This window comes from Podarcis melisellensis (genome assembly GCF_964234715.1).
Source record: "Podarcis melisellensis genome assembly, chromosome: 8".
NCBI lineage: Eukaryota > Metazoa > Chordata > Lepidosauria > Squamata > Lacertidae > Podarcis > Podarcis melisellensis.
The window spans coordinates 57,661,892-57,864,497 of NC_138540.1; the positions used below are offsets into that span (position 1 = coordinate 57,661,892).

At 45.9% G+C, this 202,606-nt stretch overlaps 5 protein-coding genes and 3 long non-coding RNA genes across 13 annotated transcripts; 6 read left to right on the plus strand and 2 right to left on the minus strand.

Moving 5' to 3' along the window:
- Positions 1–6,531: 6,531 nt before the first annotated feature.
- On the minus strand, positions 6,532–37,536 carry LOC309375708. The gene is made up of 4 exons (XR_014171010.1): positions 37,423–37,536; positions 16,671–16,806; positions 10,231–10,318; positions 6,532–8,101 (listed from the first exon to the last, which is right to left on the minus strand). It is a non-coding gene; the product is annotated as an uncharacterized lncRNA (long non-coding RNA).
- A 51,390-nt stretch (positions 37,537–88,926) lies between these two features.
- On the plus strand, positions 88,927–94,934 carry LOC309376603. The gene is made up of 2 exons (XR_014171250.1): positions 88,927–89,154; positions 94,702–94,934. It is a non-coding gene; the product is annotated as an uncharacterized lncRNA (long non-coding RNA).
- A 6,488-nt stretch (positions 94,935–101,422) lies between these two features.
- Positions 101,423–132,616, plus strand: CSF3R (colony stimulating factor 3 receptor). Of its 4 annotated transcripts, XM_081923045.1 has the most exons (17): positions 101,423–101,541; positions 102,375–102,465; positions 107,613–107,723; positions 108,520–108,822; positions 111,182–111,305; positions 112,566–112,756; positions 112,971–113,125; positions 115,587–115,758; positions 122,744–122,826; positions 123,525–123,738; positions 124,809–125,018; positions 125,253–125,354; positions 126,337–126,483; positions 127,991–128,131; positions 128,793–128,883; positions 129,718–129,799; positions 130,967–132,616. In XM_081923045.1, the coding sequence occupies exons 3-17, from the start codon at positions 107,639–107,641 to the stop codon at positions 131,480–131,482; spliced, it is 2,616 nt and encodes an 871-aa protein (XP_081779171.1). In that variant the 5' UTR covers positions 101,423–101,541; positions 102,375–102,465; positions 107,613–107,638; the 3' UTR covers positions 131,483–132,616. The 4 variants fall into 4 exon arrangements, with proteins under 4 accessions (XP_081779171.1, XP_081779170.1, XP_081779173.1 ...); XM_081923044.1 differs by lacking the exon at positions 101,423–101,541 and having other exon boundaries at positions 101,940–102,465; XM_081923047.1 differs by lacking the exon at positions 101,423–101,541 and having other exon boundaries at positions 101,940–102,465; positions 108,523–108,822.
- Positions 132,617–134,725: 2,109 nt separating this feature from the next.
- On the plus strand, positions 134,726–140,693 carry MRPS15 (mitochondrial ribosomal protein S15). Its single transcript, XM_081921696.1, has 8 exons — positions 134,726–134,889; positions 136,722–136,784; positions 137,303–137,378; positions 137,679–137,727; positions 137,987–138,071; positions 138,833–138,891; positions 139,616–139,807; positions 140,484–140,693. Exons 1-8 carry the CDS (start codon positions 134,784–134,786, stop codon positions 140,607–140,609), a joined length of 756 nt encoding a protein of 251 aa, XP_081777822.1. The 5' UTR covers positions 134,726–134,783; the 3' UTR covers positions 140,610–140,693.
- Positions 140,694–150,087: 9,394 nt separating this feature from the next.
- Positions 150,088–161,902, plus strand: OSCP1 (organic solute carrier partner 1). Of its 2 annotated transcripts, XM_081921236.1 has the most exons (11): positions 150,088–150,303; positions 152,678–152,707; positions 156,649–156,803; positions 157,173–157,340; positions 157,900–157,980; positions 158,138–158,241; positions 158,542–158,670; positions 158,760–158,829; positions 159,797–159,936; positions 160,370–160,433; positions 161,318–161,902. In XM_081921236.1, the coding sequence occupies exons 1-11, from the start codon at positions 150,192–150,194 to the stop codon at positions 161,465–161,467; spliced, it is 1,203 nt and encodes a 400-aa protein (XP_081777362.1). In that variant the 5' UTR covers positions 150,088–150,191; the 3' UTR covers positions 161,468–161,902. The 2 variants fall into 2 exon arrangements, with proteins under 2 accessions (XP_081777362.1, XP_081777363.1); XM_081921237.1 differs by lacking the exon at positions 152,678–152,707 and having other exon boundaries at positions 150,089–150,303.
- Positions 153,201–163,269, minus strand: LOC309375496. The gene is made up of 2 exons (XR_014170937.1): positions 163,092–163,269; positions 153,201–153,493 (listed from the first exon to the last, which is right to left on the minus strand). It is a non-coding gene; the product is annotated as an uncharacterized lncRNA (long non-coding RNA).
- A 1,938-nt stretch (positions 163,270–165,207) lies between these two features.
- On the plus strand, positions 165,208–167,731 carry LSM10 (LSM10, U7 small nuclear RNA associated). Its single transcript, XM_081923059.1, has 2 exons — positions 165,208–165,287; positions 166,859–167,731. The coding sequence occupies exon 2, from the start codon at positions 166,872–166,874 to the stop codon at positions 167,241–167,243; it is 372 nt and encodes a 123-aa protein (XP_081779185.1). The 5' UTR covers positions 165,208–165,287; positions 166,859–166,871; the 3' UTR covers positions 167,244–167,731.
- A 6,101-nt stretch (positions 167,732–173,832) lies between these two features.
- STK40 (serine/threonine kinase 40) lies at positions 173,833–200,205 on the plus strand. 2 transcript variants are annotated; one of them, XM_081921697.1, is made up of 11 exons: positions 173,833–173,959; positions 187,016–187,129; positions 189,357–189,442; positions 189,741–189,884; positions 191,037–191,264; positions 191,849–191,901; positions 194,241–194,356; positions 194,600–194,744; positions 194,846–194,965; positions 196,219–196,303; positions 197,053–200,205. In XM_081921697.1, the coding sequence occupies exons 1-11, from the start codon at positions 173,839–173,841 to the stop codon at positions 197,269–197,271; spliced, it is 1,431 nt and encodes a 476-aa protein (XP_081777823.1). In that variant the 5' UTR covers positions 173,833–173,838; the 3' UTR covers positions 197,272–200,205. The 2 variants fall into 2 exon arrangements, with proteins under 2 accessions (XP_081777823.1, XP_081777824.1); XM_081921698.1 differs by lacking the exon at positions 173,833–173,959 and adding an exon at positions 179,990–180,012.
- The last annotated feature ends 2,401 nt before the right edge of the window (positions 200,206–202,606 follow it).

The window sequence follows — 202,606 nt, forward strand, 5'->3', positions numbered from 1 at the left end:
TTTTCAGCTGATTTAGGATGAATCTGATGCGCTGAATCCAAAAATCACATTAGTTTTGCTCAATCAGGTCAAGTTTTTGAGCTATGGCCACATGTCTTTTTTTACGTTTTTGTTCACATGTACGCTTGTGTGGAGCATTTTAGAAGAAGTTGGTGGGGGTAAAATGCCATGTCAAATAATTGTTTTGATTGGAAATGATTATTTTAATGACAAGAAGTATTCAGGTCCGATAGTTCTGAGTGATTATGTCGAAATCACAGTTTGAAATCATAAAACCTCGAAATCTTCCATAAATTGGTCCACCACAGCTTAAAGTTGGGGGATCAAAACTAAGTTAATGGGGCAGCCGCCCCACAAAGTACCCTGATCTTCAATCAGCACGTCGTCCTGTAGCTCATTGTGATGAAATTCCAGTGCCTATCTTCGGAGAACTTCCTGACATTAGTGACGAAGATGCCTCCAGTGTTGAAGGACATGAAGAAGAAGTGGTTCTTGAAGATGATGCTCCACATCTATTTTCCCAAAAGCAGTTGAATGATCTAGTTCGCGACCTCAGCTTGTCAAAGGACTCTGCCGAACTTTTGGCATCCAGATTGAAGAAAAAAAAGTCCTCTCTGACAGTGCTCGTATCAGCTTCTTGCGCAACAGGCATCAAGAGTACCTCCGTTTTTTCTCGGAAGAGAAGGACTTGGTGTACTGTGCAGATATTGCGCAGCTTCTGCTCAAGCTTGGGGTGCCACAGTACGAACCCAAAGATTGGAGACTGTTCATTTACAGCAGCAAGCGATCACTGAAATGTGTTCTGCTACACAACGGCAACCAGTTTGCCTCTATACCCCTGGCTCACTCGAGTACACTGAAGGAGAACTATGAAGCGGTGAAGTGTAATGTTGAGCACGGTGCTGGAGAAAATTGGTTATGATCAGCATAAGTGGTTTATTTGTGTTGACCTGAAGATGGTGAACTTTTTGTTGGGACAAAGTCTGGCTTCACCAAGTACCCATGTTTTCTGTGCATGTGGGTTAGTAGGGACCGTGCTCAACATTACACGAAGAAGGACTGGCCTGTGCGGGAGGAATTGGTGCCTTGCAAAGAAAGGAACGTCATCAACAACCTCTGGTGGACAGAGACAGAATACTCTTCCCACCGCTGCACATCAAGCTCGGCTTAATCAAGCAGTTCACCAAGGCTCTGGACAAGGATGGTGACTGCTTCATTTATTTGTGCCAGGCTTTTCCAGGATTGACCATACAGAAGTTGAAAGCTGGCATCTTTGACGGTCCTCAGATCCGTCAGCTCATCAGAGATCCAGAGTTCGGAAACTCAATGAACGAAGTGGAACTGGAAGCATGGAAGGCATTTGTTCTGGTACTAAAGAACTTTCTTGGCAACAATAAGGCCAGAAACTACGCATAACTTGTCAACAACATGCTGACTGCTTTCAGAAACCTGGGCTGCAACATGAGCGTCAAAATGCACTACCTATTTTCACATATGGACCGGTTTCCTTAGAACCTGGGCTCAATGAGTGACGAGCAGGGGGAGAGATTCCATCAGGACATGAAAGAGATGGAGACCAGGTATCAGGGTCGCTGGGACGCAGTCATGATGGCTGACTACTGTTGGACTCTGAAGAGAGATCTCGGTGCTGCTGAGCATTCCAGGAGTTCCAAGAAGCAGAAGTTCAAGCCCCAAAGTTTGAAAAATGGTGAAGCAACATGCAATTTACGTGTACTTACCTTTATCAATACCCACCATTCAGTTTACAGAAAACCTGACCTGATGGAGAGAAACGGGTGCCATTTCCTGATTCAGCAGTGCAAAAATACCCTAAATCAGTTGTAGAAATCTAGACAACATTCAAAAAGTAGAAAATTGTTGCCCAGTGTAATTGATTCTGAAATTTTCCAAGGAAGCCTGTGGTCCCCCCCCCCCGCCACCCCTCACCACCTTGGTTATTGTTTTTTTAAAAGCAAGAACAAATAATCTCATTTTTCAAGGGCTAAAATATAATTATGAGCTTTGTCTACACGAATTCCCAGGGGGATGGCAGGCTTCCTCCTAATGTTGTAACAGAAAAGGCAAACATCATAATTAAAGGAGCCCACTTAATATATTGCCGGCAATTATGTTATTAGTGAGACGCAGAATTGAGGCATTAAAACAGCAGAAAGCAAGAAGACGCTCTATTCTGATGCATTTTTCATTACTGCAACCCTGCCTCACAGGGCTGTTGTGGGGATGAATGAGAGAGGAATTTCACAGTGCTCTGCATGCTAAACAGGCCATAAAACTGGAGAATAATCGGGCAGCAGTGATTAAAAATTAAGATAATATCACAGGAGCTAATAGGGGCATTATTGCACAGTGTTGTGTGAGCAAATTAAAAGCAAGCCGATTCTGAGTACGCATTAGGGAGAACATCCTGGTGGTGAGAGCTATTTAACAGTGGAATGGTCTCCCTCAGAAGCTGGTGGCCTCTCCTTCATTGGAGGAGCAGAGGCTGGATGGCCATCTGCCAGGGATTCCTTTGCTGTGACTCCTGCATTACAGGGGTTGTGCTAGATGACCCTAGGTCCCTTTCCAACTCTACAGTTCTGTTATTCAAGGCAGATGTATAGGAAGAGAGGGAAGGCAGCCTGATTCAAAATTCCTGGTTGGCTTCCAAAAAAGAACATCTCAAGGGGATGTGAGCAAGCTAGAAGTCCAGCTCTGGGTTGGCCACTCAGTGAGGAAGGGAGGTGTGAGGCCAGCCTGGCCACCCCACCCAAAGCCTCCACACTGGCTAGGCTGGACACACCACCTTGCTTTGCTTGCAGGTAACTGCTGCATCTCAAGGCCAGCAATATCAGCCTGGGCACAGGAGGATCCCAGATCTGCATGCAAGATGGGAGGCAACGCAAGCCAAACCCGCCCACCACCTCGTTGCCTCCAGGAAAGGCCCAGTGGAATGCCCCTATTTCCCTCTCCTTTTTACCCAAGTAAGAGTCCCGAACAGACACATGAAATCTTGCAGATGGGAGATTCAGGCTCCGTGAGTGATCCAAACCAGGCAGCCAATCATGATACTCAATTAAAGTGAGGAGGAAGAGAGGGGGATGGACCACCAGAAGCTGTGTTGGAAAGAAGCACAAGAAACATTCTCTAGCTCTCAAGTTCTCAATGTGGCTCCCAAAGGCACCACAGTGACCCTCCACTCTTTCCCTTGCCACCCACCAATTGCCCCTCCCAGTTTTAATATATGTAAAAAATAATAATACAGTGGTACCTCTGGTTAAGAGCTTAATTCGTTCTGGAGGTCCGTTCTTAACCTGAAACTGTTCTTAACCTGAGGTACCACTTCAGCTAATGGGTACCGCCGCAGCTAATGGGTACCACTTCAGCTAATGGGTACTGCTGCCGCTGCGCCGCCAGAGCACCATTTCTGTTCTCATCCTTAAGCAAAGTTCTTCACCTGAAGCACTATTTCTGAGTTAGCAGAGTCTGTAACCTGAAGCGTCTGTAACCTGAAGCATCTGTAACCCGAGGTACCACTGTAATGTGTGTTTCCTTTTGTATTTGCATTGGTTGGAGGGGGTGCATATTTTTTGAGGTGCAGGACTGCTGTTTTTCCACCTGAGCTTTCTTTCTTCTGAGGTATGTGTTTTGCTCGTTGGGAAGGAGAGGTCCTGAGTATCTCTCTCTCTCTTTTTCTTTTACAAAATGGGTATTTAGTGCTGCCCATGAAACTTTCTTAGGTTTCCAGTTCTGCCTCCAGATTCAAAATTCTGGGGGACCCCTGCTCTGAATTCATCCCCTCAAGAGAGGGACAAGTGAGTGGGGTGTGAGCCTACAGACCATCTCAGGGTCAGCTGAGGGAAGTGGGGGGGGGTCAGTTGCTGAAAGGAGGGGGCAAGGAGCCTGAGGCAGCCCTGGGGCCAAATGTAGCCCTCCCAGCTAATCTATCTGGACCTCTGGATTCTCCGCAAACCATGCCCCCTCACTGGCTCGGCTCTGCACCATCCTCTGGTGCTTTTGTCTCCCTGGGATGTGCCCTTGGCTTGCAGTGCTGTCTCTGGCTTGCCTCTGTGTGTGCTCACACTCATACGCAGGCGGGTGCAAAAATGTCAGGCCTCTGCATGGCTGAAATTAGCCCTGCTGTACAGTCACATTTAGGGATGGGGGGGTCTGACTCAGTTCACTTTTAGCGGCAAACATCCCAAACTCCCACTTTCCGCAATAATACGGGAACCAAAATGCAGGAATTCGCATTTATCTGAATTTTTCAAAAATGTACTCCAACCAAGCAATGTTTACAAAAACAAACTGGGAGGGGGAAGGTTGTTCATCAGAATAAATGTGTCATTGAAAAGAGCATGCAGGAAAATGAATTACATTTGAAGAAATTGCTTGACCTAAGGTACACATCATTAGGAGAAATCAACACTGAACTGCTGGTGAAATTTCATGAGAATTTTTTTTAATGCAATTTGATGAAGAATGTAGAGAACCAAACGTAAAATTGGATGTATAAGAAGCTGAGAGAATCCAAAGGGACAGGCCCACCCATCCCTTGCCACATCAGTTGCCTCACCCAGTTTTGCATCTGGCCCCCTCCAGTTTTGTATGTGGCCCCCAGAAGGCTGACCACTAGGGAATGCAACCCTTGGGCTGAAAAATTTCCTTGACACTGATGTTGGGAAATATACACATACCCAGCATTTATCTCCATATAGTCGGGGGGGGAGAAGATGGCCAGCTGGAAGGGAATCCATGGGGCAGAAGGGATTATGAGGGAAACTGCAGGTAGGCAGAAAGATCTGCTTTATTAACACATGTTCAGCCCCAGGAAATACAATTAAAATGTGATAACTGAGAGAATGTTTGCTCTTCCAGTCCTGTTAGACAGGACTTGTGGATTTTGAGGGCTGTCACTGGGAAGCGGAGTTCATAGCTTATTAGAACTGGATAGAAAAACTTTGAAAGGGACTGGCCTGTCATCAGCAGCGTGACTTCACAGAAATGTTGTCTTTTCCGTTATTAATTTCATATAGCCCAGGCAGCATTCAGAACGTTGTCTTAAGTTTCATTCTATCTGTCCATTTGCCCTCTTTTCCTGACGCTGACTTTTTAATTTAATTTAATGTTACACCTGTCTTTCAGGCTGGATGGTGTTTCCACCCCGAGCCTTTCAGCTGCATTTTAAACAGAGCGGGTTTGATCCAGCCAGATTTAAGCACTTCCATTTCAGCATTGACTTTAGCAGGAGAGCGCTGCAACAGGAGACCCTGTGATGTTGCTTTGAAGGGAGTTGGACTAGATTAGCCTTTGGGTCCCTTGCAACGCTACAATTCTATGATTCTATGACGTTGCCTCAAGCTGGGGGCTTTTGCCTTTGATAAATTAGCACACGTACACAGACTAATAATAACAAAAACAATAAGGCAGCATTTGAACCCGGTCCTGTTGACTACTATCTTGGCAGGAAATTTATGGCAGAATTTTAACACTTACAAGCAGCCCAGGCGTCAAGAGCTAAGTTTAGATGAGGGCTATTAAGTGCTATTGAGTGGGACCCGGAGGACACTATAAAGGGGAGGGGAGGCATTAAATTCAGGCACTGAAATGCAGAGGTCAAGGCCATCTGCACATGCACACACACACACACACACTTCCAGCATCTGCTCCAGTTGTGCCTTCTGCAAGCAGAGAGGGCTTTCCGCTGCTGCAGTTTTCTGGCTCAACGCTCGGGAGTCACCTCCATAAACATTTGTTTTAGGTCAGCTTCAGAGTGTAAACACTCCTGTTCACACTGCTCAGGGGCTGAAATTATTTAGATGTTGACACTGAAACAGGCTAAGCTACTGATCTGTTTGAAAAATGCTTGCACCACGCAGAGCCTGCAGGGCCCGGTAATCTCTGTGCAAAGTTTATACAAGCACCAGCTGTTGAGGGGAGTAAATTGAGAGGATAAACACACAATGTCAAAAGCCTTGGCTCCGTGGGGTGGGGCGGGGGGGCACGTGAGCTCCCTCCTGGGACCCAGAGGTGCTCTTCAGTGCTGAAGCATACCTGCCAAGCTGACTGGCTGAGGATCGTCATCCCAGATGTACGACTCAACACTGACCGCAAACAAACTTTGCACATGCTCAGAGGCAACTCAACCGTGTTTCCACCAGCTTCATTTCCACCAGCATCCCTACTTTCTCCTTCAGGGTTCAGCTGCAATAGTGGCTGGTCATTCCCTCCGCTCAAGGAACCCAGAAATTGTTGTTTTGTGGAGAAGGGGGACTGGGAGCTCTGTAGTGGAGGGTTATTGGTGCCTTCCTCAAACCACAATTCCCAGATCCTTTAGGGGGAAGCCATAAGACTTACATAGATGTAAATGTGTTGTGCGCATGTGCTTTGCCCATTTCTCATACATATGTGCCGCTGCTGTCCTCCTTGCGGGATTCTGCTTTGGGGTTGTGTTTTGAAAGAAACCTGCGCTTCTGTTTTAAAAAAAGCAAGCAAACAAACAAACTTTGTGCAATTACACCCAAAATTCTCAGCATGCACAAAGAATGTTGCTGTTACATGCAAAAAGCAGGGGCAGGGTTCTGCATCAGCCAAAGTGGTGCAAGATCAGAAACAAGCATGAGTGATGGAATCTATGGCGAATGGAACCTGCTGATCTGCCCAACTATCTCTTGATGTTGCAGTCAGCTCCTGGTGAGCATGCTTGTGTCTTGTGAACTGGACCCAAGTGATCTGATTATGGGGCTAGAAAGGACCAAAAGGTGATCTAGTCCAAGCGCACCCTGTCTGCCCAGCAGCCCCTATCTAGGAACCATTTCATGGCATCAATCCACAGGGTGACACAGAGCAAACAGCAGCCCTGCAGTTTTATCATATGGGTCAAGGAACCTCCTGGAGCCAGGAAGACAAACAAGGGATATTCATTCATTAACCATGGAAAGTGCCCTTTTCAGATACTGAAGGGTTGCTAATTGATTGCTTGATTGATGAATCGGTTAAAAAAGTAAATGATCAACTGAAAATCTTCTAATGGGTTGACTGTTCTAATCATTGCTAAAGATGGTCAAGTCATTGTAATCAGCAGAGGCAAATGAGCCCATGTAGCAGAGTAGAGGGGATTTAATTTGGATTGCAAAAGAAAAGCTGCCACACACTGTTCAAAGAAAAGGCCATCTTTAGTGTTTTCTTCTTTTATTCCTTAGTCCGGTACACAACAGAACAACAGCGAGTGCCTCAAAAATAAGCAAGGGAGCCTGGGCCCCTAATTCATATCCACACTGATTGTAAGAACATAGGAACGTAAGGTCCTGCTGGATCAGGCAAATGGCCCATCTAGTCCAGCCTCCTGTTCTCACAGTGGCCAACCAGATGCCTCTTCTGGGATACCCACAAGCAGGATCTGAGCACAAGAACCTGTGTTTCCTGCAACTGGTGTTCAAAAACATTGCTGCCTCCAACTGTGGAGGCAGAGCAGAGCCATCATGGCTAGGAGCCATCCAAGTAGGTGGCCATCAGTGCCTCATATGGGAGCGAGTTTAGGTCCTTCAAGAAGCTCAGAGCAATAAAGGCTGGTCTATTGGGGCAAAAGTATACCCTACCCACCAGCATCAGTCTGTCTCAGTGAATTCACACCTACATGCTTTCTTACCTGCAACCAGTCCAGAGGTGATACCACCTATCAGCTTCCTCTTCCTTACTTTCAGTGTTGGTTTTGCAAACTTAGTGGGGAAGAAGGGGCTGAGGAGGATGGGGACAAGCTGTCAACTGTCATGGTGATGGTTGTGCGGCTTTCTGCACCAAAACCACACATTTGTCAGGTTGCTGTGCACCATGGACTGAATCCTTTGCACAAACAGTGCCTCCTAATACATTGGCATCCATTTCTTGTATATCTACAAGTTGTGATGCCTATGGGCTTTTCTTGCCATCAGCAGACTTGCTTGCCTTGACCAATGTGCCAGCCTATTTTCCACGGGACTTGGAATCTGTAGATTTGCCTTTTGCCAAACTGAAACTTGGAAGCAACCTCAACACATGTGTCAAAGTTGTTCAGTTCACTAGATGTGTTCCTCACTTCCCACATCCAAAGGAGTCCTGAAGCGATCTGCAAAAATAAAATTAAAAAACGGAAATCAGATCATAACTAAATGCTTGTTAAAAGGATGTGAGTGGTGCATTTTGTGTTGATGGAAGATTTTTTAAGCCTGCACATCTTTCTCATTCTGATCTGAGCACATTGCAGAACGTCAGCTGAATCTGTCCTCCCTTGTAGCTTCATACAATCTGCACACACAAATTCTTCAGCTCTGGACTGCATCTGGCCACCATCTGGTGTGTGAGATGCTCCAAACGGAGACAAGAGATGGAGCATTTCACAACAGATCTTCCAAGCAGCCTTTTTAGAAATCCCTGCAAGTATCCAGTGTTGGTCTGAAAGCCCAGCAGCCCACCCCTCCCTCCACTGCAGCGTGCCACCTTATGCCCATCAATGTGTTCCCCTGAATATTCAGCATGTCTGCTTCCCTCCACAGCCTAGTGCTGAGACAAGGACAGAATAGAGAGATGTCTGAGGAACTGGAATCCTCAGAATCCCAGTGGAAGCTGACTTAGGGTGCAATCTCCCATACAGATGCATGGATTGAGACAGACTCATCCTCCAGATCTTGCAGACCTCTCCAGACTTTTGCTCAAAAGAGGCGCATGTTTTGCAAAATGCAAATGTTAAGACAAAATAAGTTTTGACTTGCATACATTGAGATAAAATACATAACATACATGTTAGAATTCCTGCCCCATGGTTGCAGTCATGGGATTTTTGTCTATCACATGGAGTATGTTTTGACTCCACAGAGTGGGAAGTAATGGAGACAGGACATTTGTGTTACTGTGTTCCGTGAAGTGGGACTATTGTCCTTTGTTCTTTTTCTCTTTGCTGTCTGATGCTAAAGGGAGAGGGAGCCATGTTGCAGTGCTCCGTGTGTGTTTATATGTAAATAAAGTAGATTAGCCAAAATGCTGAGTTCTGAGGTCTGTTACGTGAGCTGTGAAAACACTGCGGATCCCTAAGTGTGCCGATGTCTGTTGGCATCGGTCGCTGTGATGTTCGGGCAGAAGAAAGCTTTTGAAGCTCCCGAACAAATGACCAGGAGGGAGGGAACATGCCAGTCGGGCATGTGTCTCTGCCAGGGTCCTACTCAAGAGTAGGGTGAGCTCCTGACACTTAAATGTAAGCAGAGGAAAGGCAAGTGTGGATGAGCCCTTGAATGACTTTCAAAGTGGCTTAGACAAGCTCATTGAGGAGAGGGCTGTCAATGGCTACTAGCCTTGATGCCATGCTCTGCTCCTGAATACCAATTGCTGGAAACCAGAGGAGAAGAGAGTGCTTTTGTGCCCAGGTTCTGCTTGTTGGTTGACTATTGGGCATGCTTAGTGGGACTGACAGGGGCTGGAGTCCCACAAGTAAAAGGTAAAGGTAAAGGACTCCTGGACAGTTAAGTCCAGTCAAAGGCGACAATGGGGTTGCGGTGCTCATCTCGCTTTCAGGCTGAGGGAGACGGCATTTGTCCACAGACAGCTTTCCAGGTCATGCAGCCACCATGACTGAACTGCTTCTGTTGCAATGGAACACCATGACGGAAACCAGAGCACATGGAAACGCTGTTTACCTTCCCGCCACAGTGGTACCTATTTAACTACTTGCACTGGCATGCTTTCGAACTGCTTGGTTGGCAGGAGCTGGGACAGAGCAAGGGGAGCTCACCCTATCATGCAGATTCGAACTGCCAACCTTTTGATCGGCAAGCCCAAGAGGCTCAGTGGTTTAGACCATAGTGCCACCCGTGTCTCACAACATCCAGAGGGCCACCACAGAGGGCCACCACATTGGCTGCATGTGGCATAAACAACTCCCACAGAGGCTCAAAAGCTTTTCTGACAGCTCTCCTCCTCTGGATGACCCTCTCCCCAGAGAGGTTCCTTCTCTTGGTCTTGCCTTTGCCTCATGGCTGCTTCCTGTAGTCCTTTGGCATCTTAATATGTAGATTTTATTGTGATCAGAAACCCTGATAATGCAGGGAGGCTTCTAACTTTTCTCAGATAAACATGCTGAGAAGCTCCCCTCAGACATCTCATTGCAGGAAGGTTGGGGCAGAGGGGGCACCCAGTCTACACTGAGATGGGGGGCAAGGGGGCAGTTTAAGCCTGAAGAGGACTATATGGGCTTCGGTAATTCACCTTCATATCATTTTCAGCAGTAGAAAGATGGATTTTCTGGTAATAGCAGCATTACACACAGAAACACATCTGGTTGTCCCCTTGCCAGCTGCAAGAAAGGAATTGGTGGGTCTGGGGAAAAACTGTTGTAAGCACAATTAGCCTTCTAATTAACAAAAATTCATAATGAGCACTCGCAAGTCAAATGGGTGTTTTGTACATGAGATAGATGGGACACATCCGCCATTCAAAAATGAATATTTATTTCGTATGAAATTTTAATTTTTCAGCATAATGAAAGGCTAATTCATTATGAATTAGAGATGAAAACATTTCAGGACTTTGGTGACAGTAAATGAGGCCAAGACAAGCGCCTTGCCAATTAGCCATGGAAGACAGATTGGCTGAGCCTACTCATCCATTTCCGAAACAGAATCTAAGGCAAACACGTTTGCAACATGCATTCACTAACACTAACCGGGTTTGAAGCCAAGAATGTATTACTAATCACTTCCCCATAGAAATGCTATTTGCTATGCAATCTCTCGTGTGCTCACCCTGGAAAACACGTAGTGGTTATTCCGTTTTACAGACATGGAAGTAAAACTGGGAGAAAATGATTTGTCCAAGACCACACAATGTGCACAGGAGACCTAACAGAACCTTACTGGTCTTGTGTCCCAAGCAGAAGTAATGTAATGCAAAACAACTGTTGTTAAGACATTTCATTCTGAAGCTTCTAGACAGAGCCAAACAGGGGTTGATGACAGGTGGGTGTTCTGCCCCCTAACATAAATCTTGACTACCTGACCCCCTAACATAAATCCTCGCTAGGCAGTCAAGATTTATGGGGACTTGCTTTATTTTGACCCCAAGTGCTCAGAAAAATCTGTCAAAATCTTTCTACAATTTCCACTTTTAGTTAAGTATTTTTGTTTATTTACTTGATTTAGGAGGGGCAGCGGCCCCACCCCCCACCCCTCATGGTCACACCCCCATTGAATGGGCACTTGTTGCCTTTCCAGCACTGGCTTTTTAATCCATGTTCACACAATACTATCCAAAATGCATATTTAGTGTGTACTTGGTTATAAAATGCTACTGTTTGACGTCGTTTCTCAGACCAGCTTCACACTGATTCATGTCCTTAAGCCGTTCCTGATTCATCTCTATATGTGAAAACCTTTGCAGAGGGTAAATATTGTTAGAATTCTAGCCCGTCTCAGAGGTATGTGCCTATCTGTTCAGGCACCGGCTGAATTCCTTAGACCTCCCTCCGGCGACTCCCGGCAGGATAAAACATACGCGAGGTCCGTTCCGGCGATTTTCCTCAGGCTGTGAGGAAAACACACCAACTGCTCCTCTCTCCCCTTTGGTGTCCCCAGGGAGGGGAAAGAAGCAGACAGAAATCTATTTACATCTTTTATTCCTGTCTTTTACTTCAGTACAGAGAAAACATGTCTGCACTCATCAGCAGTTAGAATAAACTCCACCCATGTACTTCCAGCACAGGTCATATGACAAACCCACTGAGCTAACATCCGGTGCTCAGTACAGAATGGACTGCCCCTTTGTTCCCATGGCAACAGTCACAAACTTCCTGTTTGGCTTTCCAGCCACAAGCAGCAGACTTGGCTGCTATAGCCTTTGCTTGCTGCCGCATTGCTGCTTTAGAATAACATACTCCCCCTAAAGTATCAATGCGTGCTGCGAGCAAAGCGTCATCCAGAGAAGAAAACAAACAATTGTTATACTTATAACATTCCCCTGTTGTTTCAGTTCCACCCTTGGAACTACCCGCCACTGGTTTTACCAATGTACCTCTCTGGTTGTGTGACTTCCAAGGAATGAGTGCATCTGCATTACCTTGGTTAGCAACTCTCTGTTGTGCCTTTGTCTCTGACTCAGACACAGCTTCAATTTGACCTTGGTCGTTTACAACAGCAACACATAAGTTAGCAAACTCTTGTGAATACCTCTTGGGTGGTACACCCTTCGTTGCTCTCTCAGACCTACGTAAGAGGTGCTGCTCTTCTTTGCTTTCTGGTTCAGCCTTTGAACTCTCTGGAGAACCAGTACTAAGCTTAATCAGTGGTTCATCCTCCTCTTCTGAGGGTCTAGTCATTGTGTGAGATTTCCTCTCAATGACTGTGACAACTGAGCTGTCTGAGCTATCGCTGTCATCATCAGTACCACTGAACTCAATAAGATCAAACTCATCATCATCATCAGAATCATCTTCACCTGTGGGAAATGTGTGAACAATCACTCTCTCCTGTTCAGGAGCACTCTCTAGAAATTTTGTGAGAATCACCTGACCAGATTCAGACAAAATTACTCTGTAGAGACCCTTTTCATAACCCACAAAAATGCCTCTGGCATTCTTTACTCCACCTGGAGCTTCTGTTCTCACATGAGACCCAAAAACCTTGAAATGGGCAACAGAAGGTTTTCTGTGGAACAGTTTCTCAAAAGGAGAACATCCCAACTCTTTTGAAAACTTTCTCAACCACGTGTAACAGAATGACATTAGCGACTCAGCCCAGTACTCATGTGGCAAATGTGAACTTAGCAATTGCGCTTCCATTCCCTTTTGCAATTCTTTGTTCACCCTACTACAGACACATTTGTTCCAAGCTTGTTCGGAACTAGCAGTTTTGTGTCTTATCCCTTTCTTCTTCAGGAACCTCTGGAACTCCTGTAAAAGAAAAATTGGCTTCTCATCTGTGCAAAGACAATCTATGTCAGCATCATGCATGTTTATAACCTTGTCACAAAACTCTTTAAACCTTTCTAAGGCGTCTTTTGGTCTCTCCAAAAGATAAATCCAGACAAAACCTGTAAAAGAATCAACACATATTAGGTAATACTTTGCATTGCCTCTAGACGGTGCTAGAGGACCAATCACATCAGCATACACCCGCTGAAATGCCTTGTCGACCCTCGAGGTCACCTGCTTGGTGTTCTTCTTGGTTACACCTGCAAAAGAAATCATGTTATAATCACAAGAATTACATTCCATGTAATCACTTTGATCAAAAGTCAACAAATACAGTCCATCTTTCTCTTTGGCAGAAAGATACAGCTCTCCATCTTTGTAGATCTCGCAGTTCTGATCATCATAGGACAGTTTTAGTCCCTTCTTGGCAATCTGCGAAACGCTGAGCAGATTATACTTCAACTCTGGAACCAAGTAAACATTGCTTATAGTCAAGTTCAGACTTTTAAGATACACAGTCCCAATTCCGGTCGCTTCCAGCTCTTGACCGTTGGCTAGTTGCACCGCGAAGCTTTGCTTCTCAAACGTAGAAAATAGTCCTCTGTGTCCTGTCATGTGAACCGTCGCGTCCGTGTCTAGGACAAAGAAGTTTCCCACCTCTGGTGTGGCTTTTAGCGACATCAAAGCTTTTGCAGTCTTTGCCTTTGGCTTGGTGTGACTTTTGTCTGACGCCTCAGACTTTGTGGAGCTCGCCTTGCCTCCTCTGTTCCGACGTGGCTTCTTGCAGTACCGCTGAAGATGCCCAGTCTGGTCACAATTGTCGCATCGGACAACGTTTAAAGCTACAGCGTCTCCTCCAGTAGCAACAGCAGTGGGGGCGTTAGAACTCCGTTCTTTGTTCCCCTGTCCTTGACTTCCAGGGCGGCAAGTCTGTCATGTTCACAAAGAACCACGGCAAAGACCCTCTCCGACGTGAGATCCGCTGCTGGGAGAGACCCCAGCTGACTGGCAACTGTTTTGTAAGTCCGATTCAGGCTGTTGATCACCATGAAGCAAAACACTTCCTCATCCAGACGGAAGTTGCGTTCCACCATCTGTTGACGCAGAAATTTCATTTCCGTCAGGTGCGCTTGAACATCTCCATCAGGCGCAAGCCTCAGGTTGGTCAGCTTCTCAAAATACAGCAACGCTGAAGAACCTGCATCTCTCTGATGTGTCCGTCTCAGCGTGTCCCAAACATGTTTCGCATGGTCTAAATCTTGTATGTGTATCAGCTGCGAATCTGACACGCACAGAATTATAGCAGTTCTGGCCTTCACATCCTGTGACTCCCAAGCACGTGTTGGTGCTGCTGGGATGGGATTTTCAATCACCCCAAACAGTCTCTGATTCTGCAGCAGGGCCTTCATCTTAATAGACCAAGATGCATAATTGTCACTGGTCAAAAGGGGCGGAGAAGGCAAAGCTCCCTTCTTTGCATCCATCTTGAGTCCTTGCATTGACTCACAAACACAAGCCTCTAAAATCCAATAGCTGGCTTGTTTACACTCTGTGCCACCTGGCAGCTCTGAACGCTAGCTGCATTGGAATGTTTCTTCCAAGAGTTCCTTTGGAAGGGCCTAGTCATAACAAAACCTTGTTTTTGCCTCTCCGAGGCAAAAGCCTGACTTATCCAGCCCTCTCGTGAAACTGGCCTTCGTTGCTAAGCAACAGCATTCCTTTTCCTTGAACAGGAAACCACAGGAATGTTTGGAATGCGGAGCTATTGTCTCTCGGAGCTGTTTTTCCCAAACGTGTCTCCCTCGAAGCAGAGAATAACTCAATCTGCATTCACACTTCTAAGCCCGAAAATCTCATACCTGGGCTCCGTTGCTTGGCTTTCAGATTCTTCTGGTCAGCTTCTGGCTGCAGAGAATCAGCCTTCTCACCTCAGGCTTCCATGGAGGCCACTTCTTGATGCAGAGGTCGATGAAAACAGCAACCGGCGTCTGCTACCAGCTGTTAGAATTCTAGCCCGTCTCAGAGGTATGTGCCTATCTGTTCAGGCACCGGCTGAATTCCTTAGACCTCCCTCCGGCGACTCCCGGCAGGATAAAACATACGCGAGGTCCGTTCCGGCGATTTTCCTCAGGCTGTGAGGAAAACACACCAACTGCTCCTCTCTCCCCTTTGGTGCCCCCAGGGAGGGGAAAGAAGCAGACAGAAATCTATTTACATCTTTTATTCCTGTCTTTTACTTCAGTACAGAGAAAACATGTCTGCACTCATCAGCAGTTAGAATAAACTCCACCCATGTACTTCCAGCACAGGTCATATGACAAACCCACTGAGCTAACATCCGGTGCTCAGTACAGAATGGACTGCCCCTTTGTTCCCATGGCAACAGTCACAAACTTCCTGTTTGGCTTTCCAGCCACAAGCAGCAGACTTGGCTGCTATAGCCTTTGCTTGCTGCCGCATTGCTGCTTTAGAATAACAAATATGTCCCCGTCCCATCAATGCCACCAAGTGCAGCCATCCCCAAACTCGGCCCTCCAGATGTTTGGGGACTGCAATTCCCATCATCCTTGACCACTGGTCCTGTTAGCTAGGGGTGATGGGAGTTGTAGTCCCAAAACATCAAGAGGGGCGAGTTTGGGGATGCCTGACCTAGTGTGTTTGCAGACAGAAAGGTATGAAGCCATGCTGATGTGAACAGCTGGACATGGGGGAAGAGCTGTGAACCCCTCACCCGGGGGGTAGCACTTCACTGAACTCTAAGGCAGTAATGTAAACACACCCACAGTTGGACTCCAACTCTCATCATCCCTGATCATCAGCCATGCTAGTTGGCCTGGGGCTGATGGGAGGAGGAGGAGAAGAAGAAGAAGAAGAAGAAGAAGAAGAAGAAGAAGAAGAAGAAGAAGAAGAAGAAGAAGAAGAAGAAGAGTAGTAGTAGTAGTAGTAGTAGTAGTTTGGATTTGATATCCTGCTTTATCACTCCCCGAAGGAGTCTCAAAGCGGCTAACATTCTCCTTTCCCTTCCCCCCCCCCACAACAAACACTCTGTGAGGTGAGTGGGGCTGAGAGACTTTAGAAAAGTGTGACTGGCCCAAGGTCAACCAGCAGCTGCATGTGGAGGAGCGGGGACGCGAACCGAGTTCACCAGATTACGAGTCCACTGCTCTTAACCACTACACCACACTGGCTCCCGCCAGCCCAACAACATCCCAAGGGCACCATGATGACAAAACTAGCCCCTTGGAGCTGTGCTTTCCATATCAGTTCCATGTGATTCCTGGCTTGTTGTTCTCTGTTGTTCTCTGTTTGGTGGTGTAAGGAATCCAAAGGCCTTGTCCAAAAGCAGCAACATGGAGAGCTTTTCAGTTGCTCCCCAAGGAGCTGGCCCTCCCTTCAGTTCCTTCATCATCTTATTTGTATGCCACCTTTCCATATAAAGAATCATTCTCAAAGTGACTTGCAACAAAGAAAGCAGGAATGCATTTCAAAATCAAACTTCCCCCCAGCCCCGGTTTTAATAAACACATGTCTTTTATTTTATTTTCCTTTCTTTTCATAGGTCACTTTGAGTTGCCCAAGGCAAAAGAAAAGGATTAATAAATTTAACAATAATTTAGCAATAATAATAATTGTAAGAACACTTGCCTAACAATATAGTGCAACATAACAGCATACCGAAAAAGCCCCAATATTTCTTTACAGTACTATAAATATAGCAAGATTACATTAACATTACACCTACCAGCAATAGCAGAAATAACAAGGGAGCTTGACAGCACATCTTTTCCAAAGGGCAATTCATGTAAAATGCAGGCATCAGAAAGAGCGCGGAGTGAATATGTATTTTAAGACACCAAGCAAAAAGGTATTTGAACCACCTGAAACAAACAACCAAGGCTGTTAGTCCAATCACACAATGTGCACATTTCCAGTGATGGGGGCTTTGATGCTGGGAGTGCATCAGCAGAGAATATAACCTGTTTTCTGCAGGAGAGCAAATGGAAACAATGTAGTGGAAAACACCAGTAGGTTGTAATACCTAAATCAAGAAGAAGGAAACATTTCTTAATCAACTGCAGCCATGTGGATTGGAAATGGAAATGGAAAAAGATAAAATCCCACCTGCCTTAATGTTAAGCTCTCAGTAATTCAGGTACGGAAAAAGGATCTACCACATTCTTCTATTGCTCCCACATCTGAAAAACCCACAGGCTCATTCTGCAGGTTTTCTTTGCAGTCCTTGCATAAACCCTCTTTTCAGAGCAAGCCGTTTACAAACATGCCCAGAATTCTAATCCAGCACAGATTTAAAATTTTACAAATTTTCAAAGATGTTCAGGTTCTGAGATTCAGTTGTCAGGAGTCCAGACTGCTCACCACTTGGCCATTGCTTTCCATCCTGCTTTCAAGCCTTTTGTGGTTTCTTAGACTTTGATGCCACACACTTCTTCACGGTATATATGCAAAATGTTCTATTAAGGCTAGAAACTGGGCTTGGCTTTTGTTTGTTCTTTTAAGTTTTAAAACTCTGTTTTATTGTTAACATGAGATGAGGTGCAGAATGTAGTACTAAGTGCTACGCTTAACTCCCTGAGAAATTGAGTTTTCTTTTCTAAGTTATTATCTCTAGAGGTTAGGACTTGCTTTTCTCAACGACTAGCAAAACTAGTTGAAAGTATGGTTAAATAGTCAAATTGCAAAATAAACTGCAAGATGATAAATTCGTCAGCAATCTGTATAATTTGCAAAGGTCACAGAGGCACCATTTCTTAATGCAGAATGTGGAATGCCCAAGTGAAGGTTGTTTATTATTTCTCTTGCGCACGGCCTGGTGTTCAGTGCAGCTCCTCCACCCATCTTTGCTCTTGGAATCCACCAAACTGCCATGGATTTGCCGGTTTGTTTCTTCTCATATATTCTTTTTTCAACAATCACTGCGGCTGCCTTGGCAACCAGAGACCGAAACTGACAAAACACCGATCAGTCTATTTCCATCGTCCCAGCTGCAATAAATCTAAACTGTGACATAAATTAAATTAAACTTTCAAAATACTTTTAGTTTTATTGGTGGGAAAGGGATTTTAAAGTCTCCCCCGCCTCCCCAGTTCTAGTAGCAAACACACACACTCACTTTAAAAGATCAAAATAAATGTGCTATTTGACAATGGCACATCAGCTGCTGGCTGATTTATGAGAAAGTCACAAACAGCCCCTTCTCTTTCCCCACATTTAATTTGAATTTAGTACGTTTAATAACTTGCTGCTCTCTTGCTAGCCACAGGCTGCCAGTATTAGCATTGTGGACAATGGAGCCCCAAAGGCCCTGCAGGGGACACTTGCTGGCTTCTGGGGAGATATAAATAATCTGAAAATCTTACCAGTTAGTCTTCACATGTAGAGCATCTCAGTGTGATGGCCTGGGACTCGGAACCAGAGGAGACTCAGTCTGCACTGGATCCTTTGCCTCAGGCATCATCTGAACCAAGTCTGGGGCCTGATCCTGAAGAGTCCCAGTCTGCACAGGTCCCCCTGCAACAAACACCAGCTGGGCCGAGTCAGGGGCCTGAGCCTGCCCTGGCTCCAGATGCGGGGATTACCTCGTTGCCATCAGCTGGGCCATCACTTCCAGCTGCTCCACTACGGATTTGGTCAGGGGAGGCTGAGGTGGCCTCTGGGTCTGGTAACCCACCGACGTCTCCCAAGCTGGAGAGACTAAGGTTTGAGAGGAGAGACCCGAGTACTCACAGGAGGAGTGCTCACCTTCGGGTGAAACAGGGAGGTGAGTCGCTGGGGGAACAGGACCGGCCACTACCCCAACAAAGATAAAACGCTGTCGGACCCCTCCCCAGGTTGCGGGAGCAACATTGCTGTATGTTAGATCCTGCCTGAGATCCTGTACCTTTCCTTGCCTGGTTTCCTGCCTCGTGTCCTGCCTTGGCACTGTCGGACTGACTCCTAGCGGAACCTTTGGATTCTGGACCGGTCCTGGGCTGCATTTCATGGGTTACCCCAGGGCCCAGCACACTCAGAGCTGCTCCCTCCCATTCTTCAGTGCCATCATAAACATCCATATGAGTTCCAGGATGTTTGTTTGATCAACCCCTCATAATGAGTGAGATACAATGGGGCCACCAAGTGTGGCCATGCCAGGCACCAGAGCTGGGCTGTGGATGGGCTGCTCCCCAGCCTTGGCTGAAGGTTGGCCAAGGCAAGAAGAGGCAGCCACCACTCTTCCAGCATTTACACCAAGCCTGGTCAATGCAAAGACTTCATATAGTCTCCCCTGGTTTGATTATGACCATGCCTCCTCCTTCCAAAACCAAAGAGAGCTCTGACCCATACCAATGGATTCAAGTGACAAGAAACAGCATTCTGAGTAAACATTGGGAATAACTTCATGATGATATGAGCTGTTTGGCAGTGGGATGGACTACCTCAGAAGGCCTTGGGTGCTTGCAAGGGGTTTGGTGAGGTAACCCTTGGGATCCCCTTCCAACTGTACAGTTGTATGATTCTATTATTCACTAGAGGTTTTTAAACCAAGGATGGATGGCCATCAGCTTTGGAGCGAGGCAGAAACCAAACTATGGTGTCACAGGCAAGAGAGGTTATGAGCTGAAGTGTCAAACCAAGGGGAAGGCAAGGGGGTAGCTGTGTCCCAAAGGGCAGCGGAAGGATGAGTTTAAAGTTCAGGCAGAATTCTGTGAGATGAAACCCATGGTCAGAGAGGAAGTTTCTAGGCCTGCTGAGTGACCTACAGAGGAAGCAATATTTGGCTGATGGAAGAAAAGGGGAGGAGAAGCTGTGAGTTCTGTGTTGCAGGGCGTTGCATCAGATGACCCTTAAGGTCCCTTCCAACTTTACAGTTCTATGATTCTATGATTTAGTGGAGGCGTTTAAGCAGGGATTCTTTAGCTGCGATTCTTGCAGTGCAGGTGGTTCTGCAGAGTAGAGCACAGCCATCATGGCTAATGGCCTTCTCCTCCATGAATTTGTCTGATCCTCTTCAAAAGCCATCCAGGTTGGTGGCCATCACTGCCTCCTGTGGGCAGAAGTTCCATACTTTATGCACTACACGAGGAAGGACTTTCTTTTCTCTGTCCTGCATCTTCCAACATTCATCTTCACTGGACCCTCGTGAGTTCTAGTGCTATGAGAGAGGAAGAAGAACTTTTCTCTTGCACTTCTTCCACAGCCCCTGGTTTGGCCTGAAAGTCTTGCTCTCACCCATCCTAGATATTCCTGGGGGCCCTGCAGCTGGACACAGCTGAGCCTTCATTGAAAGGTGGCCCAAGTTTATGCTGCTGAGAGTTGTCCCTGCTGAGCAGACTGGCAGGAAATCAATCCCAAGATATAGAAGCATCCTCTCTTTCATCCTTTTTTATGATTGTTTTAAGGTGAATTATTAAAGGTCATGGAGGGCCAAGTGCACAATGTAATAAAGTTGGAAATCGCTGCCTCTATCAACAGCTGAGAAAGTAATACCCTGTTTATTCTCTGCTACCATAGCAAGATTCTGGTCATCTCGTTTTGAGAAATAGACCTTGTGGCATGTAGAAGGAGATTAGGGATTGTTGCAGCTTGATCAGTGGCAATGATCTAACTGTATGACTTGACCCTCTAAAAATACCTAAGAAATCATAGAATTGTAGCGTTGGAAAGGACTTCACCTAGTCCAACCCTCTGCAATGTAGGAATAACAGCTAAAGAATCCCTGACAGGTGGACATCCGACCTTTGTTTATAAACCTCCAATGAAGGAGAGTCCACCATCTTTCAAGGGAGTCTGTTTCAAATGGTGGGATTCTACACCCTCAAGACTTTCTGGGAAATTCCCGGAATGCAGAACCTTCCTTCTATGAATATTTGTAGCTGGGTTGTCCTGAGGCTTGGACATATAGCGCCCCCTCTCTGGATGCAAAATGAGGTGGAAAAAGAAGAATGCAGTGGTACTGATTGAGGTATTGGAGATCCCTCTTCAGAATTCTCCCTTTTTTACAAACCCCCACAAGCAGAAAATGAGCACAGGAGGAAGCCAGACAAGGAGATAACATTTATCCTTTATCTGCTAGTTTCTTTTTTTCATTTGAACTTGCCTGGATTTTCTGCATAGGAATGCATTCAGAATAATTGGGTGTTATTATTAACTGGGAGCAAAACCTCCCAGCTTCAGTCCCAAACATCTCCACATAGAGCTGGGAACAAGTCCTGTGTGCAGCCGTGAAAAGCAGCTGCAAGTCACTGTTAATCATATTGAGACAGGTGAGCCAAGAGTGTGACTGATAGGGCCCCACCACACGCACTTATTCCAGGGCCCCTAGATTGGTTAATTGGCCCTTACCTGATCCTGGCTTAACTGCAGAACACCTAGCGTGGATCTCGGCCCAAATCATTTGGGGTTAATGTTTAAATAGTGTTCCTTTAACCCTAATTGAATATGGAAGTGAGTGGGCGGGAGAAGAAGCTGTGTCTCTCCTGTAAGCTGGCACAGGCTGGGGCATTTCAGAACCTGAGTCGAAATGCCCTCTGCTGCCCCTGCAATTGGGGTGCAAACTCCATAAGGAATCTTCACTGCTGGGCAGGGAGGAGATCCTTTCTGAATGCCATCCTCCTGCCTGCCTGTGGGGCTTTGTATCAGCTCTTCTCTTTAAGAGAAGCTGGTGCAAAGCCCTGCCACACCACCCAATGGGAGGGCAAAGCTGGTGGCAAAGCTGGCTGGCAAAACAGGAGTGATGACCCTTGGGAGATGCCACCTAAGGCAGCCGCTTCATCCAACCTTGTGGGTGGGCTGGCTCTGCCTGCCAGTCCACTGCAGAGAGCAGGATTCAACCTTCCACTTAGCAACTGTTTGTTACAGGGACTACCAGTGTAATCCTATGCTAAACATGTCTACCCAGAAGTAAGCCCCATTGCATTTCTCCCAGGAATGTGGATGTAGACTGCAGTCTAAATTATGTTGAATATAAAGATGTTGTCGATCCACATGTCAAGACAATCTTGAATGGTTTCACCCTGTATAAGTCGTTAATATTGTTCCTGTTTGTTTCTTAAGTGTTTTGATTACTCCTATCTTATAAAACCATATTTTTTATGGCAGCCTTGCCATTTTTTTTCTGATAAAATAAAAAAATTGCTGTTCCGATGTCTTGCAGAGCAGAGAAGTGAGCTCTCTCCAAGAGAAAGTTTGGGAAACTTTGCAAATATTGCAAGATCTTTGGGGCTAGAGAAAAGGCTGTGAATGTGGAGTTATGAAAGTTTCAAAACCCCACCAGTGCCCCTTTCGATAACTTCCTCTGTTAATTCATTTATTGGAGTCGCCCAAAGATAAATCAATATGGAGAGACCAGTAAGTTCTGTTCATCATCATTGCCTTTTTTCAGGCAACGGAAACGCCGCACTTCTGTTCTGCTCAACTCAATTATCCCTCGGCTCCATTTTTAGAGAAAAGAGTCGTGATTACTTTTTCTCTCCCCTCCCCTGCTGGCTTCTGCCTGGCTAAGTTAATAACATTACAACTTGGCTTGGATGCACCAGAGGATTTTGCAATTACTCAGTGGGGAATTCAGATAGTTATGGGAAATGCCACCCCCACCCCTTCCCCATTCCCTCCATGCACCTGGAGCGCAGGATAATCTTGGGATTCAGGAACACCCTGGACTCTTTGCTCTGTTTTCTCACAACACAATAAGACTCAGTAAAACAGCACAATAATCTTAGGGATCCCCGCCTCCAGTGTTTGCAAGCTCGGAGAATCAGCTTGGCAGGGCAAGCACAGCTCCTGGATTATTAAAAGCTGGGTTTTGAGCAGCAGGGACTGAAACGGTGTTAAATAATGATGTACTACATTAGGTTAATCTAATTTGTTCCCCCGCTAATAGGGCATGTACATGGTAATAAGCAATATCACGCATGGAGCCATGAGGCTGTCAGTGATATAGGGCTGCTGAAACTTGCTTGCCCAGCCCCAGAAATATGTGTGGAACAACAAGGAAAGTGGCCTAGACCCAACAAACAAAATGTTCATCGTGTCAATGGCGGGCAGCATTTGGGTGTGTGCAGAAGTGTCTCAAAAGTCCAGAGGTCTGTCCTTGGCATAATACTCCCCCTCCCTGAACTGACACTGGGGCAATTTTGAGAGGCAGCTCAAGAGGCAATTCAGAGGCTGCCCAGGAGGAGGACTGGCAGCTCCCCTCCCCTTATTGATAGGAGGAAAAATGGGCTGAACTTGCCAACAGGAAGTTTTCAATAAATGTCAGTAGGGCCCCTTTGCAAATGGAAAAGGGTCTTGGCCGTAAGGAGGGCAATGGCTCGATAATATACCTGTAGTGGTATGTTAAGTGCTGTATGGAACCTCGGTTTTAATGGAGATGCACTCCATTGTCTCTCGAGACAGACAGGTGCCAACAATCTGGACCTCTTGCATAGGTGGGAGAAGTCAAAATAGCACTGTCAAGCTCACTGCAGAAAAGCAATGCCTAAGCTGAATCAAAGAGCATTAGTGTGGAATCAACCAGAGAGGTGGTGGAGGAAAAATTTTTGCTTGGAAACCTGCACTGCAAAATTTGGAGCAGTGATCATTTTTATAGAGTAGCCGAATTTTGCTTTGTATATTGTTGCAGGAGGTGTAAATAATAATAATAATAGCATTTTTATTTATGCCCCGTCCATCTGGCTGGGTTTCCCCAACCACTCTGGGTAGGTGGCTTACAGCATATCTAAAAACATAATAAAAACACAAAGCATTAAAAATCTCCCGATAGAGGGCTACCTTCAAATGTCTTCTAAAAATTGGGTAATTCTTTATCTCCTTGACATCTGAATGGAGGGCATTCCATAGAGAGGGTGCCGCTACCGAGATGGCCTTCTGCCTGGTTCCTCGTAACTTTGCTTCTTGCAGTGAAGGAACCAGCAGAAGACCCTCAGAGGAGGACCTCAGTGTCTGGGCTGAGCGATGGGGGTGGAGAAACTCCTTCAGGTATACTGGGCCAAGGCTGTTTATGGATTTAAAGGTCAGCACCAACATTCTGAATTGTGCTTGGAAACTTAGTGGGAGCCAGTGAAGATCTTTTTAGGACTTAGGTGAGTTTGGAAATGTAAACCAAACCAAAATTCTCCTCCCACCTTACACATGGGGGCTATTTGAGGCAGATAAATCTAAAGCCTCTTTGGGCCTATACAGTAGAACTCATTTGGATGAATCTGTGAGTTGTAGCTCTTGAAAGGATAGAGATGCAGCCTCCCATTTCCCTGTGACGCTTCTGCCTGGCTTCCCTGATTCACTGTATCTGACAGACTCTCAGGTATTTTTACTTGCCACACAAGTTCTTTGCCTTCAGAGTGCTCGCCAAATGAGAAGTATGCAAGGAGGGTATGATTATAGTGCAGCTCATTAGGCAAGCTTAGTTTACCACATTACAAATTTGGGGCTGGAGAAAGGTCAGCGCTGATCCAGTGGAGCAGGAAGGTCTTGCGCACAGAGTCCGCTTGGGAGATCTCTTAACACCACCTCCAATCAAAGGAAGCAGAAGGATGCCTATGTAGAGCTTGCCATTCAGACAGGAAAACCTGGTTTCGGGTAATGGGTGCCAAAATGTGTGTAGATTTTGCTCACAGTTTCAAGGCTGCAGGACTATCTGAAGTTATGGCTTCTGCTGCATGCCCTTTTTTCTTTTTCCGTAGTGCAGTTGCAGATTCTACCTTTTGTAGAGGGAACGGGATTGAGGACCCCCTACTGCTCTGCTCTGTGCAGGACTGGGGAACTCTTCTTCCACTGCAATGAATCTTTTTCAGTCCCTGCAGACTATGTTCCCTTCTAGGCCACATGCCAGGAGCCACGTGCCGGTGGTGGATGAGGCAAGAAGTGAAGAGTGAGTGGACATGTGAGTCTTACCTTTCTACATAGAATCACAGTTGTAGAGTTGTAGAGTTGGAAGGGACCACGAGGGTCATCTAGCCCAACCCCCTGCAGTGCTGGGATCTTCTGCCCAATGTGGAGCTCAAATCCATGACCGTGAGAGTAAGAATCTCACGCGTGACTGAGCTATCTCAGCAACATTCCCACTGTGCAAAAAGGTGTCCTATATATACAGAGAGAAACCTCTATCCAAATGAGTAAGAAGCATAATCGCAGTTGCAGCCACTCATGAAGGAATGATCGCCGGGTGTGGAGCACACTTTCACCCACAGACAAGCCACAGCTGTCTGAACATCATGCCCTCTATCTAACCTTTGCTCTCTTAGTAGCGCCCTGTCTGTGACCTTTGTCTCCTTCATTATACATAGTTCAAGGGGGAAATGACACGGTGGAAACAGGTGCCAAAATAACTTTGTACCACCCCATGATCACATGATTGGAAGATGTGTAAAGGGCACAGTCCAAAATGTATCTGACTGGTTTTGCATATTGTGCTAATAAAAAGAGCTTTCGCAGAGCTAGCTGGCAGCTTGCTTATGCACAGCTCACCTGATGACCAACACCTGTCTCGTGTCCTTCACTTCGCACTCAAAAGTATTTGAAGAGGCTACAGAGCACGTACCCTCCAACATTTCTCCATTGAAAATAGGGACATCCCATTCCATAATGATAATTTTGCTATTATTATTATTATTATTGGGTTGCCCCAGCCACTTTGAGTGGCTTCCAACATGTATAAAAGCATAATAAAACATTAGACATTAAAAAAATTTCCCAATGCAAAATTGCCTTCAGACGGCTCGGGGGTCGGATAACTCCATACCCTCCAATGTTTCTCCAAAGAATAAAGGGACATCCTACCATGTGTGTCTAGGAGGTGATATTTGGATATTTGGATCTCTGAAACCAGACTGCCCTGTGCTCCTCTGTCCAAAGAGGGAGGCATCCCTCTGTCTCCATCCCTGTCATTAGCACATCCTCTCATTAGGCCTGAATTCTTCCCTGGATGGGTTCCGAAAGTCCGTGGCTTCAGACGCTGCTTCCATTAAGCATCATTTGATGGAAAGTTCAGTTTTGCCTGTCATAGAAAAGGGAGGGAGGTTGTGGGGAAAGTGCATCGTGCGGCTTGTCACTCTGCATCTGACAAGGCAAAATTACCCAGAGCCGAGCATCTTTTCTTATTTATTTTAAATACTGGGGGAGAGTTTATTTCGTTGGTGCCTGGGGCCCGCAAGGTGTCATTTGCCGCCAGGCAGCTGACATGTGATTTCATGAATGTCAGGCCTTCTGGTGGGGTGGAAGAGTTTCCTTCTGGAAGCACAAAAGAAATAAGTAATTGGAAATGGGGAGTGAATTCATCTGAGGGGGGAAACTAATCAAGCCGGCCGACACCTGAATCCTTGGTGGATGCCCATCACCATTCCTGCAATCTGCCAGGGGCACGGGTGAGGAAGCCTCGTGCAACTGGGGAGGGTCACATGGATACCTTGTGCACATACGTGCCTCGAGCATGTCCTGGGGGTGTGAGGTGTCACTGCCTACACACACAGTTCTGTGTGGCCTTTGCCTCCAGCTGCCCCTTCTCATATCACTTTTCCAGCTTCTAGCTAAGCAAACATTCCTCCATCCTGCCTTTCAACCTGAGTTTCCCATTATACATTTCTCATTATATGTTCTGATGATGTGGCTATTCCATTATCCTCAGAATCTAAGACCGATTGCCTTGTAGTGTCTCCTTCTCGACCTCTTGGTTCAAGACCCCAACACAGCTACAGGAATGTTCTACAGGGGCTTGGGGAGGACAGAGGGTTGGAATAAATCATCCTTTGTTAACTTGGCACCCTCTAAAATCCCCATCAGCACCAGCCAGCAGAGGCGCCATCTTCTCAAGATGATTGAGGGGCCCCGATGTGAAGTCCTGACATCATGCATGCAATGTCATGAGGAGCCAGGAGGTGGAGCCCATCTCCTTCTCAGCAGTGGGGGGGGGCTCCTCAAAAAAACCCATGGGGGGCTCAAAGTGCCTCAGCGCCTATGAGCTGGCACATATGCCAGCCACTATGGCCGTGGCTGAAGGGAGTTTTCATAACCCAAAACATCTGAAGGCCACCAGATTGGCGAAGGCTGGAATAGGAACATTAGGAGCTGCCCCACACAAAGTCAGACCCATAGACCCATTTAGCTCAGTATTGTCCAGTATTGTCCAAGGGCTCTCCAGACTTTCAGTCAGGACTCTATCTCAGCCCTACCTAGAGATTTCATGGGGGGGTGGAACCTGTGGTCTTCTGCATCCAAAGAAGATGCTTCTACCTAACATTGAACTATGGTCTTTTCCAGTGCTTTCTTTCTGGGGGGGAACGCAGGGGGACACATATCCCTAAACATTTTGTGAATCTAAGTTTTGCCTCATTGAGGGGCAGTATTTCAATATGAGTAGGGAAACATTTTTTTGTGAGGGAGCACTGGTCCTTCCCCTAACAAGATGGCGCCTGGGTTCCTTTCACCTCCATGAACTATCATCTCCCTCATTCACATCACAGCGGAGAAGTTTGAGTTTAGCAGATGGGGAACTTTCTTCCCTGCTTTTGCTGATGTCTGTCATGGGCTTGCTCCTCCTGAAGGGATTTTTCCCCCTCCTCTTTTTCTTTTCTTCTTCCCCCCCCCCCTCTATTTGTAAATTTTCCCAAACAGCTTCCAAACTGTGATGCGACTAGTAATGAAGAGGATGAGGAGAAATCAATAGAGCAGCCGAGTGAGGGGAAACTAATGAGATTCTGTATCTGAGCCTCAAATGCATCCACTTGACAGAGGAAAGAGCCGGCAGAGGGATCCACTTGTTGCTCAGGGCCTTCTTGGCTAACGGGCGATATTGACTCACAATGAGCAAGAAGTATGGAAATAACAGCAATGATTTAGTGCCTGCCTGCAGAGCCAGCATGAAGAGGAAGTGGAGCCAGGGAAGGCTATTTGGGGGGTGCCACCATAAAGAGTGAAGTTCCCCAAGAATGTGTTGTGTACCAGCATGCTTCTGAAGTATCCAATGATAATGCCCTGTTGGACATTGGGATGTTGGCGTGACCTGTGGTGATTTCTTTCTGGTAACTATTGCTCATATCAACTTCATTTTGGAGAAATCCTCAATATATGCGGGTATTCACACACACTTAAATTACATTCCAGAGAAGACAGACAACAAAAGTGGCTTCTGGGAGTGAAATGAGTTGTGCTGCATGACTGGAAGGACTAATATCCACCATCATCTCATGGTCTGAAGATCTTACTGCCCTTTCTGCATTTGAACACATAGATTATAGTTGTCGATTTCATTTAGATGCTTATTTGGACTGCCTATATTAATTTATACATTTAAATCAGTGTCAGCAGGCAGTGGTGGTGGTGGTGATGGTGTTGAGCTGTATTCATTGCTAGACCTACTCAGAATAAACCCACTGAAATTAATGGACTTCACTAACTTCAGTTTATTACAGGTAGGTAGCCATGTTGGTCTGCCGTAGTCGAAACAAAATAAAAAAATTCCTTCCAGTAGCACCTTAGAGACCAACTAAGTTAGTTATTGGTATGCATGCACATGAAAGCTCATACCAATAACTAACTTAGTCGGTCTCCAAGGTGCTTCTGGAAGGATTTTTTTTTATTTTGTTTCAGTTTATTAATTTTAGTTGGTCTATTTTAGTAGGGCTAGCATTAAATACAACCAATAACAACAACTGCTACAGTTTGTTATTCTCGTTCTTCTTCCATTTTGCTATATTTGCAGATAAGGATGGGAGACACCTGGTGGACCATGCCTGCCAGCTTGCAACCCAAAGATAGTGTGTTCCCCTAAAGATTTGAGGTTGCAAAAGATGTGGCCATCATGGTTTCTGCTATCCTGCCCATCAATCCCTTGGCCTGTCCCTGTTTTTCTCCTGCAGTAGTGCTGAAAGACCAGCTCTCTGGGTTGCAGCCGGCAACTCCAGCATGGATGTGTCTTCTTCTGTCCTCTTGGACAGAAATGTTCTTCAGAAATGGCTTCCACCCTCCTCTGATGGTTCTTCAGAGCCCCAGGGATTTTCTTGCCTTCAATAGACAACTGTGGAGCTCTTCATTCAGGTGAGGTGCTTCCCCATTGACCCCTCCATCATCAGATGTGTAAGCAGTTTTTCCCTTCCATCAGTTAAGCCTTCCCACCTCCTCGACTCTCGAGTGGGGTGGCTAGCCCCAACATTACTGCCTTGGCCTTCCTCCCAAACTGTGTGTGTCCTAACAGATCAGTGTGCTGTGGCTTGACCACAGCCTAGCCGTTTACTCTTCTCTGCTGTTCCTTCTCTGTCCTTGCTCCCTCCCTGCTTGGAACCCCCTCTAAATATGCCACCTTGCCGAGCCATTATCCTCCAGCTGGTCGAGCATCTCTCTTCCTTCAGCAGGGCCAGCCTCTTCTGGCCTGTTGGGCTCACCTCCTCAGCTGACCCTTGGGCTAACAGTGTGAGCACCAGCTGCTCCTGACAGTCTGGTAAAGTGATATCTTCAAAGGCAGGTGCACCCCACACCTCTCCCAATACTGGGGGAGGGGATCAAATAGCTGCAAGTTCCTTCTCTACAAGGGAAAGATGAACAGCAGCAATTAAGTGATACACTATCCTAAACTATTTCAGACCACTGCCCCCATGCTTCCATCAACTCTTCCTCAGTCCTCACCCCCTATTCTATGAAAAGCATTATTCAGAATAGCAGTTGGCATGACCCACTAAGGTAGATAGAATTCAAAACAGTAGCAATTAGTTGCACATTTATTAAAAATCCAATTAAAAGTGTTTTGTTTAATTAATTTAATGAGAATGATGAATTTGATCCAGTGATGTCAACTTTTCAAAGTCAGGTACTCATTTACACCTCCAATGATGCCCACTTGCTTCTTGGTGCCCCCGCTAGGTAATTCCACCCTGGGGGTGGTACTGCCAACCGGGAGCCAATGCAATATAGTCTAGTAATTTCCATAGTTGTATTTTTGACTTTTATTGCAAGGGGTGGAATGTGCCCTATAGTGAGGTTATGGAAAGAGTATAATTTCTTTCTTTCCATATGTTTATACCCCACCCTCATAATAGCAGCCGGCAGTGGAGGAGTGGGGGGGGGGCGGATAACAATATAAATTACAAGAAAAACAGCCTCACTTAAAATATCAATAAAAACATACAAGAAAGCATAATAAAACAAGCAGCAGAGTCAGCAAGATATAGATATATATATAGGTGGGGGTTTTTTATACCCCAAAGGTTTGGCAGAATAAAAAGAAAAAAAACTTTTTACATTATGTCTGAACATAGGGAACAATCAAACAGAGATCAGGAGGGAGTAGAACAGCCCCGGAGTTGATATGAGAGGAAAGTGATACTGCTTAAGAAGATTACTGTTTTTCGTTGCTTAGGAAGCCATTGGGAGGAATGGAGGCAGGTCTGTCCCTCAGGAAATTAGACAGCTCCAGAATGCAAGGAAAGAAGCCCCTTCACAGAGGGAAGGTAGCTGTCCACTTCTGGGTCCTGCCTCACTGCTGGGGAGTAGAACACAGCATTCCCACCCAACTGCTATCACAACGATGGTACCTGAAATGCGTAGATGTAACCAAAATCTCTGTTTTGACCCCAGTGGTCCCTCTCTGTAGCCTTCAGAGTCATCACAAGATATTTATAACCAGGAGAGTGTTCTGATTTGCAAATATACATTGAAGAGCCTTCCTTAAGGTGGCACCCACCTGTCAAAGGTGATCCTTGGGGTTGGGGATTTATTAATCCATATTACGGACCGGATCCAGTTCCCCATGATTCTTGTATACGTCGTTTCATGCTAGCAGATTTACACTCGAGACAGATCCATGCATTTGAATTTATGGGGTAGGGCTTGCTTGAGGTAACGACCTCTGAACAAATCAGACTGAATCCTCAATAAATTGGCAATGTCATCTAACCTCCCCACAAACGTCATGCAGACAATTCAGGGTGGATGCTCAGGAGAGAGGTGGTCTGGAAGTGACCCAAACAAAAGTTGTGCAAGCACACAGCTCCCCGTGAGGCCATTTGTGAAATGTCACCTTCCTGGTACTGTGGGAAACATGGAAGCAAGCGTGATGTCTGGCTGATACACAAATCAACTGCCACACCATTTTTATCTGACATCAAATGTCTTTTTTTTTCTTTTACTTTGAGGCCCTAGAGTGTCGGTGTGATATAGTGGTTATAGCATGTCAGAGTAGGACCTGAGAGAGACCAGGATTCAAATCCCCACTGAGCCATGAAGCTCACTGAGTGTGGCCTTCAGATGCCAGTCACAGTCTCTCAGCCCAGCCTACCTCACAGGGTTGTTATGGGGATTAAATACAGAAAGGGAGAATCATGTATGCCACCTTGAGCTATTTGGGGGGGAAGGTGGCCAATAAATAAATGCAATACATGGAATGAATGAATGCGAGCATACCTCTACCCATGGTGGTTTTATGCAATCCTACTTGCTGTAAGGAAGGCAGGAGATGGCAGCTGTCCTCATGGCCTCTTTCTGGGCTTCCCAGAGGTATCTGACGGCTGCCCATAGGCAGCAGGACCCTGGGCCAGATGGACCTTCTCAGTCTGATCCAGAAGGGCTTTTGTGACATTTATCAGCATAGAAAGCTACTACTAGTCTCCTGCTCTGACTGGCCGTGACTTTGCACAGTTTCAGGTGGGAGCCTTTCCCAGCCCTGCCTGCATGAAGCTGCTGCCAGGGGGTCTGAACCTGGTATGTTCTGCATGCCAGGCATCAATCCTGCCACTGAGTTCTGGCCAAGACAGAAGGGTCTTGTTTGTTTGTTTGTTTGTTTGTTTGTTTGTTTGAATAAACCAAAATCTAATGCCTTGAGCAGAGCCAAAAGCAGGCAAGAAGCTGTAGGCACCCAGAAGAAGCTTTAATTTCATTGCCTTGTTTCTCACCCAGCGGCAAAGGTCTCTTCCTTTCCACTTTGTCAGATTGTCTTTTTGAACCCAGGAGAAAACAGCTCAAATGCTCCTCTCTAGCGCAGATAGATTTAACTTCACCTTGATTAGAAATTCAACTCTTTCCTCCATGCTGGCTTATACTTTTTCAGAGACAAGGGCCCCTCCCCACCCCTCCTCCTCCCTCTCCACCCCCACCCCTTTCTCTTTTTCTTTCCCCTCCTTGATTAAAAAAGAAGAATCAATATTTAAAGGGAGGGGGATTAAATCAGAAGGCAGGCAGGCATTTTCTGCTCTGGCTCCTTTCCTGGAAGGATGCCATTTTCTCTGCTCTTTAGAGAATACAAAACCCATAATAATAAGCGGACGGGATAAGTCTCAGACCTTAACTCCCCTCTATGGTTAATAAAAGTCTAGTGTTTCTTTATCTCAGCCTGACCCTCACCAATTCCATTCGCTCTCCCTTCTTAATGCATTTTCCGGGTCTTCTGACAAAAGCATTTTGCAAGATGGATATACATTTGGTGCCTGGCTATAAGAAGGAAGGCGGGCAATGAATATGATGGACGGGCCATACCAGTGGACAGAAGGTGTGACGTCGAACAGAATTCTCTCTCAGAATAAAGAACTGTATAGTGGATTCCTTATAGGCAGCTCGCCCACGAAGAGAGTAAGCAGCCCGCGTGAATAAACTTTCAGCTAGCCTATAGATTGCCTGTTACCTTCTTCCATCCTCACAGTCCCCAGCTTGAGGACTAGAAACTTGCCTTTAAAAAAAAAATAGTGCAAGTGTTATTTGGGGCTGTGCCCACAACTCTGCACATAGATTGAGAGCCCAACTAGAGGGGGCATTAAATGTGTGTGAATGCATTTAACATGTTTCAGGTGGAATTGTAGAGTTGGAAGGGTCATTCTAGTCCAACCCTCAGCAATGTAGGAAAGACAGCTTGTAGGCTTGTCTCTGGGCCTGGCTGGCATCTAGAGGCTTGAGGTCTGGCACTTCCCAGTGCTGAGAGAGTGCTAAGAGAGTGCTGAGGAAAGCACCCTTCATTCCAGCAGCCATCTTTCCTGGCCTGGGGACATAAATATAAGGATCAAGCACAACTGCTAGGAAATGTACCTGCCTGTACCTTAGAACTCGCCACCCACCCTACCCATTCGAATACTTTGCATCTGGCTCTATGGAAAAGCCCATTGTTCAATCTCAAGAACACTGCTGTGTTTGTCTGGGATCAAAATGGAGCAGCTGCCCCCTGACAGCCTCTTGCCTAGAAGAGATCCCTCAAAACCTGATGCTCTGGACTTGGGCCTGATTGTCTTGCACCAAGACTCTCCCCAAGTGGGATGATGAACATGAGGAGAGCCTGCTGGATCAGGCCCATGGCCCATCTACTCCAGCATCCTCCTCTCACAGTGGCCAACCAGATGCCCCAGTGGGAAACATGCAAGCGGGATTTGAAACACAAGTCCTCCTGTGGCTTCTAGCAACTGGTACTCAGAAGCACTGCTCTCTCCAGCTGTGGAGGCAGAGCATAGTCATCATGGCAGGAGCCATCAATAGTCCTCTCCTCCATTAATTTGTCCAGTCCTCTTTTAAAGCCATCACTGCCTCCTGCTGGAGGGAATTCCATAGTTTAACTACCATGTTTTTTGCTCTATAAGACCCACTTTTTCCCTCCTAAAAAGTAAGGGGAAATGTGTGTGCGTCTTATGGGGCGAATGCAGGCTGCACAGCTATCCCAGAAGCCAGAACAGCAAGAGGGATCGCTGCAATCCCTCTTGCTGTTCTGGCTTCTGGGATTCAGAATATTTTTTTTCTTGTTTTCCTCCTCCAAAAACTGGGTGCGTCTTATGGTCTGGTGCGTCTTATAGAGCGAAAAATACGGTATGTGCTGCTCAAATGACTTGTTTTTCCTCTGTCCTGATCTTCCAACATTCAGCTTCACTGAACATCCACAAGTTCTACTGTTATGAGAGAGGGAGAAAAACACAGTTATGAGAGACGCATCAGCTGTGCTTCAACTTCCCCGAATCTAGGCTTGTCTGTTCCCCTTTGGCTCCATAACAGCGCTTCGGCGCAAGAGGAGTTAAACCGCTTTCAAAGACAATAAGGCTCTTACCCAGAGAGCGCGTCCCAATTAGGTTGAGCAGCTATGAAATCCATTGACAAAACTAAATCCTGTAATCTCTTTTTAAGAACCCTTGTAATGACTGGATTAGAGCAATGCTCCTTTGCTACTCAGAGCATAATAGCTAATGCTGGGGGTAGGGGTGGGGGGACATGACCCCAATCTAACAACCTTAATCAGGGTGCACCTCCCACCTTCTTATCCCATTGACAGATTGATAAAATTGCCACTTGCAGACTGTGTCCAAAACTGCTAATTTTGGAAAGGTCTCGTTAAAGTGCACTTAACGAGCTGATCATTTCCCAAGCGGCGCATGTCCAATGCACACACACATACACACACACAATTGCATCATTATTGTTGTCATTATTAAACCTATTCCCTGCCCTTCACTGACAGGTCCAAAGGTGCATTTGTAACCATTTTTAATTCAGTGTTAAAAACAGCTAAAGCAAATCACAAGAATAGTGTGAGTCCTATAAGTACACATACCCCAGATGTCAAAGGCCAGGGGAAAGATGGTTTCTGTATCTTAAGAAACAACATCCCAGTGATGGTAAGCAGACCAGTCGTGGTTGTTTGGGGGGGCGTGGACAACCAGGAGGGGGGACCTCCTTTATTTCAAGGGTGTTACTTCCAAGTGCAAGATAAATCTCAGGTCAAAGAGATTATACAACCAAAAAAACAAAAGAGGAAAAAGAAGAGGAGGAGGAGGAGGAGTTTGGACTTGATATCCTGCCTTTCACTCCCCTTAAGGAGTCTCAAAGAGGCTCACAATCTCCTTCCTCTTCTTCCCCCACAACAAACACTTGGTGAGGTGAGTGAGGCTTAGAGACTTCAGAGAAGTGTGACTAGCCCAAGATCACCCAGCAGCTGCATGTGGAGGAGCGGGGAATCAAACCCAGTTCACCAGATTACGAGTCCACCACTCTTAACCACTACACCACGCTGGCACAACATATTGGCTGCCACACTATCATGCAGGTCCTTGGAGAAAAAAGTGGGATTGAAATGCATTAAATAAATAAACAATAAACACACTTTTTACAGAATTCTAGGGTTGGAAGGGATCCTAAGGATCATCTAATCCAACCTCCAGCAATGCAGGAATCTTTTCCTCCTCTTCTGAGATGTACACAAGTAAGGAGAATGGGCGGCAAGCCTTCATAGAAGTATTTTGTTGTGGGCTTGGGAAATCTCTGTCTGGAAAGGAGAGGAAGGGTCTACGTTAAAGTCCTGGGCATCCTGGCAAGAGGCCCTGAATGGAGGATACATCCTCTCCTTTTTGGGTGGGAGGGAGTGGGGTTGTCTATTGCCGACCATTAATTGAGCTCCCTTTTGGGAAACCCAGGCTCCCTTCCTCCTGCCCACCCAGAGCACAGCTCCACAGGAGCCACCACTTAGCCACAGTATGAAAATCCGCTGGGCCTTTTGTGCAGGCTGGCGTTTCGATTATTTTTAATGATGTGCAGCCGTGGCTGGGGAGGAGGAATCAATGGCAAGTTCAAAAGGCTTCTGGTGGGGAGGGCTGCCGTTTGCTTTCCAGAGGCAGGAGCTTCCCAGGGGGTGCTGGGCAGCCTCTGAGCTTTGTTTAAAGGGGAGACAGATTCCGCCTTGATGTTCTCCTGGGCGGCTCTTCCCATCCTCCAGCTAACAGCAGGCATTGATTTCGGATTGCGTGGCGGGGCTGGAGGTGAGGCGGCCGCCGTATATTTCACTGGTGGGCCCTGGCTTGAAAGGCTGTGTTATTCATGCGGTGCCTTTGAGTTACAACCATTTTTGTGTGTCAAATGTACCAATTCCGGCAGATTTAATGGAGTTGGCCTCTGCAGCCCCTCTCTCAGTGGCAGTTGATATTTTCTACATATATCAATTGTATCTACAAGCACATGGCAGATCCATTATCCTTGCAGTTGTGGCTTTCTCTCTCTCTCTCTCTCTCTCTCTCTCTCTCTCTCTCTCTCTCTCTCTCTTTTCGCAGAGGAATGGGAGACATTGAGGATCCTGGTGGGAATAGCCACACGGAGGAAAGGGGGGGATATCTCTTGTTCTACACCCTTTCATTTATCCCGTGTGAATTTCCCCTTCCTGTTCCCGAGGAGCTCACAGTAAAAGCAGCTCTCCAGGTTTAGCCTCTCCCAAAAAATCAGGGCTGCAGGTGAGGCAGAGACAGAGCAGCTTGCAAATGAAACGCGGAGCAAGCTTGTTTTCTGCAGGGCAGAAACTCGAATCAACGGATTCAAATGGCAAGAAAGGAGGTTTTGACTAAACATTAGGAAGAATTTTCTGATGGTCAGAGCTGTTCAACAGTGGAGCGAGCTCCCTTGGAAGATGGTGGACTTTCCTTCATTGGAAGTTTTTCAGCAGAGGTTGGGTGGCCATCTGTCAGGGATTCTTTAACTGTGATTCCTGCATTGCACTAGACTAGATGGCGCTTTGGGACCCTTCCAACTCTGCGTTTCTGTGACTCTTACCAAATTTCCTGGCAGATTCTACTAAAGGTGCAAGCCCTCGTGATGGTGCTCCACCTCAAGTGTCGGAGGTGGCATGCACCTGAATTCCAGATGCAAGTGAGGATAGTGCAGCTGTGCTCAGGTTCTGCTTTCAAGCTTCCCATGGGCAACTGGTTGACCACCGGGATAACATGGTCCTTTGAACTGATCCAGCAGCCAGCATCTTCTGGAGCTCTTAATTAACAAATTTGGGGCATCTGGAAGATCCACTAGGAGTCATTCATGGAGAAGGTGGGACTTCTTGGAGAATTGTGCCTAGAGGTTGGGAGTCGGGAAAATGTTTCTAGAAGACTTTCTTCTATGGAAAGGCGAACAGCTTCTCAGGTTAATCCTGAAGGAGCTTCATCATCAACCAAGCCCCACTAGTAGCCTCTTTTAGGGGGAATAAATATCCCCAAAAGCCAAACATTGAGATCTTCGAAGTCATCTAAAGAGCCTCTCCTTTCATAACCAACTGGCAGTTTTCCCCACCTTTAATTTTTCTTTCAGCTAATTACCTCTAATTATCTCTCATCATAACAGACAGCATGTAACTAAATAATTAATTGGTGGAATATAATGCACGGGGAAAGTGTGCTTCACTTGCACAGCCCGCCCCCCCCCCTCCCCAGTTGTTCTCCTCTGATTAAAATTATTGCTCTTCTCTTGAACTTCATTTAATCTGTTCCTCCTCTTTTTAGGGGGTGGGGAATGCAAGAGAAAACTTCAGTACAGTTTCTTCCCAGCAGAGTGGGGAATATGCAGCAGGAAATAATTGGTATATTTTCCTTGTTCCTTCATCTCTAGAAAGAGGGGTGCTGTGGAGGGGTGGGCATGCCTGTTCCTTCCATTCCCTCTGGCCTGCAAGGGTGATTCTGGGCAAATGCAGCTCAGCCTCCCAGCCTCACTCATCTTAGCCTGCCAGAGCGCAAGTACCAGAAGGGTAGAATCATAGAAATTTAGAGTTGGCAGGGAGCTCAGGGGTCATCTAGTCCTACCCTTGGGGATGCAGGAGTCACAGCTCAAGAATTCCAGACAGATGGCCATCTAACCTCTCCTTAAAAACCTCCAATGAAGGAGAGTCCACCACTTCCCAAGGGAGCTTCTTTCGGTCAGCTCTTACCATCAGAAAGTTGTTCGTGAGGTTTAGTCAGAATCTCCTTTCTTGTCTTTTGAATCCATTGCTTCATGTCCTTCCCTCTGCAGCAGCAGAAAACAAGCTTCTTCCGTCTCCCATGAATCAGTGCCAACAAAAGGAACAGATGCAAAGTCAATGAAAGATGACCACCAGGGCGGTTCACCCAGGCAGATGTTCCCAGAGATCTCCAGCACAGCAGGGGAGTCCTTCCAAATGGCTCCATCCTCCCTTATTCCCAGGGGTGGGCAGTCTAAAATTGTAACTTACAGCACGCTCAGTAATGCAGCACTGTCTTTTTTTTATCTCATATGAGAATTAACAGCACCTACCTGCTGCCTGGAGGTGAATATGCGCCTACATTTTTGATCCATCACCGGCTGGCACCTTCCCAACCGAGAGGTACGGCTCCATTCTGAACTTGGCTGCCATATGGAATCATACAGGGAAGCTGATTAGAATATATATGAGGGATGCAAATCAAACTCTGTTTCTGCTTTGTGTGGGGGCGGGGGAGGGCAAACAACACTTTGTCTAGAGTTTTGCATCTCTTCTCCCCTCCGATTCTTCTCCTCTTCCTTTTATGAAAAGAAGCTTTAAGTCAGGAGCAGGTGGGGAGGAAAGGTGCTTAACCCTTTCTTCTCATTCTGTCTTTCCCCAAATCACCCTGAGGCACATTTATTTATTTATTTATTTATTCATTCATTCATTCATTCATTCATTCATTGCATTGCATTGCTATTCCAGACAGTCATACACAGGTGTACTCAGAAGGGTGCCTGCCCACTAAGGGCTTATTCACACTCGCCTTTTACCCCACTCTTTCCAGGCAGTGGTCCACACTTAAAAGCTCCATACCTGAGTGTGTGTTTTTGCCCCAGAGCTTTCCCTGCAAAAATCCTCTCTTTAGCACTCAGTCAGTTTGGGTTTCCCATGGATTGCCATTTGCTCTGATTGAGCTTTAAAGAGCGGGTTTCCACAGGGAAAGCTCTAGAGCAAAAATAGAGGCACTCGAACACAGAGCTTTAAAGCGCAGGCCATGCCTGGAAAGAGCGGAGGAGAGGTAAGTGTGAGTTCAATGAGACCTAATCCTAGGTAAGGGCATGGAAGGTGGCAGCCTAAGAAGTGTTGCTAGACTCCTTTCTTTCTTTTTCTTCTATATTATAATTTTATAGAATTATAATTTTACTTTTCTGCATTAATTTTTGATTCTTTTTTTATCTACTTAATCTGTTTGATGACTGTAAATTTTGTTCTAATTGTTTGTGTATGCAACATAATTCAATTTTTAAAAATTCAATAAAAAAAAGTCATGAGGCAAAAAGAAAAAGAAAAAAGTGTTGCTAGAGCTCTCCTCCGTGAGCTTCTCTGGTCCTTTTCTAAAGCCATCTAAGCTATTGAGAGTCACCACATCTTGCTGCTACATAACTTTCTTATTATACTGACACTTTCATTCAGTGATCTCAGGACCTACTTTTATGAAAGAGATAAACAAAAAACAAAAACAAACCACATTCCTCTCCATTAGACCTCTCACAGATATGAATTCTTGAACTTGTTTCTAGAATAAAAGACACCTCAAATCATCCTTGTGTGAGCCAAATACTGCAATCAGGCAAAAGGACCATGTAGTGACACTCAAAGAATTATCTCCTAGGAGGGGAAGGTGAATTTTAAGCAGGTAGATCTGAGATAGCAGACAGGGACAGCTGCAATTCTACACAGGCACAGAACATAAGCAAGAACCTCAGAATCTGTTTTAAGCAAGCTACCAGTCCTTATGGCTGCAAAACTCCAGGGCCAGTATGTTTTCTAGTCATTACTGTTTAAAGCTGCAGTTCCCAGAGTTCCTTTGAAAGGTGGGCTAATTGTTGAACCTCGCTGGGAACTGTAGATCTGAGAGAGGAGACAGGTGTCTCCTAATAAATCTCAGCATCCTTAACAAATCACAGTTCCCAGAATTATTTGAGGAAATCCATGGCTGTTAAGAGTGGCATAATAGGGCTTTAAAATGAAGGTGAGGATGTGGCCTTTGTCTTTCTTGCTTCAGGCCTTATGCACAGAAGGAAAACATTCAATCAAACAGGGTCAAACTCCCTCAGAATTGCACACCCAATCAGGGCACATGATACTCCCAAACATCATGCCTCTCTGCCTGATTGCTAAGCAACAACTCTACCCACCCTGCTCTTGCCTAGTTGACTTTAAAATTAACCCTTAAATTACAAACTGGGTGATCCCTGCTGTTGCACTTCCAGCAGGCACTGCCCATCCTTGGTGCAGAATATTACTTTACTTTGTTCATATATACTTTGTCTCTGCATGTTCTGTATTATTTTATTAATACTATTGCCTGGCACAAGTTTGTCATGGCCTTTGGCTAAAAAAATAAAGTGTGATGGCCTGCGATTCGGACTCAGAGGCTGAACCTGAGGAATCCCAGCCTGCACAGGAGTCCCTGCCTCCAGAACCAGCTGAGCCGGGGCTGGGGCGTGAGCCTGTGCTGGATCCTCAGGTGCAGGCACCAGCTGAGTCTGCTCTGGCCCCATAGCTGATGGAGGACCCATTGCCTGCAGGTGCTCCACTCTCAGCCCCGCCAGGGGAAAAGGAGGTAGCCTCTGGGTTCGGTAACCCTCCAGCCTCTCCTGAGCTGCAGAGGCTCAGGGCAGAGAGGCAGAGGGAACTGAGTTCCTGCAGGTTGCAGGTCCCAGGTTGCGGGAGCAACGTTGTTGCTAGCCTGTTCCTCCCTGCACCCTGTCCTGTTCTTCTGCCAGAGTTCCTGAACCCACCCGGCTCCCTGCCTTGGATCCAGCTACAGCTTTGACGGACAGCCTCCATACCGCACCTTCGACCTCAGACTGGACTCGGACCTTGCCTCTCGGTTAGCCCCCGGGACCAGCACAATAAGCTTGTGAACTTGAATTAAAACAACAACAACAAAATTGTCTAACACACAAAACACACAGCCCTGAAATTCAGATCTCCACTTCAGCAGACAGACAGACAGACAGACAGACAGACAGACAGACGGGCAATGCTGCCTTCCTGTCACTTGCTGCCGTTTCCTTTGCCGAAGGACCAAATGGTGAAAAATTGAGGCGTCCTTGTTTATTGGAACCCACAAAGTGCAGCTGGGAGATAGGAGGAAGAAGGTCAGTGAAACTCTTCCCTGCCATTCAAAGCCGGAGGGATTAAACTGCAATTTTGTTTCAAAACAAAACGGGGAAAGTGTTGGGAGAACAGCGGGGAAACCCAAGATGGATAAAGGCTGCCAGCCCCTGCGGCTGCTTCCCTTGCCTAATTGTGAGCTTGCCCAAAGCTGCCAGGTAGAGGCTGACCTTCCAGCCTAAGTCCTTGCAGGATTAATTCCATCTCTGGGCACCTTGCAGAGAGACATTTACCTCTTCAGCCTGAGAAGTCATCAACAGGGCAGCAATTGGGTCTGTCTGCGGGGGAAGGAAAGTCAGGGAAAGGTTATCAATGTGTTCTTGCCTGCGGAAAGAGAAGGGAGGCTCATTCAAAGCAGGTGATGGAGGAAGCTTCCAGCACCATCCTGGAAGAGGCACCCTCCTCCCCAGAAGGCTGGGTCTTGGCTCCATGATTCCTGGACCAGAGGCAGCCTGCTGTTCTTTGCATTTAAAGGAGTTGAATCTGGACCTTCTTTCCAAGGCTCACTGATGCCGACAGGCAAAGCCCTTTTTTATTTACACAGGTGTTTGGCCTGCTGGACTGCTTTGTTCAGCTCTGCTGCTTGGTGTTTTATTCTGTATTTCTCTTTTAATTATGCTTTTTAACAAGCTGCCATTTTTATCTGCTCTTATATGATTTTATCTTCATATTGCTTACTTGTTTGTGAATTGGTTGCTGTGGTGTGTGTTTTATTGCGGATTTTATTGTTGTTAGCCACCTTGGGCGTTCTTTTTTATGGAAAGGAAAGGTATAGATGCATTAAATAAGCAAACAGCATAGGCAAGGTACTTTTTGCAAATATTGATTTGTAGACTTGCAACATCTGTTTGAGCAGAAGAGACTGGGGTGGGGGCCAAAGCTGGTGCCCCGTCCCACGAGTCACAGTGCGATTCACAAGACTCCCTCTGGATTAATCAATCGCAAGTGTATGGTACAGAGACCCAAACGTGTTTGAGCCAATCCCTTCTGTATTTCCCAGAATCCCTTTCTGCCCTGCTACTAGCACATGGAGGGCGCCAGCATCAACTCTGTCACTGAGGAATGAAACTAGGAAGGACACGTGGGGAGAGAGAGAAATAGAAGAATGGGTCACTGAACCTGAAATGCTTGTCCCACTGGGCTGGGACTGGAATCAAGGTAATAAACATCTCCTCCTCCTGCGAGCGACGTGACAGCCAACACAGAGAAAAACCACTCATACTGTGCAGTGCCCAGGCTGGCTGGCTGAGCAGACTGAGAAGCTACACACACACACAAATATCCCTACGCCTGCATGGCCACAGAAGGGCAGAGAAGAAAGGGTTTTCCTAGAAAGAAACCAACCCATTGCAGACCCTTCTGACTCTCCTACCACAGCAGGGTGCTGGCAGAAGGAACAGGAGGAGGGCAGCTGTAGAGAGCAGACTTGGCCACCCTCTATTTTTTTGAACACTCATCCTGGTTCGCTTAGACAAAGCTTTAGGGACCATTCATACTGATTTATTTGCAGGACAGTTCTCGGACAGTGAGTATTCATCTATTTCTGTACCTTCCCATTCATCATTTGCTCATCACACACTTTTCAATGCCTCTCTCTTTTACACAAATTTTAAGGTGCACACACAGTGGACACACACTCCAGAAAACCAATCCTTTACCCTTCCAAAATTAAGAAATATCCCTTGAGGGGAAACACTTTATTTGAGTTTGACACTTTATTCGGAGGTTGTGTCTCTTGAAACGTGTGTGTGTATTCTCATAAAACAAAAAAGTGTGTTTTTTATATTTCAGAACTTGTGTTCTTTCTGTGCAGATATGTGCAGACACAAACAATCAATGAATTGATTTACAACTCACAAAATTCATTGACTAATATTTCCTTAATTTGGTGCTGGGCGTCCGTATTTTTGGGGAGGGATTTAGCTGCATACTGGAAATTTAGGTTTGCACAATTAAAGTGAATTAAAGCATTTGGTCACTCTGGCACAGCAAATCAATTTTTTAAAAAGCAGAGAGCTATACACAATGTTAGCCCTAAGAGTGGAACTTAGTTGGGTACTACCAACACTTTTTGCAGTTAAGAAAACGTGTGGAATGAATGAACAATTAACAGGGGGAAGCATAACCTTATTGAGAGACAGTGTGGCGTAGTGGTCAGCATGTCAAACTAGGACCTGGGAAGCCAGGGTTCGAATCTCCATTTAGCCATAAAGCTGAAGGGGTAACCTTGGGTCAGTTGCTGCCTCTCAGCCTAACCTACCTCACAGGGTTGTTGTGGGGATAAAATGGGAAGGAAGAGAACTACGTATCACCACCTTGAGCTCCTTGAAGAATAAAATAAACCGCCTGCAAACAAATCAGGAAGTGGAATGCAAATGCTTGACAAAGGCCAGACATGGTCTCCCCTCCATGCAGGCTCTGTGCAAGCAAATCAGGATGGATGATCCATAAACAGAAGCCCCAGTTTACACCGATGCCTCTCTGCGTCTCTCTGGCTGTGGTCTCGGGGGCTTTGTGAGGTAAGCCAGGAGCAAAAGATGCCGCTTGGGGTCCGGAGAAAGTGGTCCGATGCTGCCACCTACTGGCTGGCCCAGCTAATTCACTGTCCCACCCCCCACCCCGGCTCTAATTAGCCCCTTGGATCATCAATCAGCTGACAAGTTGTCAGCCCTGCGCTCCCAGAAGGGGACCCTAGAGGGCTTTTCGAATTGACTCTGATTACAAGGGGCACTTTGCCTTTCTGCCTGTTTTGTGTCTTCAGTTTTGCTTTGCCTTGGCTGCCACCACGGCTAATAGATTTACATGGGGGTTGCAAAATGACATTGCGTGGAGACCTGGGTAACCCCTGTTGCCTGGGAAATCCTGTAAAAAGCTTCGGAACTCTGCAACCGTGTCAGTGGGCTTGTCCACACTTTGGTTTTCCCTGCACCTAGAATGTACAGTTACAAGCACTTTTCCACTCATCCCATGTTTTCGAGGCATGGGTCTGAGCGGTGATGCTTTCCCCAATACTTTCCCCAAGGAAACCCACTATTCAGTACTCAATTGGAGCAAATGTCAATCCGGAGAAAACCCAATGGACATTTGCTCCGATTCAGCAGGAAAGATCAGGTTTTCCAAGGGAGTGGGGGGGAGTGGAAGTGTGGGTGGGCCCTGTCTCAGTTCTCTGCAAGGGCCATTCCACAGTGTGTGTGTGTGTGTGTGTGAGAGAGAGAGAGAGAGAGAGAGAGAGAGAGAGAGAGAGAGAGAGAGAGAGAGAGAGAGAGAGAGAGAGAGAGAGAGAGAGAGAGAGAGAGAGAGAGAGAGATTGGTTTCTCTATCAACTTTCTCAAGGCCAAGCAACAACAACAATATTTATTACGGCCGTAGGCCCATACCGGTAAGGTGGAGTAAGAGGTGATAGAAGTTTATAAAAAATCAAGGCCAAGCAGAATTTTATAAACTTCTATCACCTCTTACTCCACCTTTTCTTTAAACCAGGGTTTCCCGAACTTGGGTCTCCTCCAGCTGTTTTTGAACTACAACTCCCATCCTCCCTAGCTAGCAGGACCAGTGGTGAAGGATGATGGGAATTGTAGTCCAAAAACAGCTAGGGGCCAAAGTTTGGGAAACCCTCCTCTGAACTATAAATCCCACATACTGCAATCTTTCTTCATGGGAGAGTTGCTCCATCCCCTGCTTCATTTTGGTTGCCCCTTTCTGAAACTCTTCCTGCTCTACAATATCCTTTTTGAGGTGAAGCAACTGGAACTCTGCCCAATATTTCAAATGTGGTTGCACGATAGATTTGTATAACAGCTTTATGATATCCGCAGTTGTATTTTCAGCCTCCTTGGATGGAAAAAGTCCAGGGCCTGAGGGTAGTTCGCTCATCAGATCAGATTCATTCATTTGTATCTAGTCATCAGACCATCACAAAACAATAGCACTGGTGTAAAACAAGAGAGCATCAATAGATATTAGCTCAGATTCAAATAAAGCAGTATACAACAAAATAAATTTGAAGCGCTGGCTTTTTTTCATCCTGGCAGACCTCACCATGCACCTTTGAAAAACCATGTCCTTCTTTTAACAAATATTAAAATAAAAAACTAAAATAGAAATGAAATTAATTTAAAACAAATCTGCATTAAATTGTGTAAAAGCTAAGTGCATACTTTTATAAACTTCTTTCATGTTGCCTCTTATTGCCTTTTCTTTAAACTAAAAAGTTTTCATTGTGCATCAATGATTTTTCCAAAAAATTGTACTGGCCTTAAGTACACCTTCAGCAGATTATTTTGTTGATGCTGCATATATCATACAGGAAGCCAAATAGTGAATAATATTGTTATAGCTGTTGGAATATCTCTTCCATGTTCAAGATAGTAGAAACCTACTTTGAATTTCTGCTTTAGATCTTGTGGTGCCTCTTCTTAATAATATAATATTAATTTATTATTTATACCCCGCCAATACTAGGACCTCATACTCAAAAATGCTCTTTGTGGTTGAATTATCATTTTATTTTATTTTTGTTTAAGTTTAAAAGATAGAAACCTTATTTACAGGTACAGAGAGGCAGCCCCCAGATTCCTTGTTAAGGAATCAACCACTGTCTGGAATCTGGTGGGTTCATGATCTGGCCTGAGTCCTGATCTGCCCAGTTCAAATCAGGTGAGTCCACTTAGGAATTTGAGTTTGTTGGATTACTGGTTTTAGGAACCTAAGGGACATGAGTAGCACTGTGGCCTAAACCACTGAGGCTCTTGGGCTTGCTGATCAGAAGGTCAACGGTTCGAATCCCAGTGATGGGGTGAGCTCCTGTTGCTCTGTCCCAGCTCTTGCCAACCTAGCAGTTCGAAAGCACGCCAGTGCAAGTAGATAAATAGGTACCACTGTGGCGGGAAGGTAAACGGCATTTCCATGCACTCTGGCTTCCATCACAGCGTTCTGTTGCACCAGAAGCAATTTAGTGATGCTGACCACGTTACCTAGAAAACTGTTTGGACAAACGCAGGCTCCATCGGCCTGAAAACGAGATGAGTGCCACAACCCCATAGTCGCCTTTGACTGGACTTAACAGTCCAGGGGTCCTTTACCTTTTTTACCTTTTTAGTAGCAACCTATAACTGGTATAGGTTAAGTCCTGTTTGCATCCTGGCTCTGGCGAAGGAGCTCCTTGTCACCATGTGCAGGAGGGGAAAGCAAAGCACTCACGGTAATGAAGTATCTTCTGCTGATGCCTTTTAATTCCCCAAATGATTAATTTTCAGTGGATTAGAATCAGGATGGCTATTTAATTAACAGGAATGTCAAGCTTACTTATGAGTCATTTTAAAAGCCCTAGTGATTGACATATTAATATGTAAGAAATCAATTAGTGTGTCTCCTCCTGCATACGCACACCTTTCTCACTAAGACTCCCCCCCCCCCCCAGTTTAGAAGGAAGAGGAAAAGAAGTGCAGGTTTAGAATGAAGGCAGCCTCTGGATAGATTGGTGCCCTTGCTCAGCAGATCTCTGATATGGGGCTCGTGCATCACCACCACTTCATTTGCGGCAGCTGTGTGAGTCTGATGGAGACCAGCAAAGACTCGTGGCTTTGTAACCTGATGGGGTCCATTGTTGATGCTACCCGCTTGGGATCATGGGAGAAAAAGATTCAGGGTTTTGCAAAACATTTTACATTTAGGAGAAATTCCTAGGCATAGATTAACTACTCTTTAACAATAAATAAATAGACCTATTATTATTATTATTATTATTATTATTATTATTATTTCTTCTTCTTCTTTGGTGATCATTCGTAGCTGCTAACAGGGTTTTAGCAGTGAGTCCGTAAGTGACTGTGGAGGCCAGTTCTGGATCCACATGTCCTTCCACAATGGGTACACAGGTTTCTGGGTGGGAGTTGATCATGGGGAGGGTTTGTCAAGTGTGCCTTCCTCTTAGCACATTTCTTCTTTTTGTCCCAAGTTTGAGCGTCTTCAAAGACCATGACACCTTTGGTAAAGGCTGTTCTCCAATTGGAGCACTCGCAGGCCAGTGTTTCCCAGTTGTTGATGTTTATAGATAAACAAAGAAATAATAGTTAGCTAGTATACACACACACACATCATACCTTCTATACTTATTTAAAATATGTTTAGCCCACCCTTCATCACATAGGGATACCAGAGCTGGGTACAACCAGAAAATCATAAAACAGTTCCCAGTTGCAAGCCAAAACAACCCAAAAGCAAGAGCAATGGGGGGGAGAGACGGGGAGAGAGGAAAGAGAGAGAGAGTCTCAGATAAGCCTGCTGGGGAATGCAGGTTTTGAGCTGGTGCCTAAAGCTCATCCATTTTTCAAAGCTGGGGGCATTCCATAGTCAGGGTGCCACTGCAGAGCACACATTTTCCCTGGTTGTGGCATAGCACATCTCCCTTGGATGCAGGTCAGCCAGAAGAGCCCCTGCTGCCCTCATTCATAAGCAAGCCGAATGGCACAGGAGGTGACAATCCTGCAATCCCAAAGTCGTCTAGCACGTTGAAAGTTCACCTAGCAAACAAATCTGAATCGTGGAAATTTGCTTTCCAGAATTTCCCCTATCAAATAATGTCTGCTTCAAAAGCCCGTGTTTGATCTCCCATAGAGCTGTGACATGATTTATCCTGGTTTTAACACATAATACTTGGCACCACACGGCATAGCAGGTGCATGAATGGAAGATAGATGAGACTTCCCTGCCGATTTAATACATCAAAGCTGAGAATGACACAAACCGTCTGAAGCAGCTGCCGAGTGACATGACAAAGCCACACAGTTTAGCCCGGCTCTGGGAGTTTGCAGCTTTGTGAGAATGAAAGGTAAGAATAATTGCCACCGTTGCCAGAGACACTGGGTGCTTCCTCCATAGGCTGCATGGGTTGAGAAGGAGCCTGGTGAAAATGGACAAGGAAGGGAGAGGTGTGATGGACACCCCTCGGAATGATCTCTCTTAACCTTGGAAGCAAACCCCTTGGAAAACATGCACATCTCTCTGCAAGACATTCGCTTAAGTACTTGCCATCTGTTTGCTCACGTGAATTGCTTTCCCTACTCTGAAGAAGCTTGTTTAGGACTGTTTGCATGTTCTGTCCCTGAGAGGTTTGCAAATGAGATGAGATGCCGCTTGGGTCTGTTTGCACAGCAGCTGTGCGTCTTGGCAACCGAGATGGCAAGAAGGGGACTGGGCTGCGGTGAGCCACTGGTCCTTACCACCTGGCCCGAAGGGCAGGTTGTCTTCATTCCTTATCCTTCAAAGTAGACTGGTGTGCCAATTGACAAAGGGCATGCCCTAGATTCTCGCAAGGCTGTCTTTGAAGAGTCTTCGGAAACTGCAGCTGGTCCATGTGAATATTGATGGGTGCTCATCTAAAGGGTCTACAAGGGCTACACTGGCTACCCTTTTTGTGATGGCCTGGGATTCAGACTCAGATGCTGAACCTGAGGGATCCCAGCCTGCACAGGATTCCTCGCCTCCAGAACCAGCTGAGCCAGGGCTGGGATATGAGCCTGAAGGGTCCTCACCTGTGCTGGATCCTCAGGTGCAGGCAACAGCTGAGTCTGCTCTGGCTCCTGAGGTGATGGAGGACCCATTGCCTGCAGGTGCTCCACTCTCAGCCCCATCAGAGGAAGCTGAGGTTGCCTCTGGGTCCAGTAACCCTCCAACCTCTCCTGAGCTGCAGAGGCTCAGGGCAGAGAGGCGGAGGGAACTAATTTCCTGCAGGAGGAGTGCTCGCCTCCAGGCCAGGAGAGGCGAGTCACCAGAGGATCGGGGCCGCCCTATGCCTTGGGGCAGATAAAAGCCAGCCAGCCCCAGTCCCAAGTTGCAGGAGCAACATTGTTGGTTGCTAGTTCCTGCCTGAACCCTGTCCTGCTTTGCTGCCTAACCTCCTGACCCACCCTGGCTCCCTGCTTGCATGCCTGTTCCTGATTTCATCCGACTCCCTGCCCTGCACCCAGCTTCAGCTACTACAGACTGCCTCCATGTTGCATCTTTGACCACGGGCTGGACTTGGACCTCGCCTCTCAGGTAACCCACAGGACCAGCACACTTTTGCTTCCAGGCCCAATACATACTCTTGGTGATAATGGCCTTCAAAGCCCTCAATTGCTTAGGTCCAGAATGACCACCTTCTTCCATACTTTCATTCTGACACTGAAGCCCCACATCTCATCTGTATAAGAAGCCCAGCTGAAGGCAACTTAAAGTGGGTATCACTGTGACCCTTCCTTCATCCAAGTCATTTATAAAGATATTGAATAACAACGGGCTCAGAACAGAACCCTGAGGCACTTGTCACTTTTTCCCAGGATGATGAGGGATCATTAGTGAGCACTCCTTGGGTTCAGCTAGTCAACCAGCTACAAATCCACCTGACAATAACCTTGTCCAGTCCATATTTTACCAGCTTCCCTGCAATAATATCATAGGGGACTTTGTCAATAGCCTTAATGAAATCAAGATACACTATGTCTACAGCATTCCCCTGATCCACCAAGCTTATAACTGTATTTTAAAAAGAAATGAGATTGGTCTGGCATGACTTGTTTTTTATAAACCTATCCTCTGTTTTAGTTATCACAGTCTCCCTTTCTACATGCTAACACACCAACCATGTAATGATCTGTTTTAAGACCTTTCCACCTATTGATGTCAAGTCAGTAGTTACCTGGGTCTTCTTTTTTTCCCCTTTTTGAAGATGGGGAGGACAACATTTGACCACCTCCAGCTTGCAGGGACCTCACCTGTTCTCCAAGAATTCTCAAAGGTTATTGACAGTTATAGATGCCGTCATGATACACCTTTAGGTGCCAGGCAAAAATGTTCCTCTTCAACCAAGCCTTTGGCTGATTAACACTTTAAATGTGTTTGTGGGAGAAAGGAGGGGTGCGGGGGGTGGAAGTTTACTGGTTTGCAGGTTTTGTTCTTATTTTTATCATGTGTTTTGTGTTTTTATATTATATTTTATGTTGTGAACCACCCTGAAATCTAAGTATGAAGGGCAGTATACAAATTTGATAAATAAATAGAATATTCAACACTTCTGTTTTAATTTGCTGCAATGGTTTCTGTATTTATAATAGCTTTTCCGAGAGTGCTGAGAGGTAACAGCCAGACACCAGGGTTCCTACATTCACAGGAAAACAGGTGAGTGGAAGGTTAGTATCTCAGCCTCTCTTTTTGTGGCCATGGTGGCTTGGTCCTCTTATCTAGGAAAAGGAAAGGAGGCATTGCATTCAAAAGATCCCAGTTTCAATTTCCAGCTAAAAGGCTCAGGTTTCAGGGGAAGGTAAAGACCTCTCTCTACCTGAGACCCTGCAGAATGCCAGGAGGATACCATGTGCCCAACAAAGGTCATTGATCAAGGTGACTAGGCAGTATCAGTTCAAAAGCAGGACATGGAGCCAAGTCGAAATGAGAGCAGAAATTCTGCTTCTTCCAAGCATGTCTGAAGTTCTTGAGAATCTTTAGCCCAAAAAGGAGGTATGCGTAACAGGGCAATAGTTATTCAATACATCCAGGTTCAGGTCCTCTTGAGGAAAGGTCACACTAGCACCTCCTTTAAGGTTACAGGCACCAGCCCCAGCTTCAAAGCATCTTTCTATCTATGATTTCAAGGTGAATATCAGGGAGAATCATAAGTTCTATGCAAAACACTTACATGAAGCTTGCTAACAACGACGTCTGAATGAGATATTCGAAAGTGTTCGTCATCTATGGTCCCCGCCCCACGCCCACCCCAATTTCCAATGTGCTGGGCTCACCACCCAAATTGCTAGCTTGAAATATGTGCTCACTCTCTCTCTCTTTCTCTCTTCCAGCTGAAGAATGAGCAAGAACTGAAGGGTTAAGTCAGCGACTGTTTCACAGCTCAGGCTGCAGGGCACTGGGAATCCAGGCGCTGATTGCTTAAATTGTAGATTGCCTCTTGACATTAATTACTATGTAAATCCAACAGATTAACATTGTTGGATGATGAGTGACAAGTTTCACTTGGAGCTCGTGTTCTCAGGTGTTTGGCTGCTATGGAAGTTGCCATGGCAATCTTCTCACTTGGAAAGAAAAAAAAGATACTGGTAGCCAGCATCCCAGGCTGCACACAGAGGCATTTTCTGGCTGCCAAAACACACAGTGCAAGGTGCTTGATGGTGCCAAGACCCCAGAGTCTCCCCTCCGCTTCCCCAGAGATCCCATTTTTGAAGGTCTCTTGCTCCACTGCTGTCAATGTTTCCTTTTTTTAAAGGGAAATTCCCTTATTCCGAATAGGATTCCTCGCAAGAAAAGGGAAAAGTTGACAGCTATGCTCTTGCTCCCTCTCCTTCCCATCTCATCATCTGTAGGTCAGAAGGTAAGGACATTGTTAGCTGTAATATTTTTCAACTTCAGGACCATGGAGAGCAACTCCACCACACCACATCATCAATGAAAGTCCCCTCTCTAGATAGGATTTCAGGGAGACTGGCAGTTGCATAACCAGTTTCCCTTATTGTGTCAATCTACGAAAAGGCCTCTGTTGGCTTCCATGGGGCATGGCATGGTGACCACCTTCACTTTGGGTATTGAAACCACCGCCCCCAAGAATGGACATGAAGGATCACCCAAGGTGACTGCCCTAAGGTCACCCGGTGTACTTCATGACTGAGTGGGGTTGAACCCCGTTCTCCCAGGTCCTAGTCTGATACTACGCTGCACTGGCTTTCATGAATTGAACCCCACCCCACCCTGCAGACAGTGGCAGCCTGGGAGCTCCCAAATGTATGTGAAGCTTCAACTGGTCCCTCTTGGACATCTCAAGACGCAGCTCAGCCTGATTCTTGGAACTGCTGTGACAACTATTTCCCTTTTGGGGAGAACATCTCCTCTCCATCACCTACAAGCTGCCGTCTGGTGTTTGACAGAGTGTCTGAAACAATCCCAGTGCAATCTTTCTTTGTTGCTGCATTTATTTCCTCGTGGTGTCACTCAGTCTCTTGGCAAAGTATGATGAAGAGCTACTTGCTTCTGTCTCCTGCCTCCCCCGCCCGCCCGCCCGCCCACCCACCCACTCGCCCATTGGTCTCTTCCCTTCCTCCTGCCTTCACCTTGCCCAAGTGACAAGAGGGATGTCTTTGCAGAAGAAGCTATTGTGAACTGATGGGGCTGAGAATGAGCCTGTGCCAATCTGTGATAATCAGAGCATGACACAGTGATGTGTAAGGGAATGGGCTGGGCTTGGTATTATTGGTGCCAACTGTAGCTAAACTCCTGCTTAGTTCCTTGTGGGAATCTCCTGTTAGAATCTATCTGTGACATCAGTGGATGGGTGTCAGGCCTCAGAGGTCCCCTGCCAGTGACTAAACAACCTCTCCCCATTTCTTTTCTCTGTGCCACCATGGTGCAAAAAGGACACTGCAGTTGGCTTGATTGAGTGATTGATTGATTGATTGATTGATTGATTGATTATAGCGCTTGCACCCTCTCTTCAGACAAAAAGGCTCCCCAAGCAGCTTACATACAATCAAAACAAGACAGTCCCTACCCACAAGTATACAATCTAAAACAAAAGCAAAAACACAGCACACAAGGGGAAAGGAGTGGAAAGAGGAAGGATCAACAATCAACACTGAGGCATCAGTTTCTAAACAGTTGTTTCTGCACTGACCATCTGGCATAGTTCTGGGGCTGGAGGTGCCTGATGGAGCTGGGCCTCCAGCAAAATTGATGAAAGGAGCCCTGCTTCCTATCAGATGCTGCTACTGCATCACTTAGAAGGTGACATATGGGGCTCAGAGGGCTTTTTCACCCAACTTCTCTGTCTTGAGTGAAGATGACATTACCCTCACACTGGCCATGTAGCTCAGCCCTCACAGTGAAAATTGGCAAAACAAAGAGAGGAAAACATTCTGCATTTGTTGGGTTCCAGCACAACAAATGAGGTGTTTCATTGCTGGTAAATGTAAGGTTTTTAGGTGTGCCGCTGCATAGGCTTGTGAGCCGAAGTCCAAGGTCTGGGAGTCAGCAGACAGGAGGTGCAAGGTGGGACATGAAAGGAAAGGGAGAAGGTGAGGGTGGCAGCCAAGGGACAAGCAGTCAAGGAGGTCAGAGTTCCAGACAAGAGATTCCACCACATTAGCAGGCTCAGAAATCTTGCAAAGGTAAAGCGGTGAGTCATTGTGAGGACTGCACAATATTAGCCTTATATTGACATGCTGGAATGCGTGCAGAGGACGGTGACCAAGATGATCATGGGTCTGGAAATCAAGCCTTGTGAGGAATGGTTGAGGGAGCTGGGTACGTATGTTTAGCCTGGAGGAGAGGAGAGGATAGCTATCTTCCAATATCTCAAGGGCTGTCTCGTGGAAGATGGAGTGAGCTTGTTTTCTGCTGCTCTGGAGGGCAGGATCTGAAGCAATGGCTTCAAGTTACAAGAAAGGAGATTCTGACTAAACATCAGGAAGAATTTTCTGGTGGTAAGAGCTGTTTGACAGTGGAGCAGACTCTGCTGGAAGGTGGTGGGCTCTCCGTCTTTTGAGGTTTTTAAGCAGAGATTGGATGGCCATCCACCAGGGATTCTTTCACTGTGATTCCTGCATTGCAAGGCTAGATGACCCTTGGGGTCCCTTCCAGCTTCTATGAGAGAATTATGTACTCTTGAAATACTGAAGAAGGGGGGCTGTTCTGAATCCATCTGTGGTTCAACATCAGGACCAGGGTGATGTTTTATTCCGTTGGTATCACTTGTCTGTTTGGTTTTAGTTATTTAATTATGTGAGCTTATTTGCACCGCTTTATACTATGCCCTTGAGGGTAAGTGCTTAAGTTAACTTATTTGCATTGTTTTACCCAATGTTGCATGCCTTGATATTTTTATTCCTTGCATTTATTGAAATTGTGATTATTTATAATTGTTTCCAACAAGCTTTAAGTTGTTATACTTATTCATCTGATACGTCGTAAGCCAACCTGGACACAATTTTGTGGGTGAGTGGTCTAGTGGTAAGAGTGTCAGACTAGGATGTGGGACCAGGGGTCAAATCCCCACTCAGCCATGAAGCTCACTGGGTGACCTTGGGCCAGTCACTCACCCTCAGCCTAGCCTACCTCACAGGGTTGTTGTGAACATAAAATTGGGAGAAGAACTACGTTTGTCCCCTTGCATTCCTTGGGTGAAAGGGTGAGATATAAATGTAATAAATAAATAAATGGGCAGTGTTGAGATGAGGATGCTCTGCAAGCAATGGGAACTTTAGTGCTGCCTCATAGAGAGGGAAGCAGCAGACGGAGGAGTAACATCATCTTCTTGAACGTTTTGAAAAGGTACCTCTGGACTGACCTTTGCTTGAGCTCTTATGCCAGCAAAGATACAGTGTTGGTGAACACCTTTTAAAGCTGCTAGGGGAGCAGGGCATGAAGATGGACAGTAAAACATCTCTTCCCACCGCACATTCAGTTTCAAGGTTTTTTTTATTATTATTATGCACTGGGAGTGCTACAGATTATTGGAAAATGGCATACACTTTCAGCTTCTGCTCCTTCCCTGTAAACCTACACACCCACTCACCCCAGACAAAATATTATTTCATGTGAACTGCTTGATCGTGCCAGCTTTGGGAGATCAGATTTTGCCTGGGGCAGGGGAGGCAGAATGAAGAGCAAAGGTGGAGCTGCTGCTCCATCCTTTGTTCTGCCTGAACAAATACGTGGGGAGAGGATAAAAGAGCCTTGCAAATTACAGGGGCAAAGGGGTTGTCTCCAGAACCACAGGTAGGGCAAGCCCACCAAAAGGCACCCTAGTGGCCTCTGCCATGGGGATGTAGTGGGACAAGAGAACATCTCTATCATTATGCTTAATTAGAGCAGAGGTATAATTAGGGGTGATGCCTGTATTGCAGGGAAAGACTCTCACAATGGACAATTAGCACTTTGGTGAGCCCCCGGGAGGAAGACGTGAGGGGGGATTGTTGTTTTTCCTTCTTTGTTTCAGAGGAGAGGTCAAAAGGTGTCATTTTGTGTGCTGGGAGGGCGGAGGAAAGTGGGTGTCCTTCCCCAACCTGGTGCCCTCCAGGTGTTTTTGACTCTCATCAGCCTCAGCCCAGCCATTTGATGCAGGGGCTGATTGGAATCGTAACATCTATAGAGCAGCAAGTTGGGGAATGCTAGTCTCTAGAGCCCATAATGTATGGCAGAGAGGATGTTGATGATGTGGGTCTTTATAGGAGAATGATGGTCCAATTAACTGGTTGCTCAGTTAAATAGGAGCCAAAACTCAGACTCCCAAACCTAATTGCAGCACCAGGACATAGTTTCAGTTAAAGTAACAAGGGATATTTACCTCAGAGCATATACTGAGTGTGATTCCATCTCCACTAAGCAACCCACAGCCTGCCTGTCCCTTTCTGGGTGACCTGGTGAAAGGTTTCTACTTTATGCTTCTTTTTGAAATCCACCACAAGTTTTGCCAACAGCTCTCTCCCCTCCACACACTCACACACACAAAAAAAATACATCCAGGAAGTGTCTTCCCAGACTCTGCCTTCCTCCTCCAAATTAATCTGCTGCCAGCCTGATCGTCTTGACTTCTCCACCCATATTTGAAGAGGCGTGGAGTAATTAGACAGGCTGCACTAGTCTAAGTGGCAGAGGACATCTAGGACTGGGCGCATCCTCCTGCCACAGGCTCGTGAATCCTCGCCCAGCTCTGCCTCCGTGACTCCCTTAATGAGCAGCCTTGTCTGCTCCCGACAAATTTGGAAGGCTCTGTGAAAAGGCCTGGCTGCTCCTTCATCTCTGGACTGTGTGCGCAGCAGCAAAACGACTGCAGAATATTTTCTAATGGCTTCCCACTCGTAATGCCTTGTCTTTGGAGGGGTGCTGAGGGACTCTGGCACTAAGCTTCTGAGGCTGCGACCTTCCGAAATCCAGCTTACAGCTGAATTAACCAGCTTTGCTCAGGTGGATGCCTGCAGAATTTCAATGGGGTGCCTGCCCACAGCTGTGCAACAGGTGCAAAAACCCTGATGGAAATGAGGTGGCTGCTTTAGCTTGTGGAATCAGGTGAGGTGGGGGGGGAGAGAAGCAATGCTATATTTTTTCCATCATGCCAATTGATCACCAAGGAGCCCAACACGATAGCAGATTGCCCAGAAATCAAAATAGTGTTGTGTTTACCTGGGGTAGGTTTCTTTTGTCTGGGGCAGGGAATAGGAGAGATGTCCCTGTCAAGTGGGGTTTGGTCCTTCAGACCTTTTCTACCTTGCACAAACCATTTTAGAAATAACAACTGAGAGGATTAAAATGTTCTGTTCTGCACAGAGTCCCTCCTGCTTCATCCTCCCAGATGTTCCATCAATAATTCTGGAGGCATCTCCGTAAAAGGTGCACAAGTGTCTCTTGACTCCCAAAACTGCTAAAGAGAAAGGTGAGGGAAGTGGTCATGTACAAGATGCACGTGCTATATCTATGCAGCATGTGGAGTTACTTCTAAAGCAGAAACAAATTTTCACCAAAACCGAACAAAATGGTCAAAACTTGTATTTGAATGTTCAAATTTTGATTTCAACCAATATTTCCAAATTAATGATCAAAGTTAAATCAGTAATGCTAAGTTCACTTCTTGATTTTAGAAGGGAAATAACCCAAGTGGTTATGTGGTACCAAATATCCATGATTATAAATGTTGCAAATAAAATAATATGAATTCACCATTTCAAATAAAAAATCAGGTTTGGGAGACCTACTTTTTCCAGACATACCTTCAGGTCAAATTTCACCTTAAATTGCCATAGGGATGAACCATCTAGTCTTCAGATGTGTGAACAGGCAATAACATCAGACATTCCACACACCCCACTACCCACTGAGCTGCCATCAGGCCCCCAGAGTTTTGCTGCCTTAAAAGGAAGGAAGGAAGGAAGGAAGGAAGGAAGGAAGGAAGGAAGGAAGGAAGGAAGGAAAGGAAGCTGAGTTCCCTTTTAGGAGAGGAAAGGAAGATGGGCATCTGTTCTAATGTCCTCCCCTCCCCAATTCCTTCTCCCAACACTCTCTGTGAGATAGTCCAGGTCAGGCTGTAACTCTCAGCTGCAATCACAAGCACAAAGGCACAAGCTATTACTGTCTAATCACAGTGATAAACCACCAGCCAGAATGAGTGCAATAGGGGAGAGAATCGAAAAAGCTACTTTCTCCACTTACGTACAGAGTAGATTCTGGGAAAGCAATCTTTCTGCCAATCAAAAACCCACGAGGCTCTCCGGCTGCCCACAGTACGGTTGTTGCATCTTCTTCCTCTTCTCCTACCTGGGTGGCAGACATTTTCCAGAGTAGAAACAAGCCCTGAAGTCTCAGGGTCCTTCTCAGATCATCTGTTTGTTTGCAAATGTACACATTGAGCAGGTATTGTGTGGGAGCAATGACAGGAAGTCAGAGCTAGTCCCAGTTTTGAAGCAGGATTCAGTGAGGCGCAGGTGGTCTCACTGGCTCGGAGAGCCTTCCATCAGCTTCAGCTGGTGGCCCAGCTGCACCCCTATCTGGGATAGCCTAACTTCTGCCATCTATGCTCTGGTAATCCCTAGGTTAAATTATTGTGACGCATTCAATATAGGGCTGCCTCTGAAGACAGTTCAGAAACTTCAGTTGGTGCAGAATTCAGCAGCCAGGTTGCTTGCTCACTGGGGCAAGACAGTTTGAGCATATTACACCAATCCTGGCCCAACTGCACTGGCTGCCACTTAGTTTCCAGGCCCAAGTCAAAGTGCTGGTTTTGACCTATAAAGCCTTAAATGGCTTAGGACCACAATACCTCAAGGGCCATTTCTCCGCATACAAACCAACCCAGACCCTGTGATCTTCATCTGAGGCCCTTCCTCATGAGAGGTAAAGAGAGCAGAAACACAAGAATGGGCTTTTTCTGAGGTGGCTCCCCATTTGTGGAATGTTCTCCTCAGGAAGGCTCGCCTGGTAGCTTCATTACATATCATAGAATCATAGAATCATAGAGTTGGAAGAGACCACAAGGGCCATCGAGTCCAACCCCCTGCCAAGCAGGAAACACCATCAGAGAACTCCTGACATATGGTTGTCAAGCCTCTGCTTAAAGACCTCCAAAGAAGGAGACTCCACCACACTCCTTGGCAGCAAATTCCACTGTCGAACAGCTCTTACTGTCAGGAAGTTCTTCCTAATGTTTAGGTGGAATCTTCTTTCTTGTAGTTTGGATCCATTGCTCCGTGTCCGCTTCTCTGGAGCAGCAGAAAACAACCTTTCTCCCTCCTCTATGTGACATCCTTTTATATATTTGAACATGGCTATCATATCACCCCTTAACTTCCTCTTCTCCAGGCTAAACATGCCCAGCTCCCTTAGCCGTTCCTCATAAGGCATCGTTTCCAGGCCTTTGACCATTTTGGTTGCCCTCCTCTGGACACGTTCCAGTTTGTCAGTGTCCTTCTTGAACTGTGGTGCCCAGAACTGGACACAGTACTCCAGGTGAGGTCTGACCAGAGCAGAATACAGTGGCACCAGGTGAAAACTTTTCTTTATAAGCAGGCCTTTGGCTGATTAACATTCCATGGCCTTTTAAATGTGTTAGTGGGGGCAGGGTTATTGGTTTGTTTTTCTTCTTATTCTGTTTTATTGCGTATTTGTGCTCTCTTTTTGTATTTTGTGTTGTGAACCGCCCTGTGATCTTCAAATGAAGGACGTTATACAATTTTAAAAATAATAATAATAATAGATTCTCTTTTTCTTTCTTTTTTAAAAATAATTTTTATTTGATTTTACGAGGGTAGAGTTATAACAATTACATATCCATATGTACCGTAATTACATATGCATATTTAGAGATTTATCTGAATCTCTAGACTTCCCACCTCCATGGGACCTATTATAAACCTTTTCAACTGCATATTATTTCATCATCCAAATTTTATCTCTCTCCATTTTGTCCATAATATCTTCTACATTGCAAGTGTTATTGCAATCCTGCTAATGTTTTCATCTGCTTATAGTGGTCTCTTAAGTAAATTATAAATTTTACCCATTCTTTATTGAAGTTTGGGTCTTTTTTCCTGCGCTCTCCAGACAGTCTTGCCATTTTGGCATAATCCAACAGTTTAGTTGCCATTCTTCTCTGGTAGGGACTTTGTCTTCTTTCCATCTCTGGGCTAGTAACATCCATGCGGCTAATAATAATAATAGATTCTCTCCTTGGCTCAGTGAACAAGGAGCAGAAAGCCAAGGCCATGAGTGAACCCAAGTCATGCGGAAGCAAAGGGGCATCTTGTCAAGGTGGGTTGAAATGAATGCCATTTGCTGAACACACACTGCCTTTTCAGCTCAGTGCAAACGGATGTTCACCTCTGCTTATAGGGGCCATTGTTTCCAGCAATGAAGACACTTGCTTCTGTTGCTTTTCATTTCCCATGGCTGAGCCCTTGCATCACGAGCAGGTTCTGCGGCTCACAGCCCAGTGGCCCCCTGTCTCATAATAACTACACTGGTGCTTTCCAGGCTAGTGAGCCTCTTCATGCCCCTGCCTTTTCCCACAAAATCTTCAAAACGGCAGAATATGCTTGTGCCTTTCCCTCCATGCCTGGTGGCTTGGGCCTTATCTAAGTTCCCAGAAAGAACCAGCCCCCCCCCCCCATTACACACCACTCTGCCCACCTGCCTCTCATCGCACAGCCCAGCTTTGAGTCTTTAGTCCTGTGGCCAACATCCTCTTTGTGCTGCACCCATGTGCCGCCTGCATTGAAGCTCCTGCCAAGAGGCTGTGCAAGGATGGAGATGCTTTTCAGCACACAACCACAGGCGCCTGCTGTGTGTAGCCACAGCCAAGTTCCCTTCAAGATGCCAACACACCAAAGGGATGGTCCATGCAGGGAGTTTTCTGGCTCTCAGGCATCTTGCAGGCAGCTTCATTCAGCCAGAGACAATGGGAGCCCTTGTAAACAGTGCAGCCTGGATGGTGTGTGGGCAGTTGTTGACTTTTTTTGGTGCTTAGAAATACCACAATGTGACACTAGTCTTTTTATCACTTTTTAGGATTTACTTGACTTTCAAAGGGCTTCCCATTTTATCTGCCACTTTAACTACATTTTTAAAAAGCTTTTCAGATAAATGTTATTTATTCATGACATTTTTATCTTACCTTCCCTCCAAGGAGCTAAGGATGCCATATATGGCTCCACATACCTGCATGTGAGGAAAGCTAAGCAGAGAAGAAATTACTGGCCCAAGATCGCCCAGGGAGCTTCATGGCTGAGCAAGGATTTGAATCTGGTTCTTCCCAGTCCTAATCTGACACTCTCCTAACCACCACACTCTGCTGGCCTTCAAATGCATCCTTTATGAACTTCTCCTGGCCTAGTCGCAGGGAATTCAACAATATATTGAGGCCTGGTCAGTCTGCCTGTGCCTTTGTTTGAGCATGAGTCCCAGGACCATGGACAGATCTAACAACAGTCAACCTTGCCAGACGGAGCTCTTCCTTGGGCAATCATGCCAGGACAAAGTGAGCTCCCTTGCTTGCACTCCAACCACACTTGGCAGGCCATTGGGCATTTCTGAGTGGGTGGCCCCTGGAGCATGTCCCCAGGGGTCTGTGGTTAACAGACTGGGCCAGGTAGGACATCCCCCCTCTCTCTCTCCCTTCCTTCCCCTTCTGTTCCTCCTGAACCTTGGTTCCTCTGGGCTATGAGGGCCTCCCTCAGGGGAGTTGGGGTCTGCTCTGGGAGCCCTGTTTTCAAGGCTGTTACCGAAAAATACAACTGGGTCAATCAGTCTGCAAATGGCTGCCTCTCCCTCCCACCCACTGCAGGAGGGAAACTTGCATTCTGAGTACATCTGCAACTGCCGCTGGAGGAAATAGACAGGGAAGTGTAATTCATTAGAATCAATTTCATTGCAGAATTTGTCGCTTTCTGGGTGTGATCCATCTTCCGCTGTTAATATCCAGAGCATAATCTGAACATACTTGAGCACTGGGAGTATTATAGGATGCCTGTGTGTGCCTGATTGGCCACCCACTTTCTGCACCTCCTGTTATTCAGATAGGCATGTTCCAGACTAAAATGGACTGGCCATTTCCCCATCCTGCTTAAAAAAAACCCCTTCTCAACAGCACACATATTCAGCTGCTAGAGGAGATCCATCAGGCATCCTCACTCTGTCAGCTCAAATTGCTTCCCAAGAGCTTTCTGCACCAGCTCTGAGCTCAGCTGAATTGTTTGCTCACTGAGGTTCGCCGGCACTTTACTGGCTATACTCTTAAGGTCACCCAGTGCTTCACATTCATTTTCCCCCAACTTGGATCCGAACTTCAGAGTTTTAAGTAGCTGCCAAAGTCTCTCAGGGCTGTTCAGAGCTGCTGGGAACTTGGCAGAGGACGGAGGAGACCTGGGTTTTGCAAAGCAGAAGGCGCAGGCAGAAAGTCATGATCCAAGCACTCCAGCTGTCATTGAAGGGTATTCATGTCATGCACAGAAGAACAGTTTCCCTGCTGGGGTCAGGTATGAAATGAGGAGAGAATGACTTTCACGGTCCTGGAGGAAACTTTTCAAAGGAGAAACAGCGAAATCAGAGCACCTGCAGAACAAAACCAAAAAAAAAAAAGTGGGGAAGGACCCCCACACTGCAAAATACAGGCCAATGAGGAGCTATGTGAAGATCCAAATGGAACCTTTTTGCCGCAGGGAGGTCTGCAAAGGAGGACTCGTTCCGACAGTGCAAAGAGGAGTGTCTCTACTGCTAAAAGAAAAAGGGCAAAGAGCACTTATATTTTATTTTTTTAAAAAAAGCAAACAGTCTGCCTGAAATGGTGGGGAGAGCAGAGGCATTCAAATCATTGCTAGGCACCTCAGTACAGAGTGTTATGCAAGTGGAGAAGGAAGCTGGCCTCTTTCTGGGTGGGAGTGCACAGAGTGTCCTCCTCTTTGAAGGCACATCTGAACACAGCCTAAGGGCAAGCGATGGGACAGGAATTTAGTTCAGCTCACATTTTAATGCCAACCTAATTAGCACCTTCTATAACGATACATGAACCAAAGCACAGCTGTCCAAGTTTTGGGATGAAGTTCACCAGCCTAAAAATGTGGTACAAAAGGGGGGGGACTGTGCATAGAATGCACTTAGTAGCGAGAATAACATAAAATGCATTATATTAGGAAGAGTTGCTTGCAGGTATGCGTATATTAGGAAAATTGTGTACCCAATTGAATATACTAGGAAATGAACGCTAAAGTGCTGCTGTATTATATATTGGTGTGGAAATATGGGACCCCAAACTTGTCATTTGAATCTATTGTTTCAGTTCCTCCCTTCTGGAGCAGCAATAAGCAAGCTTGCTCCAACTTCCATGTGACAGCCCTTCAGATATTTGAAGAAACTGTAATATCACCTCTCAGTCTTTTCTTCTGCAGATAAACATACCCATCTCCCTCAACCATTCCTCATACGGCTTGGATTCTAGACCCTTGAACATCTTGGTTGCCCTCCTCTGTCCATCTTCCAGTTTCAATTGTGGTGCCCAGAGTTGGGCACAGGATTCCAGGTGGAATAGTGTGGCCCTAGTACTTCCCTTGATCTGGACACTAGATTTCTGTGGATGCAGCCTAGAATAGCACCAGCTTTTTTTCCTGTTTCTATAATATGCCTTTTTATCCCGAGGCTGGCCTTGATGCTTTCCCAGTAACCAAATCCCAGAGTCCCCAGTCATGGCCTGCGGGTTCCCACTGGTCAGCAATGGGTTCTCATGCCTCCCAGCTCTCCAGTAGCATTCTGCCTGCCTCACTGATTCCTACCTCCTGGTATGGGCAAGGATTCTGTCTATTGAAGTAACACTTGTACTGTTTCAGTCCTGACTCCGCTGAGAATCAGAAAGCAGCAAGTGCCTCTACATCACACTCTGAAAGTTTCCGGTGCCAGGGGAAATCCCCACTGGTACTTTCCCCTGCTTCTCCCCACCCTCCACAGCTATGAACTATATATTCAGTTTTCTGAAGATTATGTTTCCCTCTCAGGCAATGTCTCCCTGCTTTTCGACCCCCACAAACAGGAAGATAATAGGGCCCAATTGAAATAGATACACATTAATCTTAACAGACTGAAGTGTTTTCCACAAGGTGTTCTCTTTGGTTGCAGCGAGCTGTTCCAGCTGGCCTTTATCTGTATCATTTCTTTGCTCTCCTTTAACAGGATTAAGCACATTCTCCACATGCCCCCCTCGTCCCTATAATAGCATCACACCAAATACACGATCTTCCCTTCAGATATAACAGCAGGCCAAATCTGGGAATCCTCTTTTCCATTTCTTTCCCTCCCCACGCGCAAGCTGAATCCCGTACAGTTGCTGAAGCAGCAACATTGACAGTGGCAACAGCAGGAGGTCAGACATCTTGGGTTGTGAAAACAGGGCCCCAAAGTAATGGGCTATGAGGCATCATTCTTGAAGAAGTAAAACAAGCAGAGAGGAATTTATCTTCCTCGTTTGTGGCACTGGGTTTCAGCTTTCCTCATTCTCTGTTTCATCAGACGAGCTTTCAAGGCCAGGTGGTGACCTATCAGGGGTGCTGCATCAGCAAGGGGTTGGACTAGATGTCCTCTGAGGTGCCCTTTCAAGTCTCTTCCAACTTTACGATTCTATATCTTCCCAGAGAAATAGGGGTCCTCAGGGCCCCCCCTACAATTCCCCCAAAGGAGCGCTGAATTTTAGAAATGAGAGTTGATGTATCTTCAAAGCAGCTTTCATTAACTCACTAGAAAACCTCCTTCCTAATCCCAGAAGTGTGAAGGACACGCTTTATGTCTTCAGTCATTCTTGGTGGCACAAATCTTGGGCCGCCAGCGCTGGTCTGGGCCATGGCATCATTTGCACGTGCAGCTTTGAGCTGCAGCTGATCTGCCGGGGCTGCTGAGGACCCGTTTTCCTGCTTGCCAGCAACAGCCTCTTCTTTTGCCCCTGTTTCAGGGCCAAAAATGCCCCTTGGAAGCCCTGGCTGAGGCTGAGCCCCATGTGCAGGTCCAGCCTCTCTCCTTTGAACAGCTGAGAGGCTATAAATCAGCTGCCGAGACACCTAATCCATTTTGCCGACAGAACCGTGGCAGGCCCTACACCGCTGGTAACTGGATGCTAAGCACACTTATCACTGCTTCTATTGTTGCCCGACGAGGATGGTTTGTTGTCAGCAAATTCCAATTAATTTCACCAGAGTCTGCTGACAAGACAAATTAAGGAGTCTTCCCTTCATCCCAGCCTCTGCCAGGAGCTCGCTGTGGAAGGCGCTGGCGTTTTGGCCAGGCAGAGACAGGCACCCGCCTCTTTCTCATCGCTAACATTATCCCCAGGACTGGTAATATATCTGCACAGGTCAATGGCTCATCCCAAAATGGTCTGTGAAGGTGGGGTTGTGGCAGATACCCTTTGTGGCATGCATTTTTCTGACAGGTGTCTGGGAAACACCATTCCTTCTAGACCAGAATGAGGCTCAGATCTTTGGTATTCGTGACAGTATTATATAGTGGCTAGTCCTGGGAGACCAGGGTGCGAATCCCGCCTCAGCCACTGTGTGAGCTCTGGGCCAGTCACTGCCTCTCAGCCTAACCAACCTCCTCACAGGTTTGTTTTGGGGATTAAATGAGGAGGGAGGAGAACCACCTTGAGCTCCTTGGAGGGGGGGGACAGGATATAAATGCAATTAATAACTAAATAAATTTTATGTCACAATAAATGTGTTCATTTAAGTGTTCAGGATTAGAGAGCGGAGAAACAGGTTTTTGAAGGCTCGCAGTTTTTTGTGCAGGTGATTCAGAGGTACCACAGCTAACTGTGACAATAATCTACTTAAATTCCCCCCTCAAAAAATGATAATTATAATTTAGAGGCAGCTTCAATTTGCCTTTCAAAAGCATATTTAGAACAGCTGCCATGCCCCACAAATGTCGCGGGGAAAATGAGGCACAGCAGCCATTTTGGGTTCTGTGTTCTCACACGATTTCATGCTGAGATCTTGCCCTTAAAAAGCACTTTCTTTGGGGTGGTGATCTCAAAGGGTGCCCCGAAATGCACATTTTTGGGTGCCGTGTTCTTTGGGGGCTGGATCAACTCCCCCTCTCAGATGTCCCTAGCCTGCCATATTCAGACTCATTGAGACTCATTGAGACTAATGGGTCGGCTGTCCCCAATCAGGGCCCAAGCCATCATAAAAGGGCCTCCTACCCAATGGAAGCAAGAGACTCTGGCACAAAACACACACACACCCAACACAAGCTCAGAAGAAACCCTGTGGATGCTGCCTGCTTTTAGTTCCAGGAAGGGTTGGGAGTTATCACAGGGTGGTAGTCCACTGAGCATTACTCAGAGTAAACCCACTGAAGTTTATGAACATGACCAAGTTAGGTCCATTCCTTTCAGGGAGGCCTGCTTTGAGTAGAATTTAGCTGAATACCACCCAAGGAAACAAAAGGTGGTGGGTATTATGTATTCAGTGGTCTGTGTTTGCCTGAGCTTGAGTCTGGACTAAGAATTCTGAGCCCCTGTGTTCTGATTTGATACATGATATCCAGTCACAGAACATTTCAGGATTTGGGCCTCTGCCATTGGCCCTTAAACTCTGAGTCATGATTCGCAGCTTGGAAGTTTAGACAGCCAATCACGTTGGGAGTGGGAGTGGCCCAGACCTTCAGAAATGTACAGTAGTACCTCTGGTTACAAACTTCATTCATTCCAGAGGCCCGTTCTTAACCCAAAACCGTTCTTAACCTGAGGCACGCTTTCGCTAATGGGGCCTCCCGCTGTTGCTGCAGCACTGGAGCGTGATTTCCATTCTCATCCTGGGGCAAAGTTCTCAACCCGAGGTACTACTCCCGGGTTAGCGGAGTTTGTAACCCAAAGTTTCTGTAACCCGAGGTACCACTGTAAGCAGTTGCTTTGTCCCTGTTGTCCAGTTCTGTTAGGTCAATAAAGGTTCTTGCTGTTATCACTGTATCTTGCCTCGTGGGAACCCACTTACACTTCGGTGGTATTCAACACAAGCCCTACTCAAGACCCATTGAAGTTAGTGGGCTTACTCTGAATAGGACTCAGCTGAACACAATCCAAACTTTCCTATCTTGGTCAGGGCTTTCTTTCAGACCTCATCCTGACACACACATGCACAGCAGTCACCAGCCACTAGAGGGGGCAACACAGCTCCTCAGCTCTCACTAGATTGGGTACCCTACAAGATGGGCTGGTGACAATCTGGATTTCCAATGTGGCCAAGACACAAAAATCTGGACAACCTTTTCATGTATATGATGAAGAAAGAACTGGCAAGCTTTGAAATATCATTCCTTACATCAAGGCTAACACTACATTCAGCAACTTGCCAGGCTGATATTTGGGTGGGTGGTGTTAAAAAAGGATGCTCTGGGCTTTTCCCCCTTTTGAAAATAAACCATTGCTTTCCTTCTGTCTCCCCCCGCCCTTGTTGGGTTTCAGTGGCCCAGGCCCCTGTGGAAGAGCTCTGGAGAAGCATCGCAAGCTTTGTTTCCACCAGCTGAGAGGCCTCGCTCTCACCAGGCAGACTATCAGCAATGCCACATGCGATCTGCGCTATTCATATGACATCTGCGTGCGTCCCCAAGATGGACAGCCGCCCCAGGAAGCCACTTTCCATAATCAAGTATCATAATAGCCAAGCCTCGCTCCCCTCGCCGTCTCCATCTCCCCTTCCTCGGGGGGCCAAATGGCTTTAATTTGACAGCAGGATGCTCATTAAGGTCAATTATGGGCCATTTTGTTATTATCTGAATTACCTTAGGGTGACATGTCTGAAGAAGGCAATTCATACTTCTTGTTTAGCAGCTTGGGAAGGGGAGGTGAGAAATTTCTACAGCCACTTTGTTTGGGCAGCATCACTTTCCTGAAACATTGATTTACACGTACCTATGGGCATTACACGTGGCATTACATGTACCTATGGGCAAAGCAGTCTGTATTTCATAAGAAACAGAAGCAAATATTTTCAATTGTTTTAGAAATCACTTTTTAAGTGTTCAAGATGCTTTGGTTTTCAGGTATGGATTCTTTCAAAAATGGATTTCCAGTACTTCTCACTAAAAGTACTGTTGTGGGTTTGAAGGGTCAGTCTAGATGATGCCTTGAGATAAACAACTACCTGACATTTAGAAAACATCTGAAGGCAGCCCTGTTCAGGGAGTTTTTTAATGTGTGACATTTTGGTGTGTTTTTAATCTTTTTTGGAAGGCGCCCAGAGTGACTGGGGAAACCAAGCCAGATGGGTGGTGTACAAATAATAAATTATTATTATTATTATTAGAGTCCCATCCAATTCTTGGGATCCTGTATTATTGGGGTAGAATGTATGAGAGCCAAACCAGTCCCTTTGTCTATGTCACTGTCTGTCAAACTTGGACTACAACTCCCATCATTCCTAGCTAGCATAACCAGTGGTAAGAGATGATGGGGTTTGTAGTCCAAAAACAGCTAGAGACCCAAGTTTGGGAAACCCTGGTCTCGGTAATGGTACAGTCATACCTTGGGTTGAATGCGCATTGGGTTGAGCATGTTACTTCCGGGTTTCGCCACTTGTGCATGTGCAGACGCTCAAAATGACCTCACGCGCATGTGCAGAAGTGGCGGAAAGCAATGTGCGCATGCGCAGACATGCCGTCGCTAGTTACGTTTGCTTCTGGGTGCGAACAGGGCTCCGGAATGGATCCCGTTCGTATCCAGAGGTACCACTGTACTGGCTACTATTTAAGCACCACAATTAACATAACCAAAGAAGTTGTTCTGCTCCATAGAACAAATGAGTGGACCTTTGCTCCACCAGGGGCAGACCTTGGTAATCTGGCACCTTGTGTGAGGTGAAAATTTGACAGACACCCCCAGCCCTTGTGCTGCCTTCCCAGAGCCAGGTAAGAGAGGTGCTGGGCTTTAGGAAGGAGATACAAGGACTCTGGCACGGAGGCGGAAGGACTCTAGAACCTTGTCAGAGCAGTTCACTCCTCCTTTCTGAAGCTGGGTCAAGCGCTTACTGGGCTTTGAGAAGGCACCCCCTCCACTCAGCACCCAGTGCAGGGAAACCAGTCAGGCTACCTTAAATCTGCTTCTGCCTCCACCCTCACCTAGCTGCTAGGGAGGAGAACAATAGCCAGAGCAGTGTGAGAGAGCTGAGCTGGGAGCTGGATACACAGAGACTTGCTTGCTCTGTGCCAGATCAGAAGCTGTGACTAATGGAAAAGCAAGATCTGTTAATGCTGTGAGCCCCTCTCTCCTATGCTTGGGTTGTATACATGTGTAAATAGCACCATCTATCCTAAAGACACTATCTCCGCTGGCCTTCATCCCAAGGGAACCAAACGCTGGGTAAGTGCAGGAAGCCTTGGGGTCTCTTACCACTCAGAGATTGGAGTGGCAAGTAGCAGTACTAAAAACATACTACATGTTTTGTCATTTCCAAAAGGTTGTCCCACTCCCAAGGTTTACGTGAGAAAATGGCTTGCTAAAGTTCTGCAATGCCAGGTAAGCAGGGAGGTTATGCCTCAGAGTGCAGCTCCCAGCCCTGCAGGCATCTGCCAAACCCACAAATGTGGAAAGTGTGCATTGGCTAACTGACCTGCCTTCCCTCAGCTGGTTGCCACAGCGTCCCCCACAGAGCGGCGAGAGGGGAAGTCTGCATTGTGCAGAAAGCAGGGAGGTTTTTGATCTTGAGACTCCAACATGCGGGTAAGTTTCCATCGTGCACCGGCAGCACAGATGGACACCAGGAAATCCCCACCACAGGTCTGGCCCACTGATCACCCTTTCTGCCCTGCAGGGTCACAGGTTGGTCACATGAGAGCCTACAAGTTAGAAACCTCACGCATCCTGCACTTGTGCCTTAACCTGCAGTTCCTTCAGTCTCTGTGCACATGGCCTGGGTTACTGAAAAGGGGTTGGCAAATGTCCATTCCTCATCCCAGCAAAACTCAAGCCCCCCACTTCCTGTTTCCCATCTCAACCCTCTTCCCCAGTGAGCTCTTGGGGAGATCAAAGAGTTGCTTCCTGTGTACATGCAACTGCGGTTTCCATTCCTGCTTGCCAAAACACCTCCCTGCCCACCGCATTGCTGCATCTTGTGCTAGCAAGTTCCACAGTTTAACTACGTGCTGTGAGAAGGCGGCCTTCATTTTGTCCATCTTGGCTCTTTCAGTGTTCAGCTTCACTGGACAGCCCTGCTGGGCTCTAGAGAGGAAGGAAAACTTCTTCCTCTACACCATGCCTTGGTGCAACTGTCAAATGAGCTACAGCTTTATCATGTTGATCTGCCAATATAATGGTTCTACGCTGAAAATCTGTGCAGTAATAATAATTGTGACCATGTGCACAGTTCCTTTTTGAGCAAGTGCAAGTAACACTTCTGAGATTGAGGAGGGAGGAGGAATCGCGGGACAAACAAAACCGTAGCTGTCAACCTTCCCTTTTTTTGCAGGAAATTCCCTTATTCCAGCACCATTTCCTGCTGCTATCCTGGATTGTTAAGATATCCCGTACACTGTCCCCGGGACAGGTGAGGCTGCTGATCCCTTATTTTCGAGGCTGCTGATCCCCTATTTTCAAATCTGAAAGTTGACAGCTATGAACAAAACTACCTCACTTGGCACTCTCCTTTTTCTTTAAGTGAGTAGATGTGGTGTGGAGAATCTTTCCTTCCAGGTGGGGAGCAGAAGGAGAGACTTTGGAAGCTGCCATGTTTGGGTAGTTGATTCCTCCTGATTAAGGAATGGTCTGTCTCTGAGTAGATGCCTGCTTTTGACGTGAAAGCAGAACCCTGACTTTGGGGTCCTGCAGACTTTTCTTGGCTATTGCCTTCTTCTGAGGATCATTTCTCCTAACCCCTAAGCGCCCTTTTCCACCTCGCTCACCTGCCGCATCTCACACATTAGCCGGGCGCAATAATTCCCCATGGAGCACAGGAAAGTGGGGCAGGGGGGAGACCTCCCTTTCCTTCCCCCACTGCTTATGCTTTGGAACTGGAAATTTCACAGCATGATTTAGTCCCCGCTATGAAAATCACAGCTATTTCGCTCTCGCCTGCTGGGTCAGAAAAAGAGGAGGAGGAGGAGGCTGCTGCCGCCACCGTGTGGCAAGAAAAAACACCTGAATGGACAAGCCCCAAACATATATTTTTTTAGACGTCCTTTTTATGTTGAGATTCGTAGAGACACCATTGATCCTTTGCTGAAGAGGCTCGCCAATCTTTCAGACAAGTCTAAATTTAATTCTTTCCTCTTAGGCAAATATCACAAGACGACCTGGCTGGTAGCCAGTTTCTGCGCTTAGATTTGTAAGCACAGATCATCCTCTAGAACAAAATAGTTTACTAGGGAAATGCTGAAGTCACCCTTTGGTGTGCCTCAGGGTCAATTTTTTATGGTAGCCCAAATCTCAGCTGTATGGGTGTATGTACATATGTCAATTTTAACTCATGAACTATTGCTGTAATCTGCTCCGATTGTATATTTTATCTTTATGAACGCTGTTTTTATTGTGTTATGTTATGTGAGTTGCTCTTTGACCGTAATAAATTATCTGTCTATCACCTGAATGGGCATTGGAGGCAGTTTCACAAGAGAACATAAGAAAAGCCTGCCAGATCAGGGCAATGGCCCATCCAGTCCAGCATCCTGGTCCCACAGTGGCCCCCCAGATGCCTGTGGGAAACCTGCAAGGGGGACCTGTGCACAAAGGACCTGTGCCTCGCATGAGGACTTCATTCTGGGGGGGGGGTGTAAAGGCAAAATCATGTAAAGTCAGAATGACCCCCTGGAACCATGTAAGCAATTGTACCTTCTGGTTTCAGTGCAAGATCTCATGAAGGCCAGCAGAAACCACACATGACCTTCCCACAGCCCAAAAAGCAAGGCAGTAGTCTTTAAAACCCTTTCCACAGTGGGAAAACCCTGCACGGAAAGAGTTTTTTAAGCTCTCTGCCTTGCTTGCCTGGCTCTGGGAAATGCTGGCACAGGCTCTGGATGCTTGCAAGGTCCCAGGCAGCCCCTTCTGATGCTTCCCCTCCCCCACTCCTTCCACCCCTTAAAAAAATGTCCATGTGCATAAAACTACAATCATGTAAGTAAAATCCATTTAAGTTGTGATCCTACTGTATTCAGAAGCATTGCTGCCTCCACCTGCAGAGGTACAGCCTAGCTATCATAATTCATGAAGTCCAGGCATATAGGGGGCTGGTTGCCCATTACTTCCTGAATGGCCCCCTGCCATCCACACTGACTTAAGCCCAGCATGCCTCCTTTTTTAAATCATAAATGGCTGGAAAAGTGGCAGTGCAGCTGTGCTCGCTTTGCAACCCCAGAGTGACACTTGCAGTAAGTTTGATGATTTCTCCCTGGTCCCCTTTTCCACTGAACTCTGGCTTTGATCAATGGACAAATTGAGTTACACTTAAACTAATAAGAGAGATGGCTGCTGAGGGACTTCAGCAGAGATCTGGGCAGTGTTGACAGTCCTCTCTCAATATATTTTGCACCGCGAATCCATGAAACCAGCAAACCTCACAGTAACGCAGTTGTCCTTGTGAACTTTTCAGAGCATTGACTGAAGCCTTGTGGCTGCAAGGCTTCCTGCTAACAAGACATGGCTGGTCCAGGAAACCTTCCTTAACTATATTTTTTTAAAATACTTCTTGTACCTCTGGTTCAACTCTCTACAATCAGGAGAGAAGAAGCAGTGTGGGGAAGAGCCTGGTGATGGTGCTATGGTGAGTGCTAGGTCATAAGAATGTAAGAAAAGCCTGCTGGATCAAGCCAATAGTCCATCTTGTCCAGCATCCTGTTTTCATAGTGGCCAAACAGATGCCTCAGTGGGAAACCAGGAAGCAGGCACAAGAGCCCTCTCCCCTCCTGTGGTTTCTAGCAACCAGCATTCAGAAGCATGGTAGCCTCAAACCATGGAGGCAGAGCACAGCCATCATGACTGGTGGCCATTGATCACTCACTCCTCCCATGAACTTGTCTCATCCTTTTTAAAAGTCATCCAGGTTGGTAGCCACCACTGCTTCCTGCAGGAGTGAGTTCCACAGTTTAAAGATGTGCCATGCAAGGAAGGACTTCCTTTTATGTGTTCTGAATCTTCCAACATTCGCCTTCAGTAGATGTCATGAGTTCTGGTGTTATGAGAGCCTTTCTCTAGCCACTTTCTGCATTGCCATGCATTATTTTACTTTTTCATGTCACCTCTTCCTGGCCTCTAAACTAAAAAGTCCCATATGCTGCAACTATTCCTCACTGGCGAGTGGCTTCACCCCGCTGATAATTTTGCTTGCCCTTTTCTGAACCTTTTCCAGCTCTACAATATCCTTTTTCAGGTGACCAGAACTGCACACAGGATTCCAAATGCAGCCGCGCCATAGATTTCTATAATGGCATTATGATATAGGTCAGGATGAGACGAGCCAGGCAGATGGCCCTAAACAGAGTCAATTGCTGGGTTTGAGGATGCTAGAGGGTGGGCACAAAGAAGGGGTGCTCCAGCTCCCCATGGGTGCAGTTCAAGGGATATTTCAAGGTGCAGTTGAACCAAGTTCCCCTGTTGGCTTGGAGCTTGCCTGCCTCTTACCTGAGGGGTCAGGAGATTCTGCCTGCTCTCATTTCAGTGCTGCTATTGCCATGCTGTCCAATGTGGAGAAACTCCTGGGCAACTGCCAGGCATGTGGGGGGGGGGAGAGATGTGAAATTCTCCACTCAGTTTCTGAGAGCAAAATTTTTTGACAAGAACCGGGAGCAGACTTTGTGGGATGAATAGCTTTCAAGATCTCGAACATCGGCAAATGTCTAACCGGCACGTGACTCCAGCATGTTTTATTCATCCTTTCCTAAATGGTTTCCAATGTTTTGTCAGGAACAATTCACCGTTTTACAAAGCATCGATTACAGCTGCCTTTGGGATTCCTGTTTGGTGTCACCACAGTGAAATATTTATAAAGACGTGCTCAGCAAAGGACAGAGAAGACTTGCCAAGAAGCTCCAGCTTTGGCATGGATAGCAAGCAGGACGGTGCGTCTTAGGCTGCCTGTACCAAAAGAAAGTTGCAAACCTGCAGCCAGATGTCCCTCTTCCTTATACAACAAAAGCGGGATTCTGAATTCTGTATAAATTATACCAAGCAAGCACGTGTACACGGTTTATCTTGCTTTGCAAAAAATATTCTGCAGTCATTGAAATATACTTGGAGTCAGTACATAACAGTCATAATCTCTTGCATTGCAGGGGGGCCTTCTACCTCTGCAATTCTATGATTCTATGGGAGGAGGTTCATTGCTCATCTACAGCCCTTTTCTGCCTTGACACCCCTCTTTGCTCCCTGGAAATCTTATTCAGTCACCCATTGGGGGTCAGATTTCACCAGATACTGCTCACACATTTTCAAGCAGGTCCTGTCAATCCTAAGAGGATCATAAGACCTAGAAACTTGCTTTCATTTTGCTGATGTAAAAGCCCAGGCTCTTGGGAAGCACAATCCTGTGACCAACAATACATTCTGCAGCATTTCTGGACTTTCGTGGAATCACAGCCCTGCTTATAGGCAAAAGGTCTGCAAGCAACCAGCCAAAGAAATAACCCCTTGTCTTAGCAAACAAAATCCTTCAGGTCCTGCCACAAACTCCCAGAGAGACCTTCACTATCTCTTGTTGTGCCTATGTGTGCGTGTGCAAACATATTAATGGATATATATATAAATATATTACCTCTGGTGTCAGTGATATTCCATTTGCAGGAAATTATGACCAAAAGAGTGCTATTGCAGTTGGCTCCTGCTTGTAGGTTTCCCACAGCTATCTGGCTGGCCGTTGTAAGAGCAGACTGCTGGACCACTGCATTGCAGGGGGTTGGACTAAATGACCCTCAGGGTTCCTTCCAATTCTACAGTCCTATGACAAAGGTCTGTATAGTTAAAGCTATGTTTTTCCCCGTAGTGATGTATGGAAGTGAGAGCTGGACCATCAAGAAGGCTGATCGCCGAAGAATTGATGCTTTTGAATTATGGTGCTAGAGGAAACTCTTGAGAGTCCCATGGACTGCAAGAAGATCAAACCTATCCATTCTGAAGGAAATCATCCCTGAGTGCTCACTGGAAGGACAGATCCTGAAGCTGAGGCTCCTGTACTTTGGCCACCTCATGAGAAGAGAAGACTCCTTGGAAAAAACACTGATGTTGGGAAAGAGGGCGGGCAGAAGGAGAAGGGGACGACAGAGGACGAGATGGTTGGACAGTGTTCTCCAAGCTACCAACATGAGTTTGACCAAGCTGCGGGAGACAGTGGAAGACAGGAGTACCTGGCGTGCTCTGGTCCATGGGGTCACAAAGAGTCGGACACGACTAAACGACTAAACAACAGCAACAAATGGTCCAGCAGCCAGGCTCTTCTTATGTATCCATCCAAACAGATGCCTACAAACTAAAACATGACATTCTGCCCACCCAAATAGCTGACTGTGTGTATTTAGAAGGCAAATGTGGCCAACTCAGAAACACCAGAATGGGCTGGGGCAAGGTGGCAACTGCCTCATGGTTTTGGTAAGAAAGGCAGGCAGTTCTAGCAACGCAGCCTGCAGCGGTCAGCTATCTCAAGGGGCAGTTGATGCCAAGTTCCCAGGGACAAAGTAACAAGGAAATGTGGGAGGAGGTAAAACTGCCAGTATCATGGTGCCATTATACAACTTTATGGTAAAAACACATTTGGAATCCTGTCTACTGTTCTGGTCACCTCAGCTCAAAAAGGATACTGTAGATTTGGAGAAGATTCAGAAAAGTGCAAGCAAAAATGATCAAGGGGTTGGAGCTACTGCCCTATGAAGAAAGGATGCAGGGCTTTTTAGTTAACAGAAAAGGCAAGGAAGAGGTGACATGATAAAACTTTGTAAAATTATGCATGGCATGGAGAGAGTGGGTAGAGAAATGTTTTTCTCCCTCGCTCATAACACGAGAATTTGTGGACATCCAATGAAGCTGAACATTAGAAGATTCAAAACAGATAAAATAAAGTCCTTCTCCACACTGTACATAGTTAAACTATGGAACTCCCTCCCACAGGGGGCAGCAGTGTGCACCAACCTAGATGGCTTTAAAAGAGGATTAGACAAATTCATGGAGGAGAGGGCTCTCAAGGGCTGCTAGCCTTGGTGGCTTGGCTCTAATGCTTCTGAATATCAGTTGCTGGAAACCACAGGAGGTGAAAGTGATCTTGTGCTCAGGTCCTGTTTGCAGGTCTTCTGGAAGAGGAATCTGATTGGTCACTGTGAGAAGAGGATGCTGAACTAGATGGACCATTGGGCTGATCCAGCCAGTTCTTTTTATGACCTCGTGCAAGGGAGGGAGGAATTGATGGCTCTCGACTCTGAACCTTTGCCAGGGATGCAATAGCTTTGAAAGGAGCTAACATTTACCACAAATGCCAGCATTTATGTCTGTATCAGCTGGGTGAGGTTTCCTAGACTGGGGGCAGATATTATTAAAGGTCTGCAGGGGCTCTTTGCAGCGTTATGAAGGGAGGAGGCTTATAGGAGAAGGAAAATAACGTCTGCTCAAGCTTCCGGGAACATCTGCCTGCTGCTCTTTCAAAGCTAACAGGCCTCCTTTTGCAACTTCTGAATGTGAGTCAATAACCACCGGATATTTTCACCCAGCCCAGTAAACACTCCTGGCACTTTGCCATGTGTTTGAGGATGCTTCTTTGAACAGGATAAAAATAATTGCTCTCCTGGCACTTGTGGCCTAGTTTCCTCGAAAGGTTGACAACCTGCCAGGTGCAGATTAGAAGCAGAGTGGAAAATGGACGCCCCATTAGCAGTTGAAGGACCTGGACAGAAAATGAGCAGCAATACATACCAGGCACCCCTCTCCCAAAGGTGTGGTGGTATGATGCTGTGGATGGAAGGGCCAGGGCCCAGGGGCAGGACACCTGTTTAGCCCCAGGGAGGTTCCAGGTTCAATCCCAAGGTAGAGCAAGATATGCTGCCACCTGAGCTCTATAAGGAATACATAGAATGATGGGTGTCTATCCTGGCTGGCTCACTTACTACCATAAACAACACAGGCCAAATGCCCTCTGGATGGAAAACGAGTATGATTTTCCTGATTTATAAGAAAGGAGATAGGAAGGAGCCACAAAACTACTGGCCAAGTAGTTTGTTAGGCATCTCCTCGAAGCTATACGCATGGCACTTCCCTCAAAAATTATCAGACTGTTTGCAAAGTAATATTATCCATGAAGAACAAGCAAAATACAGAGGATGACACAATAACAGTGATCAATGTTTGAACCTTAACTGTATTATAAGGAAATATACTAAGAACATTAAGAATAATTTTATTATTCTTATTCTTATTTGTGGTCCCAACTGGGCCTCAAAAATCTCTTGGAGGTTTCCAGCACTTACTGTAAACAGAAATGCATATCTATAAATTATTCTAAAACCAAGAGTGTGATTTTTTGCAACACAATCCTAGCTCACTCACTTTGATACCTGGGTTGCACAGTGATTTTTTCTTTTAAAAAAAAAGTTTAGGGGTACTCTCATTTTCCTACTCCTATTGAAATACTGCCCCTCAATGAGGCCAAACTTAGATTCAGGAAAATTTTAGGGGTATGCGTACCCCTGCGTACCCCCACCCCACCCCAAAAAAGCACTTCCTGGGTATACTCTTAAATGAAAGCCTCTCTTGGTAGTGTTACTGTATATGGAGGCAGTGAAAGTCAAAGCACAGAAAACTATTGGGGCACTGATGAATTTATGTTATAATAAGGGAGGGCAGCTGATTGAACCTGCCCTAAAGGTATTTGGTAGTGAAGTATTTACTCAAATGTGGCATTGAAATCTGGGACTCTGATTCTAAGTCTGTTAAAGTATTGGAAACTGTGCAGAATTTTTTTAAAAATCAGAAGCTATACTCTACCATCAGGAATATCAGCAGCTCTTATTTGTACAGAATCCAGGTGGCCAACATTTAAGGCAAGAGTGGACTGCACTGAGTTAAAGTATATTTTAAAAAATCCATCTACAGTGGTTCCTTTGTTGTCAAACAGCTTGGCTCACGAATGCCACAAACCCGGAAGTGTTCTGGTTTGCGAACTTTTTTGGAAACTGAACTTCCAATGCAGCTTATGCAGCTTCCGATTGAGTGCAGGAAACTCCAGCAGCCAATTGGAAGCCACACCTTGGTTTTCGAACAGTTCCATGAGTCAAACGGATTCCCAGAATGGATTGAGTTTGACAACCAAGGTACCACTGTATGCCTATTGGGCTTTTTCCTGCTTTTTGCTATACAGAAATGAATGGCAACCAGCTCTGGAAAGCAGTTTGTCAAGATGTTTTAGGCCATTATTATTTTCCAAGACTGAGCTCTGCTTTGACCTTGAATAAGTGTCAACTAAGAAACTGGCTCTTCTGGATAGCATCTAGAAGGGACCTGCAACTAATTAGAAATATCACACTTCTAATGGCATCCATTCTTGAGAAGAGAGCATTTTAGAGCTAGTTGGTGTGAAGGATTAGAACTCCCTCGCCCTGTGCACAGGTCACAATCTCAAATTGACCCTGCCTGTAACAGATTTCTGGGGTTGCGACTTCCATTTGTCCCAAAGGGGACCTAGCAGGCAGCTCTTGAGCGATTCCCAAGATTCTCTGGGGATGCCTAGACAGCTAAAGTTGTATTAAAATCATAAAACTGCAGAGCTGAGGATCATCTAATCCAACCCCCTGCAGTGCAGGAATATGCAGCTGTCCCATATCAAACCTGCAACCTTGGTGTTGTCAGCACCAAACTCTAACCAACGTAGCAAAAAGTGTATAAAGCACAGCACAGACATGCTCTTCTTTTTTCCTTTCACATCTTGGAGACATCAAAGCAACATTTAGGCAACTTTTCCTCTTTACAGTGACCAGCTGGCAGAAGCCTACATCTCTTACCCCAGTGAGATGGCTCTCTGGCTCATTCATTCAGCATTCCCCAGGCTGATGCTTCCGAGGCTGCCCCACCGTCAGGGTAGTTCTCAGCCTCAGAAAATTTTGCAACCTGCTTTCAGCATGAGACAATATTAAAGGCTTTCTCACCCATAATCCTTTTGGCTTGGAAAACCCATTAGGGACCAAGAAGGATGCATTGTGGGAAGAGGGCAAGTACTGGGATACACAAGTACTGCTTCATGAGCTGCAAGGAAAAGAGAGGGGGAAATCTGTGTTGCCTTTTTATAAAGCCATTATTTTCATTTTTGACAGGTGCATCTGTGGCTGGCTCAAGAAGCGGCTCTCGGCGCCAGGACTCAGCTTAGTGACATGTAAGCTGATAATGGAGAGTGTTGTTGAACATATGCAGAGTGCCTGTCCCTTACCACCAAGAAGGAACAGGTGGCCACATCGAGTCTGGGATTTGAAAGAGCCACTAACAAGTCAGAGAGAGAGTTGACTGGCTGGAATTTGGCACCAGGTGCAGCAAAACAAGAATTGTGGATTGAATCCTGGCAGTGAGCTTGCTTCCATCTGAGACAGATCAACATTTGCCAGCAATAAGTGCACTCACAAGGCCGTTGCTTGAATTTCCTGCGATGGCATCAAAAATGCCAGATGCCAAAGGGAAGGCTTGTGCAACATCTGTGGGAAAGGTATGTTTTGTTGGCAGGGGAAAGTCTAATCCATCAGGTGTCGGAAAGAGTGTGTGGTACAAGGTTACTACTACTTGAGGGAATTTGGAGTTGGGGATGTTTAGCCTGGAGAAGAGAAGTCTGGAGAAGGAGTGGTATCATATCCACCTTCCAATATCTGAAGGTCTGTCACATGGAAGATGGAGCAAGCTTGTTTTCTCCAAAGAGTAGGACCCAAAGCAATGGATTCAAATGACAAGAAAGAAGATTCCGACTAAACATTAGGAAGAACCTTCAGACAGTAAGAGCCATTCCCCAGTGAAACAAACTACCTCCGAATATGATGAACTCTCCTTCCTTGGAGGTTTTTAAACAGAGGTTGGATGGCCATCTGCCAGGGATTTTTTAGCAGATTTGGAAAATAATCTTCTCAAACCAGCTTGGGAGAATGAATTAAGAGCCGCATCGTTTGCATAATGAAGAAGCAGAAGTTGAGCCACGTACATGGAAAGGAAGAAGAGAATTCCTTCACTCAGATTCCTGCATTCCAGGAGGTTGGACTAGATGAGCCCTGGGGTCCCCGGCCAACTCTACAATTCTATGATTCCTCCTCTGACAATACAGTGGTACCTCAGGTTAAGTACTTAATTCGTTCCGGAGGTCCATTCTTAACCTGAAACTGTTCTTAACCTGAAGCACCACTTTAACTAATGGGGCCTCCTGCTGCCGCTGCTGCACGATTTCTGTTCTCATCCTGAAGTAAAGTTCTTAACCCGAGGTAATATTTCTGGGTTAGCAGAGTTTGTAACCTGAAGCGTATGTAACCTGAAGGGTATGTAACCCGAGGTACCACTGTACTAGAACACGGGATCATCCAATGAAACTGGCTGGCAGTATATTCCAGCTAAAACAAAGTGTATTCCCTGCTTATGCATAATTGGCTTACATAATTTAGCTTATATATTTAATGTATATATATCCCATCTTTCTCCAAGTTGGTATTTAAAGAAGTTTACAGCATTTTTAAAAAAATCATTATAAAATACAAAATGATAAAGACAAACTATTTAAAAACAATAGCTCAAATACATCAAAACACTTTTAGAATCAGCAATAAAATACCTATGGCTCTGGCAGAAGCCCCCTGGTCAGCCTCATCTGTACCTAGATTTCAAAGGCCTGTCTCAACAGGAAGGTCTTAGCCTGCCAGCAGAGAGATAACAAGGAGGAATCCAGACTAACCTCTCTTAGGAAGGAATCCTACAGCTACAAAAATGATGTGGTGCTGAGGAGGGCCACACACAGGCTTAGAGGCGTGTGTGTGTATAATTTTATTGAATGTTAACAAACAAGACTAACAGAGTCTTCCAACAATTCAACGACTGAGCATGTGAGGGTGTTCTTACATTCCAAATGAGAACTCGCTTCAGAACCCACCCACCCCAGGGGGGGAGCAGGGCGCAGAATAAGAGCCACCCAAGTGGTACCGAAGGGTTAAACACACAGCATTTCAAGGCACAAAGTGCCCCCCTTGCTCTCTCCCGCCCTGCCCCCCAAATTCCCTGCCCTGCCTTTTAGCAATTTCTCATTTGCGGCAGCCTTGCCAAAGTGCCTGCCTCAGCAGCCTGCCAGCTCTCATTACCCAGCAGGTAGGAGAAATTGCTGGTGACACCTCACTTTAGACTGATAACAGGGGCGCACCTGGTACATTGTTCCTTTTCCTGCCATCAAAACACCGGCCAAGGCTTGACTTCGGCTTTCAGCCCTGAGCAGCTCTTTATTCCAGGTGGCAGAATAAGAAACAGCAAGGCCTCAAAAGACTGGTGCCTGAGGCAGGAAATCAAAAGGACGGACGTCATTCTCTCCCCTGCCTGCATCGGCTGATCACATCATGCACACATTAACACACGAGAGGCACCAATCTCCTGGGACGTCCTCCTGCACAGGCCTCCCTGAAAGAAACAGGAAAAAGCATGCAAGAGCCAAATACATGCATGAGCAACATGTAGCAACTCAGCATCAAAATAGGCATTTCTGCGCCTGTTTGACTCCACAGTAGAGGTGGGAGCAAGTAATACTTAACTGTGCCACTGGGGGGGCAGGTTATTTTAGACCAAAGTGGGTGGCAGCACCCCCTGCAGGGCGGTGGGATTACCTAGGGGGCAATAAGAAGCAAGAGGGTGGCAAAGGGGCATTGGGGGTGTAAACAACTGTCAGACTCTGAAAAGCAAGAACGACAGGTGCTCTGACGATTGTCAACAGAGTTGCGTCAGAGTGCTGAACCAGAAGGCACTTTGGTGCCACAGCATCTTTTGGTCTGGTGCTTGTACCAGAGTGCCTGCCTGACCAAAATACGGGACATTCCGGGATCAAAACAGGAATTTGGGCATGCTTCCTTCCTATCTTCCTTCCTTCCTTCCTTTCCTTTCCTTTCTTTCTTTAAATTATTTATTTGGTTGTTCAAATTAAAATTTTACAGGCACATTATCCAACTTACAACATAAAAACAAGACTCCAAGGAATCTCTTGGACTTCCCTTCTCCCCTTTGTGAGTCTTATTGTTAATCACCTCCTCCTGCATCTTTTATGACAATCCAAATCGTTTACCACTCCATTGTGTCCAAAATTCACTATTAGACTATTAGTGATATTCCAATCCTACTAACAATTTTAACTGTTTACAATGGTTTTTAAGATAAATTATAAATGTTCCCCATTCCTTATTAAAATCTTTCTTTCTTTCTTTCCATCTATCTAAACTTCTTTCCCTTGCACTGGATAATTTTTAAAAAACCACCAAAAACCACCAATTAGCATCATGTTTGTTTTTATCAGATTAAGTTGACCGTCTCCAACCTGAAGCCCTGTAGATACTTTGGACTACAGCTCCCATAAGTCTGGCTGAGGCTGATGGGAGTTGTAGACCAAAACATCTACAGCGCACTTGGTTGGAGAAGGCTAAATTAGGCAGACAGACACAGGAACACAGACCAGCCACCTCTCGTGCAATGCCATTTTACACAGCCCAGGTTGGGGAATTCCTTGTTAGGTGACAAAAATCTGCTTCCCGCCTTACTATGCAAAACCTCTGACATAAGAGGAATGGAAGGCTGCAAGCGCAACAGCACATTCTCCCAATCCTACCTGGTACACACTTCCTAGGACTGCCTGGTGTAGACTGCAGCACCTCCTTGAAAGAGTGGGGGATCACTGCCATCTAGTGAACAAGTCCAGGAAGGACAGGCAAGAGTGAGATCTCTAAGGTAGAGATGTCCTGGGCCATGCATCTCAGCTGGAGACACATGTAAAGGTGGCTTCTCTCCTAAGGTGAGGGCAAAGAAGAAGGAAGAGGAAGAGGTCAACAACCCCCAGCAACTGTGGTAAGCTCAACACAGGTTAGGTCAGAAATGACAGTTGAGGAAACATAGAAGTAGCTGTCTACCAGCTCCATCTGGTACGCAGGCTGAGACCCTACCTGCCTGCAGACTGTCGCCAGAGTGGTGCATGCTCTGGCTATCTCCCGCTTGGACTACTGCCATGTGCTCTATGTGGGGCTACCTTTGAAGGTGACTCGGAAACGACAGCTAATCCAGAATGCGGCAGCTAGACGGCTGATTGGGAGTGGCCGCCGAGACCATATAACACCAGTCCTGAAAGACCTTCATTGGCTCCTGGTACATTTCTGAGCACAATTCAAAGTGTTGGTGCTGACCTTTAAAGCCCTGAATGGCCTCGGCCTAGTATACCTGAAGGAGCATCTCCATCCCCACCGTTCAGCCTGAACTCTGAGGTCTAGCGCCAGGGGCCTTCTGGCGATTCCCTCACTGCAAGAAGTGAGGTTACACGGAACCAGGCAGAGGGTCTTCTCAGTAGTGGTGCCCACCCTGTGGAACACCCTCCCATCAGATGTCAAGGAAATAAGCAACTATCTGACTTTTAGAAGACATCTGAAGGGAGCCCTGTTTCAGGAAGTTTTTAATGTTTGATGTTTTATCGTGTTTTTAATATTCTGTTGGGAGCTGCCCAGAGTGGCTGGAGAAACCCAGAAGATGGGTGGGGTATAAATAATAAGTTATTATTACTATTATTATTAGTCCATCTGTCATCTCTTTCACATGCAGACTCTCTTTCACATCAGCCTCCAGTGCAAGCTGCATTGCATCCCAACTCTTCCAGCACAATAGGCTAATGGTGAACAGTGCCAGAGGTCAACATGAGTGGAACAACCATTGTAAATATTACCTTTGTACAGTCACATTTGACCTCAAAAGAGGAAGCTTCCACAAAATGAGGAGATTGGTAAAAATAAGTTAAAAGGAAAAACCAAGAGGGTCAGTCATTCCAAGATGCTTGAAAGTTGTTTAAAAACACAATATTAGAAACTCAACTGTATATCGCAGATCAAGAAAGGTACCATGAAGACACTGGCATGGTTAGCAAGCAAATAAGCTATGAGAGGCAAGAAGGCTTCCTTTTGGAAAATGGAAGTCTTTTGCAGATGAAAAGAACTAAATGAAACACAAACTTTGGCAAAAAAAAAGTGCAGGCAGACAGTAAAGGATGCTAAAAAAAGAATCGGAGGAACACATTGCTAACAGCAACAACTTCTTTAAATATATTAGTAGCAGGCGACTGTCTAGGCAGGCAGTTGGAGTCTTAGATGACAAGGGATTCAAAGGTGTGCTAAAGGAAAATAAAGAGATTGCAGAGAAGCTGAATGATTTCTTTCCATCTGTCTTCTCAATGGAAGATACGGGGCAGATCCCAGTGTCTGAGTTAACTTTTGCAGGGGGCGAATCTGAGAAACTAAGACAGACAGTGGTGGTGAGAGATGAAGTTCTAGACCTAGTGGTCAAAGTAAAAACTGACAAATCACCAGGTCCAGATAGCACCAACCTGAAAGTTCTCAAATGTGAAATTGCTGATCTTCTAACAAAAATGTGTAACTTGTCCCTCAGATCAGCCTCCACACCTGAGAACTGAAAAGTAATGAGTGTAACACCATTTTTTAATAGGGATTCACATACAGTCCAACTTTTTCAGGTCAAAACCTGGAATGAGCATCTTCCAGGACATGCTCTCAGGCGAGTCACATAACCTGTGCCATGCTCTCAAACCCCCCCCCCCAAAAAAAAGCTGGTGTTTTTTTTCCAGGATTGTGATCTTGTGTGTTTTGGGACACCATGAGATTGCAGCCCCAAAAAAGCACTTTTGGGGGGCTGAGATCATAGCGCAAGAGTGCGTGAGATTGTGGCACCCAAAATGACCACCATGATCTCATGTGAAAAAACAGGATGTCCCATTTTTTCCAGAACACAGGGATGGATTCATGGGGGACGCTGGAAATCACAGGCTGGTTAGCTCAACATCTGTCCCAAGAAAACTGGTGAAAAGTATTGTTAAAGTTAAAATAACCAAGTATATAGAAGGACAAGCCAGCATGGCTTCTGTAAGGAAAAGTCCTGTCTTTCAACCCTTTTAGAGTTCTTTGAGAGTGTCAACAAGCATATAGAGGTGATCCAGTTGACATAGTATACTTGGACTTGGAAAAAACTTTCAGCAAAGTGCCTCACCAAAGACTCCTTAGTAAGCTTAACAGTCATGGAATAAAGGGAGGGGTCCTATGGACAATGAATTGGTTAAGTTGCAGGAAGCAGGATGTAGAAAATCAAGGATTGGTCTTGGGACCTGTGATTTTTAACTTGTTCCTAAACAATCTAGAAATAGGAGTGAGTAGTGACTTGTCCAGGGTCATTAAAACAAAAAGGGATTGTGAAGAGCTCCAATAGGACCCCTCCAAACTGAACAAATGGGTGGTAAAATGGCAAAAGCAATTCAGTGTAATCAAGTGATGCATGTCAGGGCAAAATAAATCTTAATTTCACATATAAACTCATGGGGTCTGAATAGGTGGTGACTGACCAGGAATGAGACCTTGAGGTCATAGAGGATAGCTCAGTGAAGATGCCCACCCAGTGTGTGGCAACTGTGAAAAAGAAATTGAAAAGATAACTGCTGGTATCATAATACCATTATACAAATCTATTGTGCAAGTGGATAGAGAAAGGTTTTTTCTCCTCCTCTCCTAATGCTAGGACTCATGGACATCCAATGAAGCTGGAAGATTTGGGACAGATAAAAGAAAGGACTTCTTCACACAGCACACAGTTTAACTTAGGAACTCACTCCCACAGGAGGTTGTGACGGCCACCAACGTGGATGGATTTAGAAAAGGATTAGGCAAGTTGGGCTATCCATGGCTACTAGCCATGGTGTCTTTGCTCTGCCTCCACAGTCAGAGGCAGCAATGCTGGGAAACCACAGAAACAGAAAGTCATCTTGTGCTTGGTTCGGCTTAGAGGTTTCCCACAGGCATCTGGTTGGCCACTGTGAGAACAAGATGCTGGTCTAGATGAGCCATTGGCCTGATCCATCAGGCTCAGTTTGGAAAGGTCCTCAAAGGGCTGCCCGGTTTAAGGGAGAAGGGAGAGCTGGGGAAGGAGCTTGAAGTTTCCTGTAAGCATCTGGTGAATAGACTGAACCTGGGTCACCAGGTCCCCCTATGGTGAGAGGCATTCTATTTCTATGTACATTACAGTAATCATTTCTAAATTTGTGCCTATGCATATAAATGAGGATACGTGAGTTCTATGCAAATATTTGTCCTCTGTTTGTGATGCATTTCATTGTTTCTGGTGAGGCATTGGTGTCCCCACTAAGCTTGGGAGATGATTCATCCACATCTGACTTGCTACCAGAAGCCACGTAGACTTTTACTCTGCTGCAATGATGGGAAAGCCTCACTTCTTCTTTGGAGGTTCCCACTTGCATTTATGATAAAAAGAAACCTCGCATCTCAGCTAAGCCTTCCCAGCCAACAAACACCTCTATGTCGTCATCCTACTTGTTTCACAAACAAAGGAGGGCTGGCCTGATTCCTTGCTGCCAAGCCAGAAATCCCCCTGCAAAGGTCTAACGGGATCTGCCCTATATCTTCCATTGATCTGGGAATATAAACCACTTGTTACCTGACTGTGAATGCACTGGAGCACATTGTGTGGATTCTAGTAGCCAGTGCAACAGGTGCACAACCGGCATTATGTGTTCCAGTTTCAAGCCCTCATCAACAGAGGAGCATCCATGTTTTGCACCAACTGAAGTTTCTGAACCATCTTCAAAAGAAGCCGTACATGAAGCACATTACAGTAGTTGAACTTGGCTAGCACTAGTGAATGAGCAATTGAAGTCAGGTTCAATTCAAGTCAGGTTCAACTCTGGATACGGTCATGCTTATGGCTCACAGCTAGCATAGCAGCACAAGTCAGTGAAAGTCATCTCCTTGTCCCCATCCCAAAGCTGTGAACTTAGTCCTTCAGGGGGTATGTAACCTCATCAGCCAGCTTCCTAGCACACATTACCTCCCATCTCATCTGGTTTAAATTTCAGCTTGCTCATCCTTGTGCACTTCCAAACAGCCTCCATACACCTGTCCAAGAAAAGCACAGATTATTGGGACAGGGGGTGGGTGGGAAAAGGAGGTTGAGTTGTACGCCATTTGCATACCTGTGACTCAACACGGAGATCAAATCTCCAAATAACTTTTCCCAAATTTTAAAGAGCAGGTGGGAGGAGACTTCTCTGTGTGAATCACAGAATGCTCTGTCCAGACAATCAGTGAGCTGTCAACTGGTTGTGCAGTGGCCTCGAAAAGGGCAAATGCCATGATAATGGATAATTAGGGATAGCGTTGAAAATAAAGCTGCTGCTATCATCATGCTGTGATACACATCTCAGGCATGAACACATTTGGAATCCTGTGTACTGTTCTGGTCCCCTCACCTCGAAAAGGATGTTGCAGCATTGGAGAAGATTCAGAAAAGGGCAACCAGAATGATCGAGGGGATGTAGAGATTCCCCTATGAAGAAAGATTGCAGTGCATGGGACTTTGTGACTTAGATAAGATGCAAGTAAGAGGTGACACAGTAGAAGTTTATAAAGTTAGGCATGACACGCCGGCTCCCTCGGCCAATAAAGCGAGATGAGCGCCACAACCCCAGAGTCGTCTACAACTGGACCTAATGGTCAGGGGTCCCTTTACCTTTACCTTTAAGAAAGTGGAGAGAGAAAGGTTTTCCTCTCTCCCTCATAACACTAGAACTTGTGGATATCCAATGAAGCTGAATGTTTGAAGATTCAGGGAGGACAAAAGAAAGGACTTCTTCAGACAGTGCACAGTTAAACTATGGAACTTGCTCCCACAAGAGGTACTGACAGACCTGGATGGCTTTAAAAGATTATTGGACAAATTCATGTAGGAGAAGACGATCAATGGCTACTAGCCCTGTGGCTATGCTCTGCCTCCACGGGCGAAGCAGCAATGCTTCTGAAAATCAGTGGCTGGAAACTGCGGGGGGAGGGGCTGTTGTGCTCAGATCCTTCTTGTGGGTTTCCCACAGGCATCTGGTTGGCCACTGTGAGAAGAGGATGCTGAACTGGACGGGCCACTAGCCTGATCCAGCAGGCTTTGCTTATGTTCTTATGAGATGGTTCATTCCACCCTTTTTCAATCTGTGTGTCTCTTCCTCCATTCGCCTTTCCCCAGCCACTCCATTGCATTCCCCTCCCTATTTGGTCCCCCCCCCCTTTTTCTGGTTTTTCACCCTGATTTGTTGGCTCTGCTCCAAAAGACTGTGTTTGTCTCCATGGTCCACGACCAAGGAAGGGGAAGGAGCAAGCAATGTTTTCTGTCTGACACTTTTCTGCCGGCTGGTCCCTCGAAGCTTCTTCCCGCAGAGATGGGTGATGCACGTCACCATAGTTACAAAAGAAGCTTGTTTTTCCTGTAACAAGCTGCGAGAAATTGCATCACCTTTCCAGGCCAAGGTGGGTGGTTACAGCAGTGACTCATCTCTGCCCAGCCACTGGTGGATTATTTGATATTAACAAGGAGCGCTTGAGGAGCCCAGAAGGGAATAAGAGGATATGAGATCCAAGAGCTGGACTGATTTTTAATCCAGCTCCTGACATGCAGCCATATATAACTCCATTCCATCCAAATTAGGAGGGGATGTGGAGGTGTTGAACAGGTGTCTGGAAGCAGTAATGGGGGCTAAGAACTGAGGCTGAATGCTGATAAGATGGAAGTGCTGTGAGTAGGAGGTGTCCCAAGATGGAAGTGCATGGGTGGGTGGTCCCCATGTCCAGGAATTATGTGTACAGCCAGAGGCACCAACTTGAGCAGAAGATTGGGGGAGCTGACGACGCACATATTGTGTGTTTGTGCAATGCAGGAATGCAGGGAGGCGCCAAGGGAAGGAGCAGAACGCAGCAGCGGTGCACCTTCATTGACTGGCGGGTCCTCCTCTATGGCGCTCAGCCTGCTTCTCCTCCTACCACCACCACCAGCCCAGGGCTGCTTCTCCCTCCCCAGTGTGGTGTAGTGGTTAAGAGCGGTAGTCTTGTAATCTGGGGAACCGGGTTCGAGTCTCCGCTCCTCCACATACAGCTGCTGGGTGACCTTGGGCTAGTAACACTTCTTTGAAGTCTCTCAGCCCCACTTACCTCACAGAGTGTTTGTTGTGGGGGAGGAAGGGAAAGGAGAATGTTAGCCGCTTTGAGACTCCTGAAGGGGAGTGATATCAAATCCAAACTCCTCCTCTTCTTCTTCTTCTTCTTCTTCTTCTTCTTCTTCTTCTTCTTCTTCTTCAAGGTAGTTCTTAGCCCTTGCTACCCACAGAAAGTAGCAACTTCTCCCAGCCTCTCACCCTGGGAGACCAACATTTCCCAGTCTCTCACCCAACATCCCTCCATGAACCATCAACCATCTCCATGGTGTCTCTTGATTGTTCTGTCCACATGTTATCAGTATACTATGCTATCAAACATAATGCTGCATGTTGCCTGTGGCATATCACTGAACATAAGGCAAACCCTCAAGCAGCCCCTATTTACAAGGCACAGTCCCAATGTTCTGGCATCAATGCCCATGCTGTAAAATGTTCTTGTACATTCATTGCCATTCTTCTATTCATTTATTTATATTTATTGCATTCAAAGACCACCTTTCTCTCCAAAGTGGCATACATGGTCCACCACCACCCCTCCTCAATCCTGCAACAACAAGGTAGGCTAGGCTGAGAGGCAGTGACTGGGTCACCCAGTGAGCTTCATGGCTGAGTAGGGAGTTGAACCCTGGTCTCCAAGGTCCTAGTCCAACACGCTAACCACTACGCCACACTGGCTCTCCATTTTCAGCCTACCCCACCCCACCCCACCTGAACATCTAGCAGTTCAGTTTTGGAAGACATAGGGAGTGGGGGATCTTGTAATTGCAAACATCTAGCCAAAATTTTGCACCAGCTTCCCTCCCATTCCTGCTATTTAATATGCAATAGTAGGTAATCCTTAGTATGTATTTAACATAGCATGCAATAGTATATCATCCTTAATATATATTTGACATGCAATGATGTGTACTCCTTAGTATCCAATGCTTGTCATGCTCAAAGTCGCTGCATAGATTCCAGTTGCAGCTATTCTAGAAGTACAGCCAGATCCATTGTGACATCAAACATTCTTTTCAAGAAAGAGGAACTGTTACGGTACGGGCAGTTTACTAAGACACTGTGCTCCGGAAGTCAGGATGGGACAGGCTGTTACAGAGTAAATGAATACAATGCACAGCAGGCAGAGAAGAGATTGTGTAATGTGTGCAAGAGGGGAGAGTCAGGCAGTGATCCTTGATGGGTGAATAAGGGATGTTCCAGCTACGCCAGTGCTGTGTCCAAGAATCAAGGCAGAAGTAAATAACAAGGGCTTTGTTCTAAGATTAAAAAGTAACTGTCAATGCAAAACTCAACAAGTGTGCCCCAGCTTAGCGAGTCCCCATTGTTACTTCCCATCTCTTGTAATAGGCTGAATTCTTTCAGTTGGCTATTCCTTCCAGCTGCCTTAAAAAGAGACTTAGGGGGAAACTGCATGTTAAATCACCATATTTCTCCCTCTCCATATTCCCACAACCCAGCACTATGAAAGATAATCCTTAGTCCATGCAGGTAGTTATTTAGCTTGGACAGGCCATCTCTCTGGTTCACTCTCTGTCTGAATGGTTGAGGGAGTTGGGTATGTTTAGCCTGGAGAAGAGAAGATGGAGAGGTGATATGATAGCCATCTGCAAATATCTGAAGGGCTGTCACCCTGCTGCTCCGGAGGGTAGGACTACAACTAATGGATTCAAATTGCAATAGAGGAGGTTATAGCTAAGCATTAGGAAGAACCTTCGGACAGTAAGAACTGTTTGACACTGGAATGGGCTCCCTTGGAAGGCAGTGGACTCTCCTTCCTTGGAGGTTTTTAAACAGAGTTTGGATAGCCATCTGTCAGGGATTCTTTAGCTGTGATACCTGAATTGCAGGGGATGAACTAAATGACCGTTGGGGTCACTTCCATCTCTACAATTATGTGATTCTATGATTCAAGGCAGGTTCTGGTGTCGTCTGTAGTGCTGATGACACAGTGAAATCATCCAGCACAGCACAGCTCACCTGCCTCACTTTCCTACTCTGATGGAGCCGAATAAGAAACATCCCACACACAGTCATCAGAAAGGTCATGAGTATAATGTTCTGTTCTTTCAACCAGCTTACAGAGAGATGTTAATCTGTATTCTCCCTTCCACAATATCCCAGGTTTTTGGTTTTTCGAAAAGTATGCTTTATTTATGCATTTTCAGTAGTAAATACAGTTAAAATGTCTAACTCGAAAGCACCCCCATTTCCCCTCCCCCTCCTTCCCAGTCATCCCATATAATTCATAGAATTTGCATAGAATTCAGGTGTTTAACAAATCATGTGTAAATATTGAGAACAATTGTAAATATTGGGTAATGTTCATTCTCCAAGCAGATTGCCCCAGAAAGTCAGTGGCAGTGTCTTCGTCCTGTTGTTTCTGACATGGGGGGGGGCGGGGAATGTACCATATGTCATCAAAATCTTAGATAGCTTTTCTATGAGTGCAACTCTATGAGTGCAAAATCTTAGTTTTCTATGAGCGCAACTCTTCTCATTGCATGCATCCTATATCAAATTAGCAGCTGATTTCCAATTTTGAGCTAAAACCTGTCCAGCAGCCACCATAAAAAGGATTAATAGTTCTTTAAACAAAAAGTCTTTTAAGCCTTCAGTAAACAAGTTTAATAATGGTAGTTTGGGATCACAGGGAACTGTTCCACTTCATCTGTTCTTAAGCTATGAAAACCTTGAATCTTCTTGCAGCTCCACCACATGTGGCAATAAGGTCCCAATTCTTAGCAACCTCTCCAACCTAGTGAGCTTGCTTGTGAGTTTGTTTTATAGCATCTGAGACCTACGTAGCATTTATTTCTGTCCTTGCTGATATAGACTTAAATGGTTGTTTTCCCCAAAATTTATGCCACTCACTTGGCTCAATATTACAGATCAAATCTGATTCCTACAGAGATTTTAAGGAACCTAGATTACCGTGTGACAGTAATTTTTAGATGTGTAGTATTTAGGAGAAGCTGTTCTATGGGTTTGAGTGGTCTGATGGCTTGAGACATCCCTATAGGGTTGGAAGTAAAGTGTTTTACTTGAATAGCCAGCCAGTCTGTATCCTTTTGTTGTTGTTGTTTAGTCGTTTAGTCGTGTCCGACTCTTCGTGACCCCATGGACCAGAGAACGCCAGGCACCTCTGTCCTCTACTGCCTCCCGCAGTTTGGTCAAACTCATGCTGGTAGCCTCGAAAACACTATCCAACCATCTCGTCCTCTGTCGCCCCCTTCTCCTTGTGCCCTCCATCTTTCCCAACATCAGGGTCTTCTCCAGGGAGTCTTCTCTTCTCATGAGGTGGCCAAAGTACTGGAGCCTCAGCTTCACAATCTGTCCTTCCAGTGAGCACTCAGGATTGATTTCCTTCAGTATGGTGAGGTTTGATCTTCTTGCAGTCCATGGGACTCTCAAGAGTCTCCTCCAGCACCATAATTCAAAAGCATCAATTCTTCGGCGATCAGCCTTCTTTATGGTCCAGCTCTCACTTCCATACATCACTACTGGGAAAACCATAGCTTTAACTATACGAACCTTTGTTGGCAAGGTGATGTCTCTACTTCTCAAGATGCTGTCTAGGCCTGTCATTGCCCTTCTCCCAAGAAGCAGGCGTCTTTTAATTTCGTGGCTGCTGTCACCATCTGCAGTGATCATTGAGCCCAAGAAAGTAAAATCTCTCACTACCTCCATTTCTTCCCCTTCTATTTGCCAGGAGGTGATGGGACCAGTGGCCATGATCTTCGTTTTTTTGATGTTGAGCTTCAGACCATATTTTGCGCTCTCCTCTTTCACCCTCATTAAAAGGTTCTTTATTTCCTCCTCACTTTCTGCCATCAAGGTTGTGTCATCTGCATATCTGAGGTTGTTGATATTTCTTCCGGCAATCTTAATTCCGGCTAGGGATTCATCCAGCCCGGCCTTTCGCATGATGAATTCTGCATATAAGTTAAAAAAGCAGGGAGACAAAATACAGCCTTGTCGTACTCCTTTCCCAGTTTTGAACCAATCAGTTGTTCCATATCCAGTTCTAACTGTAGCTTCTTGTCCCACATAGAGATTTCTCAGGAGACAGATGAGGTGATCTGGCACTCCCATTTCTTTAAGAACTTGCCATAGTTTGCCGTGGTCGACACAGTCAAAGGCTTTTGCATAGTCAATGAAGCAGAAGTAGATGTCTTTCTGGAACTCTCTAGCTTTCTCCATAATCCAGCGCATGTTTGCAATTTGGTCTCTGGTTCCTCTGCCTCTTCTAAATCCAGCTTGCACTTCTGGGAGTTCTCGGTCCACATACTGCTTGAGCCTTCCTTGTAGAATTTTAAGCATAACCTTGCTAGCGTGTGAAATGAGTGCAATTGTGCGGTAGTTGGAGCATTCTTTGGCACTGCCCTTCTTTGGGATTGGGATGTAGACTGATCTTCTCCAATCTTCTGGCCACTGCTGAGTTTTCCAAACTTGCTGGCATATTGAGTGTAGCACCTTAACAGCATCATCTTTTAAAATTTTAAATAGTTCAGCTGGAATACCGTCACTTCCACTGGCCTTGTTATTTGCAGTGCTTTCTAAGGCCCATTTGACTTCACTCTCCAGGATGTCTGGCTCAAGGTCAGCAACCACACTACCTGGGGTATACGGGACATCCATTTCTTTCTGGTATAATTCCTCTGTGTATTCTTGCCACCTCTTCTTGATGTCTTCTGCGTCTGTTAGGTCCTTTCCACTTTTGTCCTTTATTATGGAAATCTTTGTACGAAATGTTCCTTTCATATCTCCAATTTTCTTGAACAGATCTCTGGTTCTTCCCATTCTATTGCTTTCCTCTATTTCTTTGCATTGCTCGTTTAAGAAGGTCTTCTTGTCTCTCCTTGCAATTCTTTGGAAATCTGCATTCAATTTCCTGTATCTTTCACCATCTCCCTCACATTTTGCTTGCCTTCTCTCCCCCGCTATTTGTAAGGCCTCATTGGACAGCCACTTTGCTTTCTTGCATTTCCTTTTCATTGGGATGGTTTTCGTTGCTGCCTCCTGTATAATGTTACGAGCCTCCATCCATACTTCTTCAGGCACTCTGTCCACCAAATCTAAATCCTTAAACCTGTTCCTCACTTCCACTGTGTATTCATAAGGGATTTGACTTAGATTGTATCTTACCGGCCCAGTGGTTTTTCCTACTTTCTTCAGTTTAAGCTTGAATTTTGCTATAAGAAGCTGATGATCTGAGCCACAGTCAGCTCCAGGTCTTGTTTTTGCTGACTGTATAGAGCTTCTCCATCTTTGGCTGCAGAGAATATAATCAATCTGATTTCGATGCTGCCCATCTGGTGATGTCCATGTGTAGGGTCGTCTCTTGTGTTGTTGGAAAAGAGTCGTCTCTTGTGTTGTTGGATGGTGATAGAAAGCTATAAGAGGAAAGATGGCGGGAGCTAATCTTTGAATATAATCATAGAACTGTAGAGTTGGAAGAGACCCAAAGGGTCATCTACTCCAAGCCCCTGCAATGCAAGAATCTTAGCTAAAGAATCCCTGACAGACGGCCATCCAACCTCCATTTAAAAACCTCCAAGTCCATCACATTTTGAGGGGGTTTGTTCCATTGCTGAATAGCTCTTACTCTTAGAAAATCCTTCCAGATGTTGCGTTGGAATGCTTGGTCCATGTGGTTTGCAAATGCAGTTGGTTTTAATGTGTCAGGAATGGAACAGCTGCTGCCTGTTTGCATTTGAAAGAATCTCATTCCAGTGAAATTCATGCACATTACTGTGTTTCATCATTTAACATTTGCTACGTATATGGGATATATTATGATCCCTTGTCAGAATATCCTAGGTTTCTTAACTCAAACAAAAAAGCGGCATTCAAATTGTTGTTCATTCGCACCCCAATGTTGCTCTGTTTACACTTCAGATTCCATTTGTTTTTCCCCAACTATTTCATTCATGACAGATTCTGAAGATATGCCTGGTTTAGATTTTAAAACTCCAACAACATTCACTTCCGGAACGCAGGCTCCCCCTCCTTCCCTGAACTGAAGGTGACATCATTGGTGACTATGACAGAACAATAGGCCTAGGCCAGCCTTGGTCTGGATCTGGGGCATGGAAGGCTCAGAAACCTGTCTTGCTCTCTGTGCTGAGTCAATAGAAAGCTGTGGCTTTCTATGTTCCCTCCTAGAAACCTAATGGGGGAGGAAGATATGCTCCATATGAATAGATGTGTAAATAAAACCAATATTACAAAGACACCACAGTCCCCACTGATCTTCATTCTAAAGAAAGTGAAAGGAAACTGATTCAAGCGTTACAGAACATAGTTTTGTTAGCTCTTTAAAAATGATGTGGGCCACCAGTTTGCTGGCCTTAATCTTTAAAGCCCCTAAATGGCTTGAGAATAGAGTGACTAGGTCCCACAAAGACTTGCCTTTCTCAGAGGACTCCCACACATGTTTTTTGAACTAAGGTGGATGGCAAAAAGAAGTGTTACCTCTGGAAAGATGTTCCCCTGGCCACATTCCTGATGACTTCCAGAAAGAGGCTGAAAACATAGTCAATCTCTTCCGCTTTTAATGTGGCTGCTGTTTTAATGCTGTCATTGGGGGTCTTAACTGATTAACTTTCCATTTTGTTGTTTTATTGCTTTTGTGGGACTAAGTCAAAGAAGCTCGTGGTAGGAGCATCACACTTTGCATGCAGAAGATCCCAGGTTCAGCTGCCAAGAAAATCCTGGGAAGACTCCCAACTAAGATCTTAATATTAGTTTTCTGATATATCCCCTCCCCACTGATCTTCCAGGATGAGAAGAGGTCTGAAGAGGGTGGAGCAGAGACAGCTGTGTCAGCAGAGTTCCAGATTGCATGGGAGGGACCCACAGGAGGAGGAGATTTAGGCAGCTGTGGGAAGGCGGGGATCTTCAGCCTCCACAATGACTTCATAGGAGCAAGACCTACTGAGAAGTGTTGTTGTGCTCATTAGGCCTGGCTTTCCTGAGCTGACCTGGTTTCTGCTAATAAAGAGTTAACATCACATACTGCGTGTGATTTATTGCTGGCTGGCTCCCTGACAGTTGAATGCCTGTGGGTAGTCCCAAAACAGAGTCTGCTTCAACAAAAATTAAGGAAAGAGTGAAGATGGCGAACGTAGTCATGAATTTAGCCCAGAGCAGCAGAGTGAAATTGACAGCTTAAAAATGGCTATCTGGGATCTTGAACATCCAGTGGAGAATAGGAGGATCAGCTTTGGGCAACTGGCATACGTGAGACCTGCCCTTGCTCTGGAGTTGCTTGTTTCCTGTTGGTTTCGCTTGTTTGTTATATCATGCTTTGGGTTCAGTGTTTCCAGTTGCTGGAAATCACAGAGGGGACAATGCCCTTGACACCCAGCCATAGTTTTATTATACGTTTAATGGTCTTCTTGTTATAATTTTGAGGATCCTTTGGGTGGATTATAAATGAAATAAGGGTGTTCCAGAACCAGAGTTGCTAAAAAACATCTGCTCCTCCAACTTCAATTTGTTTAAAAGCAGTTCCTTTCAAGCCCAAAGTCTCCCATGCAGCCCTTGGAGTACCCTTAAATCCTTTGTGAGCAAGAGACGTGCTGATTCAATTAAAATGTATAAAGGGAGCACGATGCTGACAAATTCAGTTGAATGATCAGCCTTGAGAGACAGGATGGAGTTATCTTCCAGGGGTTTGCTTTTTGTTACATGGCATCCCAATCTCCGCGAGTCGTGCAAGATTCTGGGAGTTCCAGGTCGTGTTCAGGGTCGTGTTTCCATTGCGAATTCAGGGCACAGTGGAGTCTGTAGCACTTTAAGATATATGGTTTATTTTACACCTATATATGCCTAAAGTCTTCCAAGGATGGGGTGCAGAACATTATACCCCAATAGTGTCTCTCCTTGCCCCTCTCATAGTTCAGCAGCTGAGGTTTAAAGCAGCTGTCAGACATGGCTGCTAGTCTCTCAGTGCAGTCTCCTCTAGCCAGAGCCAAGATGGTTTTGCCCTGCCCAGCAGCTCATGGAAGTCTGGGTTTGTTCTCCTTCTCCCTCCCAACACATCCTTCACCAAAAACCCAGCCCTCCTGCAAAACAACACTCCTTTTCAATCACCTCTCAGACACTCATCGCCTTGGCAACATCTGTTTGGTACTAACCTGCGCAACTTCTTTGGTGTTATGGGTACCTGACCATCATTTCATAATGGCCTACATTCAACCACCCCAGCCAGACAAATTTGCACAACCTAAACCCAGGAATTTCCGTAGGCACAGTTCAGGAAAACTGCTGCAGCCTGTATTTATCCCTTCAGTGTCCCAAATATTAGCTATATTCAGACATTCATTCATTTCTTGGGTTTAGCATACCCATCAATTGCCCTGGAAAACCTGGGACATCCCATTTTTTCTTATGAGACCATGGCGGCCATTTTGAGTGCCTTGCTGTCACGTGATTTGGGGCCGAGATCTTGCCCCGGAAAAAGTGGTTTTCCAGTTCCATGATCTCATGTGGTGCCCCAAAGGCAAGTGGAACATCCTCTCAGAGGACCATTTGGCCTATGTAAGCAGACTCACTCAGTGCCTGACTTCATCATCCTCATTTTCACCAGTGCTATATAGCAATATTGTTATTACAGTCGCCAGCCTGGCTGCTGAGCTTGCTGGATCAGAGCAGAATACATTTGGGGGTTTGGGGAGGCAGTCAAGCAACTTCTGAACTTTCATTAACATAAGCTCACTGATTTCTGTAGCAATATTGTTGCTAGATTAGAGCAAAATGCACTTAGGGGGGATTGAGGGCAGTCCAGCTTCTTCTGAAGGGTGATTACAATAAGTGCTGGTTGGCGTGAACTTTTACTTTTTGCTTTTTCACCGTAAATATAAATCTTGATTAAACCTCAAGTGTGGAATTGTTCAAACCTTTGGAGTTACAAAGCAACGTTTACTCCTTTGAGCATCAGGTACACCTGGCTATTTTATGCCTGGAAATCAGTAGAGAAACATGTTCCATCCCTTCAGCAGAAGCAACTCAGTCGGGGATAATTTGATTGTCCTCTATTTTCTGGCTTTCTGACACTTCCCAATTGATTGTGTTTCCTTGAGCAGCGGTGTTTTAACTCTATGCCGGTTGGTTTATCTTGTTAACTAGCACTTGCTTGGGGATCAGACTGTCCTCAGCAAATGCCGCCGTAAGACCTGCCTGGTGAGTCATGCATCCTCTTGTCTCCTGCGTGAACCCCAGCCCTTCCATCCTAAGCTCAGGTTGTATATATATGTAAATAAAACCACATATCCTGAAGATACCACAGCCTCCATTGACCCACATTCCAAAGTAAATGAAGCCTGGGAAAAGCACATGGAACTCCCAGAGTCTCTCACCACATGCAGGTTAGGGTGGTGTGTAACAATGCATTGAGATGCAGTGTGGAGTAGTGGTTAGAGCACTGAACTGAGACCTGGGAGACCAGGGTTCAAATCCCCACCTTGGGCCAGTCACTGCCTCTCAGCCTAACCTACCTCCCTAGGTTGTTGTGGGGATTAAATGAGGAGGGATGAGAGCCATGTACACCACCTTAAGTGCCTAGGAGAAAAAGGTGAGCTATAAATGCAATGAGATAAATAATAAATACATTAGGCTGTTGTGTAGAAAATTGGCAGATTAGTGTCTGCAATGTGGCATTTTAATATTTTGCTTTATCTTTGTCCTTGTTGTTACCTACCCTGGGGTCTCGCAACAAACGGTGGGATATAAGTTTGCTGCTTTCTTTTTTAAGGTTTATTACATTTTCTCAGAAATACAGTCATACCTTAGTTCTTGAATGTTTTGGCTCCCGAACGGCACAAACCCAGAAGTGGCTGTTCTGGTTTGTGAACTATTTTTGGAAGCTGAACATACGACGGGGCTTCCGCGGCTTCTGATTGGCTGCAGAAGCTGAAAATCAGAAGCCGCACTTTGGTTTTCTAGTGTTTTGGAATTGAAATGGACTTCTGGAATGGATTCCATGTGTCTTCCAAGGTACAACTGTAGCATTATAAAAATGAAATAAACCATGTAGAAAACAACCAGCAACTGTGTTACAAATTATGGTAATGCAAGTAGGCAGATCCAGACTTGATTTTGCACATTTTAGTCAAAGGAAGGGACCAATAACCAGAGTGTCTAATACAGCTGTAGAAGCAGGAAATCGCAACCAGGCAGCCTCACCACATTGAGGCATGTGTTGCTGGAGGTGGAGGGTTTGCAGTGCACGATTCTTGCTGATGAAACATATGAAAGGGAGCCATGTAACACTGAAGGGGCCATGTTTCATTACCCCTTCAGCAGCCTCTGTGGATGGGTTAAGTGGACGACGCAATATCCCACACTTTCTTAAGCCACCTTTCACAAGACGAACAGGTAGGAGACTTCTGGAATCCCTTTTCTTTTGCTTTCCTTTGACACGTTGATTGAGTTTTTAAAAACTACAGTGTACAAATGAGACAAACAATAAAGAAACAAAGACTGTGTGGAGCACATAGTTTCAGTTGGAATGAACAGAAGGCTTACAGTTGCATCATAATAAAACAATAGATGCTGGGGGGAAGTCTTGGATGCTACAAAGGTAGATTCTTATTCACCAGGGTTTTTTAAACAGAGGTTGGATTCTTTAGCTGTGTTTCCTGCATTGCATAGATGATCCTTGGGATCCCTTCCAGCCCTATGATTATATGATGCTATGATTCTATGAAGGGACATTTTAGAAGTCAGAGTAACGTATCAATAAGGCAGCCACACAGCGCCACTTGTTGTTGGGGGCCTAAGCTGTCAGTGCACTTGTTGCATTTATAAAGCATCTAATCGGAAACCATGCATCCTCAAAATGGTCTCGTTCCCGAACCCCTCTTAGAACCCTCCTCTGTTGGGTTAAACGTTCAGAGAAGGCCATGTCCTGCACCTTCTCAAACCAATAGGGACGCCATGCAGACTCCCAGCATTGGGAGATTTTGAATCTGGCTGCAGGCGGCAGCAAAGCAAGCAACTCCTTGTTTTATATGGGTGGAATCTGAGACACTTTCCATGGCTTAGCAATCTCAGTTCAGTCTGCAGCTAACAGCAGCACTACCAACTCTTTGTGCACAAAAGGGGGAGGTTAACTCACTTTCAGTGACTAGGAGTGCCAAGACTGGATCAGGAGTGAAGGTTTGGTTTGTTATTGTGGAGAGATCCGCAAATATAGATCACCAATAAGATGTTAGTTTTTCACACCCTCTCCCTGCCCCCCACGTATGGGGAAAAGTGCCCTTATGGCCACAAGTTCTCCAACATAGTGGCATGAGATAAGTTGTTTTTTCATAAACAGGCAATAAAAGAAGAAATATCAGCTTGCAAAGCAGGGAGTGGGAATCAGCTCTGCAAGCAGGTGTGGTGAAGATAACCATGAGGACTAGCTTCCAGAAGCCCAACCTAGTGGAAATATTCTCTGCCTTCAGTAGGCACATGACAGGACATCATTCCGTAACAAACAACTCCTTCGTGCAGGAAGTGACACCATCCTAATGTGTCAAAAAAGTGATGTGGAATTGTGCAATTTGCCTGTTTTTCACAATCACACTCCACTCCAATGAAGTAAACATAGAGCTCAGTTGCCTCTTTGTGGAGCCCTGAAAAGGAGTGCAAGCTGGCAAGACCTGAGCCCATTTCAGATGAGAGGTGTGGAGCTATCAGTGGAGAAGAAAACTCAAGCCCCCCTCCCTTCCAACCCCACCCCTCACCATCCAAGTATCCCTTCTAAAGCTGGGAAGAGAGTCTACACACCTGGAAGCCGTTCTCCCACTTCCACCTTCCAAGTGTGGATATCTCCACATATGTCATCAAAACACTCCTGAAATATAGTACTTTGGTCAAATCGATCCCCAACAATATGATCTGTTCAGGCAATTCCAAGTTTTGAAGAACAATAGAAGAGCCTGCAGGATCAGGCCAATGGCCCATCCAGCCCAGCACTCTGTTCTCGCAGTGGCCAACCAGATGCCCCAATGGGAAACCTGCAAACAGGATTTAAGCACAAGAGCCCTCTCTCCTCCTGTGGTTTCCAGCATCTGGCATTCAGAGGCATTTACTTCCTCAAACAATGGAGTCATATCATATAATCATCATGGCTAGTAGCTATCAATAGACTTTTCCTCCATGAATTAGTCTACTTCATCCTCACATCCTTGTGGGAGAGAGGGTTATTGATTTGTTTCATCTTTGCTCTTGTTTTTATTATGTACTTTGTGTGTGGGGGGGTGTTCTGTGAACTCTCGTGAGATCTGCCCCGACAGCAGTATTACAATTTAATAAATCAATTTAAAAAATTAAAAAACATGGAAGGGAGGCAACTGGGTTTACTTTCAGGCAACCTGTTTATTTATTGAGAATTTTGTCCCCTTTTTTGTACAACATATGTAGCAGGTTAAACAACACTGGCTAATTTATAAAACTAAATTCTGATTTGTTTGTGGGGAGGTTATACAACGTCTCATCAAGCATTTAGTATCCCACACTTCCCAGTGCATTTTCCTGTCACTTTCCGTATGACAAAAACTTCAGGGGGGTTTTATTTTATTTTTATTTTTGGGAGCAGGGGAGCAAGTTGGCTGCCCAAGAGCACCAAATTAGCTTTAATTGTACAACAAGAATTTGCCAGCATGTGATTGAAACCCACACAGAAATAGTGACAGTGAAGCTTCCAAAGCCCATGCATGTAGAACCTACCAAGCTCCAAATTCCCTCCATTCTGACCACTGGAGCATCCTTGGATCTGAACTTTGAGCAGGTACAATTTTTTAGCTTTTAAGCTCCCCCCCCCCCTTGCAGGGGTGGGTGGCATGGCCTTCTCAATGTGCTTGCTCTGGAAGCCTAGGGATGCTCATGTGAGATTTTGCAGGAACTTGGATGGCCCTGCAAAATCTCAAGGGAGCATCCCAGAACCCATGCGCTGAGCACCCGCCCCCCCAGCAAGGCAGAGAGCTGAAAATGTATTTCCTTGCTGGGAAATGCCAGTCAAAAAGAGCTTTCCAGATTGTTTGCACTTAACTTGCATATTTTCAACCAGCCAGCCTTCAATCACATAAGGTTGAAATCCCTCTAGTTAAAGGGACGTAAGGTGTTGTCATATCGTAATGAAGGCTAGATACTATTTTCTACTGCTCAGCTCAGCTGCTTCGAGCATGGTGCTGATAATGCCAAGGTCATGGGTTCGATCCCCATATGGGCCACCTGTATATTCCTGCATTGCAGGGGTTGGACTAGATGACTCTGGGAGTCTCTTCCAACTCTACAATTCCATGATTCTATCATTTTAATAGAAATAAGTTAATCTTTGACTTGTTGCAAGCACTGAAGGATGCCAAAGACAGGGACCTAGAATGCATTCCAACTTTCCTTACCCGCCCCCACCCCTCCTGGGTCTCATGGCTCTTTAAGAAGTACTTCATGCCAAACTGATGTACCTCTTGCTTTGGCAGAAGCTGCCCTGCTGTTCAGCATTCTGTGGCCGACTCCTTCCCCCAAGCAAGTTGCAATTTGGGAGCTTTCTGGGGCAGCACAACAACAGCTCTGAGGCTAAGGAGAGCTTGCAGGGAGCCCAACACACAATTCCGAATCAATTTTATCAAGTGAGTCTCTTGACCATTTTTCATAATCATCTGCACACTTCAGTTTTATTTTATTTTATATACTCCTGATCCCCCTTGCTAACAGAGCAGGGTCAGCGGGCAGTACCTCCCCCTTGGGGGCTGTGGGATTATCTGGGGGGCACTCCTGGAGGTGTAAATGACTATCAGACTATCACTGGATCTGTTGACTGAATTAAACAAAATGGTTTTAATTGGATTTTGAATAAATGTGCAATTAATTGTGACTGCTTTGAATTTTATTGTGCTGTTATCTTCCTTTGTGGGTCATGCAAACTATTATAAATTATGTTTTTTAACAGCGAATGGTAAGGGGCACTGGGGATGAGTTTATGGAACCAAGAGGACGGTGGCCCAAAAAAGTTTGGGGGCCACTAGTCTAAATCCTAATAGATCTTGCTGGGCTGCACAGTCAGGCCCAGTCACACCTTTCTGCCCCCCCCCCACCTCCCGAAGATCACCCATGCAGCTGTCTCTGCTCTGACAGTTTCTGAGCTGTCTCTGCCTGACAGCAAAGGTGATGGAGATTGCCACACCGCCTGCACATTGCAAAGCCCCTATAAAGCTGTGAAGGTTGGGGAAGTTGAGGCAGGGGCTGCCTCTCCCAGCCCTGCGTGGCATGTGTGTGTGAGTGTGCCAGCCACACAGTTCCTTCCTTCCTGAGAGACACTGTTGGGCAGATAACGCCTTTGGAGAAGCATTTTGCAATTACCTTGCCGAGAGGGCGAGAGAGAGGAGCGGAGTAACGGCAGTCCTTGAGCTGGGAAGCAGAAATTTGTGTGTTTCCCCCACTCTCTCTTTACAAACTTATTCAGGGGACGCAGCACATTGGCAGGGGATTCCACTCCAATCTCCAGCATCGCCATTTCCCAGAATGAGCAGAGAGTCAGTGGAAAATAAGCAGAGGTAAGTTTTGGGGATCCCAGATATTTTTTATTTTTTAATTGCTTGCCACTCAATGCATGGGGCCATGTGCTCAGTTGTGTCGCCAGATTATGACTGTGTTTTGCCCTGTCCAGGGTCTGCTGTCTTAAAGAATGTCGTTCTAAATATGTACTGGGGCTCATGGGGCATTCTTACCCCTTCTTCCTCTGTTAGGTGGTAGTTGTGTGTGCCAGTCGGGGAAGGGTTCCCACTCACTCTGTTGTGGGTGAGAATGCCCAGCCAAAGAAGAGTGGCCGGCTGGCATTTTGGTGCTGGGTAATGCTGACATGTAGAGCTAAACATTGTACCGGGAGATAGTTGGAACTCTGCTCCAGATATGTGGGACACAGGACAGCTCTGCTTGTGATGGAAACGTCTCCAGAATGAGGTTGTGGGGTACAGATCAGAAGAATGGTCTTGCTAGGTCAGCCACAGAACTGTCTAGTCCAGACCCCTCAGCACCCACAAGTAAGGCTTGAGGGGATGACCATTTCCCCCTTTGTCCCCATTGTCTGGCATTAAGGCAGAGTGCCCCAGCACATGTAGGTTCCATTTAGACTCCATGGCTAATAGGGAACAAAAGTGGGACCTCCAACCAAATGTTGGGGTGTACCTCCTTTGCCCCCAAACAGGAGTTTGATTGCTGTTAAATCCTACGCTTGCATTATGTTGGGAACAGAGAGAGACCAGTGCTGTATCTAGCGCTTGCTCGGGAAAAGAAAAAGAGGAAAACACACAACTAGGAAAGACAAAAATGGCAGGAAAGCAGCAGGCATGCCCTGGACAGATCACTTATTCCCACCAGTGAAGGATTTTGCCAATGGGATGAGGGAGGAATCTGATTCCGTTCTCACTTAAAGGCAAAGCTCCCTAATTCACCCTTTACGAAATGAAGCTGCCCTTTGAAATGGGCACTTCTCCGAATCTTGCAATGTCATTCTCCAGCCAAGTAATGTGTGCAAAAATGCATATTCTGGGATAAAATACATTGAAATGTATATATCAGTAGCAATAACAGACAGAAATGCATGCTATAATAAGAATTTTTTTGCAAGAATGTGTAGATTGGGGAAAACCATGTGCACATTAGGAGACATTCACACTAAAGCGCTGGCGTATTTCCACGAGGACATTTTGTATTAAAAAAACCCAAATCGCAAGCTGATGCATGGAAAATTTAGAGAACTGAACTTAAGACTGGGAAAACAAGACACTGAGATGAACCGAAACTGACTGACTTGTCCCTCTGTAGATGCCACCCACCCATGAAGGGAGCCAATGACTGCTCACAACATCAGCCACCATTCCAGAAACCAGCTACTTGTCATGGTTGTGGGGTACCCAAGCAATTAGGCCAATCAGACCTGGCATTAAAGAATGAGTGGTAGCCTGTGGGTTTTGCCTCTTTTGAAGTATGCAAGACTTGTTATTTAAGAGTGGTGCTCCTAGCCTACCGACCCACAGAACTACTAAGTATAGGGCCCTAACCCACGCACCAAGTCACAATTCAAATTTCCATCAGCCTCCCCTAGCTGTGAGCTAGCCTTATGCCTGTGAAGTTGCCACAACCCTGTGCCCTATCCTTGGCATTCAGACATGCATTTGTTGCTGGAAGAACTAGCCATTCATTCTGATGGACCCATCACAGCAGCTGAGCTTGGGGCACTTCAGATTCTTCTTCTGAGTTCTATGACAGCACAATTTAGTTTTGCTACAAGCGTCAACAGATACAGGTGTCGGGGATCTGACAATAGCAGGCTCAGAATGTGATGCAGGATTGGTGGGGTTGTTGTAGAAGTGTCCTTGGTTTTCTCCCAAAATGTTCAAACTACATATCTGCAAATAAACTAAATTGTGCAAAGTGCCTGATGCTCTCTATCATCTAAAGCTAATTAAAACCAGCAGCACAGTGCCTGGAACCTTTCTCCACTCAAAGAAGTAAGGAGCTCAGAGCAGTTGTTTTTCTGCTATAACTAATGTAAAAAAGATAAATGGAGCAGAGAGTTGTAGACTTGAGGCATAGCATGACAATCCCTAATTTACCTGTCAGCTCACCAGGGAGGGCCTTCAGAACTATCCCAATATCAGTGATTCATCTCATTGTTTTTGTCTAGCCTTTCCCCCCCCCCCTTAGTTCTCACCAAGAAGGTGAGCATGTGACTGGCCTCCCTCACTGCCCCAGAAACATCATTGGGGACCCACACAATTAAATGCCACACACACACAAAATTCTGCATATAGTAAACTAGCAGGTCAGGAAGAAGCCTAGCCCAGAAGCCCTTCTCTCTGACAGACGGGGGGTTACAAATCATAGAATCATAGAATCATAGAGTTGGAAGAGACCACAAGGGCCATCGAGTCCAACCACCTGCCAAGCAGGAAACACCATCAGAGCACTCCTGACATATGGTTGTCAAGCCTCTGCTTAAAGACCTCCAAAGAAGGAGACTCCACCACACTCCTTGGCAGCAAATTCCACTGTCGAACAGTCTACAAGGCCTTCTTCAACAAAGGCATTAGTGCCCTGCTTTCCATCCCAGGCTCAGCTCTGCAGCTGCTGCAGCGAATTCCTCTGAGAATGTGAAGAGTGCCTTTCCCTTCCTAACCAGACACAACCCTCCCACACCTGGGATTGAGAGACAAAGGTCACATCCATGCCATACATTTATAGCACACTTATACTACTTTCACAGTCATTACTTTCCCCATCCTCAAAGAAACCTGAGAGCGGAAGTATTTAATGGGGCTGGGAATTGTACCTCTGTAAGGGGCATAGCTGTCAACGTTTCCCTTTTTTAAAGGGAAATTCCCTTATTCCGAATAGGATTCCTCATAAGAAAAGGGAAAAGTCGACAGCTATGGTAAGGGGTCCCCTAACAACTCTTAGCACCCTTAATAAATGGCATTTCCCAGGATTCTTGACTGTTAAAGTGGTATGAAGGTGCTATAAATGTGTGGTGCAGATATGAATGTAAACTAGAGGCAATCTCCAAAAGAAAGCAAAAAGGGTAGTGAAGAACATTAGCTCCCCACCAGGAAGGTGTGTGTGTGTGTTGCATTGGTTATGTAACACCTGCCTTTGATTCAGTTGACCAACAGCGAATCAACACCTGCCCCTTCTTACACAACAGCTCTGCTCTGGTGCTGATGCCGACACCTGAACCGGACTTGCAAACTGCCTTTCAGATTCAGTATTGATATCAAGGGTGGCGTAAAACAAGGCTGCGTTTTAGCCCCACTCTTACTTAATCGCTACATAAATGACATCGTTCAGGAGCTCTCTTCTCCCTTTCCGCGCACACAGCTCGATTTCTGCAGATGGTGTGGCTCCTGTTTCATTCCCCCAAGTAGGTGTGAGATTATTATTTTCCAAATCTGGAACTTATGGCAATCAGGGAGGTTAATTTGCTCATTATATTGACTAAATTGGTGGTGTGCATCAAAAGGCATACACAGCATAAGCAGTTGTATAATTGTACAGTGTTGCCCACTTAAGTACTTTGGCTTTATCTTTGCGAAAACTCTCTGTGGCGCATTTATTTTGAGGTGGTTAAAAATTCACCTGCCTGGTCATTGCAGGACTAGAAAGACACTTTATTATACTTCAGACCACCATTCATTTGAATCAATAATAACAGTTTCTGCTGCTCAAACTGTATCCTGCTTGTTGTATAGTACAGCTATCTGGGGGCAGCTCTAGCAGAGATTAATTGGATAGCATCCAAAATAAGGCTGTGTACAAAGAAGAAGAAGAAGAAGAAGAAGAAGAAGAAGAAGAAGAAGAAGAAGAAGAAGAAGAAGAAGAAGAAGAAGAAGAAGAAGAATTTATTATCTATACCCCACCCATCTGATTGGGTTTTCCCAGCCACTCTGAGCGGCTTTCAACAAAGATTAAAAATACATTAAAATTAAAAATACATTAGCTGCAATCCCTGTTGTTACATGCCACCCCAATCTCCAAATAGTAAGAGGTTTTTATTGTTTGATTGACCTTCTGACAATTCTGGAAAGAAGATTCCTGCATTGGACTAGATTATCATCATGGTCCATTCTGATTTTATGTTGCTGCTGCTGCTGCTGTTATTGTTGTTTTTAAAAAAGATGGACTAAAGAAAGCGTGGATAAGCCCTGAGTCCTACTCAGAAGAGACCCACTGAAATCAATGCACCCACGTTCATAAATTTCAAAGGCTCTACTCAGGGTAGAACTGACATTGGTTACAACCCTCTGTCAGCATTTTAGTGCAAATTTATCCTGATATGCACATTTTTGTATGTAGTCTTGACTAATTTACACATTTGCAAGACTTTCTCCAAAAATAATGCAAACTTATGCTGTTTTCACTAATGCAGGCATCTTTTTGCACACTTTCCCCTAATAAATGCATTTTGGTAAACATTGGCCAGTGGAAGAACTGCTTCACAAAATCTGGAGAAGTGAAAATTTTGAAGTTTTCTCCTAAAATATGTATTTTTATACACATTGGCTAGAGAACTGCATCTATATTTATTTGCTTGTGGGGTGTTCATATGCCTTCTTGTTATTAATTTGTTCATCCAGGACTTTTCAATACACTTCCCTAACGACACATACACAGAAACCTGTTTGGCTATATCTGGCTCTCTTTAATTGTAAACTATTGATCATGAGACTTGCTAGCACACAGAAACAACAACTTTTCTAACACGGTTGGATAAATGTCACACTGCTTATGTCAATCTTAAGGATTAACAAAACTTTGCAACTGCATTGTCTCCTCACAGCCTCTGCGTCTTCTGTTCTTCCTGTGTCCCAAAGATGGGACACAGAACTTCTGAAGCCAGGTCATGGATATTTTTGGCATGCCTGAAACCGAATGCAGAGGGCGCAGAGCAGCCCAGAACATTGCCTAGCAGGTGCTAATTCCTCAGGATAATTCTCTTTGTGCAATGCAAAAGGTGGTGAAATTCTAACTGCGCACCTTCTTATTAGATGTGTCCCCTTCCTCCAAGGTAAATCCCACCTAGGTTTAGGACTGGCAGCATTTATTGCCAATCCCGTGAGGTGAAAACACCCCCCTCCCCCGCCATAGTGTCATGAAGGGATTTCGAATTTCTAAGTGCCTGAAAGTGTTTCTCTCTGGATTCCAGGTGATGCCAGAACCCTGAGCAACACCATGGCAAGTCCTAAGAAGCCCTGGTCCAGGGGGCAAATGATGCTGCTTCTGGGATGCTCTGCCTGCTTCTTTCTGCTCCCAGGAGGTAGGTTGCCATTCTGCTGTCTAGATGGGGCCAATCTGGGGCATAATTGAACAACAGGTGATGTGCAGCTGATTCCTTTTTCTTTCTTTTTTTTTTCCTTTAATAGAATCATAGATTTTTTCTTACAGCAAGGTACAAAAAAAAGTTTAACTTTTTTTTAAAGGCCACAGGCTGCTTGACAACACAGCAATATAATAAACAATATACTGCATAAGCGCAGAATTATAAAATTGTAGAGTTGGAAGGGACCCCAAGTTCCTGTAATGCAGGAATCACACGTAAATATATAATCCAACCTCTCATTAAAAACCTCCAAGGCAAGAGAGTCCACCACTTTCCAAGGAAGTCGTAAAAGGGGTACTTAAATAGAATTCATCATCATACTTAACAGTATAGAATAAACAGCTGTGTCAAAGTATTCACAATTGCCTGTGCCACCAACCACAAACAGCTGTAGTAGTGCATTTTGCCACAGCTGCAGCAACAGGTGGATTTGTGAGGCCTCCTTCCCTGAGGTTTGGTGAGAGCCATGTTGCTCTCCCAAGCCTATGCGTTGCATAGTGGTTAGAGCGTCAGACTAGGACCTGGGAGATCAGGGTCCCAGTCCCCATTCGGCCATGAATCTTTCCTGGTGACCTTGTGCTGGTCACTGCCACTCTCAGCCTAACCTACCTCACGGGGTTGTTGTGAGGATAAACCAGGGAGGAGGAGAACTACGTAAGCTGTCTTGAGATTCCTTGGAGGAAAGGTGGGATACAGATGGGATAAATCAATAAGTCTTTCTCTCCTTGCCCAGCAGGATCCTTGGCCTGCAGCAGCATCACCACAGACTCCCCAGTGGTTCTCTTGGGATCCACAGCAAGAGCTTCTTGCACCATCTGGAGAAGCTCCTGCCTCATCCGAGACGATGAAGAAATCCAGATGATGTGGAAACTGGACGAAGAGTTCCTGACAGGGACCCAGTACAGTTTACACAATGGGTCAGAGGTCTCCAACATCACCATCGGGCCCATCAATGAGACTGTGACCACTCTGAGCTGCTATGTAAAGAGGAAACAGAAGCCACAGATGATGAAGGTCATCCAGATTCGTGCAGGATGTAAGTGCACCCTGGTGCTGCAGAGTAAGGGACATGGGGCAAGAGGCATGTTTGATTTACGTGGGCATTCATTTTAACAAAAGAATCAAGGATAAAAGCAGTAAAATCATGATCGGTGCAAAACTTCCAAAAACCAACAGCACAAAGAAATCCTCGTTAACAAGGGAATCCCAGAAAAGTCCGCTGGGGTAAAACCTCTGCATTAAAAGGAGAACTACTTGAAAATGATTTACAGATGGTATTTAGCTCCAAGTAGGCTTGCTAAGATGTATAGGACTGAATCAGATGTGCTGGAGATGCAAAGACGTAGAGGGAACGTTCTTTCATATGTGGTGGGCTTGTAGAAGGGTAAAAGAGTGTTGGGAAATGATCCATAATAAATTGGAAAAAATGTGTAAAAGTACTTTCCCCCCAAAAAAACCCAGAATCCTTCCTGTTGGGAATAATTCAGACTTAAATTCCCAGGTGTCATAAAAGGTTGTTTATGTATGCCACTCCTGCGGCCCATGTTCTGCTAGCCCAAAAATGGAAAACAAGTGAGGTCCCAACCAAAAAAGAATGGCAACTTAAGTTGACAGAATATGCGCAGCTTGCAGACTTAACATGTAGAATAAGCAAACAAGAAGAACATATGTTTAGAGAAAATTGGAAAACGTTTATTGAATTTATGGGAAATAACTGTGTACAGCTGAAAACGCTAGCAACATTAAGATAAATTCAACAGTGTAATTAAGTTTTGATGGATGTAATAATGGAATACTGAATGGTTTAGTTTTTGTAAAATATGCAGGGATTTATGATATGTAGAATGAACCATGGAAAGAGAAGTCATTGATATCTTAAGGATGTAAAAATGAGTACCGGTACTTTACATTGTCATAGGGACGCGGGTGGCGCTGTGGGTTAAACCACAAAGCCTAGGACTTGCCAATCAGAAAGTCGACGGTTCAAATCCCCGCGATGGGGTGAGCTCCTGTTGCTCAGTCCCTGCTCCTGCCAACCTAGCAGTTCAAAAGCACGTCAAAGTGCAAGTAGATAAATAGGTACCACTCCGGCGGGAAGGTAAGCAGCGTTTCTGTGCGCTGCTCTGGTTCGCCAGAAGCGGCTTAGTCCTGCTGGCCACATGACCCGGAAGCTGTACACCAGCTCCCTCGGCCAATAAAGCGAGATGAGAGCCGCAACCCCAGAGTCGGCCACGACTGGACCTAACGGTCAGGGGTCCCTTTACCCTTTACTTTACTTTAAATTGTAAAACAGAAAATTTAACAAAAATTATTTAAAAAGAAGCAATGGGGGCCAATAGTACCTCTCTTAGGAAGCTGACCCTAGATTAGGAGCAGCACAACCCCCCAAAGAGCCTGTGTCTTCTCTGGTGGTGAGTCTTTTGAAGTAGAACTAAGTGTTCATTGTCAGGAGGTAGGGACATTTCTTGAGCTATTCTAGTCCCAGAGTATTTAACATTTAAAAAGGCAAAACCAGCACCTTTAATTGAACCCAGAAGCCAATTGGTAACAAGCCCGGCCCTACCAAGAGGCAGAGTGAGGTGGCAAACCCTGGTGAGTGGACAGTGGCGGTGAGGCATTGGAGATTAAAGTGGTATGTGCCCCCACAGTTTGCTGTCCACAGGTGAGGTGGCAGGCATTGTCCCATTGCTAGTGTTGAAGGAAGACTTGGCTGCCTGTCAGGTCAGCTTCAACATGTGGATCAGGCCCCTTTGCCTCAGGCAGCAAAAGATCTTGGGCTGAGCCTGACTGGTAGCCTGTAAAGTTAGCAAAGGGTCTACTGTGATGTGATCCACTCTACCATCTCTCTAGTCAAAACTCTGGAAAGCAACCATATTCTTCTTGTGGAAACCATTGCAAATGAGACTGCAGCATATCCCAAGCAGATAGTTCCAGAGGATTTTAGTAAATGAGCCAAGCTGTATTCTTCAGGTGAAGGGAGAAATTACTAGGGTCCCTAACTGATCTGCCCTGGATGACAATTGCTTTCTGACAGAACCAGAATGAATATTTTAAAAAATTGGAACATTTATTATCTTTTACCAGCCGAGTTTTGCATTTTATTTTTCCCCATAGCATTCCAGTGCTTTAGATTTATTGGCATCTGTTGATTGCTATGTTTTTGGTAGGTATCAAATATGTAATTTTATAAACTGCCTCATCTCAAGTGCTGCTACTGGGAAAAGAAGTTTGTCTGAAATTCCATTGTATGTCCACTGTGAAATATCAGAGACAAATCTCAAACACAGAATTCAAATTTCATTGGGTGGCAGATGCAGATCTCAGTTCAGCCCCACTGAATGCAGGGATGCAATTCATCTCCTTCTCTTCTTCCGTCCCACTTTCCCGCCATTCAGATCCTCCAGCACAACCCCAAAACCTCACCTGCGTTATGAATGTCACCACGAAGAACCTCACATGCCGGTGGGACCCTGGGCAAGACAGCTTCCTCCCAGTCAGTGTGGCCCTGAAGGGATACCGGTAAGGAAATATAATTTTTTTAATAGTGTGGAGTGGGGGCAATGGGGGAACTTTGTCTCCCACATTCTGACCCTGGCTTTGAACCTCTAGGCCAGTTGACAGATCATCTTATGGGAAATGCCAAAAGTTTGGGCTGGTGGCCAGACAATGAGAATGAAGATTGTAAAATCATACCCTCCAACATTTCTCTGATGAAAATAGGGACGTCTCATTCCATAATGATAATTTTACTACAGTATTTATACCTCACACATCTTATTGGGCTGCCCCAACCACTCTGGGCAGCTTCCAACATACAAGGTGTGACCAGAAAGTTTGGTGAATGGTCACAGAAATCGGACAGCGAGAAATACAGGCCTTCAGAGTAGACCCCCTCTGAGACAATGCACTGTTGACAACATTCGTAGAACTGTTGGAAACTTCTGGAGAAGTCCTCTTTTCGTACTGCTTTCAGTTCCCTCGTCACAGCAACTTGGACACGTGAAATGTTGGAAAATCTGTGTCCTTTCAGTGCAGATTTCAGTTTCGCAAAAAGAAAGAAATCCAGTGGGGCCAGATCAGGAGAATATGGAGGGTGGGACAACTCAGGAACCTCAGTAACTATTTCACATGGAATATGCAGTTCTTCCGGGACAAACACAGATCCCACATCAATAGCTCACGAACTCTGTCAACATTTGCCGCCATTCTGCTCGTCGATGGTCTGCCAGACAGAGGGTCATCTTCGATGGTTTGCCGCCCTTCACGAAAACACTTAAACCACTGTCTTTCGAGTTACAGCTTCATCACCGTACACATTTGTAAGCATTTCATGGGTTTCCGATGCTGATTGTATGTTCGAATATTTCTCGCTGATTTCTGTGACCATTCACATGGTCAAACCTTGTATATAAAAACATAATAAAACATTAAACTTTTTTAAAAAAATAAACCTTCCCTATACAGGATTGCCTTCAGACAGCTCAGGGGTCAAGTAACTCCATGCCCTCCAACATTTATCCAATGAAAATAGGGACATCTTAAGCAAAAGCAGGACATTCTAGGGACATCCCTGGAAAATAGGGATACTTAGAGGGTCTGTAAAATTTGGCAGTTTTGTACCTCCTTGAACTGAGTCACCCAGCACGAGCACATTAAGGCACTGATTTGTGGAGTTCAGTGCCCCATTTCACCCACCCCTGCGCATGGTGGGACCACAGAGAAGTCAAAGGTACTTCCTCCTCTGGCAGCCACTGACTGACTGCTCTCTTGGTGTTCCAGGAACCAGGGCGTGTGTGAAGTCCCCACAGAGGCCGTCCCCGCAAGCTGCACCCCACTGCCTGGGCAGAACTCCTGCACCATCGGCCGAGAGAACCTCCTGCTCTACCACCCCATGATTTTCTGGCTGTCGGTGAACAACGCCCTGGGAGAAGTGGGCTCTGAGCCGCTGTGTGCAGACCCCATCGATTTAGGTGTGTGGAGGCAGAGGCAGCGGAGTCCGCCCTGACTTTGCATCTTTTTGCAGCGCTTCTGCCTGAGGTGGGGAGTTTGGAAATGAAAGATGCAAATGCTAGCTGAGGCTTTCCATAGAAGAAAAGCCTGGCTGGATCAGACCTTCAAGATCAGACTTTAACACACACACCACTGCCCTTGCCTTAGCTTTTTGCCCTGCACTTCTCATTTCAGCCAAGATGGACCCCCCAACCATCCACGCCATGCAGTCCATCCCCGAGGAGACTGACTGCATATCTGTCATGTGGGAAGCAGGGAGAGACAGCGAGCACATGCACCAGTTATGTGACCTGAGCTACCAGGCAGAGGGCGACCAGGAGTGGAAGCTGGTGAGTATTGCTATGTATTCAGTGGTTTGTGTTTGCCTGAGCTTGAGTCTGGACTAAGGATTCGGAGCCCCTGTATTCTGATTCGATACATGATGTCCAGTCACAGAACATTTCAGGATTTGGGCCTCTGCCATTGGCCCTTGAACTCTGAGTCGTGATTCACAGCTTGGAAGTTTGGACAGCCAATCATGTTGGGAGTGGGAGTGGCCCAGGCTTTCAGCAATGTATATAAGCAGTTGCTTTGCCCCTGTTTCCTAGTTATGTAGTTCAGTAAAGGTTCTTGCTGTTATTGCTGTGTCTTGCCTCATGGGAACCCACCTATACTTCAAGTATCTCTTCCGAACAGGGAGCGTGGAGATCAAAGCAGGCCTCCCCCTGCTGCGCACACACCCAGTTCCATTGCTGAAGGGGGTTCCTAGCTCTCATTCAAGGGCTGAAGGAGGTTCCTAGCTCTCATTCAAGGGCTGAAGGAGGTTCCTAGCTCTCATTCAAGGGCTGAAGGAGGTTCCTAGCTCTCATTCAAGGGCTGAAGGGGGTTCCTAGCTCTCATTCAAGGGCTGAAGGAGGTTCCTAGCTCTCATTGAAGAGCAGCTTTTTGATGCAAGAGAAAGCACACCCCCAACCCCCAGGACGTGCTTGGCTTTGCTGTTAACCCCTTGATGACTGTTTTATTTACTCATTTATTCCCATATTTACCAACCCGAAAGTGCAATAACAGGGTATTACTTCATACTGTATGCTAAGCAAACAAACCATAAATAATCAGAGAAGAAATGCTGGCACATCAATATAAATCAAGGCATATTTCCCAAGCTGATGTGGATGGTGGATGCTGAGCTTCTAAGAAGCATAGGAAATAAAGTCCCACCAGGTGACACAGAAGTGTTCTGAATCCTTCAGCCTCCTGGAAACATGCAAATATATGAAGTCCATAAGTTCTTATACCAAAAAGACAAATGTAGATTTCTCAGGGTTTTCCACTGCTGGGCGCTTGGATCCTAGCTGCTGGTAGCATCCATGTCAAAAGTTCTTTGTGCAGCATGTTTTCATGTTGTCCCTCCACATATTCAATAATGATAGTTGTGGGGAGACCTGAACAGATGATTTAATAATTTTAGGTATTTCTTGATATGCTTGAGACCAGAATAATGACAAGATGGAAGAATACCTGTTCTCCTTCACTCCTGTCCTGTGTCACATCCATCATCCCTAGAACACACACACAGCACCTGGTCCCTTATCTTCACACTTCTTTCCCAGGCTGTTCCCTGGCAACCGGCAAGCCAGGGGCTCATCAGCCTCATGTTGGCTCTGCCAGCTTCTATTGCTGTTTTTTTCTTTTGCTCCAGTGGTAGCCCTGCTGTTCAAATAAGCAAATGTGCAACTGAGCTATTTTCCCTCCAGATCAGCTCACCCACAATTAGCTACGATTGGTCATCCTGCCAAGCACAGCCTGGTTTGGGGCTTGCAGTGGTCCAGTTCCCCTGTTACTGGAGCATCAAGGGTGCAAGTCACTCCTCTTTGCTGGTGCTCTCTCACCATACCTTACCAGTGATGTCTGAGGCAGCCTTTGCCAATCAGAAGCCCTCCAGATGTTCCAGACTGCAACTCTCATCAACACTAGCCAAGGCAGCCATTCTGGACTGCAACCATCACCAGCCCAAGCCAATGGAGCCATTATGGACTATAAATCCCATCAGCCCAGCCAGCATGGCTGTGCTGGCCAAGGGCAAAGAGTTGGTGAAGGCTGGGCTCTGAACACAGGGGTCAAGGAGAAATTCTATTCCATTCACATTGAAAGCCAAATCTATTAAATTTGCACTTTCTGAAACGATACGAGAACTTTGAAATTTGCACATATCCGGATTTTGTGATGCAGTTCTCTGACCGACCATTGTTTACCAAAATGCATTTATTAGGGGAAAGTGTTAATTACAAAGAATATATTAGTGGAAACAACAAAGAAAAATGCTTTATTTTAGGGGAAAGTGCTTACAATGTACATTACTCAAAACTGCAGACAGAAGGTGTGTTTAGTAGGATAAATTTCCACTCTAACATAAGGTTACCAGATTTTTTTCAATGAATCCAGGGACACTTTTCAACTTCAGTTGAAAGGGATGGATTTTGTCAGGGAACTGATTTGTAAATCTGGGGACTGTCCCTGGGAAACGGGGACATCTGGTAAACTTACTCTAACACTTAAGGATTTCCAAAAAGGATTTTTTTTTAAGGCACAGATTGCTGGAGATCTGCATTCAGATTGGGAAAATGAGAAAGGGAGAGAAGTGAACCTGGCAGATCCTTCCATCCCTACACCCAAGGGGCCAATGGCACAGCAGCCTTGGACGATTGGCTGTTATTCTTTGTAGAATTGTAGAGGTGGAAGGGGCCCACCCAGTCCAAGCCCCTGCAATACAGGAATCACAGCTCATTCTCATTCTCCCTTTTCGTCCCCCAGGTCCACAATATCACCAACCCCACCTGGGAAAGGCAGGAAGTGTGGCGTGTGCGGCACTGCGGCTTCCTCTTTGGGACCCTCTACCACTTCCAGATGCGCTGCCAGAGATTTGGTGGAGCCGGCTACTGGAGTGACTGGAGTCCAATGGTGAACTTCACCACCCATGAGAAAGGTGGGTGGAAAGGAGGTGCAGTCTCTTCTGAAATCCTGTGGCCCTGTTGTCAAGGGGGAAGCAGGGCAGGGGGCTAGTCCAGAGCCCCTCCTAAGCTCTCAACTGGGAAGCTCATCCAAATAAGGAACCAAGGGTTCCTCCGTTGCCTGCGCTGTGGAAGGGTTTTGAGTGAGCCAGGAGAAGTTGCTGGGAGGCAGCCTCAGAACCGATCTGGCCTCAAACCATGGAGGGAAAGAGTTTATCTGCCCATGCTTTCGTACAGCTGTTCTGTGCAAGAGCAGTTTCAAAAATAAAAGGACCACCAAGATACCTCCAGCAACAACCACTGAAAAACAAAAGGCTACCTTCTTTCCTTTGGGCTGACGGAAACAAAATGGAAGCCAGGGGTGTCATGAAAGTCAGCACCCAGGAAAGGATCACTTTCCACCACACGTGTAAAAAAAAAACCAGCCACCCACACAAGGCAGTTCAGTGTACCCACAGTCAGGTAACCTGCAATTTTGTATTATTCTTATTATTATTAATAATATCCTGCCATTTTTTTCAGATCAGTACTCAAGGCACAAATTAAAACAACACAGATAAAATACGGAAGGCTAAAAACATACAAAAGATAAGAGTTTAATTACTTTCGAACAATTATATTCCGTATGTTTTTAGGCTTCTGTATTTTATCTGTGTTGTTTTAATTTGTGCCTTGAGTACTGATCTGACAAAAGGGCAGGATGTTATTATTAATAATAACAATAATTAATAGAATTAATACAATATAAAAACCAGCTCTGTTAAAATACAGATAATAAAACAGCATAGCAGTATTAAAAGCTATTGAAAAAGAGTCAGTTCCCAAAGGCCTATTGGAAAAAAAGGTCTTCAGCTGCCGGTAGAAGGACTACAAGGAAGAAGCCAGCCTAGCGTCTCTAAGGAAGGAGTTTGAGAGTCTGGGAGCAGCCACCAAGAAGCCCCTCTCCCATGTCCCCACCAAGTGTGCCTATAATGGTGTTGGGACTAAGAGAAATGTCTCCCCCAAAGATCTCAAAACACAGGGAACGTTTGTATGCAAGAATATGGTCCTTCAGACAGCCTGGGCCTACACTGAATTTTCTTCCCATGGATGGGAAAGTCCAAATTTATTTTTTTTTATAAAAATTTTTTATTAAGATTTTTTACAGATACATATTTAACAAACAAAATAGGTTTCATAACATCTTTTCATTCTATTGCGGACTCCCTCACGTCTCCCGCTTCCACTCTCATCATTAAAAACGAATTTTTCCAAGCAAATTATCATCTTGTTTATACTCTTAAGTGCAATGTTTAGGTTAAACTCAAATAAAAAATTATAATTTAATGGTAGACAGTTATTTCTGCTCTGGCTTCCTTGTTAGGATTCAACCAAATTACAATACTTTTGTAAATAAATCTTAAATTTCTTCCAGTCTTCTTCAACCCTCTCCTCTCCCAGGTCGCGGATTCTGCCAGTCATCTCAGCCAGTTGCATATATTTTTTTTTTTTAATAAAATTTTTATTGGGTTTTTAACTTTTTTAACAGACAGACAAACATATAAAAACAAAACAAAACATGCATGATTTCATAGCCTTACTTTCATTACCTTCTTTCATTGACTTCCCCGCACCCTCCCTCCCACATTCCAATTTCATAAATTATCTCAGCAAGTTATTTCCTCTCATCCCTTAAATATTTCTTATCTTTTCTTAATATTTGTCTCCTTTACTTAACCCAGTTTAACCTATCCAATTTTGCACAATAAATCATTTCCCTAAGGGCGGCCTAGGTTTTCTCCCATGAATTCCTCCCTTCCCATATTACACCAAAAATCATATTATAACAATTCTAAAATCTCAGATATTAACTATTCTACTCTCCCCTCCCCCCCTGCCCCGGTTTCTGTCCCTTCCCAAACCGATGTCCCAATAGATTGGCTGCTTTAGCCCGGGTTTCTTATGTCAGAGGCTCTTAAGCCCCAGTTAGTCTTTCTCCACCAGTTTTGTTGATAGTCCATTTTGTTGGCCCTCTCTTCTTGGGGAGGTTTTGTCATCAGCCCCTCATGTTTTTCTCCTTCTGAATCAATCAATATCAGTTTCTGTTCGGGACCACTCATTCTCCCATGCTCCAGCCAAATGAAGAAGTCCCTATCATATTTGTTTGCTCTTATATAGTCCCATATTCCAGTTATTCCAGGGACTTCTTCTTTTCTCTTTCCCTCCTTTTGCAGATTTGTGGTCCCCTTGTCATTTTCTTTGTTTCCTTTGTTCCCAGAGGTTGTCGGCTTTTGATTGGTTTTTTCCATCAGAGATTCCTCTCCTTCTTCCTCTTCCTTTTCCCCCAATTTCAAAGTTATCTCATCCTCTGCAGCTGCAGAGTTTTTTTCCATCAACTTTGTATCATTAGCAGAGTTGCTCAGTTCCAAACCGAAAGTCTCCAATTGTTTACTCATTGTGGTACTTTGCTTTTGTAAAGTTCCCACGAGAAAAGACATCCTTTCAATCTCTGCCCATAGTTTCTCTTCTGCAGCCATTGCAATATCTTTAATTCCCTCCAGGGGGATTTCCATCATAGTCCTATTCCAACAATTCGTTACTGTTGTTTCCAGCCACTTTGTTATTCCCAATCACTTTGTTTCTAAAAGTTCAATTTTAATGTAGCTCTTTTAATCCAAAGAAATACTGGCAACACAGTTCCGCTTTACCGCTCGTTTGACAGCTCTTTTGACAGCTGTCAAACTCTTGATTCTTTTTCCTCGGGCTCATATACAGGGCACTCCCGGGTCCAGGGGGGGGGATTGCCAAGAAAAAGAAAATTTTCCGAGATTCTACTCTTTTCCACTCCAGCACGATAACTTTGTAATCCAATTCATGAGAGCTATTTATTTAAGCACCAAAGTCTTTTCCGCCTTAGTGCTCCTCTCCTTACTTTAAATCTTTCTGTGGGGGGGGGGGAGTGCGGACTTCCTTTTAACACCCCCCCGATCGTACTCAATTTTAGATATAAAGCTTTTAGTGCCGAAATTTCCTTCTACTCACGGGTTCTTTGTTTCAGTCCGAATTTCAGGAAAAAAGATAGCGCTCTCCGGTCATGGCTCGCGGCTCCGCTCCGCCAAGGCAGCGATCGACTCTCAGCACCACACCACTCTCCGGTCCACTCCGTAGCCTTTAAAAAGGCTCTTCGCGGGTCAGGGAGGGCGCTTAAGGTGCCCACCGAGTCACCATGTCCGCAGGCTTCCGCGCCTGCGGTTTCTAAGGGTCCCCGTGTCGCCGGCACGGCAAGACCCGTCCTTAGCGGAGCCGATTCCCTCCGGAGCTCGGAGGGAATCCGCCATTACCCGTTCGCGCTATCCCGGAAGTCTCTCAGCCAGTTGCATATAGTCCATCAGCTGCATCTGCCATTCTTCCAGTGTTGGTAGATCTTGGGTTTTCCAACTCTTAGCAATAAGTATCCTTGCCGCCGTTGTAGCGTACATAAAAAATGTTCTATCCTTCTTTAACACGTTCTGGCCGACCATGCCCAGAAGGAAGGCCTCTGGTTTCTTGGTGAAGGTATACTTAAATACCTTTTTTAACTCATTATATATCATTTCCCAAAAGGCCTTCACTTTAGGGCAGGTCCACCAGAGGTGAAAGAATGTTCCTTCATTTTCCTTACATTTCCAACATTTGTTATCAGACGAATGGTGTATTTTAGCCAGTTTCACTGGGGTCATGTACCATCTATATATCATTTTCATTACATTTTCCTTCAGAGCATTACATGCTGTGAAGTTCAGCCCGGTAGTCCATAACCTTTCCCAGTCCTCAAACATAATGTTGTGCCCAATATCCTGGGCCCACTTTATCATAGCCGATTTAACCAATTCGTCTTGTGTGTTCCATTTCAGCAGCAAGTTATACATTTTTGAAAGTACCTTGGTCTTAGGTTCTAGCAGTTCTGTCTCCAGTTTCGATTTCTCCACCTGGAATCCTAACTTTTTATCAATCTTAAACACTTCCTTAATCTGAGCATAGTGTAACCAGTCTCGCACTTTATCTTTCATTTTCTCTAAACTCTGCAGTTTCCAATTGTCTCCATCCCTTTCTAGTATTTCCCAATATTTTGGCCAATTGGCCTCCATATTGGGTCTTTTTCGGGCCTTGGCCTCCAAAGGTGACAGCCACCTCGGTGTTTTGTTTTCTAATAAGTCTTTGTATCTTGTCCAGACATTAAATATTGCTTTTCTGACAATATGGTTCTTAAAAACCTTGTTGATCTTAACCTTGTCATACCATAAATATGCATGCCATCCAAATGCATTGTTAAAACCTTCCAAATCCAGCACATCCGTGTCCTCCAGAAGTAGCCAGTCTTTTAGCCAGCAGAAAGCTGCGGCTTCATAGTACAACTTTAAGTCTGGCAGGGCAAAGCCCCCTCTTTCTTTTGTGTCCGTTAATATCTTAAACTTAATTCTGGGCTTTTTGCCCTGCCAGACAAATTTGGAGATATCTTTCTGCCACTTCCGGAAGCACTCCGTTTTATCTACAATCTGCAATGTCTGAAACAAAAATAACATTTTTGGCAATACATTCATCTTAATAGCAGCTATTCGACCTAACAATGAAAGTTTCAGTTTTGACCAGCTATCCAAGTCTCTCTTAATTTCAGACCAACATTTTTCATAATTATCTTTAAACAGACTCAAATTCTTTGCTGTTATGTTTACCCCTAGGTATTTAACTTTCTTAAACACAGTTAACTCTGTCTCTCTCTGAAACCGTTCCGACTCAATATCTGTCAAGTTTTTTCCCAACACCTTGGTTTTTTGCTTATTTAGTTTAAATCCCGCCACCCGACCAAAATCCTGGATTAGTTGTAGTACTCTTTTCGTACTAGATTCTGGCTCCTGTAATGTCAGAACTAAGTCATCTGCAAACGCTTTAAGTTTGTATTGTTTCGCTCCGACCTGTATCCCTTCCACCAACCTGTCCCCTCTAATCGTGTTCAAGAGCACCTCCAGGACCGAGATAAATAGTAACGGGGAAATCGGACAGCCTTGTCGTGTTCCTTTTTCAATTTTAAACTCTTCTGTAACCACATTGTTAACTATCAGTTTAGCCTTTTGTTCTGAATATATTGCATCAATCCCATTCTCAAACCCCCGGCCCACTCCCATTTCTTTTAGATTCCCTTTCATAAACTTCCAGGATATGTTATCAAAGGCCTTCTCCGCGTCTATAAAAATTAAAACAGCTTTAGTATTTATGTCTGTTTGTAAAAGCTCCAATATATCTATAATGTTCCTTGTATTGGCAGACATATGTCTACCTGGGAGAAAGCCTGCCTGGTCTTTATGGATTACTTTGTTTAAAACCCTCTTGAATCTACTTGCCAAAACGTCTGCGAATATTTTGTAATCCACATTTAAAAGGGAGATGGGACGGTAGTTCTTAAGCTGTGTCTTTTCAGTTTCCGATTTTGGTATCAATGTGATGAAAGCTTCTTTCCACGATTCTGGCGCCTTCTTCCCCTCTAAAATTTCATTGCTGACCTCCATCAGTGGTTGTATCAAATAGTCTTTCAATGTCTTATAATACTTGGAGGTCAGCCCATCTGGTCCTGGTGATTTGCCCTGTTTCATATTTTGGATGGCCTGCTCAATCTCTTGTCGTGTTATTTTGCCATTCAGAATTGATCTATTTTCTTCTGACAACTTTGCCAGTCCATTTGTCTTTAGAAATTGTTTAATCGCTGCTTCATCTTGTGGCCCTTGAGTGTATAATTTTTTGAAATATCTCTGGAAACACTTTCTAATCTCTCCGGGGTTCTGGATACATCTTCCTTCAATCTCTAAGTTTGTCACTGTGTTTAACTTTTGTCTCCTCTTCAACTGCCAAGCTAGCAGTTTTCCACATTTATTAGCCGACTCAAAAGTTTTTTGTTTCATTAGTTTGATTTTCCATTCTATTTCCTGATTTATCAGTTTACAATACTGTGCTTGGTAAAGTTTGATTTCTCTCAGAATCGGCTGGGACTTCGGATTAAGTCTTAACTTCTTCTCCAACTCCTTGATTTTTTCCAAAATTTTATCTTTCCTTTCGTTTTGTTTCCTTTTCTTTACTGTGTTCTGTTGTATCAGGAACCCCCTCATCACGGCCTTACTTGCGTCCCAGATAGTTCTTTTTTCCACTGTGGTGTTCATATTGATCTCAAAATAATCCTTTAGGGCTTTTTGGGCCTTCTTAGTGATCTCCTGATCTCTAAACAGGCCATCATTCATCTTCCATCTGAAGGAACCGGTTGGAATCAATGTCATGTCCATTCTCAGTGCGTTATGGTCGGAGCATGTCTTTGGGCAGATTTCCACCTTTCTGATCTTAGGTGCCAGACCTCTAGTTATCCATATCTGGTCGATTCTTGTCCAAGTCAGTTGGGCTTCAGAGAAAAATGTTCCTTCCCTTCCCAAGGGGTTTCTCACTCTCCAAATGTCAATCCAGTCCATATTGTCTGTCATTTCAAAGAAGGTCTTTGGTAGTCTCCCATCTTTAGAAATTTTTTGGCTCTGTGACTTATCCATATTGGTTGATACAACTCCATTCATATCTCCCATCATAATGATGTTGTTGTAGTCCAGATAGTCCAGCATGGTCTCATGCAACTTCTTATAGAATTCCGATTTTCCTTCATTTGGAGCATAAATTCCTAATATCAGTATTTTTTCCCCTTGATGTTGTATTTCTATCGCCAAAATTCTTCCCTGCTCATCTTTAAACAGAAATTTAGGTGAAAGGCTCTCTTTTGCATAAATTACCACACCTCTCTTTTTAACTGTATCCGGGAAAGTCCAAATTTAGCGGTGGTGGGAGTGTGGGCTGCCACTTTAATGAGGATACGGTGTGGATCCTACCACAACAAAAACAAGAGAGACACAAGCAACTTCAAATTCACATTAAACTCCAGTGTAGATGGACCCAAAGCCTCTTTTTCTCTTCCAGTGCCTTCAGGAGAGCTTGATGCCTGGTGGAAAGTGAAGACCAGGGAGGCAGAGGCAAGAACGGAAGTGCAGCTGTTGTGGAAGGTGAGGGGCGGGGGACTACATTGCAGACCTCAAGGCCAACCAACCTCCCGCAACCTGGTGCCTTCCAGATGTTTTGGACTACAGCTCACATCAGCTCCAATCTGACCATTCCAAAACATCTGAAGGGCACCAGCTTGTGCAAGGCAAGAAGCCCTCATGAGATCTGTGTCTTGCAGTCTTAGGAGGCATCGTCATAAGGTGCAAGAAGCTAATCCAAGGTCTTCTGCTCCCTCCCATGTTGGATATAATGTGCACTTTTGATTCACTCATTAAGCAAGCAACCCCTTACAGTAAAGTGGGCAATCAAGAAATGTTGGGAGATTCAGGTGAGGTCAGATAAATGAAAGGACTTCGTCACGCAGCTAAACATAGTTAAACTATGCAACTCGCTGCCACAGGATGCAGTGATGGCCACCAAATTTAATGGCTTTAAAAGAGGATTAGACTAATTCATGGAGGAGAGGGCTGTCAATGGTTATTAGCCATGATGACTCTGCTCTGCCTCCACAGTTGGAGGCAGCAATGCTTCTGAATACTGGAAACCACAGGAGGAGAGAGGGCTCTTCTGCTTGAATCCTGCTTGCGGGTTTCCCATTGGGGCATCTGGCTGGCCACTGTGAGAAAAAGATTCTGGACTAAATGGGCCATGGGCCTGATCCAGCAGGCTCTTCTTATGTTCTTCTGTTCTTATTGTGCAGCCAATGAAACCCAATGAGGCCCATGGGAAAATCTTGGGTTACATGGCCACCCTCAGCACCCGGCGGCACAGCGGGGAGCCATCGCCACTGTGCAACACCTCTGAGACGTGCTGCACTTTCTCACTTCCACTTGGAACCCAGAAGATTTATCTCATGGCCTACAACGCTAAAGGCTCATCTCAGCCCACTGAAGTCTACTTGTCTGAGAAGAAAGGTAGGAGCCTCCTCAACCTTGGGCTGCTCTCCTGCAAAGAGTTACTTTTACACACCTTTTACAATACATTCACTGTCTCAAGAATATGAGCGTATTCCCTGCCAGCTGCAGGATTTTTGGGTTTCCCTCTCCACAAGTCTTGGGGCTTGGTTTTTCTGTGTGCCACAGGTTTCTGTTTTTTCCCATCCTGGATATTCTTCGCTGTTCTACTGCTTGTCATCCACACTAGTGGATGCAACTTGACCGAGGGTATCAGGGTGGGTGCGTAAGCCCCTCACCTCAATTACTCCCCCCTCTCTTTCCATTCGTTATCTTCTCTTTGGAGCACACAGGTATTTCTGTACCTATCCAAAGATTTTCCAAAGATAGGTACAGGATTGGAGAAATGGGCAAAAGGGGGTTGTGCTTTGGATTTTTAAAATTTTTAAAAAGTTTATACTGAGGTCTTGCATAGGTCTTTCACGACTAAGGCACAGCAATGATAAAGAGGCCAATTGCCATCTCCAGGCACACATATGTACTGTGTGGAGATAGTATAGAACTGTAGAATTGTAGAGTTGGAAGGGAGCCAAAGGGTCATTTAGTCTAACCTTCTGCAACGCAGGAGTCACAACTGACAAATAGCCATCCACCCGCTGCTTAAAACCTCCAACAAAGGACAGTCCACTGCCTTTCTGACCATGAGAGCCATTTGAAAGTGGAACAAGCTACCTCAAGAGTTAGAATCACAGAATCGTAGAATTGTAAAGTCAAATGGGATCTGATAATCATCTGGTCCAACCCCCTGCCATTTCAGGAATCACAGCTGAGGAATCCCTGACGTCCAACCTCTGCTTAAAATCCTCCAGTGAAGGAGAGTCCACCGCCTTCCAAGGGAGTCTTCTTTCGCTGGAGGCTTTTAAGCAGAGGTTGGGTGGCCATCTGTCAGAGGTTCTTAAGCTGTGATTCTGACCCTTGGGGTCATTTTCATCACTCTATGATTCCCCCCACCCCATCACCAGTTTGCCTTCCTATGCTCTCTTGCCTATAATTCTAACCATCTCCCCTGCATCTTCTGATACTGTCCATAGGTCAATCCGTGCCCAAGTTCCAGGCCTCCCCTCACAACGAGACAAGCATCTGGGTGCACTGGGATCCCCCAGCGACACCAGCCAGGGGCTACATCATCGAGTGGCGCAGCATGACCTCGGCGGAAGACCCATCTGATGGCACCCACGGTCACAACAACATGCGATGGACCAAAGTGCAGAGTGGGACTATCACACGTGCTCTGATCCAAGGTGAGAGGGGGAGAGAGGGCTGGAGCCCTTTCATCCATTGGAAGAGCTGCTTGGGAGACAGAGGAGGGGTGCCCGTTAGTGGGGTAGGAAAGCTGAGAGTCCCTCCACACTCTTTTCTGTTAAATGGGTACATATCATCCTAGATTGTTCTTTAGGTCCAGTCACAAGCTCACCTTCTGATGTTCTGGCTCCCGTTCTCACATCCACGGACAACCTTCCCCTTCTCTCTTTCAGAAAATGTGAAACCTTTTCAACGCTACAACATCTCCATCTACCCACTCTACAGGGACAGAGTGGGGATGCCCCAGTGTTTAGAAGTTTACACCAGGCAGAAAGGTACGGCCTCCCCCTGCTTCTGCTCAGCTGCCATCATCTGGGGATGCACAGTTTTATTTAGATGCATAAAACTATCTTCCTTCCAACAAAACTGTCTGCGTTCGGCATCTTGGGAACCATCCAGACCGATGTGGGTGGTTGCAGGAGGGAGGTTCTTTTCTGCAGCTTGTAATTGATACAATAATAGTGCATTAGTGGTGGATTTAAGATGGACCATCCACACGCCATTCTGCTTCATTAGTTGTGCAGCTTCACCAGTGTTACCATATTATTGCTGTCCGGAGGCAGAGGGGAACTCTTGTGCTATTGTGCAACAAAAGCAAGACAAACCCTGATATGCACTGATTGGAAACAAAGCAGTAAGTCTGCCCCAAAGAGTAGTGGAATCGCTTATAACTGCCCTGATACCATCATGAGAACACACAAATGAATCATAGCAAAGACATCTCTGGATGGTCCCCTTGGAGGATTCCCGCCCCAGATATTCATGCCCCACATGAATATTTCCAAAATTATAAATTCCCATGCTATTATTTGAGTTAACTCTAAACCTTTTTGGATGCTACTTCCTCTGATTGAGTTAGGGGGTGCCTGTGGATGTGCAGTGGTGCTGAAAAGATACTCTGCACATGTTATGGAACTATCTTTCTGAGATGTAGAACTAAGAGCAGCTTCCAGCGATGACTGCTAGCAAGCCTTGGTCCAGATTGCCTTTCTCAGGGTGGATTCACACCATGTGATTAAAGCACACCCAATGTGCCTTTAAAGTGCCTAACTTCTCCCCCCAAAATCCTGGGAACTGGAGTCTCACAGAGCTGGGACTCAAACTACCATTCCCAGGATTCTTTGGGGAAAGCCATGTGCTTCAAAACTATGCTGTGAATCTGCCCTAATAAAACCCATCAGTCCCCCTGCAGCCTCCTGGTGAGCCTGGTTTGCTGCTTGCAATAATAATAATAACCCACCTTTTCTCCCTCTGCAGCTCCATCTGACACCCCTAAACTCCACCCGGGGAGTATCAGTAAGTCCACAGCTCAGCTTCACTGGGAACCCATCCCGGTTGAAAAGCGGCATGGCTTCATCACCAACTATACCATTTTCTGGAACGGCACCAACGAGGACCTGAAAAGTGAGTCACACCCATACATTCAGCCCCTCCCAGCTGTGTCACTTCATATCCCCCCAGCAAAGGGTGGGAGGACCCTGAATTGCCAGGCCAGTGGACAAGGAGAGCTCAAGTTGGGCTGGAAGAAGGGATCTGCGTTGCTGCACAGATGGCTGGGTGTCTAACTTCACCTCTGGTCAACAGGCCTGGAGGTGCAGTGGATTTCTTCAACAGCCCCACCATTATGATGTTTAAGACAACTTTACCTGGGGCTTATCCACACCCACCTGTCCTCTGCTCTTTCTAGGCATGCTCCGCATTTTAAAGCTCCATGTCCAAAGGCCCCTGTTTTTTTGTTTTTGTTCTGGAGCTACTACTGTTTGCTCCGATTGAGTGCTAAAGAGCAGGTTTTTGTGGGAAAGCTCTCGGGGGCAGGGGATGCTCAGACACAGAACTTTTAAACACAGGCCTGTGCCTGGAATGAGTGGGGCAAGATATAAGTGTGGATAATTCCTTGGTCATAGCAGCAGCCTCTGAAAAACCCACAGAAGTGGAGTCCACCAGCCTAAAAATCACCCAGGCTTATACTGAGGCTTTCCCTTACCTTAGCTTTATGCATGCGTAGAAATTAAGTCACGTTGGGCTCATGCAGGTCTTTAAGCAGAGGCTTGACAACCATATGTCAGGAGTGCTCTGATGGTGTTTCCTGCTTGGCAGGGGGTTGGACTCGATGGCCCTTGTGGTCTCTTCCAACTCTATGATTCTATAATTCATGCACACTTCTGTTTCTTTCTAGTCATGTATTTGATAAGTTCTGTTTTTGTCTTGTTTTGTTGTCCTGCCACTTTCCTCAGAAAAGCCCACTGTTTACTGCTCAGTTGGAACAAACGTCGATTGGGTTTGCTGCAGATCGGCGTTCGTTCTGATTCAGCAATAAACGGTGGGTTTTCATGGGGAAAGCAGTGAAACAAAAAAAAGAAACCTCTTGGACCCATGGCTAGAAATCTCCAGACAAATGGAAGAAATTGCGGGGGAAACAGAAGTGTGGGTGAACCAGTTCTTGGAGGGAAAGTGTACCTGCATCGTGAGAGCTGGATGTCTGATTCAGTGAAGAACAGGGTGCCTACTTACTATCAGGCTACGTACCTCAAGCGTGAGATTTTCCCACACAATCTCGACACATTATACAGTCCAAGCAAGCAGATTCTCCTCACTACATCCTTTCACAATCTCTTCTATACCTTTCTATATCCCTTCACATGTAGGTTGCCTATCAAAGCATATACAGTGCTATAACTTCCACTGAATAGGGTTTTGTATAGTTTCTAAAACCTACTGGGCCAGAACAACATGAGTCATGTTGGTAAAATTTACGGTGACACCAGCTTTCATAGGTTAGACTGGGGGCCACATTGTCCGAAGCGTTGCCAGGTGGCCTTTTGTGAAATCCACCCACCCTCTGGCCTCAGAGCCCCCTGCCTCAGCTACACTTTCACCCTGGGGGGGCTAAACATGACTGCCTTTTTCCTAGGTGCTGTCGTGAACTCTTCAGTCGACACCTTCACCATCGTGGGTCTCTGGCCTTCCAGAATGTACAGGGTGCACATCATGGCCTCAACAGTGGGTGGGAGCACCAACGGTACCATCCTCACGTTCTATACCAAGGCGATTGGTAAGGAGAACCATAGGACGGAGGGTGGGGCTGGGTTCATGGGGGTGGTGGGCTGTCCCCGTGCTCTGCCTCTGCACTTGGGGGTAGCAGTGTTTCTGAATACCAGTTGCTGGAAACCCCAGGAGGGGAGAGGGCTCTTGTGCTCAGGTCCTGCTTGGGGGTTCCCCATTAGGGGATCTGGGGAGCCACTGTGAGAACAGGATGCTGGACTAGAGGGGCCTGATCCAGTGGCTCTTGTTAAGTTATTATGTTTTCAGCTGCATTTGGGGTGAGCAAACACCTCAAAAAGTTTGGGAGGTGGATGCAGATGTCCAGGTAGGTGGGGCAAAGTAAGGGTTTCTTTAAAAACTTGCAGTTTTCTGGACTGTCCTTTAAAAAGAAAAAGGAAAAAAGATTTGTCTTTTCTGCAGATAATGGCCTCTCTGTGCAATGAGGAGGCCACTTCTGCCACCATCACTGCACACATGCTCAGAGTGAGGCAGCAAATACCTCTGGAAATTATGTCTTGAGGCTGCAGCCAGCAAATGATGCCCATGGAAGGCTGAACACGTCCAAGTGCATCCCATCCTCCTCTCTCTCCTCCAGCCCCAAATGCGGAAGATCCTCTTAACATGCCACCACTATCACCTGGGCTTATTCCTCTGTGATCTCTCTCTTCCAGATGACATGGACCTACCCTTTGTCTACATGCTGATTGGGCTCCTCTTGCTGGCAATTATTGTCCTGGTCATCTGTTTCCAGAAGAGCAAGAGGTGAGTGTTGGGAGGAGCTGCAGAACTCATCCTGCTTGTCATCTCTGAGAGCAGATGAGGAAACAGAGTTGTTGCCCAGAGGGCCTCAGATAGGAAGTGAGATATTTGCAGGAGGAGGAAAGGAAGAGACCAGGGCTTGGCATGTAAGTAGGGAAGAAGCAGGGAATGAGCATGAAAGCAAAGGACAAGGAGAAAGAATGAGTCGGGACTCAGAGTAGGGAGGGAAGGAACAGTCAATTTCAGTTATTTAGGTTTCTCATTTTCCCAAACTTAAGTTCACTTCTCCACATTTTGCAGCAATTTGCAATTAAAAAAAAATCCTCATTAAAATTCATCAGCATTTTAATATGAATTTCTCCTAACAAACATATTTTATATACTGTACTCTTTTGACTGACGTACACATTTGTGCAAGAATATAATGCACTTGTGTATGTTAATTTCACTAATATATTCATTTTTGTGCGAGCTTTTTACGCACTTTTATGAACACTGTTTGAGTGGATAACTACATCACAAAATTCAAATAAGTGTGGATTTCAAAGGATGGAGATTTCCTATGCAATTGATGTTGCTCTCCTATTTGGATTTCAAAGCATAGTGAATATCAGGATTTAGAGAGGGAAAAGTATGGGACAACAGTAGTTGGAGGAGTGGGACAATGGGGAATTAAAGGCGGAGCAATAAGCTGGGCCCTTAGTGGTTGAATGGGAATCAGGCTGACACAGCGAAAGCAATAACATCCTGCCTTTCGTGGGATGTCCAGCTAGCCTAAACACTTTCCTCCTGGGATGTTGAGTCTCACCAGATATCTCTCTCTCATGTGACCCACAGGATGAAAACCCAGTTCTGGCCCAGCGTCCCTGACCCAGCCAACAGCAGCCTTGGCAAATGGGCACCAGCCATTCTGCAAGAGGTAAATATAGTGTGAGGGTGGAGTCTCTTGGGCATGGCCTGCTGCCCCTCCTATTCCTCCCCTACTTGCGCAGGCCTTTTGGAATACTGACCCACATTTTACACACATCTCACCTGCAATGTGAGTCATGGGCAGGTGGCACGGCTGGGAACATGGGCACATAGGCGCCGACTCCATGGGGCCTGAGGGGGCCCGAGCCCCCTCAAAAATTCGTTTGGGGGGGCTCTGCCCCCCCAATAATTTAAGAAAATTATTTTTTATTTTCCTTGTTTGACGATAGTTACCTTTTAAAATACATTCAGTAATGAGTTAAAACAAAGCCACTCCCGATCTAGAGAGGGGGTGGGGTTGCGGGCTCTCGACCCATCAACAATCTCGCGGGGCTGGCGTCAGCCCCGCGAGAAGCGGGGATTCCACCTAGCTCATTAATATTCACCGCCCACGGCGGCAGCCAATCGGCTGCCGCAAAGGGCGGGCCCTCACAGGTTCACTTAAGGTCGGGGCAGCCCGGGGCTCGCCCCTTTCGTTCCCCCAGCAGCAGTGGTTTGGAGGTCTTGGGGCCCCCCAATATTTTTTATAAGTCGGTATGGGCCCCCGCCCCCCCCCCCAATATTTTTTATAAGTGGGCGCCCACCCCTGCATGGGCAGCCCCTCTGTCCTGACCCACCCTGAGTTCTGCACATCACAAGCCCCACATCGTGTAGTAGCCACAGCTAGGTATCAGCACATACTGACCCCAAAGGTCAGCAGCCACAGACCAGGGATGTTTAAGGACATGGGCCTCAGCTGTGCTTTGTTGGCTCAGTCAGCCTTTGCCACCCTCCTGTCTTCAAGCCAAATTCGACCACAACTTCCATCAGTTGCAGCCATCACTGGCACCAGCACCATATGGCTATGCTGATGGGAGGTCCAAAGTGTCCAGAGGGCACCAGGTTGGAGACAACTGGTCCAGATGAATACATGGATGAATCCAAGATTATTGGAGTTTTCTAGCTATGAGGACCAACACTGCAAAGCCTTCATGTTCAGACATCATCTGATTCTGAGGCCTCACCGGGATTGGTTATTCCACCTCAAGGGATGGTGGGCCTTTCCTCTCACCCAACAGGGGGGTGACCTGTGCTGTAGCCATTAGCTGTTAACTTGACCTACTGCCTTCTTTCCCAGGAGATCCTCCAGGCTCCAAAGTCGTGCGAGCTCAGCCCTGTTGTTGTTTCGGCCATCTTGGTGATTGAAGCGGATGAGAAGAAATGCCTTTCCTGTGGGAAGGGGGAGCCTGCTAAGGCCCTAGAGGATGGGTCTATGACAGCCTCCTTGGAATCTTATGTGGCTGATGCTGAGACCACTTTGCCAACCGGTGACCCAGCGCCAGCCTCTTACGTGAACAGCCCAGAGTCTGTCCAGTACGCAAAGGTGTTTGTGGACAGCTACTGCAGCCAACAGAAGGCCTCACCCAGTTTCTACACACGCTCCAACTCCACGCAGCCCCTCCTAAGCGACAGGACACCAAGCCCAAAGCCCTACGAGAACCTGTGGTTTCACAGCGACCATCCAAACAGAGAGCTTGACTACAGTTGTCAGGAGGATGCCGTTTTCCTGGACAGGGCCCTGTTAGATTTTCCATTGCTCCAGGGCCTCAAAATTGATGGGGATGAAGACCTGAGCAACTTCCGAAAACTGTAGAACCTGATTGACATGGGGAGCATCAAACTGGAGCTGCTTGTGGCTTCTTGCATTCTTCTTCTCCTCCTTCACTGGAGGAAGCACTGAATTATTCCAGCCAAACATCCAGCCACCTAGATTTTGTGTCACCCTAGAGAGACTAAGAAAGTGGAGCAGATGTTGAGGTGGTGTCTCCTGAGTGATGCCTTTTGCTCCCCTTTAGGGGAAGGGGTGTATCTCAGTGGAAGAACATCTGCTTTGCATGCAGAAGGTCAGTATAAGGCAGCTTCCTCCATTTCGAACCAAGAAGAGACAGAACTGCAAGGAGCCCTGCCTTGGGTTCTTTCTCCTTTCCATAACTGTGGCCCCTTATTCAATCCCTGCTGATGACCTCGTGCTGTCCCCTGCTGCTGTGACCCTGGACCTGCATGGACAACCCACCTCCCACCTCAAGTCTACCAAGCATCTGCAAATGGAGACTCCCTTCTCTTCCCCATGTGGCATGGTCTCTGCGGCTCAGAAAAACAGGGGCAGGCCATACCTAAAGGCAAACTCCCTGGGCTGGCCCCATTTCTGGGGACATCTGCCTCTGCTGTGCAAAGGTGTTGGGGAAAGAAGGAGCAGCCATGGAGAAGCTGCAGAAAGCACAGTGCCAGCTGATGAGAGCCACAATCCAGAACCTCCCAAGGTGGGGAGGAGGGAAAGGAAGAGGCATGAGAAAAAGAGCAGCCCGAGAAACTCAGAATCATCATGAAGTTGCTCCTTTCTCATTTCATCAGTCAGCTTTGTTTGCTAAAAGCCATCGCAGTCGTCACAAAAATGCAAAAGGTCAGGCCAGGGTACATGCTAGCATAAAGTCGTATTGTGCAAAGGAAATACTGTGTTGCTCCTTCCATAGCAGGAAACAAGGGTGCCCACAAAATGTCATTTTTTGTCTGAAAGGGTTTGGAGGGGAAACCAAGGAGCAGCTTGGAGAACTGAGAAGGGGAAACGGGTTTTTCCCTGTTTAGCACAGCCTGAGCAGGAAGTCAAAGGGGATGAATGTTCCCAGAAGTAGGGTTGGGAACGCCAGTTTTCTTCAACGTGTTTACACCCACTGCTGCTGTTTATTTATCATGTATATGGAACATTGCAAATTAAAAGTGCTCCACAATTCTCCTTGTGTTTGTCATCGTCGTAATTCTTGCACTCTCCCCCTCCCGCAACACCCGTCACGCAGAGATTGCAGACAAGAATTGGCTGCAGCCCCTACCCCATCTTTGTTGGGTGGAAACTCAGCACATGATTCCTAAAGAACTTCCTAGGAACTTTGGAAGATGCGGGTCTCATAGTTCGGTTGCAATCTGTGGTGGTGCACCAGAGGGTAGGGAGCAGGAGGAGCATCATCTATTATTTTCTCGCTTTCCCCTTCATATTCTGCCAGTGCATCTGCAAACCAACCCAAGCAGTTGCTCGGGGCAGCTGCATTTTTCAGGTCCCCAATGAAGAAGAGTGGAATCAAAGTGTGCTCCACTTCAGGGCACTTTGCAAGGTCACAGAAGGTGCTGGCGGGGGAGCGTGAACCCTCTTGTTCAGATCACATGCAAACCTTTAAGGCAGTTGCAGTCCTCCCGAAGGGATGGGGGAGAAATTTGGTTTGCGTTTAAAGGTGACACTGCCATCATATTTGTACTTCCTAAAACAACTTGAAATACAGCTATCCTTCCAAATTCACACTTATCCAAATTTTTAAATGCAGTTCTCCAACCAAGCAAGGATTACAAAAGTGCATATATTAGGGGGGGATTGAGCATAAAAATCAATATATTAGTATTCAAAAAATTACTTTTAAAAGTGGTTGAAAACACAACAGCACAAAACAAATACGAAAAATGTAACTCAAAATCCAGGATAGCTTGGCCAGACACATACATTTTAAAAGGCATTTAAAAGTCATTGGAGCTTTAATTAACATTAGAACTGAACTAGCTCACTATAAATAGAGCTTGCATACAAGGAAGGGCATTACTGCACCAAGACTATATGACACCTCTGTTTTAATTCCCCTTTCACCACCTGTAAATAAGTGTATTGGCAGTGCTAAAGGATTTTAGTGTGGAAAGAACCCCAGAGTTCCTTTAAAGGTAAGTCAAGGGTCCCTCACCAACCAGCCACTGAACAGGTCACAAAAATATTATTCCCACAATTAAAGGGAGACCCTTAGCTTTGCTGGTGCAGCACCTCTTGGGGGCACCTAAGATTCCTGGTTCAGCCTACACCATCTCTGATTAAAATCATTTTGGATTTAAAAAGCAATGCATATGTCACATCTGCTACAAAATAATGGTTGATGGACACAATCCCAGTCAAGTACACCAATCTGCAAATGTTTTTGGTATAGCTGTCTCAGGCTGATGGGAGTTGTAGTCCAAAACATCTGACAGGCACCAATTTGGGAGAGGTTGATGTCTGCAGAGAATCCTGGGCCAACTGGCCTCTCCCAGCTGCTAGGGAGGACCCACAGCTTGATGGTGGTGGAGCATACTGAAGCTCTATGATGGAAGTTATGGGAACCTTACTCTTTGCTTTCAGCCTGCTCAGATTAAAGAGCTTTCTATCTGTTCAATATATGATTTCTACTCGGGTGGGGAGTTTCCCTTCAACAAAGTGTAGGTTCATGGCAATGAAAATAATGAATAGAGTTGGGGCGATAACACAACCCTGTTTAACACTTGATCCCACTGTGAATGGTTCACTTTGAGAGCCATTGTTATCTGCAATTGTTGCTGTCATATTATCATGGAGGAGGCGAAGGATGTTCACCAGAAACCTATGACCTCACTGTGGAAGGCCGTGTGGATCCAGAATTGGCCTCCATGGTCACTTACAGACCATTGTTAAGACCGTGTTCATGGAAGACAATCTTACTCGGCTATGAGTGATCGCCGAATAAGAAGAAGAAGGTGGTGGTGGAGCCCTTTTTGCGTCATGCAGAAAGTCCCAGCGCCAGCTCCAGCCCCAGCAGGCATCTCCAGATCAAAGAGAGCTGCTGCCAGCCAGAGCAGGCAACGCTGGCCTAGGCAGCCCAAGTGAGCAAGCTCTGCCAAGCACTGAAGTCGCTGCCACTGAGCCACCTCGCAGGCAGCCCGCGCTCGGCATCAGAACAAAAGCAGGCTGGGAGCGGGGGCTGCCATTCATCACCTGAGGGGCGGGCTTCACCCTCTTCTTTTACCTTCCATTGGCTCCGGCGCGCAGGGTATCAATCGATGCTCTCGGTGCTCCCGCGGGGACCTGGCCTGTGACGCACCAAGATGGCGGCGCCCACGAACTAAGCCGGGAAAGAATGTCGCTGGTGTTGTTCAGGGGAGTCTCGGCGGCGGGAGCTGCCGCGCTGCGCGGATGGAGCTGCCTCGGCTCGCACGTGGCAGCGGCGGCGGCGGGATCACTGCGTAAGGAGCTCGGGGTTGAGTAATTCGGAGCGCGCGCACAGCTGGTCCCGTGTACACTGCATCTGCTTCGAATTAGATACGGGCCTCCCCCTACCTGGCATCTTGGGGTGCAGCTCCCATTCAGTCCCAGACAGCACAGCCGGGCGGAGCTCAAGGGAACGCGGCCACGCTGTTTGGGGGGTTAGCGGGAATTTCAGTGCAGAACACCGGGAAGGCACCAGGTTGGGGGAAATGGATTCACACCGTCCCCGTCTCTGCAAGTGACAGAAAGGCCCCTTTCCACAGGGTGCCTTCCAAACTGCTTGCAAAAGTCACATGCATCTCATCAAAATAGAATTAAAGGGGGACCCGGGTGGCCTCATTGTCCAAGAGCGTGAATATGATTGGGAGTCAATCTGCTTTAAGGCACCTGGGGGAGGTGGCTAAAATGCACTGAAGACCCATAGACGAACACATCTATGCACGTTCTTTGTTGGTGTAATAGGAGCAGAAGGCAGGACATGGGGAGGGGGTTGACCATTCTGGTAATTACCTTGCAGTGTGGCAGACACCTTCCACCATTCCACTTATTTATTTATTTTATTATTACATTTATATTCCACCTTTTCCCAAGGAGCTAAAGGTGCTGTACAGTGGTACCTCGGGTTAAGTACTTAATTCGTTCTGGAGGTCCATTCTTAACCTGAAACTGTTCTTAACCTGAAGCACCACTTTAGCTAATGGAGCCTCCTGCTGCTGCCACACCGCCGGAGCAAGATTTTTATTCTCATCCTGAAGCAAAGTTCTTAACCTGAGGTACTATTTCTAGATTAGCGGAGTCTGTAACCTGAAGCGTATGTAACCTGTGGTACCACTGTACCCACCTTTTGCCCCTCTCCATTTTATCCTCATAACAACCCTGTGAAGTAGACAAAATGACTGGCCCAAGGTCAGTCTTCATGACTAGTCATGACTAGTGGGCTTCATGACTAAGTGGGGATTTAAACACTGGTCTCCCAGGTCCTAGTCTGACACTAACCACTGTGCCACACTGGCATCTGGTGGATAGAGATGGAGCTTCCCAGCAGTGAGGGCTGCTTTGGTGTCTCTGTGGCTGTGTCCCATGTTCTTGCATCACTTGTCATCTTCCATGTGCCAAGCCCTCTCACTCCATCTCTCTCCCCACCTATTAAATGCAACATCAAGCTCACAACCAAGGAGGCAGTAGAGTGGGCTGTTTCCTCCGTTCCTGGTCTTAATGCACTAAATGATCTTGATTACGGCCTTGGATTGTGAAAAGAATATGGTGACTAAGAAGTTTCTGTTGTATGTCAAAATAACTTGTTTACATGTCCCTTGCATTGGATGCCATTTCCTCTTTCCCTGTAGTGGAACCTCTACTTGAACTGGAAACTGCATGACACTACTGAACTTAGAATAGAAAAGAATATGCAAAGGATTTTGCTTTTAGAGATCTTCCCTCGCCCAATGCCCCAAATGTGACTTTCGGTCACATCTAACAACCTGAGCAATTGCAGCAGCCTTGTTGGGGGTGAAAGGCAGAGCAACTTACTCTTTATCTGCTCATGCATTGCCCACATTTATTGGCCGTGGGGCAGAAAACAGAATGCTTTCTTCAAATATGAAATGTTCCGTCTACTTATGAGCCTAAAAATTGCTTCTCCACAGATTGTTCTCTGGACTGGAAGAGCTGTTTTATCTCCCCAAAAACCAAGAGAGAGAAGTGATGTGCCTAATTACTTCCAAGGAGCAAAATGCTAATATGCTGTTGTGTTATTGTACTGCATTGATGTGGCTCAAGTGTAACCCCTGCTGCTTTTCTGTCCTTTTAGATAAGAGCCCCCTCCTTCAAACAGCCAGGGATTATGCCAGGCCTGTCCGTAGAAAAAAGCAAGGTTTGTATTACATTCTCATTGTTGTAAGCAGTTGGTCTGCTAAGGCTGTCACCTGAACTGTTTGGGATTCCAGTTTTGAGGGAGTTTCATGACTGTACTGGATATTATGGGTCTGAGTCTCTGTCTCTTACCCCATTTCCTAATCCATTGAAATGGAAAATAAAATTGCTTAGAGGGGTTTTTTTTACAATTAAGCAGCACACAAGTTCTGTTAAATAAAAAAGGGTGATTGGACATGTTAAGATACACCACTTGCTACATGTTCTGTTGGCCCAGGTGAACTAACTTCCTGCTGGCTTGTGGGTCACCATGTTTTGCAACTGGAGTCCCTCTTTAGCTTCCACAATGTACTTCCCTCTCTTTACCTACTGAGAGATGCCAAGAGCTTCTCTTTTAGACACCAGCTCATGTGTTCCCACCAATACTTGGCTGACTACTGTTAGAAAAAAGTATTCTGTACTAGAGAGAACTAGCAAGGCAGCTGCTGTGCTCTTATTGCTGTGTTGCTGTTGTTGCAGAAATCCCCAGCCATTTGGATGATCTGCCTCCCACAATGCTGAAGAAACCTTATGCCAACATCCCAGTTATAGACAAGTAAGGTTTGAGAGGACCAGGGAAGGACTGTGAGTTTCATGAAAAGGGGCTTCATGGAGGAAACAGCAAGTCTGCCACATTGGGCTGCCCTTTAGGGGGCCCCAAAATGCAACCACTTAAGCCTCATTTTATTGACGGGGGTCCTCAGATGATGGGGAAGGTCCTAAATTAGTGCTCCTATAACTTACATTTAATTCTGAATATCTAACATGGCTCCCTTGATTTCTAATTTCAAAGCTGTTCCCCAAATGTTAAGCAATTCAGGGACAAGTAATCAAAGGACTCTCTGCTTTCCTGCAGGGTAGATGATGTTGTGAGAAGGTTGCTGTCTCTGGAAATGGCAAGCCAGGTCAGTGTTCTCCTACATGGGTAAATTGGGATTGGGGGCTAATCTTCCTTCATTCCCCTGTTCTTCCATGCTTTACCATTAAAAAAGCCATAAAAGCAGAATTTCTGCCTTTTCTGTAGGCAGGCAGGTTTGCTGTTGGCATTGTAAGCAAATGATGACCTGCCATTCCTGCATAGTGGAGTGGGGTTGAGTGGCTATTAGTTATCTAGTTGTATTAGTATCTAGTTGAATTAATTTTGTCTTCCCCTTCTGCATGCAGAAGGAGAAAGTGAAAATCAAGAAACAGCAGCTAGCAGACCAAGTCCGGAAGTCCCCAACTGACACTAGCTCCTTAGAGGTCAAAGGTAAGCAGAAAAATATGTCCCAAGAGAAAAGCTGCTGCCTCCTGTTTCCTTTGCTGTCATCCTGTCTGTGCCCCAGCAGGCATTTCAAGGGATACATAGCAGAAAATGGAGCTGTGAAAGGGTACATCTGGAAATAGAGATCCAACTGGATCCTACTTGGCAAAGGCCAGTGTTGGACAGAGTTGCGGCAGGATGCTCTCTTAATGTTGAGAGACATTTCCTTCTATATAGAGAACATGACAGTTCTGCTTATGTGCTTTCCCTTCCTGTATAAAAGAGCTGGAGCCAAATGGAGCTGGTCTCTCAGCAGAGCAGGTGGAGTGGTCCTGCTTCTCTTTTTGCCCTATACCAAGGTGGAGAACCTACAGACACTGAAGTGTTCTTGGACCCCTGACCATTGACCATGCTGACTGGGACTGATGAGAGTTGCAGTCTAACAACACCTGGAAGGCTAACAGTGTTCTCCACCTCTGCCATATATCTACTGCTAGTCCACGCAAGGATTTTGAAGTAGCCAGAGGGAAGACCCTTAGATCTTCCAGCTGCAGTATATAACATCAAACTCTCATTAGTCAGGTGCAAGCTCTAGAAAAATGGAAGCACATCCAGCAGCCAGCTCTTAAGTGGTCAGTTCTCTGTGTTTGCTTGCTGGTTGGCAATATCTATGTGCAGTTTTTAAAGCAGGAATTCAGAAACATTCAATATTGGAATAGGCACTTTGTCTCTGGCCTCTCTGCAGTGACTTTCTTTTGCTGTTGCAGTTGCCTTCTTGACAGCCAAGATCCGCACGCTCCAGGAACATCTGCATATGCACACCAAGGTAACCGTCTTTGATGCAAGCGCAATATATGCTGTATTCAGAGCCAGCCGATAATTGGTATTTCAGGGTGGAGCTACTGTTGAGTGCCAACTGCTACAGCCATTGTTCAGCTACAAAGCAATGTCAGTATTTCTTTCAAAGTTGGATCTTTCACAGCACTGATTACATAAGATGTCAGAACCAAAATATAAATGCATTTTACAAAATAAAACAGTTAATATCCATAGCAGTAAATACAGAACAGTGCGGTAAAACTTTATAGTCAAGGGAAAGGCTGCATAAAAAGTGCTCCTTTTCCCACCTCCTAAATTGCAGAGGGTGTTCCAGAGGTTGGTTGCCATCACCAAGAAGTGCCATCACCCGCTTCATAGGTGCCTTAGATGCATAGATTCATTTGACTGAACTCGGTAGACCTAGCAAGGCCTCCTTAAGATCTTATGATTGGCTGAAGATATACAAATGTATAAAAAGAAGACAGTCTGCAAGGTATCCTGGTCCCAAGTAGTTTATGGCTTTATATGTCAGCAGGAGAGCAAGAAAGGCTGCTCCATTTGGACTGTTGTGTCCATTTGGACTGTTGTATATACCACCAGCTGGATCCTCACAATTTCTTATATGCTGATACTTTGTGTGATCAGCCACCTTGGAAAGATGTCCTGAGATCTGGGATATAAACAATTAATAGTAGTAGTGGTAACTAGCAACAAGTAACCCTTGTCCCCAGGACACAGTCAACCGTCGCCAGATGCTGATAGCCATAGACCGGCGGAAGATGCTGCTGAAGTACCTGCGCAACACCAAGTACGACGTCTTTGAGAAGACGTGCAAAGTGCTGGACATCAAGTACGAGTTTCCCCCATTGTACTGCCGGAGAGCCACCCGCCGCTGGATCGCCAAGAAAGCCTTGTGCAACAAGGTACAGCCACCATGGCATGTTGCTGCCCAGGCATTTGGAAGCAGAGCTCCTCTTCTGTAACAGATGAGCTTCAGGGTGGGGGGCTGGTGCTTCTTTGTGCTCCCATCAACTGGGAGACATCTGAAGGGCACTGGGTTTGGGAAGGCTTTCTTAAAGCAATATTACTCTTGTTAAATTGCCAGACAGGCCAGCAAAACCTCCACCCTCCTCAATGGAGCTTACCTTTGTTTTGTATTTCGCATAACCAGTAGTGTTGGGGGCACATACAGGGTAGGACTGAGGGTGTAAGCAGCCACCCTGAGCAGCACCAAATAGCAGGAGTGCAGTGCTAGAATTCTGTAAGAAATAGGAGACTTGTGCCAAGTCAGACTCTTGGGCCATCTAGCTAAGTATTGTCTCCAGTCACTGACTGGCAGAGCTTTCCAGGGTTTCAGCAGGAGACTTTGCCAGCCCTATCTGGAGGTTCCACGGATTGAACCTATGTGTAAAGCAAGTGCTGTGTCACTGAGCCATGGCTTTTCCCATGGAGTAATAAATATAAACATAGTAAATGCCCATTGTCAGCTGGTATGGGGATTAGACCATTCCCAATAGAACTCTGGGATTTTGTAGTCTTGGTCTGTGCTACTGACTGCCTAACTGCCTCCCGCCTCCCTTCTTCCCATTAACCCTCTAGGTCTACCAAGAGGTACAGAAGCTGAAAGCCCCGCAGAGACTGAAGCAGCGACAAGAGTGGCTAGAGAGAACCAGGGCCAGAGAAGCAGAGAAGCAAGCATCGCCAACTGAAGGCAGCCCAGTCTAAGCAAAACCTGCCCTATGTTTGGGAGGGGGCTCATACTGAGCAACATCTTCTGAAGCTGGTAGACAATAAATAGTTTAACCACCACTGTTTCCTCTGCCTTGGGTGCATATGAAAGTCTGTGTATATAGAGTCCTCCTGCCCAATGATGATGGCCATTCATATGGTTCAGAGGCCATCATCACTGGGTTAATTTAATCACTTCTCATTTTTAAATATTTTTATTGGTTTTACATAATTTTATACATTTTAACTTGAACCATTTCAAAACATTAAAATAAAAAGGTTCTTTCAAACCTTCGGACCTCCTTCCCTCCCTCCATGGGTTCCATTTTCAGAGAAAATAATTTCTTTTTCCTTTTTCTGCATCTTTTATCATTATCTATCTGTTATATATTCATAGTTACCAAAGTTATTTTCACATTACAAGTGTCATTGTATCGCTGCCAATGATTTTCACTGTTTACGGTGGTCTTTTAAGTATGTTAAAAAGTTATTCTAGTCTTTTAGAAATACTTGATCTTCCTGGTTTCTGATCCTTCCCAGAAACCAGAAATAAGAATTAAATCACTTGGTTAATTATGTTAGTCGCTTGCAGCAAAAACAAAGTCTGCAGCACTTCTGGAGTGAAAGGAACGCCATATTTAGGGACCGTTTTGTTCCTACTTCTCAAAAAGACGTAGTAGTGCAAGCCCTATTTGAAACTAGTGATGAGGAACCTCCAGCCCATGAGTGACCTAATTAGGCCTGTTTGCTTTGCAAACCATGCCTACTTGTCCATCACTGGATGTCACATGAGGTCAGGCAGGACAGCAGGTAAAATCATGGGGACAAATTGAAAAGGAAGCTTCAAAAATGCACTCTTAAGTACACTCCCATTGCTTCTTTTCCAGCGGCAGATGTAGTTCAGCACTTTTTGAATTTGATGCCTTTGGGTAGCATTGGGTGCCATCAGCTATGGCATCCTTCCACCCTGCCTATCTGAGCTTTGCTTCAGAGACACAGTATTACAGTAGCTCGAGTCCTTTCCTGGTGGTCATTATTCAAAAGTCGCGCTGGATGATTTTTCATTGTTGTTCCGCCTTATGGCCTCTGGGTTGTGGGTGTCACAGAGCTGTGTCTTATCACTGATGCTCTTCAATCTGTATGAAGTTGCTGGGATCAGTCGTTTGGAGTGTAATTTCACCAATGCACAGATGACCTGCATCTCTGTCTCTCTTCTGCCTAAGAATCTCAGGGAGGCAGCAGCATTAACCATCAGATGCCTGGACGCAGTACTGAGATGGATAAGGGAACTAGGTGAAACTTAATCCAGGAAAGAAAGAGGTTTTGTGGGCTGGGATGCTGGTGTTGGATACTGATGTAAAGCCTGTCCTGGATGGGGTTACACTACACTTGAACAACCATCTTTCAAGCAGGTCTGAAGCTGAATGACCACCACCTGGAGGTAGTTCTCATATACCTCAGGTCCAGAGAGGGATTCAGGGTTGGCCACACACAACTACTCCTTTCAAGATGACCAGTGCCACTCCTTCCTGCATTCACCACCCCAGCCCCACCCAGTCAGTTCCCTCTTGTTAACTCTCACCCATGATGGAGTGCCAAGTTCAAAGTGCGGGTAGTTGACCAGGTGCCCTCAAGCATCTTGTCCACATCAGGGCTGCAACAATTGTAACTAATCCCAACAAGAACTGTAACTAATCCCAACCAGATGCAGCAGAAGATACAATATAATAGGTACTCTGGATGCCTCCATTGGGATTCCACTAGTGTCTAGTTAGAACAAATGTGAGCAACTTTATCCTGGAAATGCCTTGCAAGCCTGTCACAGCAGGCCTATGAGTCCAGCCACTTTTCCCTTCAGGGTAGGTTTAGTTAGCCTATTTCACCACTCAGAATGACTCCAAATGGCTACTTGGGGACAGCTTTTACCAAAGGTGTCATAGTAAACTCCTCCCAGGAAACCAATGTCCCGACTGTGGAATGACGTGCGGGTCCAGAATTGGCCTCCACAGTCACTTACTGTTAAAACCGTGTTTATGGAAGACAATCTTACCCAGCTGCAAGTGATCGCCAAAGAAGAAGAAGAGGGTGCTGGAGTGATTCTTTTGGTAGCACAAACATACGCTTTCACTCCTGTCATGGCTGTTGCTGTGAGACACACTACTTGTGCTCAAGCTGCTGTTCTGCCTGTTCCATTGCCTGGAGCTCCCCTGCAAACAAAGTGCAGTCTGGGCTTCCTGCAGTGCCATAGAAGGCCATGAGCAGCAACTGTGACAACACTTTCCATCTCACCATTCCACAGCCTTCCAACCAGAGCACTGAGGAACCTGAGCAAATTCTGTAGGTCTCCAAGGGCTACCAACCCTACAGTTGACTAGCCGTCACCACCCTAAAGCACCAATCATAACCCACAGTATCAATATCACTCCCAGTCTTTTTAGCAAAGACCAAGGGTCTGGCCTACCATCTACCAGTGATGTACTTGGATGAAGGAATTGAGAGGATGCTCGTCAAATTTGCAGATGACATCAAACCGGGAGAGGTAGCTGATGCAGCAGAAGATACAATCAAGATTCAATATGACCTTAACAGATTGGAGAACTGGAACAAACTAACAATGAATTTTAATAGGGACAAATACACTTAAGCAGGAAGAACCAGCTACGCGGATATAAGACTGGGGAGACCTGCAGTGGAACGGACTCCTTCATTGGTAGTCTTTAAGCAGAGGTTGGATAGCCATCTGTCATTGATGTTTTAGTTGCGATTCCTGCATTCCAGGGGTTTGGACTAGATGACCCTCAGAGTTTCTTCCAACTCTACAATTCTAAGATTATTTAATGCTATGAACAAATAGGGTCAGCTGAGAAACCAGCAACTTTGGGTGTCTCCTTGCCTTGAACTATTTCCATGTCTGCTGGCCTTTGTAACTAAGAAGAGCCTGAGTTTGTGTTTCTCCTCCTTCCTCCAATTTCTTTTCCATTTTGTGTCATGTCCCAGATTGCCCTCAGCTGACAATCTTATTACTGATTTCTGTAAACCAATCTTTCAGCCTTTTTACCTGAAGAGGGGGGTGAAGACACCATGACAGAGTGAGCAACCTCCTGAACAAAGTCTCGCCACTAAAAAGGGGGGGGGGGTTATACATTTCCATTCTAACTTCACCAGGCCTTGCAGTCCTCTGCTTCCTGCTTACCATTTCCCCATTGCTCAAATACACATGTGGCCTGACCACAAGGAACTGAAGACTTGAGTTTGCCTTTAAGCACTGCTTGCAAAACATTTGTCGCTGCCATTCAGATTTGCCTTTTTGAGGTGGTTTCTGAGCCGCCAGTGGCCTTAGCTCTAGCTATGTCCCAGCCTGTGACCTGCCAGCCAGTTGCCACAGTCTCACCTTTGACCCAGTCCTCAGAAGGCAGCTGGAGCAGTGGGAGGTATGACTGCTGTTCAGACTGCCCCATGTGTAAGTAAACGTCTGGCTGTATTTTAGCCTGTGGAGATCAGTTTTATATAAGATGGAAGAAAGCTGCTGTGGGCTATTGTAGACTGACTCCCCTCCTTAACGTATTTCCCAGATGATTCCCAATGTTGCTTCCAGGTTGATGTGTTTAAAACTTGCCACCTGTTACAATGCAGACCCGCAGCCGTTGTACCTCTAGGCTCTTTGTGAAGAGAAGCTAAGTTGTGGGGTTCTTTAGATTCGGAATGCATGGAAAGCCATGCCCATCACCTTGAGTTCCTTGGAGAAAAAGGTGGAATAGAAATGCAATGAAAAAATTAACAATTGAGGGGATTCGTGAAGCAATTGCAAAATACAGAAAACATTTTGCTTGCAGATGTTGAGATGCCCAGTTCCTTACGCTGTGCCCAAGGGAACTTTTACCATTTTCTTTGAGTGGCAGAATCCCTACTATACCTGACAACTGCCTTTGCAAGCCTTTGCCTTATGGCATGGAGGGAAGGGGTTCTCAAGAAGTGCAAGTCCAGTGCCCCCTTAGTGCTCAGATCTAGTTCCATGGGTCTTTGGATCCAGGGCAACCTCAGTGTAGGTCTTAGAGTGACCTTTATTTATGTGGCTGTTTTGGTTTGCAGGAGCATGGGATGTTTGGTTCCTGTACCCAAATCTAACAGCATAAAAATGTGTGATATTCTTTTAAAATCAAGAGATGTTCAGCTTGCTGTTTTCTTCCTTCACTTGGCTTTCACAGACAGTTATTATGTCCTTAATTTTAAAGACTATTAAAGTTTGTGTTTGTGATGTGAACTGGTCTGAGTGTTTGTGTGCACACCTGCTGTCTAACCCTTAACCATGAAGGAACCGCACAAGGTGCAAAAAGCACAGTTAGCAGGAATTATATTTTAAGAAGGGCAGAGTTAGGGTTACTGATTCCCTTTCACTGAAGTTTGCCTCCTCACCTGTGTGTTTCATTTGGGCAGGTTGTGTTGGGCTTCTCTGCCCAGCATTCCTGGCATGTTACGTGTCACGCAAATACGGGGAGAACTGTTGCCTCGGACTGGTGCCTGGCGGCTTGACAGCACTGCGGACTCACATGCGGCTCTCCTATGGCATTCCGGTAACACTTTCCTCCATCACATTTTGTGTTGTTGTACAGTCTGTTCCCCCAGTAGATGTGCTCTTACTCATTGATCAGCAGGGGTCTGGAGAGTGAAAGAAACAGATGAAATGTGCATCATCCAAGAAATGATTTATTTCTACACAACTTGTTTGTAGTCCTCTACAGCAGGGGAGTGGTGAGTTTCTGAGATAAATGCAGCCCTCTACGCAACAGAGTGATGCTTGGGACAATTAGTTGCTTGCTGGCCTTTGCTGTCACCTTCCCTATGTTCCCTTGGATGCAAGGGCATTACTGGGTTCTTAAAAGACTCAGGGCACAAATTTGGGCAAATTGAGATGGTGGGTAGGTGGGTGGGTTTAAACCACACTGCACTTAGTAGTGTGCCCAACTACCCTTTAAGCCGGAGGTGGGGCAGCTGCAGCCAGGGCCGTCTTACCTATTAGGGTTAGTGGCGCCCTGCGCCACGGCGCCAGCCCATCAGGAGACCCAACAGTGGGAGTTCGGGACCGACCAGGAACAGCTGCGAGGGCATGCTGGGCAGCGGCGGCTCTTCCTACGGTCAGCTGCGGCAGTAGTGGGACTGCCAAGGAAGCCTGCATGGCAAGCAAGCCTCGAGCTGACCAGTGCAGGGGGAGGGGGAGGGGGAGGGGTGCCGAGAACATCACCCGCCACCCCTTCCATTGAGGAAAAGGGTGGAGGAAGGATTCATTCAGATTTGGGGCGGTGAGAGGGGAAAGCTGGGGGGGGCGCACTACCATTAGGACTCAGTTCAGAGGTAATGATGGACTCGAGAGTGTGCTCTCCGTGCAGTTAGTGGTTAAAAACAAACACCAACAAAAAGTCCTTTAAAGACGGGGGTGGGTTTTAAGGTCCTAATAGATTCAGCAGGGCACCGCCCGCCCCCCCTTAAAAAAGGTTGACAAGTCTGGGAAATGGGGGCGGCAGAGGGATTTTTGCACCACGGAGCCGGATATGCTTAAGGCGGCCCTGGCTGTGGCTCTCCAGATGTTGTTGGACTCCAACTCCCTTCAGACCCAGTCAGCATGGCTAGTGGTTAGGGATGATGAGAGTTGTTGTGCAACAACTTATGGAGGGCAACGTGTTCCCACCCTTGTGGTAAACAATGCTTTCTTTAAAAATGAAAGATTTAAATAAGAGAGGGTGGAAAGGACAAAGAGAAAGGACCTGGGACTCAGGGAGGGGCCACCCCTTAACATCAAGGGCAGATAGCAGCAAATAGACATCATGCAAATGAGGGATTACTCCTCTGTTTTGCAAACTATGTCTCTTAGGAACATAGGAAGCTGCCTTATACTGAATCTGACCATTGGGTCCATCTAGCTTAGTACTGTCTACACTGACTGGCAGCTGCTGTACAGGGCTTCAGGCTGAAGACATTCCCAGCCCTACCTGGAGTTGCTGGGGATTGAACCTGGGACTTTTGCATGCAAAGACGATGCTCTACCACTGAGTTTCACTGCTTCTCCTCTCCCCAAATCCTCTACCTTTATCAGAGTTGGCTGGGAGAGGAATGAATAATCTTATGGAGCAAGGCGTCAATGAGGGGGAAAAGCTAATGCTGATGCTATTCTAGGCTCCTTCAACAGATGTTTTTAAGCAGAGGTTGGGTGACCATCTGTCATGGATGCTTTAGTTGCGATTCCTGCATTGCATGGGGTTGAGCTAGATGACCCTCATGGTCCCTTCCAACTCTATAATAATTCTAGGTGATAAATTGCACCATAATTTCTCCAGCAATTTGAACACAAACAGCAGGGAACAGTTTGTTCCGAGGCCTGGAACTGCCTTGTTTCATTACAAAACAGAGCAGACATTATTTCTGTTGCTTTTGCAACACCACAGATAACTATTTCCAGCTTTTTCTCAACAGCCCAGGTTGTCTTTCATTCCATCCAAAGGGTAGCATTACAAAAGCCTTTGTCATGTTGCAGAGGAAGTTAGAAGTGCTGTGGTGAGTGCAACAAGCAGAACACAAGAACAGGTCTTGGTTAAATAGCTTCATATCTCAGTGGTGGTGGAAATTGGCAAGGAGGACAATATTGATTTTTCATTGGGTTGGACTTCTCCTTGCCACCTACAAAGCATTCTCGCCTCTTCTCTCTTTTGCTGAACAATTCATTCTTCCACTGTATAGTATGAGCAATTTGGTTCAATGCTCGCCTGACGTTTATAGATGTTTGGACTCTTTTTCAAAAGCTGTAGTATAAACTGTGAAGTATGTCATCTTTGATTTTCCCCCCCATATAGGTGCTTCAGCAGGGTTTATTGAAAATAGTGATCCCCGCCTCTGTTTTGACTGAAGGCAGAGGAAGACATTTCTTTATCTGCTGTCTCACTCTTCCTCCCTTAGGAGCCCACAACACACTAGGTAACTGTTTTCACCAGACAGTCCACGCTACTCCTGAACCATATGAACTGCCTCTTTCAGGGGAAACAGGAGTAAAGTGTTGCTAGAACCCCAAACTTCCACTAGTTAAGTGCAAACCCTATAGAAATAGTGGCTTGTCTAGCAGTCAATGGTCACTGTGAACACACTCAAGTACTGTAGCATGTTGCCCTCTTTCAAATCCCTGCTGGGCTATGAAGCTTTATGGGTAGCTATGGATAAATTGCTATTTTTCATCCTAGCCTACCTCATAGGATGGTTGTGCAGCAAAATGTCAATGTGAACTTCTTGGAAGAAGGGAGGATACCATTTTTAAACAAATGTATTGTGTATATCATTCTCCTGTGCATGATCTGATTTTCATGTTATTAATATTTATTATTATAATGCTACAGTGCATCCAAAGGGCATCATGTACATTTTCTTGTGATCCTTACAACAGTCATGTGAGGCTGGAAAGTATTATCATATCTGATTCTGAGAGATGAGATTCCAAGGGACTGCCTCAGCATCTTAGCCAGAATATGACACCTGCATGCTCCTCATGCCCACATTAAGCTGATCCTGTCCACTGGCTCATTGTATGTTTCTAAAGACCTGCCTGTGTGCAAGGCTTGAAGGAGTGTATGTGGAGCAAAAATGCATTCCAGATTTGAGGTGCTATGTCTCATTAAATCTCTTTTCTTTGTTTGAATCATACAGGGCACTGTTTTTAGGGATGCCATGTCAATGTGTCTTTGTGGCCTGTGTGAGTTGTGCCGCATGGGCCGTGAAGTGCACACCCGCTCTCTGAATAAATAAGGAAATGGAGGTACAAAGGTGGGTCTTGATGGAAAAGGAGCACCAACGTTTTCCCCCTCCAAGACAAAAATTCTGTCGGACTCTGATGATCTCTAAGCACAGCTTTCTGTCACATGCCTAAAGGGAATACACTCATACCTTGGAAGTCGAACAGAATCCATTCCGGAAGTCCGTTCAACTTCCAAAACATTCGGAAACCAAAGCACGGCTTCTGATTGGCTGCAGGAAACTCCTGCAGCCAATCAAAAGCCATAGAACCAGCATCAGACATTCAGGTTCCAAAAGAACATTCGAAAACCGGAACACTCACTTCTGGGTTTCGATTGTTCAGGACCCAATTTGTTCAGGAGCCAAGGCGTTTGAGATCCAAGGTACAACTGTATTTGAGTCCACTTGCATTGGTTAGTGCTGCAGCAGGGAAATCACACTGTTTAAATTCTGATAGTTGATTAAATTGTGAAACTTTTGCAATTTAGGAGGGAAAAAGGAGATACACATGATAGGTTTATAAAATTATCCACACTGTGGAGAAAGTGAATAAAAGTTTCTCTCTCTCTTTCACATTTGCACATTTGTAGCCTAAGCTCCATGAGCCTGCCTGGGCATCAAGAATCTGCCTCAGGGGCCATGTTCATGTCTTCACCTGCCAGATCAATTTCGTTGGTGGGCATTAGAGACGGGGTCTTTTCAGTGATGGCCCACAATTTGAGTAAAAGAACAAGGGATGCAGGCAGCTATTCATTTGGAAGGGAACTTCACTGATTGAGGCAAGAAGGCGGAGCCAGGCCTGACTTTTGCACCTTGTCAGTTGTATGTTTGTGTCACTAAATGTGTTTAGCGTATGAAACTGCCTGAAGAACGCATGTGGGGATCAGGCTGCAAATGGCAACGACTTTCTCCTTCCCAGGAGCCTTAGGGCTGCGACTAGAACCAAGAGCGGTAATGCATAGCCTCGCCCTTTTCCTCACATGACACTTCTATTTTTTTATTTTAAAAAGTTTTTTTATTCATTTTCACTTTTAGCATTTGGCATCATACACAAATCATAATCAGTTTACAAATAGGATTCTCAGAATCCCTGAACGTCCCTCCACCCCTCCATGGCTTCCCCAGGTATTCTTTTCAAACTGCATTGTATCATATTCTCCATATTTCTTAAAACTCACTTTTTATCATAATTCTCGCTTCATTGCAAGTGTTTGTAAAATCCTGCCAAGGTTTTCAATTGTTTACAGTGCTCTTTCAAGTAAGTTTTAAAAAAATCCCCATTCTTTAGTAAATTTATGGTCCTCTTGATCTCTGATTTTCCCGGTCATTTTTGCCAATTCGCTTGAAGCTTCTAAATAGGCGAGATATAAATAATAAATAACAATTATTATTATTATTATTATTATTATTATTATTATTATTATTATTATTATTATTATTATTATTATTATTATCTTCCCCACTTTCCTTGTGTGTTTCAGACCTGCGGGGCCAGAACTGGACACTGCATCCTGAGCTGCGCATGCGCCAATAAAAAGCTCATCCTATTAACATCCGACTCCGTCTCGATTATACGCCAGAGGATGAGAGGGCGGGCCGTAAACCCATCTAGGGAAGTTGTGGGCGGAGACCTAAGATCCGCCTTTAAAAGGAGACGAGACCTGCCAGCAAGCGGCCTTCCGATTGGCGGTGGCGTTGTCCAGGCAACGGTGGCCGCTGCTGTTGTAGCAGCCGCCGCCGCCGCAATCAGAGTCGCAGCCACAGCTTGTCTCCTGGACGGAAGCCCGGCCGAGTGCGGGTCCCGCGGCCATGTCGCTGAGGACGCTGCCGTTGCTCGTCCTCAACCTGGGCGGGGAGATGCTCTACATCGTGGACCAGCGGCTGCGCGCGCAAAGCATCCCGGGAGACAAGGCGCGCCAAGGTCTGGGAGGGGCCCCGCCTATACCGCGCGCTCTCTCACACCCACACACACCTTTCCTCTCCGGCTACAACGCGGGGCGAGGGTGTCATTTAACGGGGTGGGGGAGGGGGCTGGTGTGATTGAGTTCCTCATAACGGCTATTCGGGGTGGGAGGGGCGAGTGCCACGACGAGGGTGAAAGCTGTGAGGAACATTTTTTGGCAACGCGCATCTGCTGCCTCCCCGAACATGAGTCTCGTCCAGATGCTTTGGACTACGACCGAATGGTGCTGGGCCCAATGAGAGTTGTAGCCCCAAACATCTGGAGGGCACCAAATTAGGGAAGGCTTTGCACACATTAGTGTGATTTGTATCTTGCCCACTTACAACGTGGGTCTTTATTATTATTATTATTCTTTGAATTTATATACCACCCTATACCCGGAGGTCTCATGGCGGTTCACAGAAAAGATCAACATAAAAACCACAATATATGTAATCAAAATAAAAACATCCCCCCCCAAAAAGGGCCACATTTTAAAAAGGCAAAGGATATCAATCAGATCAACCAAAGGCCTGCTTAAAAAGGAACGTTTTTGCCTGGCGCCTAAAGGTGTATAATGAAGGTGCCAGGCGCACTTCCCTGGGGAGAGCATTCCACAGGCAGGAAGCCACTGCAGAGAAGGCCAGTTCTCGTGTTGCCACCCTCCAGACCTCTTGAGGAGGGGTGTACATTTCCCAATGCCTGTTGAGGTAGGCAAATCCAAGTACACCTGATCAGAGGAATGTACTTCCCCCTGTCACAGATTACAACCTCCTGGGTGACTTACAATATTCTGACCAGGCATCTTTATACAATAATAAAATGATGTTGAATGTTAAACAGCCTTTATAATGTTCTGCCACCATATCTGAATGACAACTTGTGCAGACAGTTTTAAGTTCTATGTCTTAAAGTGACTGGTAACCTTGTTAGGATCAACATTTCTGAAGGCATTGCCACATTAGTAGTACTTGGGAACATTGAGAGGGGAGAATATTTCCACATGGTGAGCTGAATGCTGGAAATGTTTAGCATTCTAATGGAATTCTCTAGAAATAAGTCCTTTGCAGGATTCCACAATTTCCTTTGCCATAGTATGCCACTACCCATTAATGAACTTGTCGAGACCCTCACACTTGGAGCTGCAGTCATGCTACACTTTGGAGTCCCTCAGTGGAGGGGAAGGTTTGTCTGATCTGCTTCCTAGGTACTTGAAGAATAGATTTGCTTCTTCTTGGGCATGAGCATATAGGGCTAGCATTGCAAGGTGAATGTTGCTCCTGATGTACAAGGTACCCACAACTTACACAAATTTAACTTATGCGCATTCAGCTTTACACACTTGGGGGGGATAAAAATAAAGAAGGGGACAGGCATCCAGGAAAAAGGTCTTTGGCAATCCCACCTGCCATTGTATCCCAATATATTTTGACTATATATGATTTTGACTTTAGGTGTGATCCCTGGAACATAACCCTCATTTAGGTTGAGGGCATGCTGTACTAGAAACAGACCATTGAAAGGAAATGTAAAAGAAAAAATAATAATGTAAGTCATGGTTGACATTCAGATGCAGGTGAACAGGACTAGAAAAAGATTTCCGTTCTCTAGGCACCAGCATCAAATCCTATAGTATACTAATTCTACTGCAGAAACGCTTAAAATTCCAAGCTACTGATATGCATGTGTTTAAATCTTGGGCTGGTAAATAGCATGAGTTCAATTCGTCATACAGCTTACTGGACAAGTGGCTGAACTCAAGAGGAAAGGTGGGAAACAAATCTTGTTACGTTCTTGGTGATCCAGCATGCATGTATCATATTTTTTTCTACCCTGAAGACTTAAGTATGGGGCAATGGCTTTGTACAGGTTACATTTGTTCAGAAGTATTGGAGTTGCTCTAGCACAGTAACTCATCTATGTGGATCTGAGGATGCTCGGCAGTCAGCACAGTCATTTTGAGCAGTTAGTGCAATTAATTCTGTTGTATCCACATCAAGGCTGTGCAGCTGTTGCAATACTTTGCCTTTTCACCAAATTTTATGCTGGGAAAATAAGCCTCTTCCCCCCACAATGTGTGGAGTGAGATTACAGAAGTGTCATAGGTCCATTTTTATAATGCCTGTATATCACCCCTACCCTCCACACATTGTGGCTTTTTTCTTTTTTTTCTTTTGGCCACTTTAAAATATTAGTTGAAAGCTCTCCTCTCCTTTGCTTTGCAGCTCTAATACAGCAGGGTACTAAATACTGTTGGATTCTTTTTTACTTATTTCCCCTCTTTCATCCTGCTTATCAGTTTATTGTTCTTAGTACTTGACCCGTCATTTTTTCTGTTTTATGCTTCGTGTAGATGAATGGACTGATGTGGACAGGAGACGAGGTACTGTAACATTTTTAGCCCCCTGCACAAAGAGCTTTTTGTTTTTTTTTCACTGAGATTCCAAAATATGCATACACAGTATCTTCTGGGATACTATTGGAAGATCCCTTCAGACCAGCAGCATTATATTTATGGAGCTCGGGTAACTGACAACATTATGTACCACATTTATAACAAATCCTGGAAGAAATTCATTGAACCCTCGTTGGTCAATTCTTATGACTTTAGTTTAAGTAACTTATAGTAGTGTTGGCATGCTGGGCAACTGTTAGGAACCTGGGAAGCTGCCTTATACAGAGTCAGACTATGGTTCATCTAGCTCAGTATTGTCCTCACTGACTGGCAGCAGCTCTCCAGAATTTCAGGCAGGAGTCTCTCCCAGCCCTACCTGGAGATGGGGGATTGAACCTGGGACCTTCTGCTTGCAAGATAGATTGCCTGTTATTTGACTCTGGTCACATATTATCAAATATTTCAAGAATACCATTGTGAATATGGCAACTTGTCATTTTTTATTATTTGATTGGGTTATCATTTGTTAGCAGGGGCAGGCACGAGGGTTGCTTGCTAGTGACAAACTCCACATCAAAACAGGCTACCTTCTTTAACAGGCAGTTGCAAACAGGAGCAGAAGCAGTCATTGATGAGTATAGTGTCAAACTAGGACTAGGAAGACCCAGATTCAGATCCTCACTCAGCCAAGAAAGTCATTAGGCGATTGTGGTTAAGTCACACACAGGTCTGTTGTGAGAACACACTGAGGGATGGGCAGACTGCCCTCAGTTTCTGGAGAAGAAGCCAAAATAAATATGTATTAAAAATAAATCATTCATTCCCCCTTTTAAAGTAAAAGTTATCCAATTTTGTTGTAATTAGTATGAGTTTCAAATCGGTTGATGACCGTCTTGCTTTAATATTAATGCATTGAAAATACTTGACCATCATTTGACAATATTGGATTAGTCAATTGACCAAGTCTTTTTTTTTTAACCCTTCAACCGCCACAACCGTCATCTGCCTTCTGTCTAACTGAAACAGGCAGCATACAGAGTTGAAAGATTTTGCTATAGCTGCATAGGAACTAAGAACAAACCATAAGTGCAATAGACTGTCAAAGTGCACATATGTATTAGGATGTGCTTTTAAAGCTTATGAACTGCCTACAGTCCTATTGTGTGTTGATTGCAGTGGTTTTATTTTATTTCTCTAACAAAATTTATTGTAAATGAAACCTCAAAGCAGAACCTCTAATGATGGTGAACTCCTGTAAAAACTTGACTGATTAATGACTAAAATTTTGACTGACAGCATTTTAGTGGCATGTTGTACATACACAGAGCTGCATAGTGTTCCCAGCCGCATCAACACTTCTGTAGCAGGTGTAATTGACGAACAAGTGAATGCTTGACTAGGGCTTTCTGCATTTTAAAAACAGGCAGGAATGATCCTGAAACATAAAAATATTTCACCAGTGCCTTGGAAAAAAAACTTATTGGAAAATTCATCTTAAGTAGTAGCTCAACTGATTGCTGAACATCTCTGTTGGCAAAGGAGCAGCTGTACAAGCATACTATGAGCAGTATGCAGGCAGAGTGTATCCCGTGGTTCTTGCTCTCTTCCTGCCCTACTGCATAATTAGTCACCAGTTCTCTGCCTTGAACTATGTCTTTTAATCCACAACTTTCCTCATTAAATCCCAAAATTTGCTGCTGCTTTAGTATGGCATTATTGCATACCTTTAGAGTGCATCATGCTTTTCTGCATCATGCTTAATACCTGGAGTAGGTTGAGATGAAGAAACCACCAGGTATGTTTCCCCCCCCCCCCCGAAGTAAACTGTGTAACCAAACATAACCCCCAAATGCTACAATATCTCTGTTTCTATTGCTCAGATGCATAGCAGTCTGCAGATAAATAAGGAAAAGAGGGAACGAGGGAGTCTGGGTTTTTTAAAATGCTGTTTGGTGGCTGAATTTTAGCCCATCTGCATTTGCCTGTGTGTCACAGGAGCCCAGACCAGTGGATTTGGTATGGAGGAATTGTTAACCACCTATGGCTAATAGCTATCCTAAATGCTGTGTATAGCGACTGTACTAGGTAGTCTTAATTGGTGGTGGCTTAATAAACCAAACTGTTTAGGAGTGAAAAAGAAAAGAAAAAAAGCAATTCCACCACAGGATTCTGGTGTGGATCGTAGAACAATGCAGGATTTCTCCACTTTCATTTACCAACCCAAAGTTTAGTCACTTACCTGGCACCAAACCCCCTGTGCCCACCCTGAGTGTTGAGAGGAAAACTGGCTGGTAAGCATCCTAATCTTCTACCACCCCTAGTGACTTATATTTTGGGGCAGTGATGCAATGTACTATCTCGTTCAGTTACACGAATACAGTGCAAAATGTCAGAGGTCACTATTTGGTGTGATCATGTTTCTGTCCAATTCCAAACTACTAGAGAATTTTCCTGGCTGGGGCTGACAGAGAAGCACAGAAGCAGAACTCTGTCAAATCTCTTTAGAAGCATACACTGAAGAAGAGTTTACTACAGCTTTGTTAAGGATTGCATCGGAGCGGGTCAAGAGAGAATTGCATCACTAAAAGCTCTGCTTATCCATCCTAGTCTCTCTGTGCTTAGCAACACCTGCTGGATACTAGATTGAACAACTGATGTTACTTAGCACAAGGGAGAATGAAAATGGGAGCTAGAAAAGACTTTGTGACTGGGCATAGAATCTCAGAATTGTAGAGTTGGAAAGGACCCCAAGGGTCATTTAGTCCAGCCCCCTGCAATGCAGGAATCACTGCTAAAAGTCCCTGGCAGATGGCCCATCCAACCTCTGTTTAAAAACTTCCAGTGAAGGCATAGGCAACCAGAAGAGTTTGTCCACTTCCACCAGGGTGTGTGTGGAAGGGACAGTACTAGGCCACAGAACAGGATCGAAACCTTTTAAACTCAGACTTTATTGGTGTCCACATGAATATGGTTTCTGTAGCAGCTAGGACCCATACAGGAAACTGTATTTAATTTCAGCTTGACTAGGAAGATCCCAGGCACCTAAGATCTGGAGTTGATAAATGGAGAATTTTGACATTTTGGTGAAATATTTTAACCTTTTCTCTGTACACAGGTACACAGTCATTTCTAAGACTGGTTTTTACAGTGATTCTCTCCAGTGTTCAAAACTTGGCTCATCTACATGGCCAAATATCATTTTCTTAGCAGTAGGGATACCTACTATGGTACATGAGAGATTCTTTGTAGCCAACTCTGCTTGCACACTACTGGGTATTGAATGTAAAAGAAATAACATCTAGTGCTTGAATATTACTGGTGTAGTACCTCTGGCAATAGTAACCCTGACCACTACATCTGAATATTGTTTCAATCATTTTATGTACTTCTCAGTATTTGGTTGTGGTTATCAGCCCAACTGCAAATGATTAAACAATGGGGGACAGGGTGTTGTGATTCTCTTCTACCTCAAATTACTTACCATGGATTCGGGAGCCTCTATAAAATGTTTGCAGAAGAAAAAGAATGGATGCAGTTTGCAAATGCAAAAGAAGACGAATTGTTTCAGATTACCATAATCTGCTGTTCTACTCTTGGAATTTATTGAATTTGGAAACAGTAGTTTCAAGGAGGGCAACCGTGTCTCATTACTAAGAAAAGAAACCGTTTCCAGATCCTGTATCTCTACCAGCACTGGAGAAGTCACTGGTAACAAAGGCTGGGAATGGCTTCTGTGCAAGTTTCCTTGAACTGAAGGGGATTTGGAGAGGATCACAGCTTCGCACAGAAGACATTTGTGGGGCATGGTGTGTTTCAATTGGAGAGTGGCCTTTGCAAGTCCCTCCTCAGCTATAACTGTCTTTTTCTTCCTGTGAAACAAAAGCAAAGCCGATCCATTTGTGATACCTTTGAATATTTTGTCTTTTCAGTTATGAATGACATCATAGGGGGTATATTCAATAAAAAGTTTATGGACGAGCTGTTTAAGCCGCAGGAGCTCTATTCCAGGAAGGCCCTGAGGACAGTTTTTGAGCGTCTGGTTCATGCCTCAATCATGAGACTGAATGCACCCAGTATGGATAAGGTGAGGATGAACCTTTCTGTTCCCCCCAATGTCTTATGGGGAATTCAGGTAACTCTTTGTCAACAAGTGCTGTCATTAAATGGAACTAGGATTCTCACACTTAACATTCAGGAAAAATTGGGAGATAAAGGAAAGTGACAGCTGAATCAGGGGAGAATGGCAGCTTAGGTAGACAAGGGAGCTGAAGGTGATGAAACAGCAGTGACTATTAGAGCAATATCAAGACAGGTCTAACCAAGCACAGGCTCCTATTAGGGTGGGTCACAGAATAAAATCCAGCCAACTGCACAAGAAGACAGCTGATTAATATCGAATAAGGCTCAGCCTGGGCTCTGTGATTTAACTAATTCCAGTTTCCTTACTTTGTAGCTCTACGATCTAATGACCATGGCATTCAAGTACCAAGTTCTACTCTGCCCTCGGCCCAAAGACATTTTACTCATCACTTTCAACCACCTGGATGCTATCAAAGATTTCATTTATGAAGCACCCAAAACTCTGGCCCAGGTTGATGCAACCTTTAGGAAACTCATTGATGTAAGAGCACACCATACCTTTTAGATTCCATTCAAATGTATGTACAATTACGGGGGGAAATGATACGAAGGCAAAACATATTGGAGCATGCCCTCATATTGGTTTTCTACTGTAGTGTGCTCTCCCTTCAAGCTGCTGCACTGTAAGTCTGGAGATTTCACCAGTGAAAGCAGAAATAAGACAACTGAGTAAAATACAATGCAAGCATGTCTCGTTACCAGGGTTATATCAGTGTTGCAGTACTGATATTAATAATATTCAAAAAGTAACAAAAGTTTTGAAATGGATTCGTGATTTCATAAAAGAAGCATGTTTTACTGGGGGTTAGATTTCTATTTAAGCTTACTTGAATCTGGGAGACTTAGTTTAAAATCCCAGCAGCAACTAAATAACCACTGCGGTGTCCTCAGGGAAAGTTGCTCTTTCTCAGTTGCCTGTCACCAAAATGGAAATAATTTTCTGCCCACAGCTATGAGGATGCACTTAAACATCCATGTGAATCATACACTTGAATAATGCAAAAGCAGCAGCAAGGATTTATTCTGATTTTCTTCCGCAGACATACGGCTCTCTCTCTGCTGGCGAACTTCAGCTCATCCGGCAGACATTGCTCATCTTCTTCCAGGACATACACATCAGGGTGGGTGGCTTTTTCATTTTTACAGATCAGGAGCTTGTGATAGAAGAGCAAGGACCCCTGGGTGAAGTTGCATGATGTGATACAGGAATAAGAAGGTCTTGGGCAGAAATTCTTTCTAAGCAAGACCACTTTACAAAGTTTTGTGCTTCCTCCACAGGTTTCCATCCTCCTCAAAGATAAAGTACAGAACTCAAATGGGCACTTTGTACTGCCAACCTCTGGTCCAGTTCCTTGGGGAACAGAGGTTCCAGGGCTCATCAGGTGAATCTTAGACCTCTCTACCTTGCACCCTGCTTTTTCCATGTAGCCACTAGATAGATGAGCTGCACCTAGTTAACCATCTATCCCAATCTTAAGGAGAATCCCTAGTGCCAAGCTGTATGGGTCATCTGACTGAGACAAACCTGCTGGGGGTAGAGGAAAGAGTGTATGTGTACTACCTTAGGCCTGCAAATTCCCCTTTATTAACTCTCCCAGCTGTTCTGTGAGACAGAGGGTTATTCTTCCTTGTTCACAAAAGCACTAGAAGTCACCACAGTGCATCAATATTGCATTTTTCAGACTTTTCAACAGCAAAGGGGATGAAATTAAGAGGACTGAGTTCGTCAGTGGTGGAAATTACCAGCTTCCATATCGAGAAGGCTCATTTGACCTCTATGGAGACAGAGTAATCAAATTGGGAACAAACATGTAAGCCATGAAATGCAAAGCCACATTTCAGTTGGGGGCTCTGCAGTTTTCCTTTGTGTCTACTATAAGCCTTTACCAATTGCCTCTAGATACAGCATCAGTCGGCCTGTAGAGACAGACATGTCGGGGACAGCCAAAAATTTGGCATCTCGTGTAAAGGTCAGTATCTTTAGTCAACCTTCTTAATCAACCTTTCCCAACTTGGTGCCTCCAGATGTTCTTGGATTACAATTCCCAACGCTCCAAACAGCCAGTGATTAGGGGTTGTGAGATTTGTAGTCCAAAATATCTGAAGGACGCCATGTTGGAGAGGGCTGCTCTTAAGTAGTGCTGTGCAGAAAACAACTTTACTACCTAAATGTTTTCTGTTTCAGATTAGGATCCTGTATCCTTTAGTAAAATAATCAGTCCTTCTCTCTGGATGCCCTTTTTCTCAGACAGAGCATCCTTTATCATATCTTTTCAACACGGAGTTTGTTTTTTCTGGTCTTTTCTTTTGATAAGGTTGTGTCTGTTGCTGAATGCAACTTCTATAAGCCAGTGTAGGTGTTTGCTTAAGAGCATTGAGGGCTGAGAGACTATTGTGGGCAGAGAGTACTTTGAGCCAAGGCCACACATAAACATCTCGTCCCAGTGATCTCCAGAGTGAGAGAGAGAGATTTAGATGTCCACTTAATTATGAGTTTCACAGCAAAATAACTCCCAGTAATTCATATTCTGTAAGTTGCATGTTGCTGCCATTAATTCTGTGGAGATAACTGATAACCTCTGGAGCAATGAGCTGGCTTTATAGATTATTCTAGACGTTATTTTATGATATGTGCATAAGTTGTATCCAATGCTAATCATACTCAAAGAAGGCTAATTGAAATCAACAATCATGCCTATCTCAGGCACATTAATTTCCATGCCAGAACATACTCGGCTACAACCATATATCTTTTATGTCCCAATTTCAAAAATGTCAGTTGCAAAGCTGCTTTCAACCAAGATGCCAGAGCCCCCAGCAGACCGCTTTGTTGCAGCTTTTATAGTGCTAGGAGGCCACAACCCTTGTGAACAAAGCTCTTCCAATACTCCCATTGGTTGCCTCTCTGTGTAACAGACCCACTCTTGTTCCATGTAGGAGAATACTGCTCCAAACCCTCTCGCTAAAGAAGAGCTGAACTTCTTGGCCAGACTCATGGGAAGCCTGGACATCAAGAAGCCCCTTGGCAACGAGGCTGGTTTCCGGCTGAATCTCTTCACCACAGATGAGGAGGAAGAGTACGATCAGTCTCACTTGCTTTATTGGTGGTGTGGGTGAGAGTTGGCCGTTTAGCCATCTAGTTGCATCAATCTGTGGGTGAGAGGCACGTACTGAAGCCCTTGCATGACAACCCCCCTTCCTTTTGGGAACCTTTGCTGCAGAACCTTCTTTAATTAGTACCAGTATTGCAGAAAAGGCTCATCAGATGCAGCAATGGGGAGCAATTGTCAGGGAATTGCTATTCATTAAAAATTCAAACATGTGAAAAGCTGCTAGAGGCATTACAGCTTACCAAACAGATTGCATTTGTAGCATTCTATCTGCAAATGAATAGCATTTAATCATGGCTGGTTTAGTTGAGATTCCTTCATCACAGAGGGTTGGACTAGATGACTCATCTCACCTTCCAACTCTACAATTCTGTGACAGCTCTTTATTCTTTTCCTCAAGACATGCTGCACTGACCCGCCCAGAGGAATTATTGTATCAAGTTATCAACATACAAGCAGACAAGGTATGCAGTCATTGCCCCCTAGCCTCTCATTTCAAGAGTAAGCTGAATAGTTTTCAAACTAAATGGATGTGCATTTGGTGAAGTGTATTGTTATTGATGTTTGTTGCTGTTACTTCCAGAAAATAAAATAGGTAAGGAACTTGGGACAGGGGGAGGTAATTTTAGTTGGGCATGCAAGCATTTGAGTTTCACAGAACTCTTGACTGCACGGCAGAATCTCTCTTCTGCCTGATCAGCCTGCATAAAAGATCAAAAGAAGATAACACATGGGAGTGTGGGGGAGAGAAGCCACCACATTCTGTGAACATAACTGAGAAAAACCTTGCTGAATCTGAACCTGAGCCTCTCTATACTAGCATACTATTTCAAACAGTGTCTGGTCAGAACCTGACAGAACAAGAGCACTCCTGTGATATTTGTTCCCTGCATCTTATATGGTGTGCTGCCTTTGAAAACAGAAGTTCCATAGAGCCAGTGATAACTTGCGCTTTTTGATGAATTTGTCTAATTTCCTTCTTTTTGCTTTTAATATGTATTATTGATAATCATAAAAAACTGTCTAGTCCCCTTGAAGCCAACTTGACCAGTAGCCATTGCCACATCTTCTGGTAGTGAGTTTCATATGAGGTGTGTGTTGTGTACCTGGAACTTGGTATTTGAGAACCAAAAATGCTTTTTGCTGCCCTCACAGCAGTCAAAGCTCCTTTTGATTTTCAGAGGAACATTTTGATGCTCTTAAAATCAAAACTACAGTGTTTTGTTGCTTCTGGCAACTGAGGCTAAATTGATTTTTTTAAGCTGGTTACTGAAAATAAAGTATTGAATTGTCAAATTTATGATTTATGTTCTCCCATAAGTAGAACCAATTGGACTCTTTTAAATAGGACCCTCAACGGAATGAGGAGCTGGCTCGCATCATGGGAGAGTTCGAGGTCGCAGAAGAACCAAAGGAGAGGATCAGCAAGGGTGCTGACTTGTTGGCAATGATGGATGAGCTGGATGCTGAGCATGAATGCAAGTCTCTCCCATCTTGAGGAGGAGAGCACCTGGCTGTCAGCCTCCTGTAGAACAGAGCAATTACCAAGGTCATCCATTTTTGTTGGGTCACTAAGGCTGGATGTTGCTTAGATGTGTTTGACCAATTCTGTCTCTGGCTTTGGTGAAATGGGGTCATGGTCAAATAGCAGCTTCATCCCTGTGCTAATAAGGACCTAGAGTGTGCCTCCCAGAGTTAGAAGCTGGAGCATCTGGAAAGAAAGTGGGCATTTATGTCCTGTGTGCATACACAGATTCCCTCTATAGGCTTCCTAATTAAAGGTCCAAACTGTGTTATATCACTAGTTAAGTTTGTGAGCGTGTTATAACACGAGCAGAAAGACCAGTTCCTTCATTTTGTTTATGGGGACCAAGTTTTTAATGGTGTTGCAACCAAGGTCTTTTTAGTTGCAGCAATAAAGAGCAGAAACAAGGTGTCCTTTTGCCTTTTTTATCACTTACCTTTTAAGGCTCTCTCCACCCCACCTGTCCTGTGATAACCCACCGCCTCACATGCCAAGTCCAGAAGTTTACTCATAAGCAAATCCCCCTCTGTTCAGTAGGGTTTCCTCCCAGTAAGTGTGCAGAGGATTGCAAGCTCTGAAAATCCCCGTAGACATTGGATTTTATATCCTGCTTTATCACTACCCGAAGGAGTCTCAAAGCGGCTAACATTCTCCTTTCCCTTCCTCCCCCACAACAAACACTCTGTGAGGTGAGTGGGGCTGAGAGACTTCACAGAAGTGTGACTGGCCCAAGGTCACCCAGCAGCTGCATGTGGAGGAGCGGAGACACGAACCCGGTTCCCCAGATTAGGAGACTACCGCTCTTAACCACTACACCACACTGACATACATTGACAGAGGAGAGAAACAACACTCTTACTAGAGTTGCCACTGTTTATTTCCCTATATCAGCCTGGTGCCCTCCAGGTGTTGCCAGACTACAACTGGGCCTGGTGGAAGTTGTAGTCCAACAGCATCTGAAGGGCACCAGATTTGTGAAGGCTGCCCTAGATGCCTCTCCCACTGATGAATTTCTGCTGCTTTTGCAGCTGTTAAAGGCACAGAAGCCCTATTGGCAAAAACCTTGACAATTCTGATTGTGGGACAGCATGGTTTAAGTATTGTTGTTGGCATCCATCTGTCTCAGGAGACAGTGAAGGAGTCTGCCTTTGGGGGGTGAAGCTAATCTATTGGATGGTTGCAGCACCTGCCGTGGCTGTTGAGACTAATACAAGAGAGTCATTTTGTTGCAGCTGGGTCAGATGAAGGCATCTGGTGGTGCTGGTGCAGATACACTACGGCGTTTCTTCTCTCTACACTCTTCCCAGTGGTCTTTCCTCCTCTGGTCACTGCTATGGATACACAACCTGACTGTCTATCTCCAGGCACTCCAGTGTTCTGCAAGGTATTCCCACACAGTGGGGTTAATGCTGCCAGCCTTCATGTCACGTTTGCAGACATCTTTTATAACACAGAGTTGGTTGGCCAAAAGGCCTGGTGCCTGAAGCCATTTTCCCGTAGAGCACGTCCCTGATGATACCCAAAAGCTTCCTGTCACAGCACACATGTAAGGCGTTGAGGAGTCACTCCTGACAATTCAAAGGTGCCCATGACTCACTTCCATAAGCAGCATGCTCAACACACAAGTATGGTAGACCTTTATCTTGGTATGGTATGTTAGCATCACATTGTTGTAGCTGTGTTGCCAATATGCTTGTCTAGCTCAGCACTGATGGAGGCTGCTGGTTATGGTGAAATCCGGATAGACAAAACAGTCTACCATCTCAAGCGTGTGATCACCACGCTTGAGCCGGTGTTTGCCCGCAGACAGCTTCCGGGTCATGTGGCCAGCATGACTAAGCCGCTTCTGGTGAACTAGATCTAGCCTATTTGAACAGAACAAAAGCTGCTTATTAGAGAAGATAGTTCTACTTTTATTATAAGCTAATTATACTGTAAATCCATTACTACCATTAAAGAATAGTGTATAAAAACTATATGTGTTTATTTAAAACATTTTAAATTTGAAAAATGCAGCGTAACACACAGCTCGTCATATGTAGTTAACTAAATCTTATCCATGTTTACCGGGCAGGAAGCATTACCCTGCTTCAAGGCCCCGAAAAGACTCAATATGGAGGCCAAATGGCCGAAATATTGGGAAATAATAGAAAAAGATGGAGATAATTGGAGGTTGCAGAGTTTGGAGAAACTAAAAGAAAAGTGCGAGATTGGTTACATTATGCTCAGATTAAAGAAGTTTTAAAGTTGGATAAAAAGATAGGATTCCAGGTGGAAAAATCAAAGTTAGAAACGGAATTGTTAGAACCCAGGACTAAGATACTCTCAAGAATGTATAAGTTGCTGCTAAAATGGAACACACAAGATGAAACGGTCAAATCGGCTATGATAAAATGGGCACAGGACATAGGGTATAATATCATGTTTGCTGACTGGGAAAGGTTATGGACCACCGGTTTGAGATTCACAGCATGTAATGCCTTGAAAGAAAATATTATGAAAATGATATACAGGTGGTACATGACCCCAGTCAAGCTCGCAAAAATATACCATCTGTCAGATAATAAATGTTGGAAATGTAAAGAAACTGAAGGAACGTTCTTTCACCTCTGGTGGACCTGCCCTAGAGTTAAGGCTTTCTGGGAAATGATATATAATGAGTTGAAAAAGGTATTTAAGTATACCTTCCCTAAAAAACCAGAGGCCTTTCTTTTAGGTATTGTCGGCCAGAGGGTGTTAAAGAAAGACCGAACATTTTTTATGTATGCAACAACAGCAGCAAGGATACTCGTTGCCAAACACTGGAAAACCCAAGATTTGCCCACACTGGAAGAATGGCAGATGCAACTGATAGACTATATGGAATTAGCAGAAACGACTGGCAGAATCCGAGACCTGGGAGAAGAGGATGTGGAAGAGGATTGGAAGAAATTTAAGGACTATTTACAAAAATACTGTAAATTGTATGAATGTTAAGAAAGATGTAAGATTATCAACAATATGGCACCAATAAGTTAGTTAAAAGGAATATGAAGATAAATGTAAGTGCAAGAAAAAGTAAATTTTGGATAAATATCACGTTAAAATTAAGCTTTTAAGGTTTGGGTTTAAATTATCTAAAATTAGGGATACAATATTGGAGAATTATAAGAATTGAAACAAGGTAATAAATTGCTGGGTAAAGCTCGAAAATTTGGAACGCAGCAACGAGAGTTGTGAGGAAGTCCAAAGAAGTGAAGAAAATGTGGACACTGAAAAACTATATGTTATTTTGTTTGTTTTTTCTATTGTATTAAGAAAATTTTTAAGAAATGTTTATTTTAAAAAAAGGAAGCATTACCCTGCTTAACAAGGGCTGCTCCAAAATAATGAATTGCAGCCTGATGTTACTCTGATTCGTAAAATCACACCCGGATACCGGCAATTCTGAGCATGCTTATTTGAGAGTCAAGGCGGCTTTGAGCTGGAGCAAAGGAGCCCATCGACACCGCCGAAACTACAACCTCTCCAGCTTTTAGGTGGCTTCTTCGCGTCACTTTCAGGGCGGAAAGCGAATCTCCGAGCGCACCAGCTACGGGCGGAAGCAACGGAGCAATCACAAGCCAGCTTTCTCCTCCCCCACTTCGAGCCCCGCCTTTTCTTCCATTCTAGCCAATGGGGCTGCTCCACTTTCTTCCGGTTGGGCTTAGAACCGGCGAATGAGGAGCGAAGTCTCTTTGATTAAGCCCCCTATCGATTGCGCACGCGTGCTTCTGCTTTTGCGCTGGGCGAGGAGGCGGGAGATCCAAGACAGGTAGGCGAGCGCGCCTCTTCTAAACGGGACCCGATCCGGATCAGGAGCCGCCACGAGCTGCCCTTTCCCCTTCCCTGACTTTGGCAGCGGAGCAAAAGGCCGGAGAGCGAGACAGAGCGAGAGTTAGGCAGCCAGGAACATGCCTAGGGGGCATGGGCGTAACCAGGATTTTTGTTGGGGTGGGGGGGGTCAGGCCATTTGTTAGCTAACAGAGGTTCTGCCCCCCCATGTATTTTCATTTATTTTTATTGAAGGGGGCAGCTGCCCCTACCTGCCCCCCTTGGCTACACCAATGCCGGGCAGCTCATGCTGGGGACCCCTATCATGAGTCCCTGGGTCTGCTTCTCCTGCCTGCCTGCCTGCTTGCTTTCTGCGCCCACAGCAGGCCCCATGAGTGGATCGGGCCCTCTTCCCCACTAGAAGGCCACCTCCTTGGCGAGAGGGACTCTTTGGGCCGCTTGGAAGTTGTTTTACAGAAGAACATCAGAACAGCCCGGCTGCAGCTAGATTGAGACACAGGGGGCCAATCTAGCCCAGTGTCCTCATCTCACAGTGACCAAACAGATACCACCAATGGGAAAACCCCAGAGCAGGACCGGAGGGCAATCGCAGCACACACACCCTCCCGCTGTTTCCAGCAGCTGGCGTTAAGAAACACTTCTGCCTCAGGCTGTGGAGGCAGAGCCTGGCCTCCATCATGGCTAAGAAGCATCAACAGCCTTCTCCGTGGATTTGCCCAATCCTTTTTCTTAAAGGCTTCCAAGTTTGAGGGTTTTTCTCTGTGTATGTATTTGCCCACAGCACTTATGGGTCACAGCTGTGACTGTACTCATTGGCTAAAAACAGATAGGCAGGAATAGGCTCATATCACAAAGCAATTGCTTCAAATAGCAATTGCTTCAAATGCCCACACATTTTGCTTCCACACTTTCCTTCTACAAGTGTTAAATTCAGTTTAAAAAACACACAGAAAGAAAGAAAGCTCAAGAGTCTGGACCCAGTTCCTCTCTCAGTGGCCCTGGCACTAGGTCTGCCATTTATTTATTTTCATTTATGCACTAAACTTACTAGTTGCTTGTCACCAAACAGGTCTTGCAGCAACTTACACTGAAGCACACACAGTATACATAGATACATTATGGGAAAGAGAAGAAATTCAGCTTTCTCGCTATTTTACTGCTGCTCCTTCCAAGTGAGAATGTTTGGTTGCTGAGCAGTTGGCCTCTGGGCATGTGCAGATTCTTTGGGGCAGATGATAAATCATGGGCTCAGCCCCTTTTGATTCTTACTGTCTGGCTGCTAAGGAGAGGCCAACCAGCACACAGAGTTCTGTACTGAAGCTTGCTTAGGTGGCTTTAGAGATCCTGCAGAGCCTCAGTTTGGGTTTTGAGGTTTCACCTGTGTGCGCTCCAAGCAAAGCGAACAAGAACTGTGATTTTAAAATCATGAGCTGAATTCCGTGGTTGGCACAGAACAAGCACGGACCCGTTCTCTATATAGCACGAGAAAGCGATTAATGGGGCTAACTCACTGAACTCTCGTCTTCCTCCTATTTCTGTTCCCGCCATCAGGTGGTGCCAAGCCATGGAGATCAGCCACTCCGTGAAGGAGCGCACCATCTCGGAGAACAGCCTTGTCATCCTGCTGCAGGGCCTCCACGGACACGTCACCACTGTGGAGCTGCGGGACGAGAGCATGGCTGTGGGCCGCATCACCAATGTTGACGCCTTCATGAACATCCGCCTGGCCGAGGCGACGTTCACTGACCGGTGTGGCCATTCCACCTGGCTGGATGATCTGTTTGTAACGGGAAGGAACGTCCGCTACGTCCACATCCCTGACGACATGGACATCACGAGCACCATTGAGAAACAGCTGCAGCTCATTCACAGAGTTCGCACTTTTGGTGGCCGAGACAGGGGCAGGAAGGAGTTCCTTAAGCAGAGCTACAAATGAGCATGCTAGTGCCCTGGATTTGCCATGTGCCCCAAACTCAGCCTGACATTGCTTGTATTTCTGATGAAGAAGCACATTTTTCTGGACTAAGATTAGAAGTGACCTGTAGACAACCCTCCCTGATTTTTCTAGTTGCTTTACCTGGCTGCACTTCCTGAGTTCAAGAGTTCACCAAACTTTTCTATAGAAAGGGAAAGAGTGGGCATTAGGTCTCTTTGTAAGAATAAGTTCGAATACAACTGACCTTAGCAACAAATAGGAGTCTTGCTTTCTGTGGACTAATACCCTCTTCACCCTCTTTTTTCCAAATAAATTGTTTACAAAATTTTAAGATCCACTTTCCTTTTACAAACTGTTTCTCACCAGACCAACCAGCAGCTTTTTGTACATTGAAAATCCTCATATCATCCCTCTTTAACAAGGATTTGCAGGGTGAGAAAAGTAGCAGCTGAGCCAAGGTTAAATTACAAATGAGAGAGCACTCAGTCCTTGTACAGAGTTTGACTCTTTATTTACTTACTTACTTACTTACTTACTTACATTTATATCTCACCTTTCCTCCAAGGAGCACAAGGGGGCATATACAGTTCTCTTCCCCCATTTCATCCCCACAACAGCCCTGTGAGGTAGGTTAGGCTAAATAAGTGACTGGCCCAATGTCATGGCTGAGTGAGGATTTGCACCCTGGTCCCCCAGGTCTTAGCCCAACACTAATTGCTAGACCACGCTGGCTCTAGAACCTCAATAATGCAATAGGAACATGTAGTAGTAGTATCAGGAACTTGGTCAATCTTGCCTAGCCTTTTCCACCCTGGTGCCCTCCAGAGGCTGGACTACACTTCACATCATCCCTGGCTATTGCTCATGCTGGGTGGGACTAATGGGAGTTGTAGGAGTCTGATTTAGCCCAGTGCTGACTAATGGTGGTGGTTTTCCAAAGCCATGGCAGAGAGCTTTCTTAGTTCTGCTGCATTACATCTTTCCAGTAGGAGATGCCCAAGGATTACAAAGCATAAACCTGTCATTGAGCCCTTCCCTCACTCATCCTCTTGTTTGATCTGAAGTTACATCTGACAGAGTGCATTCAGTTCATAATACAGCTGCTGGGCATCGTCTCTTTGTGCCAGAAGCACATGTGTAGACTGTAATGCCTTCTCTTCTGAAAATAATGGAGGAGGGCAGCTGCAGCCTTACTAACATCCCATAACTGTTGCTCAGTTCCCCCTTGTGTTTCACCCATGGGCATTACTTAGTTGAACTGGCAGCCCCACTCCAAAGTGGGCAGCAGGTACTATGAGGCAGGTTGCTGCTAACTATGGCTCTTTTGTTATGAGAGAATGGTTTGCACCATGGATAAGCAATGCTTGGGGATTGTCCTGGCTCTCAGCTGGATGAGGAACTAGAACTCTCAACACCATTTCTTCCAAAGGTTTTAATGCATAAGTCAGTTTGGTACAGAAGTCAGGTTCCAAGGCGCAGAGTAAGCAGGTACATCAGAGGCTATGTGACCAGTGGTGCTAAATGTCAGGTTTCTAAATGTCGGTCTGTAACATGGGGGGACAACTAACATCACCCCTCTGGATTTCAGTGGTCAAGCTGGAATATAACAGTTCAGGCTTCAGGTATTTTAGGCCCAAGTTGCTCAGGGCTTTGTATATCAATGCCAGAACAATGTCAAAGAGCAGTCCCCCACCCAGTGTTATTGTCTGGACACAACCAAGCAAGTATGAGTGGAACCACTAATACAGTGTCTTCATCACCCATCCCACTCAGGTGATCCAGTAGGTTACCACGGCCAATGCTATCTAAAGCTGCTGAGATACCAAGCAATTGTAACAGGGCCATGTATCGCCATATTTCTCCCATTACAGGTCATCCATCAAGGTGACCAAGGCCAATTCATTCCCAAAACCAGGCCTAAACCTGGATCCTGATAATCAGGGTCATCCACGAACACTTGCAGTTCTGCAGCTTCTCCACCATCTTCCCCCCAAAAGAGGTACTGTATTGGCAACAAGTTCAGCTACTCTCTAGGCAGATGAAAGAGCAGCATCCCCTCCTTCCTCCAGCAGGCATTGAAAGCTGCTCTTCCTGCCAAGTCTGCTGACTTGCCTAGCACATGTTGAGGGGTAACTGGCACAGGAAAGGAGCTGGACTTAAATGCCTTTGGGCTGATGATTCAGAGCTTTCCAGAGCCACTGAGGACACAGCAGACAGCCTGCCTGTCTGCACCAGCTTTTTTTTTTTTTAATATTTTTATTAATTTTCACAAACATAGAAAATAACAAAACATACAAAACAAAAACAACAAAACAATACAAACTGACACATAATGTGACTTCCCCAAACCTCCCCTTCACTGCATCCTTAATTTTAAAATATCAGTTCTTAGCAAACCTTCATTCAAATTCAAAGCTATTTTTCCTTAAATTTTCTCATATTTCAGATTTAACCGCTATAATTCTGTATCTCATATCCTTTGACATCTCAACATTCCGAAATTTTACAATAGTTCTTAAGATAAGTTTTAAACTTCCTCCAGTCCTCTTCCACCGTCTCTCTCCTCTGGTCACGGATTCTGCCGGTCATCTCAGCCAGTCCCATAAATTCTGTCACCTTGATTTGCCATTCTTCCAGAGTAGGTAGTTCTTGAGTCTTCCAATACTTTGCCAGTAGAATTCTTGCCGCCGTGGTTGCATACATGAAGAATGTTCTATCTTCCCTTGGTACCGTTTGGCCGACCATGCCCAAGAGAAAAGCCTCTGGTTTCTTAACAAATGTCCACTTGAGGATTTTCTTAATTTCATTATAGATCATCTCCCAGTAGGCCTTAATCTTTGGGCAGGTCCACCAAAGGTGGTAAAAGGTTCCTTCACATTCATTGCATTTCCAGCAATTGTTATTGGGCAAGTGATATATCCTTGCTAGCCTGGTTGGGGTCATGTACCACCTATAGATCATTTTCATTATATTCTCTTTTAAGGCACTACATGTGTGATAGGAATTTTATGGTTTTAGATATATGGCAACGTTCATAACCACATGTACATAGATCAGCACAGGAAAGCCAACCTGGAACCATTTTGATTCCTAAACTGAGCAAATGTTTCTCTGCATGGTCAAAATGGAAAAGTCTCCCCATTGTCTCTTTCCTCACAAATCCTGTCTTAAGGACACATTTAAGATACAAGGTGTGAGCCTGTGACCTGGCCCAGGAAATAAGTATTTTACCACTACAAAAGAATGGCCAGGCTCCCCAGGAAATCCAATCAAGTAACCTGCAAGACAGGAGATAAACAAGGACAAGAGAAAAACAACATTTAAATTTCTGTGGTGTGGGTGGGATGTATCTGAGGGGTGGTCTTAGGTTACACCCCTTCTGTGATGTATGCATAATGTTTCTGGGGGTGGTCTTGATCTACAGAATGGGAATTTCAAAAGTCTTTATAAACCCTTGCACAGCATTGTTCTGGGTCCTCTTCCTCTCCTGCGTGTGAGGGGAGTACCCTGTTGCAACAGATCAATAAAGATCAAGCTTACTAGCTACTTTGCTTCTCAATATTCTCTGGTTGGCCTCTGTTATTTTCTCCTACCAATAGGGAACCTATGTAAGGACTCTATATGGGCTCTTGGATACCCCATAAGGGAAAAGGGCATATTTTATTTACAACACATGCCGTGAATTTAATATCTGTGTTCCATAACCGTTCCCAGTCTGCAAACATAATCTCATGACCAATGTCTTGTGCCCATTTAATCATTGCTGATTTTACTGTTTCATCCTGTGTATTCCATTTCAGCAGCAAACTATACATTCTAGACAAATTCTTAGTATTGGGCTCCAATAATTCTGTTTCTAACTTTGACCTCTCCTTCTGAAATCCTACTTTCCTGTCTTGCTTAAACGTCTCATTAATCTGCTGGTAGTGTAACCAATCTCGGACTTTAGGTTTTAATTTCTCCATACTCTGTAATTTAATCTTTTCACCATCATATTCTAAGATTTCACCATATTTTGGCCAATCTGAATCCATATTGAGTTTTTTTACCGCCTTGGCTTCCAGGGGTGACAACCACCTGGGGGTTTTATTCTCCAACAAATCTTTATAACGGTTCCATACATTGAACAATGCTTTCCTAACAATGTGGTTTTTAAAGCCTCTATGCACCTTTACCTTGTCATACCATAAATATGCATGCCAGCCGAAGTTATTATCATGCCCTTCTAAATCTAAGATGTCTGTGTTCTCAAGAAGTAGCCATTGTTTCAGCCAGCAAAAAGCTGCAGCTTCATAATAAAGTCTTAAGTCCGGCAGGGCAAAGCCCCCTCTATCCTTTGCATCCGTTAAAATTTTAAATTTTATTCTGGGCTTTTTGCCCTGCCAGACAAAGTTAGATACATCTTTCTGCCACTTCTTGAAACAGTCCATCTTATCCAAAATTTGCAGTGTCTGGAACAAAAACAACAATCTCGGCAATACATTCATCTTGATAACAGCAATTCGGCCTAACAAGGAAAGTCTCAACCTAGACCATATGTCAAGATCTTTCTTCACTTCCAACCAACATTTCTCATAGTTATCTTTAAATAAATTCACATTTTTAGATGTTAAATTCACCCCCAGGTATTTAACTTTTTTTGTTATTTCCAAACCAGTTTCCCTGCACCAGCTTTGCTTTTCTTCCCAAAATCTACACCCCGAAAGAGTTAATGTTTGTGTGGATCCATCTTAACGTGTGCTGAATATTGCAGCAATGTGGGCCCCGCAGCTACCCTTTCACCCCATCGCATGCACGTGACTCATCTGTACTGCAGGAAATGTTAACACATCCCCTTCACCTGATGGAGCAAGTTTACAAAGTGAATCAAAGGCTGTGCAGAGGCTACCTGGCACATGTTGGTGTGTCTGTCTGGTAACAAAAAAAAGTGGCATCTTGGCCACATCACATTAAGGAGCCAATGAGGGCCATGGAATTCTGTGTGCTCCATATTTGCTATGCTAACTAGTTTGGATATGCTGAACCATCTCCCGACTTTTTGATTGCAGCTACATATATTTTGTGGGTCTCTACTCAGACTGCACACGTGGCATATGTTTTTATTTATTGCATTTATATTGCACCTTTTCCTCTATGGAACTCAAGCTGCTTACATGATTCTCCCTTTCCTCATTTAATCCCCACAACAACCCTGTGAGGTAGGTTAGGTTGAGAGTAAGTGACTGGCCCAAGGTCACCCAGTGAGCTTCATGAAGGAGTGGGGATTCGAACCCTGGTTTCTCAGGTCCTAGTCCAATGCTAACCAGCGCACCACCACTGGCTCATAATTCAGGATTCTTGGCTGCTGCAACAACTTCTAGAAAAAGTGGTTTCTATCCACTTCAGTTAGCACTAGACAAAGCGTGGGAAGAGCCTGGCTTTATTTCCAAACGGTGCTTAGCACCCCTGCCAATGATAGCAGGAGGGAGTTGCACACCCAGAACACAGAGCTGTTTGCAGAAAGAGTCTCCAAATCTGGCAGAGGGCTCAAGTCAGGTTTGGTGACTGCAGCCCCACTTCCCCTAATGCCGGCAGAACTAAGGAAGGCTAACACTCTTTTGTTACCTCCCTGGAGTCTGTTGTTTGCACAAGTGGCAGTTGAGGCTCCCATAGAGTGAGTCATGCCTGCATGATGCAAGTGCGCAACTGAGAGAGAGAAAGCGAGCTGCTGTTTGTCCTTCTCCCTCCTGCCCCCACCACCCAAGCATGACTCACCAGTTACAAAAGTGGCTGAGGGTTGCTCTGGGTTACTTGCTTTTCACTAAAAAAAAAACAACCTCTAGTTAAGAGATATGGCAATTTGAGGCTGTCAAATAAGGAGCAAGCAAAGGCCCCATCAATATATATATATATATTTACTGCATTTATAGCCCACCTTTTTTTCTCCAAGGAGCTGAAGGTGGTGTACAGACATGGTTCTCATTTAATCCCCACAACAACCCTGTGAGGTAGGTGAGGCCGGGAGGTAGTGCTTTGCTCAAGGTCACACAATAAGCTTCATGGATATGTGGGGATTTGAACCCTGATCTACCAGGTGTTGTACCAGACTAGGATCAGGGAGACCAGGGTTCAAATCCCTACTCGGCCATGAAACATGTGCGCCGCCTTGAGCGTCTTAGAGGAAAAGGTGGGAAGATAAGAGTTATAAAAATAAATAAATAATAAAGCCCCTTTCCCCCTAGGCCAGTTCCAGGAGCAGATCTTGTGGAAACGGCCAGGCCAGGTTTCTCATGTGTTTTGCTTTTTTAATAAACGGAATAATTAATTATATTTATGGTATTTAAAGTGACGTCAGTCGGAGCCTGCCCATCATACTCTGCGCAGGTCTTTCATTCGCCCTCGAGTAGGTGAGGGGCAGGGCTGATTTCGCACCGAAGGGAGGGGTGCGGGACTCTCGAGTTCACCAATCCTGCACTAGCACTCCCTGCCTTCCTCTCCCCCCTTCCTCTCTTCCGCCCGGCCTTGCTTCTGTCGGCGCCATCTTTGACACAGGCCGAGGCTCCGGGGAAGAAGATGGCGGCGGCGGCAGCCTGCGGGGGCGTGGCCGGCGTTGGCGATGACGGCAGCGTCACGTCACGTCCGTTGTCAGGTGGCGGAGTCGAAGAGCCCGAGTTGGCTGGGACAGGCAAGAAGCGGACGGTGGCCGGCGGGGCCGGGCCCGGAGGCGGCGGCGATGGGTAAGAAGGGGCAGGCCGCCCCCTGCCCGCCCACCTACCCCCGCCGCGGTGCGCGCGAAACCTTCTCTTTCCCGGGGCGGGGGTGGAGAAGGGTAGGTAGGGCTGGAATGGAGTCTCCTGGCAGAGGGCATGGCTGGCCGGCTAACCAGCTGGTGTCCTGAGCAGGAGCCCTTCCCACCGCCTCTCTTCCTCCCGTACAGCAGCAGCTTTGGCTCTTATGAATGGGTCAGCCGCGGCAGCCCAGCAGGGAATGGAATGGAGTCTCCTGGCAGAGGGTCTGGCTGGCAAATCAACGTCCAGCGTACAGGAGCGCTCCCCGTCCTCCTTTCCGCGGCGGCGGCAGCTTCGCCTCTCGTTCAAGGGCCAGCCGCGGCAGCCCAGCCCTCTACGTACTCCTTGGACTCCCGTTGCAGTTGGTGCACAGGCTTTCTTGGGAGTAAGCCTCGCTGAGCTCCACGGGGTGGCCTTCCCAGGAAGGCTGCTTAGGGCACGTAGGACTGCAGGCGTCGCGGAGCCGAGGGGGTTAGTAGACCTGGCATACGGTGCTTGGGGCGGCGGAGAGAGGGTCGGGGAATCGGGGAGGGGGGACCAACGTGCCCCTTTGCAAGCTTTTTGGTCGGTAAGCCACCACGCCCCTCCTTCCCCATCCCCGGCCTCTCACTGGGATACGGGTTTGTGGAGACAACCCCCTGAACACCTCCGTTGCGGAAATCAGTCGCTCATCACCGGCATAGAGTCCCCCCCGCTCCCAAAAAGAAACGGTTGAAGACTCCCCCTCTGTTCCTTGCAGGGCGAGGACAGAGTTGCTTTGGCCATGGCTGCTTCTCACCCTCAGGTTTGCCCTCGTCTGCAGTCTGGCCTACTCCTTCCTTTCAGAAATAGGCCCCCTGCTCACTGATGTTGCCCTCTACTTTGATCCTTTCATCTTGTTCTCTTGCATTTCTCTTCATACACACCCTGCTGGCCGCTCTGGTCTCATGTCCATTTAATGCTGTTGCAATCAGAAAAACATGGGGGGGCTGACATTCAATCCCTCTTTTCTCTTTCCCTGCCTGCCTCCAGCTGAGACTCCTTCCTCTCCCTTCCGTGACCACGCCTCCACCCACCGGTACCCCCCCACCGGTCAGTTGCTTTGTTTCCGGCATGTGTGCTGCTTCAGCTCCTCTACCTGGCCCCTTCCAGGGCTGCTGCAGCATGCCATAATTCCCCACACTGCCATCCCTTCCTGCTCAAGAGATCTGTGCTTGCCTTTGCTCATTTCTCTGGATGGGGATGATAGATCAAGGAAAGGCTGCAATCCATGAGGGCTTTCCTGTGGTGGTGCTGAGTGCAGGGCAGGAAGGAAGGTGAGAGGAAGGACTTTTGGCCCAGGAGAGGCTGGGAGCCCACATGCAGTCAGAAGAGCACGTTTTCAGGAGATTGGATGAAAACAATCCTTGTTCAGGAATGACAGGTGGGCTCCTTTGCAGAGCTAAGAGAAATATGAGGGCTCAGCCTTCACCTTGCAAGTAACAGGCAATTCGTTTTATGTATAAAAGTTATATCATGAGAATTTGCTTTTTGCCCTCTGAGAAAGTGTGGTCCCACAGATCAGGATAGTCTTTGGTACCCTCTGGATGCTATTGGATTACAGCTCCCATCAGCCCCACTCAATGTGGTCAGTGTTCAGGGACCACTATCATTGGATATGGTGGGAACCTGGCTCTGCCCAGCTCTGCCATGGCAAACCATTATCTCTGCTTATTAGTGAGCATGGCTGCTGCGCTGTAGAGTTTTTGAAGCACTTCACCATCATTATCTAAACATGATTAGCTACAGCTACTATCTCAATGTGGCTAATGTGGGAGCTGAATCTGAAGGGAAAAAAGATTGGCAGTGGCCATTGTAGGAGAAGAGATATGGGGGGGGGGGAGAGGGAGCTTCCACATATAGCTCTTAGCCACTATACTTGCTCCTCTCAAATGAGAATAATGGCACTTGTGTTCCATGAAGCAGAAAAAGATCGTGCAGCACTTTTGCACCTTAACAGCTCCTTGCTTTCTGCTGTGGCTCCACTTGACAGCTGTGGGGGAAGTTCACAGGTCTGCCACTGGCTAAAATGTTGAGGTGGGACAAAGTTTTCCCAGTCCTCTGACTCTGGTGTCACCAGTAGCTGGAGCAGAGGTGTAACCCTCGCCTCTGCTCTGTCTCTTTCCCTAGAAGTCTATGGAAGTAAGTTCCCTTAATGAGAGAAAGCTATAGAAATTCCACTAGCAGCTACTCAAATAAGATTTGGGGGAAAATATATATGGCAATTGATGCTCGTGTCCAAGAACCTGAGATATCTTTGACCTAGGAATTGAAAAAGATTTCCAGCCTGAGAGGGTCACTGTGTAGCTGTTTCACAGGTCTTCAGCATGTGGAGAACTATGAGTCTTCTTAGGTCTTCTGATCTAAGCCCTTCTCTCTCTCTCTCTCTCTCTCTCTCTCTCTCTCTCTCTCTCTCTCTTGCCTTGTAACATTTGTTTTTAATTGCAAATATACAGATTGAGCACAAATAGAGTAAGCCTTTCTCCTCTGTAGGCATAGTTTGCCTCTGATTCCATTGTGTGATTTTGGGCAAGCTTGCCTTATAAAACAAACAGGCCCAGAGTTCAGAGCTTGCTCTCCTTTCATGTGTGGACCACACTCTTCCCTTTTCAACTTGAAGCTTCTCTGGGCTGCTTCTTTGCTCGGTTCTTCCTTTTTCTTGTCACGTTGATAATGCTGCAACTTAAGGTGTGGTTTTATAGTAAGGTGCAGTCCACCACTTCAGGTGGAGAGAAAGGTTGAGAGACTAGGCTTCATTTTACAGTCCTCTCTGCAGGTAGTAGCTCGGTTGTGTCTGCTGGCTTGCAGACCCAGCCATAGCCCCATAGGAAAGTCAGGTGGTGATCCATAGAAATCATTGGCATTCCAGTCACCTTACACAGAATCTGTGTAGCTTGTAAATCTTGACAACTTTTTTTTTTTTAAACCTCTCTTTGATTTCTGGTAGCTTCTATGACACTTGGATATGCTCTGATGGGAAGCTGGGGGGCGGGCAGTGAGAGGAGCTGATTTATGGGCATAATGAATACCTCCGATACCTTGTGCTTGAGGTCTTTACGGAGGAGTTAATCAGGTATAGAGTTAAAATCTTAGCTGTCAGAGATGAAAAACATGGCTTCCTGTGTCTTCATGTGCATGAATGAGAGTGAGAAAATGAAAGGCAGGCCATGTAAATACATCCTGTGGTTTGCTTCTGGTTTTGTGTTAGTTCACGGGCAGGCTGCATAGCACTTAACCTGATGTGCTTTTGTGGGGTCTATTTGGCATTCTGAGCATTCTGGTCTTCCTTTTAAACATGATTCTAGCTCTGATTGCAGCGCTACACCCCAGAAGTAAAAAACAGTACTGTAGAAGCGTTACTGTTTATTAAATTTATTAGTTGCTTTTTTTTTGCCGCAGCAACTCATAACGACTTAGAACATTTTAAACAAAAACACAAGTTAAAACCAGCAAAGAAGAATCTCTACATTAACACACTCCATCCATGCAAAAAAGCCACAGATAATTAAAGCCAAAGGCCTGGATAAAAAGGAAATTCTTTTGCCTGGCCCAGGAAGATATGTAGTGATGGCACCAGGCAAGCCTCTGTAAAATACAATCGATCAGAGCCCAAAGTAACAGAGTCAAAGTGTGTGTTTGCACACATGCACATATATTTGGGTTTGATCTCTAAATCCATATAGCAAGATAGTTTTCCAAGGCTGGTTCACATTTGTCATGGGTATCATTTTCCAAATAAGTGCAGTGTTTTTGCCAGTGGCTGTTGGTCTTCTGATCTGTTTGGATAGATGAAGCTGCTTTATGCTGGCTCATCAAGCCTACTACTGTCTATTCTGATGGCAAGGAATGTGGAGACCTCCAGATGGTGTTGGGCTCAAGCTCGTATCAGCCCCAGCTAGCACAGCCAGTAATTCCAGTATAATGGGGGTTATAGTCCCACAATATCTGTAGGGCACCATGTTGGCTGTTCCATCTAGCATGCAGCTGTGTGGTTTCTTCCCTTCCTAGCCTTCTAATCAGAGGTGCTAACTAAAGATTGGACCTGGGACTTACATGCAAAGCATGGACTCTGGCCTTGAGCTATGGATCTCCTCTACGGACATGACAAGCATAGCGTCTGCAGATTGCAGGTGCAGATACTGAGCAAGATGCTCATGCACTTCTATTTCAGTGCATTGGCTCCACAGGGGGTCCAGAGGGTGACAACACAAGAACAGGCCTTTTCTGTGTTGGCTCCGTTTGTGGAATGCTCTCCCCAGGGAGGCTCACCTGGCACCATGGTTACGTATCTTTAGGTGCCACCCAAAAACATTCCTCTGTTAATGATCTATGGCCTCTTAATGCTATGTGTGTTAATATATTTTCTCCTTTCTTTTAATTGTATGCATGCGATTTTTTTTGTTTTGTTTTTGTAAATCACTTTGAGTTTCTTGTAGCAAGAAAAAGGGACAAATACATTTTCTTAATAATAGCAATAATTATAGCTCCTCAATGAGAAACTTTGGTGACTGATAGCACAGAAACCTGTCCTTCTTGAAACAGGTGTCTGACCCAGGATGGGTGTGCACAGGTCAGTGGTTCTGTTTGGGCTGCTATTAATTTGCTCCAGGAGAGGCAGCAGCCAGATTAATCAATGCCTCCTGTGGTTCCCAACCCTCACCCCACAGACCACTTGAAAAGTGATGCAGGTCTTGGCAGACCATGTGATGTTTCTGCCTATTGTAGTAATTGTAATATGCTGTGCTAGACACTGGGTTTTGGGGTTTTTTGCATTGCTTCTTTTACTTCTCATATTTGGGTTTTATCGTATTGCAATTTGAAATCAAATGGTAAGATGGTAAAATACAATGTAAGAAATAAGAGAAGCAATAAAAATACGATTAAAAACAAGTATGAATGTTGAATGTGATGGATTGCCGCTGTCCTGTCTTCAGCCACAAATCCACAGCCACACCTCAGACCACCTGACAGGGCTCAGAGATTGCTGGTGGTCCACAGACCACAGTTTGGGAACCCTTGATGTATCTGTTCTTCAGGAATCCCCAAGTGGCAAAGCTGAGGAAATCTAGGTTCACTAGTTGGGCCCAGAACAATTTAACTTCACATAACTTAAGACCCCTTTTTTCCGGGCCTGGGGTCCTTTGTCATGGACAAGCAGTTGTGTCCCCTCACTTGTGCTTGGAAAGGTCTGTTTGCTCCATATGCCTGTGTCTTCCGTATTGCTTTCTGCCTGTCATCTGGCCCACAGATACCATGTTTTCCCCTGAGGATTGGTTTTTCAGTGAGTTTCTCCTCTAAAGTTCCACATGAGGCTACAGAGCAGAAAGGAAAAGTGTCTTGGCCCCATCTTTCAACCAAGAGGCCAAGGGCTGTTTGGGGGTTTGTGCTTGCTGTTTGAATCTTTTGTAAGTCGTCTTGAGACTAACTCAATCAAAGGCAAGTTATAAATAAAACAGCAAGGGACTTCTGAGAAGAAGGCCTTCCCTCCCTTTCAAACTCCATTGGTTGAAGTGCCCATTTAAAACTGGCTTCTGGCTCAGGGGATGAAGGTTTTGGAAGAGTGCAGCTGTTAGGTATCATGACCAGGCTGGCTTACTATTCTGGAGTGCCATGGCCTTCCTCCACTCGCCCCAATCTCCTTATCCGTATGACCAAATGTGGGCAAGCCTTGTGGCTTGCTCTGAGCTAAACTTGCCAAACCCACATAGCTGGCATACCTTCGGCCAGTGAACGGCGCTAAAATAAGTTTGAGCAGCGAACAGCCCACTGGGTTGCTGATGTTCCAAGGAAAACAGAGTTTTTTTGCCTTTGAGCAACAACTGGGGCATGTGTAAATATTATTTTGGGGAGACATTCTGCAAATTTTCTGGAAACATTTAAATTTACTCCCCCCCCAGCTGCTCTAAATCTATGGAAATCTTATTTAGCATGTTTGTTTGCCTAATAGTGCAATTCTAACAATGTCTGCTGGGGCTTACTCCCAGGTAAGTGGGGTTAGAATTACAGTCTTACAGTTTTGTTTGTTTGTCTTGTTTATTAACCTGTCATGTTCTTTTTTTTTTTGAGCTGTAAGTTTCCTCCCCAGTCCCTGTAGCTCAAGTCAGTGAGCTGAAATTTTGGGTTGGGGGAGACCAATAAAGTGCTGTTAGTGTGGCTTAAGTGTCATAGTTGGGGGAAAAAATCAAAACTTTACTTGGAAAATATTTTTATTGACATACGCAGAAATACATTAAGACCTGACAGCTCAGTAGCATATGCTTCCCACAAATCATTGGATTTTAACAGCACAGTCCTATGTCTGCTTCCGCCGAAGTGAGTCCCATTGAATACAGTGGAATTTACTTTTTATAAAGTGTGTTTAGGATTGCAGCATGAAGGGAAAATGAAGGATCCGAAGACTGTTAACATACTTATTTTAGAATGTCTGAAGAGCTCTGCATAAACATATGTGCTTCTTAAGTATAGTCACCTAAATATCATACAATAAAAACATTGATTTTAGGTTTGAGTGGTATTGTATCTGTCCCAGTTGCCCAATCTAAGTTGTGTCTGTTCATTATATTACTAATCTTATGAAGCAGTGCATTTCTAAACTTTTTCCTTTGAAAAAAGTAACGGTGGGAAATTTCCTACCCAGCATTACTACTGGGTAGAAGAAGTTTGCACTGAGTTTTTTTGTGTCTCTGTGTAATGAGTATGTCAGCATACATACAACTTTTTTGCTTTTTACTAAGGTGAGCTCTTTTGAGATTTTGACTGATGGAAAAGTCTTTGCCCTCTGACGAATCTTCTTATCACAGCCTTTAGCCTTTCAGTGAATGGGATCTGATCAAAGTACATACAGTGATACCTTGGGTTAAGTACATAATTCGTTCCGGAGGTCCGTTCTTAACCTGAAACTGTTCTTAACCTGAAGCACCACTTTAGCTAATGGGGCCTCCTGCTGCCGCTGCACCGCTGGAGCACAATTTCTGTTCTCATCCTGAAGCAAAGTTCTTAACCCGAGGTGCTATTTCTGGGTTAGCGGAGTCTGTAACCTGAAGCGGCTGTAACCTGAGGTACCACTGTATTGGATTGGTCAGACAGGGGCAACCAGAGGTTGGCACTTTCCTTGCATGGGTTCACCAGTAAGGTGTTTAATATTTGTGTCATCAGGGATCAAACCTCTTGTTTAAATATCTTTATCACCTTTGGGGTCATCAGTTATGTAGCAGCGCAACATGCAAAAACTGCACGTTACTGCAGCTGAGTTATGGTTGGAAGTGTCAGTGTGACAAAAGGCTGAAAATGAGGCCTGTTTGCTAATCCCATTTTTTATTAGTCACCAAAGAACACTTTGGGGTGTATTTTCAGTGGCATAATAGGGCATCAAGCTGGAGTTCCGTTGGCGGTGAGAGCTACCAAACAGTGAGCAGGACTTTGCTAAGAAACATATACACAGTTGTAGATAATCCTGTTCTGTGTTTCGGGTGCTTTGTGGCAGCATGCAGTGATTATCAGGGCTAGGAAAGTATCACTGCAGTGCAGAGGCATTGGAATGTTCTGATACATTTAGGTACCAGAGTATCTCCCAACTGTAGGTGCAGTTTAGACCGATGAGATGTAGAGAACTCAACAAGATATACCTCTGTGTGTGTGTGTGTGTGTGTGTGTGTGTGTGTGTGTGTGTGTGTGTAGTGGAGAGGATATTCTCTTGCATGCTGCTCAGGGTTCTCTTGCAGAGGATTAGAAGGGGACTATGGGGTCACTTAACCTAATCCCCTTTACAGCAGATACAGCATCCCTGGCAGACAACTGTCTCTGCTTAAACAACTCCAACAGAGGTGCCCATCTCTGCCCAAGGTAATATTACCACTAGGGCGTTCCTCCTGATGTTTAGCTGAAATCTTCTTCCCTGTCATTTCCACCTCTTGATACTCGTCCTTCGTAAGATGTCTGTGCACAGTGGTAAGCAAACCAGGCCTTCACCGGTCTGTCCTGACTGGTGACAACGAGAGAGTTTCATCACAGCCCTGAAATCTTCCAGGTCCTATCTTGTGAACATGAATACTCCAAAAACTACAAGCTACTCCACCTGCCCAGCTGGTAAAGAGAAGGTCTCACCAGAGATTTCCTATCATACATGGAGATATCCATCTTCAGATATCTGAAGGGCTGCCACATGGAAGATGGAGCAAACTTGTTTCCTGCTGCCCCAGAGGTTATGACCCGCATCAATAGATTCAAATTACAAGAAAGGAATTTCTGATTAACATCAGGAAGAACTTTCTGATGGTAAGAGCTATGGAACAGACTCCCACAGAAGTTGGTGGAGTTTTTTAAGCAGAGGTTGTGTGGCCATCTGTCAGGGATTCTTTAGCTGTGATTCCTTCATTGCAGGGGGCTGGGCTTAGATGACCCTTAGAGTTTCTCCCAACTCTACAATTCTATCATTCCGCAAGGCCACCTTGGATAGAACTTTTAATCCAAAGCAAACTTTCTGGTCCTGCCAGTTTGTTCCCACCATTTCTGGAGCATCAGAGTAGAAACATAACTTCCTAAGCACCAGAGAGGTAGTTGTGTGATGTATAGCACCGGCGACACTTGGGTAAGGCCAGCCTCGTTTGTGTTGGGCCCTGCCTTTTCTCTTACCCCTCCCCTCTGCTTCTGGTTCCTACTGGGCTGGTTATATGAATTGATTGGTATGGTGTATCTTGAGCCCTGTTCAGGTGCTGTTTAAGCATGTAAGTTATCACATGAGAAGCTTGTGGGGAGGGTGCTAGCTCTCCCCACCCCCATTTTCAATGCTTTCCACTATTGTTCCAAAATGTACAGAGACAAGAGGCTTCCGTCTACAGACAGCTTCCCTTCAATTTGTGGAAGGTGATGAAAACAAGCTGGGGGCACAGCTACTGTATTTGTCATGCGGTAACCTGCATGCTTAAACAATGCCTGAGTAGGGCTCTAATCTCTAGTTTTCCAAAGTCCCTGGTTCTCCTGTTTTCCAGCTGCATCAGCCTTTGTTCAGGGCTGAAAAAAATCCAGACGCCTGATGATAGGTGTTTGATTCTGGTGCCTAGAAAGCCAAAATACTGAAATAGGCCTAAAAACATACTGCTGGCACCAAAAAGCCAGATGATGTCACCTAAGACCAATCTTCACCCACCTGGTGCCCTCCAAATGTTTTGGGCTACAACTTTTCATTAGCCCCAATCTCTTTTATAGTTTCAGAGTGGGCTTGGTGAAGCCTGCTTAAGTCTTTTAAATAACTTGCACACCTTTGGTCATCTGGGTGGTGAAAGCTGTTAGATAGAGTTCCCTGGTCCAAGGCAGATTCACGTTGGCACACTGCCTATCCAAGAGAGCTTTTTAAAAATACTTACTTACTTACTTACTTACTTACTTACTTATTTTTAAGCCGACCTCTTTGTGCATCTTCTGTATGTTGACGGTCCCATTCACAATCCCTAGCATGTCAGGGGGCTCACCAGCATGCACTGCCTCTCCATTACAGCTGCCAGAAGGATATTGGAAATTTCCACTTCCATTTTAATCTTCTGAACTCCATAGTTAGTTGAAACAAGCCAGCTTCATAAACTGTGGCTTTAAGCTGCCTTTTCCCCATTGACGGTTGTTAAGGCTAACCACAGTTTGTTGGGGGTCAGGCAGCACAGCAAGCTATGCTGAACCTAAAACGCAAGCCAAACTCCCTGTCGCTTCTCTGTACCGAGGGGAGGGGCTGGCTGCAATGCCTGCTCGTAATGCAAAACTTTGGTTTAGATTTACATCTGCACCAGGTCGTCTTCTGTATCCCATATCTGTTTTCTTACTTCCCCTGCAGCAGATGGCATTGTCATCAAGAACCACTCTTGCCACGCTCCTCTCTTTATTAGGAAAGATTTCCTTCTAAGGATGCATCAATATTTATTGGGTGGGACTGCAGGCTTGTCTCCTCATTCCTAGGCACATTTTCTCTCTCTCCAGGAATTGTTTAGGGTTGGGGAACCTGTGGACCTCCAGTTGTTGTTGTACTCCTGCCCACATCAGCCTCAGCCAGTGATTAAGGAGGGTGGGAGTTAAGCTCCCTACTCTCTCCCTGCAGCGCTTTATCTGCCATGCTGCCTCTCTTCTCCCTAACAGCAACCACAGACACCCTGAGAGCTTTGAGGGCTAAAAACACAGTTCTCCTTGTGTGGCTTTCTCGTCATCCTGAATAGCTGGGCTTTCTGGCATCTTCAGCATCTCTGAAACAGGGTTTCCTTGCGCAGAACTTGCAGGCCAGTTGTGTTGCAGATTTTGGAAGCCAAGAGGAGGCGGCCAGAGGGTGGGCTATGGTTCAGTAACAGAAGGCGCTGCACTTGGCTGGCTGCTCCTTGCAGGCCATGCATAGTGGAATGAAGCAGATGTTTACTTTTGCTCTTCGGAGGCAGCCAGATCCAAAGCTGGGGACCAAAGTGCAGAGAACAGCTGGCTTTGAATCAGGCTGCAGCATTGCTGCCTTTCCAGCCACGTGCTTGTGCTTTTGGCATCACAATACTGGCATTTTGGCACCTAGAATAGCTGTGTCCTGCAACCTGGATAAATTCTGCCAGTTACATATTTTCCTCTGTCTCTGCCGATGGTTGCAGCTCAAACCCCAGGCCAGTAGCAGTCACTGCTTAGCTCTACCCCCCTAACTTTGAATGTCTTTACTGGGCATAGATTTCCTCGTGGATTATTGTGAGTGAAAAATATATCTTATATTTAAAAAAGAAGTTGAGATTTTCCAGGTTGCTGAATTCTGTGCTGTGTTTAGGTGATCTGACATATGTTTCTGCTCTCAGCCCTCCTGCATTGACTGGTGCTCCATGGAGTCCTTGCTGTTGAGTTTATGATTCTCAGACTGGAAGAGATGGGCAGGCAAAGCTGGCCAGGGAGACCTGTTCTTGTGTACCAAGTAAACTCAGAGAGGCGAATGGGAATGTGTTGTGAGATTTTGGATGGCTCTTTTGGTATCACACATTCTCCCCTTTGACCGTAATAAGGCAGTGCCCTTCTGCCTATTCTCCCCATGAGCAAACAGATCATCTTCTTCCATAATCTCTGCCACCAAGTGTCAGCTGAAGGCAGGTGACAGCAGCTCTTGGAGGGTTGGCTGAGCCCACAGTTTCACCATAGCTTCTGTGTATTTGTTTTATCAGTGAACTTTCACAGGGTGAGAAGCCCGAGGGAGATCCCGGCCAGATTCCCCCATGGGCTCCCTTTGGGAGATCCCCTTGGCCCCTTGCCACCTGGGCGGCTCTCTGTCCTGGCAAGGCTGCAGCAACAGCTGACATTTCAAGTTTGATGACAAATGGTGCCCGCCAGGAGTCTCCAGGGAGAAGTGACTCATCTCCTCTGCATGCCTGTCAACTTCAGCAGCGTGGGAACCTCTCTCGTATTTCCCCATCGTGTCACATTATGCTCAGTTGCTTCAGCCTTGGGTGGGTGGTCCTGTGCGCCAGGGGCTGAGCAGGCTCACAGTCCCCATTTTGAAATCCCTCTTGTGTTTCCAAAGACCACCCTCAGCCCTATTTTCTTGGATTTGTGTAGGGTGATGCCCCGTAAGGAAAGTGAATTTGCTTTCAATTCAGCCATTGTTCCTTGGGCTCTTGGCTCCAGAAGCTGCAATGTGGGCAGCTTCACTGCCACTGCTTCAGTTTGTGGCCACTGCCGGTTCATAACAGGAGCACCTGGGCCTTTTTACATCTCATCCTATTTGATTCAATCTTAGAGGCGGTATTCACATTATTGGTGCTTTTCTGTTCTTGTATGAAAAGTCTAAATGTGCTTGGATTTTGGCTGTGATTGACAAAGCAACAGTCCTACATAACAAGGCTGTGACGGCTGCTGCAGCTGCAGCTGAGCTTGTTTTATCTGTGGATCACTTGAGGCCAATCTGGTGTCTGATCCTGGGCATTGGGCAGGGGCACAGTTAATTTCTCTTAGCCTTTGGTTTGCCTATATGTTTCATCTGCGACCTTTGCCCAGGATGGGCAGTATCTGGTGGCTGTGAGTGCATGGCAAAGGCACAAGGGATTAAGAGGGTTGCACAGCCATCTTTTCCCAGGGGCTGTCCCTGGCAGGGATGGAATAAAGCGGGAGAGAGTTGCATTTATTGACTTGAGGACAGTGTTCAGAATTAGCCAGGCACCTGTCGTACTTTGCACCTGGCTATGGAGCACTTGCGACCAAGTGAAGATGCCAGGATGGTACTTGGCATCTCCATCATCTGGGGATCATTGTATCTGGACTGTTTTCACACACTAATACCCCGTCCTGTAGAATTCTATCACTTATTTTTTTATAGGCACAATTAGAATGAATTTCTGGAACCAAAATGCTTTTTCTGTGCAGCTTGATCAGGAGCAGTCGCTATTAAGAAAAAGGTTGGAATAAGCCAGTATATACATGGACTGTCTCTGGATCAAGTGGCTTTTCTTCTTTAAGTTCTCAAAGTTCTTAACCTAGCTCAAGGTTGTCATCTGAACTACCAGATGTTTAAATGAGAATCAATCGCAGTCAGTCCATTGTTTGACAGTTAAGACTTTAGAGACATTTTACCCCAAAATGGCAACTAGACATTCCGTTTTGGCGACTCTAACCTTGGTTTAAGGAGCCATTTGGCGCCTAGCTTATATATCTGAGTTTTTAACACTGCTCGAGGAATCACCTTCGCTCCTAGAGCAGGGGTCACCATTTTAGGACCATTTTGAATTTTGAGTGAGTACTGTAGGTGCCATTCAGAAATAGCTGTTGGCAGGGAGGTACATAACACAAAATTAGAGAGACATGCCAACCTTATGCTTCCTATGGGAAGTCAGCTATGTTCTGCGGGTCCTGAGTTTGGAGATCATGCAATACTTCTCTCCCTCTCCCCCCCCCCCCCCCCGTAGCCTAGGATATGTAGGGGCATTACAGAGGGAAAGACATGAAAGTCACGGGGGCTCCTTCAGGGCCTCACAATAAGTGTCTGCTCTCTTTCCCCAGAACTCAGAATGAACCAGCGAGTGTCTGACAGAGGGGGCGGGGAAACGTCCACCAAGGCTTTCTGCCCAGGAATTTCCAGCAGCAACACCAAGCGGGCAGGACCTTTCATTCTCGGTAAGCAGGAACAGAGCCTGTGATCTGCTGCATTGCACCTGGCAAAGGCAGGCTGCAACCTACCCTGTGCTTACTCTGCAGCTGGCGTGCAGAATGCAAGTTAATCAAATGTGCATAAAGCTTGCATTGGGCACAATTAATTCTCTGGCAACATTCTGCCCACCCCTCTGGCATCTGAGATCCCTCCATATTCAAGCTTATTTTCACAGCCAGGTGGCTTAGGAGCTTGGGGTTTTTTTTCTAAATTTGGGAAAAGGGGGACTAGGTAAGGTTCTGAAGGAGAGCTCTATCCCTGGTACCACATTGGTGCTTCTCAGTAGCACACAGTGTTGCTCACCTTACAGCTAAGTCACTGCTGCTTACTGGGAAAGTAGGAGGGGCAAGGTGGTGGGGATGTCAGTGCTGTGCAACACACAGGCAGGGATGCTGTATTATCTCTGCTCCTGGCGACCTCCTTGCCCCTCCAACTCTCCCTCCTGGTAAGCAGCAGAGACTTGGCTGTCGTCATTCAAGCACTGCTCCACAGATCTGGCCCTGACTTAGAGCACTACCTTTCTCCTTTTGGTGGTTTGCTGTGTCCAGTGCCCAATCCCAGCCACCTTGTTTCCTTGTGATATAGCCCAAGTGCAGCCTCCAAAGGTCCTGTGGTGGTTTAGACTATGCTGGCAACCACTGAGCAGCAGGAGGGCTTGCACCAAAAGTAAAAAAGAGCCAGGCTCTTCTGGCATGTGTGACGTATCTGCCATGATCCAATTCTGGAGGAGGTGCCCTTTCTTGTATCTCCTTTAAAAGACCTAAAATGCTATTAAAATGTAGGTATCCTTTCTCTCTATTTAGATGTGCAATCAAGAAGAATAGTAATTTAGTTCTAAGTTACCTGATACCATTCCGTCTTTATATTTCCTTATTCAGATTAATTCCAGGTTGGTACATACTAAAATACCAATCAATAGCACCAAATACACTTAAGCCCACTACAGCGATAATATAATAAGCTGTAGTATGGTCCAGGTTTATAAATGCAGTCATTAACCGTAATCACTTAAATTAGTTTGAATGGATTATAGCAGTTAATATCTAATCCATATCTATTCCTCATAAAGTTTAGAAATAATGTTCAGTGGTGATGAAAACTTTGTCCGTCTGTCCCCCAGACTGCCATCTTTTAACTGAATGTTCTCAGTAATCTTGGCAATTTCTACAATAGTCCAGATCTCGAGCAATCACATTTTTGTTGATGTGACAAAAACAATTGACTCTCCACTTTGCTGAAATCACCATTTTTGCAGCTGACAATAGTTTTCACACTAGCCCCTAATTTTCTTTCTTTACTGTGTCATTCACATAACCTACTGACTTCAAGAGAGGATCTAGTGGCATTGTGTAACCTCATGTTAGGCATAATGTGTAGTTAGCTTGTTTTGGAAAAGGATTTAATTTACAAGCAAGCTCACCATCTGTGGTAGAAATTAGCCATATTTTGAGTATAGCACCAGCCATGATCTGTGGCTTTTAAAATATTCTAAACTGCTTGTCTGGGTCAGATACCACTTACATAGTTTAATGATTCTCTCCTTTTCCAACAAGATGGTTTGAGGTGGATGTTTTGCAAATATAAAGTGCCATATCTGATATGATATATCTGAGCCATTAATTTCTCCCTAAGCTTCTTAAAAGCTATTACAACTACCATGCAAATTTTAATAATATACTGTACATTTTTTTACTTCTTACCGTAAATCTTTGACACCAGATTATTTGAACTACTTTGGATTAGTATGACAGTACTTCAAAGTCTTACTATTTTTAGAAATACAACTGTTGAGATGTAAATATTGGAGCCAAAAGAGCGGTTTCCTAATTTTTCAACCATATCTGTTCCGCTCACTTCACTAACACAAAGGGAGACAGTAAAGATAATCCTGGACTTTTTAAACAAATTTAAAAAGAACTGTATCCCATACTTCCTAAATAGCAGTCACACAAACATCATTTATGTGGCCGCTGTTTTCTGTTTCTCTTCATCAACCCTCACTTGGAGCTGCAAAGCATTTGGGCCTCCATGCTCTGAAGCTCTGTGTGACTTACGGAAAGACATGTAATCCATTTCGGGCAGGGAAAGGGAACTTCCTGATAATCAGGGTCGGCAGCTGAACTGCCAGCAGTGAGCAGTGTAGGTGATGAGTCAGAAGAAGCAAAGTCCATTGTTCTTCTTTTGCCTTCTCAGGGCCTCGCTTGGGCAACTCCCCAGTGCCGAGCATCGTCCAGTGTTTGGCAAGGAAGGATGGGACAGATGACTTTTACCAGCTCAAGGTAAACAGCAGGTGGAACCCTTTTTTCTGGAGAAGAGCTGGCCAGGTTGCGGAAGCATCGGCAGCTGCTGCAGTCTGTGGCCTTGTTCCTTCTGTGATTGTCGGCCTTTAAACCGCTGACACCACAGCACAAAGTGCTGCAGCTCTGCCCAAGTCCCCAAAGGTCGGGCACCAGGGTTTCCTTGGTCCAGCTGTAAATATTCCAAGCACAGAGTTTGATGTTGGAGCTTGTTGACTTTCGAGAAAGGAATGCAATATGTGTGTGTGTGTTTTCTTTTCTTTGCCTGCTTTCCCCAAAGATCCTTACCTTGGAGGATAGGAATGACAAAGGCACAGAAACCCAGGAGGAGCGCCAGGGCAAGATGCTACTCCACACAGAGTACTCACTTCTCTCCCTCCTGCACAACCAGGACGGGGTGGTCCACCACCACGGCCTTTTCCAGGTAAGCACAGCCATCCTGGGCACACTGGAGTTCTGTATCCCTGCCCAGCCCAGCCGGTTGAATGTTCTATCAGCTTTTGCCTTTTGGAGAGATGTGGGGCCTGTGTTCCTACAAGGCTAGGCCCCTGTTCCTCAAAAGACACTGCAGACCTATCCAGCTACTCTTGTGACCATGATTGCCCCCATATTTGCTTCACTTATATGTCACTCTATTGATATTATAGTGTTTGCAACATGATCCACCCCCCCAAATGCTATTATGATTATTATGAGCTGCTTTGAGCTCAGCATCTGTTATCTGAAAAGTGGAATAAGAAGTATCAAATCAGATCAGATCAAATATATTTTAAAGCTGCTTGCTGAGGCTGCCAGTGCCACAGTGACTCCCATGTTTTGCAATCATACTGCAACAATGAAATATCACTCTGTTCAGACTTTGCTACAGCCTTCAAGTTCTTCTGACTGTAACTTATTTTACCTGGTTTTAATATTTTTACATTGTTGTAACCCACTCTTGGACTTTATGGTGAAGGTAAGAAATCACAATTTATAATACAGACTGCGGGTGACCCAAACTGAAATGTTTAGGAAGCTCTTTTGAGTCTGTGGCACATTAGTGGGAAGAATTCCAGCACACTTCCAGCAATAAGGCCTTTTCTCAGGGCCCCCACCAAACACACACATCCATCCATGTAAATTCAGCACATGACTGGAGAAGGTGAATGGGCCAGACCCGCCACACATGCTGCTGCTGTGCTGGTGGAAAGAGACCTTTTTGGAAAGGAGACTTTTGAAACAGAAGGGTTGCATCCAGTATTAGTCATACTTGGAATATACCCATTGAAGTTCATGGACATGACTGACTTAGGCCCATTAATTTCAGGGGGTCAACTCTGAGTATACCTTAGTTTCCTCCAACCCCAAAACCATAATTGGGCTCTTTATTGCATGTCTGTGATCATGCAGGTGTAGAGTTTGGGGTTGGCTGTGACCTCTCATGCCAAGGAGTGGTGGCCTAGATAGGGGTCTTGGCTTTTGGGAGCCACACAAGCAGCAAGTATGGGGGTCAGCCACTGATGGATGGAAAGGCCAGTTTGGCACCATCTCTCCCAGATTAAAATGACACCTGCCTCCATCCTTGTTGGGGCTACAGGACCGAGCCTGTGAGCATGTGGAAGACCTGGAATCCAACCGGATGGTGCGTAAGATGAAGAAGCGCATCTGTCTGGTGCTGGACTGCCTCTGCGCCCATGACTTCAGCGACAAGACAGCCGACCTCATCAACCTGCAGCACTATGTCATCAAGGAGAAGCGCCTCAGCGAACGGGAGACCGTCGTGATTTTCTACGACGTTGTGCGGGTAGTGGAAGCCTTGCACAAGGTAGGGTGTCTCTGCTTGTCTCAGGGAGCTGTGAGGAAGATGTGGGGCCCTTGTGGGGTTTTGGCAGTCACGTGACTGCGAGGGAGGCCTGGTGCTTTGGTGGGGGGCATGGCATCTGCCGATGCTGAGCTAGAAAGAGTTCTGTGCAAAGCATCTTCTTATATCCAACTTAGTTGGTGCAAAAGTCTTCAGGTCATAAATGGCCAGGTGAAATGAACAAGGGATCTTGATCTACTCCATTTTCTGCAAGCACAACTTTAGGGTTGGGGGGATTGAATTAAGCATTTAAGTTTCTCATCTTACCAAATAATCTACTTTGTTCTACAGTGGTACCTCTGCTTATGAACTTAATTCGTTCGAGAGATCCATTCTTAACTTGAAACCATTCTTAACCTGAGGTACCACTTTAGCTAATGGGGCCTCCCACTGCCACCACCGCACCACTGCCGCACGATTTCTGTTCTCATCCTGAGGTAAAGTTCTTAACCCGAGGTACTACTTCCAGGTTAGCAGAGTCTGTAACCCGAAGTGTTAGTAACCCGAGGTACCACTGTAATAGTATAAATTCCCTCTTGTCTTTCTAGAAGAACATTGTGCACAGAGACTTGAAGTTGGGGAACATGGTGCTGAACAAAAGGTGAGCCCCTTTTGCAACTTTCACTCTGGAACATTATTTGCAGCTGGTGGGATTTCTGTGGATTGAGGTGGCACGCCAAAGAAAGTTAAGCTCCTGTGTGTGCTGGGAAACACCTGCCAAGAAAGCTCACGCTTTTCAGTCTGTGCATCCACACACAAATCAAACAGCAACCTTAGAAGGCAGTGTCTTGTTTGCTTGTTTTTCCCTGGAGAAAGCACTTTGGCCTTCCTTAGGAGTTTAGCGAGGTCACAGGAGAATGAAACTGGAGGAGGGAGGCCATGTCAGTCTCATCCCCCTAGACATCTGATGCAGGAACATGTGTTGCAGCCTTGTCATTTGTGCACCAGTTCAGGGTTGACCTCATAAGAGCCTCAAGTGAGACGAGGCCAACTAGTTTTATCATCAGAGTGTAACTTCCAATAGCTGCCACTGCCCTCTCCCTTCCTTTGCTCCCAAACAACTCACCGTCACAGTGAGGAATGCCACTGACAGCTCCATGCACCCCTTTAAACAAGATGTTATGTCACATCAGTAGGTTTTGTATCCATTGCTTGCACACACTCACATGCTCCGCATAATGTGACTCACGTTTCTGGCAAGACTTTGCCTGTTCAAGCCCCTGCCACCCACAAGCACAAGTTATATCTGTTCTGAAACATACAAGGCATACATGTGGCTTCATGTCTGGCTTGTGAGCTTCTTGGAGATACTTAAGCTGCTGCATTTGGAAAAAGGATACTGGGTTAGATGAACCTTCTGATATCACCCACTAGGGCCGCTCTTACACTCCTAAAAATGAAACGCAACAGTTTTCTAGAGCAGCCGTTCCCAACCCTAGTGCCTTCCAGGTGTTTGGGACTGCATCTCTCATAACCCTTTAATCTTGGCCATTGAGTGGGGCTGATTGGAATTAAAGTACTAAAGTTTTGGAGGGTACCAGGATGGGGAAAGGTGTTCTAGGGAGTTGGAGATGAACCACCCTGAAAAAGGATCTGGTTTGCACCTGAAGGTTCTCTGAGTTCCAGCCCTGCAGTTGATTGTCTGAAGTGATATTCATGGCTCAAAGTGCCTTTCATTGACTTTGGCTCTTTTACCAAGAATGAACCCTTCCTGAGTAGGCCTTATCCCAGGGATCCAGCAGTGTTTTGCATTCAAGGTGGCCACAAGGCCATGTTCTTGCAGGCATGTTCTTGTTTCTGTTGCCACCGCTGCATTAAAAGCGCATCAAATGGCCTTGTGGAGCGAGAGATGTGAAGTAGGCAAATATCTGTTGAGCAACGGCCTGGTAGTGCAGAAATGCCCTTTGGGTGGCCCTCGCTCATCCAGGATCACAGTGAGGCAAGTGGTGCCATTTATTGCTCCTTCCTGATCCCCTGTGGGATGAGATCAGTTTTTGGCTGCCTGAAAACAGCCATTCATACATTTCACAGCTGAAGCACCTTGGATGCTGATCTCCTGATGGCTTCATTGCCAAGAAAACATCGTCGTCTGCCAGGAGGACATGGCGGATGTTTATGAGCTGAGGCCATCCTCCACCCCTCACTCACAGGAGAGTCATCAGGAGCTGGCTGTTTGGAATGCTGACTTCTTTCTTTCTTTTAAACAAGTCTCAGTTAATTTAGCCAAAGAACATTCAGGCCTGCTGGTTCTTGTGCATTCAGGCCTGTTGCTCCGTCGGCCCTCCCTCCCTCCCACTCCCAACTTCTCAAACGTCCGCTCGTATTTCTTGAGTGAAGGTCAATAAATCTGGCACAGATGATCAAAACCTTTCAGGGGAGTGCCAGACCCCCAACTCCCAGGAGGTTAATGCAACTTTTGCCATCTTAGTGCTCTCCGCATTTGTGGAGGACTGAAGGGTGTTTTAGTCCAAAACGTCTGGAGGGCATCAAGTTGGTGAAGGCTGAATCAGGGTTTTGAGGACACTCTGAACATCAAAGTTTAAGCTGAACCTGAGTTCACAAATTTAGATAGATAGGCAGCGACATATTTTTACAGTGCTTCTCCAAGTTGCTCAGGCCAATGTACATGGTCTTGCATCCATACACCCACATGCCCTTGCCAACTACTGCATGAGGTAGACTAGACTGAGAGAGTTACTCACTGGTCTTAGGTCACCCAGAGAGCTTTACAGCTGAAGGGTGGCTCTGAATAATTCTGATGTGTATGTCATACCAAACTCCCAAAAGCCCCATCTGGTCCATCCACTGTTGTTAGCTGCTTGGCATTATTCCTCAGAGCGGCCTTCAGTGTCTTTGTTGACACCCTAGGCATTCATTCTACTCCAGCACCCCTCACTCTCACCCCCTGTTACCCGGCCACTAACTTTTTCTCCCCTCCAGGACCCACCGAATCACCATCACAAACTTCTGCCTGGGGAAGCACTTGGTGAGTGAAGATGACCTCCTGAAGGACCAGCGTGGGAGCCCCGCCTACATCAGCCCTGACGTCCTCAGTGGTAGGCAGCAGCATCCCGTGGCAGCCCCCAGACCTTTCTCCCAAAAGGGCCTCCTCCCTGCTTTGCAAGCATGGCATCACAGGCATGTGACGCGGCACTGAGCCTCTCCAATGTTGGGCCCAAGACGGGAACATGAGACCAGCCCACAGGCTGGTTGCTTAGCGCCTCTCCTTTGTCTTCGTCCTCCTCCTCCTCCTGGATGGGCCCTGCTAACTCTCCAGGGCCGTCTCTCTCTGTTTGCAGGCCGGCCGTATCGTGGGAAGCCCAGTGACATGTGGGCCCTGGGCGTGGTCCTATTCACCATGCTGTACGGGCAGTTCCCCTTCTACGACAGCATCCCCCAGGAGCTCTTCCGCAAGATCAAGGCTGCTGAATACACCATCCCCGAGTAAGTGGGGGTCGGGGGCATGCCTGGCCACGGGGTTCTGGGCCTTGGTGTCTCTGGTTTGGGTAGCTCAGCTGCCCCTCACTCTCGCTCTTTCCTGACAGAGATGGGCGGGTGTCGGAAAACACTGTGTGCTTGATCCGAAAGCTGCTCGTCTTGGACCCTCAGCAGCGCCTGACCGCCTCCGAAGTGCTCGACTCCCTCAGCTCCATCATTGCTTCCTGGTGAGTGTGTGGTGGAAGGGGAAGGGGATAAAATCCTTCAAAGAGCCCTGCAGATGGCTCAGGCCAAAGGCCCATCTCACCCAGCATCCGTTCTCGCAGGCACCAACCAGATCTGGGGGCAACACCAGCCCCTCTGCTCACTCCTCCAGCCCAAAGCTGGCCTGCGGTGAAGGAGTGAGCTTTGTTGGGAAGGCTGGGTGGAGGAGTCTTTTGTAAATGCTTTGAACATTGGCCAAAAGACACAGGAAGTGTTGTCTCAACTTCTTGGGAAGGAACACCCTGGGCCATGTCTCTTGTTTCTTAATGGTGGATGCGGCATAATTTCTCCCTCCTCCTCACCTTGCTCCCTTTGCTAGAATAGCATCTTCTTGAGCTACGTTTTATACCCTGCTACAGAGACCCAGGGACGCGGGTGGCACTGTGGGTTAAACCACAGAGCCTAGGGCTTGCCGATCAGAAGGTCGGCAATTCGAATCCCCGCAATGGGGTGAGTTCCCATTTTTTGGTCCCTGCTCCTGTCAACCTGGCAGTTCGAAAGCACGTCAAAGTGCAAGTAGATAAATAGGTACCACTCTGGTGGGAAGGTAAACAGCATTTCCGTGCACTACTCTGGTTCGCCAGAAGCGGTTTAGTTATGCTGGCCACATGACCTGGAAGCTGTAGGCCAGCTCCCTCAGCCAATAAAGTGAGATGAGTGCCGCAACCCCAGAGTCGGTCACGACTGGACCTAATGGTCAGGGGTCCCTTTACCTTTACAGAGACCCAAGTACTGAAAGAAGCATGAGCAGCCACCTTTACTTCTCAAGTAAATGGAAGCACCCCATTTGTGTCCTTCAGTGCCCTGCCCAGGAAAAGGCTTGCCTTTCTTGACAGTGGGCACTGTGGAAGACCTCTTACAGTTCTGACCACCAGGTCTTAAAAAGATATTGTAGAGCTGTCAAAGGACAGTCAAAAGCATCCTGGGGATGGAACAACTGCCTGCAGCATGTGATGAACCCTTCGGTCCACTGATAAAGAAGCATCCATAATAACCTGTGTGCCATGTTGCCCCCACCCCACCCCGGTCCTGTGCTGCTGCTTCACAGTCAGGTGCTGCTGGCTTGTACATGCTGAGAAATGGTGAGGTGGGTGGGTGGGCAAGGCTCCTGGGTGCAGTGTGTGAGGGTTGCCGTCTTCCAGCTGGGGGCTTAGGCCACCTCTGAGGTTTGCACAAATGTGCCGCCTCCTGACCCACCAGCCTGTCTCTCCTGCAGGCAGTCCATGTCCCTGCTGAGCGGGCCCTTGCAAGTGGTGCCTGACATAGACGACCAGGTGGCGAATCCAGAAAGCGCACACGAGGTAAGACCTGCCTGCTGAGCGGGACCACTTGCTAGTCAGAAATGAAACAAACAGGACAGAGCAGATACCCAGCAGCATCTGTCTCTGCTGGCCTTGGGGGCTTTTTCCATCAGTTGGTTCCCAGCTGATGAGAAGTGATGGCTGGGGCAAATGAATGTCTTGCTGAGAAAGCTCTCTGAGATAGCAACACATTTTTTAACCTAATTGCAATTTTAATGCAGATTCTTAAGTATTATTAAATGCTACTGGGGATCTGAAGTCAACCACCTCAGCCTGTCCGTGAAATTCAGCTGGTCTCTTGGCTTCCTCTTTTTCTCTCTCTTCACCTGCAGACGGCCCCTTCCCTTCTTAGCTGGCTCCACCTGTCTTTCCTCCAGGCCCCTCCTGCTTTCCCTTTGGCAGTTGGAATGTTTGAGGACATTCCTGCCAAATATTAAGAGCCCCCAGGTTGTGTTCGAGTGCTGCGAATCTGGCGGCTCCTTGCAGCAGAGACCCCTGTCGCCTCTCAGAGCTTGCTCTCAAGTCAAATGCCCACTGCTCTGAATGAATCTGGGATTCCCAGGTGCATGAACATGGAGGGGGTGGGGAACGACTTGTCAATGCAGGAAACGAGCCTGGCAGGCTTTGTGGTGTGTGCAGTGGAGCAGTGAGCTTGTGTACAAATGCTGGGGGGAAGGGGGGATGCTGTTGCAAGCAGGTCTGGCCCCCACCTTCCTGGTGGTCTCTAACAGGGCTCCTCCTCCTCGCAGGCGAAGGTGACGGAGGAGTGTTCGCAGTACGAGTTTGAGAACTACATGAGGCAGCAGCTGCTGCTGGCCGAGGAGAAGAACACGCTCCACGAGGCCAAGAGCTTCCTCCAAAAGCGGCAGTTTGGGAACATCCCTCCGGTGCGGCGCCTGGGCCACGACGCCCAGCCAATGAACCCCTTGGACGCGGCCATCCTTGCACAGCGCTACCTTCGGAAGTAGCTCCTCCCACCCCACCGTGGGTCTCTTGCCCCCGACGGGGCGTGCGACAGCGACAGCCAGGTCCCAGGATCCCTCACAATGTAGCAGTCTTCCCCTGTGAGCTGAGTGCTCAACGGGCATTGCCTGCTGGGCTTTGCCCCCCGACCCCGGAGGGGGCAGCAGGGGAAAGACCCCAACTGTCTGGGGAAATGGCTGGCGGATTTTAACTCCACACCTAGACAGCTAATCTGCTTTTAATCATGACTCTGAAATCTACCTCTCTGCCTCTTTTTAACCACACTGTTCTCTGGACTGAAACGAGGAGCGTTTTTTGGCAAAGTTTGCCCCCGCAGGCTTCTTTTCTGACGCAGACGTTGGACTGCTGCGGAGACCACGTGGGCCGTGCTTCGCTCTGTCTGGTTTGAATAAGCTTAATCATTTCCCCCTCCTTTCTTCCCTCCCCCCTGGTGGGTTTCATGAAAGTAACTATTTCTTAAACCCTCTCCCCCATCCCCTTTGTTCTATTTTTAATTTAACACCTGGTTTGAATATATTTTGTGTAAACGTTGGTTTCGGGCCCTCTGCGTGACCACAGGCTTAGCAAATGGGTTGCCTCCACTACGAGCTTCTCTCCACGTGAGAAAACCTCACTCTGCAGATTCTGACCTGGGGAAAGAGTTCCAAACCAGGGGCTGTTTAAAAAATGTAGCTTTTCTGAGGGCCCAAACCTCCCTTTTCCAATCACTTTAATTATTTGGGGATATCCTGGGAGGGTCTTTGTTTTGTTCTGTCTTCCTTTCTTTTTTAAATGGTAGCTTTTGAAAGGTGCAGTAACGTTGCATTAATTCTGTTGACATTTCTCCCTGCCTCCTCCTCACCCACACTGGTACGGTTGAAGGGATAAATCTGTGAAAAATGTGAAAAGGGTTTGCTTGCTTCGTTGTTGTTGTTTTGTCCCCTACCCGCCCCGCCCCCCCAGGCTGTCTCAGGTTCAGAAATGCCTGCTGGTCTCCACTCCTTTATGTGCTCTTTGCTTTGTCTTGCCATTGCCATCTCGTCACAGACAATTCCCCCACCATGACATTTATTATTATTTTTTGCGGGGGTGGGCAGGAGTGTTCCCCTGATGCTGTGCAAATGGCAGGTCTTGCTGAGACTGGGCTGGAACATTTCTGAGCCTCGTTTGTTGAAACTGGATGCCTCTCTTGCCAGATAAGCTGTTCTCAAGCAACCCTCCCAAGGCTGTGCTGCCCCATTTCCACTCCCTTCCCATTTCCGGTCAGCCTTCATCACCCTTTCAAAAATTGTCTCAAAATGTGAGGTGTCCCCTCCCCACCCACCCTGTTGAACCATTGGATGCCAGCAGAAGCAGCATTGCAGTATCCAGGAAGCGACACTGACCTGAAGGAAGTTGGCTCAAGACCTCTGCAGTCTGGCTGTTGGATGGCCCTGAGATGAATGAACCAGCCAAGGACAACGGCCTCCCTTAGTGTGAATGTTTTTGCATGGTTCAAAGAGGAGGACTAGCGAAGGTTGTAGATCCTGAAATCTGACTTCAGCACAAGGAATTCTTTTCTACTGACGAGAACTGCAAAAGAATTCTGCAAATCTGTTTAAAAAGAGAAAAGAAGAAAACCAACCATGTTGAAACTTCCTTGCAGAACCTCTGTGCCTGATCTACACTCCCCTCCCCTCTGTGGGGCAGACTCTGCTTTTGTTGGTCTCTGGCTTTCTCATCGTTGCTAAGTTGTGAAACAGGGATGGAGTTAGGGAAACCCAGGAACAGTTTATTTTGCTCTCTCGCTAGGGATGGACGGTAACCAATCCCTCAAAGGTCACCAGCCCCCCATGCAGTCTTGCCAAGAAACACAGCATAAACCTGTCTATAAGGCATTAGCTCTGTGGATCAAGCCAAAACTGGATTGGTGAACGCTAACAAGCTTAATGGCACCCTTTGCTTGGCCCAGGTGGGGGTAGTAAATTTGGGCTCCCATTTCGCAGCCCCTTCTGTGGGCCAGACCTCTCCAGGTGAGCCAGTTGTTGTAGGCCCCTGGATCTTGTGTCCTGGGGCCCAGCCTCCCTGGTGGCTTTTGGGTCTGTTTCTTGCAGCACCATCCTATCCCACAAGACGGAGGAATCCCTCAATCGGGGTGGGGGGTGGCCAAAGATATTTCCCCCACTCCAAAAACTGAGTTGCCCCTCTTGGTATCTGGACACACATGTGAGGTGTCCTGCTTGAGCGGGGCCTGCACATCTCCAAAATGAACTATTCTGCTGAAGACAGACCCTTTGCAGTTCCCCTCAGTACTACCTACAGCTTTCTATGGGGTTGCTGTCCCAGCTGACATGTTTTCTTAATAGTATTGGAAGGTGGAGGAAGAAGTGTAGGATGACAGGCGAGGTGTGGGCCAGCTTTCACGACAACTTTCTATTCCACTTCCCAAGCAGGAGGTTTCTGTGGACTCCTCCTCTGCCTGGAATATTTCCTGTGTCAGTAGCAATAGAAGCCCCCTGGGCAGGGCCTGCTCTTCCTTCCCCTCTCAGAATTCAGGCAGGGCAGACACTGCTCCCTCTGCTTCCTTTCTCTCTCTCATCTCCACTTCACCAGTACTGACCATCTTCCCCAGCAGAGCTGGCTGTGTGTTTTGCATTGGGACTCTCTCCATCCTCAAAAAAAACATAGCAATACTCGACAGGCTGTCAAGCTGTGTGCTCCGCCCAACTCTGGACATGGTGATGAAAAGCAAACTGAAAGGAAATGGGGAGTGAGGGTGTGTGGAAATTGGGGTGAGCTGTCTGGGTTGTGTTTTTGTGGATTACAAGCCGGGTGAGACACCAGAGACAAAAGATCCTATTGTAAAAAATTGCAAAGATAATTTGTATAGAGACCTATTTTTGTATTACATCCAACTATTCCTGCATGTCAGCAATAAAATTTCATAATGTAGAACTAAATCTGTATTGTGTTGGAAGGTCCTGGCGACTTTTGTCTGGAGCCAAGCTCTGTGTGTGTGTGTGTGTGTGTGTGTGTGTGTGAGAGAGAGAGAGAGAGAGAGAGAGAGAGAGAGAGAGAAGCATGTGAAAACAGAATTCTGTTTCAAGCGAATTATTTTGCTAGCTTTTAAACATTTTTACAGAAACTGCTAGTTCTCATGCGTCTGAAGATGTGCTTGGAATGAGGTAGGCAATATCTGCAGAAATCTTGGAAGCTGGAGGGAAGGAAGGCTGCTCATGAGACCACAGGTTGGAACGAATTGCACATGGGGAGGTTGAGCACATGGGATCACTTTGTGTAACTTATGCAAGACCTGAAGTTTGGGTGCAAAATCTGAGTTGTCCAAGGAGACAGAATATAATGTGTCTCAAATAAGCAAGCCTTGCAGTGAGTCAGAGTGAAGGGCTTCTCCCCGCTGCCTGAGGAGCATCCCTTGAGTTGTTTGTGCAACTCAATTGTCAAACACCAATGTTCTACACCTGTGTTATCACTGACAGTCAAGTATGTCCTTTCTGCCCTGGTGGTATGGGTGCTTGTGGTAGTTAAAACTCTTCTAGTTAGGAATGTGTTGAGCTCGGAGAGAATTCCACTGGTCTGTCTTATCTAACACATTCAAAATTCCTCTGAAGCACCACTCCACCATTGAGGAAGCAAAACCCCAGAGGGCACAAGCTGGTACTCAACTGGGGAAGGGGAAGACACTCTCAGATCTCTCCCTTGCCGCCCGCTTCTGACTCTACAGAGTCGGAGGAGGGCTGCAGGAATAGTTTGGTATTTCCCATGCACACAGACATTTAGGCAGCCCTACGGTGAAACGGTGTTTCCGTGCACTGCTCTAGTTTCGCCAGAAGCGGCTTGGTCATGCTGGCCACATGACCCAGAAGCTGTATGCCGGCTCCCTCGGCCAATAAAGCGAGATGAGCGCTGCAACCCCAGAGTCGTCTGCGACTGAACCTAACGGTCAGGGGTTACCTTTACCTTCACAGTGAAAAATAGCCTGGCATAGAAAATCCAGGAACCTTCGCAGCAGGGCTGAAGGTAAAGTGAGCTAGAGTTTCCAGTCCAACAAGGCACCGTTAACCCACCTCTGCCTCGGTAACACACTGGTTGGTCTACATTGCAGCAAGCTCATTAGGTGGGACATCTCCTGCACCAGCCCTGTGAAGTAGGCTAACCCAAAAGGATGACTAGTTCAGGGAGTGCTCTGGCTCAGGGAGGTGGGTGCATTTGAAATTGACCCCAGTCTAAAACCAACAGCATGCTGCAGACACCCCTATGCTAGGCTGGATGCTCCCTCTTTTGCACGCAGCTGCCATGTAGTATCAGTCTGACTATTAATTTGTTCCTCTCACCTGGTGCCGCCTGCTTCAGGGTATTGGGCACAACTCTACCACCTGGTATAGCCCCCCCCCCCCGCTTGAACTTGGGGTTTCCAGCCAATCAGGTGCAGGCCCTCTCCATGTTCTCTGGGCCCCAGAGGATCCTCTGCAGTGATCTGGTACAAAGGGGCATTGCTGAGGTGTACCCTGCAAGTGATGGTGATTTGGAGGCCTTCTGCCAGGGCTAGATCAGTTGCCCAAGCCCAAGCCCCCCGGTCACTGCTGGCGTGGCAAGAAATTAGTTAAGAGGTGATGTGATAGAAGATTACAAAATGTGTGGCATGGAGGAAGTGGATAGGGGAAAGTTTATCTCCCTCTCCCATAACACATTCGAAGCCGAAAGTTGTGGAGGATTCAGGACAGATAAAAGAATCTTTATGCAGCACATAGGTAAACTGTGGAACTCTCTCCCACAGGAGGAAGGGGTGACCACTGACCTGGATAGCTTTAAATGAGGATTGGACAACCTCACGGAGGAGAAGGCTACTAGCCAAGATGGCTACGCCCTGTCTCCACCATCAGAGGCAGCAATGCTTCTGAATACCAGTTGCTGGAAACCACAGGAGGGAAGAGGGCTCTTGTGCTTGGGTCCTGCTTGCAGGTTTACCACAGGCATTGGCTGACCACTGGGAAAAGAGGGATGCTGGACTAGATGGGCCACTGGCCTGATACAGCAGGCTCTTCTTGCATTGGGTGCTGCAACAAGGGCCTGAGCAGAAGTCAGTGGAAGGACTGGGGCTCCCAGTGTGGCACCTTCACTTGCTCCCCTGAAAGGGATATGAGGGCGAGCAAGGGCCTCAGGCTGGACTCTTCCACTGCTGAGTTAATGCCTGGCCCTCTTTTTGGCACAAGAGGGCGCCTGAGGGTTGGGCGCTGGATGCAGCCCTGACTGGGCCTCAGTCCCTCCTGGAAGCTCCACCCTTTGCAACTGCAGCAGCAGCCTTCCCTTCCTGCAAAGGAAGATTTGGGGTGGGAAAGTCTC

What these genes read in the sequence shown, in the direction of transcription:
- OSCP1 (XM_081921236.1), top strand. Translation starts at nt 150,192, where the DNA reads ATGTCGCTGAGGACGCTGCCGTTGCTCGTCCTCAACCTGGGCGGGGAG. An exon ending in GAGGTTCCAGGGCTCATCAG is followed by an intron (nt 158,242 to 158,541) that starts GTGAATCTTAGA and finishes TGCATTTTTCAG; the next exon opens with ACTTTTCAACAGCAAAGGGG. An exon ending in ATTTGGCATCTCGTGTAAAG is followed by an intron (nt 158,830 to 159,796) that starts GTCAGTATCTTT and finishes TGTTCCATGTAG; the next exon opens with GAGAATACTGCTCCAAACCC.
- STK40 (XM_081921697.1), top strand. Translation starts at nt 173,839, where the DNA reads ATGACGGCAGCGTCACGTCACGTCCGTTGTCAGGTGGCGGAGTCGAAG. An exon ending in GGCAGGACCTTTCATTCTCG is followed by an intron (nt 187,130 to 189,356) that starts GTAAGCAGGAAC and finishes TTGCCTTCTCAG; the next exon opens with GGCCTCGCTTGGGCAACTCC. An exon ending in TAGTGGAAGCCTTGCACAAG is followed by an intron (nt 191,265 to 191,848) that starts GTAGGGTGTCTC and finishes TTGTCTTTCTAG; the next exon opens with AAGAACATTGTGCACAGAGA.
- LSM10 (XM_081923059.1), top strand. Translation starts at nt 166,872, where the DNA reads ATGGAGATCAGCCACTCCGTGAAGGAGCGCACCATCTCGGAGAACAGC.
- CSF3R (XM_081923045.1), top strand. Translation starts at nt 107,639, where the DNA reads ATGGCAAGTCCTAAGAAGCCCTGGTCCAGGGGGCAAATGATGCTGCTT. An exon ending in CATCCAGATTCGTGCAGGAT is followed by an intron (nt 108,823 to 111,181) that starts GTAAGTGCACCC and finishes CCCGCCATTCAG; the next exon opens with ATCCTCCAGCACAACCCCAA. An exon ending in CTTCACCACCCATGAGAAAG is followed by an intron (nt 115,759 to 122,743) that starts GTGGGTGGAAAG and finishes TTTCTCTTCCAG; the next exon opens with TGCCTTCAGGAGAGCTTGAT.
- MRPS15 (XM_081921696.1), top strand. Translation starts at nt 134,784, where the DNA reads ATGTCGCTGGTGTTGTTCAGGGGAGTCTCGGCGGCGGGAGCTGCCGCG. An exon ending in CTCTGGAAATGGCAAGCCAG is followed by an intron (nt 137,728 to 137,986) that starts GTCAGTGTTCTC and finishes TTCTGCATGCAG; the next exon opens with AAGGAGAAAGTGAAAATCAA. An exon ending in ATCTGCATATGCACACCAAG is followed by an intron (nt 138,892 to 139,615) that starts GTAACCGTCTTT and finishes CCTTGTCCCCAG; the next exon opens with GACACAGTCAACCGTCGCCA.